The sequence below is a fragment of the Syngnathus scovelli genome, chromosome 11 (assembly GCF_024217435.2).
Source record: "Syngnathus scovelli strain Florida chromosome 11, RoL_Ssco_1.2, whole genome shotgun sequence".
In the NCBI taxonomy this organism is placed as follows: Eukaryota; Metazoa; Chordata; class Actinopteri; order Syngnathiformes; family Syngnathidae; genus Syngnathus; species Syngnathus scovelli.
Window position 1 is genome coordinate 6,248,467 of NC_090857.1, and position 219,649 is coordinate 6,468,115.

Genomic DNA, 219,649 nt, shown 5'->3' on the forward strand with positions numbered 1-219,649 from the left:
CATACTCTAGTTTAGATGGAATGATTTTAACTTCTGTTTTTATCTGATGAGAGTAACTGTATATCACATTCAAGTCATTGCTTTTAGCTCAAAGCAACAGCTTTGCAATGTACATTCTCACAGAACGTTTATCATAAAAGTTATTGTCTATTAATAATTGAAATTCCATCAGGAAGCTATCTTGAATTCAAATAAGCATCATAGATATGAACTGAGAAGAAAAATCTCAAGCACTTTATTAGTTTTGAACAGTATCTTGCTTAAAAAGGCCATCTGGCATTATATAATTATATATAATTTTATCATATATAATTATATACACATATATTCAAATGTTGAATAACAAAACACTAGAAACCAACATAGGCAAATAAAAAGTTGGATTATCTTAAGACAATTATACCAGTTAAAAAATGCAAACAAAACAGCCAATACATTTCAAAATGGTCCCGTTACAATTCAATATACAGCTTTTTTTTTCTCCAAAAAAAAGCAGGGGAAGGGCGTGGGGGTGGAAAGGAAATAAAATAAGAAGGCAGCAGACAGGAATGAATCATAAATAACCTTACATTATGTACAAAGTAGGGAAAATCATTCAACCTGGACCAACAGGAAGATGATGGTCCAAGGTAAACGTCAGCGAGGAAAAGGGACGAACGAGTGGAGACATAAAGACGACATTTAGGTGGAGAGAAGAGTAAAGTCGTTAGTCTTTGCAACCATGAAACGGTTTCCCTTGGTGTTGTTCTAGCCACCTGCATGGGGCAGATGAATTACACCTTTTGCCAATGTTGGGTCATTTCCCGACATATGGCAAGTACATTCCGGCCTCAAAAAGTTGGCTTCTCACAACCAAGGGATATTTTTCATTTCTATGGAAATGGATAGAGCAAGAATGAAAAGATGACTGATTTTGTTTTGGTTCCATGTTTCGCAAAACATTCTGCACATTTTGCTTATATTAATAGAAAAGAAACCATATAAGGTCCCACCACAAAGTAATTGTTTTGTTTTTTTAATACGAGGCACTTTTTAAGCAAAATTGTGGTTTACATGAGTTGGCACAGTGTCATGTTGGCAAAGTGTCTCATGATTCAAACACAGTGAGCGTGACAATTTAGCATAAATCAAGCTGATACTCGTCCGATTCTTGGACTGGTGACTTTACGAGTCAAACGGAGGAATGAAATGTGGGGGGTGGGGTTAATTTCACAATGCACAAACATTAATTTTAGTGGCTAGTCAAACATTTGCTACTTTAAATCCCTACAGAGGATGAATAGAAGGCTTTGACAAATTTCCACAATTTTAATCATGATATGGGTCTTTAATTTCAATCTTTCTTTCTGGTGCACATAGTGCATGAGTCATCTACAACTGCTCCCGACACACCACGAAAAACGCTGCATGTACTTGTAATGATTTGGTACACTGCAAACAAGTTGTCACATTAGAGGCAAATTGTGTTCAAGTGTGAATCTGTTTTAGATGGGTTATCATTAAAGCAATTCAAAAGCGTCATAACCTCTGAGGAGGTTCTCTACCCAATTGCTCGGTGAAAATTGAATAAATTGTAATATGGAAATTGCTGTTCCAAACTGTGGATATCTGTCTTGCTCTCTTTTTATTGTTTTCCAGTGTGTGAGGATGATCTTCATTTCCTGGGTTTGCTCCAGCAAAGATCATGGTTGACTTAACCCCCCCCCCCCATCTTAATTGACATCATTCATTATTTCATTACAATCATCAAAAGGGGATAACCCTCATTTGTAATGGTACTGGTAGTTCAAGTGTGAGTGTTTCACAGAGAACAGCAATTTGGAGAAAAAAATGAAATGAGTAACACAGCATGGCACACAGTGTGGGAAAAAAAAAAGAAGGAAATACCTACTCCTGTTAGAAAACAGCATTCGAATAAAAAGTGGCATTCTTCAACATCATGGTGGGAATGAATGGACATTCTTTTAAAAAGCGACAAAACAGCGTTGCGATGTCTGAGTGATACAAGAAAGGCTCAACACAACTTTTGAGGAAATACTGCTGTGTGCATGTGCTGTTTTTACCTGACATATATGGATAAAAGTATTGGGATAGCTGATCATACAGAAAAGAAAATGGAAGTAAATACTCTATGGATTTGGGCTCCCTTTTACAGGCGAAAACAGTTTACACTCTCCTGGAAAGACTTTGAGGCCGATCTATTTATTCTCTCAATGTGTTGAGGTCAGGGTTCTTCCAAAAATGTTCCTAATTAATAAATTTATACTCTGCGGAGGACTATGCTTAAGTCGGACTGAATGACTCAAGTGTTATGTTTGATTACATTTGCCCGTATATTGGGCAGAAAAAAAACAAAAGCATAATATTTAAACTGCTGTTGTCCAGTCCGACAAAGATCCGCTATAATTATTTTTCCAAGCGCCTCCTTCGCTGTAGAACCAAGTTACAGATAACCTTTGGCTATCTGGTCATACATTAGAAGCCACTGTGACCTCTCCACCAGCATGCATTTTAAATGCAAACAAAAACGTCCTCCGAAAACTGCACCAGGCTGCTGTCAATGTGCGTTTGGTACATTTGAATTGCAAAGTGGTGTGAAAATACTAATAACAATAACGACTAATTCCGTGAGAATGAATTGATCTGCCAAAATCTCAAGTTCATCTTACGCCTTTGTCACTGTACGTTACTACAGCATGGCGCTTCAGATGTTTTCAGTCCTTAGCGAGTTAAAAAAAAAAGCAATATTTTACATAAACCTCCAAAGCATTAGTTTTGTATTCATATAGAATTTTATAATATATATATAGCATTAAAATTTACAGGTGCCACCCAAAAATGCAGCCAAACTCAAAACTGTGTCGGAAAATAAAAGTTAAACGATGCAACACAGTAAATATGTCTATGTAAGTAAAATCATGGGCTGTATTAACAAGAGCAATGTTACAAAATACTCAAAAAGGCATCTCCTTTCTGCACTGCCCTCCCATCCAGACTGAAAACTCGGTTCCCTTTTTCTGCAGCCAGTTTGTCCCATCCACAGAACCGTAATGTGATGTGTCACTTTGACAAGGAAAACAATTTTGCAGCTGGAAGTATGCAGCTTTCTGCACGCTCATGTTCGTGTGTGTTCTGGTGCATGCACGTGGTGTTAGTATGATATGTAGACATCCATCCAACCATCCGTGGCGGGTCTCTATTTGAAATTGGCATAGTCAGAAAAGGCATCAATATACTCCTGGACAACTTTGTAGCAAAATTCGTACTGCTCCTGGAAAATAGAGTGAAAAACATCACATCAGTATCACATTTAAACAAAACCAGTAACTCCATTACTGTTCATCTTCTACATCAGTAATCAATTAAATATCATCAATCAGTAATCGACACCTCCCCTAAAAAGGTTCATAGTTGCCAATTAGTGCCTCATAGTGGCAGAAAAGCTCTACTTTTGTCTAAACTCAACACATCACCATAGTTTCTTGACCCCAAGATGCCACAAGGTGGCAGCAAACGGATTTTTATTGCTTTGGAATGATGAGAATTTTTGTCTGCAATATAAATCTTGCTCACCAGTGTCTGCACCATGTGGGGTCTTTGCAATCTGAGACTCTTGACTGTTTGGAAAACATCCAAAATGCCTTCTGCCTTCACCCTCTCCAGAACTGTACTCAATGCACAGAATGTCCCTGTCCTACCCGCACCGGCACTGCACACACAAGGGGAAAAGGAAGACAGACATTTTAAATCAATATAGATAGCGGGATAGAGATTAAGAGTGAGTGTGAATGATCTGGCTTTTTTTTTTGTGTGCTTCTTACCTGCAGTGTACTGTGATCGGATGGTTGCCGGACTGCTGCTGCTGTTTCTGCACTGCAGCAATTATATTGATCATGCCTTTACCGTCAGTGGGGATGCCCACTTCTGGCCAGCCATGGAAATGAAACAGACGCACTGCTCGAGCTTTGTTCTCCTGGAAAGACGTAAAGTGAAGAAAAGATGAGATTTGCAGTAGGTAAGATTATTGGTATGATAGATGCTGCCCCGGTTGCTAAATCACTGACAAAAACCTCGAGATATTTATCTTGCGGGTGACATTTCAGGCTTAACCCAAAATGAATGCAGTTTTGAATGCACGTGAGCAACTGTTTGGTCTTTTTTGCATAACTTGATCAGTGGCCATGCCACTTCCCTCTGAGAACATCCTGTTTTTTAAGCCTTGCAATAAGGCACTGTTGATCAATTGTTAGGTGTCTACTTGGTACCATGAAGTCAAAATGTGAACAATATGATGAAGATTTTTTTTTTTTTGCCCTCTATCTACACCAGTAATTGAGGGGAACATCTGTTAGTTAATATTTATTTACCCTGTTGTTGGTAACCAGGAGGTCCCGCACTGTGTAGCTCTCACTTTCTTCCTCCCTTTTAAGTTCAATGGAGATGTCACCGTAGACCACCACGCCATCACTGGGCCAATACTGAGCACACTTTTCCTACAAGAGCAAAATCAAAATCATCTTGTGATGGGTACACCAGAAATCCTGAATGCTCCACATACCTGCCCTCTCTCCTCCAGCTCAGTGAGCATGACTATTGAGCAGCTTCTCCATTCCCAGATCATCCTCCAGAAGTCCTCGATAGTGTGCTGCAGGGGGCCTTGGCTTGCCATGTACGAGTCTTTCTGACGGTAGCCCTGTAAGTGATGGAGAGAGGAGTTTAATGGAAGTAGGAAAAAAAAAACGTAACGAAGCTGCTTTTGCACTCACGTCAATGAAAGATGCGTTGACATAGTCGGTGTTCTCCTCCCCTCGTTTGACCGGAATGATCACTCTGTTGAACTCGTCTATGAAAACGAGGAAGACGCGATTTTGTGTTAAGTGTTCATCAGACCAATAAGAAGGCATGAAACATTCTGCAAAACAGCCATGACAGCTTCACTCACATGGAATGATCTGTAGTACTCGGTTCTTCTTCATGTTGGCAGGCAGATTGCCTGTTCTCATCTTGTCATTCTGGATTTTGATGGATGTCAGTTTCTAGAAAAGACATATTTGATTAGTATTAAGGTTAAAAGCGATGCTCTTTGGATGCAAATAAATGCATGGACCAACCTTGAATTCAGCCTCCAAACCACTGCAGCCGGCTCCTGGCGAAGGGGCGTACAATTTAGCCAGGTGGGACTCCAGAGAAGTCACCTCCAGCTCAGTGTCTCCGTACAAATAGTGCTCTAACAACGCTTGGAAGATGAACACGTACTGCATCTGTCAGAGTTGAAAAACCAAAGGAGGCATTTGGATTGATTGGTTCAATTCATTTAGTCCCGAGTGAGACTTACATCAGTCTGGACCATCTGACATCTCTGGGCTCGAATCCTGGTGACAAATCCAAACACGTCCACCTTTCTCTCGGTGTTCATCATATCCAACATGGCATCTATCACCATGAACGTACCCGTTCTTCCCACTCCCGCACTACCGTGGAAGTGAGAACAACCTCTTGTGAGTTGTACAGCATGGCGACAAACAAAGACACATCGACTGGCCGGATACTTACCTGCAATGGACCACAATGGGACCAGCATATTGAGGGTTGTACGTTTTGACTTTCTTGAGAAACTTCAGCATACCAATGGGCGTAAAAGGAACGCCGAAATCCGGCCAGCTGGTGAAGTGGAACTGAGTGACGAGCCTTTGAGGCTTTTTTCCAGATACATCCCCAACCTGAAACACAATCAAAGCATATCCAGATTCATAAAACATATTCAAAAACAGACATCCATCCACCCTCGCTCTCACCTGTTGGATACAAAACTTGCGGATGGTGTAATCTACGAGAACCATTGTGTCTTCCACAGAAACACGGATGTTCCCATACGTCCAACAGCCCTGGTCCGGCCAGTACTGGGCACACTTACACTGAAACACAGACAAATAAAAATTGGAAGACACCTGAAAACTATTACGATGGGAACTTGAACTACTGCGTTATACCTCTTTCCTCTCCTTCAGATTGGTCACCATCACAATGGTGGCTGTGTTCTGCTCCCAGATCATCCGCCAATAGTCATTTACTGTTTCCTCCTTGGGTCCTGAGATTAACGCAGAGATTACCAATGAGTTTGATCACCACAAGAGCCACTGTAAACCTGGTTGCAGTGATATGTTACCTTGAGCTGCAATAAACTTATTCTTCTCTTGGTAACCCTGCACAAAAGGATACAGAAACGAAGCAGACAACAAAAGAGCAAAATTAGTTTAAAGTGAGAGCACAAGAAACACTATTTAGTCAATGAAATGACTCCTATTGTACAAACATTTATAAAGGAGGCATTGATGAAGTCAGAGTCTGGCACTCCTTCCAGTGATGACAGATGTACCCTGGAGTGATCATCTAAAGAAAAGAGAAAATATTTATTTTGAAACACTCATTACAACACTTCCCAGTTTTGTCAAAGGGACAAGTGTCGCCGAATTTAGTGGTTTGCTTACAGGGCAGGATGTTGACATATCTGTTCTTTTCTTTATTCTCTTCCTTGGATGCGGCATCACACGTCGCCTGAATGGGGCAGACTGGCAGAGCCTGGGCAAAAAAAAAAAAAATCATGCATGTAATATAGCAGAAGACCAGCAAGATTAATATTTGTTTGTTTTTGTCTTTGATTCATTTTGAGACCTTACAGCATATACATATACTTTTGGGCCGAATATACATTACAGGTGTTAAGTTGGGTGAGGGTGTATATTTATCGTACGTTAAACTCCTCCCTGAACAGCTTGTTGTCATCAGCCATGCGACGATTCATTTCTTCCTCGAGCTTGTCGACAGGAAGGGGTGGGTACTTCCTGTTTGTGCTGGGAGAACGGGCCAATAGCGGAACACTCTGGAGTTCTGCACCGGCGGGTAGGAAGCAAAGAAGACAGAAGTCAGGAGAGGAGCAGAGAAAGGTTGGAGAGAGACAACAGAGTTGTCCTCAGGTAACTTGAGGTAAATAAACTTTGTTTAGTTTGTACTACTTTAACACCACCAGAGGGCGCTGTGAGAACACTGATTAAGTGTTGGCAGACAACAATAGGATTCTGCCAGCAGTCAATGAAATGTTATCAGATCAGGGAGCAAGAGCAATCGAATGTTACCATAAGCGATCCAGGCTAACAAGCTGGAGCAAGCCAGCGCACAAAATAGCTGATATTGCACTAAAACACGACAATACTTGGCAAGCGAGTACTTATATCTGGGGACATGTACCTGTATCATCTGATCTTCCATTGGTCAATCTGAAGGAATTGGAGTGGCTTCCTGCCTGCTTGTATTTTTTAAACCTGCCAGCCAGCAAAAACATAATGGAGACGCACTTGGTGACATCATCAAATTTGGTTGCACAGTAATAGATTGTTGATTGATTGCAATGGTGACAGCAGCATTTCTTTGACGATCGCCAGAAGTTTCTGACTGGAGAATCGTTATGCGTTTCGCTTACCTGAGCATGTAGAGGATGATGATGATGAATATAATGACCAACAAGGAAGACAGGGCCACCATCACCGCTATGATTGGCATTTCATCAGGAGTGGTTTCGCCTTGGTGAGGGACAAAAGGAGGAAAAGGTTTAGGATACTCTGTATGGTAATATAATGTTAGTTGTAAAATATTACCTTAGCGATAAATGTTAAATTAAAGCAAAACTAGATTTCATTGAATTCCAATCTGCACCGTATTGTATTGGTGGGGTAAAAAAATAAATATTTAATGACTAAATAATTTATCTAAATTAAACATCTCAGAAATTGTGAAAATATTACATCTGGCCCTTCAAGGGCAACCATTATGTGACAAACCCAAAAAGTAAAATAAAAAGTTTACAAACACTGGATAGCTTCAAGATAACCAGCTGCTAGCTGGCTTTGAAATAAATATACATAAGTAGAACCTTACAGCGTCTCATTTAAAAATGTACCGTGTGCTTTCAATTCATAACTTGAGCTTTGACTTACTTTTTCTTTAATTAAATTCTCCTCTAAATTATTCTATGAGACCGCATATAAAAGAAACAAGAGGCAAACAATGATTTCAAGATTGCTTCTTTCGGTAAAGGCTACGTGTGTTAATATTTAATTAGCATTCTCAAGAGTAAAAAAAAAAAAAAGAAAAAAAAGTGCAAGATGGTGTTTTTTAGAGCATGTTTTTGTGACGAGTCACAAGCAAAGTGACGGCAGACAGAGGATGACTGTCGAAAGTAATGAAACATTAAGGATGTTTACTGTGAATTCCGCATGAATTATTCACAGCATGAATGGTAAATGATCTCTGCATGTCAGAGGCAGTATGAGATTCATTTTCCTTCATACAGAAGTGTCTAGTGAAGGGCCATCGATAATTACGGTGGCGTACAGTCAGCATTATTTTGTAGGACAAGTTACATTTTACCGCTATGTATACATTTCTATTCCACGCAAAAGTTCTGACTTTTTTTTTTTTTTTTTTCCACTGCAATAGTTATTACAAAGGACATGCGTTTTGCCTGACCAACAACAGTAGATTATATCAAAGAAAACACTGGCTGTTGTTTGTTTAGCGGCCGCTCTGTAAGACACAACAAAAGAAGAGAATATTCCAGACAAATGTATGCTAGTGCTGACAATGCACAGACAAAATTGTCAACTGGATATTCAAGAAAGCTCTTCGGATTCCATGCGGGTCAGAGAATGGACCGCTTGACCCCGCGATGTAACATTTTCACGCACAATTCCCAGTTCTTTTCAGTGTTCACCCTGTGACAATGTGCACACTGAGGAAAAGAAGAGCGCAGCAGGCTGCGAGCATCATGCGGACCTGACACAGCCGTCAGGCATTTAATAGGCTCGGCGACTATTCCACAAAAGGCTCTCAGACAGCCAGAGGGTGACAATGGAGAAGTTACGAAACACCTCGGAACCCAAAGTGATTGGGAGTGATTGAGAGTCAGCACGCAAACTTAAATTTTGGCAATTCCTGCGAGGGGAAAGAACCATCTTTTCAACAACAGCTTGCTAGTCCAGATGGATGGTGTTCAGCTTCTTATGGATGATCGCTTAAATGGAACCCCGTCACGGCAGGATATTTCCAGAACTGCTACAATGTCTAAAAGCGGAAGATCTAAAATATTAAAGTTAGACTCTTGACCAGAAAGCTTCTTGGCTTTTCTCTTGCTGCTTCTTTGACAGCCTCCGCAAAGACACGTGGAAAATCATGTCGTACTTATATGCCCCAGGAATCATATTTAGAGAGGACTCAGATGTGATTTTATTTTTATCTGAGTAACAACATCTATTATTCTGGGCAATAGGTGAGAAACATTTGACAAATGTGTCTGAAGATAAAATAAAATAGTAGCCAGACAGCACTGGAAAAGAGTAGAGGAATGATTTGATAGCTATGCACGTGCTGACACACATGATGTCTGAATCACTCGGAGGAACAATGACAGTGAGTATAAGTCTGGCTACATGTTCTATTCATCCACGTTATGAGACCAAAGCCCACAGCACGGTAAAGTGCTTTTCCACTGGAGAAAAATGAGTCACTTCCTCTTAGGTCACATGAGAAGGCAGACGACCGTGTTATCTTGCTTCTTCAAGGAACTAAGATCTATTGAGGGATACTCTCGCGGAGGACATGGAATCTGTTGATGCACGCGTTCCTGTGTGACTTTTCAACTCAATGGCAAATACTATGCGGAGGTCCGCTGTGCTTCATCATGCTGTCAAAGACCTGATTGATTTTTGGAACGATGTCCGATAGCAGTGGAGCCGAGGTCAAAGATCAAAATGGGTACATTGGAAGAAGTGGATTTAAAGGGACCCAGGATCCTTGAGGGTCGATCGGTTATAATTTTTCAAGATATTTCCTCGGGTGATGTAAATTAAGAAATGAGTAAGGCACTGGTACTCACCATGCGGGCTACCATCTGAGGTGTAATCCCTGTCAGTTTCTGCGGTGGTCTCCGTCTCCATGGTCATGTCATCATATAGGTCAGGTGTAGGGGTGTCTAGAATGGATGGTGTGGTCCCATTCTCACTGTCCACTAAAGTGGTAGGAGATGGAGTCACTGGGTTGTGCGTTGGCAGAGGGCCACCAGTCGGCGCTTGAGGTGGGGGTGGAGGAATTGTTGCCAAAATGATGGTGGCGTTGGGACCTTCCGCTTGGACATCCTCGCCAACGGCCGCTTTTACTATTGCTGTCGTCGTCGGGGCGGCTCCCAGGGGCGCTGTTGCCGGTGGCACAGTGGGGGATAGTGTGGGTGCGGTGGTGATGTTGATGACACGTGCCGTGGGAGGCTGTGTTGAGTTTGTAGAAATATTTGGAGTACCTGGAGAGTAATGGGATATTAAGTCAAGCACGATAAAGTGGCTTTCTCTAAATTCTTTCTAAGAAGTTTCAGAGACATTCGATCCACTTAAGATGTCTGCCCAGCTGAATTAAAACCCACTCGACAAAGTCTAGTCATGATCCTTTCCTGACTGGAGGATTACAGTGTTCTGCCGCTAAAGCATGGTTAATCGCTGGCATCCTTACAGATTTTTAAGTTCTTTTTTTTTTTTTTTAAACAGTCAATTGTGCTGCAATGGTCCAGTGGAAGACAATTGGCACTTATTGTTAATGTTGTGTTTGCATCTTACTTGTGACCAGGACATGATCTTGGGTTGAGACCCCGAGGGCGAGACCTAGCAACAGGAGCAAGGGACACACACCCATTCTGCCCTATATCAAGGACATAGAAGAAGGACATGAATCATTTTGATCATGTATAACTTCTAGTTGTGGGAAAGCACATTTTTTAAAAGTAGCATCACTTGAATTAGTAGCTATTCCACTCATGCATTCTGCATTTTGTTGTGATTCACTGCACATATTTGATTTATTGCTTCCCTATGCCCAATCATTGTTCTGCTTTGTCAGGTTTATCTTGTTAAAGCTAAACCCAAGTCCAAGATTTGCCCGTGCTTACCTGAAAAAGCGGAGTTGAGCTCAGTCACTCATTCGCACAGCAGTTTTCTAGAACACAAGGGAGGACAAAGTGTTACGCAGAGAATCACCATCTTCACCATGAAGAAAAGAGTAAGTTACATGCAACGAGTCTTGTCAGGCATCAATTAAAAATGTGACGACTGACACGTGAGACTTAACCCTCGGCTTTATTTCACCCTCCCTTTTCTGAAGAAATTACAAAATCATTGTCAGCAGAGGCCGACATGCTGCTGCTCCCCTCTTCGGCATGTTGTGGCTTGCCTGACTTCCCTGTGAGTATTTGTATTAAACCCGACAAACAAATATTGGTCATTTACCCACCAGAACAAGGAAAATAGCAGTGTTGGCACATTCAAATTTGGATGACGTCCACGAGGATTGGGAGAAAGCACGACTGTCGTTGAGTGAAAAGAAGGGCATACAAACTGTAATCCTGGATCCTGACCGAGACGGTGGTCTCCCAAACAAAACTGTGATAATCTGTGGTTTTAATCTCATGATTTTGACCCTGGAATAAGCCGGTCCATCTGCTTGTTTACAGATGGGCTAGGACCGGGTGAGCTGCACAACATCCCGTGCAAATCTGATGCTTTAAACGGAATATTATTGCCTAAGTGGGTAGAGAACAAATTGGGTGATGAAAACATAAATGAAGCTGGTTTAACGCTGGCATCAATGAGCCGGTTTAGCAACGTATCAATTGCCTACGACCTTATTACTAATATTGAGTGCAAATAACCATCCTCATTTGCACTGTGAAAATTTTAATGGCAAGAGTGCCATGTTGCAAATTTACAAGTCTTGCAAAGTCTTCACCTGAGTGTTAGTCTTTTATCTAAAACCTTTCGGTTTTGCTCCCAGTAAAAGGCATACACTGAGAAAATACTGCTTATTTAGGACGATCCAAGAAGAACGCAGAAGCTATTCTTGACAACAATGACCTTCATTTGATCACAGTAGACATTTTAACATGAAACTTGAAATGAGTTTCCTGTGCAACGAACCTGATACCTAAACGCCAAGTGAGGCCAGTCCGCCCACAAACAACTAATGAAGACAGCTGCTTCGCTGCCTGTGGCCAAGTGTAGACCTCATAGGAGTGAAATCACCCAGCAGTGAAAGGTTCGGACTGTTCACATGCCATTTCATTCACCGAGTCAAAAGAACTCGTATTGTTACAAAACAAAAGATGCACCATTTCCTATTTCACACGGTACTGGGCAGCAGACGGGCGGTTCGGGACATCGAACTGTACTGCGTTGACGGGAATAACTTGAACGCTATCAATATTGATGTAGCAAAATCAGCAAAGGTCAATTATAATTGCTGGAGGGCCTGGCGCAGGCAATACTTCCAAAGGTCAAATGTACGTTAAGGCTCCATTCGGCAAAATCTTTTCCTCTGGCTTTTTTTTGCAAGGCATTCTGCTCAACTAGAGGGTTCAGAATAAGAAAATGGTGGTCTGTCTCTGTCCATTCACTGCATATTAATACACTTTCTATGTCTTGAGAGTAGAAGGGAGGGGTGTCTGGGCCAGCAAGGGATACTGTGAATGGCTCTCTTCACAGGAGGCAGACGTGAGCCTAACTCGGGGCAGCTCGGACGCTTTCTTTGAAACAGACCACAGATTATATGTCCCCGGTGCCGCATACAACAGCCGCAATCGTCTGGACTTCCCTGGCTGAAGGATGCGACTCGGTGCTGGTGTGGTTTGGGCTCTTGCTGGCTTCATTCATCAGTCGGTGGCTTGTAGGATAAACACAGAGCTGCTATTTGGGCTAATTTCACCATGGGTGGCCTTTTTTCTAACTTATGAAGCTTAAATTGGTGATTGGCTGGCATCGGGCTCCGGGGGGTCATAAAAATCACTGGAGTAAGTTAAAGTAATGAGTGAGTGAGTGAGTGGCTTTGCTCTACGTCTTCTTCATTGCGGATTTCTTAGGGAACATGTGGGAAGCCTCTCATACATCACCACACGGAACACAGAAAGGATGTGGAGGTGCAAAGCAAAGGCTCCCCACAGAAGCCACAGTGACCCTTAAGCGTTATGTGGGGCCAAATGACGAGATGAAGGCCAAAGACAGGCCCGGTCGGTTTGTCTCACTCCAATTTGAATTTAACTAAGACATCATATCTTCTCATGTAAGTTTTTGACTTCCTACCCAGGCAAAAAAAAAAATCATGTGAAAGCTATGAATAGCATTTAAGATGGTGTTGCAAGTACCAGTTTGACTTCTGCTTCCTATTTCTATAAAAAGAAAAAAAAAAAAGACCACCAATGAGCACAGTCTTTAACAATGGGGAACCAAACCGCAAATTCACATATCAGACTATCCCACCACACTTGTCTCCTCCTTTTCCTCTGAAAAGATAAGAGGCCTGTGCAAGACGAACAGACATCACGGACATGACAACATGGCAGTGTGATGACAGTACATTCCCCAAATCCACTTAATATCCTTTCACTTTGTGGGCTGGTACACAGAAAGCCTCTTTACTGGCACGCGTTTCAGACTTCTTTCGACTTGGTTTAGTGAGTTGACCGACTTTGGGTGTCACTTTTTTTTCCTCATCACTCCAAAATTCAACTCGCTACTAAGCGTAGACTGCGTTAGTATTCGCCTTTTTCCTGAAGCAATAAAAATGTTTTGACAGCAGCATATTTCATAAAAGCACTCCACAAATGACCTATTTACATATTTAGAACAAAAACGGTGATTTCAAGGCCTGTATGCTGTACTTCATTTTCCTTTCAAATTTTGAACTGGGAAATAAATACTCGTAATTTATGCACAATAAAAGGACTCGTTTCTTCTTCCGATATTTATGAGTCGTTTGTGTTCAGAATGATCTGGATGGAGCTGTATTTGTCTCCTCTGGGGCAGAAGCACAGTGCCCCTCCATGGAAAAATCTGTACGCCTACAGGTGGAAACAAAAATACAGTTCACGTCCCTCCCAAAAAGTCAATTCCTGTCACTGTGCCAAGGTATACTCTAGCTGTCCATTTGATACTGACGTTTATCCCCAAACGAGGCCAATTCTGAAAAGTATGATGTGAGGGAGGGTCACTGGAGATGCAAAAGACAGAAATAACACATTGTCTATAAATAGCTTGAAAACCGTATGGACAGCAGAAGGGAGATGATGCTGGCACACTCGTCCGTTGATACAATGAAGCGCTATAATGTGCACACAGATGGTTCTACATACGCCATTGTGACGGAGGGGGATGCAAACAAATGCAAATCGTTGGTGTCAGGCTGAATAACTTCATAGTGCATTTGAGTAAAGATAGACTCCTACACTCCCAAGTTAAGATTGTTGGACAGTGTCAAAATGACGGGATCTAGTGGAAATGATAGAGAGGTACATTATGCTTCTCAGAGAATATACCCAGATGTGATGAGTCAAGCTCTGTCGACACAGCAAACTGCGTTTTTTCAGTGGTTGCATTCCAGGTTCTTCCGAGTGCATTCTTCCTGATCATGCATCACTTTTGACAAGACTTGTGAACACTCAAAAGAAGACCCTGTACCTTACATTTTCACTAAGTGCGAGCAACTATTTAAAATAGTGTGCTCTGTTCCAGGGGCTGTTAAACGACAAGCCAAGACAGGGAAGGGGGGAAACTTCGGAAGAGGATCTGAAGGGGAATTCAGTTTCCCTCGTGGACGCTGTGATTTGACAGTGCTAGTATACTAATGTTGGGGTGACCTTATTCCTTTTGTGGCCCCTGTGTAAAGGCCCCCCCACCCACTCAACTATCTCCACTCGCACCCTCTCCAAACATGCAGATAAACACAGTGGTGATCGATACAGTGGACTTCTCAGCGGGACAGAACTCGATCTCTCTAAACTGGCTTTTGTGATTGCAGCACGGCAAATCACTTCTGGTTCGAAAATCATCTGTGGATCGTTCTTTCCTCACAGCCCCCCCCCCCCTTTCACTAATATTTCCCTCCCTGCCTCCGAGCTACACGTCGAGTAGTAACAAAGAGGTCGTACAACTTGAGGTCTCTGGATTTTTCCAAACATAAACATGGGAAGTCTCCTCAATGTTAGTTAATAAGTAGGGTACCTGTGGAAAAAAGTAATGGCTAAGGTTGACAAAAAGCAAAAGGAAACATGATGATAGCCGACATCGGAACATGTGTAAATCAGGCTTGCAACAACCCAAACAACAAAACTCACCAAGACTCCAGTAACGCCCAAAGGAAGCTCTGAAGGAGGGAGGAAAGGCCAAAGAAAGTCGGAATGTGGGCCCGATTGCTTGTCCACGCTATCGGCCCCGGCCCCTGTCTCCACACCCCTGGAGCCTAGAGGGAGAGCGGGGTGGGGGACCTGGCGATATCAGAAGAGGGAGGCGAACGAGATCTGGGATACGCCGCCAACACTCCGCTGTCAGTTGACGTGGTCAATCCAAGAAAAAGTGTCGCAATTCCGATTAAATTCCTCAATCCGCCCTCATGGATCGCCGCTTCAAGATGTGTCCTCCGGGCATATTCGGGGCTAAATCCCACAGTTGGTCCGCACGGGCGCGTCGGTCGACCATTCTAGACCGCCATGTTGTGTGTCTGTTTGAGGAAGAATGGGAAGCGAGCGGCGTTCTCCCAAAGCAGGCCCTGTCCTACTCTCCATTTGCTCCTCTGTAAACAACAGCGACATCCGCTGGCTCTTGGAGGCATTGCAGCACATCTGCTGCATTGAGAGCCGAGAACTTCCTACGAGATCTTCTGCGTCCACGATGCTAAAACGGGCAAGCTTTGGGAATCGGCTACTGTAAAGGGGTGTGTTTCTTCTAACAATTAATAAAAAAAGGATTTTGAGACAATTTGTCATGTCGCACCCATTTTATTATTCATATCTCACTATAAATAGAGGCACTATACCTTCATTAGTTGATGTAATAAATAATCTGAAATCGTAAGACATTTACTGCTGTCCACACTTGGGACATTCAAGTAGGAATTACTGCAAGTAAAGCCTAAATATATATCATACTCAAAATAAAAATCAAGACTTTTTAGATATTACAGTTGTGCGTTTTGGTGTCTTATCATGGTTTTAAGTGTGAGCAGGACCAGTGGAGAAACTAGGTCCGCAGGAAGCAAAGGAGTATGCCCGTGTCTGCCTTTGCAGCTGAGAGTTGCAAATGATTATGCGATTAGGCAGCCAGGTTAGCGATGACAGCTCGGGTGAACTCGTCACTCGTGGCATAACCACCCAGGTCTCCAGTGCGCACCTGTTGCAAGCATAAGAACAGTGTGTTACTTCATGTATGCACAGCTGCAGCAGCACATGTCTACAAGCGGTATTAAAGCCAGCATGCTTGAGTGCATTTCAAAACAACACCACAGCAGATAGAGCTTGCAATATACACTCAATAGAAAGTCTATGTACAACAGCATCAACTATTGTGATCAAGTCTATGGTGGCAATCTGAGTGATGTGGCTTGTGAGTGTATGTACTGTTCAGAAATGTATTAAAATCTAGCATTATAATCATTAAAATTGGCATTGACAAACTGCTCCTTAAAGTGGAAATCATTCAAATTTCAGCAGAGAAAGAAACAATACAGTTCTACAAATATATGTGGAGATGGTCTGGTCTGCTCTGCTCCACTGGTGATTTGAACTCTTAACATGCTTAGAAAACAAATAAGAGCAGAACAACTTAAAAGAGTGTGTGTCTTTAGTTGTCTTTATTTGTTTGACCAAATTGTACAGGTAAAAAACTTTTAGCTAAATTGCAGAAATAAACATGAACATTCTCTGACAGTGTTGTGGCAAAAAAAAAAAAAAAAAAAGCTTCAAGTAAGAGCAGCCAAAGATAAAGAGTATAAACTGATTTAGAATATTCTGGGTTCGGGGCGAAGCATTAAACGGCATTTGTGGAGAGTGCCGGTACAGCTTCGCAAATGACACGGTTAGTGTATACCTTGTTGAGCAGCGGCCCCATGACCATTGTTGGGTTGTAGTAACCCATTAACAGGATTGATAAACCCAGTGGTAGAAAATCTTTCCAAGTGCCATTTCGTCAAGGTGACAAATACTAAATAACCATTTCATGACATGTCAATGTCCGAGTGTCCATAGAAAAGATCATCATGAAGACGTGTGTGTGTATGGGAGAACACATCTAAATAGGTCGGTATCGCAGGTTTTCCACAACAGCACGCACAAAGTCGCCTGTTGTACAGTAACCGCCGAGGTCTCGTGTCCGTACCTGGGACATGCAGACACACACATACAGAGAGGTTTAAGGAGTGTGTGGGTATAAGGCAAGGGGAAGGTGACGCTGTTGCGTTGGGTTCCTGCAGTTAGTAGCTCTGATTAGCTCTGTGAGGCTTTCATTGCCATTCCGTGCCAAACACACACACCTTCTGCCAACTCCTTAAGACAAGCGACAAGATCTGAAAGTCCGAATGTTTCCAAGATGCCATCTGGCGAACAAAAGCTGGGCCATTAGTGAATGTTAGAAATGTTGTGGCACAGGCCACTTATGAGCCATCTCAAGAAGAGAAAGAGACCAAGTCCAAAAGGTTGAACAAAAGAAATGCAAGATATTCCCAGTTATCAGAACGTTGTGGGTGACACACAGTAAGAATGTTGAACACAAGGCCACATAGCCATCCAGAAGCATTGGTGTCGGCTGAACTGACATTTTCACAACCAGTGTATGTTAGTGTTATGTTGCGATCATGCATTGTGTTGCCACATTCGGAGGATGTGGGGAGTGGTGGGCACTTCAAGAGACAGGATATAAGCTCATGCACACTCACCTTGCCCTGTTTGATGACCCTTTTGACAGCATCTGACACCATTTGGGAATGATAATCCAGACTGCAACACAAACGTGTGGTAACAATGACAAGATGACAATATTGCTACGCAAAAACAAAAAACAGTACCTATCAAAAAATATATATATTTGCAGGAATATTCTGAGGAGTTTTTGGCTGCTTTGCTGTGCTGCCCTCAGTTTGTGTGTTCTCAAGTGCTATTGGGCTATGACTCAACTCTGAATGGCTTCAAAAAAACAAATTCAGGTTTTTGAGCGGCAGAGAGTCAAAGTCAATTGAGGTGCTGTGGTATGACGTTAAATTTGTGCTTGAAAATGCTCCACTATAACAAAAATTCTGCAAAAATGTGAGCCAAAATTCCTTCAATGTTATGCGAAAGATTCATCAGCAGTTATCACAAGTCCTTGATTTCAGCTATTGCTGTGAAGGATGGCGGCACAACAAGTACATGGGGTGATTACTTTCTCACATACGTGGGGCCAGACAAGTTGGCATATTGCATTTACTTAAAGTACATTGTCTTAGGATAATAAAACTGGTTTGATCATATGAAGCATTCAAGAATGACAAAAGTCTTTATTCAAGACAGGGGGAAAATATCTCTTTACAGCACTGAATATTTTTGTGAAACAATGACACGTGTTATATTGAGATGTGGGAAACGTTACTTATGATTGTCGAAGTTCACTTACTTGAGGTGATGGAGCATGTTGGCAGAACTCAGCAGCATGGCTGTGGGGTTGGCGATGTTCCTGCCTACTGCTTGTGCAAAGGGATGGCGCGCACCCTACAAGAGAACACGGATGATGATTAAAAAAAAAAAAAAGGCTTTAGGGTGTCTGTCACACAGGGATAAACTGTCAATACATACGACAAGGGATCAACCAGCCACAAAATGTTAAGCAAATCAGAAAGGGAAAGATTCCTACCGTTTCAAAGACTGCATATTCTGCACTGTAGCTTTCGCCCGGAACGACACCCGCCCCTCCCACCAGTCCCGCTGCCAGGTTATCAATTATGTTTCCATACAAATTGGGCATTACCAGCACATCAAACTGGTATGGGTTCTGGACCAGCTGCAGCAGGGGAAACAAAGCAACAACAAAAAGTAGGTGAGCAAAGTGAAAGAACAAAAACATTAGTGGCTGATGAAGATTCAACTGACTTTAATTTTGAATTGATGATCCTTAGCTAAGAAATGTAATGTAAGACATAACACTTCTACAGAAAAGGTTAAAGTTAATAAAAACTCAAACTTTTAGATGAAATATACATAAATCTAGGTTGTCAAATACATATTGACAAATACCATAGTTTGATAGATGTTATATTGTTAGACAGTTGCTTGGTGTGAATGTCATAGATATCAAGCATTCAGGAATTTAAACAGTGTAAACACAATCAAATCATTATTAAATTGAAAATAAAAATCAAATGTATAATTACCTGCATGCAGCAGTTATCGATGATTATGGTGTCATATTTGATTTTGGGGTACAGCTCTGCCACTTCGGCACAGCTCTGCAGAAAAAGGCCATCAGCTAATTTCCTGTAATTGGACACAGAAATTAGGGCAAGGGTAAGGAGTCGAAACAATATTTGATATTTTCTCACATGATATTGGCCTTGTGAACAGCCGTAACTTTGTTTCGCCCCTTCTTGGTGGCATAATCAAAAGCAAACTTGGCGATGCGCCTCGACTTCTCTCTGGTGATGATTTTCAGACATTCAATCACACCGGTTACACTCTGCAAAGCAAGAAAATTTCTCATCAACAACTACATCAGGGCTCATCAACATTTTATTACCACAGAAGTATTTCTTGGGTAGTGATTTGGGGCTACCATTTCGATACACAACATCTGACATTACAAGTTTCACAAATTATATGTGATTTGACTCATGTTTACCTCATGCTCCAAGGAGCTGTACTCTCCTTCTGTCTGTTCTCGGATGATCACGAGGTCCAAATTGTTGTGGCGCGTGGTGTAGCCCGGCAAGCTATTCACGTGAACCACGTTGGCAAACAGGTCCAGTTTGCGTCTGATGAAAGAACACGGCGGTGGCTTTTTTTCTCCCCCATTCAAAAAAATGAATCATAATAACACCAAGAAAATATTGTCTAACCTCAGTCTCATTTCATATGAGGCCAACTCCCCTTTGAATTCCATGGGTGTGTGGATCTTTCCTGAAAAACATGCAAGATCCTTTTGTCTTCCTTCATAACCAAATCTCACTTAAGACTAATCAATGAGTAATACCTTTAATTGCTACTCTGTTGCTCTTCATAGAGGTCAACACTTGGTCCAGTTTCTCCTCGCTAGCCATGTTTTGTACTTCACTCAAATGGAACTCCTCAAATTCCACAGGGACATCTCCTGCCTGTGGTGGAGCAAATGGAAGAAAAGTGTTAGCAAAGCACGTGGTAGAGGATACAATTCTTATCAACTGATTCGAGTCATTGGGGAAAATACTTTGAACACATCCTTGACTGCAGACATCAGCTCAGGTCCAACACCATCTCCTGGAACCATTGTGACCTTAAAGGTTGCATCGGCACGAGCCAGCGGCGCTTCGGAACGTAAGCTAGCAGATATGCTCAAGGGTCGACAGGCGAGCTGCGGCCACTGAGGGCCGCTCAGACCCTGAAGATAGAAAAAAAGGACACAGTGAAGATTGGATGATATGATAATAAATACCAAGGTTAGTAGGAATGTAGCTGAGAGCATCAAAAATACATGCATATTAAATATGACAAGTGAATGAGGAATTTTCATTGCTTATTTATTTTATTGTAATTAAATCATTTGGATAAATCACATTTGGTAGTATAGTTAGACCCTAGAAAAAAACTGACAATAGACCTATTAGTGTCATTGTATGTGACGAGCAGTTTGTTGTACGAGTTATTTTTGCTTTCCGTACAGCACTTTGTGTGCAGCGGTGGTTGATTTTAATTGTTTTATAAATACAGTTGAGATGTGGATGGACTGTCAAAATTCGATAAATCAGCTAAGGAGCAAGGAAGCCACAACAGAGTTGCTAAAGCAGGTGTGTTGCTAGTAACAGGAAAAAGGTTAGCGCAAACCCGTATGGGACACCGGCAATAAACTATGGTGATCATTAATAAAACAATATACACTTTCGACAGTATGTCTTATACTTCGGGTGTACTGATATGAAATAAATCTGCTAATATACATCTTTGGACTCACCTTGATCAATGTTACCAATCCGCTTCTCATGACAGCCGCCATGGTCACAGTCTCTTCTTCGTAGATTACAGAAAACCCTCCTTACAGCGCCACCCAGTGGTAAAGGTGCAGAGCGAGACAGGAAACGCCCCATTTACAAACAGCATTGCAACACTTAAAACACTGCTTGAGAAATCTACGTATATAAAGCATCTTGAGACTAGATGCATCAGTCAGAGTTGCTTAGGACATCTCACATTTCCCTGTTTAGTAATGTCTCGATGCACTTTTTTTCTATTGATATTATAGATGCATGCAGTGTCATCAGTAGACATGGGCTCATCCTAAATAGGTCAGGGGGTTCCCAGTCCTATTTCAGTCCAGTGACACTAACTGTTGGAACACATGATGATTCTACAGTCACTATGTGGAAGGGTAAAACTGAATCAGTCATTATGTGGTCATCTATGTAAGTGAAGATACTGTGCAACACTGATTTCTGTTTGGGGGACTCCCAGCTTCTTATTGACGTCACTGATCGCTTTCTCAATGAGGGCACCAGTTGAATATATCAATATAATTATAATCTAAAATACAGTTCTATTGAACAGGTTGAAAAAATAAATCTTATTTGGGTGGCGAAATAATTGGTGATTCTGATTTCTCTATTTATGTGGGCGGGGCTCATATCCCAGAGCCTGTGAAGTCAAATTCGGGGACAAATTATTTCACGAACAGTGCGTGTTCAGTGGATGACAGTGACAGCGTGGTATGTGAGTTTACCATATATGGTCAAAGGCAAGCGACGTGAGGGCGCTACCTGCTTCCTGGTTTGTGGGTTCAGGGAGTGCTCAGCCTGCTGGCTTCTCTAATTCATTGATATTAAGAAAAGCAAGTGATCAACAGCAACTATGTCGTACGAACTGAGTGAGTATGCATGTTGAGTTGCCAGGGTGAAAAAGAAATCTAACTAAGGTCTTCATTTGTCTGGTTTCGCTCAAGCCAGTCATTCGGTTAGCACGAAGCTAACTAGCTAGCCTCACCCGCAGACGAATTGATGATTTTGACACATCCTCCCTCATGATCCTGACACATGCAACACTCTTGTGGGCGTCTGTGTGTGTGTGATTATTATCATGATTAATTGATCCAGTTAGAGTAGTTTGGCGTCTTCAAACTTCTGTCATTTAGCTCGCGTAGTGGCACGGCATACTGTTATTGTGCTCACTCATTGTTATGACATGCCTTAACAGGCTGGAACACAATCCCTCCTCCGGGAAACCTTATCTATGGGGTGGTTAATAATTTAACTATTTAAAAATGACAACGAAAATAAATTTAAAAGAAACGACAACCCCTAAGCAAAATACAGTTGCGGAAGCTGTCGTGCAGATTAAATGCATTGCTTCTGGTTTCTTAAACTGGTGAAAACGAACACATCTACATGACTGCAATATTTGGCATGCCGAAACCAACTCGTGCCGGATTTTTTTTTCTTTTTTTTCCCCCTCAAGCATGCTTGAACACTGTTCAAAATCAGTTTCACCATCCTTTAATGAGCCGAGGCACCCATTTTCATTCAAAAAAAGTCGCACCAATAATCAAAAGTCTCACACAAACAATAATGATGATGATGACACAACTACTACTATTATTATTACTGTTATTATTATTATATTATTATTATTATTATTATTATTATCATCAAGCAATGTCTCCCTTGTCATGTCTACTTTCAGCAAAAGTTTTTGCCAGTCTGCCGCAGATGGAAAGGGGAGTTGCCAAAGTGATTAGTGGTGATCCCAAAGGCAACAATTTCCTCTATACCAACGGGAAGTGTGTCATCATCCGGAACATTCATGTAAGTATTTAAAATTACACATTTGTTTTGATAAATGTTGTCGTTGATGTATACCATGCTTTTGTGTAACCTGCTTGTCATGTCAGGAAATCTAGAATTTCAGTATGTATTAATCCACTCTCTGACCTTTTAAGCGAATCATCATAAAAAGTCTCCTACCATTTTACCTTACATCTAAAATGGGCATTACATTAGATGCCATTGCAATGCAAGGAAAACAAACAAACAAAAACAATCAACAGGTAGCTACAAACTAATTGATATCTTGTTTTGTTTTTCTTTTGAAGAACCCAGCCATAGCAGACATTTACACAGAACACGCCCATTCCGTTTCTGTTGCTAAGTACGCCCCCAGTGGGTTCTACATCGCATCTGGAGGTAACAAGTCTGTTTGAAATACTGCACTCAGTGACCATTTTAATGCATTACCACAATAAACTCACTATAAATTATAATATTTGTGTTAGATATATCAGGAAAGATCCGTATCTGGGACACCACGCAGAAGGAGCACCTTCTCAAGTACGAATACACCCCTTTATCGGGCAAGGTGAAGGACATCGCATGGACAGAGGACAGCAAGAGGCTTGCTGTTGTTGGGGACGGACGAGAGAAGTAAGCATCTGTCCTTCCTTTTTAGATGAACTGGTGAAGTGTATCTTTAACCACCATCTCGTGCAGGCTGTTTTTTTTCTTGCTTTACACTTTGTATTTCAGGCAGTTGGTCTTGGCAGCACAATTTCGAAATAACGGATTTACACAAACCAAACCTGTGTTTGCATTCTTTCTAAAGGTTCGGGTCTGTGTTTCTGTGGGACACTGGTTCTTCAGTAGGAAGTGTTTCTGGCCACTCCAAATTAATCAACACCGTAGACATTCGGCAGAAACGTCCCTATCGAATGATCACTGGCAGCGATGATACCTCTGCTTCTTTTTCCGAGGGGCCTCCCTTCAAATTCAAGTTCGCAATACGTGTGAGTAAAGATCTTTTTGTTTCTCTTAAGGTACTTGTATTGATTTCTCATTTCCTAGTAAGTTAGTCAATGACTGCTAAGTGTTTTTTTAATTCTCAACAAAAATTCCGTGGTTATTTGTATTCTAACCTGAAGTTAATTGTGGCATTGACCCCTGCCACTAAATCATACCTAGAATTGTTTCTAATAATTCATCTTTTTCATCTTGTCAATTATGAAAACTGAAATATATCTGGAAAATGCAACATCAATACATGACAAGAAATGTTTTGCTTGACATGTGTCCCGCTGATAGGACCACACCCAGTTTGTCAACTGTGTTCGGTTCGCTCCTGATGGAAGTTACTTTGCCACAGCTAGTGCCGACGGCCAGGTAGGCAATAAGGCGATGAGATATTCTCAAAACCTGAAGAAAAGTGTTATGTATTATTCAAATACAAGATTTAGCTCAAAGTAACAAATAGCATTTATTTCATTCCATTTTCTTTTCCTCAGATCTTACTCTTTGATGGAGCTACTGGTGAGCATGTCCGTGGCCTGGGAGGAGAAAGGGCTCATAAAGGAGGAATATATGCTGTAAGTTTGACACCTTTTCACTTTTAGGATGCCCGTTTTAACTTTTGATTACTGTATTAGTTATGTATGCTAGGTATGTTTGATGAGCTACCGTATGTTGAAAACCAACCCCCCCTGTCCCCTTTTGTGTCTTAGATAAGTTGGAGCCCAGACAGCTCCCAGCTGATTTCTGCCTCGGGGGACAAGACTGTCAAGCTCTGGGATGTCGGCGCCGGTACGGCGGTCACCACCTTCAACATGGGATCTGAGGTAGCGGATCAGCAGCTGGGCTGTCTGTGGCAGAACGAGCATCTCCTCAGCATCTCCCTGTCAGGCTACATTAACTACTTGGACAAGAACAATCCTGACCGACCTATACGTACCATCAAGGTCAGCCCAATAGAATTTAAACTTTTTGTGATTCACATTGGTTCCTTGACATATGAGCGACCTAATTTATGATTTTATTTATTTTTTGAGACATGAGCCGCCATCTGGCCAGTTTATTGTTTTGCTCTTATGAGCTCAAACTAATATGGAGTGCTATTTCTCCATATGGCTGATCCACGTGTTCTTCCTACAGGGCCACACTAAGTCCATCCAGTGTGTGACGATTCACAGAAGTGATGGACGACCGTACATCTACACAGGAAGTCATGATGGGCACATCAATATCCTTCTCAACCAAATGCACATTTCCACAGCTTAGATGCATTCACTTTTGGTGAAAATTTAAAATGTCATGGCACTAAATTTGAATAAAAAGTGGAAAAATAGATGTCACAATACACATGATGCATGTGATTTTAAATTAAATTTTGGCATTAGTGCCACAAAACACAACAAACGAACTGTTTATTTCCTCCCAGTAACATTTCTGCTATCATTTTCACTTAACTTCGACTCACATTACTGGGATGCAGAAACTGGGGAGAATGATTGTTTCTCAGGAAAGGGCCATAGCAACCAGGTGAGCAAAATGGTTGTCAATGTTGCTGATGAAGTGGTGACGTGCAGCATGGATGACACGGCGCGCTACACCAGCATCAACAAAAAAGATTACAGGTAGGCACGTTTATCAAATAAGCATTCATTGCTTGTGCATCTGTAAGCAATTTTACATTGTTAGCAGATGCAGTCACTGTTTTTTTTTTAATCCTTTCACTGGGTTTATTGCATTAGACATATTTCATGACTGCTAGACTGGGGTGTTAAAAGTAGTTAAGGAGTCTATAATGATTATAAATTGTTTGTTTGAATAGTATAAATAAGCAGCGGTATGTATTTTCAGTGCATCTGCTGTGGTGAAAATGGATTCCCAGCCAAAAAGCATCTCAGCAGCTGCCGGGGGCCTAACACTGGTTGTGTGCATCGGCCAGGTAATCTCTCTGCTTGAGCTTAATTACGGATTCTAAATACACCATTTTAATTCAAGTCTGTACATTAGAATTTAATGTTAGACTCGAAATGAACAAATGCATTAAACTTTGTTGCTTTTTCCAGGTAGTCTTACAGAAGGACAAGCGAAATGTCTTCACACTGGAAAACCTTGACTACGAACCCGAAGTTGGAGTTCTCAATCCAGCGGGGAACACTGCCGCTGTAGGGGGGACAGTAAGTGAACATCTAAGAATTGCCGGTCACAAATAGCAGACTCGCCAGAGCGGTTCATTTATCCAGCCTGAAGTGACGAAACAAGACAGCTGGTGGTTTAGCTAATGGCTGTTCTGAGCTGCTTGGTTGCACAAATGGGCTTTGGTGTATGTGTCCGGGAAGCAAAAGCACTGCATGTGAACAGCTTCCTGTCATGTCTTAATTGCTCCTGGTAAAGGAGGACTCACCTTTACTCTCCCTCTTCTTTTCCGCAGGATGGTACAATTCGTCTGTACTCGGTGCAAGGCAATACTCTAAAGGATGAGGGAAAAACCATCGCGGTTAAAGGTGCCATTACAGATATGGGTTACTCTGATAATGGCGCCTATTTGGCAGTCATAGATGACAAGAGGGTGGCCACAGCCTTCAGTGTGGCAGATGGCTACTCGGTAATTTTTTTTTTTTTTTTTAAATCAATTATCATCCACACATTTCAAAGTTAACCCCTGCCCTCTCCCTGTTATTTTGTTCAAGGTCAAAAATGAGTTTTATGGACACCATGCAAAACCAGTTAGCTTAGCCTGGGCACCTGATAATGAGCACTTTGCCACTGGTGGGATGGACATGATGGTTTATATCTGGACAATTGGTGATGAAGACAAGCGGGTCAAGCTGCCAGGTAGGTCCTCCTGTTTGTAACCAAAAAAAGAAAGATGAAAATAGCATTATTTTTTTTGTTTTTTTTTGTATGTCTGCAGATTGTCACAAGTTGCACCATGTCAGCGGCCTGTCTTGGATCGACGCAAATACTCTGGTCACCACTTCTCACGATGCCAGCGTCAAGCAGTGGACTATTAAATACTGAGACGGATGCTGACCAACATCCACATCCCCTGGAACAAGGACTACTGTCGAGTTCAATCACCTCCCCCCAATCTAAATGGTGTCTTTTGCTGTCTGTAAACATCAGAATTGAAAATGGTTATGGTGTAAACATAAAAAATAAATAAATTAGGCAAAATATTTTTTTCTTTTTGCAAATAAGTGCAACATCCAGAGAGTCTTTTAGGCATCTCATTAATAATTGTGTGCACACTGCTCAACATTCCATAATAATAGTCGTTGGGCTCAATGCATCCTCAATTGATGGATGAACCAAAAGTGTTGTTTTAACACTAGTAATGCGTTTAAAAGATATTTGAATCTTTTGGTTGCTTTTCTGAAATGAGAAGCCCTCATGTCACATTTTCTTTAAAAGGGGATGGAGCAGTGAGTGGGTGCAGCTTTTTGCTTTCTTGGCTAAAACCTTGCTTTTCATAGATCTACTTGGACTAGGGAGCAATTATAGCAACTGAAAACAATCATTAAATCCATTCATTCAAGGATCTTTTGTTATATCTTTTGAGTTCCACTTGTCTCACTATTTTCATGTTTTGTCTATGCATTTGTTAATAATATTGCTGGAAATAAAACAATTTTGCATTTTCTCTCTGATTCATTGTATTGTGCAACACTGACTCTGATTTATACTAAATTGACATCCTAAATAATATAATAATGATAAATAAGATTGGACCAAGGACAGAGCCCTGGGGAACACCAGAGTACAGGGGGAGCGATGAGATGTGAATGATTTTAATTGAATAAATTGAGAGCGGCCGGAGAGATATGAGTGGAACCAGTGCAGGGGTGTGTCTGACAGTCCAATAGAGGCTAGCCGGTCAAGGAGAATGGAGTGAAAAATGGCGTCAAAAGCTGCGCTTAAATCAAGGAGAATGAGAACGAGGCAATAAGGAGATCATTTGTGAATTTTAATGAGGGCTGTTTCTGTGAGTGTGGATCTGTGATGCAACAATGAGAATTAGGGAGAGAAATGGCAGGTTGGAGATGGGGCAAAGGTTACTGAGGATGTTGGGGTCTGAGCCGGGTTTCTTAAGAGTTGGTGTAACAGCAGCAGATTTGAAAGATAAAGGGACAAGGGCAAGGGTGAGCAAAGAATAGATGATGGCAGTAATCAGGGGCAGCAGAGAGGGGAGAGAAGCCATGACCAAGGAAGAAGGGGTCAAGTATATTATTGGAGAATGTTCTGAAAAGAACAAACAAAAGCGTGGTATGCGGTGAGTAAAACCTTGGCACGGAAAATAGACAAAACTTGTCAGAAAACATTAAACAAATTGAGTATTAATGAAATTGTTAAATGTAGCTTGATCACAAGTCGGAACTGTGATTGAACTCAACCAACCCGTGTAAATCAAATTTTTGTTTCGGTCTTATTTTTGTCCTAAAAACGAAAGAACTAAAACGAGCACGCAGTGAGTTGGATAATTGTGGACCAAATCCAACAGTACATATAGGAATATTTCAATTATACATATTTATTTTTAGCTCACATGATCTATTCCACTCATCAATCTGGTTGAAGAAATTGTCGATTGGCAGACAGCAAAAAGTAAACAAAACAGAAAACAATACTGCCGATAACAACATCGCATGCTACTAAGCCACGTTTTAGTCAAAAACTTGATACTCATCGAGCCATCTGTCCGGGGAGGATAGCAATTCCGTGTCTTCCTTCTTCCCATTTTGCAAGCTAATTGAATCAGTTTACTGATTCTCATGTGAGTATTCTTTCCCTAGTGGCTTAGCTGCAGTTTTTCTAGCGGAGGAATCTTCATGATAAAGAGTCTGGTGAGTGTTAATTAACTTGATAAAGTGTGATAAAGATAGCAAATTTATTATGCTTGTCTAAAATATGGGTCAGGATTATCACAAAGCCTTGACCATGACAGATAGGTGTTTTTACACCTCATCTGATGACATAATATAATCTAGGACTATATTTCTTTAACCCAACAGTTTGATTGGATGAACCTTTGCCTCGATAATGTTATCAAAGGATAGATAGGCAATAGGCAGAAACACCTCCTGTTTCAGGGCAAGGCCTCGTATTTTGTAAGAAAAATAAAACAAGTATAACCTGCAGACGACACGGTTGCCTAAAGACAGCAAACATTGTTTAGATGTTTTCTTTAGCACCCTGTGGTGGAGTCCAACTGTTTTCCCACTGCTTTTACGCACAAGGGGAAATCTAATACACGTGTTACCTAGGCTCCGAGCTTGAGAAAGGATGACTCTCAGGGGCGACGACCCGAAAAGTCCGAGTTCCATTACTTCTTCATAGTGAGTATCTGTTGAGATTTGCAGACATGTGCGGTGAGCTACTTTTTATGACATGTCATATTTGCCACATCTTTATGGTTGCCTTCCATGCGTTTTAAACATTGTTCCTAGATTTGTTCCATACTGTAAGCACGGTAAAATACCACGTGAGGATAAAGCAGTCGTTGACGGGAGAAAAGCGCCCGAGGGGAGAACTTTTTTTGGCCAAGAAAACCACTACTGTGTGTCCTTTATAGCTGCACCCTCTGTCGAGCAGGAATTTCTTTTACACTGGACTGGAGAGACTGGACTGCCATTTTGTTCCGTGAATACTCAGCTCTGCTCTTTTAAGATCGACTCGTCAACTCACGTGGGTATCAACTCATCAGTGTTTTTGCCGCCAAAAGCACAAAGGTTGTGTTTATGCTTTTGGAGACAACAACACGATGTCATCATTTAAAAATAACTGGAAGTGTTTGGGGAGACACAACAGAGGGAAAAAACCCAAAATTTTACCCTCTTAAATTTTTCCCCACATCTGCTTCCCAGATGGAAAGCATTTACTGGTATATCTCGGAACAGCTCCGTTTCGTCACGTGCTGTAAACATGATATGATAACTTATCTCTCTATAAGCCCATAAAGTTACGTCTTTGATTTTGGCAATAAATACTGTACATTTGGACTCGATTTTATGTCAATATCTAATAGTGTTTATGGATCATGATAAATATAATTCCGTCCTTATATGAGTGGACTGTTATAGATACAATCGAGCCATTCGATGTTTCCTGGGTAACACGAGATACCGAGACATACCCCCAGAAAGACCCGTGCAAGTTAATAATTGGTGAGCTTTTGGTGCAGTTCTTATTACACACAGTGAGCAAGTCAGTGGACCTTCCGCACGCATTGGATATACACGTGGGTGAGTATTCCCACAGCAAAGAATGAAATAGAAAAAATATACAATCCAGGTAGGCCAGCGCTAGTTTTGTTGCTTGTCATAATTGTCACAGTAAAGCAGTAATCTACTTAAAAACAAGTGGAACATAATATAATTGTAATTACAACAATACTTGTTTGCTTTGGTGATCTTAAATCATAAGCAAGAAAAGTGTGTGAGTGTGTGTTTCCCATGCTTTGATTTGTGAAATAAAATAGCTTAAAACATAAAATGTCTTACAGCTTTAAATACCCCTAAAATACTAAATCATTTATTGGACTGACTTGCTATTTGATGAATAATAACCTAAATTGTTTTCCCTCTGCTTATCTACTCAAACAAATTTACTTTCTGGAAGCTTAGTGCTAAAGGAAATAACAGGAAATGGTTTAATTGGATACTGGCCACCACCGTTTACTATACATACAAGAGCATAATTGTTCCAAAGTCCTCAGGGGAAAAAAAAATAAAAAACTATCATGAAAGAGCGAGTCATTCTCAAAGCTCTAAGTAATTACCTATGCCTAAATTGCCATTCCAAATCTTGCATTCCATTTTTATGACCACTTGGTGGCAGAATCAGTCTTTTACGTCATATTGGTGATCGTTGCAAAATATGCAAAAGAAAAAAAAAAAAAGAATAATTATTGCACTGAAGCTTGAGACGTGCTAGCTCAGCCCTTCCTGGGTGGAGTTAGAATATTCTCTCCGTAGTTGTGTTGATTTATGTATTTATGTGTCATTATCCTGACGTCCTCCAAATTAAAGCAGATCTTATGTTGGTTGTATAGATCATTTGTCATAATTTCCTCTGTAAGAATAAATCCCAAACATATGACAGCATGCATGGTGCTGTAATATAGCAAAGTCATATGCAGGATCCAGATATATCTTTTTTAGATTTTCCCACTTCCTCATCTTGATTGTGAAATGGACCTTATCTGCATATGAGTGTCCTGTATCAGCAGAAGATTCACTGAACCGCTAAAATGGATAAACCACAGAATGCCGAGTCGCCTGAAAAGAACCGCGGCGACAAAAAGGTTAGTGTATAGAATCCCATACAAGCAAGACTTAGCTGTTCAATGTTTAGGCAGTGAAAGGTGCAAAGGTTGCCGTGGAGATTATGTGTATAGGAAACCATGTAAAACATTTTTATGGAAAGTGAACATTTCCCTCCATGGACTTAGGTCGGCTTTAAAAGCGTGTGCATTGACTTTTCAATGAACCTTGAGTTTGATCAACAACATTTTGACTGCCCTCACAAAAAACTCCAATTTGAGTTCACATGACTCTATTTTTGTGTGCTTTCTCAATAGAAGCGGGTCACATCCTGTCTTCTAAGTGCAGCTTTCTTTGGTGCCCTGGGCTCGTCTTTCCTTTATGGCTACAACCTCTCAGTCGTCAATGCTCCGGCACTGGTAAGACAAACTGCCCTTGACTTAGCTACACAACCATAATCACTTGACTCTTATTTGACTTCCTCCCACACTGGAAAGAAATAATTGTGACTAGCTAATGCGCCAGGAAAAAAGTAAAAAGAAAAAGTCTATTTAAATATTAAAGTTAAAAAAAAGTTTCTTGCTAAATTGTGTCTACAGACTGGCTAAGTGGGTGGTTGTTGGTAGACAGCCTGTCTAGCGGAACATATTTTATTCATGAATATGTAAACAGCAGGCATCGCTGAATTATTGTGAAGATCTTGCTGTAAGATGTAATCATGGCTGCTATAATGAGACGAAAGGGTTGAGTAGTGTGTCTGGACCATTTTGGGAGGTGCTAAGGCACCCTTAAATTAAATCCAAGCTCTCCCTCCCAATATTTAAGAGTTTTTTTTTTTTTTAAATAAGTTCGAGATGTCGGTATCAATGTTATATTTTACCGACAAAAGTGCAAGCTCCCACCCACCGAGTGTGCTCTGGTAGCAAAACAGTTAGCAGCCCTCTAAAATTCTGATCCTAAAATTCTCCCTGGCTCTGAGCATCACGCAAGTTGATCCCACGAGGATTTCAAGGAGCGATGGAGATGTCACGGAGGTGAAGACAACTACAGAATTGCTGCTATGGGGAGAAATAGGCCCACTTCAGCTGATTAATGAAATTTAACGTTTGATTACTAGCCGCCATTCTTTTCCCATCATTCCGTCAAAAACAGGCACAAGGGAACTCGTCTTTGCTCCCATCGGCTAAACCAACTGAACGTGCTGTGATTTTTATCACGCTCTGGAGACAGAAGGTCATTGCCATGCAGTGAGAGGAGGAGATGGGGGTCATAGCTAGAATAAATGTTTTATAACTGTCAAAGTAAAATGATGGTGATGGCACTAGGGGCGGTAGGGAAGAAAAAAATAGACCCCTGCACCTCTTTTCTTGGAGTAAGCAGATTCAGTGAGTCTTTAAACTTCGGGCGAAGTCACTTAGCTCTTTTGGTTATTGGCTTGAGGACTAGAGAGTCACAGATCCAAGACCTGCCATGAGTGAGAAATATGTAAATTAAGATAAAGGACTGGAGATGCCAGATTCTTTGTGAGCACTGTCAAGGTGCCCCCAAACTGCCCAGGGCCTCAAACTATCCACTCAGGGATCATTACTGTATAATAATAAAGTTCAAAGGAGAAAAAAAAAAAGAGTCATCCCATGGGAAAGTAGCCAAATCCACATCTCTGACTTTGCCATTCTCCAAAAAGTCCAAAGTGTAGTCACTTGAAAAGCTGAGGGTCATGCAAGTCTATTTACCGGATATGAAATTCATTCAGTTGTTTGAATTTGAACATTTTTCTGTTTATTAATGAGGAATTAAAATGCCAGGATGACGTCAGGTTAGTAACCTTTATATTTCATGGGCTTCTTTGTTCTAAATGCTTTTAATTCCAAGGTAAAAACAACACCCCACACCTGCATACCTATGATTGAAGGCTTCTAAAGCATCGCTAGCGTTTTAGTATTTTTTTGTTTGTGTGTGTCTTCTTAAATTATTTTATTTGTATATGCCTTTCAGTATTTGTTTTTAATACGTGTATGAAATGCGCTTTATACAGTCAATCAAGCTGCTTTGCATCTTATTTCGTGGCGTTATTCTAAAGCTCTAAGCTTTTCATTTCTCAACCATCGCATTAAAATACACTCGTGCACTCGCCTCATTGAATCAGTGAGGTCACAAGCTTGATCCGATCAAAAGCCTTGTAAGTGTTCATTCAGGAGACTGTGGTGAGTGAACCACACAATTTCTTTGAGGAAAATTCAATCTTCATTCTGCTGTATGTTTGTCGAGGAAGTTTTTTTTTTTCTAATTTAAAAGATGTGCCTTGGGTCAGTAGATGTTGGGAAACACTTTTCTAAATGTTGATTTCTTTTTTGTTCCTTTTCAGTACATTAAAGCTTTTTACAATCAGACATGGATGGAGAGATATGATGAACCTGCCGGAGCAGAGACAGTCACACTACTTTGGTCCATCACAGTCTCCATATTTGCTATTGGGGGCCTTTGTGGAACACTTGCTGTCTCTTGGCCAATAAAAACATTAGGAAGGTGAGATGATTTCAGCGTGTTTGGGATACATTTTTCCATCTTTGATGTGTTATCAATAGCTTTCTTTTCTCTACTTGTATCATATCACCAGGCTGAAAAAAAAAATCTAAATATTTTGGAACATTTATGAGATTTAAGATTCAGGAAAGAATAAAGGGTATCGGCTGATCCCTAATTTATTCATTTTGTGGCAATGATATAATAACAATTATACATAGGGGACGAGGATGTCACTCGGAGAGAACTTTAAGTCAATTATTTATTCTCACTCATTCCGGGTAAGAAAGCTGCTTAACTATGGCTTTTGGCTATCTCAACTTGAAACCTCTGATCCATATTGCTGACAATTTGAGATATATATTATTCATACTTAATTCTCAGTTTGGAACCATTGCTTGAGCTGGTATTTCTTTTCACCGTAAAATAGTTTCCAAAAAAGCTCAAATCCATATCTCAGACCAGGAATTGAGTTGAGTGGTTAATATCTTATGAAGACTATGTAAATCCAGTCGACTGACTCATTAAGAGTTCCCAAGTGGTCATCGCTTTTCATGCAGCATTGTCCTGAATTATTCAAAGCAGACGAGTTTATCTCAATGGAGATCATAAATTAGTGGTAAAAACATTTACTGGGGGAATGTTCAAATGGGGGGAAACCCCTCCAGGCGATGCTGTATGCAGATCCAATTAAATTAAATTAACTAGGCAAAGTCGGCGCTCTCTGACAAAATGCTACTGCGCCGCTTGAACGAAAACATGAACGCCACAAGGGGGGTGCTGCTTGAGCTTTGGAAAAAGACGTGCTTCTAAAGATATTAAGTGCAATGAACTTTCATAACTTAAGAGTCCTACAAACTTTCTAGAACTTCTTTCCTACAAATTAAACCATAAACTAAATAGTCAAGACGGATCGTTCACCTTTTGAGCCATACCATGCCAGTCTTGTAGTCTTTATTTATTTATTTATTGTCTCAATGGATTGTAATTTATTGTATTGTTTGTTTTTTCTAAACAGAAAAGGAACCTTGTTACTGAATAACATCTTTGCTGTGATAGCTGCATTGCTGCTGACCTTTGGAGAGAGGGCCCGGTCCTTTGAGATGCTCATCATAGGTCGATTCATCATGGGAGTGGACTCTGGTAAGTGTAACGTTCCGCGGCTCAGCCCACACAGATGACTTTTCTCGTTGGCGGCGTCTGTATTTTTTGTGTCCATTTTACTGTGTCACCTGCATGAGTAAATACAGAATCAATTGAAATTTAGCTTTTCACATCTACAGCATGAGCTCAAGTTGATTTTGATCAAAGAAATGAAGGACCCGATATATATTCTGTCAACTAACTTCCCCTTCTGCCCACCTTTGCACCCTTACAATGATGTCTCATCAAGCAGGTGATTTGAAATTACCTGTGTGTGTGTTTGTGTTTGTTGGCTGTGCAGTGACCATGAAATTAGCATTTAGTCCTAATCATCAACTCCACTGAGTTTCTGTAATAGGGAAGAATTGCTACTTTGATTAGATGTTGGAAAGAGCTGATTAATAAATAGGGACATTAAAGCAATATCGCCAATTCATTTTAAGCTTCTAGACTTGTTTATGGAGGATCGGAAGCTGTAGTCTTACATACACTAATACGTGTCGTAACAATGATGTTCTATAAAACATTTGTTTATCGTGTCCTTAGCTGATTCAGATCTGAAGGAGGAGGGGGAAAAAAAATCATTTCTTTTCAAAATCGCGCCAGAAAATAAACTAACAAGCATCCACCGCTTACATATCTCATCTAATAACCTTCGCCTTGCAATGCTTTGTAGTTGACCATGGTGACTCCAACTGAATTGATTTGATTGTGGGGGCAAATTCAGCAGCAAAAAAAGACTTTCAACAGCCCTTTTTTTTTTTTTTTTTTAAAATGTATTCTGATTATTTGAATGTCTTGTTTTTTTTCTTTCTTCATAGGTATAGCTCTCAGCGTACTACCAATGTATCTTGGAGAAATTTCCCCAAGATATATCCGAGGTTCCATCGGTCAGTTCAACTCAATTCTGATCTGTCTCGGAGTGTTTGTCGGTCAGGTGCTGGGTCTACCTGAGCTGTTGGGCCAGGTGAGTGATGGATTTAAACCATAACGGCTCATTTCAAGTGTGGCGAAGTTCGGTTGATGATGTCATAGCAAGATCTTGCACAAATTAAAAAGTCTAATGCCCGGTACTTATTTTACCGATTGCTTCAAAAATGGTGTGATATGATTGGAAATGGCTGCAAGTTTCATTTTCTTGAGCAGAAAATACATAAAGACAAGGTGCCAATGAAATATAGGCCATCTGAAGGCTCTAGCTGTTTTACGATGCGGCAGCCTGAGAAGAATAAAGAAGCAAAATCTCAGGGGGGTTGTGGGGCAAGAAATCTGGGGCAAGTACCAATTGGACAATGTGAGACCATGTTCATATTTCCATCCATTTTCTACCACTTATCCCGTTTAAAGTAACTTTGGGCAAGAAGCAGGAGGAAAAACCCAAAGGGCACTATTGTGATATTTGCTCACTATTTAACACGTTTTGTTCTTCCGATTTTTTTGTTCCCAAATGACCTAAATGTTTTCTGACAACATGTGTTCAAAGAAGATGAACATTGTTTGGACTCATCCCCCTTGATAAAACTTTCCAGAAGCAGCTTTGCTCTGCAACTTTTTTTCTCTTCTTGGGCATTGATCTGTAAAAGCTGTTAAGCCACTTTGGCTTATTTCACTCACCGCTGACCTGTGCTGCTTGGTTAAATCATAATAGTGCCAATGTTTAGAACAGATACAAAGACAAATGGCTGTCGTTTCTTTTTCAGGTTCTGCCAATAATAATAACATCAATAGTCATCAAAAAGGAAAGCTCACAGTAGTTTTATGGTTGAAAATTGCGTGAAAATTACAAAAACACTCACGAAACTAGAAAACAATACTCAACAAGTACAAATCCTGTCTTAAAATATTAGCCTAGGCATGTTTGTGTGCCCGTCCTTTACATTGCAAAAAAATAAATCTGAATTGAAACAAGCAGTGCAAATCCAGCCTTCCTTTGCATTGACATTTACACACGAGCACGGCACAATTCATTTGTAATTCATGAATAGTGACCTGTCCCACACGTAATGTATTCATACGACCTATCTGGCACCCTTTAGGCTTCTCTGCTTGGCAGTAATTTTACAGAAGCGCATACCAGATGCATGATGAGTGACATATTCAAATAACGCCAATGGTGATAAAATGCAAAACACTTATGTGGTCTTGGTGAAAGCTTCTATTATTAGGACTCAAAGATGTAATAATAATAAGCTTTGACAAATGCTATTTCTTTCTGACCATCACATTTAGCCAATGCACGTTCCCGTGTTTACTCCAATACAGCAGCGGGGATGAATCTTCTAATCTCGATAATCCTTTACCGAGTTCTACTCTTCACAGAACGTGTCATTTTCTCAAGTAGGCTCTTTCACAGCCAATGGGCCTTGCTTCACTCATACTGTTGCTTTTAAAATCCATCACGACGCTCTGTCGGGGGTTGTTTACAGCGCATAGAAAATGTCAGTACTTATCATCACTTGAACATACTAAATAAATCAGTTGTAAGTCATCTGGCTGTCACACAAACTTCAAAATGACATTTGTCTCTACGTGTGTATATTTTTAGCTGCTGCAATGCTCACCGAACCTTAAAGGGGGTGCCCCCCAGTTTATAACAGAATTTTGTTTTGACTACACCGACTGATTTTATGCGTCTATCACTAAACAACGCATAATAATTTGATAAGCTCAATCAATATTTGTACGGAATTTTTTTTTGTATTACCTAGTCGAAAGATAAACAATAACAGGAAAATACATCTATTTTTTATTTTAGCCTATGTGCTTGTTCACTGAAATGGTGCATAGTATTTTATTGCACACTTCGGTTTACGTTAATACAACACTGTGTCTTCTTTTGTGAAGTTCACTTTGAACCAAGGCCGAGCAATGTTTTTTTAATTCAGTAATTGGTATTGATTGTAGGGTGGCCGAGACTCTCTCTGTGAGCTTCACTTCAGATCAGAGGGTCAGAGTATTCCCATAAATTTCACTTTGTTGCTGCAGGGAGGCTAGTCTGCTTTTTCAGCACTGTCGAGGTGTCCTTGAGCACGGCACTGATGACCCCACAGTCCTTGTCTGCAAGTCGGCATGTAATTTTTTTCTCAGGCTTGGTAATTACTATAATAAACTAAAATGAATAAAGAAATCAATTCACATGAGAGGAATGTTGAGCGAATGGACTTGTCAATTTGTTTCTTGATTCTGGTAGCTGAACCGTACAAATAATTTTAAAGTATAAATGAAGGACGAAAAGATATGCGACCTAATGAGTATCAATATAACTCAAAGATGTAAAAAAAAAAAATTGGTTGTTTATGCCAGCATGTATCAGATAATTACTGCAGTGCACAGTGTAATCCATCATGCATTAGACTGTAAACGACTATAAGTGACAGCCAATCACATCTCACAGCTTGCTGTTGAATTAAAGATTTTCAATTAACGATCAGCTACTGATGATTTTCAACCAGGTTGTTCTTTTCTTGCTAGAGTACATTATATTTGTCCTTTTTGGTTCGGCAAAGCAATGAAGACCGGCGTATAAATGCAGAAGTAAACTTTCAGGTTTTTCTGACCTTTCCATTAGAGCTTACCTACTTCAGAAACCATTTTTGTCTCCTGCATCTATTTGTGGGAAGCTTCCATTAAACAGATTTTCACTTTTTCTTTGTACTGTCAGCAAAGGCCATAAGATAAAACCTTTTTTTCTTTTTTTTTTTTATCTGCATTCAACCACAGCATGACAATGCACCCATCAGTCTCAGCCATGTAGCATGTGACGACTCAGAGTGGAAAAAACAACAATAGCCTCACAGAGCACATTATTAAATTGAGCTTAAGTCACAACATGGTGACCAATTGCTATGACCGTAAAAACATGTCTTTATAAAATACGTTTGATAACTAATATTTTCACAATATTTTAAAAAATGCAGGAGGACACAGATAATTTTGTTTTGTTGAAAAATCACACTATATTTTCATTAGATAAACGTGTGAGTGTCTTGGGCCTTTTCAGCTTACAATGAAAAATCGCAATGCACATTATAACACACTAATAAATAATAGTCCAAACACTAAAGTTATTATTGGGGTGCTGAGCTTCCACTACCTAAAGACCTGTCTTAAGGGACCAGGAGTAATCACTTAGGTGAAGAAGGTAAATTATCCAGGTTGAACATTAATAACACTATACGAGCTATCTGTTCTTTGGTTCTCGCTATTTCTGTCTGACTGTCTCTCCCTCTCCATCTCTCTCATTTTCCCGTGGTGCATTTAATGGCAGTCGTAGCCTGTTGCGGCAATAAAAAAAAAACACCTGCAGCGCCTTGCTATAGATTAATTACAGTCCTTTTACTGTAACTTTACTGCAGCATTTACCATTATTACTATGATCCCACTGTTATTATGAGACCTTAAGTAGAAAAAGTAAAATTTAGAATTGAATATCAAAGATGGATGGATGGATGGATGGATGGATGGATGGATGGATGGATGGATGGATGGATGGATGGATGGATGGATGGATGGATGGATGGATGGATGGATGGATGGATGGATGGATGGATGGATGGATGGATGGATGGATGGATGGATGGATGGATGGAATACTGAGGGAACATTTTGCTTGGGTAACAACCTGCGCAATGTTGAAATATACATTATCTGTATGGTCCCTTGAAAATACGATGCGTCATATTCACTATTATAAATTTACCAGCCAATGAATGATGAATATGTAGCTTCTAAGGCACATTTCAAAGATTGTGGGTCATGGCGCACTGAGACAATGTAAATTGCCTCTACTATTCTCATAAATCTATCTTTGTTTGTCTATTCATCTTTGCCGCTACTTCCACTGCATACAATAACAAATAAAAGTCAGATTCTTGGAATTTATTATATTGGCCTTATCACTAACTGATTTTGTGTTTCATTTAGCACACAGCGATGGGAAAAAACCCAAATAAAACCATGACAGCTACTTTGACACACACACACATTATATTTTCATAACAACTGTTGCTCGCAATAGGCAGGAACTGTAATTCAAACACACCTGAGCATACAACACCAAACTTGACAACACTGATTCCATTATCGCTTGGTGATATGTGACTGCAGGAATCGAGGTGGAACTACTTATTTTCCTTCCTGGCGTTGCCCGCAGTGCTACAGCTCTGCATCTTGCCTTTCCTCCCAGAAAGTCCTCGTTACCTACTGATTGAGAGGAGGGATGAGGCTGCAGCCAAGAGAGGTAACTCACACTGCGTTGCAATACTCGCATCGACGACATCCCACTAGTCTGGTAACTTTTTGCTCCTTGAGCGGTCTCAAAGCTGGAGAATACAGTATAGAATATTGATCATGTCTTTCCGGTTAGGTTTTTGCTGAAAACAACAAAAACACAAAAAGAAACAAAAATGGTGCAGAACCTTGCAGTGATAAACGTTGACACTAGTAATGAGTATTAATAGTGACTCTGGTCTTTTGCAACCCTGCACACAGATGTCATTTTATTTTTTAATCATACCAGCCAGCATCTTTAAAACTTCCGGCCTTACTCAGCTAAACTACAGATAATTGTATAAAATAAAATAATCTTATCATGGCATTTCTTTTCTTTCTTTGCTCGTCTCAAAGTATTGTAAAGAAATCGGCCACTGCAAAGACATGCCCCAAATTTCCTCCTTCACAGGGAAGTTAAAGTAGGTCACATCTCGAGTGGCTCTGGCTACATTTACATTGACCATGATAATCACATATAAGAACATATTTTCATTATTTTGTCGACCTGATTTAAAGCGTATTCCTTTGTCATGATTCATGCTGGATTGCTAAATGATATCCTTGGATTATATTTCCCCTCCCTACAATGTTCTTTTATTATGTCACCATCTTGCCATTATTACAGCGGCTTTGTTATTACCGCCGAGGTTACAGGAATAATCTTCCCTTCATTGGCCTTTGTGGGCCAGGCTGATATTGAAAGAATTTTAAAAGGATAATGTTGAGGGTGAATATCTCGGGGTAACTTTGACGTCATAAACATTTTTTGAGACACACAAAAGTTGCTCCATGGCCGCAGCATTTCTTGTGCTTTCCGATGTTTACAGTTACTCCTTTTATCGCCGTACCAATCAGAGATAAACTTTTCTTTTTTTTCGGGTTTTGTTCTCATTTTGTTTGAAGCGTTTCCCAAACTAGGTTGTGCCCTCAATCTGCACACACCCTGAGGTCCTGTCACCGCCAGGTTTTAATTTCATGACATGAAGTGAAGAAAATGTTGTGTTCACCCCAACAAATTCCCTCTAGTATTTCACTTGACAAGTTCGGAAACAAAGGTGCAAAAAGGCAAGGCAATATATTTCACACACGATTAAACATTTCAAACATTCATATAATTCTGTTATCTATCTTATTTGTAATAAGCTGCCAACAGACGTAGAGTCAACCCCAGTGTAATTGCAGTTTAATCCGAGCTAAACCCAATTTATTCAAAGAGCCCTTAATCGCGGTTTACATCTAAATGTCTTCGTTTTGTTTGTAAATAATTTTAAATGTTATACTTATGTGAAATATATGGAGTTATGTGTATGAAACGTGTTGTATAAAAGAAATTGCCTCGCCTTGTCTTATTTGAAATTGTGGTCATTTTTTTTTTTTATTTGGAAAAACTACCAAAGATAAATGAGTTATTAATTTGTCATTAGATGAAGATGTGAGCATGCAATTAACATTATGATGGTTTTAATGATTATTTTTTCACCTATTCTAATGCTATTTTTGTGTGTGCATGTTTTAATCAGCTTTTCAGAAATTCCTTGGAAAAAATGATGTTTCTTTAGAATTGGAAGAGGTCCACGCTGAGGCACGAGCTCAGGAAAATCTCCACACGGTCTCTATGTTACAGCTTCTGAAGAGTCGGGCGGTTCGCTGGCAGCTAATTACCGTCATAGTCACCATGGCCAGCTATCAGCTCTGTGGCCTCAATGCCGTAAGATACACCTTTCACTCTGTCATTCAAATTTAATAACAGTATGATTTTTTTTTTTTTTTTTTCAAAATGACTAAGTAGTAATTTAGTTCAAAATGTCTGAACTGCTAATTACCACCTTGGTATAGCTGAAAGGTTGTATTATGCATTTTGTTGAATTGATTTGATTATTTATCATCAGCTTTTCAAATGATCGCATGATTGCAATTAGTGGAATTTAAAATAATGTTTGCACCTATTTCAATGGAACAAAACAAAGTATATGCGCCGTCCTGTCAAGGATTTTCCAAGGTGCTGTTTTATGAAGAAACAAAACAGCTCATATTTGATATTTTTGCATTTTTGGTTAAATGGACAGCAACTTGTGAACCATTTACAGACATTAGCTTGATTAATTTAAACTTAATTTCAGTGATGAACCATTAGAAACTTTTTTACAGATTTGGTACTACACTAATGGGATCCTTCAAGAAGCAGGCTTTACTCCAAATATTATTCCGTACATAACCCTCAGCACAGGAGGAATAGAGACCTTTTCCGCAATCATCTCTGTGAGTATTGCCACTTTAAATCATTCATAAACACCCAAGGTTGTGTTTTTTGGTTCCCTTGACTTAAACCACATTGAACCTGCTTTTCTATTCTTACATACCTCACATTTGTAAACATTTTAGTACTGTATTAAATGTCAATCATGATATGTCTAATGGTGTTTAAAGGTGCCTCACCATGATGCTGAATAATTTAGTAATTTCCAAGTACATCTTCTCTGGTAGCACACAATAGCAGATACAGTTTATAGCCTATTTGTTGTTGTTTTTGTTGTGGTTTTCATCATTGTACTTCTATTGCATTGGTGGTTATATGAGCTCATGAGCTACTTTAATATCCCCACATGAACCCTTTGAATAAGAAAAAAATATACTACAATAGTGAGTTTATTTCCAGAAATCATTATGGAGTGGCTGTAATTGCCCAAAAAGTGTTTCATTATACACAGTAAAGAGTGCATGGAGACGTACTTGTAGTTTTCGAACAATTTCTCCAATAATCTACACATAACGTTACCACTTGGCAATTTTAAACAAGCAGCAAGCATTTCCATGCTCCACCATTAATCTGACACAGCAGGAGCACTTTTTTTTTTTATACTATTTATTGAACCAGTGAATTGTCAGACAAGAAAAGCCTTGAATCCAGTTTAATGTAAATATATACAGAAACACTATATGCAGTCTTATATTCACCGGCTTTGTGTTAGTGAGCCCCTCAAAAACAGCTAAAATAACAAGCGTGGGTTTCATTGATTGAAGGGAATGAGAGAAGCTGCTTCAAGCTCTGAATAAAGTTGGCTGTGGTCATGAACTGTGAATTTTAGATCTAATGAAAGCCAATGATTGGAGTCGAATACATATTTCAGTTCATTTCTACATTCAATTCACTTGTCACATTGTAAATTATAATACAAGACCTTTTTTGACCGTTGGCTGCTAGTGTATTTCATTTATTTTTTGTTAAATATGGCTTTTCAAACTTTTCATTTTCTGGGTTACAGCACAACATTTCCAGAAACGTTTGTGTAATCATGACCACTTTTCTTGCTTGAGTAACTTTGCTGTCAATGCACTATTGATAGTCTGCTTGCATTGCACTGCTGACATTTATTAAGTGCTTTTTGTACAGTATATAAATCTTGTTTTTACATTGGAATTGTAGTTGCTTATACAACTGATGTGTTTGAGTGTGTGTGCGTGTGTGTGTGTCTGTGTGTACGAGCTCAGACGCTTGTGTAAACTGCCCTCCATCACTTCCTCATTTTATGACTCATCCCTCACTTGTTTTCTTTACTATTATATAGCTCATGAAGTCCTCCACTAAATCTGTACGTCTCCTTTTATTTAGTTATATTTGTGACGGAAGTCCTTTCGACTTTCTCCAAAAAGAAGAAATTGTTACAGCTTTTCATTTCTGTCCCTTCATTCAGAAACTGGATAGAAAATTAAATCGACAGTGCAATTACATAAATAAACTAAAATGGGGTTGCTAATTTGGTCCGTAACATAAAAAAATGGACAAAAATGCTAAAAAATATATTTTCAGGTGAGAGGCTGAATTAGACAGAATTTGGACATTTTAAATTAAATTAAGTTTCAAAACTCGTCGATTATAAAGACAGTTAACTTGATGATTGGTTAGTTGTCAATTAATCGATTAATCGGTGCAGCTCCAAAAGAGTTCAGGTAAAGTCTTTGCCCACACTTTTGCATGTCCTCTTAATGTCTTTGTGTTTCATTGTCACCAGTGTGACTATGAAAGCCAAACAAAGTACATTTTCACACTCAACGCCTCTCCCAAGGGTTTATCTGGGGATGGCGCTGAAGCGACGGCATATGAAGGGCCAGTGGTGCCTCAAGCTGTGGCTACTTGTCTTTAATGGCTCGTCTACTTCTTGATGTGATGAATAATGACGAGACGTTTTAGTCCTGTCAACCATGAGCGCTAAAGTCACAGCTTTGACCTCTGTTGCCTCTGCCAAGAAGTGCAGATGAGACATGCTCTGTGAGAACGCCTATTTCATTCAGTGTTAAATTATCCGGGGTGTACATTTTGTTCTTATCTATTGTGAAAGTAATCAAAATAATAATAATAATTTCATAACCAACAAGAAAATTAGTGGACTCAGATTGCTTCTAATAGCACAGACAACAGCTTGAAGAAGAATTGGACATTGTAGACTGCAATTATGTCTTTTTCTCACTCGCGTCACGGGTAACTGGGGCTTCTTCCAACTGACTTTGTTCGGAATAATTCGGATGGACGATTTTGGCCTCCCTTTGAGAACAAAACACGTTTTCTGCCCATGTACCATACACAATCTTTTAGGTTCTATCCTCTTCCAAACCAAGTCACACAGGCGGATGGAATTACACCCTTAAGGTTTTTAATGGGCTGCAGCTCTGCTGATGATATTTTTTTTATGCGTGTGTGTGTCTGGTTGAGAAATGTCCTCTGTCTTCAAGGCAAATGGGACACACAGACACACTCGCACAATGAATTATAATGTGTAAGCTTGCCCAAACACACACGCGCGTGTTCCCTTTCCACCTTGTCTCTGCTGAGCTGGTGGAATACGTACAATATTGTACAAACAGCAATGACCTTTTTCTACAGCCTCCGAGCAGTAAGGTTAGACCAGAATCCTGAATACCATAATGCCCCCTCCACGTGCATCGACAGCTACTTTTGGCAGCTGGAGGAATGCATGGAACCACCAGCTTACAGATTCAGCCTCTATCTCACGTCAAGCGCATCCAAATAGAATCTCTTGGGATTCTTTGCCAAGAATGATTGACATCACCATGCAAGGAGTGATGCCTGCTGACATTGTGTTCAACAATTACCGCAACAATATTGGTAAAAACAATTACACTAGTTGCGTACATAACAATATTGAATTACTTTGCTCAATGTTTCAGTTGCTAGTGAAGCGACAACGGCATTATTCTAACATTATCTAGGACAGGATAAAAAGACTAGCTTGACCATGATGAGATGGATAGCGTGGCAGGGCACAAACATCTTATATTTTAAAAATTTATTCTGGCGTTTAAACACACAGAATTATAAATGTAGCAGGGTTGAATTTTTAAATTCTAATAGCATAGCAAATGACTTTCCCATATAACTTGAAAGCTGTCTTTGTCCTGTTTGCAGGGTTTAGTGATAGAACGAATTGGGCGGAAACCTCTGCTCATATTTGGATTCTGCGCCATGGCAGTGTTCTTCAGTCTACTCACAGTGTTCTTAAATTTTCAAGTAAGATTGTTTTTGGATTGCTCTCCTCCCTATCTAGTCTTGTCCCAGTATTGTGTTTGTAATACGGCAACATTACGAAGAAAGAAAAAAACCTGAATTGACAGTTGAACAAAATTAGGGACGTGAGAATTTTTTTTTTTTTACATTGTCAAGTACCAATGCACATAAGGATTTTCATTTTGCCGAATTAATGCTAATGCTACCTTCCCTTTCTTTTCCTAGGACCGTGTATCATGGATGCCTTACCTCAGTTATGGCTGCTTACTGGCAGTGATTGCGTCCTTCTGCTCTGGACCAGGTAATACTTTTATCTTATGATCCCGCCTCATTACATTTGAACGTTTTGATGTAAACAAAATGGGCAGATTGTACTACAGCTTGCCGGATTATTGGCTGTTCACCATGTGTGGTTTAATTCTTACTCAAACTGTAATAACAGGCAATGAGCTCTTGCTTTTGTATGCACGAACACACTTGCAATAAGCTCAGCTCCACTTGACACTGTAAGGATTTCATACATTGGGTCGACGCATTTGTAGGAGAATAGAAATTGTGTCTTATATCATCTTCACAGCAGAGATTCATAGCATATTGGAGCAGATAAAGCCGTCTACTGCTTATGATACTACATTCCAATTATGAGCCACGAGCCACAATTACTGTGAAGTCTTTCTATCGTGGTCACATTTGCCCATAATTAACCAATAACATTAAGACATGACGGAAAGGATCGTTCATTTCACCTAAACCTTTTTTTTTTTTATCCAAATTTAGCATTCCTTGCTGCTCTTTATGTGCAGCTGGTTTGACATTAATCCTCACTGGTGAGATACTGCCAGTGTTTTATCATGCATTAATAAATAGCATGGAATCAACCTGGGAAATTTGATTTTCGATACGGATGAAATAGACGACACTTTTTTCATCCCGGTTGGATAAGGCATTTAAAGAGGACATCAGTAAAGAAAATCGTTCCAGTGATATGTTCTATCTGACCTCCCCACTGGTATAAACATGCCATTATGATTAATATTGCCGTTGTGGGATGTGAATTAAGTAGCAAAATCCACCCATTTTGATCCATCTTAAATGTGCGGCCATTTCGCCACTTGCTGTTGACTGAAAATCACATCACAGTTGCTTGTCTTTGTTTTGGACTTTGGAGATTCAAAGACACTGAATTAAATTTCAAACCTTAATTTGTAGACAACAGAAATGACAAAAAAATGGCATCAAAAGGTCTGGTCGGACATTTTTTGTTCTCGTTAGTGTATTTTTCACCAGCGCCTTGATAATCGACCTGTTGATGTTCCCTTAGCGACTGTGATTGAAAGTCTAGTTTGAGGGAGGCTACTTAATTGGGTCATGTCACTGCTGGGGGCTCGAACTGGAACTTGTGGTATATAGACTCTTGCACCGAGTCATTTGGAAAAAGAAATGCTTTGGATTTCAAACTTAGTATTTTTAGGACGTGGATGTACATGCATAAGCGGAGGTACTGATATACCATTTGATTTCACAATAATAGGTACTCTGTACCTAAATTGGTCCATAACTTTGGTACTTATTCCTGGTAAGAACTTTCAGAACCATGAAGCAGCAAGCAGTGAGGAAGAAACAAACAAGCCATCTGTTCATTCTTAATTAATGTAAATTGAGCAGACTGAATGGTATATGCACAAAATCCCCTTGCATATTGTCTTTTTTTTAGGATGTTTGTTTTTCTTATATTTCCAGCAATAGCATTATCACAGTTATGATAATTAATTTTCTATTTTGCTATTGACCATTAAAGAAGTGATTGGGTGTCAACAACATATGCAGCAGTGTTTTTGTCAAAACGTATGCAAAGCTATTCTGAGTGGCGAGTCCTTGGTTGGCCTAGTTCTCAAACAAAGGTCACATTCACGCATTCCCTCGAGTGATCATCTACAAAGTGTGGGAGACATTTTCAGCATTCTTAGAAATATGTTCATTTGTCAGGAAAATCGTGATGAGTTACAACATTTTTTATTCTGTGCTAATTTGAAGAACATTACACATCCTTGGGCAATGATTTGGCCAGCATGAATTAAAAGAGAAAAAGAAAGCAAGCAAACCCACTGTGGGTCCATGAAAATCAACACAAAAGCAAAGAAGCAGACGTTATTGACGGACCATGTATCTGGGCGAGGCGAGGAGACCATTTTCAAATTATTCCGACTCCTTGCATCCACGGCGAGATTTACAAACGGAACGGCCCTCAACATGACAGCAACTCAAAAGTGGTTAATGCAAGTCGAAAATGCAAGTCGAAATTATCACTTGGCTGACTCACACATCAACTCACGACACAAATGTCTGAGCATACTCTCTACAATTAGACAGAAATGGAACAGCCAAGACGCCCGTAGGATGAGTTTGGCTGGGACCAGTTCAGGACTGAATCCCCCCACGCCCCCTCACAAACTCTCGTGGTTGGGTATTATTATTATTATTATTTTTATTAATAAATTAATATTATTAAATTATTATTAAATTATTATTATTATTATCCAAGATGTGGCAAACATAACAGTCACAATCTTTAGATCATAAATATTCATTAAAAGTGAATCAAAAAAATCATATTAATGAAATTCTTGCATCAGTGACTGTTTTCAAAGGGATAAAGATAAATCAGTCTAGTGAAGTAATCCCAGATGTCATAATGGCTCTTTAACAGCGCTGAAGCGGCAGAAGAAAAAAAAAAGACAACATAAAAGCTCTTCCCATCTGAACAGAGGGAATAATTTGGTTAGGATTATTCATTAACTGTTGGTAGCTTCCGTGATTTATAAATCTAATGGAGCCTGGCCGGGTAAAGACCGGTAAAATGAGTAAATTAGGAATTTAAATGACAATGATGATAATGCGGGGTCACCAGTTTTCAATTCAGTTGTATTTCCCTAATAGCCCTTTGTAATATAACAGTAGAATCTATTTGTTGCTTGAACATGCAAAAATTCCACTTTTGTTCGAGTCACCTTGGTGATCATGCAAGAACATTGATAAAATATCAATTGTTCGAAATGTTAATGGAGATTCTGTGGAATGAACCACAGCCAAGGTGACACTTAATGATGTGTGGTTGCAATTGTTGCGAGATTTAATTAAAAGGATTGTAGAAATGAAGCGGGGAGTGTAAGAAACAAATGTGTGTGTGTGTGCGTGTCCTCACAAGGCATACAGTGGTAATAGAATATAATTATTCAACGAAATGTATTTTACATTTCATCTGCCAGGTTTGTTTTCAAACAATTTGTGTGATCAGGCTCTCACAAGACATTAATCGCTATTTCATCTTGTGCCCACACTCGCTCACCCTGAGAATTGACAAACATTTATAGTGAAGGTCACCTTCAAGGAGCCATTTTAATTCCAATCCTTGTGTGACCTGAGGCTCTGCGCTCTCCACAAACACATCAAAATATTGACCCAAACATCCTTGGGCCTGTTGTCGCAGGATTTTAATGGGCCATATTTAACACCATTGTGCTTGGAGCTTCAAGGCTGTTCTTTTAATTCAGCGCGCCAAAAGACCATCTGCAGGTTAACCAACTACGTTTATCGTTTCTACTGGTCATATTTTTGTCTAATCAGAACTGCCGAGTCCTTTAAAGGACTCTGAAAATACTTTGAACTTTGTACCTTCAGACCCAATGGGTGGTGTCTATGTTGTGAGAAATTTGGAGGAGGCGTTAGATACCAGACTTGAGAATTTCTTTGAGCTTCCTTAGAAAAAGAAAAAAAATCCTGGCAGCGTCTTCCTTTCCCGCATCCCACTTGAGTGTCCACAAATGACGCAGGGTAGGGAATTTGGCTCATGTATATCATATTGCCTGCAGCATGAACCTGCTCTGTCATCCCAAATGAGAGCTATTAGATTTTCTTTTCCCTTCTTTTTTAAGCTGACAACTATTTTCTCAGAAACTGGGCTCGATTTGCCACCTCCAATTCAACCGCAGACTTTAGTATAAGCACTTTATATCACTTGAGCTTTTAGGGGGTATCTACAGGTGCAAGGGTGTATAAACACATATTGCTGTGAAAATTCTCTGCTTCTACTTTAACGGGAACAATTTGGAAAAAGCCTTTCTTGATTGACAGCTGATTGGCAAGGGCATTCCTGGCCGTTCTTTGTAAGTCTGCTGGAATAGGATTTAGCCTACAAGTGATCTTGAGCAAAACAGGATAGTGGATGAATTGCATTTGATCAAATAATAAAAAAATTCTCATTTCTTACATGAAACATTCTCACAGTTATTGTCTTCAAGCCGCAGCGCATTTCAAGATAAACGGATAAAACAGAATGCAGATAAGACGCAATTTATGGTTGCCAAATCATTTCTGTGATAGTTGTTATCGACACCGCTTTTTTCTATTAAATACATCATGCCCAGTGAGATTGGAGTTTAAAAATGCAATTTGAAGTGTGTTATGCTTTGTTCATATGATTACACAATACACTGTTGAAAAATAGGAAGCATGTGCCAAACCATCTGTCATAGTCAAACACCGCTGGCGAAGGCGGTTGGCTCGTGTTAACGGCTTGTTTTTGCAGCAGGGGTGCTCGCTTCAGATAAAAATTCCTCAAGTACGCACATTCATTACATCCCTGGCGGGGGTAAACACATTTTTTGTTATGTTCATTTGCCAATACATGTCTAATTTGAAGACTTTTCCTAAAGTAGTTTCTTTTAAAATGTATTAGCACAGCTCTGGAACTTACCACAAATTAACACCAACTTTTTTTTTGTGTCATGCAATAGTCTCTCTTAAAGCCAACATTTTTTTGTGTGTCAAGTCTCCTTCTCATTTTTTACCTCTGTTTTGCCGTTCATTTTCACTTCCCTTGTGTGGTCTGAAAGCTTCTTTCAAAGAAAAGGCATGACGATAATGATGATGATTATCATTTTTGTTATCATCATTATCGTGGCTTCCTTTTTTGTCATTATTATTATCGGTAAGTGTTAAGTTCAGGCAATTACTGTTAAAATTCTTCCTGTTTGTGCATAAAAAAAAAAAAGTTTTGGCTCCACATATAATAATGAAACAAATGAAAATTTGTTTGTGACTCACAGCATGGGCTGTAAGAAACGTATTGTTAATAAAAAAATAAAAAACATAACTTCGCCTTCACACTAACGAGGTAACTGGGAGCACATTTAAATGAATCTCCATTACTTTTGCTAATGGGATGAACAAATACCCTTTTAATTTTGAACGCATGGTTGGAAGTATTTCGTGGGACCCGTATTTTCAGATGTTACCATGGTAATATATATATATTGTGTGCTGTCTGTTGCCATGGTAACACAGATTTAATGGCATGGGCTGTATTTTGTCTTAAAACCCAACAAAACAGAATATCAGAATTGTAAAGGTTAAGATGTTTTACGTAAAACAAATGATTTTTTTTTTTCATTTGGGCTGAATAGCTCAATATAGCTTGTTGCTATTTGCTATATTGCTTATTTGACAATGCGAATTATAGCGATGTTTGTGGAGCATAAAGAACATTTTTTAAGATCTTCAAATTGCTGGCCTCCAGGCTCCCACTAACGGTTCTATAGCAGCGAGTGGCAGTATTTGCTCAGCAGCTGGCTCATTAGAAGCAAAGGTCCACAAGAACAATTCCGTAAGTCCCACTGAGACAGACGCCAGAGACTCTTGTGTAATCATTTTGCGTTCAATCGTGCGTAACCAAACCAGAACAGAATGAACTACTCACTTTCTCTTTCACGTGATGTCATTGCGTTTGCTCCACTGATAACTGACAACATTCTTGGGTTTTTTTTGGCAGGTGGCATCCCGTTCATCCTGACCGGTGAACTGTTTGAGCAATCCTACAGGCCGGCCGCCTTCATGATTGCGGGCATTGTGAACTGGCTGTCCAACTTTGCAGTGGGTCTCCTGTTTCCTTTTATACAGGTAAGTCAACACCTGAGTCCAAATAATTATTTTTTAATGTACAGGTGCCCATGGTGATGGGATCCCAACATTGCTTTGAGTATAAAACAATATCAGAAATATGAAATTTTGATGATTTAACCGTATTTTATGGCTGTGTATAACCGTCCTACTATATTTACTTTATCATAACTTTTATCTTATGTTACTGAAGATCAACATGCGTTCTTGCAAAATGTATTTTGCGGTCAAGGTTAGGGCTATAAAGTCAAACTTAAAAGCAGCATGCTATAAACCATACCAGTATTTAACCCAGAAGGACATTCACTATTTTTACAATTGCACACCGGCGAGAAATGACTTGAACCTCTCTTTCTTCACAGCATGAGTGTAATTAAACTTCCACTAACACAGGAATAGAATGTCGCAAATTTGCCAGCAGCCTTGTTAACATCCAGAGATGAGATTGGATGACTTTATTAGTCTCCTGGAGCAGAACTAACCTAAGTGACATAAGTGAAAAACACAAGGCCAGACTGCGTGTAATTAAAGAAGTTCGCTTTGGGTTAGGCAGCATGGAAACTGAATGTATACATATTAGTAAATATATATATATATATATATATACACATATATACTGACCACATGTAAGGCAAAGTGGCGAGTGATTGTTATGATTAATAATTGTGTTTCTTTCTCAGCAGCGACAGTATGTCTCCCAATTATCGGGCAGCGAGGATGTAATGGAAACGCAATAATCCATAAACCGCCTAAACAGCCCACTGCGGATATTTGCAGTTATGCTCCTGTCATGTGGTGTACGGTTAAGTCTTTCATGCTCCACAGGCGCTGTCCTTCACTCGGCATCCAGTGGGACGCCGTAAATCTATAAAACCCTTCTCACATGCGTATAATCCTCTGCAGTCTACAGCACACACCTCCACCACAGATTATGACAAAGTGCTGCCCCAGAAAGCAAATCGTTTGACTGGCCACAATGGGAGTAAATATGCTGGGATTTGTCCCGCCGTTTTAAAAGGACCTCCTCACCTCCTCTGTGTCCTGACTCAGCAGGGCTTCGCACTTGGATCCTGTCGGGTTTCTCCGCGTTCCATCCCGCCCTGGACATGCTGTCCCAGACAGTCGGCTTCCGCAGTTCATTCTCAGTATCGGATATCGTGACACGGTTTCACACGAGCTGAGTGGGGCCTCACGGTCCAGAACAGCTGGGAGAGAAAGGGAATGCTTTTGTTGTATGTTCTAACTTTGCAGATGAGCATTACATCACAGTGGCCAAATGCAAAGTGGGGCAGGCCCTTTTGCACGATGTCGTTTAATAGTGCTCTTATGAAATTCACTCAACACGGGCAAACTGTGTCAACAGCCGGAGTGATATAACAGCTCACACAATAAATTGGGCTCCATTGCAGTCGTGGTTATTAGGGTCTCATCATCACCTAGAGCAGGTACGCGCATACGGCAGTAATTATGTTCGGTCTTCCTGTACACCGACGCTCAAGGTCAGACCAAAACACCCAAACAAGACTTTTGAATCACAGATTCTCACTTTGGGTAATCAAAATCGGTTACATGTCAAAAAGTTCAATGTATTTATCACAAGCCTAAAATATGTTCGTTAAGATAATTAATTGTCAATGTGGCCGTTTTTAATTAGAGCATGTTTACTACTCTTTGTGACAACCTGTAAATGACTAATTAATTTGAATTATTTTAAACCCATTGGGAAAACATGCGTCGGATTTGTCTTAGGCTTTCTTTTGTGTTTTATGTAGGAGGCGCTGGGGCCATTTGCTTTCCTGGTTTTTGTGGGCTTCTGCGTGGTGGCGGCTGTCTACCTCTTTATCGTTCTACCTGAAACCAAACGAAAAACCTTCATGGACATAAGTCAGAGTTTTGCCAAGATCAACAAAGTCCCGGTCTCCTCTACCAACCATGAAATGAACCTCGTTCTGTGTACAGGGCAGGATAAGAATGGAAAAGTACAAAATGACTTTAAGATGGAGAGTTCTTTTTAAACTCAACTCTAATTGTCTTGAAGGAGCATTCAGATTTATGTTATCATTATTATTTTATTTTTTTATACAGATTTATCTTGTGATGAAGAAAATGTAATGCTAAATTAAATTTTATAGGTATTTTATGCAATTTTTTCGATCTTACTTTAGATGCACGTAAACATACATTGGTTAACAAGAGTATTACACGACCACCCAATCTCAAGGTTTATGCCATCCTGAATTAACGGCATCTAAAATTACCATAGTTTCTGTTTTCATATTATCCAGTTGTGTCAAAAACCTTGAATTTGGTTGGTGTTCAGCTGCTGTGTGATGCTGGGGCAACTACTGTGTGTAAAAGAAGCTGACAGATGCAGCTGAAAATATGCTATGAGACAGGGGGGAGCACTTGTTCTGACATGCACAGTTATGGCGCCTCTCAAAAACCCAAAAGGCAATTTTGCTACCTGGTGTGAGCTGGAAGTGATCTGGAAGCAGACATGCGTGAGATAGGGAAGCGGATGTAGTTCCCCCCTGGAGGATTGGATATCGTCAGTATTTCTAAACTTACTAGCTAGTACGAGGTTAAACCACATATGGCCACAGCCTTGTCTGCGTGCAATAAAAGGAGTTTTGAGTGGGGCTTGTTTTGTTTGTTAATCTGTCCATTTTCCTCATTCAACCCACTTACTAAATCCCAGCCTGCCCTGGTTTTTTAGTTCTCCCTTTCACATCCCTGTTGTCCTTGTTGACTTTGATCACGATCATACCTTTATTGCTATTATAATTATTTAATGATGTTTTCCACAGACAATTTTTATTGCGTCAAACAAATAAAATTATTTCTCGCTTGCCTTCACTTATGCTTTTCTTGCTCATACCACAAATGCATGTTCCATAGAAATAGGACGTGAAAAAAAAAAAAAAAAAGCAAACAGGGTTTCCAACAGAGAATGAATATAGATAGAATAAACATGAAGCTCAATATCAACAGAAAAGAATGTAGCGTATGGAAAATGGAAACAATTATATGGAAATAGTATTCATGTTTTCAGGACTATGTGTATGTCCATTATGGAAAACAAAGAATTATGAAAATGTGGAAAAAAATATAAATAGCTACAGGAGACCCATGTTTTTCCAGAGGTGCTCGGGAATAACAGTAAGAGACCATTAACGATACACTAAAGTAGTAAACACAAGAACTCTAAAAGCGGCCTTGAAGCAGGTGGCACTTCCATAATGGCTCCCTCGGCACCCTACAATTTGAGTCAGAAAACACCGCTGGGCCTTTTGATGCTTGTGTTATTTTACAGAGTTCTTTATTAGAAGAACGTGGAACACAAAGAGGGAGATAGTGGACTTGCGTCATTGATTTCCCCCTTCTGATTCATTTTTTATGTCAATATTTAATGCCAGGCCTTTCAACATAGCAAATCAACAGGTTGACGTCAATCACACAAACTCTCAGGTAGAATTTTTTTCCTCAGAGACCAGCTTGACCTCTTAAAGTTTGAGAAGCGTTATTGATGTGCCACCTCTCACCACTGCATTCGTGGGAGTTCTGACGCTAATGAGCCCATCAGGCTGGTGGTCATGCTGCGGGGACACTATACGTAACCGTGCGGCCACATCTCTGTCTCCCTTCGAACAAAACTCAAAGGACATGAAGCGCCTGCTGCGCACAATCGTCACTCACTATTGTATCATCGAGATTATATGATGGAATGCTCAAGATAACGTATGATTATTTACGTAATAAAGAGTTAGGGATCTATTAGCACAAAATAATGCGCTCAATAGCTATTTATAAGTGTAATTACGGCCCCGTGTCACGTTGCAGGGATTTGGTGTGTAGATCGTGGTTGATCCTGAGTAATTACAGAGAGAGCCCCTAGTCAGATGGTGCTGAAGCAGGCCAGTAATGTTCATCAGACACAGATAGAGCTTTTAAAGCTATTAGTGCAGATCTTTGATTTCATTTGAAAGCTACATTTGTTGATTGGGCATTCTTCAAATGATGAAATGGACTCGAGGGAGGGGTGATACACACAAAAGCATCATCAGTGGGGACAGCGACTCAAAGACTCCCTGCCAGTGCACATCAGTCTATTTGTGGAACGGCAAGAACTAATGTGGCCCACTTCCACATTAACCTTCTGTTTTTTAGCTCGGCATAATCAGCCGCTATACAGATGGTGCACTGGGCACGCTGTCATTTGAAACTTTTTCAAGAGATGAGTCGAAAACACTAGCCCGCTGTGACCTACATGCACTTGTCTCACTCAGTGCTAACAGATGCTGTAGGTAGAAGCTTAAATTTAGCATCAGGGGGAAAAAAAGAAAGAAAAAAAAATTTGAAATGAGCAAACCAAAATAATCCACACAACCTTTTAGCTGTTAATAATCCACTAAAACAACAAACACTCGTGAAGCCTGATTATGATAATGTCTTGATAATCATTCAATATGTCCATTTTAAATGGGATTGAATGAATGCACTTTGTATACTTCAGATTGTTACTGGGCTGTATTTCAATTAAAGTGACAAAAAGCCAATACGGTTGAGTGGCAGATCAAACACCTAGTTGATTGACAGACTGCTTGATTGGGAACACCGGAGGTGTCACTCGCTGGGCATTGGGGATCGCTGTCGTTTTCTGAAACCAGGCATGTTGACACACTACGCGACAACATCTAACGATTGCCTCATCTCCAAATTCATTTGCAGCTTCATGATGGCATATTGGGAATGTTGCAGGAGAACAGATGCATTGCGGCACTCATTAACCCCCATTATGGATCGTGGCCACAGTCAAACATGCTGCATTAAATTTCGTCTATTGTCCCGTGCTTGGAAAGGTGACGAATTTGGTTTTCACCTCGCTGGAGGAAAAATGGCCTATTTGTAGACTTTCTCTGTGGGCGTTAAATCTGTCCTTGTGATGCCTGCAGATCGTTAATGGGAAGAGTCTTTCGTCTTCACCTACAAGAAATGCTGACACAAGCAACCGTCCTTGCAACCTTTACAGGGTTGTTAGAACACTTGAGTGTGTTTATTAAAAGCTGGCAACAGTAAAATGGGAGGTTGATTAAAGGAGTGGAGAGGAAATGCTTTACGAGAAAGCAGCCAAACACACACACTCACACACAAACAGCAAATTTAGTGAGTGAGTGAGTGTGAATGGTTGTTTGTCGATATATGCCCCAAGATGGGCTGTCAACTGGACCATGGTGTGACCACAAGCAGTCCAGAGGTGTCAAGCTGAATCTTGATTTGAAATAATCACAAGGTGTGCACTGTTGGGTTGAATAAATAAATAAATTCGCTCCTCTGACAAAGGTCAATGCAATAAATAAATAATCATCGGTTTGGGCACAGCGACATGCAGGGATAACCTGACAATGACACCGTAAGCCAGACATTATAAGAAAAACTCGGCCATAAAATGGGGATTAAGCAAGGAGACAGACACCCTTGCTTGCTTTTACACTTGATAATTTAGCAAGTTTCAAAAAAGCTGTAGAATGTCCTCATTATGCTATGCTAGACTCAGAGCTGTCATAGATAAACGATTATTTTCGACAAACAAAATAATAGTGTAGCCGAAATGTATTGTTATCCATGATTACATTTTCCCACATACAAAAATAAATAAATAAATAAAAATGGTAGGACTCGATTTGAGGCACTGTTGCTGCTCTCGACACAAGCAGCATCTTTCCCACAAGGAGGTGACAACAATTCTCCAGAGCAGCACTGGTTGCTTTCAATAGTTTAGTCTCTGCTACCTTCAAAGCTATGTTTAATTGGAATTCTGACAGATTGCTGAGAATTAGCCATTCCTGAGAAATGGTCACATTAATTAGGTTAAGTGTGTCACCTAATTGCTCCTCAACAGCACTTAATGGGCAGCCGACATTCCTTGTTGTTTCCCAGCGCTGACAGTGAAAAATTGTGAATAAATATGTGAAGCTGCTCCACAAATTCAATGCAAGTAGTGAGAGGGGGATAGCCTTGTTATCTCGTTCTGACACATAGTATCTCACTGCTTTTCCCTGACTTGAGCTGATCTGGAGTTGAGGGAGACCTGAGCTTGGAGCTGTTTGAACTTTGAAACGAGTGTGACTTGATATTGATTGGATCCTCACGGTCAGGCGTTCTCAAACCAGCATCCGGGGACTCAAGCTGTGCCCTGGGGGCGTGCAAAATGGTTCAATCATTTGTCGCTCAATTGCATTCCTCCATAAGGGGTCTGACCCACAGATGAATCAAATATAGTAAACCAGTTACAGCTACCCACTTTACTTTGAAAAAAAGAGCTTCGTACTAGGAGACAAACATGGTGGTGGTATTGCGATGGTCTGGGGTTGCAATGCTACTTCAGGACCTGGACGAGTTGTTGTGATTGATGGAACCAAGCTTCTGCTCCTTACAGAAAATCTTGAGGGAGAAGGCTTGACTGTTGGCTTGTGACTTGAAGCTGAAGTGCACTTAGGTTCTGCAAAAGTCACCGGAAGGCCAATTTCTGAGTGGCTTTAAAAAAAAAAAAAAAAGAATTAAAAAAAGGGTTTGGAGTGGCCTCGTCAAAGTCCGGACTTGCATCTGATTGAAATGCTGTGGCATGATCGTAAAAAGGTCACTTGTGTTCACAAACCCTCTCGTGTTGCTGAATTAAAGCAATTCTTCTATCCACTTCCGTACAAGTGGATGAAAATATCCCCAAAGAAATGTGAAAGACTCGTTTCCAGTTTCAAGTAGTTGCAACAAATTCTGGAAATTTGTCATCCCTTCATCAGTCACCCCTATATTATACCTTGGCGTGCAGCGTTTCTCGCTACCCACAATGGATACAGGCCAAAATACAATAAATAGTAAGTATATATTATCATATATAATAAGTAGTACTTTAGCATAAAATAAGTGCTAAGTCCCAAACTGGATAAAATGAGAAAATAGGAATATTAAGCTTGGAAAAAGAAAAAAAAGACAACTTTGGCGTTTAGGTAGGTCCAGTATGTGTGGCTGGCGTTATGATTTTGAGGAGGAAAAAAAAATCTCCCCATGGAAAACCATTGCTCTAGGTCCATGAGGAAATGGATGTTACAGACAGGTAGAATCATCCGATAAGGAGATGATTGATGTGTGGTGCTCTCAGCAGGCAGATCCAAGAAACAGACGAGTTGATAGAGGGCAAGAGGTGATTCGGTTCAGGGTTGCTTGACAAACACTTTTATTATTAAAGTTTCTCTTCCTGCTATGAATGAATCAATCTGCTTGATGCTGCTCTTTTGGCCATGCGCTGAATACGTTATGGTTAAAGAACATTGGCTTGTGGCGTAGTCCAATAACATTAGTACCACTTTTGATTTCCAAAAAAGGAAGTTCACTTCCTTTAACGTAAAAGCACGAGAATACCGCAACACACAGATTAAAATAATGGTGGGTACCAGAAAGTGATTAACTGAGCGAAGGCACATCAACAAAGCCTTTCAGGCCGAGGTACACACAAGCAGTGGAGGACAACAAGGACACAAGCAGCGGGGTGGGGGTGAGATGGATGGGTGAGGAGATGGACGTGGGTGAAGCAAGGTAAGGATAATGATGTGACTATACAGCATGAAAATTGTATTTACATGAAATACATAACTGACTTGCTAAAACACCCGCACCAACCAACAAAGAACCGTAGCAAACATTCGGCGTGTCCAAAGATAATAAGAATCAATTTTGTTGAGTTCCAATTATAACCAAGCACACTGCCAGAGGTAGGGGGCGGGGGAGTATTTTCTGAATTTTCCAGGAATTATTTTCCACATTTCCACCTGAACCAAACAAAACACAGTGAAAATTTATCAGCATTTTTGAAGAATGTTGCAGGTTTGTAATTTTTTTGGGTTTGTTTATTTTGCAGACCCCCTGAGATATCTGCCCCCCCCCAGGAAAAAATATCTTAGCTCCGCCAGTGACTTTGTAGTAGATGATAAAACCATCTTTACCGTGGCGTTAGTTAACCCAAAGTTATTAATGTTGCCCAAAAGTAAAAGTAGGACAGCTTCTGAGTGATGTCCACTGTCTTGCGGCTATAAAAGAGCTCAGCACCGGTGTGCACTGTGCAGTCATTTGGTTTGTGCCCACTTAGGTACCCAGTCACTTACATTTTATGACTGTTCTGGGGCACTTGAAACGTACTTCTGTTGTTAGGGATCTGGCTGAAAAAAAACAATTCACATTATGACTCAAGCCATTCCCCTATATTGTATTTCTGATGACATGATTTAATAAATTGCTAAATTATATATAATGTACCTAAACCAAATCCTAAAGGTGATCTCAGCTTTCATTTAGTGCTGCTTGAAACAGATGTCTCGGAAATTGGAGCCAAATGACTGTTTCTTGGTAGGCAACCAGAGTGTGTGTCAAATCAATACAGTATCAAGTGCTTGTAAGTGATTAATCCACTGGAGGGACAATCTGAATGTCACATCCCAAACAAGTATGTGCAGTGGCGGTACCAAGATGCTGATGAGCTCATCATTTAATGCGACATTTGAAGTTCCTGCTCAATCTACTCTGTGCTCCACCGTTTTCCTAAACAGTCACCGAAATTTATAGCAGCATCTAACAAATGAAAAAAATACTACACAAATCTGCAACAATGTCAACAGTATTTTTCTACTACCTTTTGCTATTACAGATTCAGGATGGAGCGTTTTCTTGCTTACTTCCTTGCAGAATATTTGACTAGAGAAGTTGGGCTGAAGTGAAATTTTAGCACAAATGTCAGAGGTTTGCCGCAGTCATTTTGACACCTTCCGGCACCCCCACTCAGGAGGCCTGACATTTCACTCCCCATTATTCCAGCCCGCAAGATGACTCAGCTACCTCCTTGCTGGGATGTCTTAACGGGCGAGAACAAATGCAAACGGTTTTTAGTTGAGTGGCCAAATTAGAAAACTTTGGAGGAGCCCTTTTCAAACAGCTTTGATGACTTGTCGCTCATCAGCGTCCTCTTAACACAAACTCATTTTTTTCGCGGGCCGCATTGTAGTCATAGCTTCTTTCGGAGGGCCATTATTGTAAATGTATGAGCACCTCATATTATATACAGTAAAAGCTACAAAACAAACGGACAAATAACTCGTTTTCAGACGAGTAAAAACTGGTCCCACAATTAAACAATATGATCTCACTTGAGTTTTTTCAGTTTTCAGTGTTTCACTACTTTCACATGGTGTTGAACTATTTCCACATTTTACATCAAGTTGTGCTGTCGAACTGTAATTTAATCAATAATGCGAAGCAACTTTACACTTTCTTACTGTAGAAAGAAAGTGTGGGTGTTGAAACCTTTCACTGGAAAAAGTTGAAACGGAAGTCTGTAGGCGCCATGCGAAGTGCAATCCATATAAGCCACTAGAGGAAGATTATAAAAACATGTTTATGGCCTTCTCATACAGTGAATAAACACAATAACTAGCATTCCAAAAAGCTGTCAGGATGAGTCCTGGCGAAAAAGGGGGGGGGTGGTGATCAAAGTTGTCGAGCCACTGCACTTCATCTAATACAGCAAAAAAGCCGTCTTTGTTCCTCATACTATTGCGGGATGTGTCTCGTTTGGGGGGGAAACTGCCCTAGAAGCATCAGATGCAGCCCGTGTTAACAGATTATAAAGCACGGATTTAGGCCATGTTTTTTTTCTGGGTTGTACTTTAAAGCCACCTGTCTGTCAATGTCGACCTTTTTGGGATCGTCGACACAATCTGGTGATTTAAGACTATTCGGGAGTGTCATTTTTGGAGCGCCGGCTTGCCTCAAAGGACCGTTTTGACGGTGCAGACAATCAATCATCATGGAGCAGTCTTTCACACAGACTCAATTGTTGGAAGATAATTTGACATTTCAAACACAAAGCACTCAGTAAAGATGACATTCTTTTGTGGACACTCTCAAGCGTGAGTTCATTGCAACAATAAGATGTGATGGAAAAGATCCTCGAGATGACAAGATTAGTTTGGTATTGATGACAATCACACGACACAGATTACAACAATTACATCAATTTGTATGCATGGGTGAGTCTTGATATGATGATCTTCGCAAATACAAATCGGCACTTGACATCTTGATGTGTTCCTGCGTGACAATTTAACATTCATGTCACAATTGCTGCGCATCTAATTTATTGAACTCTACCACTTTGCTCACAAGAAGTCTATATTTTAGGGTTTTTTGGTTGTTGAGCTGCAGTGAGCTTACATTTCTATGCACATATTTGGCGAGAGGAGAGCTGTTTTCCATTAAGCAATATCTGGATTCAATATGTGGGCAGCGATCTTAAGTTATACACTTGTTTTTCAGTTGAAAAAAAAAAAGAACCGAAATAAGGATGGCTGTGCATAGTAAGCGCATATAAGAAATGAGAAACTCTCATACAGATCTGCCATGAGTAATGTCCTTAATGATAATGTATCATTTGCCTACAAATATACAATATCTAAAGGTTGTCATATCCCATAAAGCATTACAACTACCTTTCTGACAGGAGAATTATTATATATCACACAAGAGAGACAGTGGCAAACATTATAGTGATGAACACCAGCATCCTGGATGTAAATCAACTAATATTCTAAACTCACAATTAGCAATCAGCATAGAGACTCAATCTCTAATGATTCAGACAGCCAAAGACCGGAAGCACCTTAACTTCCTGCCGAGTGACAATCAGTCATCACAGCCTGACTGATGAAGGAGAAGAACTCCTGAGTCTTCAATTAAACAAGCTCAAGGTGACGGATTAACTTCCAATGTAGGTGCATTGGGTGTTGACCTCTAGCTATTTCTGCTGGAGAATTCTCATACTCGGCAAGATTCCCTAATTTATAAACCGTCAGTCAGTGGAGAGGGATTTTGTGTTTTCAATCAAATGCACACCTGTCTATTTTGGCTTTGTGATGATTTGGTTCTCACATTTAAAACTTTGATCACGATCAATAAAAGTGCTGAGACCCCACCGGTGAATGCTTTTGCCAGGTCAATCGATCAATCTTGTCAGGTCTGCTTTTGTTGAAAGTCAGGTTCCACTCAATCCGCCTCCGGTGCAGCAATAAGCTCAAAGAGATATGTCAATCACTACACACACCTATCTCCTCTGAGACATGCTTGTCCACATGTGACATCAAAAATATTGCTTTAAAGACAAACCTAGCAAGGGGTATGCTAGGGAAAGAGAAAAAAAAAATCCATTGAGAGAAGATCTCAAAAGCATCTACGGTGTATGTTTTCAGTGTGTGTGCGTGTTCACGCCTGTGCATGCAGGCATGCTAGCGTGTGTACTTGTGTATGTATTGTGCATGTATTTCATGTGCAGGATTCTTTTGATAAATGTGACCTGACGGATGGTGTAACCCCCAAAGCCTGCCCTCGTGTCCTCTCCAGCCCTCCTGTCAAGACTGAATAATGATGTCAAGTCACCTTTCTTTTTTTTTGTACTGCAAGGACACAGAACTCGTAGAAAATATATAGTGTACATACACATACATATATATATACATACACATATACATATACATATATACATATATATATATATATATATATATATATATATATATATATATATATATATATATATATATATATATATATATATATATATATATATATATATAGACACATACGTATATACGTGTGTGTATATACATATACACTTATAAACACACACACAGATACACTTGCCTACTTTTGTTTAGGTAATGATTGCACACTTTGTGTAAATCATATAAATTTCATTTCAATTCTCAAATATCACTGATTTTGTCTGCTACATGATATATTTAACTGAAATTGCTGATCCAAACAACCAATGATTTATAAAGGAAAATCTTGAAAATGATCAGGGATGCCCAAACTTTTATATATACACATGTGTGTGTGCGTGCGTGGTACACACACACACGCGCGCGCACACACACACACACACTTAGTTATACAAATCAGTTCTGGCTGTCTCTGCCCTGTGACCATAATTAGAACTAGCAGCCAGGTTAACGCTTACATTTCAGTTCAGATGGACACACTAATCTCCCGATTGCCTCCCTCATTTCCCACGGGATCTGCAGCAAAGTGGAAATGTGACTTGTACATCACCGCAGGGCCTCTGAATTTAATATAACAAGCTTTCAGCATGACTACTTTTAATCAAATTGTTTTTAATCAAATTGTGGTGCCAAATTGTGGTGAAAAGTCCTAATTGAACAGTAGTGACATTTAGAGTTATGGCTCTCGCTCATGTACATTTACACGTCCATTCTACAGTTACTATTTAATCACATTGTGATTACAATTCAAGCGCCAACGTCAGCTGTTTTCATTATTCTAATGTGGCACATGTGAATTCTGCAGCAAATAATGTCTTGGCAAATATAGCCAATTGGTCCACATTAGAGAGGAGCCCAGATATGGCGTCAAATGAAATAATAAACATTTGCACAGGATGCATATCATTGATATGCGGGAGGTGCATTTCAGCCTTCAGTGATGTCCCTATCATTATGCCACCAGCCAGCATTTATAACACCAGGACTGGAGAGTAGTTAGAAACACACTTAAGCACTATTAGGCATTGCATCACCTGAATTGTGTGTTGCGGCTCCAAGTCACGAGTCACGACGAGGGGCAAGGGTGTTTTTATTCTTTTCCAACTTCCCTCACACACAGAGCCGTCTCCTCTACATTCACTTCCCTCTTTTCCTCTTCCTGAACGCAATATACTCATCGCTGTAGTGCCTTTAAGAGCAGTAAGAGAAATCAACGCTAACAATAAAATACATCCAACCTAGTTAAGAAATGACCAGAAAAAATCACCATGATGACGATTGTGAACACGCAGAAAGATAATAAATAAATGAAACATCACTGAAATATCTATGAGCCCGTTGAGACTCTCACATTTGTACAAAATGAGCTCTTACCTGATCTGAGTGCACTCTGGTGTCCCCAAAAGTTTTTAAAAGCACCGTAGCTTGCAAGTGTCCAGACGTGCATTGGTGTTTCTTTGCAGCCTTAGTTAAAATATTTAAATTTGCAAATTCAGCGTAGCTCAACAAATCGATCCTTTGCGAACATAAGGCATTCGCAGCAGAACAGTTTGCAGCGTCCATCCAGAAGCCGCAAGCCGCTCGTAGATGCTTGCTTGCTTGGAAATAGCGGACAAACCGTTTAAAAAAGTTTTTAACTATTAAAAGTTCCAGGTGAGACTCTGTTGATTTGCGTAGCACTGCAATAGCTCAAACTATTAAGTATCCATATCCAATCACAGGACGCGTAAATGTCACGTTCAAGGTGAGGGCAATACTGACGCAACTTGTGATCTGATTGGCTCTCGCACTTATCAATTTGCCCGTTCGCCTACACTCCTATAATGCACAGATACCTGCATTGTTGATTCTCAAGGTTTAGGTAGATTTCATACAGCCTGGCAACATAAGATAGCTGAATTGTGAATGGATAAGAACAACAGCACTGGAAGGAGCATAATATGACACATATACACACACTGTTCTTTAAGTGTGTTAGCATTTTATTCAGCAAATAATGACACAGTTCACTTTAATATACATTCAAGTCAGCTATACAATACAATGATGGAGAAGTGTTTCTATGACATCCTGTTGCACTGGCCCAGGCGCCTTGCTTATGTCATCCATTTGGTCTGACTTATTGTACTGTACATATTAGTGATTTGGAATCATTGGTCATATTGGATAGTCTGTTCAACCCAGCATATGATTGTTATGTTCAATAGGTCACATGACAGCTACCCTTGATTCTGCTGCTTCATTTGAATCGCTGACACGATTATAAATTGAGACGTTGTCGGTTCTGTGCAACTGAATAATACATTTCTCCATCAAAGTTTGCAATCAAACTGCAATTAAGTCCCCATGGTGACCTACAGGAGTCACATGGGGTGGGTACAGGTAAACACTTTAATACTGCATTTTGGCATCATGGAAGTCCATGCAACACATTTCATTCTTTGATAAGGCGCTGAGATGATGACTGCATTGGGTTCAATTGTTCGGGTTCTTCTGTAAGGCTGTCTTCAGTTTTCACACTCAAGGCTCTATTTTCCTGCTCAGTGCGAGGCGTCGTCAAAATGTGCACAGTGGCAGGCTAGACTGGGTTTTGGTATCTTTGGCCAAATAGATAAATAAATAAATAAATAAATACATGAATAAATAAATAAATAAATAAATAAATAAATAAATAAATAAATAAATAAATAAATAAATAAATGAATAAATAAAGTATTTTGCAATGTTCTGGGTATGATCACAGCCGATTTTAAAAACGCCAAATAATAGTAAAGTTGATCATGTTATTAATAAGTCCTATATACAGGAAAACATTGAAGTTCAAAACTCAAGATGCACTATTTTTTTTCTGACTGAGCGCAGCTGCACCATCAACAAAAAGAGCCCTCAGTGTAAAGACAGGTTCTAGCTATCTAATGGTATTAAGCAGCAAAGGTTATGAAATAGGACTGGACATGTAAAAATAGGAAATCTTCTTAGGAATACCGAGTTAAAAAGTCTGCTAAAAATATCAGATTTATCAATTTCCTCCTTTTTTCTTATTCTATTTTTTATAGATATATAAATGATTAGTGCTCTTTAGAAATATTTCCACTTCCTACATTGGTCATACATCAGACAAACCTTGCAGAAAACATTGGTTCAAACGACACTGACTCTCTGAACAAATCAACACAGACTTCACTGGTCATGGAAATGGACACCAATTTTTTTTGTTTTCCCCAGTACAACAACATTACATCACACATGAGGCAAAGCGGCAGCAGTCTGGCTGGATGGACGCAAACACAGACGTCCTGCCCCAAGTGTCCATGAGCAAGTCATAGAATCAAGTACACTCGGAAAAAAAGGTGACCTTAGGGTTACAATGGAATGGAGCGTGACCTTGAAAGCTTTAGAAAACACCTTATGGTGCACACCGAAATGGAATTTTTGACCTGCCAGGATGAGAATGGAACAATAAAGTGACCACCAGTACATCCAATAACGCATGGCGAGGAGGCAGGGGGTTAATGTAATCCATTGGGTGTGAATGGCGACATCCTGTCGAGGCTGATAACAGCCTCGCAGTCCTCCAAGTCACACACGGAGTCGGTGGCGTTGTCATTGTTGACAGTGAGCTGTGAGATCCTGTCAAAAGCGTCCTCACATTCCACTACATTGGGTATCATGTTGACATAGGCGTTGGCGATCTCCTTGTGGAATGTGGTGTCTTGGTTGTAGGAGACCAGCTCGTTGCTGATGTTCACAATTTCTACAGGCGTGCTGGAGCAGAAGTAGCGACAGCCCAACAAGTTGGCGAAAGCTTTCCTGAACTCGGCGTTGAACGCGTAAATGATGGGGTTCAAAGATGAGTTGGTCCAGCCGAACCACACGAATACGTCAAAGGTGGTCTCGCTGACACATGGCAGGCCCGCGTCTTGGTCTGAGGGCACCTTGTCGCAGAAGGGAACCATGCAGTTGAGGATGAAGAAGGGCAACCAGCAGCACACAAAGACACCCATAATCACCGAAAGAGTTTTCAACACTTTGGTTTCTCGCTTAATGGAGGTTTTTAAAGTGTTGTGGTGTTGGCACTCGAATCTGTTCGTCCGACAACTTTGAGCGTGTTCCGCAGCTCTCTCCAGAGAAGCTATTCTCCTAATTTGGATTTGGGCAATCCGGTATATTCGAGTGTAAGTCACAATCATAATTGCCACAGGGATGTAGAAACTAATCAATGACGAGGAGATGGCGTATTCTCGGCTCAGGCTGGAGTCACAGTTCTCCTCCGTCTGCAGGCGACCCACAGAGGCGTTGCTAGTCCTGGCCACGCCCCCGCTGGCTTTGTGCCAGTTGAGCTGGACCGGTATGAATGAAATGAGCAGCGACAACGTCCAAGTGATGCTAATCATGACGAACGCAACACTCTGAGTCATTTTCCTCTCGTAGCGAAATGGACTCGAGATGGCCCAGTATCTGTCCACGCTGATGATGCAAAGATTAAGGATGGAGGCGGTGGAGCACATGATGTCAAAAGCCACCCAGATATTGCAGAAAGTGCCAAACGGCCAGTATCCTGCCACCTCCGCCACAGCCTTCCAGGGCATCACCAGCACAGCCACGAACAAATCCGACAGAGCCAGGGACACAATAAAGATGTTGGTCACTTTTGTCCGCAGGTGGCGTGAGCGCAAAACCGCGGAGCACACCAATATGTTCCCCAGCAGGGTCCACAAGATGAGGAGGAAAAGCAAACACCCTGTCACGGTGCGCAAAACTACGCTGTCCCTCTCGCCGTCGCTGGTCGCCTCGGACTCTGTGCCGTTCCACATGGTTTCCCGGAGCCGCACCGGTGCGAGGTCAGTCCCTTGCACCGACGACAGATACTTGGCTGGGATTTCCATGTGCGCAGCCTCACGTCAAAAAAACAAACAAACAAAAAAAAAAGGACGGCCACGCTCATTCACATCGCAACGTAGCCACAGTGTGCTGCGCGCGACGCGTCAGCAGTGATGGAAAAGCGCGTTGAAAGTGAGCGCCTGGCGCACAGCTCAATGACTGGAACTCAGCACGCATCGGCGAGTTCATTTTGCAGCGTTGCCGGACACAATGCCTTTACCCAGCCACCTTGTCACCCACCCACTCACTCATACTGCGTGAGGAGAAATTCCCACCGTGCATCCACCAACCACTGTCAGGTGCGTCACGCCCCTTTTGGGTGTAGTACGCACTGCGTTAGAAAAGGGGTGTGGGGAAACCTGCAACATTTCTAGGGTTTTCTCCGAAAATGTGTGCTTTGGCTCAATAAAGGAAGGAAAACAACACGAAAGAACTGTCCATGATGTCCAGTTTGACGCTGCGTTTGGAACAGTTTCATTTGAGCGCACAGCGTGTTATTTGGTTGGAGGTTTGTAGTCATTTCTTATCCAGCACTCCCACGGTGTCACGTATGATTATGTATATGTTGGATATGTTGAAGACAGCTGGGTCAAATTGACCCAACTAATTTGACCCAACTTCCTGGGTTGGTCCAATTTTCAATCTAGAATACAATACCAATATTATAGTAGCAGGTGTGTGCATTATTCAACATTTCCTCCTGGCAATAACACATTTCGTGTTTTAATTCAATTCGGGGGTGTTAGACATTCTACAATAACTTTTAGGGGTGATATTTTACTGAAACCCAGAGCTTGGTATAAATTGTTACCCCCTACCCCAAAAGACACGTTTTGTAGTCTGATAACGTATCCTCTCTCAAATGGTCAAATTTTTAATGAGAGGTTTAAAACCAATTTGCAGGGGCGTGCAAATGGGGCGAAGGACGTGAGCAGCACAAAACTATGATGGTCGTTTGACGGTCCCTAATGGATGTACACTACAACTGAAATGGCAATTTGTGTTTCAGAACATACTCGAACACAGTCAAACAAGAGTGTGCAGCGTGCGGATGAAGAACAATATAACAATAACTGCAAAGAAAGAATTCCCACAATCGGTTCATCACTTAGAACTGTCAGGTGCACCACCTCTCCTTTGTGTGAAGTGTTAGGCACTGCGCTGGAAAGGAGATGTGAGGAACGCTGCAACATTTTCAGAGTTTACTCTTTCACAGAAGGACCCCCCCCCCCCCCCCCTCACCCACACACACGCACAAACAAAACAAACAAACACTTGAGGCTTATTTCCACTTGAGGTGAGTGTCTAACCCCTCCGGCATGTATCACCGTGCACACATCCATGCAGTGACAGGAGTGATAGAATCTAGTGCAGGATAGTTAATAACAAAAGTAAACAACGGAATAGAGCAGATACACTTGACAATGATGAAAACAATTCAGGAAAAGAGCACACCTTCCAACGTGCCATGTGAGATCATCAGGTGTGCCACAAGCATCCAATTTAGTAATTTAATTTGTATAAAATAAAACATACTTATTTGGATTTGTTTATTTATTTATTTATTTGGTTTCTTTGTGCCTCAGCCACTAACAGGTTGGAAGAGACTGTCATAAACATGCAGGAAACACGGTGAGACTTGTCTAGAGCTGTCCATGGTGCTGAAATTGACATTACGCTTACAGTACTTCTGTGCCGCAATGTGCTTTAGCGTCTGGACGGGAGGTCAAACAGGCATTTTTGTGTGTGCGTGCTCGCGCCATACCCGCAGGTGAGTCACATCCACACTCCACACACAATGACGCGCGGCGTCGTCCGCACGTTTACGCCATAGCAGCCAACAAGTCACCAGCTTGGCCACGTCATTGCTATTTTTAGCCCCCCTCTGTGTGCTTGTCATATCGGTCTGACACTACGTCAAAATAATCCCCTGGACGCCCAATGTCAAATTCTCTGGAGTAATCTAATCTCGGATGTCTGGTCAAGAGGCAGTGTACCGAACATTCAGAAAAACAGTTTGTGAAAAGTGAAAATGTGAATGATAGAGATTGTGAACCGAACGTCAAGTCACCCGAGCCTACTTATCGTCTGAAAAGGTTCAAGCCTATTTTTTCTCCGAGTTACATTACTTGGCAATTTATATTATTTGTTTTACTGTATAAGAGTTTGTATTCCAATATCGAAAAACTTTGACATCGAAAAAAATGCTCTGTAGGAAAAAAAACGTACTCAACAAATCATCTAGCAGTGAAAAAACATTGCAGTGATTATTTTTTACAATACTTGTCTTGGTGTTATGAATTTGTTTTCTCCACTGCCCAATTGTATTATGAATTTTAGTGCCCGATTTTATTTGCATGCACGCTTTATTTAGTTGGACGAATTGAACGCCGACTACAACAAGCCTAAATAAGTAGCGACATCGTGTGGTGGTTTTGTTTACTAAGAATTGAAAAGTCAGAGACCCGAGTCTTAGTCGACAACTTTGTATGACCAAAATCTAATATTTATTTCGTTACTACCGTAAAAACAATTTCACTTGAGCACCAGTTCATGTGACTTCCACAAAGATCCCGTCTCAATGTTGAAATGATGATTTTGAACACAAGCAATATATTCAATGAAAAACAAAATTTACATACATGTTGGCACTTACTGAGATGATGGTAGGTAGCACCTGAGTGAGAACTTTCACCAGACATCAATTCATCTACTATATACATCGCAAAAGTGTGTTAGCCCACAAATTTCCGGCTAAGTATCCAGAAGTAAGACACCGAACCCCCAATGGTGTGTGTGAATTAACGGTCGGTTTTCCTTTCTTGGCAATATACACATCATGTGGTGAACAGAATTATAATTGTAAATGTTGACTACTTTGAAGACAGAATAAACTATAACCCCTCAGCTTCTGTGCTTTCTCGGATACTGCATTCATATTTCAAATGATGTCAACATTTTTAGAACACCCTGCAGTTGGTTCTGAGCTGAGATTTGAACTTTGCTCCACAAAACCATAATAAATGAGAACATCATCCATAAATAATATGCATATTTGAAATGCATATCACTACGGGTCAATGCGTGCACATTTGTACAATCATCCATGCTATTAAATCATTTTTTCTGGTACGTTGACGCTTTGAAAATACAATCACGTGTACGTATGTGTCACATAGCATAGGATTTAATCAAAAGCCTACTGCAGTGTGACAACCAAACACATGAGCCCTTTTGTGAATTAATTTGGGAATTGTTATTCTTCGGGAATATTTTTTTTTTGCCACAATTTCCTTTCAAGACTGGTGAATCATGAACCATGCTGGGAAACACTCAGTAGAGAACTCCGGTAAGCATTATCATGTATTGTCCAACTTGGGCTTTTCCGTCAGACGCGCCGGAAGACCTCAAATAGAGAAGCGACCGAGTGCATGCGATAGAAAAGGTTTAAAGGAACCGCAAAATTGAGCGTTGTAGTCCATGTACTGAAACCGAAGGCCTCCTGTTCCAGCCCATTTTCGTACTGCGGCCGACAGCCAAAGGCGGGGAGGATCCACAGCTGGGGGGGAAACAAGAAAAAAAACAATGGACATGTATTTAGTATTCAGCTCTCTTTGCCAAAAGATGAATAATAATATTTTTCCCTTCAGCCAATGTTACATAGGCCAGCAAATTTAGAACAACCAACACTGCTTTTCCCTATGCAGAACCAAAAAAAAGTTTCCAGTAAAAACATCCACTCTGCTAGAAGTAACAAAACACCTGGATGGGGGGAAAAAAAAGGGCAAATTTTCGAGTTCGAGGAATTGTTAAATGAACAACAAGGCACATCTATAGTTTGAGCTGCAAAACAAAGAAAGCCTTTCATTGAGATACAGCTCAACATAGGGAAACTGATATCTTGGCTCAGTCAGATAGCATCGAAATTCACCATAAGCGTGCTGACGCATTTATTCTTCCAGAGCTTGATTCACTTTGTAGTGTCCAAATGTCCGTTCAGAGTTCATATCGGCCGATAACTGGAGAGATATCTGTTACCATTTGGCAGAGCCAGCTGCTTGTCCTCATATGATTTTTTTTTTTTTTGCTACGTAGAGTGAACTCATGAATAATAGCTGCTCAGCCCTGGCAAACTTACGAACAAAGAACTATGTTGAAGTGAGTTGAGGAATGTTTTTTAAGACAAAAATACTGCTTTGGCGCCATCTTGGTTTCACATCACAACATAGGGTACATACAGTAGCAATCTCAAAGGGATTAAAAAGCCGACGATCGGAAGTGTTTCTTACCGAGATGTTGCACATAATTAAGAAGATGGCGATGTTCTTCAGGATTTGCCTCTTGACATTTGGAGCGTCGGCTACTTGGTTTCCAAAAGGCTGTGGCACCTCCGCTAATTTGTACACTTGTCCGCTCTCTTCCTGCTCGTTCTCCATGGCGACGCAAGCCCGCTCCGGTGTGTCGTAGGCTCGGTTGAAGATGCCATTGTAAGGTGGGGCCAAAGAAGACGTCACTGAGAAGATTTCAGACGAAGCCACTAATTCGGGGTCACCCCGCCCGGTGTCGTCCTGCCGGCGGTAGAGGGATTCTACGATGAAGAGGTTCTGGATGCACTTCTCTAATACCACAAGCAAAGAATAGACCAAATTGGTCCAGCGATACGGCGGACTGCTGTCAACTCCCAGCACGGCTACGATGCTGCACCAGGACATCAACCAGGAGCCGATAGATGATCCAAAAAGCAGTTCTGTGTCCAGCTGTCTGGAGGGGTTCTTCGAGGTGTCCGGTGCCATGCGATCCGCTCGGTATATGAGCAAACCCGAAGCGCAGGCGGCACACATGAACGCCAGCATGATGATGCCGTAGATGTAGAACATGGAAATGGCCGAGCGCCGAGTTGGAACGGAACCTTCCATGTGTGTTATGTAAACCACCAGAATCCCGATGGTACTGGCCAGGGCGACTAGACCCAAAACAGGGCCCAAGGTCAAACCTTGGGTTTTGGTAGCTAGCCGTTTCTGGTTTGAAGAAAGGTCAATGTTCCTTCCAATGTTCTTCCACATGACAAAGAGCATGGCGGAGACAAAGATGTGGTATTCGATGTTGAAGGGATACAGATAGTAGAGGCTGCTGGAGAACATGGAGCAAGTGCTGGTGGTGCAGTTACAGTGAAGCTCGGTGTGAACTGAAAAGTCAAATGCATACATAATGATTTCGGGATGCTGACACAGAATTAAAACACGCATGTTAATCATGAACATAATCATCTCTATTCATTCTCGTTGGTTCTGGTAAGGCTGTATGCAAGCATCACGGATGTCATGTTACCGGATTCAACATTAAGTGTTAGGAGTACACTTTTTTTTCATTTTTTGTTTAATTTCCTCCTCAATTATCGTTTATTTTTATCAGTTATGTGTTAATGCTAGCATAACATTCCTACCGAGGCAGAGGCAGAGATGATTAAAATTCTTCTCATATTTCTTCATTAAAATAAAGCAAAATGACAAGCTTATTTATGACTGATGCTGACGAGGGCAGGGAGTGAAATTGAGCTTGATCTTAATCAGAAAGGAGACGTGCTTAGATATAAATGTGAGCCAAATTCCCGCTTTGCCAAGTCATGGTTATTACTCCCACAAATAAGTTCCTCCCAAACTTTCAACTACCTGTTCCTTAACTACCCCGCAATGGTTGCATCCCTACCCTTGCTAAAGATCCTCCTCACACACTCAGCTATGTGTCCCCAGCGACCGCAATCCCCCCCCTCCCCCCGAGGGTCACCCCAACAGCCCTGCACCCTTTAATTAAAAAGCGAACAACGGTCAGGCTGACAGTCAGCCGGATATGAGGAGGAGTAGCTAAACCCCACAACCCCTCGGCTTAGATGTATCAGTTACTGTAATTGCAGCACCCTTGGGAGTAAGCAGCCTGGGATAAAGCCGTGTGAGGTCAAGCAGCGGGTGGGGGGCTGCCAAGGAGGGTGGCCCTGGCTGAAGTGTGTTGTAAAGCCTTGGGAGGGAGCCTCAGCACTAACAGTGCGTCTTCTGAAACCTAATCAAGTGACTTTGGACACGAACAAGTCCTGCAGGGTTGGCGAGCTCACCTGCCTTCCCCTCTCTAACCCTTCCCTTTTTTTTTTTTTTTTTTTTTGCTTCCACTCACTCTCAATTGAACTATTGTACTGTTCATCTATGTCAGGGGTGTCGAACTTTGGCCCGCGGGCAAAATACTGCCCGCAATATAATTGTATTTGGCTTGCAAAGACAAATTGTGCATCGACTTTGTGTCAATAATAAAATTGCAAATGGTCTTCACTTAGAGATGTATTTTTATTACCATTCATCTTTTTTTTTTACTAGTCTCCGATTTCAAAACTAGTTAATGATCAGTTTACTGTGTAGCCTATACTGTATATAATACGAGTTCATACATTTATTTGGGTTATAATTGTCTTCCGAAGGAAACTATGATTACGATGCAGCCCGTGACAAAAATGAGTTTGACACCCCTGATTTATGGTACAAGCCAACAATCAAGCCTTACCTATAGTGAGGTTTCCATAGCCCAGGGCAGAGAGCCTTCTATTATGGTTGTTCAAGAAGTGCTCGGCTTCCGACATCACACCATTGGCCCAGAGTAGGAGGTTGGTAAAGACTGCATGGATGACACCGAATCTGCGGGGGGCAAAGTGTGGATAACAAAGTTCATGACGAGATGGATGATCAGCGACAAGACGGCAGCTAGAATGTCACGTGCTAGCATAAACATACCTCTCTAATGTCTCAAAACGCTTGATGACATCCTTGATGTGAAACCAGAGAAAGTGCACCTAATCAAAACAACAAAGACATTTCAGAAGAAAAAAAAGCTATATGTAATATGACCCAAAATGCAAAGAACTCATTATGATGAGACCTATTTGGTTAAATTCCACTGGGAAGTATTATTGTTTCAAACTTACCTGGGCTATAGTGTGGCTCGCATGGATGACAGGATATACCCCGAGAATGGCCGACACACAAGCTTGATATCCAACATAATATCCGATTCGGAACACGTCCATAATCATTGAGAGAAGCGCAAGAAGAGTCAAGCCACCTTTGGGAAAATCAGAAAAGACGTCAGCGTCTCAGTATATGCATCTAAATTATGAAAAATACTGAACAGAAAATTCTTGCATTCCTGGCTTTGACAAAATAATTACTTTTTTCAGCTTTCGCAGAATATAATGAACTATGGTTGAGACCATAGCAACACGGAGAAATGTCAACCGGAGAGCGATTTTGAGAAGCAAGATATTTCCGACCTTGCTTTCAAAGAAATGTCTGCTGCAAAAATGAATCATGAAAAAAGATGATCAAAAAATACCTGGCTTATTGTAAAACTCACCTCTGATCCAGCACGTGGTGGCATGGACGTCTTTCTCAGTACGAGTATTCTTGTGTCGGGTCCGCACCAGCATGTACCACAACATCCAGACCAGTTGGAGGATCATGAGGCAGGTGAGGAAGGACAGCAGGTGGTCTTCTTTGACTGAAGGGCTGTGGTGGGCCAGGGCCAGCATGAGCGCCGCTCCAATCAAGAGCAAATTGGTCCCATATTGTCCACTCAGGATCTCCGCGTTCTTCCTTGGATAATCTTGGGCCAAATTCAGCTTCAGCTTGGTCCAGATCTTTTTCTCGTTCTCCGAGCTGGACGACGAAGAGGAGCTGTTGCAGTATTTGTTCAGACACATGACATCCAAGCTGTTGGGTTCTACCATGGTGGGAGACATGGTTCTAAAGAACGTGGGCAAATGGGTCAAAGAGTCAAAGAAACTGAAGGTGTGTCAGAAGGGCTCCCGGGTGCACTCTTGTAATTGAGTGAAAATATTTTCACCTCCTCTACACTTGACTATTTCTGTCAACTTTCACTTTTGCACCACTACATTTCCTCCCTGTCCAAAGTGAGACATGATGAAATTTACGATGGAAGCGCCTACTGCCTACACATTTGCAGCAGCAGATGCTGACAAAGATAACTGCAGTTATCATGAGTTTGTTTGGGGCATAAAGTCAAGGCCAGCCTAACATGCGCTAAGCTAACTTCGCTCATTAACCGAGAGCAAACGCACCACTGAAAAAGGCTCAAATAAATACAAATTCAATTAAAATAAAGAAAACATTAAAAATTGTAACGACTAGCTTTAATTTTTTCAACTTTTACATCCACTTCCAAATTAAGTACATTTAATATTACAAAAGTGACTTTTTAATATTTCTTTTTTAAATAGACCATATTAATATTTCTTGCTCGAATATAATTCCACCAGGTAATCTTAACTTCTACCACAGTTACTTTGTCAAGATATCGCCTTAACGAACTTAATACAAGACTCCAAAAACTGCCACTTGCCAATGCGGTATATCCTAAAAAAAAAAAAAAGGCTTTAAAACTGTAAACGGTCTTGTCGCGTGTGTCGAACCCTGACGTAATTATCCACAAAGTTCGAATGATGTACACATCCGGCTATTGACTGCATCTGTTTTCTCAAGAGTTTGCTGCAACCGCCCCATGTGACGATCAGGTTGTACACGAGATCATTGCTGTTGAGGAGTTCCAAAAGCGCATCAAACTGCTAAGACCCTGCTCAGCTCCGGTTGCAAGCGAGTCTGTGATGGTCATGGTGGTAGTTCGCAAGGCTTTCAAGATGAGGGGCGGGGGGCTAAAGATCATATGGAGGGATTCAAAGTGGGCTTGTACCAATGTCCGAGGGGATAAGTATTTGACTTCAACGGGGGTGGGGGATTAAATTTGTCAAACAAAAGGTGGGTGAAGTTGAGACGTGATTAGTGGGGCGTGAACTTTAGTGGAATACTCAGTGCCTTTTGTGGGTACGCTTCATAATTTGTTCCGTTTACCGCAATTCGAGAGATCTGATTTAAAAATCATCCAATGTAGCGCAAAAGTGATGATTGCTTATTGAGGTAATTTTTTTTAAACACCTGGGACAATAAACATAATATGCGTCATTTGGCCAAGGCGTGACCGTATGCGTCATTGCGCACGTCCGTCCATTAGCTTCCCTGCGGAGTAGCTCGGCGTCACACTGCTGTTTACGTGGTTGCTGTTTGTTGCTTCTTTTGTCCTAAGTCAACTTTGTTTTCTTACCTTGAGCTCCTACCAATTTCTCAGCAAAAAATAATAATAATAGAAGCATGCTCTAATGATGTGGTTTCCAAGAAGCGCGTTCCCAGTGACTCTGATTGATTAACTTATTCATTACCATTTGTCGCCCTCAAGGGAGGAGGGTGGCGGTAGGTGGACTTACAAACACAGACGACATCCGATTATTGTCAACTAACTTAAATGAACCACTGATTATGTCTGAACATGTTGATGACATTTTCAAATGATTAGATTAGTTCGTTTGTATTCAAGCTTGCAAGTCACAGTATTTAATACATAACAAAGATTTTGCAATACCAAATGAAAAAAGGGGGAGAGATTTAAAACACAGTGGCTGATCACTAAAAGTGATTAAAATAGAGATGGCTCCAAATATCAAAAGTAGTATGTTTATTTAAAGAACAAAAATACACTTAATGGAGCATTACCATTCTCAAAACACAAACTGCGTGTCACTCATTTTGCTGCTCATCAGCCTCAGCTTGAAACATTTTGGCGCTTTTCTTTTCAATACATATATTTGACGTAAAAAAAAAGTAGTCTTCAAATCATGATGGTCATATAGAATGAAAAGGAACAATTACTGGATTCCATCAAGCTGTTTTGGTCGAATGTTCCAGGAGTCCATCATTTCTTTGAAGACCTTTGTGCATTGCTGGTACACAAGAAAAAAGTGGAATTGATTTTAGTTGAACACATAAATGTGCTTTTCCAACTAAGGTTGTATAAAATGCTCATTTTAGCATTAACTTATCAGTGTTGTACAGAGTTTGGAACACAAAGATTCATTTGAACGCTCGACACGTTGTATCTCGGCTTTAGCTTTATCATAGCATTAGCAAACAGCTGCTCAACTACACAGGAGACACCCGCACGTCAGCAATAGTAACATTCATTTTATTAGAAACAGCTATCTGGTGTTTGGATACATGTGTTCCTGGGATTTAGAGTACAAAACAAACACAAGTGGGTAAAAAGGAGAGGTGAATTTATATCCCACCCCTGGAAAATATGGTGACTGATGTTATCACACTAAGCAAAGGTAATAAGGTCCTTCAATAATTGCACTGGCGCTCCTCTGCCAGTCAATGAGAAATGGAATTGACTTAAGCCAACAGGTCCTGAATACAAATTGACTGCAGCAAATATTCATGTGAGAACAAAACAAACAACGTCAAGGCAGCGAACGTAAGCACAGTAATAATATCAAGCACGGAGCTCATGTGAGGTAACAAAAATAATATAAATATCTCCGGTGATTGATCCATGGTTGCCTCAGAAACAACGCAATCATGCTTTTCACAAAACTGCTTTAATGTGATGATAGTTAACTAAGCAAGAGTTAAGATATGCAGCCCAAATGAAACAGTCTTGAAGTTCTTCAATCAGTTCACGTGATTTACGGAAACGCAAAAGTTTCCTCAAGGTTATAAGACTCTAAGTATATTTGCATTGGGGAAAGTTGGGAGTTAATCCATGGATCTGAGGTGGATGAAGAAGCAACGTGAGAGGACTTAATTTCTGAGAGAACAGTCGTGATGAGATTTGGAACAAAGATGTAAAAAAAATAAAATAAAAAAAAAAAAGCTTGGAAACAAACAAATCTTACTTGTCATGTTCATCCAAGCATAGAAATCAGCATGACCACACCCATGAACTGCGTGAGGAGGATGAGCGGAGTGAAGAAGGACCAGACTGGCCATAGCGCAATGTTAAAGCTGCAAAGAAATGTTTAAATATTAGCAACTTAAAAGAGAAATTGCAAATTATTTGTCTGGCTTATGTGGCCAACAAACAAATGTTGGGACTGACTCAATAGGGCCTCCTGCTGGTTACTGTCTAGTATTACAGACACATTTAATGTCTAAGTGTTTTTATTGAATATACCTGCACGACGCGGCAATAAATGCAGCAGTGGTGATGGGAGGGATTGCAGGGTACTCTTGGTCATAGTGCACGATTCCTCGGAACCACTCCAAATACCCAATGCAGAACATGGCCAGGCACAGGCTAATGGTAAGGAGCAGCAGGCCCACGTTAAACCACCAACTAAAAAAAAAAAAAAGTTTTACATCATCAAGCAGAATACTTTAGACGTGAATGGGAGTCTTGATGAGATTTTTTTTTTCTCTCTGACATTTTAGTCTCTCACTCAGAACTCATTCACCTCTTGATGTCATCATTCGCAATGATGTTGGGAAAGAAATCCGCATAATAGGTGACGCCTATGGCTGCCACAACCCAGAAGACGGAGTGCTTGTTGATTGGAGGGACAGGTCGGACATCTTTTTCTTCTGAATCTGAAATATATTTAAAAAAATTTTTTACCATTTAAACATTTATTTTCAATTTTGTACACTGATTCCAAGGTGGCCTTAAAATACATTTTTGCTGAAAGATTTCTTACAGCTTTGGGAAGTACTTATCTTTATTTGACATTGATTAAGTGGATTAAACATATCATGGGCAGCTGTTGGCTGCTGAAAACGTGAGCACCACGCTGCACTGCTCACAAAGAACTCAGTGGCCTCTAAAGGAAGTCAGTCTCCGTATTAAATGAAAGCGATCCCTTTTGGCTCGCCTCTTGTACAAGGTAAAACTATGCCAATGTGTTTTGTCAGTCCCACTTGATAGGTGCAAATTGGCATACTGATTTTTGATAACGATGCCACTGACGCTTATCAAACCTGGATTTGAAAGAATGCACAAACAATTTGTAACTTAAATAGTAACATTTCTATTCAAAACACTCCAATGAATAAAGATGATTAAGTTCCTGTGGAAAATAGTGTGAGCATGATTTTTTGTTCTAATTTCTACTGTGTCAAGGTCATCTTAGTAAAGACTGCTCTTGTTTTGATTTCTGAATGTGCATGTGTGCACTTCGAGCGCTAAACAACCCAAGGCCACAATCTTGACTTTTTCCCTTTATCGCATATTATGCATATAATATACAGTGGATCCCCGATAGGGACTGCAAAGGCCTGTGGATAATAAAAATGATGATGAATGTGAAAGTGGCCTTGTTGCAGCTTTCTATTTTCTTTATGTGGCCCTTGGAAGATAAACATTGGGCATTGATAGAAAGATGGCCTCAGAATAGAAAAGTGATCCTATGAGCATGGTTACAAAGTTGACAGTGTTTGCTCTGTCAAAATAATCAAGAATTGCTGGACTTGAGCCAGTGACGGTCACAAAGGCAATATTGTTCACTAGTAGAAAAACTCACTCAACTTTGGCAATGTCATATATAGTGCTGGTTCTATAAACACCTCCACCACCACATCACGTCACGCAAGCCCTTATACGTACTTTGATGACCCACCAGTTTTATTTTTTACTATGTAAACAGAAGCATTAATCACCATGACAGTAACTCGGGCTAAAGAGTTACACACTTAGCCGTGAAGAAAAAAAGAGCCAGAACAAGTAACGAGAATCTAAATATATCCACTCACATTTCTTGTCTTCGTCGGGCGACGAAGCTCCCGTCTGCATGAGTAACTCGGCATTTTTTTGGAATCTTTTTCTTAGCGTTGCGAATTCACTGTCATTCAGCATCTTGCACAGCGATCGTCGGAAGCAAACGACTTCCTGTTTACGTCGCGCTTCGTGACGTCACTGAAAGCGACCATTGTAGTTTTTGTGTTCCGAAAAGGAGCGAAGAAAATCGGAAATTCACATTTTGAAATGTATCAATATTTTTAATATACATTTTAAAATATATATTTTTAGTAGATAAGGTCTCAATCATCATGACTTTAGATATATTGTATTGTAAAAACAGCTGTCATGCAAAAAGATACAGCACTATAGTTGTCATAATTTTGAACTCTAATGATTTATTTTTTTCCGGGAAGGACTTTAAGTTATTTGATGTTAATTCTGTAACTCTATATTTTTCTTGGAAGAACCTAAAGTTATTTTATGTTAAATCTGGTGGAAAATAATTGTGTAGACATGTGGAAAATATTAAATGAGCACCACAAATAGCACCTACATATGGCCATGTTTAACAGTTAGAAAAGCCTGCAAGGTAAATAATATGCAGCAACATGAACACTTATGGTGTGGAAAACATCAGTTTACTGCAAAATATATAATCACTGCAATAGCAACATTAAATAAGTTTTGCAACTAGGTAAGCCTAACTTTGAATTTTCTTGGTTATTCAGTACAATACACTACACTCCACCTTGGGCCAGAAAATACAACTTTAATACTGTCACACTTGACAGCTCCGCTAATACCCCTTAGTATGCAATATACAATTTCAGATAAGCAGAACAATGAATGAGCATCAGTGTTAGAGCAGCTGGGATTAGCAAAGCTTCATAAAGCATATTTCCTGCTGTAGCTACCTGTGTGTGTTTTTGTGCGAGTGTGTGCACGCAAGTGTGAAGGCTGCTCATTCCAGCAGTGGAAAATCGGACTGCATCAAAAATTCACCTTACGCTTCCACCATCTTCTATGGAGCTTCTGTGTTGCTGGCCAAGTGAACCTCAATGCGGATGCCGAGGAATGTGCATTAACTTTGTTCCGTGTGAGAGTCAAATTTACCTCAGGTGCAGCTCTCTCATTTCCCTTCCCCCACAGCAACATCCAATCCCACGGATAGGGTACCAATTCCCACCCTTGGAATGTTGGGCAAAGCACCCAACTCAACATTTGTCATTTTCTGTGTGAATGACATGCTTGACAGTAATATATCGACAGTGACCTCTGAAATGAGTACAAAACTACTAAAAATGACAAATGGTTTTATTATCAAGATCCTGCCGGTATTAAAAATGGAACAGTGAACCAAGGCAATCATTTCGACCCAACATACCATAGAGGTTGAATATGCTAGTTTAATTTACAAGTCTAACTCTGTCCTTCAAAACTCTAAATTTGGGATTGTGACTGATCTTATTATTGAAAAGTGCCAGGACCTCCTCTTTTGTCTTGAAATTGCCATCACCAGTGATTGAGAAGTAGGCTGCCAGGACCTGCAGAGAGGAATTTATTCTTTCATTTTATGCCAGACAGACAAAATTCGCAAAATAATTCAGCATCAAAATAAATTGTGGTCAGAAGGAAAGAGACATTTTAACAAGATCAACATCTTACCTTTTTCCTGAGTTTCTTCACTGGCAATTCCTGGTCAGGTGAATTCTTCAAAACTGCTTTGATTGTTTCTTTCCATTTGAAACTGCCTAGAAGGTGTTCAAAAACAATTATCAGCCACTGAAGCACAATTACAGAAGTCTACAAAAGCAGATAACTGCATCCAGGGCAAGACAAATATAATTGCTGCATTTTTTTTGCAGTAAAAACCCCAATTTAATCGTTAAATTGGCACTTTCCAGGATTTACAGCTTGTTCAAGCCATTCCTGAAGGAAGAATTTAATGTGACATACAAAAAACTGCAGTATTGATCATACCTTTGACAACTGCTTGATCCTCACTCTGTTCCGATACAGCGGTCTCTCCCGTTTGGTCAGCTGGGAGAAATCAGATAAAATATTTTATGATGAATTTATTGTTACAAATGACATATCAGTATTTGGCTTCTTTCCATAACTGTCCACATACAGTACATGTATGTTGGACTTGTGTAGACCATGACAAGACTTACTTTTCATCCTTTTGTTGGACACTTGCTCAGCAGCACCATTTTGGTCTTCATTCCCATTTTCATCACAAGCCCGTGATCTCTTTCTGTCCTTTTTTTTCTTTTTGGCCACCTGCCCTTCCTCAACTATTGCTATTTCGGTCTTTTTGGACTTAGTTTTGTTTTTCCTATTTGGCTCTTGATGTTCTTCTTGATGCTCTTGTTTTGCGTGCTTCTTCTTTTTGCCTCCATGGCCATTCTGTTTTTCTTTAGTATTACCATCAACTTTGACTTCGGTCAGCGTTTTCTTCACTTTGGTTTTCTCCTGGGGTACATCAGGGGGCTGTCAGGTTATAGGAAAGTAAGTATCAGTTATTTCCCCCCAAAAAATCTTCAACAAAGCTTGGAAACAGTGCAAGGAATACTTGTACAATTTATAGGTAAATGTTGTTTGATCTGGTGAGTAAAGTAAAACAATAGTGGGCAAACAAATATCTATTACCACTTACACTGTCTGATGATGAATTGAGAATGTTCCACACTTCTTCATGCAGCTTTGTGCTGCTATTCTTGAAACTGTTTTTCATCCAATTCTAATGGAAGGTTACACAGTGATTAGATCATAGACACTGAGGAGGTACATTTACCCACATGGTAATGTATACGAATATCAAAACAAATCATACCCCTTGACATTAAAATGCCAATATTTTCAATATAAGCACCCACCTCAAATTTGGCCTTTTTTCTTGGGACATTGTCATTGGCACAGATTTGCTTGAGCACAGCTTTCAGATTAGCACTTATTCCAGGTTTGTTCATGGCTGTGTTGATTTTCTTGAGTAACAGAGTGATCAAATTTGAGTACACAAGCTTCTTCTGAAATGATACAACTTAAAAATCAAGGTCGGAGGTTGACTTTTACCTCAATCCATTGTTGCTGTTTCACTTCCCCTTTGTTTGCTTTTGCCTCATAGCCTTTACCTCCATATTTCTGGTCCTCGGTGATGCATTTGATGTGATTTTTGTAGTCATCACCCCTTCAAAGCACAAGACAATTTTACAAGGCTGTGCAAGTTTTGAAAACTCAAAGGAATAAGGGACACCGAAATTTACCCGAAATCTTTTCCACAGTCAATGCAAGACACAGCCTGGCATCCCCGGCACTTCAGCACGTGTTTTTCTACCTGGTTTTTTTTCAAGGTTTGGCCACAAGCGTTGCATGTGAAGAACACCATGATGAATGACTTCTCTGTCCACGTACGCGTGGATTAAATAGCGAGCACAATATCGCCCCTGCCCTTGCCGACGGCTTGTAATCTCAGTAATGTAGAAACACTAAATCCTACAAAAGCTGGAGCTCCTCTCCACAGAGACCCAGCTAAGCCGAAATCGATAGCCAACAATACTCAAATCGAAATACTGCAATCAACTAGATTTATTTTAAAAAAATGTCACGATTTATACCAGCAAGAAGTTAAATTATCTCGGGTTCTAAAACGAGTTGAACTCCCCACAATGATCCACCAATGTAGCTTTACCAAGACACACGTTTTCTTGCCTGAATTTATAATCGCGTCGCTATTAGTCTTCCGAAAGTGTACACGTAATGAAAACAAAGTTCCGCCCTGTCTTACAAAGCTACTTTTCGGTGTGACGTTGAGGCGCCGGCGTTTTTGTTGTAGTTTTCTCATTTACACGCAAGTTAGGGGCATATTTACGTGTATAATTTTATTGCTGTCTAAAAAATGACAAACGTTGCCTTTATCAAGAAATGCAAAATGCAAACTGTAGCAGGAAGTGAGGCAACAGCGGTGGAAAGGTGACCGATCGTCCAAAGAAACCACCAAATATTCAGTAGGTTGTTCCGAGTACAACAGTAGCAAAAAAGTCTTAAAATAGATTTTCATTCTTGACAGATAACATAAGTGAATTAGTTCTGTTGCAATTCGCAGGTTTGGCAAAGCTTCGTAGATAGCATGCTAGCTGTCTATTGATTTATGCTAATATAAAAATGCAAAGCGACGAAACCAAACGCCGTTGTTTATGTTTTATGTCATTCTGTAAAATGGCAATGTTGTGAGGTTGTATTGTTAAAAACATAAATCGTAAATTATTGTATTGCCTGTCATTGACTTTACTCTCCCCTTCCACCAGCTTTGAATGCTTGTACGGATGAGTGAGCATGGACACACTATCCAGCCACAGCTCCTACTTGCTGCAGCAACTCCAGGAGCAGAGGATTCAGGGAATGCTCTGTGACTGCATGTTGGTGGTCAAAGGGGTCTGCTTCAAAGCCCACAAAAATGTACTGGCTGCTTTCAGCTCTTATTTCAGGTATGTAGTACTTACTCATTGCTACATCAAGTTACTTGTGCAAGGAATTTCTTAGTTGGCGGTGCAAAAAAGGTCAAATGCACACATCTATCATTACTGCTATCTGCTTATTCAGGTGACATTTTGGCTATGTAATTGGATTATGAATAATTGAAGTGCTAAACCCATGCTTATTTGATCTTTGCAGATCTTTATTCCAGAATTCCCCCAGTCAGAAAAACGAAGTTTTCAACTTGGTTATCCAGGATGTCAGTGGCATTGGTCAAATATTGGACTATATGTACACCTCCCATCTTGACATCAACCAGGATAACGTACAAGCTCTCCTTGACATCGCTCAGTGTTTGCAAGTTCCCAACGTCCAAAGCATGTGTAACACTTTCCTTAAGCCTTGTCCCCCAGCGGTGGAAATCCCATCGTTTTCTCTCCCAGGCATGCTGACGTCAGAGCACGACTGCCTCCTAGGAAGCAGCCTGCCTAGTGATGTTGACCTCCACTGTCCCGCTGAAGTACCCAGACCTGGCTTCATGGAGCAAACCAAACGAATGCCTATTTCTATGTCCAATGGCAACTCAGGTGACTCAAGTAGCAGCATCCAGGCACCTGTAGAAAAACACTTAGTCCACGGTTATAAGCTCCGTGATTTCTACAGTAAGCAATACTTCAAGCAAAGTGCCATTCAGGCCTCAAATCAGGGTCCAGGACCTTCGATTGTCGTGGAAGAGTCCCAGTGTCAGCTCGGACTCACCCAGGGAGGCAACCAGTCGCATTTGTGCTCAGGAAACGCAATTCAGCCCACCCCACCTTGCACATCTTTGGCAGCCGACAAGAATCACGTGGCTGCGTTGACACCTTCGGATAGTTTAAACACCCCAAGCTCTGAGCACGCAGACGCCATGCTCAGTGCGCCCGTGCGTCCAAAGAAGACAGTTTACCTAAAGAAATACAACTACCTAGGTTCTCAAAAGGCATTAGAGGAAATGTTTGCAGAATCGGTCAGCGAGCCCATCCTTAACTGCCCCAAAGAAGATTCTGTGGCCCAGATTGTGGCTCAAGAAGCCCCTGTTGAAAATCTTGTGAATGTCAGGGAAGACGCACCCAAGACGCCAGCAGATGCAGAAATCCCCAGACCACCACCCACAAACCAAGAGGAGCAAGGTTTGCAGATTGCGCCAGAACCGCCGCAGCAAACAGGCCACAAATATTCCTGCAACATGTGTGGGAAAGTCTTCAAACACCCGAGCAACCTGGAGATGCATAAACGCTCACATACAGGTTAGTCAATGTCAATTTCGTTAGCCAGCTTTGTTGTTATGATAATTCAATTTTTTTTATGTTACAGGCGAGAAGCCATTTGAGTGCAACGTTTGTGGAAAGAACTTCTCACAGGTATGATCAAATCATTGCATTTGGATTTTTTTTTATTGTTTTGCTGCAGCGGCGTAAGTGTTGTTTGTTCCCAGGCTGGAAATTTACAGACACACTTGCGACGACATTCTGGAGAGAAACCCTACATCTGTGAGTTATGTGGCAAAAGGTAAACAGCCTCATCCAAACCTATTTTTCTGTTGCGTTAACTTAACAAATACAGATTTAAAAAAAGTGTTCGCATGTTGCATCAGAAAAGACATCCATCGTAAATAAATATTGTATCTTTCCCCCTCTAGCTTCACTTCATCCGGAGACGTCCAACGTCACAAAGTGGTGCACACAGGAGAAAAGCCACATCTGTGTGATATATGTGGTCGAGGTAAGTTATGTCTCCAGGCTTTTTTTTGTTATTGATGACCTAAATTATACATTTGTCTTCATTGAACTTTACTGTTCACATTGGAAAGGATTCAACAACTTAAGCAATCTCAAAGAACACAAGAGGACACACGTCACAGACAAGACGTTTACGTGTGACCAGTGTGGAAAATCCTTCAACACGCACAGGAAACTTTTGAAGCACAAAGCCTGCCACGGTGGCGAGAAACCACACAGTTGTGACACCTGTGGTAAGTCTGCATCTTTTTTTTTTTTTGAAAGCATCACATCCAAACAGGCACAGCATCAGCTCGCCATTTTTCTGAAGTTGAGCTCGGCCGAGACCCGGCAACTGTGATGTCATTTTCAGTTGTCAGCAAATGGGGAAAAAAAGTTTAGGGTTTAAGAACCATGCACTGTACGAGTATGTTTGTATGTTCTCCACCTGCGCAGGGAAATGCTTCATTGGCTCAGGGGATTTGCAGCGTCACATCCGCTCTCACACTGGAGAAAAACCCTACCTCTGCAACACCTGTGGGAAAAGCTTCACTCGCTCAGCCATGTTGAGGATACACAGCAACATGCGCTGCAAAGGCGCACCAGCTGATGGCGCCGTCACACACAACTCTGACCAGACTGGTAGCTCAGATGCGGCTGTCTCGCTTACCAAAACGGTCTGCCAGGATGATGGCACAAGCGAGCAGCCTTTTCCTGCTATGATGCCTCACGCAGGACTTGAGAAGCCTTCACCACCTACCCCAACACCCCACGTTGAGACAACACCTCTGAGTGTCCATCTTAGTCCAGCTTCTACTCCAACCTCCCTTCCAGAACTGCGCTCCCTTGTGCCACATCACCTCCTCGCTTCCTCCCACCAGGACAGGAGCACGGCGCTACCTGGCCCGGATCACATGAAGCTGCTCAAACCGCACAGCTCTCAAGAGGTGGAATATGGGCCTTATGCGGAGACTGGACCTATGGGTAGTGAGATAGGGAGAGGTGGGTTAGGCAAGCCTTACCTGTCTGTTCAAGACAATTGCTGTGCTACTCGGTCCAGTAGTGGCTTATACCGGGCCAGTGAAGGTAACTTCATCTCAAGTGTAACTCTCTGGGGTCTAGCAATGAAAACTTTGCAGAATGATAATGAAATTGATCAATAATGCTCAGAACAAATGACACTCATCTTGAAAAGTGCGTCCGAAGATACTCAGGTGGTATGCTGAAATGGTGTTACAGATTGAGTTTTTAAATGTACCCCCCCACACACCTTTTTATTATTTTCTTGTCCAACGGCAACTATGCATACAATGTACGTATTTGCTCACAGTTGATATACTCACCTGCTATTATTATTTATTTAATTTTTATTCACTTTCTTTTATGTCAGCAGTTTCTGCTAAGGTTTGTCATCTATATGCGCCATGTGATTGACTGGTTACTAGTCGAGGTGTACCATGGCTCAATCAAAATCAACTGTGATGAGTTACTGGAGTTCTAATGAGGACCAGTTTTATAAAAAATATGGATGCTTCTACCAAATATAATTGGTGTATTAATTAGTGTGGTTAGGGCATATCCATCCAATTTAAGCTGCCTTATTTTAAGACTCATTAGAGGAACAAAACTACTAGGCAAAATCTCATAGCATTCCAAAGTGCTATAAATTAATATAATAATAATAGTAATAATAATAAAAGAGAAAACTGGTGATATACACTGACATTTCTGCAATAGGCAGTTGGTGAGTGCTGAGTGAAGTGAAGCTTTTAGAGACTAACCTGTGTAATAAACCTAATAAAGCAAAAAAAAAAAATGTTGAAATATTGTCTGGCACGAGATCACAGTTGTGTCTCCCCAGTTGCAGCTTCAAGCGTTCTGAGTCTGACTTGAATGATGCTGAAAAGACTTACTAAAAGTCACGCCCACTACATGCAACGTATGCATGGACAGTTTTAGTGTTTAACCTGCACCTATTTTTATTTTATTTTTGTATTTAAATTCCACAATATTTTTGATGGTTGATGAAAGTAAAGCGAGGGAGAAGAAAGAACGGTTTATTCGTCGGAAGGATTGCAGAACATGCCAACGCGCATGCTCAAAGCTACGGGAAACAGGAAGCACAACTCAAACATCAATGTACCTCGTACTTCGACGGTAAGTAATAATTATTTTTCTTTAAGTACGAGTTGTCGTGACATTTTTAAAACGCTATGACGTGACGTGTTATGTTAATAAACTTAAAATGCATAATTTTCCATTCGTTTTATGACTGCTTTTGGGGCGATGTGTTTTTACCTGTCGCAACCCCACGAAAATACGATTTGCAGCTTTTGGCAATAATAATTAAAGTATAAAAGATTTTGTCTTGGATAATGACAGTTTGATCTATGTATTTTTTCCTGATCAGATCAAGCATCAGAACAGCTGTTTGCCTCCACATGCACACCTCCTTCCATAGTCATGGTAATATTTACATTAAAATGTTATAAGAAATTGATATACTTTTGCACAAATGTAGCATTGCCGTGCCCTGTTAAATAACACTTTTTTTTTTCTTCCAGTGACCAAGGCCTACGCACCTAACGACAAAGTATTCTTCCACACCCATTACTGAATTCCAATGTTGTATTAGGCTCAAGTGGATCACCTTTTCAAATATATCACCTTGCTTACATCCGTGTGGACAAAATGAGTGAAACTAAAGAGCTGTCTGACTTTCAGCGTGGTTCTGTAATAGGATGCCACCTTTGCAACAAATCAGTTGATGAAATTTCTTCTCTCCTGAGTATTCCAGAATCAACTGTAAAAGATGTCATTGCAAAGTGGAAAGTTTCAGGACCGTCAACAACTCAGTCAAGAAGTGGCAAACGACCCAAAGTTCCAGAGACTAAGTAGCATCAACAAGTGAGCCACACCCTGCTCACTCAAATCATTGGTTTTCAAATCTTGTATATGACCTTCAATATGGCGTCCTTGTTGTCTCACAAAATAGCACATTGAATTAAAATACTTATCAAATAATATACTACTCACGAAGTCAAGAACTTTCTGTGTAGGGTTATGAAATGCTGGAAAAGTCCCCTTGGACTGGAGTCACCAAAGTAGATAATGGAAGATTTATCTTTTTCATTTTAAGTGATAAAATACACACCATGAATACATCCAGTGCTTCAGTTCCAGTCAATTTAACTGGTCGTCTCTTCCTCCTATTGTCTGTTGCTCTCTCTTTCTCAATCTCTCTCTCTCGTTTCCCATCAGGCTACAGTTAATCTCGATTATGTACGCCGTCTAACTGGTGCGGGACGAGACGGGCGCTCGTGGCATTTTACCCAGAAACATTTCAAAGGCACATCTTTTGTTTTGGTATCTACTGTAATCAGTGCTATCAATGGCATATGAGGATAGACCTCATCAATAATTGAGTGTGACATGATCAAATATGTTTATGTTCTTACTCCTTGTGAATGTACGTTATGGCAGATTTTTTTTTTTTTGCTCTTAATTGGCTTTGCTCTAAATCAACATCAGTATAGACGAGCTTTGGCAGCAGTTGCAGCCGAGCAGTAATTGCTGCAGGGTTGTGGAGTGTTCCGTTGTTGGATGAGATGGATAAGTGGCTGACCCAGTCTCTACTATAATTCCTCAGCGAGTCTCAATATGAAATGGGCTTAGGCAAACGAGAATGATTGTTCCTATACCGCTGCTCTGCTCTCATTCAATCTATTCCTATGTGAACACATTCAGCTCCAGTTTGACGGAGGACGCAGATCTAACCAAAAGGATGTCATAGACTTTTTCATCTGTCCCCGTGCACATACATTTAATGGTGAATGTACGAGCAATCGAATGTAATGACTCTCTCTGATGCTTAAACAGCCCCCTAGGCAGTGTTTGTGTATATATGTGCGTGTGTGCAAAAGATAGAGAATGGCGGGATGAACAGAAATGAAACTGGAATCATAGTGGAGATGTGATAAAATGAATGCTTTGCACTTAATGGAATCGTATCAGACACTTCCATTCTGTTTTCAGAATCAGCTTTATTGGCCAAGTTTTACTCACACATGCGCATTTAATGGCAAAAATCAGTTTGTTGGAGCTCTGCCTAGCCTACGGGGGTTTGACAATTTGCAGTCTTCAGTCAACCTCTTAGAATGCATGCCTAAAATTCAATCTCAGTTGTCAGGCAGATGTGCTATCCATTTACAACATGTTGAAAATATAATACGAAATCCAAAAATATGCAATAGTGTGGCATTTTACTCTATATATACTCAAATAATGTGTACATTTCTGTCATTTAAGCGAGATTAATTATTCACAAATGAGACTGGCACAAGAGCATATAAGAGCGAGAGGGAGACTCGATCGGTTACTTTCGGATAGAGTCGGAATCCGAGCCGAAAGCCCCCCGACTGATACCACCTCACATTTTCTGGATTGGGTCTCCGTTTGCCGTTTGTTTACATCCAATCAAGCGAGTAGCACGAGGACGCGCTGCTGGAATGGACACTGCAAATCAGGTCAGTAAATGGCACAATGCGCTTTTATTTAATAGTATAATTGCTTTCTGGATTAAAATGCATCAAATTAAAAATATGATTATGGTCTACTTTTGTGTTTTTGCAGCTTGCATCTGCGGGAACCTTCCAGGTGCTTAAACTACCTCTGGGATTTATCCGTGTTTTGGAATGGGTGAGTTGGAACATTTTGTTTTCATCCCATATATGTGCCAACTTAATTAAACACGGTTGAGTTACATAATGTGGATCAAATGGAACGCGAGGTGACATTTACGTCGCGCCGCTATTCGCATTTTGCAGTCAAATATTGAATTTACCTTCAATTGATCATCGTCACATAATTTATGGGGTGATGTGATTAGCAACATCACAAACATGCTGCGGTGACTTGTAGATTAAGTTAAAAAAAATCCAACTAAGAATCTATATTATGGTTTTGGCGTTTACACAAGGGGGGGACATGTGACTTTTGTGTTCCATTCGTGCGTATTTCTGATGCGCCACGTAACACCATTCGTCCATAAATCATGCAACATAAAGTGAAAAATGGGAAAAAAAGATTTGAGTCTCGTTTTTATGTGCTTTGAAATGAACCTTTTAAATCTGTGCGTGTGTTTGCCTGGTTTGTTGCAAATGGGAAAATTCACAAATATGTTGTTTGGTTACCTTTTGGATGTACAATATATAGTACACAACCTTGTTTAATTCAATTTTAGCTTCTGCAATATTGTATTAATTTAGCCTACCGTGCTTAGAGCTCGCAGTTCTGAGGTTTAGGCTTCAAATATCATCTTGGCCTGTGTGGACTTTTATTTTTCTTATAACATTAAGTAGGCTATAAAAACCAAATGTCATTGCACGTTAGAAAGCATCACAAGTTTGCGACTTGAGTCGATTGTGTGACTTCAGGCAATAAGAGCTTTTCTCTCCTGGTTGACTGACCAGCATGTGGTTTGACTAATCCTGTCCAATCTTTAACTGTACAGATGATCAGCCATGTGGACACTGAAGCTATGTTCACGTCAGCCATACTTATTGTTGCAGAACTCCACTGAGTTTGCCACATCTTCATATAAGATTGGAAGTCATTAGCGGCCATGCCTCCAAAGACTGATGATGGTCTCTGTGTGTGTGTGTGTTTGGCACACAATCTTTGGTTGGCATATTCTGTTCCAAACAGCTGTAAGGTCCGCTTCCCTCCGCCATAGACTAACTCATGCAGAAGCTGTCCCTTGAGATGTGCCCAAGCACTTCACTGCATGTGTGTGTCTGTGTGTGCGCGTGCTCGAGAGCGATGGAATGAGAAAAGCAGCAAAATTGCACGGCTGAATGAACACATGATGCTAATGATATACATTTGTTTATGCATTGAAGCATCATCATAGTTGCAACATCTCACACGCTTGCACGGGCACTGTATCATATTGATAAAATATTCGGACTTTTCTTTTACCTTAATACGCAAATCTTAAAGAGTACAAAGCAGACTTAGCGGGAATGTGTCGGGCACTTCATTGTCTAGGTGATGGACCCTAGACAAAATAGTCATGAGAAGCAATGGACATTAGAAGGCCATCAAAGAAAAACAGTGTAACAAAATTTTAATGGAGATTGTTATGCTTGTGGGCAGTGGAGCCTGCAGAGTGAAAGAGAGAGTGAGAGAAATGAGTTAGTGGGGTAGATGAATCGGAGCTATGCAGGACAAAACGCACTCCCCGTGCATGAAGGGATTAGCTGCCACTAAATGAGTTTATTTGGTGATGCTGCTGCTGTGAAAAGATAAGACAAGCTCTCTCATGAAAGCGTGTGGACATTTCACCCGTGTGCTGCTGTTCATAAAGCGGGTAGCTTTTGGGACTTTTATTCAGATTAAGTGGATAGTTATTATTTTTATTTTTTTTGCATGGATAATTTAGAACGTGTCAAGATGACTCAAACTATCACATAGAATCAATCTGCCAGATAATACTAATATTATTGTCTTAACTTATTGTCAAAAATGTATTTATTTATTTGATTTAATTACCTTTTTATTCATATTAGGCTATCTCGTTTTATTGATGTTAGTATTGTCTATCTGTGTATTTCTGTATTTAACTGCTGGCACCTGAATTTCCCCCCGGGGATCAATAAAGTATCTATCTAACCATAATGAGGTGATATTAAAACATTTTTTTTTTTTTTTTGCAAAGGCTGCTGTACTGTTGGGAAATTAATCTATAAATAATTTGGATGGATTTTTTGGTTTTCTCTGCATAGAATTTTAATTTCTTATCTGATAAAATTTGTTTATAAAACCTTGCTGTGAGTCTGCATATCAAGCCATTCAGGTCAGGAACAGGAGCAAAAAGGGAGATGTTTGTTTTTTTATTTTGATACCCAAACATCTCGCCGCATTCTCGCCGTTCCACTTCTCTTTTCTCTCTCTTTATGGCTTGCTCCCTGAGGAGCCCAGCTGGGAGAGGCAGATAAACACGCAGGGTGCGAGGCTTAGCAGCCACCCTCCTGCTACAATGCCACACTCCACCGTTCAAAGGACCCTGCCTGAAATGAGAGGGGCTAAACCCCTCCGATAAATCACAGCAAGATGAGACAGCTGCAGGAGGGTGGAGGTGGGTGGTGTACAGCAGGAAAGAGATAATTATCTGGGGTTATTCCTAACACTTAAGAGCATTTATTATACACCTCCTATCGCCACTTGTCTTTTCCCAACTGGCAATTTGAGATCGGCATGGGAACGCCAGAGTATACAGCAGATTTGATTGTTCTTGAGATTTGTGGAAGAGTCCATATTTTCAAAGAGATTATTATAATTATTTATTTTCATTGATAAACAGATTTTACAGTTGATTAGAATAAGCCCAAAGCATGGCGGCCATGTTGGCAGGGGCAACTTCCTCATCAAAACAATTATAGGAAGTGTGAGAATTTAGCATTTTGGTTCCTGAGGTGTGCTTTGTGAAATATTGCATTTAGCAAAACAGTCATACCCCTCTCTCTCTTTTAGCTTTTTGCCATATTTGCCTTTGCAACATGTGGAGGCTACTCTGGGCAGCTGCGAGTTAGTGTGGACTGCATGGAGAAGGCCAGCAGCAACCTCAGTATTGCCATTGACTTTGCTTATCCTTTCAGGTGAGACGTGTTTATTTTCATCTTAAACACCTTTGAGCTCCTAACATGCTTATTGAATTGCTCTAAGCAATAGTTGGAGTGGGTTAATTGCTCTTGTTTTACTTACTTTACCTTTTTACTTCACTTGAAGTTTAAAAATCCATATGTACATTGCTTTCTACAGCAGTGATTCTTAAAGTGTGTTACAGCTACCTCTAGCGGTAGCTAAGAGAATCGCTGCCTACGTACTTCTGTTTTTCAATGGTCCTTGGATGGCTTAAGTAATTTTTAGGGTGATTCTTTGTATAAAAAGTTTGCAAACCACTGCTATAGAGCAAATGTGTTTTTATTGACATGATCACTGTGTCCATTTTGCATTAGGTTGCACCAAGTGTCATTTGAAGCGCCCATGTGTGAGGGCATGAGGAGGGAGCAACTCTTTCTCATTGGAGACTATTCATCGTCTGCTGAGTTCTTTGTTACGATTGCGGTCTTTGCTTTCCTCTACTCCCTTTTCGCCACTGTCGTCTACATCTTCTTCCAGAACAAGTACCGCGAAAACAACCGAGGACCACTAATCGTGAGTATCGTTAGCTGTGTACATTTGTGTACTTTTGTGAAGATTGCATGCTTAGGTCTGGTTTTCTGGGTGTGCAAACTTATGTTTCTGTCTCTTGCAGGATTTTGTTGTGACCGTTGTGTTCTCCTTCATGTGGCTTGTCAGCTCATCAGCTTGGGCCAAAGCTCTGTCTGATGTCAAGCTAGCTACAGATCCAGCTGAGGTTCAGCTCCTCATCTCTGCCTGCAAGGATCAGACAAATAAATGTGGCTCTGTGCAAGAACCACGCTGGTCTGGACTCAACACCTCAGTGGTAGGTAATAAGATGGCCAGAAAGTACACCAAATAAATCTCATTCTTTCTCTCCAGGTGTTTGGATTCCTCAACTTTGTTCTCTGGGCTGGAAACATCTGGTTTGTTTTCAAGGAGACTGGTTGGCACAAGGGTGCTGGCAGGTTTGTGGGCGGGGTTTCTGAGAAGCAGACCGGTAGTGTTAATGAGCAGCCCTACAACCAGGGCAGCTTTGATCAGTCAGGGAGCTACAACACCCAGGGAGACCTCGACCAGCCGTCTGAGTACAGTCAGGTCGGTGGTCCCTCCTCTTACGCCAATCAAATGTAGTTTGCCTTTTTATACCTTGAGTGGTACAGCTGCATTTTGAACATGGCAATGGGTGGAAAAAAATGACCGGGAAGAGTTTGCACCCTATGAATAAAGGTTTTGTCAGGTTTTTTTTTTTTTTTTAACTGCTTCTAGTTCTTTTTGTTTTATTGAGAGGGTGGGTATTATGTTTCTTCTTGTTTGGATTATATCTATGTATTTGCTTGGTCATATATATTTTTTTTGAAGCGTGGACGTTGTCTGTTTGTATATTCCAAAATTTGGAAATAGTGTTGACCGTGTGCATGATACGATGTTTGCGTGATACTGTGTTGATCTTTGTAAAATAATTTATTTAATTAGACCAGGCAGCATGGCATATTTGGAATTTATTTTACAGTATGGTTCGTTTTTTAACTAAGAGAAAGTGTCTTTTATTTAATGTAGTATCTATATGGTAACTTTATAACTCATATTTAGACAATGTAGGTAATTTTGTTTTGATCATTATGTTCCCCTTAAGTTCACAAGTGGGTGCTCTTGCAACAATTTACTGTGAATGTTGTCCATGCTTGTGTCAGAGTTGTAACAGAAAAAAAAAAAACACACACGAAGTAAGGTTTAGCGCTATTAAAGCATGCCGACGTGTCCACTGACGTGTCAAAACCTGACCCAAAAAAGTGTTGGGTTTTTATATACAAAGGTGGCTGAGTTGTATTTTAAACTGACAATCAATGAAGTTTGTGTTTATTTAAAGAAATGATACTCAAAGAGACTGCCTGTTGCAAGGAATACAACAATTGCAACCCTTATTGTTGACTTCTATGCATGCATGTGGTAATAAAACAGCTCACGATGCAAAAATGTGTAAAACAGTTGTGTTGCATTCTGTTTTCAACATGAATAACTTCAAACTGTAGTTTTCACATTTATTCAAAAATGCAGAAAATTCAGCTTACAAAATTGGTTCACTTAATTCAAAATGAAAGAACGGTGTCCTCATTCGACAGCCTCTGACGGACTTGGCTGATTGTTTTCGTCAATGTCTAATTTCTCATCATCTAGGAGGTCAGATTCAAATGATTAGGAAAAAAGTCATTTCTTGTAAAGGGTGACAGAACAAGTAAGTTCTAAATATGCAAATGCAGTAAGCTTTCAAAATGTCCTTGTTTACTCACTTTCAAGTGTCTGCTGTAGCTCCTGAATGGTACTGAGTAGCACGTGGAACTGCTTCTTCCGTAGTTCCAACTGAAATCAGACCACACGGGTAATCAAAAAAACACATCTGGTTTATTCAAAATAAATGCATATAGTTTCATGTTACCTTTGCATCCACATTCTCCTTGATGTTAGACAACTGTTGGAGTTCTTTGTCAAGTGCCTCCAATTGCCTGCAAGCAGTCAACATAACTACATTGTTAGAGCAGCCACTTGGTTTTGCTTTAACTAGTCTATGGCATTTAAAATGTATACAAAATGCAGTTTTTCATATTTTTTTTTCCATGTTTTGTATAGGTGGGAAAAACTGTTTCAAATTCAAGATAAAGCAAAACAAATTCACAGAACAGGCTGGGTTTAACTGTAAAGATTCCACTTAATATATTGATGAACTCACTTGAGTGTTTCGTGACGATTTGGGTGATTCTGAATAACCTTTGCAAGCGCATCGTATTCTGCAGGAGAAATATATACAACCAAGAATGTTAAAAAGTACCAAGCACTTTTCTTATATGCTCAAAAACTTGGCCCATTCATTTTGAGAAAAAATATGTAAATATTCTTACCTTGGCGGTTCTTTCTTACTCTCTTTGCTCTCTGGATTTCCTTTTTGCATTCCACAATCTTCTCATGTGCTGACGTTATATTTTGTTCTGTCGAGTGCAGATAACGAGGTGTGTAAATACACCTCAAGTATAGAAGTTGAAATAAACTTCCAGCATGCAATTGAGAAAATAATGCAACAAAAATGTACCTATATTAGAGTAGATTTTGCCATAATTCTCCATTTCCTTCAGATTCATATCATAGACCATTAGCGTCTTCCCCAGGGAGAATTCACATTGGGCAAGAGTCCCAAGCATCCTCTGGTACTGTGCGAAGCTTTTTTTTTTTTTTTTTTTTAAAGAACACATTTTAAAACACTTTTCTGAAAGCCTCAGCGTCGGTTTATCAATCGGTCAAGTTCACTGACCTTTCTTCTGGGCTTCCAGGTGAATTGCACCACTTGGTGAAGGTTTTCAACAACAAATTGATTCTCCGATCATCCCCTGCTCCATCGCCGTCGATAAGAAGACGCTTTCGAATGACTTCATCTGAAAATGAACCAGAAGAAGCTGTTATGGGTCAAGTAGCTAGCCGCTAGCGGCTAAAATTGCTGCATGAGAAGGGGCTGCAAATGTTGCATCTGGAATATGTGCAACAAGGTCAGCGTTGTTGGGGAGAAACATATCGACTCGCTTTAGAGCTTCGACTTAAATCGACTGTCTTGTAACATAAATGATCTAAAATAGCAATGAAATTTGTAGCTACCATCTGTAACAGACCCCATCATGTCTTCATCGGTTCGTATTCTTCTTCTACCGCATTAGCAGAATGAGCAGAGACCAAATAGAGAGGCTTTACCGCCCCCTTCTGGACAAGATTCAGAGCACAGTCATCCGTAAAAAAACAATTTTGTCCTATTGGAATGCAAGAGTTTTTTTTTTTTAAATTATTTTTGAAAATATCCAATGCCTTGCTCGTGATTGATTTAAAGGCTGACAAGAGAACGCATAATTGTAGTTGATAACATTTTCACAAAATCACTTAAATAAGGCAATAGATGGGGAATATCTTACTCCTCTGAGTCTATTGCCAACGTTTACTATATGCCGTTGCTGCCACTATTTTTATTCCGCTTTGTTAGACCAGAATATATTACTCATCTCAGTGAAGTAAGGAGTAAAAGTAAAAAAAATAATAATCCGAAAAATCAAGTAAACTCAGGTAAATAACATTGACCCGAGAAAACTACTCAAATACATCAACAAAGTATTTTACCTCGTCACTTCCTACCTCTGCAAATTATTAAGTGACCTCTTTGTTTTTTATGTTTGCATAGACTAAAGCTCTAATTACCCGCTTGTGTCCTAAATCTATACTTTCTTTCCCTAAACACGCTTGAAACAATGAAACGCGAGCCATACTGTGCGTGAGCTATTTACAGTGGAGCGCTCGTCTAAGGCTCAGTGACGTCACATTCCCAGAATGCAGTCTGGTAAACAGACATGGAAGCACCTGGTGAAGACCTCCACAGAGGCTGAGCACCGCACTCGCTCTTTCTCGCCGTGTCCTGCCCCCTTCGCCCCTTGCATCCAGTTGATTTTAATCGGCCTGGCGTTTGTTTACACATACGGCATCCATAGGATCGGTAAGGGCAAACTTGCCGCGACTCCGTGACGACTGCTAATGACTTGTGCTGTGCTGTCAGGCTGCTGGCAGCTTCCTCGCTAATGCTAGTCATGGCTGGCTTCAGGCTTTAGCTAGCAGGGCGACGTAGCCACCAAATGCTCTCTGATAGTATTTGATAGAGATGAAGTGGATGCAGGGTGATTTTGCTACACGGCTTCTGTCAGATGTTCACAATACGTTTTCCACTTGTGCTTGTAGCTGAGGCGCACGTCAATCTCACTCACTCACTTTTCAAGTAATGATCGTTGTTGTTTTGGAGGTGGGAGCGAGGTGACTCAAAACTTGTTCTGTGTTGGACTGCCAACTGAAGTTAATCGGCGATAATAGGCGATTCTGTTTTTTCTTCTTCTCACTTTTATGTTTTGCATTGTAGTTAGTTACACATTGCGGTTGAGAGTTCAAATCGCAATGTAGTTCAAGTCAGGCTTGACTGCAAGTCAGGGATGAGAGAATGCACGAACGCAGAATCACGTTCTTATTCACATTTAATCTCAGTTAGTATTAGAACGTGAAATAAATTGAAGAAGGCACAAATATCACGATCTTAAAATTACGGCTCTAAAATGGTGTTTACAAAAATAATAGTAAAGTATAAATTCAAACGTAAAGCAGATCACAAGTGTTTTGTCTGTCTCAAGAGATGACTAAAATGTTGGAAGGGTTTTATAGAGAGGATTAACCGGTACTGCTTTCTGTTCAAAAGCTCAATAAAAACATATTTGTTGAATTACACATTTTAATAGCCTATTTTAGGGTTAAGCCTGTCAAAGAACATGGTGCTAACTCGTCTCCCCTCAACGTATGATTCCAGATTTCTTCTTCAGTGTGTGCGGCAGCCAGTAAGAATCCAAACTGATGTGGATCAGCTGATTGAGTTACAAATAAGTTTCTTTTTTCCTTGCCAAGGTAATGTCTCACTTCTTCATCTTCTTCATCACTTCTGTGCCATTCACATTAATTACTGTTGATAAAATGGTAGGAATAACTGATTCAATAACAAATTTTATAAAGCCAATATTTAGATCTGCATTATTTAAAATGGGTACATCATTATACATAAAAAAATTCTAATCTAATTTACAACATGTTCTAAGCATTACATACCACATTTATATTACATACCATTTGTCATTCAAACGCACATATTGGATTTTGTTATGATTGTGTAATCACAACACTGCAATCCATTATGTGTGCAGAAGTCTTAAAGTGTTTGTGTACCATTCTATCATATCAAATGAGGGAGAAAAATTCCACACTTTGGGGTACTTTCATTTCTGGATTTATATACGACAGTACCCCTTTGCACTTATCCTGCAATACATCCAGAAACAATAATCACATAAGTAACGTGGTTATTGGTTAATTTTTTCAGAGCCCTTGTCAGTGATGATATTAGAGGAAAATACAAATTCCACAAATGCATTTTACAGAAATGAAAACTTATCACGTGATCATCTGAATGCTTTGTTTTCATTTCTTGTGTGTGCTTATATGTACATAGCTTTTTAGTAGTAGGGACATGAATGAAAAAATGGACATGAAACTGTGTTTATTCAACAGGTATCACTAAATTGGAATTTTTGGCTTTACCGTTTGGTAAAGATGTATTCTGATACATGGTTAAAAAGGAAAAGTTAAATTTAGAAGCAGAATCAGTTCATGTACGTAATCCTGAACTCGTAAAATAGAGTTAGCATTAGCATTTTCAGAGAAAGGCTCGATGTAGGTTTTGTCCCAGAGAGTAGTCAGTATACTATGTTGAGCAACAAGTTGCCATACTTGCCATACTTCTATTTACGAGTTAACCTCCGTGCATCTGTTGATGTACATAACGCTTCGTTTTTGCATCCATGTGTGATTTATCTGTCTCAAGACATGTGCCTCGGTGCTTGACATTCTGCTGCATTTCTCCACAATAGTCTCTTTGAAATTTTTCTTCGAATATCATTTCATTTGTCAAAACTGTAGCATTGTAGTACAACTGTTAAAATATGTGGAAAAAGGTGTAACCCTAATCTCAATGATAGAAAATCAAATCAGGACAATCTACATTCATGAAAATTCCTTTGCATGTTTCCCCATTTTTGTCAGTGAAGGTAAAAAGAGCTGGCACGCTTGGAACGTTTCATTTTGAAAGTGAAAGTAAACCGACAGTCTGGCATTCCTACGAAATGTCTGTACCGCAACAAACTCTTTCCACCTTTTTCTAATGGTTTAGTTTCATGAACGTTCACATACAAAGGAAAATGAATACATCAGTATGAATGAGTCACCCCCACCTTGTTGCTTTCTTTGTCTGCCACACAAGCATTACCATCTAAATGATAAACATGTTTGATTGTCACACTTTGACCAGAGTGGGTGTTTTGCCTGTGCAAATGATAATTACACCACATATGTTTTACATTGCAGATCTTTTATTGTGGAAAAGCTATCATGCAATCTTACAATGTACATTTTTGTTACAGATAACAACAATGGGATACATTGATCATTTCTCCTTTATTTCTTCCCTCCAGAGCTCTAAGCATTCAAATGCATTGATGCTTGGAGATCTATAGCTATATTGACAAATATCCATTTAAAACCACACAAAACAACCACACCAACACGCAAGGGATTTGAATGCTTCAAATAGCAGAACAGGCTTGTGGGAAGACAATTTAATCATGCAAATGAATGCATTCAAAATGAGGAACTTTTTTTCTGGTATGGTAGGTCAAAGGTGAGATCATGCATAGAAATGCAATGATGTGACGTCGGTATCATGGCATTGCTGGTAGATCGCACGTATGAAACATCACGTTAGATTACGTCAGGGTTTGCCAGCATGAGCCCCCCTGGTCCTGCTCTAAAAATAGCTCATCGGTGATGGGACATTGTCATTTCCAAGGAATGTGGTAGACCTGTTTATTTGGAAATGTAAACACTTGCAGATATTTATAGAAATAACGATTTGCATATAGATAAGTGTTTCCTACCTGGGAAAATCCTTGTGATAAATAGTGGGGCATTCAATTAATGTGACCAGTGTTTTCACATATGAATATAATTGATTATTATTAATAAGATAATTGAAGAAGGTTGGTGACCTCAGTATTAAGCGCAGGTCACACTATTCTCTGTCCATCTCTAGGGGTGCATATATGGGGCTTGCAATGATTTGTTGCGTTGTCATTGTGAATCATTGATAAATGTCAATTTATGCATTAGTGCCAAAAAAAAAATACTAATACTAATGTTTAAACAGTCTGGGAGCAGAGTTGAGGCGGTCAGCTTCCTTAGTGTTTTTTCAAATTTTTTAAAATACATTTATTTTTGAGTGCTCGTGTTTTTGATTTGTTCATTTTGAGTGATGTGCGAGGCAAGACGACGCGGTAGCGATCGTAAGGAAAGTCCTCTCCTGCGCCGAGCTGACTCTCGTGTCGTTACATTGTAGCGGAAAGAATGTCGGAAAGGGCCGAGGATGACGTCAGGGGGGAGCAGCGCCGAGCAGCCAGGCAGCAGCTGAAGCAGCAGCAGCAGCCGAGCCAGCGCGGAGAAGGCTCCACAGCAATGGCGACTGTTGCGGAGCGGAGATCCTTACCCAGTCCAGAAATAATGGTGGGACAGCCTTGGAGCAACTGGGTCGACGCCGCCAAACTCCACGGAAACGACGGTGAGTCCGCTCGCGTCCCGAATGTGTCCGCCGAAGCGAGGTGGAGCGCCGCCGTCCGTCGCCGGCGCTAGTGTGCTTATTTGTGGCCGTTCGCATGCAGTTGTCGGCGGAATACGAAGAAACCATAGTGGGAGCAACGTGCAACTATTTATTTGCCTCTGTGTCGGGTCGCCCCATTCTCAGGTGCTGAATTGGAGGAAAGTTTCAAAGACTTGGGGAAAAATCGCGAAGCCATGCGTTTGTGCAGAGAAGGTGAGTGTTGTTTTTTTTCTCTCCCCTATCCAGGGCCAAATGTGTACAGTACAGTATTTTGGTTCTGGGGGTTTGCACATACACACTCAAGCTTATTCAATCTCTTAGTTCAAAATGCCCTCTACAGCAGATCAAATGACTGGACTTTTATTTGTGAAATATATCTGTTATTTATGACATCTGATCCTAAAATAACTTCTTGAATAACTTAAACTGTCTGTCATTGAGTATTGCCATAAAATGTTCTATAATATAAATGATATCACTCTAGTTGTCTTGCACATGTAAACATGCAGGAGTGTCGACCTTATTCGTTTAAGTACGGGTCACCTCACGTCATCTTTCGCCTGAAGTTAAGAAAAAAAATTAATGGAATTGATTGGCCAGCCCGTTTAATGGAATGTAGCAAGGAAGTCAAATGTTGGTGATTTCAAATAGTATTTACAGAAGCCTCATGACAAATTCCCCGTTTCAAACAAAAAAGATTGATAAACATCAGCTAGACTGGTCAATATTTTTCTTGTTTTCTTACACCTTTTGAAGAAAAAAACAACAACAACAACCCAGTCTTGCCCAAAATGCCAGGTCCCATTTCAAAATCTAAAAATTAACCAAAACCTCAGCATTTCAGATTAAGCTCACTAGTTCCCAAATAAATAGTTTTCATAAACAGAATAAGTACATGTGAACATGCAAATAAAAAAAATGCAAATGAATAATTACCCCAATTCACAAATTCTGATACACTTGCTTTTATCCATCAACATAAACAACAATTATTAAAATACAGCGAGAGCAAGAAGATATAAACATTGCACAAAGGCGGAATGATACAGTCGAACTCACATCATCTCATTTTGTCCATTGCTGATGATGTCTTAAGCATGTGTCAAGTCAAAGTTTGTTTCGTCTCACTGTGAACTTGAGGGTTAATTACTCCTTGTCCTGGCACTTATCTGGTGTTGTCCTTTCACAGGTCAACAATGTGGCCTGTGTGCAGAGCATAAGACCGTTGCACAATTCAAGTAGCGCATAACCATGCGGCTAACAAACAAGCGCTTATATATACTGTGCTACTGTCTTTAACACCGTATTGTACACTAACTAGCATTGCATCTCATGTCATGCAGCTGTGAACTGAAACTACATCTCCATCACGTGGCACTTGCCTTTCGAGATTGTCATTGGACTGATCAGTTCTTGCCGTGTGTCTCGATAGAATTATATTTGTGTGTGCGCGGGGGGCGTTATAACAAGTGGCTCTCCCACTCCCTGCCATGACTCATGCCAGATTCCTACTGTGGTGTAACCACTGCCATGCTATCCAACATCTTATTCACACACCGACGGTTTTTTTCTTCTTCTAAATGCACAGCAAATAATGACTTTGTATATATGCCACATATACGGCGTCATTCGGAGGTTTAGCTTCATTCAGTGTGTGCCGCTGGGAGGCAGCCACCTAGATCATTCATCACTGCCGTCGTGGATGAGGATGCTGAAATGAACTGGACTCTCATTCCCTGCCTGTGTTTTGCTGCTCACAAGCGCTGTTCTTCCATGAGCGCAGGTCCTGTGCTCACTCTCTTTGTCTTGTTGAGGCCTGCTTCTGCTCTTTTTCAGTCTCTGTCTACCATGCTAGTTTCTTGGCTTTGCTTCTCTCGTCCGTTTGCTTTTCTTGATGGCTTCCTTTCTCCCTGCATCCTTTTTTTAATTAATTAATTTATTTATTTTTTTAGAATACAATGCCCTTTATACTCATTTTACTTTTTCTTGTGTGATTTAAGGAGACATGTGCAGAGTGAATGCTTTTTTTTTTTAAACAGAACAGTCAGTGCGTACGTCTATTCAATTAGAATTGCAAGCAGATCTGAATGGGGGATGCTTTTAAAGTTGAGCCAAACATTTGCGTAACACTCCCAAGTTAGCAACTCTTTTGGTTCTATTTGAGCTTCCCATAATCTGCTGAGAAAAATATATTGAATGGATAAGTAGAGCGGGATGTCACAATTGAGTGTGAATAATCATCCGCCAAATATTGTTTACGAAATCCCGGTTCAAAAATGTTCTTGTTGTGGTAACAAATCTCAGTCGGCCATATCTTTATTGAACAAGTCGTTTTCGTAGTAACTTTCCTTCCTTGTCACTGGAAAAAAATTAAATGAATTAATAAGCTGTTGTGGCCAGGTGGATTTGCAGGCCCGTGACGACAGAACAAACCAGTGAAACATGACGTTTATCTTCTATTTTGAGAAGCCGGGCTCTTAAAAGCACACATTAGCAGCATGATTTTCTATTCAACCCTTCAAAATGTCATTTATACGCCTTTGTCAGAACTGTGAACGTACTAGCTTTTTTTTTTTTTTTTTTTTTTTTTTGCTTTCTCCCCTGAGGCCACTTCAGGCCACAACAAAAGTCTCTTGGTGAAGGAGACATTGAGCTACCGCAAAGTGTTTTCACGCAATCCACATGCACAAAGTAGACTCGGCCCGTCAATTCAGCCACAAATGAAGGCCACTCGGCACCCTGAGAGGCGGTCCACCAGGTAGACCTTGTTATGCGGCCATTGAGCGACGGTCCTCATCCCTTCCAGGCTCTGTCAACGATGTTTTGAGGACCCTTGACAGCCTTGGAGTGCTACATCTTGGAGAGAGGCTCCACTCTTGCCTTCTCTCCTTCGTTTATCTCACCATCACACCCCAAGCAATCTCTTAATTAACCTCCTCAAATTAGGATTTTTTTTCCCCCCCTCTGTGTTTGGGGAGTTGGAACCAGCTATTTAGTTGATGGAGCAACTTTTCACTAATTTTGCTTGTCTTAAAAAAAACAATACAGTATATTCGAGGATACCATCAAACGCAACCTTTTAGAAAATGATAGAACGCTATTATTTGTTATCCAATGCCTCAAAAGGTTGCCAAGATTCGGCAAAAACTCACAGCAAGATGCGTTTGAATTGAAGACAAATCTGCAATTATTTGGAGATACAATTGTAAGCTGTAAGGATGACAACATCCTTTGTCATACGTAGGAAAAAAGGTTGACTCAATGGAAAAGTTATTTGACTGCAGGTAACCTTTGAATCACTACCTTGGCCTTTTCTTATCACCATGTACTTCACGATGAACACAGCCAAGTGCTAGATAGTCATCGCTATTTTTATTTGCCGGGCTTACCCGTCAGTTTGCTCCGATTATCTTTGATTTATTTATTCAGTCCGAACGTGGTTGTCGTATTTACACATAGGCGCGTGTGTGTGATCATAATGCACTGCCAATCAATCCTTCCTCTTACAGTTTTCTTGGAATATGTCTTTGCGTTGTGTACTTGTTTCTTTACGACTCATCCCCGAGCAATCCAAATTTCCCCTGTGCGTAGATATGCCGATATTTGGCCAGTATCCAGCGCACGATGACTTCTACCTGGTGATGTGCAGCCACTGTAGTCAAGTAGTCAAGCCTCAAGCCTTTCAAGCACATTACGGTAAGTCTCACAAATATTCTGTCAAGACCAACACTTCCGCTCTATTCCGAGGCGTTTTGAAAGTAGGCACTTGGGTGTGTTCAATGCGCCCTGGTGATGTTTTATTCAAAAGAATGCCAGACGGAAGTCAATGAATCTGCAAAGAATTAAACTTTTGCATGCCACTGCCACTACAGCGTTGCCTGATGAGGACATTTCTTACATTGGCACCCGTGTGCGGTATTGCTTTTCCTCCTGACACCAGCTCCCAAACCACTTTGCCTCCTTAACACAGAAACCCGAGAGCAGCCACCACCAACTTTGATTTATTTACTTAACGCGCCGTCGTGTGCGTGCGTGTCTGTATGCATGTATCCAAATCCCCTGTTAATATTTGATACAGTTTTCCGTTCTCCAAGTGACGTGCTACTTTTTTTAAAACACACAAAAAGCAGCTCAGTTTTCTAAGTTTGTTCATCTGTAAGTGGTATGTTTTGTACGGCTTGAGCCACACTTTGCCACAAGAGGGAGCAATAACAGTACATATCATAATTACTTTGTGCAACTTAATTACATTATAGTCATTGTCAAATTAAATGCAGTAATCACGGGATTGTAGTAATGGGGCATTCGCATGAGCAATGTAATAACTGAGATAGCACATGAATTAATTGCTTTAGAGTGGGAGCAATATGTAAAAAAGTATTTACTGGTCTCTGCAGAGCAGTAAGTCAGTTGGGATGCACTTTCTGCAACCTCATGTTTCCATGGCATCGCAAGAAAGCTTTGCGTGTTCTTCAAACTCGATTCCAAGATAATCTTCCCCCCCCCGACTATTTTTTTTTTTTTTTTTTACTGCTGCCTTGCATGCATGTTTGAAGGTTTCTCCCTTAACATTGGGGCCAACCCTTTAGACGTGAAAAAGGATATGAAGACTCCTCCCGTTGTGGGGCGGTGGGCGTGACGTAACTGGTATTGTGTTTTTCAATCAGTATTTGTGGTTTGTTTGTGGAGCGTGTGTGGGCTTTCCTGGGAACTTTGTGCGCTGTGACTGTGACCGGGCTAGGACAAGGCGATAGAAAATGGGTTGGGGGCAGGGAAGTGATAGGGGGAAGGAGCGGAAGAAAGCCATTATTCTGTTCTTGCAAAGTAGGTGGCCCAGCTTGTTCTGCATCTGGATGTGGATTACAAAATGATGACTGCGTACACTTTTCATGGCGTCACTTTCTTTTTTTTTTAACTAAAATAGTCAATGATTTTGATTTGTTTGGGGAGACAACTCATAAGAATAAAAAATGGCCTTTTCTCAATTGCTCCCCAAAAGTTAGACGCATAAAGTTCTCCAAATGAAAATTCACAGAGAGCAGAGCAAAGGTGTTTGTAACAGCCCATGAAAGATTCCTCATCAATCATTACGTGTTGTGCCCAAGACACACACATTTTCAAGCTTTGAAAATGGAGGTCAAAGGTTAAATTACAGTTACAGTCACTAGCAGTTTTAAATGTGTGTTTGTTTGCGGCGGAGTGTTTCCGCAGCAACAAGCTCGTTTGCAGCTCACCTGCTGGGAAATAAACTTTTGACCTTCGTCCAAATCAAACGTTTATTCGAATCGAATGTTTACGCTGTTGGTCAGCAAGTTTTGCATGATTCTCTAAGATGTTACGCTTTTAATAAGATACCAATTAGCGAATGCTAAATTGAATGGTCGCTCACAGATTTTGTGGGCTCTTTGCAAGGAAATGCTCTGTGCTGGATTTGTTCAATCGAATTTTAAACAAGTTTATTTTTTTTTTCCTTTTTACAATATAACTTCATCTTCACTATTTTTGCTGTCTTCCACAGTGCTTTTCATCATGTTGTTCTGAGAAGCTCAGGCATGACAATGAAGCTCTTGACCTATCGGTTGTTTCTATTTTAAGGCTGAGTTTGCGTGGATCACAAATGCTGCTGAGTATTGTCAGAGCAGGCTTTTTATGTCCTATTACGGCTAGTCTTTCTCCTTGGCTGCGGGAAGACGAGTGTTCAATCAAAGCTTTATGTCACTGTCATGTGTAAAGACAAATCTGCTCCCCCTTCACCAGTTAGTGCTCGTTAGTTCTTGATGTTATTTATACCGAAATGATGCGGAGGTGGTTAAAGAATGTTTCATGAATGTCTTTCCCGGGAGTACTTCAAAGCTTTGCGCTCTATTGTCTTCTGAATGGCCCTGATGATCAATCATCTTTTGCACATTAGCGTTGTGTTGATATCCATCGATACATTTTGGGGGAGATGGAGTCAGTGGGAATTCTGGCGAGCCCAGGTGACCTTGACTGTATACAAACAAACAAACATTCAATCTCACATTCACATCGAGTGATAATTTAGTATTCTGTAATTTATTTATTTATTTATTTTTGTGGAAGGAAGTATTCAGACACTAGTGATCGTATGATTCAAATGGATTTCACCAGACTGCTTTGTTGTGTTTATCCAGAGAGAAGACATAATTCTGCCATCAAGTCAGCATCCACCTCGCCCTTCCTTTTGTCCGGAAGGAACAGGAGTAGTACTAGTAGCGGTGGTCTCGGAACTGGACTTGGCTCAGGGTCTCTCACCGGAGTGACGAGTGGAGGGATTGTTAGCCGAACCGCCACCGCTGGATCTAACTTCTCTTCCTCCGCGACATCCTCCTCCTCTTCCTCCAATCCCAAACTACTCAAACCAGCCAAAGACAAGGTGTCGGGCATCCAGCGAAGGCCTCCCTTTCACCCATTCAGGATGCTGCAGCCGGACAAGATGTAAGTTTGCCAAGGTTGCACACGACATGAAAAAAAAGTTTGTTTTATTTCACATTTATGCAAGGATGCAGTCCCACGCAACCAGTAATAATAATAATTTCTTTCGTCTCAACCTTGATTACAGCTTGTAATCACCGTATTGTCTTGGATATGTCTGGCATAACCCTGATGCTCCCAAATAAGGAATCATGAGATTTTTGTTTTGTCCTTCCAGCTCCACCCATATGTGCACATTTGTCTCTTATCATGCGTTTCTCACCGGCTCTATGTTTCTAACGCTCAGCTTCCTCCTTGCCGCCCTCTTCATTTCTGTCACCTTCTCTTCCAGCCTCACCCCGGCTGTCAAGGTGGAGAAGATGCATCTGAATGTGGACTCGTCAGCTAAGCTGGTGCAGGTCCCCTCTGCTCCCGCCACCACCTCATCCTCCTCTACATCCTCCTCTAGCACCACTGTGAGCTCCAACAACAACAACACCACCACCACCTCCACCACCACCATCACCACCTCCTCATCCTCAGCCCTTAAACCAGGCCTTAACTGTCCCTCCATACCAAAGCCTCCCTTACTAGCCCCGGGTCAGATCCCCAACGGCAAAGGTCACCTGTCAGTCCTTTCGGACAAGAAGCAGGACAACAGCAACAGCAGCAGTGCCAGTAGCAGACGCCACCTTAACAAGAAAGTGACAGGTCAGCTGGGTGAAGGCATTCACATTGCTACAATATTTCAAATAGGCTGGACTGATTTTTGAAATGTCTCATTTATTTTTACTTTTTTCTCCTACCCAAGACTTTTAACCTACCAACACTTTTTCCCCCTTTCACTGTCTATATCATTTAATGTTTTCACTCTTCATTTCCTTTAGAGCGTGAGTTCAATCCAGATATTCACTGCGGTGTTGTGGATGTGACAGCTCGGAAAACCTGCACAAGATCCCTAACATGCAAGGTAACTATGCTTTGTCGTTTGTGTGACGTTTGCTTAGTCTGTCCGTAGTATCGGTTTGTTCATATCCACGTGGCACAAATATATTTTTTTACCGATAGCAGGGGACGGTGCGGGGTGAAATGTCAGCCTCCTGTAAAGCATGTTAAAACTGGAACCCAAACAGGTTCTTTTCTGAATCAAGACTTCTAACCTTTGTTTTTGCCACATCAGACACATTCCTTGACCCAGCGGAGGGCAGTGCCAGGGCGGAGGAAGCGCTTTGACACATTACTGGCAGAGCACAAGTACAGAACAAAGGAGCGAGAGAGAGAACTCCACCAAACCCATTCCCAACCACCTCCCCCTCTCAGGGACCCACACCCCTCCCTCCATCTTGCCACTTCTTATGATGTCCATCCGGTGGCTCATGGCAACGGCCCTGCCCCAGACGCCACTAAGATTCTGCCATCCAACAAACTCAAATTTCACAGCCCTAGTCTTCCACGGTCAGTGATGCCCACACCAGCGTCGCTTTGTTTTTTTTGTCATCTGCTATTATGTTTTTTTTTTTTTTTTGATAAATGTTATGAATAAGACTTGGTTAACTTGGAACTCAACAGATCTTTTTGTTACAAGTTGAGAATCACTTGGTGCTCTTCACCCAACAGATTGAACAACACGCACGGGCCTGGTACCCCAGCGGACCCTGCAATAGTGCACGACTCACCACATCATCCCCAAAGTGCTCCTGACGGGCTCTCTCGAGCCTCCAGTGATGAGGGAGAGAATGAGGAGCGTGAGGAGAGCGCTGAAAAAATGCACTGTCACTATTCAGGTTATCACCCTCGACCGGTAGCTGTAAGTGTGATTTTTTTTTTTTTTTTGTTCTCCTGTAACACTTTGACTCTTCAATGCCTAATTGTCAACTGAGCAATCTTTGACCACTTTAATTCCCGCTCTCTTTTCAGTACTGTAATTTTGGAAGTCGACTGTTTGGGAGAGGTTGTTACTCCTTTGACAGGCGATGGGACAAAATGCGATGTGTCCTCTCTGCAATGATGGACAAGCACGTCAACTCTCAAATGTGGAAGTAAGTTAAGCAGACATTAATGATCGTGTCCCCAGACTCGGCTTGTTGTCGCATTAAAACAAACGTGAGCATCATCGGTTGCAGGCAACGTGTACTACAACCGTCAGTCTTCATGCATAAGAATTCAAATCAGGGTGCTAAAATCTTGCCTCTCCTCAGTTGTATTTTTGTTTTGTTTTAGGAAAATCCCTATGGCCTTGGAGAACAGCTCTTCCTTTGCACCTAACCATAGGACAAGCACAAATTCCCCCAGTAGCACCCCATCTTCAGGCTTCCTGGGCCCGCCTACGACCATGCCCCAGACCCCGTATAGCCAATCGTTTGAGGGCAAGCCTGTGCTCTCCTATGGGACCACCTTAAACGCCCGCAGCTCTCCACAGGGAGGGCCCGAGCACCCGGCCTACGGCACCACACAGGCCCGACAAGTGTCTTCGTCGCCGCAGATGCCTTCAGCCCACTTGTCCTCATCCACCTCCCCTTTAGCTCCTTCACTCGCCTCAGGCCGGGCGCTTAAGTCCCGTCCCTCCAGCAGCAGCAGCACGACCAAGTCATTGTCCATCCGGCCCAAGGAGATCTCCACTGGCTCCTCCACACCCATCGTCCCCACTTCAATTGGCGTGGGCAGTAACAGTAGCAGCACCAGCTTCAGCTCGGGAAAGAAGAGGAAGAACAGCTCTATCCTCTCGTCGTCCCATAGCTCCTCAGAACCTGCTAATGCTAACTATTCTCCCTCGTCCACTTTCAAGAAGAACTGTGCAAATGTTGGCAGCTCAGGGAGCACCTACCACCACAGCTCACTAGGTTCCTCATCCTCCTCCTCATCGTTATCTTCCTCCCACAGCGGCGTCCACAGTGTGGGCCTCAACTGTGGCCCCAGCGGGCGCACGAACTCTCTCAGCCTCAAGGCGGAGCTTTCCGCAGGGTCTGTTGGCGGCTCCTCGGGCCCGCCGGCGCGAGGCCCGGCTTCGGGTAGCCCCGCCGAGTCCATCAAGCGTATGAGCGTGGTGATGAACAGCAGCGACTCCACCCTCTCTCTGGGGCCTTTCGTCCACCACCAGTCCTCGGCGGACCACCATAGCAGCTTCAGCCACCATTCCTCAGACGGGCGCCTGGAAGGCAAGAAGCGCAAAAGCTCGCCTGCCTCCAGCGGTGTCAATAGTGGTACTGGGGGAGGTGGGGGTCCCGGACCGGGTCGGCCCAAGGTGTCCAAGTCACCTGCCATTAACAACATCCACGGCAAGCACGGGCGGAACATTCCAGGGACGCCGGGCCTACCCAACAACTCCCATTTACATCAGGTGAGTTGTGACGTCACCAAGGGACAACCTGGTGCCGGTGATAAGGGTCATATTGACATTGACATTTCAGATGGGCCAAAAGATGCACTGACACATTTTCTTTGTCCCCTTCCCCACGCAGCCAAAGGCTCGTCCCTGACACCGGTGTCAGCCCGCAGAGTGTGTGGATACGGCACGATGACGGGGAATAGTCCGCAGCAATCCGCTCTGGACTGTTAGAGGCCTTCTAAAATGAAAACCCACATTACTCTCAGTTTCCCACAATCCTCAGGTTGGAGATGATCTGGACTGCCCAGTGAGGTCAAAAGTCCGTACTCGTTCTCCCAAAGCCATGTCTGTTAGAGGGGTGGTGGGGACAAGTGGTGCTCGGTGGGGACACGTCACGCGCAGAGCCCGCCACGGAGCTCCGCTAGCGTGGCGTTGTCCTCGTATTACGGGTGGTCTTCCAGAAGGTCCCGGCGTGGGAGCAAAGCGAGCCATGAGTCTCCAGGGTGCACTCGGGTTCCGGTTAAGGGCTGTTGTGAGCTCTGCGGCCGTAATCCGTCATGACACTGAGCAAGTGGGGAGACAACAAGCCCATCTCTTCCTTGTGCGTGGGCCCACGGGTGCATGTGTGTGTCTGTGTCTGCGTGGCAAGCCAATTGAGCATTTATTCAATATCGTCATGCGCTGAGTTGTCGTTCTACTCGCGTGCCATCATGATTTAAAATGTGATGTATTTTTCCACTACTGTATTATGACATTTATGAACACAATGGCTTTTACTGCATGTTATTAGTGAGGCAAAACTGGTGCAGCGATTGGCATCTGCTTGCAACGAGGAATATCAGTGACTATATTATATTTTATTATTTCATATCGAAAAGCTGACCAGTAGTATGCAGATGCCATCTTTGTTTTCACACCAGTAGAAAAACTTGTGTTTTTTTTTAGTGTGGCAAAACATTTGGTGTGCAGATGTCAATGCAGTTTTGCACCGCCAGTAACTTGCAGTTTTACGAGGGGGATTGTATGACCACGGTCAACACATTTTTACAGTTTTAATCAAAGATTCAAGCAAACTTTTGCAATTTTTTTTGTACTGAATCTCCAGTACATCAGGTTTTAATAATATAATGTTAAAGGTAATTTTAGCTCAAAATTACTACACACGTCCTTATTGCGCAACCTCTTGTAGGTCAAACTCAAAAACTAGGAATGACAATATTTCTAAAAACACATGTTCTAAGGAAAAAAGTGAAAATGTTTTTTTTTTTAATTGGCATAAAAAAAATACAATAAGGGACACTTAAAGTCTGTTGACCAGTGTTTAGAGCTTACTCGTACCCTGGCGATTCAGCGCAACTCGTATAGTATTGAATAAATGCTCTGACAACTTTCTGTATGTGTGTGAAAAAGACAAGAGTGTCGAGATTTGTTCTCATGTCAGATTCTGCTGGACTACTGGAATTTACGACTCAATTTCACCCCCTGCGCCTGATCTCAGAAGCCTTGGAAAGGAGAGCAGGAGGGGCGGCAAACACGCTGGCTCCACCCCAACAGACAAACAATCATCTTGTTTTACGCTTCGTCAGTCGGACTCGGCTCACTCGTTTTGGGGGCTCCGCGCGGTAGCTTGAGAAGGGCCGGTAGGGACGACCCTGTAAATGTTTTTATTTTCATGCCCCCGCAGAATTATGCAAGTGTTATCATATTCCAATGTTTTTCTTATGAGCTTTTACACTGTACTACAAAGAGTCTTCGTAGATGAGCTCGAGGAGGGCTTGCGCTTTCAGATCTGAAACCCGATGCGCCCTCTCGCTTGATTTTCTTTTCTTTTTACGATGAAACAAATTTGAACCGGATTTCTGAATCTTGTCAATGTGCAGAATGATAGCCACAGTCGACCTGCTTCCCCAACTGTGAACAGCACTAAAACAACTTCACACCGCGCAGGCAATGCTTATTTGAGAACTAAGCTCACCTAAAGCTGCTACTCTTGTGTCTACGGCCAACTTGAAAGTCGGGCCGCTGAAGTGGTTGAAGGTGCATTGCCTGCGTGGATGTCAAGAATCTGTGCAAATCATATTATCGCCACAATCTTTTTCTCTGAATTACTGTGGGAGATCCACAACAGCCTGTGGAGCGATGTGAATTGTGTGGGTTTGTTTTTCTTCCCCGCATGGGGGAATCAGGTATGGTACGTCTTAACTAGAGAAAACTTTATGCACGTCAACTGTCTTCTGCGGGTGTTTTGTCCCTCAACCTTTGGATATTGAGTAGTGATGCCTCGGCCGGTGTCGGGGGTGAGAAGCCCCATACCTTGAATTCCTTGAGTCCAAATGAAGTCTTGAATCAGGCAATAGTCCACAGTCTTGAGTGGGATGTTTGCTGCTTTTGAGCAAGTTTCAAGATGGTGTGAGATTCATGCAGATGGCTTCACAGGACATATTTTGACATTTGGCAGCACCCAGTTATTATCTGGAAACCTCCACTGATGTCAGTCAAGAGTGGAAAGTAGATCTTTTTTTTTTTTCTTTAGCTCCCCCCTAGCTTATGAAGTCAAAGAGCTACCCCTATTTGGAAAAAAAAATATTTTGTTAACCAATTGTACATAAATGAAATGTGTATTTTTGCACAGGCTTTTTTTGTACATGCAGGAATTTTTGGGTACCATTTTGAAGAGTCGTTATTTATTTAGGAAGCCAGAGGAGAAGCCAGAATTTGATTATTTAAAAGTGTTTCACTGCCAAGTCTATCTATATAATGCAATACATGGATATATTCAGTATGAATCGAAGCCTCTCATGAATCATGGACTGAGGGTCTCTTAAGGGACAAAGGTGAAGTGTTTTTCCACTGTAGCATGTGTCTGTTTGACAGCGAATACCTTTATTCACTTTTTAAGGTCTCAAATCACATGTGCTTTTACAACACATATTTTGTTGCCTCTGAATCAACACAAGTAATGTACCCGTGTGGCCCAATCAGCCTGCGACCGACCGACCGGGCTTTGTCACAATGGACCCGCCAGTCATACACTTGACCTTAAACCCATTTCTCGGTTGTTGTTTTAGAAGGTTGAAGGAACTAATCATTGAAATCGCTTGCATCGTCATTGCCAAACAAGTAATTTGAATCACAGCTTTTCAAAGAAATATCAAATTAAGAAAGTGCCTGAATTTGTTTCACCCTGACTGTTTTAGGACAGTGTTGTTGGGTTCTTTTATTTACCTTACTTGAATGTTCAAAGTGTTTTAATCTGCCTATGAACCCTAAATGTGGTAAAAAAAAAAACACACACAAAAAAAACCCTGAGCTTGCCAGCTGCCCGGTATCAAACAGTCGTAGTGTGCGTGTGTGTTCAGTGAGACTGACACCAAATTTTTTTGTCATCAGTGTGTGTGCGTGCGCGTGTGGCAGAAGCCGCTGGCTTACTTGGCAATGTACATGACAACATTCAATCTGGTCCTTTGTTTACCTTTTAAACTCCACTGACATCTCAACTAAAGTTTTAAGCTGGTGGAAATATGAGGAATTTATTCTTTTTTTTTTTTAATAGAACCATAGACTTGGAATGTGAATGCAAGAGTACAGCTAATGTCTGGGGGGGGGGTGAGACCGCCCTTCATATGACAAAAAGCCTGTAGATTTCAAATCATTTACAGCTAGACTTTATGTATTGGCTGCTATGTAATTCATGAACAAAACGTAAGTTAGGAGTAATATTTAAGGAAAGAAGATTGTATAGTATATTTGTTTTGTAACAAGTTCTGTAAATAAAATAATTTATACTATTTATACAAATGAAGGTCTCTGCCTTGTTCCTGCTCATTCAAAAACAACCAGGTCAACAGTCAAATGTTTTATTATGTACACAAATGAATTTGTCAAACAAACTACAGGTGTAAGAAAAGCAATGATAAAGGCTCCACCTGACAAAATGTGGCCGCCATGTTTACATGTTAATAACTCGTGACAATTTCTGAACTCTGTTGAGCAGCAGGTCACCCTTCTTGATGGTCTCCTGGTACTGCCAGTTCTTGCTATCAGGTCTGGTAGGGGGGAAAAAAAAAACCATTTTAAATTTTCTTTTGACTTAAGGGCGGGCAATACTGCGATCTGAGGAACAATGACCTTACCTGTTTGTTTCCACAATCTCATTCACTTTATCAATTTTGCAGTGGAGACGTCCAGCAGCAATGAATCGGGACAACTCCCTGAGATGAAGGAAGAGTGGTTAATGGAGCTCCAGAAAGAACATGTGCACATAAAACAATCCAGGTACACTGGGGGAAAAAACCCCATCACAATTCCGCCCTCAGTAGGGGAAACACTCACTGGTCGATGAACTCTGTGCTGACGCCAAAAGCTTCTGCCATGTAGCCCAGCGTGAGTGAGCGGTAGGATTCCAGGAGCTGGCTGTAGGCCTGGATCCTCATCTCCCTCACGTAGTAGCGGTAGTGTGGGGCAAAGAGCCAGTCCTTCTTCATCTCCTGCTCCACTGTCGCTGTGTAAAAATAAGACAACAAAGGTGAGCTTAGGCAAAATGTAGAGCCATGGTGGACCTGACCCACCAGTGATAGAGCATTGAATGCAATGGGGCAAGGTGAAATGTCCTCACCGAGAGATTGAAAGAAGACAGAGTAGCGGCACTCATAGAGAGAGAACAGATACTGGCGAACAGCTGGCAGACTGTGCAGCACTTCCAGGATTTCTGCTCCTTTTATTACCTGAAAAACAAAACACATTATAGTCATGACGCCAGAAGCGCAATGGCCAGTATCAAGCCTTCCTCAATAGACATTATTGATTTAGTTGCTAAAAAGCTCCCTCTGCAACTTGTTAGATATCTATCTTTATTGATCCCCAGGGGGAAATTCACTACCAATTCTCGTACCTTTTCACGAAGATCAGGGCGCTTGAGGGCGATCATGCACACGTAGACCGTATAGGTGACAAACGTTTTGTAGTCCATGAGCTCATACGACGTGAAGGTGGAGACTGTGTCAAGAAAGAGCTCGGCGGCTTGCTTGAAATCTCTGATGGCCACGCAGTACAGTCCCTGGTAGACCTTCAGTCGATTCCTCCTGTCCCAGTCTCCCCCCTCTTCAATCAGGCTGCAGGACAGACAGCATTCGCATCAGCGCATAGTATCATACACAGCAAAAACAACACTATGCACTTTTTATTACCTTTTAGCTTTCTCAGAGTTGCGTGTGATGAGGTCACTGTCCATGTAGAAGAGGCCAATCCTCAACAGGTAGAAGACTATGTCTAGTCTGTGACCCAGAGCCACGGTCTTGTCATAGGTCTTCCTGAACGCTGTTAGGGCCCCCTCCTGTGGACGCACATAGCAAAAGCAGATTTGATGTGATCCATTTATAGAAAAATCCCAAACGTTATCATTTACTGTTATGCAATTTATTATGTTTTGTATGTGAAACAGTTCTCGCGTTGAACCTCAATTGATTCTTCTCATTCCTGACGTTGGTGGTGAACTGATGCTCCGAAGACAGTGCTTTACCTTATCGCCTATCCTGATCAGATATTCAGCTTTGGCCATCATTGCATCCCTGATTTCACTCTCGCCTAGACTCTTCTCTGCATCCTCCAGCACGTCGTCGAGCCGCTTCAGCTCCTCTTCGTTTGCCTTCTTCATCTTGCTCAGAAGGTCACTGTCTTGTTGCCACTTGAGCTCCTTGCATAAGGTTTCGTAGTAGGGGGCCATGTCTAGGGCACAGACAGGCGAAAGATAAAATACACTGTGCACCAAATGTCAGGGATATTTACTTTATGTATCCATGTTGAGCATGTCGATGGAGGTTTGTTAGCTTGAATTAGCCAGCAGCTCGTTAGCACGTTCGGTGAATCAACAAGCACCACCATTCACGTTACTTGTTTTCACGTTTCTGTGATAACCATGAAGTAGTGACATGCCAACTTACTGTTAGCTTTGATTGCGTCCATGAGCTCCGTCTTCACTTTAGCATCTTGTCGGTGACCGTCCATCGTGAGCAAGAACTTGAGCTGTGCTATCCTCAGATCAGGGTTCTTGGGCAGACCCTCTTCCTCAAGATTCTCTAGCGGCATGTTTTGTCTCAAATGTAGACGTGAGGAAGATTAAGTAAAAGCTGTCGAACGGATAGCAAAATTGTCCGGATATGTATGTGCTAATAATCAACGATGACTACGGCAAACAGCACAACGTTGTTTCCGCCTGAGCGTGGATCGACGAGAAGAGAAAAGAGGGCATACTAACTACCATGGTTATACTGTACTGCCGTCTGCTGGACATAATTATGAATTACAACCCAGTGTGGATTCACTGGCCTCGCAGAATATTGTTTTAATAAATTATTAATCGTGTAAAATTCACCTATTTACTTGGTTGAATTTTGAAGCATGAAGATAGCTAGATAGCTAAACATACATTTCATGGAAGACTTAATTCTAAACCCACGATATATATATTTTAAAAAAAAAAACACCCCACCAATGCGCATGAGCAGCATAAGGTGGCCACTGCAAAAAAAAAAAAAATCTGTGTTTTGGTTGGACAAGCAGCACAAGGATAACATGTTTTTTTGCAACGCTAAAATACACAGACAGCCGATAACTGAGTGAGTCGCTCATAGTTCACTTCTGCGAGTGCAATTTTTAACTTCCATTTTTGGAGCTGTGCTTATGTTTGATTCTTTGCCAGTTGTAGGAGCCTCGATTGCACAAAAATGACGTGTCCCAAGTAGAGGTAGTCCTGGGCAGTAATGAGTCACTTTTCACACAAATGCTTATGGTCGAAGATATTGTAAATATGTAGATATAGGTTGATAATTTATTTGCTGCACAGCCTGCTCTACAGTCCGCTAGTTAAATGAGTGAGCCAGCCTGTCAGCTAGCCAACTTTTCTAATGTCAGATGACAGAACAAAGAAAAAAACAAGTGATGTAAATTGACCAAAATGTTTGATTGAAAATGACAATGGACAAAACACCAAAGAGGAACACCTAACAAAAAAAATCTGAAGATGGGCTGAATTGAACTCCCAGGGGTAAGATTTACACCATGTTCCAAATTATGATGCAAATACTGTGTGTTTGTATGATTTTTAGAAAAAGTCTATGCAGATTAGATGTATATATAATTTGCAACTCCCCCAATAACAACAGGTTTCCCCCAAAATAAAAAAAAATACTGTTTATTGACATGCAATCTTTGAAATAACGCACAGCAGTGCTTCAACACATTTTAAAAAATGATTGAATTTGCAGCATTAAGAGGTTGTGTCTGCTGAAAACAAAAGCTATTTCAATCAAAACTCTTGACCACCTTGATTTTAAAGGGAATTATGGAAGCCGATTTGATTAGATGCAAACTGCTTCCAACTGTCAGAATCGAGGAAAATACCAAAAGATAATTCAAATAGTAGCACTATAAAAAATGAATGATGGGTTTGATGGTGTATTATGCAAATATCCCAGGGCAAAACACAAATTGACGAGTACAGGTCACAGGTCAACACACTGAAAACCAAGTTCTTTACTCCTCATTATTACAAATGGTCAACGATTTAAGATACTTACAAACTCTTGTAGAAAGTTGCGTCAAGACACGTGTTCGTCTGTATTTGTGCCTTTTGTGGTTAAAAAGTGTGAGAAGTTAATGATAAGCCGCCTGAGCTATTTAACGAGAATTCGTCAGACTGCATGTACTGGATCTGTGAAGGCGCATGCAAGTGACGCTATGGAAACCGTGCTTCAGCAGCTGGTAGGCTTTCGTAGAATCTCTTTTGTGGATTTACTCTACTGCATCTAGTATCATTCATATTAGATCAAAAATGACAACGTTTTCATGTTGCTGTATAGAAACTAAATGTGTAACTCAAAAGCTGTTTGTTAAAACATTGACTCATCCCAATGCTTTTTGCTTGGTCATTCCAGGTGTCATTATCGAGCGTTTTTTTTTTTTTTTTTTTTTTTTTAGCCATTGCAACGGTTGATGGTAAATTAAACATGATGATTTGAATTCATTTATGTTGTTTTCTATCAGAACAAGGTGACATTTTATATTTTCACTATATTACTACAGTCCACTCCAAAAGTATTTCAAAGTCAATTCCTCTTTTTTGTTGTAAACCAAAGACATTTGTGTTTCTGATCAAAAGATTATCTCTATGCTTTATTCTTTTAGACGCGTGGGAATGCTCTTTTTCTCATCTTAATTTTGGGAATTGGAGGAAGCTTCCAGGCAGGATACCACATGACCTCCATCAGTTCTCCCTCGCCAGTGAGACATGTCATGCATGCAACTTCCTGGTATCATTTTCTAAAGTTACACGCATCACTGCAATCTGAATGAATTCACTCTCCACGCAGTTCATCAAGCACTTCATCAACAGCACTTGGTATGAGAGATATGCGGTGCCGCCACCAGGGAGCACCATCACCATCATCTGGTCCCTCATCGTGTCCATGTTCGCCGTGGGGGGCCTCCTTGGTGCCATCAGTGTCAAGTCCTTCTCGGGTCTGCTGGGAAGGTGAGTGCTCTCATGCAGCAGCTTTTCAACACTTGAGGACACGTGTGCTCTTTGGCAGAAAAAAGGCGGTGATCTGCAACAGCTTTATTGCCATTGCTGCAGCCACCATCATGCTGACAAGTAAATGGGCCAAGTCTTATGAAATGATCATTGTGGCCAGAATATTGTTTGGCTACTCAGCAGGTAAGACAATTTGACATCTCAAAAAAAAAAAAAAAAAACTGCCTCTCACAATCCAGACAAGTTATTCTATCTAAAACCTTTTGAATGGGTTCCTACTAAATCCCTACAGGAACTTGTAGCACTTTTTTTTGGGGATAATAATTAAGAACATCCTCCTTCTTGGCTTGCAGCTTTGGGCATGAGCACCCATCTGATGTACCTCAGCGAGATGTCACCCAGAAAGTTAAGAGGCGCTGTCACCATGACCTCAGCGACCTTTGCTTCCTTTGGCAAACTATCTGCTCAGTTTATGGGCCTCAGGTATGAATTTCTATTATTTTTGCAGCCGCTTTTTAAATGACATTCGGTCAATTATTCTAGTTACACCTACATCTCGATTTTACTCGCTTTGATTTTCTGTCTAACACGGTTTGGTCATGGAGCCCAATTTTTTTTGGGTACATTTTCAAGTAGTATTTTAAATGAATGACATAAGGACCGTACAAAGCTAAACGGCTAGCGCGTCAACCTTAGCGTTTAATAAATTTCCATGACCAATTTAAAGGTGTTTGATAACAAGAAGTTGGGCTGTTTGATTCACCACAGCACTTGGTTCTCTTTGTCTTAGTGAGATCTTGGGCCGCCAAGAGCTGTGGAACGTGGTCCTTTGCGTGCCTGCTTGTCTTTCAGTGGTCCATGTGATGGTGATGCCTTATCTTCCCGAAGCGCCCAGATATCTGTTCATCGAGAAACGAGATGACAAAGGTTGCCAAAAAGGTGAGCGAAACGCATCGTTTTCCTATCATTCTAAATCGAATTTACAAATTGTAATTTATCCCTTGCAGCTCTTCAGAGCCTCTGGGGCCAAGGTAACTTCAAACAGGAAATGGAGGAGATGTTGACTGAGCAGGCAACGATGGAAGCGGCCCCAACTAAAAGTCCTCTGCTGCTCCTTCAGGACCAAACAGTCCGATGGCAGCTTATCACCATGTCCACCATCTACTGCTGCAACCAGTTATCGGGCATGTCCGTGGTAAGGATGTTGTTAACCCGAACAAAAAATATGAACTTTTCTCCTATTCCCACATCATCTCCTTCATTCCCAGGTCAGCACTTTTGCTTTTGATATCTTTCGAAGAGCAGGGATCCCAACGGATCAAATCCGTTACATTACTGTCGGACTTGGCGTAACGGAAATGATCACCTCCATATCATGCGTGAGTATCTGCAATTCTGTTGTTCTTCTACTTACCCTTGACAATCAATAGCCATGTCTGATTAAAATTTGGATTAGCCCCAAATTAGTAAATATAGTTTCACCATCTCCTTTAGCAGATGAGAATTTTTTGGTTTTAAAACTTAATTTACATTCATTTGTGCCTTTCTTTCTTTCTTTCCTCCAGGGTTTGATAATTGAGCATGCGGGAAGGAGGCCACTCTTCTGGGGGGGTTATGCCATCATGTCTGCATGCTGGTTCTCAGTTACTGTCGTGCTCAACTTGAAAGTAAAAATTCTGCCGTGGTTGCAACCATGTGACATGTCTGACTAGGATATATTCAAATGCTTACACATGGTAATTCTTCTCGCAGGGTTCTAATGCCTGGGCTCCCTACCTGACTGCTGTCTTGATCATCCTCTTCATCATCTTCTTCTCTGGAGGGCCAGGTATCAGCATGAATGAAAATCAAGCTTCTGATTTTTATTTGCCTAGTGAATGCATTTTTTTTCTACTTCACGCAAGGGGCAGCAGCAGGAACCCTCAACAGTGAAATCTTCATTCAGTCCAATCGGGTGTCTTCGTTTGTCCTCTTCGGGATTCAGCGCTGGTCTGTCTTTGCCGTGATGGGCCTGGCTTTTCCCATACTTATTGTAAGTACACCAATCAGACGTGGTGCCGTGATTTGTAAGGACTGTCAACACAACACTTTATTTTTTCTTTCAGGATGCACTGGACACGTACTGCTTTGTGATTTTTGCCTGCATGTCCCTGCTGGGTTGCATTTACATCTTCTTCTTACTGCCTGAGACCAAAGGGAAGACGCTGCTGGAGATATCAGACCAGTTTAAAGCCATCACCGTCTGCGGGAAGTCTTTTCAAGAAGAGAGCCAAATGGAGACCAAGTTATAGGTCACACTGCATTAAGCGATTAATAAAAACATATCAAATCGAAGCCTGATGACCGAAAGTAGTGCACAGATACAGATAAAGTCATACTTTTTTCAAGTATGAACTAATAAATAAATGCAGCACTAAACATGCTGATAGTGCAGGGAGGCTGTGCGCCGCTAGAGGGTGCTGTTTATCTTTCAAAAACGTACAGTGGACTACAATCGCTAATAAACAGATTCGTACAGTTATACTAAATGTGTCTGACAATCCTTGTTGTAAGATGTGATTGTTTTTTCTTGCATTAATAGTGTAATGTTTGTGGTTTTGTATTTTAATATTGTCTGTGACATCCTTTATAATAAAATTTTATTTAACTTAATTACAGGGCTGATTTGGAATTATTTCCTTTCAGTGAGGTCTGACTTTTTTGGAGTTGAGTTACTGTCCGTGTGAATTATGACTAATAAGTCATCACTCAAGTGGCCAAATGATAGATTGATATGATAGATAGATGGATAGATACATACATACATACATACACACATACATACATACATGGATGGCCACTTTATTAGGGAAATATCATGGTCAAAGGTCACAGGAGTCAAGCTCTAGTCCTCGGGGCCGCGTTCCAACATGTTTTCCAAGTGACGCTCGTTAAGTGCACCTGCGTGAAAACTTTTAGCCACTTTCACGTTCAAAAGGAGCTAAAACTTTTCACGCACCTGCACTTAACGAGGGACTCACTCGGACACTCCATTAGGTACGCCGCCATTTTCAAGTGTACCTAATAACAGGCCACTTTATTAGGGAAATATCATGGTCAAAGGTCACTCAAGCCCTAGTCTCAAATGGCGGTGTACCTAATGGAGTGTCCGAGTGAGTCCCTCGTTAAGTGCAGGTGCGTGAAAAGTTTTAGCTCTTTTTGAACATGAAAGTGGCTAAAACTTTTCACGCACCTGCACTTAACGAGGGACTCACTCGGACACTCCATTAGGTACGCCGCCATTTTCAAGTGTACCTAATAACAGGTCACTTTATTAGGGAAATATCATGGTCAAAGGTCACTCAAGCCCTAGTCTCAAATGGCGGTGTACCTAATGGAGTGTCCGAGTGAGTCCCTCGTTAAGTGCAGGTGCGTGAAAAGTTTTAGCTCTTTTTGAACGTGAAAGTGGCTAAAACTTTTCACGCACCTGCACTTAACGAGGGACTCACTCGGACACTCCATTAGGCACGCCGCCATTTTCAAGTGTACCTAATAACAGGCCACTTTATTAGGGAAATATCATGGTCAAAGGTCACTCAAGCCCTAGTCTCAAATGGCGGTGTACCTAATGGAGTGTCCGAGTGAGTCCCTCGTTAAGTGCAGGTGCGTGAAAAGTTTTAGCTCCTTTTGAACGTGAAAGTGGCTAAAACTTTTCACGCACCTGCACTTAACGAGGGACTCACTCGGACACTACATTAGGTACGCCGCCATTTTCAAGTGTACCTAATAACAGGCCACTTTATTAGGGAAATATCATGGTCAAAGGTCACTCAAGCCCTAGTCTCAAATGGCGGTGTACCTAATGGAGTGTCCGTGTGATTCCCTCGTTAAGCGCACCTGCGTGAAAAGTTTTAGCCACTTTCACGTTCAAAAGGAGCTAAAACTTTTCACGCACCTGCACTTAACGAGGGACTCACTCGGACACTCCATTAGGTACACCGCCATTTTCACGTGTACCTAATAACAGGCCAGTTCATTAGGGAAAAATCATGGCCAAAGCTTAACTGAAAGTGAAAAGTGCCACACCCGCCCTCACCCCCACCTCCTGATTGGCTGGTTGATCTGTGACGTCACACGGACACTCCATTAGGTACACCACCATTTTTAGGTGTAGCTAATAACTTCTTGTATTTGACTACTTGCTCTTTATTTTTTATTTTTTATGTTTTCATGCCCCAAAAAATAAAAACAAGGAATAAAACACCAGACAAGTTTTAACATAAATGTTTATTCAAATAATAATTATAATAATAACAATAACAAAAGTAAATTTCAAACCAGAAATCTAATGTGAAATTGCAGTAGATATATTGGATCACAATTTTAAGCGTGTATATGCATACATCTATGCATATATATATATATATAATCTCCCCGCTGTTGCATAACGGTGCATCCTTTCATGCAATAAAGTTAGTCGTTAGCTTGGAGAAAACAAACACAAAAGAAGTGGTGTTTTAGTGTGTGGTTCTTTCTTTCCTTGGCTCACATTCATTCACTGAATTGTTCACGCAAGGAGCCAGAACACGTTCACTGTCCTCACCGCACGTCACATCTTCATACATACATACATACATACATACATACATACATACATACATACATACATACATACATACATACATACATACATACATACATACATACTACATACACACGTACATACATACATACGTACATACATACACACGTACATACATACACACGTACATACATACACACGTACATACATACACACGTACATACATACACACGTACATACATACACACATACATACATACACACATACATACATACACACATACATACATACACACATACTACATACGTACACACATACTACATACGTACACACATACTACATACGTACACACATACTACATACGTACACACATACTACATACGTACACACATACTACATACGTACACACATACTACATACGTACACTCATACTACATACATACATACATACATACATACATACATACATACATACATACATACATACATACATACATACATACATACATACATACATACATACATACATACATACATACATACATACTCCATACATACATACATACTCCATACATACATACATACTCCATACATACATACATACTCCATACATACATACATACATACATACTCCATACATACTCCATACTCCATACATACATACATACATACATACATACATACATACATACATACATACATACGTACATACATACACACGTACATACATACACACGTACATACATACACACGTACATACATACACACATACATACATACACACATACATACATACACACATACATACGTACACACATACATACGTACACACATACATACGTACACACATACATACGTACACACATACTACATACGTACACACATACTACATACGTACACACATACTACATACGTACACACATACTACATACGTACACACATACTACATACGTACACACATACTACATACGTACACACATACTACATACATACACACATACTACATACATACACTCATACTACATACATACACACATACATACATACACACATACATACATACATACATACATACATACATACATACATACATACATACATACTCCATACATACATACATACTCCATACATACATACATACTCCATACATACATACATACTCCATACATACATACATACATACATACATACATACATACATACATACATACATACATACATACTCCATACATACTCACATACATACATACATACATACATACATACATACATACATACATACATACATACATACGTACATACATACATACATACATACATACATACATACATACATACATACATACATACATACATACATACATACATACATACATACATACATACATACATACATACATACAATACATACATACAATACATACATGCAATACATACACATACATACATACACACATACTACATACGTACACACATACTACATACGTACACACATACTACATACGTACACACATACTACATACGTACACACATACTACATACGTACACACATACATACATACGTACACACATACATACATACTCCATACATACATACTCCATACATACATACATACATACATACATACATACATACATACATACATACATACATACATACATACATACATACATACATACATACATACATACATACATACATACATACATACATACATACATACATACATACATACATACATACATACATACATACAATACATACATACATACATACATACATACATACAATACATACAATACATACAATACATACATGCAATACATACACATACACACATACATACACATACACACATACATACGTACACACATACTACATACGTACACACATACTACATACATACACACATACTACATACATACACACATACTACATACATACACACATACTACATACATACACACATACTACATACATACATACATACTCCATACATACATACATACTCCATACATACATACATACTCCATACATACATACATACTCCATACATACTCCATACATACTCCATACATACTCCATACATACTCCATACATACATACATACATACATACATACATACATACATACATACATACATACATACATACATACATACATACATACATACAATACATACAATACATACAATACATACAATACATACATACATACAATACATACATACAATACATACATACAATACATACATACAATACATACACACAATACATACACACAATACAATACAATACAATACAATACAATACAATGCATACAATGGATACAATGCATGGATGGATGGAGGGATGGATGGATGGATGGATGGATATACAGTATACAGATGGGACACCTCCTGGCCAGGTAGTGAGTGAGTGAACGTCTCACAGAGTGGGAGAGGGGCCATCCATTCCATGAAGAAGATCGAGCCCTCCAGCCAAGCAACTTTGAGGTTGGCGCCCATCATGCAATCCTCTCTTAAGGCAAGATGCCCTTTGGGCTGCAGGCTTGGCTGATGAAACCACGTATAGTAAGGTTTTTTAAATTTATTTATTATTAAATAACTGTCCAGACTTAGCAAATATATATTTTTTTTTATTAAAAATGACCATATTATATTGTAAGGCTTCAAAAATACTACAACCATAACACTCATGGAGACAAACAACCAATCAAAGAGGCGAGATGGGAGTCTCTCAATGACATTACTCAAAATGTAAGTCTTTTTAACCGGTTTGTCAGTTTTCATTCTGTCAAAAATGCTGTGTATCTTTTTTAAAAAAAAATTTTTATTCGTCCACCCAATTACAGGATAAGGCTTTATTTTGAAGTGCTAATATATTCAAATCACATCAAATAGATTAAGCAGTCTGTCTGAAATGTAAGTCACATGCTTGGACTGCTGTTTTTGGATGCAGCACAGCTGACTATTTCATCAGCCCACGAAAGTCGAGGTCATGTGACTCAAACTCACTAACATGCCAGTCGTGCCAACAGCATTAAAACGCTCCGTCGCCTCTAATCATGAACTAAGTGCTGAAACACTTTGTACATAACATACAGTAGGTGTGTGCGCTAATGTGGTTTAGGAGGGCTAGCAGCAATAATCCTCATTTACCATATGGAGGTCAGATGCAATCCAATTTACACTATGACACGTCTTGTTACGCTTTTATGCATCCAGACACTTAACAGTATTTAAACTGAGGTGAAACAAAGTTCAAATAAAACTGGTTGTGAATGAGAAAGGAGAAGCGGCAGTAAAACAGGCCTAGTTGTCAGCTTGATTGTTTAGATGTGCCCAACGATTGGCCAGCGACCAATCCAGGGTGTGCTTTCTACGCTGCAGTTCAGCCACAAACCTCAACAGGATAAACAGTACAGCAAATGGGTGGATGGGTGTTTAACATTATCCAATACATTAAAAGCATTTTACAAGCTTGACGTCACCATATGGCCTGTGGATGTTTTGAAGTCTCCTGTTTGGTTTGGCAGATTAGGCCTTATCATCTGGGCGCATTGGGACCACATGAGACCACAATGGAATGACAGGGTGGAACTGCGGTAGAGCACTTCTATCTGTGGTTGTAAATTGTCAATCATGTGGTAGCCATGCCCTGACAAACACCCCTGTTTCCTACGTAAACATCATTTATAAAAAGATCAGGCTGTGAGGATGAGCATTTGACAGTGTCTTGATTTAACGAAGGTCACACCCTGGGGAAAAAAAAAAAATTAACATCTGTGTTAGTCTTCCATTCCAATATATGTAACATATTGTGATCTTAAAAAGTAACTGTCGACAGATTACATGAAAAAAGTAACTCATTATATAAGTCATTATTGTAAAAACCTTGCAGCACACTCAAATGATCAGACAATATTTTTTTATTTGATTTCAAAACAGGATTTTACAACACAGATGGTTTGTTAGCACGAGAATAAATTGGCATGGATTGTTTAGTAGCAACTGTAGAAGGAGACCTGGAGCAAAGAAGTTCTTTAAGAGTGAGTTTGACAACTATGCAAATTGTTGAAATACAAAATCCCAGTGTGCTCAAGTTCCCATTCTTAAGCGCTGATGCAATACAACCAAAGATTTGGTTTCAAATGCCATCTTGCATATATTACCAATCCAACTCTACTTCAAAGTCCACTGCGGATTATTATTCATGTATGCACCAAACTGCTACGCTGAACAGTCACGCACTTGTTTGACACACTCGAGAGAAAAACACAAGCTGTCAATCAAACTAATGGCTGAAATAATCCTCTATTCCAAATTCAGGATCAGCTCAGCCATGTCTCATGCGTACGCTGTTTGTCTTGTTATCTACTGTATATCTACATATATTTAATACGTATAAAAATATGAGGCCTCATTTACAACCATATTTACATTTACGACTTCCTTAACTTAAGTGAAATTATTAGTTCATTTAGCTATGTACATACTATCAGCCAAATACAACAGCGCGGCCTATTTGGGGAAAAAAAAAACAAAAAAAATCACACCATGAAAAGCTAACCAAACAGACTATATGCATTTAAAAAAATTGCACGTCAGCTTTAAAAAATAAAAATATTGAGTCGATAAAACTCTGCATGAGAAAAAAATTGGTCACTGCTCAACAGACAATTTTAATCAGAGGTGTCCCTTGATATATTTTTGACGCTGATAAATTTTTTTTCAGGTTTTTGAGATATTTTATGCTTCATATTTTATCGCAAAATGTTGAGCAATCTGATTAATACAACGACAAACAATGCTGTGTTTCACTCTTCACGACTGCAGTTTGCTACTGCCTATTGCTCAAGCACACTATAAATGAACTTTGTCCATCTGTTCTCCAGATGAAGAAAATGAGTCGACTCAAGCTGCGGCACAAAGCAAAACGTTAGGAAATAATGCAGTTCTTGCTTTTCCGCCGTTTGTGCGTACTCAGCTGCGCACCGCGGTTGGTTCCTCCCATCCCGCTGCTGTACTTGTGGACCAGCTCCTGATTGCTGAGGTAGCGCATCTGGAGGGGTCGGGGGATGGGCTCCCCCAGGAAGTAACCTTCGTCCTCTGACTCCGATGACGACGAGCAAGTGGAGCACCAGTCGTCGTCATAGTCGTCCCAGGAGTACTGATTCAAGCCCGTGCGTCGCCCGGCTCCTGGGTTCTGGAGCGATAAGTCTGACGTGGTCCTGGGGCACTGCCGAAACAGTTGAGGTTGGTATCTCCCTCCTCCCGTGACTCCAAAGTGCTCCCTGGCGCTCCTCGGGGGAGGAAAGCGGTCGTAATCCTCTCGAACGTGAAGCTGCGGTCTTTCCTGAGGTCTCACCCTGCGCTCGGCAACCAAGTTGAGAGCGTTTTCTGAGCGAGAACGTTGGGATCTTCTGGAGCGGTGGTGGTGGTGGTGCCTCCGTCTCTGAGGAGTTTCCTCCGGCACTTCAATCCTGACGCTCGCTCCTCTCACACCACTTACCCTACGCTCACTTATGGGTGGCAGGCGGGCAGCATTGGCGCTGCTCACCAGACTCGTTCTGTCTTCCTCCTGGTAGGTGAATCCAGGAGGTAAATGAGTGGTGGTCCTGCCCACCCCTGAACCCGAGGGATCACAATACTGCAACTGGTACTGAGAAGACCTGGAGGGATTGATTTCCATGTAGGGCTGACCACCGTTGACACCGTGAAGGGAGTCAGAGCTCTGAAATTGAACCGAGGAGTTAAGGGTTTTCTCCGAGATGTTTATTCCAGGGTCTTTGCTCAGATCAGGCATGGAGAAACGCGACAGGTGTTCTTGCCGCTTCCCGCCTCCTTCGGCAGATTGGCCTGCGCGGTACGAGAACGGAAGAGTTAAGGTCATTTCACTGGAGCAGGAGAAAAGTGTAATCACCCACCTGTCGTGTTGGACATGGCCAAGCACTCCATGGATCCCCTCGGGGTCTGCTCGAGAGGCGTCAGTTGCTCGGTAAAGTTAAGTGCGTTGATGGGGTTCCTGCTTCTGGCCACTTGGCTGGCTGGTGGAGGACCAACATCTCGGTCCCTCTGGAAGCCGTGCAGACTGATGGAGCGCTTGTCCGCGGAGAAGCCGCCGTTGTGCTGGGACTGCTGAGATACCTCAGGGAAACTCATCTGGGTCCTTAGCTTTGGGCCATAGAAATCATCTGGAGCTGGCTGTTGGAACCACATCTCATTTAGAGAGTGACCTTTCAGAGCCGAGATAGGTGGTCTCTTTGGGCCACCGGTCTCTTTGACCCTGTGGTCTTGCTGTTGATTATTCTGCCCAGGGCATGGCGGGTTACAGGACGTTCTGACATTGCACTGGCTGAGGAGCTGCAGAGGGGTGGGGTTAGCCATTGATTCAGCTTGGGAATCCAATTTGTAGCCATCCACGACTTGCTTCTGGTTCTGCCAGGCAGGTGGCTCACGTGTCAAACTGGGGGTTTGACTCGAGAGACTCAGTAGGTCCATTTGTAATGACAACGGGTCCACCTCGCCCGATATCGCCTCCGTCTGCCCTCCGCCGCCACTTTTTGCTGCCTTGGAGCTGCGTCTGGACTCTCTGGTAGAGCGAGCGCTCTGAAAGGCAGAATCCGAGGAGTCCGAGCCGTTGGGCTCCTCGCCCAGACTGCAAGAACGGGAGCAGAAGATTTGCCCTTGCTTGGGCAGGAAGGGTCGACCCAGCAGGGAGCGCTTGCAGCGGGCACAACAAAAGCAACCCTCGGAAGCGTGCCAGTGCTGCCCGTCGTACGTCATCTGGCCTTGGTCAATGCCTGCGGGTAGAACACATGGCACAGAGTTGATAAAAAAGCTTGCATTTTCAAGGTCAACGTTAATTCGAGAACATAGGCACAAATTGTCTTTTGAGAAAAACAGCAAGACTCCAATTAAATTGTACTCTGAGGCAATCTCTGTGGAATTTTGCCAGTCATGAATAAATGAAAAACTTTTTTGCCACATGTTTTGTTTTTTTATTGGGTAATAGCTGCCATCTGGTCTTTCAAGCGTCAGTTTCATAATCGTTTCAGGAATTACACTGTCAGATGAGAGCATTTTTTAAAAATTTTGAATCATTTAAATTTTGGTCTCCCATCGCATTACTTGACAGAGAAAAAAAAATCCTCGCGCATTTTTCCCTCCACATTCCGCTGCGTACCAATATGCTCTCCGCAGGAATCACAGTACTCGGCGTAGAGGGATTCAAAGCAGGAGCAACAGTACGGCCTTCCATCCTTCATGATGTAGCGCTGGCCCCCGAGCACCGTCTCACACTCGAAACAGCAGAAGTGCTTCATGTGCCAGTGACGGCCTTCGGCCTCGGTGCACTCGTCCGCCAAGATGATCTGAGAAGGAACAAATCCGATAAGCCTACAGAGATGAAGCCTGAGTATCATTGATAAAGTCTGGTTTTCACAACACACATGCTTTTCATTTTAACAGATTAGTAGAGTTAGATAGTGAATATGTGAGAAGCTTGTCTGGGAATTGTTGGGTATCAATCTTGCGGGACACATGCCCATCTGTCCCAAACATGTTGGGGTCAGCCACGGGGAAGTTCACATGAGGTGCCAGGATGATTGTTCTTTTTTTTTTTTTTTTATTATGTTTTCCCAGGCCAGTCCCTTAATGTTGCGAATCATGGTTTGTTTTTCTTACCCGGCGTTAAAAAAGGAAAAGCACGAAACAAAATATGCGTGTAAGCGAGTAACAAAATAATCTTTCAAGTTTACTTTTCATTTCTTCAAGTGGGTAATCTGAATTAGCTGCGAATAATCTATGTCTAGACAATTAGACAGCAGACTATGATTTTTTCACTCTTCTGTGGTGTGGCCAAAGGGGAGAACATTTATTAATCATTCAAAAAGGACTGTTGAGTGTGTGACACAAAAAAGACATTGTGCAAAGATTCGGGCCCACATGGATAATGTATTTGTGGAATTATGAGTTCCAGAAACTGTTACTAAATTTGCCTTTGGTTATTTGGCAACCATAACAAAATATAATTCTTAAAAGCAAAATTAAATACTTGACAACACAGTTTTAGGGTTAGTTTTGAACAGATGAGTAATCGTATTTGATTGTGATTTGTCATGGACAAACCATGTGATGTTTATTTCAATGATTTCTTTTAAGAAGCTTTGACTTTAAGCCAGATGTGCATTTGAAGTCAGAACAGTGTCAGTGTCCCCCATTAAGTGAGGGAACTTTGTGTTAATTGTAGAGTTGATGGTTTCAGAATGTGTGCGTGTGAGTAAAATCATATGACAGCAGTTTAGTGCTCGCTACCTCATCACAAGCTGTGCAGCGCGGCTTCAGCCTCTCGGCGTGGTGCCGGCCGCAGTAGATCTTCCCGTCCTGATAAAAGTAGATGAGGTCCACCAGGAGCTCGTTGCACATGCTGCACACGAAGCAAGCCGGGTGCCAACACAAGGCGTGGCCGGCGCGAGACGCAAACACTGCGATGTCGCCGCCGTTGATCTGGTTGCCGCACTGACAACAGATGGGAGAGGAGATGTTGTCGTTTTCATGCGGGACTTAAATATTAGACACGCATTCTACCTGTTCGCAGATGGCTCCCGTCATGGTCACGGGAAAAGGCCGGACGTTGCCACGACCGAGGTTTTCCCGTTTCCGTTGGTTGCTGAAGAGCTTAAGCTCTCGTTTCTCCTCCTCGTCCAAACTGTTGCAATAGCGCACCTGAACATGGGACAATAAAATGGTCGGTGTCACTTCTCTTTTACCTTTTAGGCATTTACTAAGCATTACAGCAAGGGAAGATTTCATAATTGGTTTTCGGCTAATGGAATTTCTGTCTTGTCTCCCTTGCCCTGAAGGAGGGAGGAAGGGTGAGATGGCTGAAGGTACTGGGGGAGGGGCTCCGTTTGGACTCTCACCTCGTTGTCGTGGGGCGGCAGCTGATGGAGGAGCTGTTTGATGCGGTATTTCTCTCCCGGGCTGTTAACATAGGGCACCTTGTCTTCAGGGAGGGAGCTGTAGTACTGATGGACCTGACAAAGAAACGAGAGGATTGATTGGGATGCTGCTGACAGCCATTTTTTTTGTTATGGCCAAATTACTCCTAAAGACTGCTGTGTGTTTTTTCCTTTGGCCATCATTTTTACACATATCTGTTTTCTTTTGTCTGTGTATGCAGAAATATTTATAAACTACGTGATGACCATGTGGGTTATGAATTTAGTGGATCTTACGAACCCTAACAAATATTTAATTTGACAAAACTGGTTAGCTCTTCCCCATCTGACCTTTTTTTGCCATTATATGGTTGACTGCATGTAGCTATTAGCTAATCTTTAAAATCTTTCGCCTAGAGGAAAAAAAAAATTGATTTAAGACCAGGAGTGACTCATAGTTTGATTCATGGGGCATCAGCATAGACTAAACGCAATCTTGCCTTTCTATCTCTGGTCATGGACAAAGGAATGTATGATTGACATGTCACATGTGTGCGCCCCCGCACACGTGGATAAGAAGTGATTAACATATATGCACGTACAGTAGAGAAGTAGGTGTAGAGGAAGCAAGATTAATGTTAATCTGTCCATTCCAAATCACCAGGACATTCTTTGCATTGCACTGCCTGTTATTTATGGTACTCTCATTATTGCACTGTAACTGGGGGGGCCGAGGTATAATGGAGGTCAGGCACTCAAACGTGAATGCGAGTTGCTGCAGGGGGTCAACTTAAAGGGATATGAAAGAAGTAAATAAACGTTACATGTAGCATAAGAGGATCTGATTGCAGTAGTTATATTTTTTGTGACAGCTCTTAAGCAAATCATTGGAATGGAAAGGCAATCAATACCATTGACTGGGTCAGGCCAATCTTTACAACCCATCTGTCACTTGAATGGATCTACTGACTCCAGAGTCTATTAGCTACATCCTTGGCAAGAGAGGTAACCAGATTCCTTTTGTGGTTTTGCTTTTGTTGGCTTCAAATGGTGTTGCGGAGGTGCGTTCAGCAGCAAGGGCCAGGACATAATGTCCCGATAGTGCTCACAAGCGGAGAAAATGCTCATACTACCAGAGGAGCACGCATGACACATGCTTCCAACAGCAACAACAACAGGGTAGTATTTGGGAGGTTAAAGGCCCACTGCCCTGAGGATAAGATCTGAACACAGATACTGCTCACAGAATACACACCCGATTGCGGCGAGAGGCGGGCGGAGCAGCTTGTGATAATAACTGTAATCAAAAACAGATGAAACTAAAGACAGAGCACAATTTCAATCTGTACCGAACACAGTGTTTTGAACGTTAAAACGGCAGGATGATGCCTTCAGAGGGTCAGACAAAAGGAGAAGACTGCATGTGGCACCAGTGCTGACAATCGCTTAACAAGTGATGGAGGTGGAGACACCATGTATGTGTTTGGTGTTATAATGATCACTGGGGAATAAAAAAAGATTAGCAGAAAAAGTCATTCCCTAAAAATACAAGGGATGTACTTTTTGTTTGTGTACTAGCACCGTGTGCTACTAATGCTAAGTTGAAAATGGCTGGTGAAAAAACAGGTTTAAAAATAAATAATTTATAAAAAAAAAAAAAAAAGCTATGCACAGCCAAGTGCTTTGTACGAAAATTACAGCCAAAAATAATGATGTAGCTCTTTTGAGATTTGTTGTAAAAGAAGGGGATCCATGGCAAATCCAAATTGATGTTACTCGATCAAGCCGCAGACTGTGACTCACATAAGAGTCTCTCCAAAGTTTCTTTGCCAATTTCCACCAGATCTGATTTTCAGTTGACTGCTTGTAAAGTAACAATCTTCTGGAAGCTTTATCTCTTGAATGGCTTGCTTCATCTCTGTCACCGTCGCATTACACAATGGACGGATCAAAAGCAAATGTGTTCTTTGTGAGGGGAAAACTACTTTATATGGTCTTTGTGACCACATTAAGAATTTACCACATGACGTTTCCAAGTGTCTGCTGAGGAACACGATTGGTTTATTCAACAAGCTCTGACTTTGAGAGGAACACTGACATGATAGCGGACCCTAATTAGCTTTCCCAGATTAATGCTGCCTTGCAACGCAGTTGAGGTTTGGATTCCTTCATTCATCCATCCATTCATTCATTCATTCGTATTATTTATTTTAGCTATTATAAACATAAGATACGTGATGTTAATTTTAGCTTCTCACTCTTTGGGCTAATTTCTCCTCCATTCTTATAAAATTTGTATCATTACCACCAAATAGCAATAAAATGTGTTAATCATTCCCCAGCTCAGGTTCCACTTTGGCCTGACTGCTGGCAAAGTCACAATCCCTGAGACGTGAGCCTAATTGACTTCAAGGTTGGCCATGTGACCCAGGAGGGAAATGAAAAATAGCCTCTTGGGGGGGAAAAGCGATGGGTTTGTATTGACCAGTTCGTCACCCTGAGCTCATCAACAAAAACAAAATGGCTTCCATAAACACTCCTCCCAGCCAATAAATCCAGAAACCCTCCTCAATGAAGTAATTGGGGTGTTTAACGTGTTTGTGTATCACACGAGCTTAGCTGCCGTCGCTGCAAGGCCTCATGAAACTTTATGCAAACATGTTTGCATGCAAAATGGATCGAGGGACTGCGGGAGCTTTGGAATCCTTGTTATCCTTCAGCCCGCAGGCTCAGCAAGCAAAACTGACGAACTATCATGGAAGGGAATAGTTCTTGTATATGTAGCTAATGAAGTTGCTAGTGAGTGTATGCAGAAGCAGATGGTTGAAGATTTTAAACGTGTGTTGTGGCGCACTGTACCTGTTCAGGTTTGAGTCCTGGTGGCACCCAGGCGTACTCCTCCAGGGCGCATCCAGAGTCATCGTCTGAAGTCGAGTTCCTCTGGAAGTCGTACATCAGCTTGGTGACCGTCTTCTCCATTTCCACAGGCATGGTGGTCACTGCATGCTCCTCCCGGCGACACTTACAATGCACACAGATCTTCCTAACGTGAAAAAAAAAAAAGCAGCTCCTTTAAATGATGGCACTGGACACAATACAAAAGCGGAGATAAAATTGGAGGCAAAAGTAAGAACTGTCTCGATGATCTAATTTATGCAGCTCAGCTTTGTGGCGTGGAAACATTTTTCATTTGAGCTCAGCAATTCAGAGGGAACACCATGAATTTGGAAACAAACTCTTTAATAAATCAGTGTAAGGATGGGTTCATCAGAAACAAGCAGATACATAAGAGGTGATTTTAGGGCCATGAAACAAGTTGTAAATTACCGAAGGGGAAAAAAAAATAGAGCCCTATTTTGACAGCCTTTTTATAGAAGTGTGAGGAAAATCTAATCATCCCACCTACTTGGTCGTAAGCTCAGCTAAGCCCCATTGATAATTCTGTAAATAGCCTTTGACTTTTTCTTAAAACCAGATGGGGTCTTTACTCACAAGGAGTGTAAAGTCCTCTCAGGTCAAAGGTCAAGCCTCCCACAGTATACTCACAGTAAAAATGTTGAGGCAGTGCATACAATGCTTAACAACTCTCTGAGGAGCGCAAGAACAAGGAATAATAGCAGAATGAAGCCAGCCACGCTAGAAAGCACAATTGTGAACGCAGCTAGCACAGTTTAGTTAATCAAGCAATGCAGTAAAAAAGGGGGTCAGTATGATGTATAAATAAATCAATAAAATACTGACTCTGCCAATATAGGAGAACTATTGGTGCTGTTAACGAATAATGTCAGCATGTAGCATAACTATGTGCTGTGTTTATTTTCCTTCCACTCATTGGCAAGTTTCCCCTGTCAAGCCACTGCGTTATCTCACCACTTACAGAGCTAATGCAGTTATGAGCACCCCATGACACTTCGCTGTGGAAACAAACCACAAAAGAATAGAAGTGAAGCAAATTGCTGGTTGAAAACTCATGGATCAAGTATTTTGGCAACTTGAAAATGGAAAAAAAGTCACGACATGACTCCCAAGTGACATTGTCAAACTTCTTATTTGCAAGAACTGCATTACGATTAGAGATTACTTTTTAACCTTTGCTCATCGGGAGATTGCAAAAAAAAAAGAAAACATACGAGCCACCTTGACTGAATGTTTACGCAAAATGGGGGTGAGTTGCATACTGTACAGCTTGCCTTTGTCCTTGAGGCCCCCCTAAGGCAGCAAAAACAGGGAGACAATCTCATTAGTGTCCCAGACGGACGCCTACTTGTCTGACTGGAAGCGCTCACAAACACTCGGCACACTGTATGAAACAAACGGACTCTCGGGTGGTCAAAGATGTGCCTGAAGCGCCGATGGCACATTGCGCCCAGCTGCCTGAGCCTCACTTATTTGTATCTTGAGGTTTTATTTTATCCCTGGTGTCAGTTTAAATAAAAGCGTCACCGTAACATGTCTCAACTTGTCATATGGCACGTGAAGCATACAAACAGGTCAAAAGTTGGAGTTTCTCAACAGCATGGAGAAGGAAGGGCAAACCAAAAAAAACAACAAACCACCAAATTGCCATCTGCGCTTTCAGTCTGTGATAAAAAGACAAAACAAAACGTTGCCAAGTTATCACAGCGGCACAATTCAAAGCAACCCAACTTTCCTTCTTTGTCATCATTTCTAATTTAACACAGCTTCGCCGTAACAGAAAAAGAACTCTAATCTAAAAGAGCGCTTCAAAAGGCAAAATAAAGCAGGAAATGTGAGGACAAAAGAACAAGTCAGCCCGCCTGACAGCATGGCAAGTGGTCAGCTGTTTCTATTTCTGCCTTGGGCTCAGCTTTGGGCCTATATACAAATATAGCCTTGAAGAACCTGAAGTCAAACATTTCACGCCGCATTCCTTCTTGGAGCACATACACCGGTGTCCTCCTGCCCCCCCACCAAGTTTCTTCCAGAACTTCTGAATATATATTCAAAAAATATAATTACAAATAGATGATTCAAAATCAACCCACTTAGCACAAATAACGTTACCTTTCTCAATACACGAATCGCCCATCGCTAAGCCCCGCCTCCATGTGCAGATGTTTGATAAGCATCCTCCAATGTTTCACCTGGCAAAAATCTCTTCACCACATGAATTCTGGCAGAGATCCTGTCAACCTCCCGAGGCACATCGAAAGCCCCGCCCCCCCTGTCTGTCCTTGTGATTTACAACAGTCTTCACGCACATGCTGGGATTTCCCCTCCACGGAAACTTGATACCAGAGCTTCCTCTTGTAATCTGCATGATTTCAATTAGCAAAGATTTGGATAAGTCAAGCACATCCCTGACGCCTCATAAAGTGAAAGTCAGGAAAGTGTGAAAAGTTTCCACTTTTAAATATCAATGAAAATATTTGCCCCCTGGGAAGATGTTAAAATATACAACCCTGAGATTTATGGAGTGTAGATGACATTCACAGAGATTATGAATTTTCATAGCACTTCAAATCTGTGTGTTACACTTTGACTCACAATTCTCAGACCTTAAACTTGCCATTTGGAAGCCTTCCTCCTCATTGATTGTTTACGCCAAGCATGACATAGAGGTGACACGGGGTCACTTGACACATGACCATTCATGAGAGGGAGTCATTGAAGAGCCCGCCTGCTCTCCAAACAACCTGCACCTTTTCATAAAACACTCAAGTGACACTAGAAAGAGAGAACCCAAGTAGATGAAAACGGAAGTTCAGGAATGGCAAAGACAGCAACGACTGTGGCTTGGTGTTCCGTTTTAAAAAAAACGTCTCATGAGGACTTTTAAGATGTGGGAGGGGTTGAGTCAGTAATCTCTGCGCCCATGTTGATTTTGGTTCAATTGCTAATAACTACCGGAAAACGGCTTATTCTCTGTTGAACTATTTAATGGATGTCAAAAAGATTAACACGCAGCTGTGCGGCCTTTTTCTGCCAGATGCGGAAGAAGGTCTGTCCTCTCCAAAACAATCTTATACTGTCTGTGTCGCGCCCACGTAGGAGCGTAGTAAAACCTCAACGATAGGTTGGGATCTTTCTCCAGGTTCATCTTGTGAGTGTGCAAGGATGCAGAAAAATAGGAAAATGCAAAACCAGGAGCATTCTTTGTGAAATCTATCCCCCCAAAAAATGCACATTTAGTGCTCTACCTTGGAAAATCAGATTTGACCTATTTAACTCAAGTTTTCAAAACTGCCTGCTCCAGTTTTAATCGAGTCTTCTTTCACAATGAATCTCGAGTAACTCCCATAAGCTGTTTTTTCCATATCAGATGAAAATTGTAGATTCAACTGGCAGATTTGTGCTCAATGACAAGAGAAGAACAGAGAGAACATGACCTACATTCACACCACAGCCACAGCTTTTCACTTCACTCCGCTTTTGTTTGTGCTATAAAACTTGCGAAAAGAAAAGCAAATCTTTCCCCGAACACATTTATGTTAACATTTCTGTCACTTGATTTTTTCACGGTTAAACATGACTGGAGGTGTTCCTGACAAAAGTCAGTCTAGACAACGACGACATTTTCCATTAGCTGCCAATTAGTGCGAGCCAGATGCAGCGTGTTCCCGAAGCCAGTGATTACTCTACCATCTACCCGTCATAACTCACGACTGAGGGACAAAGTTCCGTCCTCTTATTAGTAGTCTAGCTCCGGGACAACAGTCTAAACAAGACGGTTTAGGATCCTCTGACTTTAAATCAAAACAACCAGCCTCAATTAGTCTTTCAGATGTAGAGCTCATTAGACTAACAATCAAGACTGAGCAAAATGGGTGTCACATCATTTAGACACGTTGTTGTAAACCGGTTCAGAAAAGAGGCATCGTGTGCTGAACTGGAGTTGAACCATGCCATTCAGTCGGACTCGGGTTGCAGCCAAAGGCAGCTGCAGTCACCAAGAACGTCTAATAAAGGCACCACTGCTAACAACGTGACATTTAGGACAGAGCAACAACCTCAAGAGATGGTTCTTAAAGCCAAGCCAATCAAGGGGTTTTACTTCATTGTAACATTATAAAACTAAATTTATGCTCCATGACGCTAAGTAAATGATGAAGACGCTGCTTTAAGCTGGACCATCCATTGCCTCTATTTTATGTCCTGATTTCACGTGCCCCCTTTGGACATACAGTTCTATGGTTGTTCCTTATATATTTGGAATCACGGGTTAATCATGGGTCGTTATTACAACTGTAAAATTCATTCAGCCATCCATCCGCCAAAGCGCACGTTCAAACTATTCCAAAGTCCTAAAAAGTGCAGTTGCATTAGAATTGAAGGACTCCATAATGCAGGCTCCTAAATTAACTAAATTGTTTAAGATTTTCAAATTAGAGACTGGGAGACCGGTTGTTAGAGCCCCTTTTAGCAGACTGCAAATTCAACTGTATAATGAAAACACAGCAGTTACAACACACGTGTATGGCTACATTCTAATAACAGAAAGAATATTTTTATCCTGCAAAAGTGATTCTCTCAGCATCGTAATGTCTCTTCACTCCAACTCCGATGCTTTTTTTTTTTTTTTTTGTCACGGCTACAGATTACTTGAGCCTAAACTCCATGACTTATTCATTGAGTGCCAACTCGCTCGATAAAGTGAGAACACTTGAGGTGGGAACAGAGGGAGTCACAGAAGCAGCTTCCAAGGAAACCTCACACCACAACAGGCTTCAGACTCCCTGCTAACTGCCTGCCAGAAACAGATGCATCAAACAGAAGCCACCGACTGTGGGGTCCAATATAGTAATGAAACACTTAGGAGGGAAATATCACAGAATATCCACTCCAGTCCGCAGTTAGAGGGGAAAATGCAATGACCAGGGTTGAAATGCAGCCTCCCTCTGCCTGTCAGTTGCAGGAATTTGGGGGCTGCAGATCTCAAACCTGCAGCGAGCCACATTGTGCGACTCCAGCCAATTCGTTCACGTGCACCTATTTAAATCCTAACAACTCATTTTATAGTTATTGGCATGCTATGTCATTTACATATATAACGAAAATAGCTAAACAAGATAAAATGGATGGAGACAATAAGCACATTGAGTTTTAATCCGTTTGTGTTCTTGTTTACCCAGCAAGCATCTCCAGTCCATATGGCACAGAGGCTGCACAACAAAAGACGATGCGGCTGCAAGCGCACGGTGGCTTGACCAGCGCGCTCCAGGGGGAGGGGATGAAATTGGATGGGGTGGGGTGGGGTGAGAAGGGGGTTATTATAAACCAGTGAAAACACGTCTACTCTGGGAAAGCTGGAGCTTATGTGTTTTAGAACTAAGAAAATCCTTGACGCACGCAAAATCAATGCAAGTCTCCAAAACTGTCAAGGAATAAAAACATGAATCCTGATGTGTTCAATTCGGAGCGTCTTCCAAATTCTCCCTCCGCACATCCAAATTCAAACACGAAAAAGTGCTTACCTTCTTACTAAGTGCGTCTGGGTGAAGCCAGAGTCCTGACCTCGGCACTGAATGCTTTCAAACACGTCGGCCACATCGCACCAACTGGTTTTGACACAACAGCCCCACTATCACCCGCTGCGTGGTGCCACTACATCTATCCACTGTGCAAAAAAAAAAAAAAAAAAAAAAAAAAAAAAAGTTTAGTCGGCCGTCTTCTGCAAACACATTCGAGATTCCTGCCAACGAAAACAGTGGAGGAGCCAACTTAGAGCGCGTCAAAAAGTCCCAATTTGCAGCGAGCAGCAAATCCAGAGAAGAGCAAAGATTCCGATTTGTAATTTCCACTTCTGGAGAAAAAAATGCAACTGAAATATCCTGCGTATGGTTTAGCAGCGTCCGTGGTCCGAGAGACGATTCGCGCAAAGCCTCCGTTCGTGGAAGCGCACCGCAGCCACTGGAGCGTCTCTGCTTAACAGCCCTTTAATCGGCAACCAAGCTCAAGCTAAATAAAACGCCGCGGTTACTTCCTGTTTGCACCTTCACAATAAAAATGCCAACTAGAACTTTTATTGTGAACATTTTCATTTAAATTTCTGAACCAGTCTTTCTGATGAAGAATTGCAATTCCTCCTCATGCATGTCTTGGTTTTCTCCCACATTCCAAAAACATGCTTGTTAAGTGAACTCCCTAAATTGGCCATAATTATTAATGTGAATTATTGTCTTGTTTATTTGTGCCCTGCAAATGGCTGGTGACCAGCTCTCACCCCAAATCAACTGGGATAGGCTCCAGGTCACCTGCGACCCGATTGAGGACGAATGCAATAGGAAATAGCTCTATGGAAGGAGGATTTTTTTTTTATGACGTTTTAGGCAATAGTAGCACATTTCCTGCAATAGTCTGGACGTTCTATAGTTAACTTGACACACATCCGCCCATTATACACGCTTGCGCACACGCACACTTTACTTTCCCTCCTGGCTAGTATCCCGGTGTGATGTCAGCAAGTCCATGTCCCAAACACTGGTGAAATTAGCGGCGTAAGCTCTGAAAAAAATTTGCATGCGAATCCAACTATTTTCCTGCATCAAGAGGCCCAAGGCAAAAGGAAAGAGTTTGAGTTGTAAGGGTAACCACAGGGTGCTTGACCTGCATGGGGGAATGAGGAGGCGAGTTTCTGTAAACAAAACAGCTGTTTAACATAAGAAACACATTTTAGCTGGAAAAAGGACAAAAGGCTTACCCACCAATGAAAATACAAATATCAAGCCAAAATCAGGGCTGTATTTACATGAACATGTTTGGTGCATCCTCACTAGATTTGCAAAATATGAATTAAGCAGCAAAATCCAGCCAAGATTTCTGCTCTGGAATCCTCTCTGACATACGGCTGGCAACACTCAACTATCCTCTTACCCTCACCTCATAATTGTGGCCCCTTTAAAAATACTACAACTTCAATTACAGTTTAGGCAAACCTCCAAGCCTTTCCACAGGCCCAAGGAGCTCAAAGCACCAGTGTCCTTTGCGTGAAGCAACCACAGAGTTTGCGGTCAGTCATTTTGCCAATGAGTAATTCCATTTTCGCAGATAAACATTGAAAATTTTACAAAAAGAAAGAATAGAACAGTCAGTCTTGAGGGACTACAGATAGTATTGCCTGCAAAAGGACTCCTGGCATGTTTGAAGAGCCTCCTCTGCCTGGTCATTTTAGACAGCGTGCCAAACGGGGTTACTCCCTTCTGAAGCAAGCAAAATCATAATCGGCTCTATCAAAGTGCAAGATGTTCAACATCATAAATATGCTTGAACATAAGAATGTAAGAAAGCTGTGTCTTATCCAACTGACATTACTCAAGTAAAAAAAAAACAGACACATATATACAATCTGAAAATCCCGTCTGATAAATCAGTAACTTTATCTTGATTTGAGACGACACCACCATTTCAACATTGGCTCCCTGAGTTGAATATATTTTTTGAAACACAAGTCTTTGCTTTCATGTGGCAAATGCTGATGGCTATCACCCGAGAATCAACATACAAGGCAGCTGGGGCTAACCCCAACAGCTGATAGCCAAGACATGTTGAGAGGGAGGAACGTCCTGTCCTCAGCTTTTCTTGCAATGCCAAGAAAGATGTCTCATGGAAAGTATTTTAGTATTTACATTTCTCCAAATCTCGTCCAGGTCTGGTTGCAATTTTGTTCTATCTGCTTCAGGGTAGTAGAAGCAGCCAAGACGTTTATGGCAACATAATGTTGTACCACCAAGCAAACTGTGTCACATTCGAAAGCAACCTGAACTGTCCAAAATAATTAAGAATAGAAGTCCTAATAGTTAAATGATTCTCAGCTGAAGTGATTCCGTTTCTCCACCAAACACAGAACCGTAACGCTGAGGGAAAATGACCTTTCTGGGGGTTAGATGGCATAGTTTTAGGAAAAAAACAGCTTAACTCTCCCATTGCCATAACTTATTAGTACTATAGTCCAACTTCTCTACACAGAAAGCAGATTTATTGAAGCAGCCGACCGCTCTCTCACTTTAAGCTCCTTTCGAACCATGTTCGAAGCAGATAAGTGACCATTATTCAACCCATGTTGAGCATTAACTGGATTAATTCTGCACGGCTAGAGGGATGAAATTATATTCAACAAAAAAGAGGGACGTAACAAGGAAATGAGGAGAGCAATTGGAAGAAGTTAATGGAGTTGGCTAAAATACAAACCGGAGTCTTGCGACGGTGCCGAGGCCTGCACAAGTCATTAAGTCACGGTGGGAAAATTTGAGGAAAAGAAAGAAGTAATCTGGACGGTTAGTTTCCAGCATTAGGAGCCAGTGCAAGGAGGTGACCTTGTGGCATGTTGACTCAAGGGGACTTGATCCATTTGGAGCCCTCAAGGCTCACTCACATGAAGGAAAAAAACAGCCACGGAGCTTCCATCTCGGTACATCCATCGAAACATCTACCTCCTATGCAGACAGCTCCCTCCTGGGCGTCAAAGCTCAATTTCAACCGTGCTGTGCCCAACCACTGCTTCTGCCTTGTCACTGAATTTTTCAGAGTTCTACAGTTCCCTTGGAACCCCCCAAAAAACAACACGAGGTCATATTCTGTTTAGAAAAGGAAAATGGTTGGAACAATAAGTGAAAAATAAAATAAAACAAATTAAAAAACATGAGAAGTGACTTTTTTTCCATCAGCATCATAAATGAATTACAACTCCCACACTTGTCCACCTTTTTATCTGACTCACTTCACTCAGTCAGCCTTCCTTGACATTTCTTACCTTCCCGTTGTGATGTGGTGTGGGCGGCAAATCTCTGAGTCACAACTTCTTTTCTTGCTTTTATATAAAATATAAGAACCATATAAAAAAAAACCATACAGAAACTTCCGTAAGGTTTCAAAAACACAGACACGTTTGGGCGGGATGTGTTTTAAAAGTAATGTCATCTGGAAACATTGTCTTGAGCACAATCCCAAGAAAATTAATTAATAGTTACGTGACAATTTTATATATTTGGAAAGTGCAAATTGTCCAGATTCACTCGAACACCCCCTTTTCTCTTTAGACTGCTTGAGAATGAGTAGTCATTTGCCACGTCACAATGCCCTAGCCCCAACCTCGGTTGTCATGGTAACGAAAGCCGGGGCCCAAAGTAACTGACCGTGTCGCGGTTTATTCGCCTTACTTCAGTACAGGCATTGTGTGTTCGGTTCCGGTGTTCTCAGTCTTTGTTGTTTGTCTTCGTGGGTGCCAAAGTCAGTTGGGATCGGCTCCTGTTTTTTTATTTATTTTAATTTAACTAATGGGAACTATTATTTTTAATACATGGGGGAGTTTATTTTTTTGTTTTGACTGTAAATAAATTCAGTGATTAAATAAACAAATAGAGCTTACTCTAGAGAACGGTCAGGTTAAAGCTTTGCCTTCCGATCCCTAACCTCCACGGACCCTGTGAAGACCCCTGGAGGTGAGGGCTGGACTGGCTCGAGCGAGAAAATTGCTTGTTTCCAGTCACGCCGTTTGCATAAACAGCATAAGCAGATGACTGAGATTAGCACCATTCGATTGAATTGCTTCAGGATGGATGACTCATCCAATACTTGTCAGACAGTGATAAACAGAAAAATAAAGTGTCAGGTGCTAAGTGTCAAAATGATTCTATGTTGAGCAAAATACACTCCAACATTTTGTCTAACAGTAACTCACTCTTTGAATGTGAGCCTTCTTATGGAAGTGCAATCCATCTCCAACAACGTTACAGTCGCTTCTCAAAAGTTGCCTTTTTAAGGCATGGCCCATTAGGAGGCACTGAAAGAGAGCAAGACGGGAGAAAGTAAATCACCTAAGCCCATTGCTGTTTACAGACCCGGCTGGCTGGCTTGCTTGGACTGCTGTTTATTTGAACTGTGAACCTCCGTGTGCGGTGTTTGTGAAAGGAAAAGTGTGTCCAAAACAGAGAAAGAGAGAGTGTGTGTATTGCAGAGCAGAGAGAGAGAGCGAGCGAGCAAGAGTCTACACAAAACCCAGTGTCTGGGCCTCCAGTTTCTTTTGCACAGCGAATTCATTTGCCCTGCGGGCTCCCGGCGCTCCTCCGGTTCTCCGAACCACAAACGGTCCTCTGTGTGGGCCAGTCAAGGCTGCACAACTCAAAAACAGCCTCCTCACACCCGCCGTGGCTCTCCAGACACAATAACGTCCTTCTGCTGACCCTCACATGACATCACACCCTTATTCATCCAAACAATAAGGTTGAACTAGAATCGGCAAAGCCAAGCGTAGACATGTGCAAGAATGCATGCGACTGAATTTGTGTCAGTGATTACAAAACCAAACCAACGCTGAGGTGAGGACACATACTGAGGAGATAAACACACTCATATGCGAATCCAACTTGGATACACCAAACAATTGCTACAAAACTGATTTGACAACATTGAAAATGAAAGCCAGTTTCATTTTCCTTATTTATAGCGAGCTTGTTAGTGAAAAACGGACCATGTGACCACAGTGGTGCTTTCAGGCGGAGTTGAAGGATATTCAATAAATGCTCAAAAGGCTTTCATGGCTCAAGTTCTATGTTTTCCATTCACAGGGGCGATTTAAAACTTCAACAGGCTGAATCCAGTATGAAAAAGAAAGAAACAGCATTAACCTAGTTTGAGTTGATGGAAAGATACCATGTTGACACATGCCAGCTCAAAAATGTCCAGTATTTTTAAATGACAAGGCTTTTTTTTCTATCACTAACTTTTAAGACTCAGCACCGATTATTATTTTAGCTAAGCTTCGCCTTTCTAGCTGAACTCTGTGTATGTTTTGCGGCTAGCGGCTGCACTTAACTACAGACTTTTGATTCGGATAGAAACACCCAGAAACAGTGCAAACAAACAATGATGCAAGTGTGCACATGTGCCAAGAGCTCAGATGGACACAGCCGCGCAAAGTTAAAACGATGCCAGTGTCTTTTTCAAAGACTTCTGTTCTCGGAAAACCCGTCAGCTACGGGTAACGTAACACAGAGTGACGCACTAATCTGTAAAAATGCACTCCTGATACCCGCCATGTCTAATCTCATCATATGCACCGCAGCCCGAGTATGTGTGGTGCTTGTTCTGGTGAGCAAAGTAAACTCTCCACAGGACGGCCTATGTGCTCGTGTGTTTTCATCACGAGACGTAAGGTTGATGGGAGCGTGACGGTCAGACTGCTATTGCCTCTATTCAACCCACCAGAGAGAACGAGAGGGGGGAGACGGCCTATAAAGTGATCATAAAAGTCACAGAGAACTGGCAAGGTAAGGAAAGATAAAAAGGGCGTGTGAAAATCAGGCCTTTTGAGACAAAACATGACATGCAAACAGTGAGGAAGAAAAAAAAAAAAAGTCTTCCAAACCACATTTGAATAATATTTCAAATTAATTTTATGCATATATGCATTTTAAGATTATCTTGCCAATACATTTTTATACTATGTGGATCATATGTTTAATATGTTTAATAATAAATGACAGTTTTTGCCTAATAGTCACGCTAACTGAAAACTAGCTCGCAACAGCAGCACATTTATATGAAGGCATCAAAGCTACATCTTTTACATACACATTGATTGTTTATTGATTTGTCTTACTTTGCATTTAGCAGATGTGATAGTTTGCCCCTACCTGTCAATCTGAATCCCCCAAAGACCAAATATGCGACCCTGAGTTCAGTGAGATTTAACATCAAGAGGCTCTATTGATTTCACATGAAAATCAATTGATCCTTATAGAGAGAGACTCAACGTAAACAATATTTAATCAATGCCAATCGGCAAGGCTTAGAACACCAAGCCCCAAGCAAACAAATGACAAAATTAAGTTAATGTCTAAAATTTCCCTGGGGATATATGAATAAATTGATATACAGTATTTAAAAACATTTTCTGATGACACAGCACACACATTTCAGGGTGTAGACAGTACAGGCCGCAACATTTGAATCCTTCACATCTGGGATGCATTTTAGCAGCCATGTGCAATGTATTACATTTTTTTTTTTTTTTTTTGTCAAAGAAGTCAAGCTCAAGTCTGTAATCTGTTGATGGGAGTTGATACAGACTATCCATTTTCTGGTCTGTTGTTGCGTCAGTGTCATAAGTTTGAAGAGGAGCAGACAAAGACCAAACTGACATGTTATTCAATGTATGTGCTGCAGATAGATTGAAATAAATAAATAAATAAATAAATAAATAAATAACTAAAAATACTTAAAAAAATATATTAAATAAATTATAAGAAAAAATAAATAAATACAATAAAGTGAGAAGCTAATGGTTTATACATTAACAAGTAATCCAACAAGGTCATTGCAGCTCTCATGAGTAGCATGCATTATGCTGTTTAAATCCTCAGCGGTAATTGACTTTTTTAGAGCAGAGGGGTGAAATTCGGCACTCTCTTGATCGTCAGGGTGAGTAAACTTTAGAGATCCTGTGTCGACTGATGACTGATCATCTAGCGGAATCCTGCTTACGTAACTTGATAAATTGAATAAAAATGTTCACTCTCATTACATATTGTTTTCTCCTTATAACACCATTCAGTAGCACATATGAGTAGCATGACTCCAAAGCTGCCAGCATCAAACACTGAGCCATGACTAGGGTTATAAATCCTAAAAGGCAAACACAAAGTATAACGAGAATTTATGAAATAGCACTAAAAGAAGCCCTCCCAAACGGCAGTAGCAGTCTGCTCGTGACTCATAACCATGCCAAATGGCTTTCTGTGCAGAGCGCTAACCATGCGGGCAGTGGTGGTGAGGCTACTGGCCAAACAGCCACTTGTTAGGTCTGTGGGATTAGACCGCCACATGTCTGCCTGGACTCACACGCAGCTCCACCTTGGTCTACACTTCCGCTAAACCTCAGAGGTTTTATGAAATGACCAGGGGTATGTAGTCACCCCTGCCCCCTCCCATTCAACAAAAAACAAAAAAATATATAGTAATGAGTTGGTCATTTGAAAGTTTCGTGCCAGTATGTCATATTATAAAATAATATTTTCAACTTGACTTTTTTTTTTTCTCAAAATTTCCACCGACTTAATGAGTTGCAGCCGCCCTTTAGGTAACACAGGCTAGTAAAAGTTTTGTGTCTGGAGAAGGACGAACTATGTATGCATGTGTGTGTGTGTGTGTGTGTGTGTGTGTGTGTGTGTGTGTGTGTTAACGTGCCTCCATGGATTATATTACATTCAATTAATGAATTGCCTGAATCTGTTTCCTATCATGACATATGCATGCTTGTGGGCGGGGGTCGTCCGCCGCATGTAGCGTTGCGCAGGGCTGCGGTTTACTGCCATGACATCAGATGGAGCACTATTTTAAGGAGAGGCCCAAACAATCTCCCAGGATGCACTTGAGCTCACAGAGACAACCGTGCAGTAAACACACAGACGGCACATCCAGGAAGTCAAGTCTGTGTGAATGGGATGTTGTGTGTGAGTGCATAAAGATAGAGAAAGTCAGCAACAATTTGGAGGTCATTGTCCAGCTTCAAAGGACGTGCCACCGCCGCCACCCCACCCCCATCACACGCCACGCACCCACACAAAGTTTTACGATAGAGATACCAACAGGCACCAGCTTGGATGGAATGATGGATGGAGGGGCAGAAGGGGGCTGGGCAAAGAAAGTGCTCGAGAGGAGAAAGCCAAACTTTCTCTCTAGCTAACATTGACCCAGTGCAAACAGAGGAGCCTTTCTGACTTGGAGGTGGCGGGGGGGGCGCTTTGGGGGTTGGCACTAGTGACCACTTTTACACCTAAATGTCACCAGCATTGGTGTTAGTGGATATGTTGGAGGTTCCGCTACAAAAATAACAGATAAAAGTGAGAAAGGTGGAAGGACAAGCAGAATGGAGGGAATGTATGAAGACATAACATTTCCCATTTGATTTAAAAGGCCGGACAGTGGGCGGAAAAAGATAAGCGCCATGGCCAGCGACTGGAATTACAGAATCTAATCTAAACACTGTGGGAACATTCAGTGGTAGTGTGAAAATCTGGGACTTTCCACACAAGTATTTATATGTACATATAAATGCAGAACTTAATCCCAAGTTTATAAAAAATTATTATTTAGGCTTTCGACTGACACTGTCAGAGGAAATAATGATTTAACAATGTCTATTAATGTGCTGCAATTTAAGCAACATGGGCATTATAAAGTGATTTATTTTGAAGTATTGTTAATCATTATGTGCAGGTAAACCTAATGTGGCCGGTAAATGTTTATTTACATACTAAATTCCAGCACACCTTCATCATTTGCAGCATTATTTTATTTTTTATTTCCTTTCATTTGCCAGATTTTTTTCCCACCAATAAAAACACAGTACAGAGCAACTTCAACATGATGACCTGTGTGTGTGTGTGTGTGTGTTTGAGAGACGGCTCTATTTGCCCCGTCTCAACAAGGTCTGCGCTAAGCATTTATGAGCTAATTATGGTCTGAGCAGGACTGGAGAGCTGGTGATAAGCCCTGTCTTAGGCCCACTCATTAATGTTACATGCTCTGCTGGGGTTACACACGCTTACACGCGCACACACAGAGACACACACGCACACAGAGTCAAGTCTGTCCTCCAAAACAACAGCAACAGCACTACTCATAATTAGGAAGCCTTCCAGACCGATATCGCTGATTTATGAGAAGGGGAATTCTTATTAGCTGAGAAAAACAGACAGAGAAAAAGAAAGCGCTGCATTGTGTGACCTTGCTGAAACTCACATGAATGACTAAAAATAATTATTTGACAGATTTCCATCATGGCTGGTAGATTCAACCGCTATCTTGGCTCTTCAGAAATCATCCGAACTACTATCAGAGTGTAAATGATGAAAAAAAAAATTCTAAAACTCTAGAAGAGGCTGATACATGGCAGGAAAAAGCATTGTTTGTAAAAATAGAGATGTCAGAGAGCAGTACGTAGGCTGCAGTGCCGGAAAGACAACTTGTTTGGAACTAAACCAACCCCTGCAAGACGTGTGAAGCCAAAGTACACACTACACAACACCTCCACTGAAACCAACACACAGTGCAACCGTGTTTGTAGGCCCAAAACTGAGATACTTCAGCCCAAATGCTGTTGCCGGGTCATGTGAACACAACCAAGACAAAATAACTTTTATATCACTCGGGAATTGTTTCAGTCTTTCTATCAAGCGGTAGTAGTATTAGCCTTTAGCCTAAAGTCGTTTGTCTGAAATAAAATGCAAAGTTGGCTACGTTTGCTTTTACACATTCTGCTCCATCAGCAGGTGCCAAGAATCGTTACACGTGATGCAGAAGCAACATTAAGTTCACAGCGGGTGAAATGCAACATACTTCAAAATAAGACATGTACTTAAAAAAAAATAAACCATTTGGCTCTTGTGCAAACACACACAAGCAGGACTGTCAGCGATTCGCTTCGGTGTTTGTCGGAGACTTTTCAGCTGTTTACATATTTACAAAGCTTAGTTTTCCTCGAGCTATGCATAGCCTAACCTCTTCCCAGAAGACCTGAAGCCGTTCAGCAATCGCTGTGCACACGAGAAGAACTTTTTGTGCTTAATTTATTCACAGTATGAACAATCCTTCAGTTCTATACAAACTAGCTCACAATTGTGTATTTATATATGAATAGAAGGCATAAATCATAGCTGGGACTTAAATGAGATCTCACAGAGTCATGTGATAAAAACATACTTCTTGTGTGATGCTTCCTGATGTCATTGGGGAGGAAAAAAATCTGAGCTATCATCCCCCAAGTTTTCCTCAAATATAAGGCTACAAATAATCTTATGCTGCATGATAATGACAGTAGAACATTATTGTCACGGGCAAGGTTGAATTGAGTGAAATTATAGACAAGGGCAGATTTGACACATCCACGCCAATTATAAGGCCAATTTGGGACCTAATTAGGAGGTGACGTTTTTAGACATAACCTCCAACAGCCGGCACGCCTTACAGTTGGTGACAGTTACTTAAACAGTTGTGGCCTTTAATTCCTACCTGGCCATGTGTCCCCACACAAATCTAGTCATGAATGACACAGCATCCGGTGGAATGGTTTGGCCACACTACACATGGGTAGTCAAATCCAGTCATTGGCTTGCACAAGACCACAAACCCAGAAATCAAGTTTTTGGTTTCAAACTAAGTCGAATGGCATTTGAAATGTGAGAGTTTGTCAATATAAAGACAAATGACTTCAAAAAATCAACATGGCATGTTTTAAATTGTGGAAAGCCACAATTTAAACCTTTTTTTTTTTTTTTCAAGCTGTTGAATGTCAATGCTCTTGATCGTCCATGTAAGACACAAGAAGCTTCAAATTGTTTGTGATTTCACACAGATGTTGGTGCATCACTAACAATAGTGTTTGGATTTTTCATAAGAGTTGCGGTTTTGGCCTCATCAGGCCTTGGCGAAAGACTCGACCGGCCAGATGTCTGCACTTTAAAAAACTGAGTCACAAGTTGCTTGGGAGATTGCTGGCTGGCAGGTCACTCACAAACAAACAGTTAATAAAAAACAAAAATCACAAAAGTCTTAGGGAGTTTCTCAGTCATGTTGACCCCACTAAAAGCTTAGCACTGAGCTCATGGACATGCTTGATGACTGGATGCTTGCAACACAACAGCCCCCATTTGCAGCGAACAATTGTGTTCTATCCAAACTGAAGACGTATTGTTCCAAAGTGTCAAGCTGACACTCGACTCAGCCGGTGACAGCGGCGAAAACCACGCGACAGCGCCACATGTTTACTGCAGTCGAAAAATCTATCGTCTGACGTAACTATTGCCACATGACTAGTTTGTGTGGCGAACCACATTGTCTCACCTGTCTCACACATCAATCACACTTTTCTTTCACCTATGCAATATGTTTAGGTGACGGGGGTGTTAAACTCATTTTTATCGCGGGCCACATCATAGTCATTGTTTCCTTCGGAAAGCCATTATGACTGTCAGCGTCTTCTATATACAGAATAGGCTACACAACAAACTGATGAATAACTAGTTTTGGAATCAGAGAGGAGTGAAAACTGTTCAAATATTTATAAAATAAAGGATGAATGGTAATAGAAACTGGAGAAAAGACTATTTGTAATTTTAGTATTGACACATGAAGTTGATGCACAATTTGTCTTTGCGGGTTAGATAAAATGATGTGGCGGGCCGTATCTGGACCCCCGGGCCTTGTGTTTGACACCGATAGCTCAGGAGATTTCATGCCAATGTTTACAGGCCATGCTCCTCGAACATCAAATGCATTCTAAACAAACAAGAAACGGAGATACAAACAAGTCTAATTTCTTTGTTGTCACCATCGAAAATGTTGAAGCTAGCCAACAAAACCAGCTTCAACTGACATTGTGAACTTAAAGATCTTTTTTACAAGTCAACCTGACAATAATGGCAGACACTTCAGAGATGAAAACAATCAAACCTAAGTTTGGTGGTTGAGAAGCCACCCTCACTCTGCCTGAGTAACCAAACCCCAAAAGAATAACCAAATGAGACCCATAAAAAAAAGGACAGAAACCCACAAAACTAAAATACCACCCCTTCTTTTCACTTCATAATTACCCACAATCAGGACTCTAATGAGTTGTGTGGCAAATGCAACTTCCGCCACTTACAATGGACCCAAAAATAGTCATGCGTCAGATTTGCATAAAACAAACCCTCCCCCCCCTAAAAAAACATTTTCCACAGAGGCGTCTGATCAAACATGATGGAAAACATGGGAGGTGGGGAAGCAAATCAAATGAGCTTTTCCACTAATGCTACGGCTCAGCTGCACACTCGTTTCCTGATTAACCCTCGCCGGAGAGCTAAGGCCGCTTCACCTCACATGAATCTCCAATCCATCTCCTCGTGCGTAATGAATGCTCGGGCATTCGGCCGCACTCAGACAAATGAACGCGACGTCAAACGATGGTGAAAGCAGATAGGTGAAAGCAACATCTGGAGCTTTTCTTTCATCATTGACAAACCGTTGTGGGAGAGAAAAGCTAAATGTAAGCCTGAACATATTTTTGTGAGTGTTATCAAGAACTGAAATGGTTCAGGGGTGATGCTTTGGAATATGCAGCCCAGGCCACGGCTAATTTCCTCCCTGGCGGAAACGCTCAACCAGACGAGAGGGTAGCGAGGCTTGTAGCACTTTGTCAAGACACCTGCGCTCTAAATAGCTTTTTAAAAAGTCAAGGTTGTTTGGCAAAGTGCCACTTTTACAAAATTCCAATACGTTTTTTTTTTATCTCTGTACTTCGGCTGGGAAAGGAAATGGGCAGGATAAATTGCGGTTGGCAAAGAAGGAGACTCTTGTCTGTCTTATCTGACAAAATATTTGCCATAAGAATCAGCAAAAAGCATGACCTTCACAGATTATTTCTCTCCCGCATTTTCCTCATTTTGCCAATCTCTCAAGGATTGCTGCGATCCAGCATGGTCTATTTTTCTCTCCCTGACCTTTTTGCTTTCTCCCAATTCAATGGCTTCAATCCTCTTATTCCCAGACCACTCCATATCTGTCTTCCTGCCTCTCCATCTTCTCTCCTCACACTCCTCACTAATCACTCCCATCGCTCTCTTGTGAAGAGGGGGGAAGTAAGCTCTCATGTTTGACGGACAGGCCCTGAGTGCAGACGTCTCCCGCGGCCACTCATGGCCAAGATAGGCAACATCTGAGTGGCAACCTACTTTTACGAGAGGCACTTTTCGCTGCGGGTAGTCTCTGGAGCTCTATCTTGGTGTTACATAGAATGCAGATGTGTGAGGACCTCAAGTCCCACCTTACAAATGTATTTGGACCATTTGCTATATTGCTCATAATTTTCCTTAAAAATATATTCAAGATAATAAAAAAAAAAACAAGTAGATGACATGGGCAAGACATACTTCAGTCCAGTCTGGCCTTTTTTAGTGATGAAACATCTTTTGGATTAAGATCAATAGTAATCAATGCAGGTCAAAGTTTATATCCAACTGTGATCCAGCTTTTTTTGGCGTTGCCGGTCGGCTGCAGGCAGGATCTTTGGCAGCGGGAATTAGTACGGTGGGTGAGTGGATGAGAAGGCCACTCACCAAATCAATTGCCACACTCACAGCCTGAGGAGCAACTAAAGATCCACTTGCATTCATCATCAATCCCTCCCTCGGCTTTTTTCTCCCCCTCTCAGCCTGACATCAAACACTTTCGACTTGAGGGGGAGCTCAGCAGAATTTAGTCTCTTTTCCCTGGAGGGATATGCAAGAGTGGGAGGTTTGTCCCGAGGCCTGCGAGGAAGTACTAATCGGATGACATGGCAGTTTTTCCAACAACTGTCGACAAAACCTTTTGTCGAGTAATTCGACTTGTGATTTGATTTTCCAGCGCTCGTAAAAGCACTCTTTGGATCCAAGTAACACATTGAGGCTGTGTAAATCAGTCAGTGCAGAGGCCATTCACTGCAGCCGCCGTGGGTGAGCTTGCAGGCAGCCCAGGTGGGAGGCACCGGCGCAGGCACAGGAACAAGATGGACATGCTGTGGACTAAACCCAGCACCCGGCCCGGCCCGTTCCTCAATAATCTTTTACCAGCTTCTCACACAAGGGTGCCATCAACAAAGATGTCAACATGTCTATGTGGAATGCACCATAGCATTTAAAGACATGCCGTCAACAAAGACTGCTGAGCCAGCGCTGGATCTCGCACGTGTAAACTGCTCCTGAACTAAAAGATAAAAGTTGACATATGCAAGCATGTGTTGATCCACGCGGCAGCTAGCTATGATTGCAACATGCCAACCTAAATAATAGTTTGGATGGCGCCTAATATAATGAGGTTAAAAATAACAAAATAATAAAAAAATGTGTGCTGTCAGTCTCCTTTCACTCTTATCCTTAGTTGGAAGACTTTTATGCAACTACAATTCTGTTTCTCCTTCATTTTTCATCCCTGAAACAACTCACTCCAAAAAAATTCCATTCGCAGCCTACCAAAGCAGCAGAGAGCTAACCAATGCACACGATTACCAAGTTGTCACTTCTCTGTAATTTACTGAGAAAATAACGAATATCCGAGACACCGTTTGTTGTCAGAATTTTAAAAAATGAAACATTCCTTAAGAGTCTACAGCATATTTTCAAGACATATGGACATAGTCCTAATGAAAAGCAATCAATCACCAAAGCAATTATCTATCCAAGGTGAAGGTGCCAAAATGCTACTTTTATACCTCCCAGGGGATAAATCTTGGCCCCCAGCCAACGACAACTCCTCACCAATCATGATCTTCGGCAGCCAACGAGCACAAATCAGCAGTGAAACGAAAAGGATGAAAATGTTCAAAAAAAGTTACTCACCACTTCTCGCTTCCCCCCCTGACTGTGCAAGGAATGAGGAGGACAAGAGAGGGCAGAGAGCGCAGCAGCGCTGCGGCAGCCTCAAGCAAACACTTTCAACGGCTTTCCCTAATTGAAAAAGTCTGTTTCCATGTCTCCAAACAGTGAGAATACGAGAGCAGAGGGAAAAGAAACCATTGCCATGAGCTGAGGTGAAGAGGAGAGGAGCAAACCAGCAGTGGAGGGCAAGAGCACGTCAGGACCCAAAAGACGTGACAAGAGTTTTGCAACAGATGAATGCGACCACCAAGTTGGTTGCCGAGAGGGCAAACAGCCCACAACGTGGACCCCTCCCACAGCCGGCCGAGTGGAGTCAGCGCTTTTGCAGTCAAGCCCGTTGGCCTTTCATGCATTGAGCCCATTAAAAAAAGTCTTGGCTAGTTTCTTTGCATGCAGAGTATGCAAAGCATCATTTATAGTCAGCAAGATTTCCACGAATCTCACTACTTGTTTTAGTGCAAACACAAAGTGTGATAAAGGCAAGCTTAAATTTGCTTTATTTTCCAGGACTAGCTGTGTTACAGAAATGGCATCTGTCATGTAAATAATTGCAATTTTTTTATTTCAATTTAATTTTTGTATTTTTATTTTAATTTCTATTGTCAGGTGTAAGCAAACATCAGATACAAAAATATCAAAACCTACATGTTGAGGCAATACTAACATGTTAGCTGTAAACTTTGGTTTTCCCAAAACGCAAGTGTATGACTAACACGGTTCCAACTTGATCCATAATCACAGTGTGTGTGTGTGTGTGTGTGTGTGTGTATAACAGCAACAGATCTTCAACGTTGCGGACAAGACAACAGAAAAAGCGGTTGCGGTTGCAGAGGGAGATTTAACCATAATTACCTAATGTGATCTTTTTTCAAATTTAGAAGAACCACATGAATGCCTATACTTTTTTTTGCAAAACATGCAGTGACATGACTCATGCAGTGTTGTGTGTTTTCCGCACTGCAACTCAGAATTTTATCTCGAAGCCATTGTTGCTCAAGTCAAAGTACGTAACTGTTGAAGTAAATCTGAGTTGACGGAAAATCAAGGACGCTACTCGCCCAGTATTCCCTGCATAGCAGTCAATCAATCTTTTTTTCTTTCTAGCCTTCCGAGCCACAGGGTCAGCGGTCGATGGAAACATCTGCTAGAGCGCTCCCAAAAACTCAAGCCGATAACTTAAATCAGTTACATTCGACCTTGTGACGCGTCTCCGGCTGTTGAATCTGAGAAGAGGAAAAAAAATGCGGTCCAAAATAGCCGACTCCACTTAGAGCTGAGAAGTGGAGCGAGAGATAAAGTACCGCACGTTAGGTACAAGGTTGAGGTTTCTGGCGCCGTTCACGAGAGCGGTGTGGGCCGATTGCGATCACATCCTCTGTGGGCTTTTCACCGTGAGACCACCACATTCACAAGCATTTGGCAGTCTTGAAAGATTTGCAGAGGCCAAGAGGGACTGCAACCCATTTAGGAAGACTCGAGCCAAGCCTGACCACAGAGGAACGTATCTTAAATGCAATCTCAGTTTTTAATAATAACTTCTTTCAATTTACAGTCTGACTTAAAATAAAATCATCCAGCTGTACCGGGGACAATCGGACCCAATGGTCGAGCAGAAAATATAACAAATGGGTATCGCTTTTCTAGCGACCATTTTAATGTTCTCATAAATGAGACCATTTGTCAGTGTTGAAAAGCAGACACGTGTGAAGAGGACCTTAGGTGCATCCACGGGAGAACCAAAATTACCCACTTGTTCCTTCAGCCACATGTAGAGAGAATGTATTTGACATCATGTTGCAGTAAGAAAAGAGATGTTATCAATCAAGCTTACAGGCTGAGAGGCGCTAAGGGGACAAAGCCGAAATACCGCATAAAAACAAGCAAGCTATTTGAAAAAGGATGTCCTTAAGTCGTGAATTGTTTTGATTGGAATTTGCTTCCCAACCTGAGTTGTCTGTACAGCTCGTTCACTCATCTCACAGTTTTGGATGGTTAGTTGGCTCTGCTTATCAATCCTGGCTGCCCTTCCCTCTCGCTGCCTGTGCAAAGTGTGATGAGAGGAGCGGTCAGGCCGACTACCACGAGTTAAGCTTCAGCCAAGAATGATACAGACAAAGAAAAACAGAAGCAAAGACAGGCAGGTTGAAATGCAGTGGAGGGGGCTCGGATGAGATGAAGCGGTTTGTAACCGCTAATCTTCTCTTTTGCCTGGCAGTGATTCTTTCCTCAAAAAGATTTTTTTAGGCAAAGCATTCCTCTGCGAATGACAAAATTGCGGCATCTCAATCCAGCTCACCGACATTCTGCCATCGGAACTGATTAGCATAATTTTTGCAGCTGTTTCGGATCGCTTTGTGTTTCAAGCAGGCAGACGGAGAGGAATTGAAATGTGGGGAAAACCAAAAGGAAACGGAGAAGTCTTAAAAAGAAGACAACCAGAGAGAGAGAGAATATTTGAGTCCAAATGTCAGACCGAGCATGCGAACATATCACTGACAACACACAATAAAAACATCTGTAAAATTTAAATATGTCAAGACCATTCCAGAAAATGGTGTAAAATCTAAAATTGCTCTACCTTTATGTCCCACTGTCTGGATTTGCAGACAGTCATATGCAGCTGGTTTTCACGTGGGGGCATTAAACACATCCCCAAAAGAGACAGAGCAAGGCTATCTTGCGTTCGGACACATACGTGCACATCTTGACCTGAGTGGGCCCTGCCTTGTTTAGATTATCTATGTGTGGGGTCACAGTGTGTGTGTCTGTGTGTGTTAGTCATGCACACGTATTCACCACATTCTAAAACAGAGCGTCCGAATGATGTAAGCATCCCTTCGTCTGACTGTTATTCATTAACTCACCACACAGTCCTAAACAATTTTTTTTGTTTTTGTACAAACTTTAAAGGATTGCATGTCTGCCATCTGTGTAGTGTGCTCACCTGTGTCTGGGTTTGGGTGCTTACGGTTCCCTAAAATTATGTCTGACTGACCAAAGCCACACGGTTGAAGCCAAAACAGGACAAATTTCAAACGAGTCCTTTCTCCTTACTTAGATCTCGGATGAATCAGGGAAATGATGGAGCCCTTTGTGAGTAAACGGTTCCAAGTGCAGAATTCCAAATAAAGCATTCACACAACACATGCTTGACTCTCACATCTCAGTCAATAACCATCTCCTCACTCTGTAGTTTGTCATGCATCCAAACAAACGCTATCATAAATTAAGAACAAAGTGGGGGAGAAAAACAGAAATAGAAAATCAGGACAATGTATAATGGAGGCCCTCTCTCAGTAAAATATAACGTTAGTGGAGTGTTTCCAAAGAGGCGCGTGGCCCCCTGATTTTAGAACAGCTGAGACTGAGAAAAGCAAATATACACACACGCACGCGCGTTCTTCAACAATCTGCTCTGCATGCTACACTGGCACAATCAATCAGAAGCTATTGCATCTATTGACAGTTCCCAGAAGAGCCTCCGTCTGTTTGATGAGGTTTTGTCCTACGCTCTCTCCACAAGCCCCTCCTTTTTGGTTTTGGTTTTGGTTTGTTTGCTTTTTATTCCATCTTTGCTGGCCATTGGGAGAACATCGTTTTTCTTTTCTTTCCATGCTTTTATCCTGGGCTAGTCTATGTCATTACCATCCTCTCTGACAAGCCGTGTCCCTTTTTAAACCATTGCTAACTTGTGAATCGGGAATACTGAAAGTCACACACACAGACAGAAACAAACAGACAGGCATGCACGCACGCACACACACGCACACTCGCACGTGCACAAATACATTTCGAGCAATCCTTTGATTCAAACGCAATCAGACAACACAAAGTGATTCGTTCCTTTGAGGGTGCAGGTGAGTTAAGATTGGGGACACGAGGACTCATGAATATTTCATCTACATTCTGGAATGATACACTTTCTGCTCCATGAATAATGGAGGTGGTGTTTAGGGATGAACACTGGGGGCAGGGAGGACTCGGGCTGTGGAAAGGAAATGAAAAATCGGATGGCACCAAAACATACACAGTCAATCTGCACACATACGATCAGCGGCCACACTAAAAGTTGATTTTAGAGATGTTTTTTTTTTCTTTAATTGAAAAAAAATAGATCGCCTATTTGGAACCAATTGCTTTGATTATATTCCACAGCAATTGCCACGTGTGCTTAAAAGATGAGTCAACTGTCATGTGCGAGTCCAATCAATGGAAAATGATTCAAGTCACACTAATTCTTACTGCATGAGAACATTTGATGCAGCAATAAAATATGATTGCTACTAACACCAACGTGTGGGTGGATACTTCAGTATGAAAACCGCAGTTATTTATGATTAACTCAAAACAGTTTGTGAGTTCTTTGTAACCAAGTCATCAAAATCAACAGACAACTAAAATGGGGGAGTCAACTTAATGAAAAGACGAAATGGTGTGAACACATTTTTAAAAGCTCTATTATTCCAGACTCAACTTGTCTCATTAGTAATGTTTGAGTGACCTTTGGACTTAATTTGAAACATTACCATTCAAAACGTTGTTAAAGAGTTGCTTCAGGGTAGAAATCGTTTTCTTAGGTGTCAAATTCGGGGGGCGGGGGGTGAAAATGTCATCAGGACCTTCTAAGTGGGCTATAAGAGTCAAGTTGGTCTGTCGGTCGGATCAAAACAAGCCAATAAGAATTTTAATAAGGTTGATTCTGGCTTTACGCTTTCCATCCATTGCTCAATGTGTATTTTTTTTCACATTTAAGTGGCACATAAAGATCTTTTTTTTGCTACCCAGCCTTTCAAAAAACCCAAATGCACAAAGAAAACAAAGCAAATGTCTTTCGGGGTATCACAAGGGATGTCTACAATCCAATTCCAGGGAAGCAGATGTCATATATCAGCCTCTCTCCGAGGAAGCCCCACTACGAGGCAGGATGGGAGGGAGAAGGGAGGAACAAAGGAGTCATCAGGGACCTTTAGAAAGGCAGCTCAAAGTCACACCCCATGAAATTTTATATTAGCAAACACTCAATCAAAAATAAAAATCATTATTACCTGCATTGTCTAAAGCAACACTTGACCCTCCCCAACTGCACCTTCTCTCCTCCTGATGTCTCATCATGTTCTCAGAAAAAAAAATCCACTTGTGGTGAATAGACTCATGTTTCCACTGAGAGCCAACACCACCAGCTTTTTGCTTTCAGTCTAAAATGTCTCGTAAAGCCCGTCAGAGAGGCTCATTATGATTTGTTGGTGCTGAGCGGCAGTCATTACTCACAACGGAAGGTAAACGGACTGCATTTAGAATGTCATTTCTCTGGTCTTCAAACCATTTAAAGTGCTTCAGAACACTTCAACGTGCACATTTACGGAGTAATGCCAATGGTAGGGACAGATTTAAGGAGCATGGATGACAGAAGAAGTACTTTTGTGTCAAGAAAAAAGCACTTTGACAAAAGCTCAACGTACTTTGCTGGAAGTCTTGCAAAACTGCAACGACAGCAAACGACCACACACCTCAAAAAATAGAGAAGAGTAGAGAAAATGGTTGTCAGCAAACTATTACTATTAAAAGAATGACAAACAGAAAAGAGAAAAGTACAGACAGGAGCACGTCTGTCAAATTATGACAGTGATTATAATCGTCTCCATTGTTTCTCCCCCACCCGCCCCCGATTTCAGCCCCCCGTTGTTTCCTTCCATCCATTCTTTTATCCTCCCCTCTGTCGCTCTCTTCATCCTCCCCTGCCTGTCTGTCTGTCTGTGCCGGTGTCTTTTCTGTGTCCAGGCTTGCTCTTCATGGTTCAAGGCTTCTGGCTTCCTTAGTGAGTCCCTTGTGGTGCCATGAAGCAAGATAGGGAGTGGAGGTATAACGAAAAAAAAAAATCTCATTAAAAAGGATCATTGGCTTTCAACTATACCGAATTCATCATAGCCAAGCTTTGGCACAGAAATGGGAAAAATGGACATACAATGAAATGCTCATTCAGAATACTGTTATGGTTGGTAGCTGACAATTTAGACCCCAAAAAATAGATCTAAAGTCATTTTGAAAGCAGTTCCAAATACTTGATTTTAATATGGTGGAAAAACTTTCACTCTGTTTATTCGCCGCCTTTTCTAACTCGTTCACCCCAACTCAGTCTCAGTTGTTATAATTATTCACATTGCAAAAAACAAGCCTTTGATCATCCAACTTTTTGCAGTCCGACTATAATAAGTTTAGATTCGTATCCTTTTTTTTTTGCCATCTTGCATGTTGTTATTGTAGAAGAAAGTGCATCTTCAAAAGTCTTCCACCAGAGCCTCACTGCCCTAAATTAAAAACATCCACCCAACTTGAATTGCTAATTTCTACCTGGCAGAGGTTGCCCTCATTCCAAAATCTTTATCCTTTTGCATTAAAAACTCATTAGCAGAAATTCAAAATACTTCAAAGTGTTGCTGCACAAAAAAAAAAAGCAATCGTTCCTTCAGGTGCTACGATGGGTCAACATTTTTATACCCGAAAGCTCAGCAGCCACCTGGAAAGCCGGCAAATATTCTCACACGTCGACGCTCGACATGGATTTCCCTCCCGCCTTTTCCATTCTTATGGAACTGGATGGAAACAGCCCTCCAGGGTTTACTCCTCTAAAAACATCTACCTCTGCATCTTCTCAAAGTCCAAAAGTGATGAAGTTTACTCTCCTCCCTTGCGTCTCCCAGTCAGGACTCATTTCCTCAATATCAAAGTCGGAGCGCTAAGCACTGTTCAGGTTGGACCGTGCATCAAACTTCTCAGGTGGTTTAATCCGAGATGATGCTCTAATAAAGCGAACCCAGTGTGTGGCTTTGGCAAGGAGAGCGCAAACGTCTCAGCAGACGTTGACATGTTTCCCCACTTAAAACATTTTTCCTACTGTAACCAGGAAACCATAAAGCGCTCTGAGTTCCAAACAGGCCTGACAGCAGATGAATCCTTTGCGACTCATTACATCCAATCGTGCAGATAAATGCTAGTTGACGAAGACAGCCAAGCAGGACCTTGCGTTTAAAACGACACTCCATCAAGCGGAGCCAGAGAGCAGTTTTTATTGGAAGGCTTGACAAACAAGAGATGGAAGAAAGACTTGGCGAGTTGACGGTGTGAGTTGAGCGAGAAACGAAACATAATGAATGTATCCCTGAGTGTATGTGTGTGTGTGTGTGTGTGTGTGGTGGGGGGACTTGAAGCATATGGAGAATACATCAGATAAGGCACAAATCACTGAGGAGTGTTGAGTTGGACTGGCCTTGGATGCTTTTCCTGCTTTGGGTGGAGTTCAAGTGGAAGGCACTATTACATACATTTTGCATACAAGATCTGTCTTCAACTTGTGAGGTAAATATATATTCCTAAAAGCCACACTGAATTCATCAACAGTCAATCTGCAAACACCCACTAATCACTCACAATAACGTATTTGAAGGCAAAACTAACTATTCATCCAAGCAAAGCTTTAAAAAAAAAAAACTGTGAATGTATTTCACAACAAGTTAAATGAGTCCCTCATGCGGCAGAACATTGATTGAGGACAGTTTAGAAACATGCTGGAGTGACTGAATAGCATCGTTAAAAGAAGGCAGCACCATCGATTAGTGGTTGGCACATCTGGCTCACAGTCCAAATGTCGGTTAGAATCTCAGCCCAGGTTTTCCCGTCTACATGTTGCACACGTGGGAGTTTTAACCCCCCCCGTGCATTCCCAAAACATGCATGTTAAGCCAGCTGCACACAGCACGATGCGAGCGAATGCCAGTGAAATATTGGGTTTCTTTGTTCCTTCCTTCATGAAGATTTCATGATTTACTACCAAGTTTCAATAACACAACAAATGGTCACTGAGCAAGTGGACTCCCAAACTATCCAAACTCGCCTCTCGGCTGAAATAAATCCCACATGTGCTCTTCTGACATGAGTACGACCTTATTAACCCTAAACAAGCGCCATACTGGACCTTGCTAATGACCCCACCACCGCCCCCACCTTCGCTTGTCTGGTCCACGCGGGCTGACTATCATGATATGGACACACAAACAAACACTGCAAATGATTGGGCACACACACACACAAACAAGCCATGGAGGCAGGCAGGGTGTGTGACAATTAGGAGGAGGTCAAACAACAGATGGCAGCCAGAGGATTAGTCCAGGAGTCAACTTTGAGTTAAGCACCCCGCCTTCACTCAATCACATGCTGCTAATAAAAAAAAAATAAAAAAAGTTAGGCTTTATTTATAGTTCTTATCCAAATTTCAGAAAATTCAAATAAGATCAAGTATTCTCAAGTCACGAACTGAAGGGTCTGAAGGTAAAACACCGACGTACACAAAACGACGATCCGCATTTATTTGTTTGTAGAGCATTAGCGCGTTGCTGCCACACGCCATTAAAATCTCAACTCCGGTGGGAAATTTACCAAAGCTAGCGATGACATGCAACTGTGACATGGAGCAGACAGTGAAAATAAACATAGTCATCAGTATAAAAGCCCGAGTGATCAATGACTGCAAACGCTCACGGTCAGCCTCCGAGACAGATGAAATCAATCAAGCAAGATTTGATAATGGCTTGAATTGAGAGCTAAATTCTCTAAACGGAGCTGATTTGACAGAACGTTCCATTAAATCATATTGTGCAATCATGTCAAGCTCTGACAATACAAGCAAGTGTTTGTGTGTGTGTGGTGGAGGTGGGGTGGTGAGGGTGGGGGGTCACTTAACTCTCTTGTGCTCACGCTTCAATAGCTTTACCAAATCCAGCAAAGAGCCTTCTGTGGATCCTTGCAAGCTGCCAGAAAGGTTGGAGAAGACATAAGCAATATCATTCTGTCCTTCCTGGAAAACAATTTCCAGCTCAGCGATTTCAAGGGGATTAGATGTCGACATCATGAGGTTATTGTAATAAAACAAACTTGGCCTCCTCTTAATCTTGAAGTTACTTTCTCTGCGCCAGCTTACAATCAAACTTGCAATTGGATCTGTGTGTCCGTTTCTTGTAATGATTATAACAAAGGCACTATGACCCAGTAACTCACGGAGATCAATATTTCCCGCAAGCTTGGTAATTAAAGGTCACGATGCAGAGAACAAGAAGGTCAAAGTGTCACGTTCAAGTAGCCTCAAGACACAACGTCCGTCATATGTGCTCGTGCGGGATATCAATTGACTCTTCAGCGCAACTTGTATTGTCGTCTTTATTGAGCGACAGACTGAATATGAACTGAAGCACGCTTTACGTTTCAGGTGTCAAGCTGTTAAATATTTTAGGTTTTGAGTCTGCTGGGGCCATCTCTGTCACCAGGTACGGGTAAAACACGTGTGGCAACACACACAAACACGCAAACATATGGTTTTGCGTGGGCACCTGCTTCTAATGAGCTAAACAATGAATCTTTTGCATCTAACACCTGTTGCCATGCTCTCACCTCATGCACACACACACACACACACACACACACACACACACTACAGTACATGCACCACCTGTGTGAACCTCCTACACAAACCACATCAACAATGGCCCCCTATTTACATCACAAGCCATTCCGTCTCATTTGACAATCACAGAGACAAGAGAAGCAACTTGATTGGCTGAACGCCATTTAAGGGTCCAAGCGGCCCATCACTTCCCTTACCGACAGCAGATGCGGATTAAGCGTGGTCTTTAAAAGTCATCAGAGAGGATGAAAAAGACCTTGAAACACTTTTAGAAGACAACCAGATGGGGGGCTTCAAAATATGCAAGCTTAAAAGCAGGCAAGGCGAGATCTCCGTTCCCACATGACAGGAGATAAGACTTTCCGTACGCCGCTCGGTTATCCACTCAGCCTCCCTCCTGTTTCATCAACGCGGCTGCAGGCAAACAATTTACATTTCACTCCGAGTGCCGGCACAGCGCTCATTATATATCATTTAGTGTCTGCTCGGCTGGGACATTCAAATGGAGGCATAATGAGGAAGAAGGGGTTTGGTTTGAGCAGATGAATAAATAAAGTCCTTGATAAATGAAAGGGCATGCTGGGAATAATTTCCAGCAGAATGCAATGAGAAACAAATTACACCCCGAGCCCTCTTGTAAATATTGCAGTCTTTGATCTTCACACCAAATAAGCGATTCTCTCTGTTCGGGGAATGATGAGGAAATGTGGTTATCCTGGGTATAAAAAAAAAAATCTTCAACAAAGGGCATAGTAATTATGATAGAATATTGAGATGCACGTTGGAGATTATTACAAATATCTCCTGGTCATCACTGGCCAAATTTTTTTGGCAAATTAATCAGGATTCTGGTATATAAAAGGTTTCTTGCAGACTATATGAGAGCCAACACATCAGCTGTCTTCCATCTCCAGAAACATCCCAGTTTCGATGGCGCCCGCTTCTAAATCAAATGCATGAGCACCTGTTAGAGATGACCTTGAAATAAAAATGCTAGAGATGTGCGACAAAGTGACTGGAATTAATGCAGGAGCTTCCAGAGGGCATTAGAGAGCTTTACACAGCTGTCCGATACAATAAAGCTCAAGTGTGTGAAGGAAAATATGCTTAGCTGAGTAGACACTCATTTTTATAGCCAAAGCAGCTGAAACGCAATGCACATCGAAGCATTTCTTTTAATAGACATTAAAAACATGTATGGCAAACACATACTTAGGTTTCAGATTTTGGCATGAAAACTCCTTTTCTAAAGTTTGGCTTTAGCAGCAATTCAACTTTAGCCTTGAATATCTTAGGCAACTTTGCCTCCTGCTGGTCACTTAAGGCAGAAACCTAAGCTCCATTTCTATTTTGCTCCACCAGGTTAGTGTGACATTTTTGATTATACAACATTCTGAGTGAAGGATTATGTCATCATTATTTCAAATTATTTTCTGTACTATTTATTCTCTCAGGTGAGGTCACGCTTAAGGCAGCTGACTACATGTTTTTGGAAAGTAACGTCGATAACCTCGCCCAACCTAACCTGAGCGGTAGATGTGCTGCTGTATAGTAACGTAATGTTGCAATCTAGTAGTTTGATGATTAACAATTTGGAAAACAGTGGTGGACTTAATGGACTGCAATTACAAGCACACAGTTGTGCAGAAACAAAACACTTTGAGGGGTTTCCTGTTACAAATTGCTAGATAAGGTGACACTGGCCTCCGTTGTGTCATGCCAGAGCGCAAGCTGACACCATTTTGTCCACATCTACTTTTTCAATCAACTCACACACATGTGTGGAATATTTCCTTTACTTTAAAGCGCACAACTAAACATTACTTTTGATAATAATATGAATATAATTTGAATATGTGCTCTGGAATTGTGACGCACGGAGTTCATTAGAATTCAGAAGCTGACTGACTCAACCTATTGGGTCACAAAAGCTAAGCCTGACCTTGTTTCCATGGCAGCAATGCATCATGCTTTCAGAGTACAAATTCGCTGTCTTCCCCTTACGAAGGTACACAATTCATTCCATCACTGACTTAGAGGCCCAAAGGTCAAAGTATGAGTCACGGCTTGACGTTGGTTTTATCGTCAGCCATAGTTCAGAGGACTCCTACCCAAATCACTTCAAAACGCACATTTTCGGACTCGAGCTCCTCTAAATGACAAAACACAGCGGTGTTTTTGCCCCGTTCCAGAAAGAAACGATGACGCAAGAAAACTTAGCGCCTCCTTGCCAACAGACACACAGCTTTAGTTGTAAATCTGCTAAGCATCTATTGTGTGGCGCCGACCACCAGCGGCTTCTTGGGTCTCCTCAGCCACCTCCCCACCTCCTCAAACTCACTCTAGTTTTTCTGCGGCCAAATAGCTAAAAGCTATTCATATGCTTTGGCGCTCTGACAGCTTTATTTGCCGGGGCCATCTTGTTAACACAATGAATAGCGGGCCCGGGCTGTGTTATGGAGATCGCACCGGGTTACCAAGGGGACAGACTTCAGGAAGCCATTCAGCCTTGGGTTAAAGCTCAACCTCAAACCTCCTTGTGCTACTGCAGCCATCCTTTTTCCTCCAGTGTCATTCACTCACAAATCCACAATCTGAAGTAAACCTGCATTTTTTTATGCACATTTTTATCATCTGTGCTGCGTGGGAAATGAAGGATGCAAACAGCAATATCCCTCTGCTTAAACTCTCCTTTGTAGTCTGACTCATGTCTGAACCGACCAAAGTGTTGCCAACAGGTCAAGCGAAACCTGGAGAAGAGCCCATTGCGAGTGCGTCGTATCACATAGCATATTTACCACAAGCCTCGTTGTAATAAACCTGGTAATGAGTCTCATTAGCTAAAGTAAGTATTAATAATGCAAAGGCAATGTGTTGTCAGACGAAAAAACTTCTCCTGTTCCTAACCCGCTTCAAGCAGCCAAGTGAGCTTACTAAATTTCAATGACGCACAAGCAGCCAGGTAGAAGAAATTCTGCTTCATACCGATGCTTGTACGATTGGCACTGATCTGAAACCATTTTTAAGGTATAGAGTTTAATTTAAAGGTTTGGAATGCGTAATATGTCAAAAAAGTGACTTTGTTGGATACATTAGCAGTGTAGTCAATGTTTCACTACTATTGTTTTGGTTGTGACATCATGCCTCCATTTTCACAAACCATTTCTAGAGATTAGAGAGAAACGGTAACAATGTATCGTTTTCACACAAATCAGTATTAGGACACGTTTTCAACAGTTTGTATTTTTAGGCACCAAAATGACAGGATTGTTTTTAGTTCCTCAATTTTTGACACGTTGTTTATATGTCATTAATCACAGAAACTGCATTATGAATTCATGCTTAGAAAGTTTGCAAAGTATTCTTAGCCTATCATAACATTATTCCCACCATGCAAGATCTGGCTACGTTCAACAGACACACTAAACTATAATAAAGGGAAACTCCCGCCGGGCAGAATGAGACCTTGCAGATGCCAGCCGCTTGATTCAGCAGGAACATTCTTTAGGCAACCGGGAAACAGTCGTTTCAGACTTCAGATTCTTCAGACAGAATTGTTGGGACAAAAAGTCCTATTGCAGCACAACATTGGATCAGATCAGATTGTAAAAGACAATTACAGTCATTTATTGCCGGCCACTGTCTTAATCTTGTCAGAACACTCGCAATGTGTTCTGTTTTTGTGTCAACTTAATTTAGATTCCATGTGGTGAAGACTCTTTTTGCTAAGCTTGTTTCTCACTTGCAGGCCTCTAGCACCCTCTTGTGGGAGCTCAGTATAAGCACATAAATGCACATAGGTGAGTTTCTCAGAGTTTCTCACAGAAAAAAATGCAAATAGGGAAAAGCAATTCAAGCAAGGGTGCCTGTGTACACCTCCACCATTCAATAGTTAGCAATGAACTGGGAGCAGTCTAATTCTATTGCATTCCCATTCATCAGCAGACGAGACAGACAAACATCATGGGCAACAGTCCGCCTGCTATCTTTGCCTCTCATATATCTAACCTCTTCTAGGTCACATGAAGTGCACCACATTCCACGGCACATAATTACGCCAGTACCTTACAACAACGGAAAAAAAAATAGGAAAACAACTTTATATTAGCCTGAAAGTGAGGTAGTAAATTCCTTGTGATGCTTTTTTTGTTTTTTTTTTTGTCCTGGACAAAACCTTGTTGGAGTTGTAAAACAGCCAGGCAGCCTCCAAAAGTCTCTGTCCACAGACAACGTTGATCCCTGTTTGCTGGAGGGGAAAGAAGTTTATTTTATTGTGAGCCAGCAAAGGCAGACAATTAAATGCAGCATTCCTGCGCCTGCTGTTGCTCCTACAACAGTTTATTTTACAGCAAAGGAGTAGGACTGACCGTCCCGTTCTATTGTGGATTTGACAAACGCACAGCTGCCATTTTCAAAAGTTAGCTCTTATTTGTTTAGTGGCATGGCGACAACACAAGAGCACAATAAACAACCTCGGCGTACACTTTCTTCTGCGGACGTAATTGCCAGTTCCTTGTTTAACTATCACACCGAGTAGGAATTTCCAAGCAGTACACATTGTACTCTAGGGTTTAGTTGTTTACATAAAATGTAGTTTCAGATAACATTCGAACAGCTTGCGACATCTTCTTCCCACAATAAGAAGTGGGTATTCTCAGCGGGTTATGGGAGTCAGCTGATATCGATCAACTAATGTGATGCTTTGCGTTTTGCATTGCTAGAGCAGAACTGCACACATTCGTCACACTTTCACACACTAACCTGAACCACCTGTGCTACCAGACAAGATGATGTTCTTTTAGAGTATCTCTAAGTAAATGCATGCTTTTCTAATGTTCCCTCCTGGAGCTATTAAGGAGAAAAACAATGGTTGTCTCTGAGTGGTGTAAGCAGATAAATGTTTAAAGGCACCTGACAATTCAATAGGCCTGAATGAATACTCGCTGTTGTTCTTGCAGAAAAGCAGACATTAGGATGTATGTGCAATCACATGACTTATTATTTGAACATTTGCTTGTGTTGGGATTGAAGGCAGCAATCATTCCTCATGCTGCCACCAAAAATTGGCATCACAAATTTCACCTATTTGCAAGATGAATCCTAATATGGTAAAGGCATGCAGATTACCTCCATTTGTGCAGAGAGAAGCCAGGACACTGTTCTTTGGAAGCACAGAGAGGAAGTCTTCTCTGTGGCTCATCAGATGACTTCAGCTTGGAAAACAAACAAAGTGATCGTTTTGGTTTTAAAACAAGTTTCAGTCCGACAGATACAGCAGGCAAAATAGCATTAAATGCAAACGATAAAAGAAAGCAGCGATTTATTAAACGTAAAACAGATTGTAAAAAAATAAAAAATAAAAAAAATAAAAATCCCATGAGATTAATGCAGTTTAAGTGTCTAACTATCATTACTGGAAAAAAATGATTTACGTACTCCCAAGGTAATTTCAAATAGATGTCATACAAACAATTTGTATTTGGGCTTAATTGTGCCATTGAGACCAAACGTAACTTGATACTGATTACTATAGCAACGGGACGCAAACGAATAAATTAAATCAAAATCAAATTAAACTAACGAGTTAAATGCAAGATCATTAGCGAGATCTTTTAATTATGAAAAGTGCCTCGCAGTGTCGGAGAAAAACTAGTTGTCAACATACCGGTCTGCAAGACGCTCTTTTCTTCAAGGTACGACCAAACATGTCAAGCTGGTTCCAGGAGGACCGCAAAGCAGACAAAACTTGGACAGGGGAGAGTCGGGGTTCTTGTTCACTTGCAACTTGTGACAAGGGGGGGAAAGTTGCTGTCAAGGAACAGCCTTCATTTGGAATGTTCCGGGTCACAACTCCACCCGGTCCGCACACGGCCAATCAAGGACCAGCAAAAAACAAAAAAAACAAAAAAAACAAAAACTCTCTAAATTAATCGAAATACAATTGATCACTAAAGTTGTAAAAAGTAGAATCCCCAAATATCTTTGCTTATCTCAAAGGCATTTGAACATCTTCAAACTTTTCAAACTTCTTGCAGAAGTGAAACTGAAAGATTCAGAAATAATGGGATAGTACACAAAATTAAAAGTAATTAAAAATAAAATTAGCCATCTATAATTGGACATTTCAAGATTTGTCAAGCAAGTCTTGATTAAGTCTCTGAAGATTAATGTGAGGAATAGCAATGACAGTGTCTGACCCTGGGGCACATTTCTTATTAAGTTCCCGTCATTAAATCCAAATTAAAGCATTTAAAAGTTAAAAGTTAAAGTTAAAGTCCCAATGATCATCGTCACACACACATCTGGGTGTGGTGAAATTTGTCCTCTGCATTTAACCCATCCCCATGTGATTTTAATCCATCCCCTGGGGGAGAGGGGAGCAGTGAGCAGCAGCGGTGCCGCGCTCGGGAATCATTTGGTGATCTAACCCCCCAATTCCAACCCTTAATGCTGAGTGCCAAGCAGGGAGGCAATGGGTCCCATTTTTATAGTCTTTGGTATGACCCGGCCGGGGTTTGAACCCACAACCTTCCAGTCTCAGGGCGGACACTCTACTACTAGGCCACTGAGCTGGTCAACGCTCCTACAAGAAATGAAACTAATTTCCAAAAGCAGTATAAGATATCACAGGAAGTTTAAACAGGGCGGTCCAGATACAGACGAGATGGACTTCCATCCATCCATCCATCCATCCATCCATCCATCCATCCATCCATCCATCCATCCATCCATCCATCCATCCATCCATCCATCCATCCATCCATCCATCCATCCATCCATCCATCCATCCATCCATCCATCCATCCATCCATCCATCCATCCATCCATCCATCCATCCATCCATCCATCCATCCATCCATCCATCCATCCATCCATCCATCCATCCATCCATCCATCCATCCATCCATGAGACCTGTGTCTCACATCGTCTCACCAGTGCAGTCCAGAAAAGTCTGTCAGCGCCTTTTGGAGTTCAAAGAGCAGCAATCCGCAAGGTATCCAACGTGACACTGTGTAGGGAACGTCTTGTACAGACTCAAGCAGCTCAGCCCTAATCCTTGTGAGAAGGTCCACCAAAACAAGACATAGCCATGCACAAGGAAGTCAGCTTACTGTATGTACAGCACATATTTTTATTTTATATCCGGGAAGACTGCATTGTGAAGACATCCAGTACATATTGAAATACAAAACACGAGTTTACAAATGATGCAAAAGTGACAGATTTTAATGCCTTTAAACATATCTCTTGATACTGCATTGAAATTCATAGACACAAGTACATTCACAATACAAGTTAAAAATAAATATTGGTATTTCTAATAAAGCATATTTCACATTGTGATAAGTTTACAAATATACCTGATTAAAATGTGGCAGTTGCATAGAAACAAGATAAATACATTTCAAGATTACAATAATCCCTTTTTTGATGTCACCTGAAAGCCTGTTGGCTTGAAGGATACAACAGAGAGGTATGGAAATATAAAAAGTGCACCTTGATCGGTTCATGAAGGGCAATATGCGACAGGTGATAACGGCAGAACATCAAAAGAACAAGTTGGACACGTACAATAAAGTAAAATAAAATACAGAAGGTAACAGTTAACAGCATTCACATGCGGCACAAACTACTTGTGAGGTCTCTCCATGGACGGAACTGTGGAGAACATCTGCAGGGTATCTACTGGAGTTTTATTGGTCGGAGGTAAAATCCTCCTCTCAAGCTTCACCAGTGAAGATAACCTGTGTTCTCTCAAGGCCCGTTATTTTATTTTGTCACGCTACCTCACATGGAGGTTTGAAAATGCAGCGCTTGAAGAAATGTGCATATATGAATCACAGAACCATGCACCATCTCTAAATCAAAAATCAAATGTATAATTATCTAAGAAATAAAAGGCACATTCTGGCAAAGGGACACTGGGTCCCTCAACAAAATAAATCACAAAAAAGTATTAAATGAGGAGTAGGGCTACAATAAATAAGATATATATTACAGACGCACATACTTTTACAGCAACGACACAAAATTAAATGACCCCCCATACAAAAGTCACGATGGATGGATTTGCACTATGTGGAGCACGTCACACCGAAATGGAGGGATGTTCTGACAAGAGAAGCACCTGATTGACAAATATCACAAGCAGCTTGCATGACAAAATTTTTGCAGAAAATGCCGCACAAGAGCAGCCACGGGCTTTTAGTCATGGCAGAGAATTATAAATATTATTCGACATCTTGCATACTAGGCCACCGTAATGTGTAGAAGAGAAGATGATGCTGGAGTACATTTGCCACAGTAGCCACCACATGTTCCTAACACTCTGCTGCCATCCTGTGGGCACACAAGGAACGACACCAGTTTTATGTATTGGACTGTATCAATATAGAGCATGAATTCTTATGTAATACAATCAAGGTGGAAAAAAACAAGCTAACTAACGTTTTGAATAAAAAACAAAGTTATTAAAAGTTTTAAAGGATTTGCCCCTTGAGAGACGGCTCTGTTACACGATACCTGAGATTTCCTTATATCAGCCACAGCATAATTGCCTTGGGAGGTCCACAAGGTGTCTGCAGCCACTTTAAAACCTGTTCCGGAAAGGTTGATGCTGAAGCGCCCCTGAAGGTACCAAAAACATCCATCCAGTAGTAAATTATCATATATAGGTGTATTTAAAACTGTAATGTTTAAGTATCATAGATAAGACATGCATGATTGTAGATGTAGATGGCTCATTTCAACAATTTATGTCGTTCTCACCTGTGGGCACTGGGAGGCGCTGTAGCAGTCCCCCGCTGTGCCAAATGGAACCCGGTTGCCTTCAGGGGTCAATGAAAATTGCCAATCTGTAGCTATAGTAAATGATTGAGAATGGAAAGAATATGATGTGACAGGCTATTTTCAGAAAAACAAACACACACTGAAGGTAAGGTTGAATTCACACACGTGCACTGGACTAGCAAAATCCTAATACCACAAGGATTAAGCAGAGGTTATTTACTCTAAATCTTTACTATGGACAGCACTTCTATTTTTAAAGTCTGCAATACGAGTAGAACAGGATCTTGGCCACCCTAGTCTTGTAATTGTGTGTAATTGTTTAAATGAACATTGAGGACATCTTGAGTCCATTAACCCTTCGTGAGCATGGCTGTAATTAAATGGCAGGGGATGCGCTTATTTGAGAGTAAGGCAGGATGCTTTAAAGTTTGGATCACATATAGTGAGAGTGATGGTATACATCCCCATAATTATCTCAGGATGTTGTTTTGTTTGCGGCACCCTCATTAAGAGCTGCGAAGCTGCGCAAATGTGCACGGGTGACTCACTGATGATGTTCATCTTGATCAGGTCCAGGCGGACCTTGGAGAAGGTGGTGAAGCCGGAAGCGGCGTAGTCCCTCCGACAGTCGCAGGCTTCTCTTCTGGACTGGTTGGATGGACACTGGGAAGGGTCATTGAGCCTGGACACACAAAACAAAACACGCACGCAAACACACACACACCTGAGATGTGTTTTATATTTCCAGGCTGCTTTTGCTTTGTGGCACGGTTAGCTTGCAGTTTACCTGAAGCCAAAGATCTCAGAAAAATTTTCCCCCTCTCCTGTTGTCAAGGTGATATATTCCCGTGGATTCTCTGTCTGCATTCCTGCACAGTAGACCTGAGGAGGAAAATGAAGAGTAGAAGTAGGCAAAGATAAAAAATGAAAGGATCTTGAGAAGCCAAAATAAACACAATTCTTTATTTTATAAACTGCAAAATGTATTTTGTGGTGCAGCCAACAGTGAATTCTAATCAACTTTTATGTGATTCTAGACGTGCTAATGTTCAAGTATGAAAAGAATTCTGTGTATTTTCTATTATGTAAATGATTTCTTCATTTATTCATACATCTGAACAAACTAAAAAAAAATTACCTTGAGAGTATTTCCTTGAATATTCAGTAAATGGTCACCATCTGTTAAAACGCCTTTCATGTGCTGGACATCTTGGCAGCTCGTAGGCAAATGGCCTTGGGATGGGAAGAAAAAAAAAAAAAAGGATGCAACTTTAGATAAGTTATTAAATAAGGTGAAATGTGTGAGTGGTTGGGTCAAAATTTAAGTGTTGGACATCTGCTTGTCAGTCTCTGATGAGAAAAGACTCACAGCTTAGGTTTCTGCAGACTTTTCTGGCTTCTGGTATGGCATCAAGTGAGCATTTTTTACTTCGCTGGCCATCTGCTTTCACACAGTGCACGGCCCTCTCCATCACTCCATCTCCACAGCTTGCTGAGCACTACAAAGGAGGTGGAAAAGCATGCAAGTGGGCGAAATGAGCTCTTATGTGTATTTCTGTCCTTTTAAGATCTTTCATCTGGTCAATATTAGTTTGGGGTTTCCTCACCGGTCCCCATGTTCCAACCCTCCACTCATGCAGAGGTGCACAAGACTCCAGGTGACAAGGCTTGTACCTCTCAGGGGGCGTCCCGGGACAGTTGGAAAGAGACTGATGACCATACTCATAATTATCTTTCTCCATGTGTACCTCACTGCAGGAGATCCGACGCTGGCGGTAGCCCTGGCCACAGCTGACTGAACACTAGGAAATAAAAATACATTTTTGTGCGTGAGCATGTAGACACTGGACATGATGCGGGCTTGTCTGAGGCTCACCTCAGTCCATTCTCCAGTGATCCAGACAAATTCACAGGCTTGTGCGTTGCAGCTTTCGGTATCTGGAGGTCTGATTTGGTTCACACAGTACATTTCATGGACATCACGCTTGTGCTCATCCACGCATTGTAAGTCTCGTCTTCTGTGGCCCGATCCACAAGATTTACTGCACTGAAGTGGAGACAACATGGGAGAAAGTGGGTAACAAGTAAATAGAGGTTACAGTTGATGATTTCGATGTAGCATCTTAGCATATCCTGGAACTTTGACCTATGGAAATAGTACACAAGAGTGGACATGACCAAGACCCGACTGAAGATCTTGCATGACCTCGCACAGACGAAAGAATTGACGTTGTTCTTCAGACATTATACAAGAGACCCGGGTAAGCTCTACTTGCGTCACATTTACAGCTGCAGCTGATTCCAGCTGGCCTTCATCACTTCCTACGCAGGACTCATGTCAAACAAGTGAAATACCTGGAAATGTTATTGAGCTGTGCAGCTGTTCTGAGGAATGCGAATGAGCTAACCCGTCACAACAATCACCCTATGGCTACGTCGGTGAAAGGGACGATAGATTACTGGACTATGATATATTTCCAAAATATGTGATCATGACATGGTTGTCATGAATGGGAGTCTCATCCGCCCATTCATAAAATAAAAAGAAGTTGATGAGAATATTCGTCGAGGGGATATCATTAATTTCTATGATGAATTTTCTCGTCGCTGGGAAGTAAAGAGTTAAAATGCCAAATTTTCCTAAGGAAGGTAGGGTAAGACCAAGTGGGTCACTCGAAGATGGCACGGAAGGAAACCAGAGTCAAGTTAAAACACATTCACACCACACGCACATGTGCAAATTCCAGATAAATAAATCTTTATAAATCAAAACATGGCTTGCCATGTCTATTTTTAGCGCTGGACAGGTTGAGGTTGCTCAGAGAGTTCTAAAGGGGGTCAATATTTGCTTGCCCAGGTTGCGGTCAACCCATAGTCCTGATTCGCCCAATTAGACACTTTGCAAAGCGTGCAAAAAAATGTTGTGCTGGAGAAACAAAAGCATATGATTCCCATCAGTGAACGAAGCAAGGAGTATCCCTCCTCCTTTTCCCCGGCTCTTGCTACTCGAGCAGACAAGCAAACAGCTTTGACTCAGAACCTCATCAGAAATTTCTCTCCAAGCTCAAATAGCAGACACAAAGCAGATTTTCAACCAGAAAGCAATTTTCCTACCGCCTGCCAGTCTCCTTCTCTCCACTGGTAGCGTGAGGGACATTCAGCAACGTGGCAGCTTTGACTGGACGGCGGGCGGGAGCGCTCGGGGCAGTCGGACTCAAGCGGGCTCCTTCGGGTACCAGTGTGGCACATCACCTCCCGCCGCTGGATACCGTCACCGCAGGATGCTGAGCACTGGATGAAGAACAGGTACTGCTTCATAACAATACAGGATTGTAACTTGACTGAGTGTAAGATTAACACGTGAGGTTGATGAATGACAAAGATAGTCTTGTCAAATTCAGTTCTTTTGTTGTATTCTGTAATGCAATCAAATTCAAATATGTCATTCATTTTTGTGCTGTATCACTTGTGGATGGTCATTTTTATCTTTCCTCTACAATTATATATCAAAGCTCTGTGGTAAAGCCAAATTAGCCAAATTATTTATCATCATTCATTCATACATTCATTTCTTCTTGTATTTATTCCATCCATTAGCACATTATTTCCCAAACATATACTAGCATTCCATTAGCACAATGTAATAGTTCATCAGCGCAGTTAAGTGGTAAACTCGTTGTCTCGCCCCATTCCATTCAAAAGGTTTCTTCAGCCAACAATAGATGGTAAGCCAAAAAATGTTGCATTGGGACTGCACCAGGAATATAACCTATTTTGCTTGTATGACTCATGTGACATTACTGTAGCAGGAAGCTGGAGCCCATCCCAGTTGACTTCAGGCAGTAGGCGGTGGACACCCTGAACTGGACGCCAACCAATCGATCGGTCTACAACATATTTTTGAAATGTGGGAGGAAATTGGATTAAACCCACGCAGGCACGAAAAATATAAACTCCAGTGAAAACAGTTAATTAAAACACTAAATGATATAAAGCAGCATAACAATAAAGTTGGTCAAAAGCCATTGTTGTTGAGAACAAATTTTAGAACTGAACAAGATAGGGGGACGGACCAGAAACAGAAAACAGGAGATCTAAGGCTCCTTTGGGGAAAACGAAGGGATAGTCTGACCCAGGAGCCCACGAACCGTTCCCATGAGGCGTCCCATCAAAACGCAATCTATATGATCAAGAGTTTGTGAGACTCTAATAGCCTCCAAGTGGCCCCGGATAACAACGGATGATTTTATGTAAAAATCCATGGAAGTGTTTCAAATCTCACAATGAACTTGGCTTGAGCATTTTGAATGTCCACGCCTCCACCACCACCACCACAGAAAAGCTAAGTTAAGCAAGTTCCCATTTTCAAGGTGTGTCCTTGATGAGATTATTAATTTTTGTTTCCTTAAGATCCCCGCCCAAACACACTCCGTAAGATATATTCGCTTGTTCAGATCGGTGGCATACAACAAGCTCACATTGTCCGACACTGAGAAGAAACAATCATGAGGGTCTTCGTTGTCCTCCTGCTGCTGGCGCTGTTGGTCATAACTGCTTGCGTCATGGCTGCTGAAGGTATGCACTATTCGAGACATTTGACAGAAATCTGACAAAATTTCTTATGCGGGACAGATTCTATGTACAGAACAATGCGTGAGATTTGCGTCTACAAGGGACCCTGGAAATGTATAAAATATCGGTGTGATTGCAAAACGGAGGTTTTCTGGTGTGGGTTCTTGAGACTTTATGATCAGTCGAAATTGTAATATGCACCAAATGTCAAATGTAACTGAGATAACTGTCGGAATTGATTTAAACGTCAGAGTCAATGAGAACGATTGGAGGCGCGCCAGACACACAACTCGACATCAACACAAGTGATGGGTCTTTAGAAACAGGATTTATACCAGTCATTGAAAGAAAGTGGCTGTAATCAAACGTTGTCTTGAAAAGTCATTTGAGAAATGTTTCGGGTTACTTTCTTTGCAGTCGGAAAGATGGAGCTGCCCGAGAATGGATATCCACCGAGCCTCCAATCAGAGCAGCTCGCAAACTCAAACCTACAAGGCATCCGATCACAGAGTGGAATGCCCCCACCGGGCTTCCGATCAAGGCGCCGGCTGCAAAGCATTTTGGCCACCACTGGAAGACGCAGCAGACACAGCAGACGCGGCAGACGCGGCAGACGCGGCAGACGCGGCTGACGCGACATAGCAATCTATAGATAGGAATCTATTTTTCTGTCAGGAAGATCCTCAGAAAGAGTTTCAAATCTCACAATAAACTTTTCCATGGCAATTTAAAAGGTGTCCCAGGTGTCTTTATAACACGTCCGAATCAATTAATCGACCTTAACCCAAAAGAGCATGCATTTTACCTCCCGAAGAGGCAACTGAAGGCAGAACCTCCCAGAAACAAACTAGAACTAAAAGAGGCTGCAGTAAAAGTCTGGAAAAGCATTTCATATGAAGAATGCAACTGTCTGATGACGTCAATGAGTTGTTTTCATAATGCCCATCTCGAAGGTTTTGCTCATGCCAACAGTCGGTAGTTTCAAACAACAAGGTGCTCCGTCCTGAGTTGTTCAACACATTTAAATTTCAAAACCATGAACTAAAAGCAAGAATTTTCAACTTTTGACTCTCATTCACCTTTTCAATACAAAACCTCAGATGTCTTCATTTGAAAAAAAAAAAAACACACGATAAGACCTTAATTTGACATCAAGCATGAAGTTAAATGACATGGCCATTGGACCAACTGGATGGTTGAGATATTTCCCAAACAAATACTAGCATTCCATTAGCACAATGTAATAGTTCATCAGCGCAGTTAAGTGGTAAACAGGTTGTCTCACCCCATTCCATTCAAAGTGTCTCTTCAGAAACCCCCAAAATTTTGCAGTGGCACTGCACCAGGAAAATGACCTTTTTTGCTTGTATGACTCGTGTGACATTACTGTAGCAGGATGCTGGAGCCCGTCCCAGTTGACTTCAGGCAGTAGGCGGTGGACACCCTGAACTGGACGCCAACCAATCGATCGGTCTACAACATATTTTTGAAATGTGGGAGGAAATTGGATTAAACCCACGCAGGCACGAAAAATATAAACTCCAGTGAAAACAGTTAATTAAAACACTAAATGATATAAAGCAGCATAACAATAAAGTTGGTCAAAAGCCATTGTTGTTGAGAACACATTTTAGAACTGAACAAGATAGGGGGACGGACCAGAAACAGAAAACAGGAGATCTAAGGCTCCATTGGGGAAAACGAAGGGATAGTCTGACCCAGGAGCCGACGAGCCGTTCCCATTAGGCGTCCCATCAAAACGCAATCTATATGATCAAGAGTTTGTGAGACTCTAATAGCCTCCAAGTGGCCCCGGATAACAACGGATGATTTTATGTAAAAATCCATGGAAGTGTTTCAAATCTCACAAGGAACTTGGCTTGAGCATTTTGAATGACTGAAAATTATGTCCACACCTCCACCACCACCACAGTAAAGCTAAATTAAGCAAGTTCCCATTTTCAAGGTGTGTCCTTGATGAGATTATTAATTTTTGTTTCCTTAAGATCCCCGCCCAAACACACTCCGTAAGATATATTCGCTTGTTCAGATCGGTGGCATACAACAAGCTCACATTGTCCGACACTGAGAAGAAACAATCATGAGGGTCTTCGTTGTCCTCCTGCTGCTGGCGCTGTTGGTCATAACTGCTTGCGTCATGGCTGCTGAAGGTATGCACTATTCGAGACATTTGACAGAAATCTGACAAAATTTCTTATGCGGGACAGATTCTATGTACAGAACAATGCGTGAGATTTGCGTCTACAAGGGACCCTGGAAATGTATAAAATATCGGTGTGATTGCAAAACGGAGGTTTTCTGGTGTGGGTTCTTGAGACTTTATGATCAGTCGAAATTGTAATATGCACCAAATGTCAAATGTAACTGAGATAACTGTCGGAATTGATTTAAACGTCAGAGTCAATGAGAACGATTGGAGGCGCGCCAGACACACAACTCGACATCAACACAAGTGATGGGTCTTTAGAAACAGGATTTATACCAGTCATTGAAAGAAAGTGGCTGTAATCAAACGTTGTCTTGAAAAGTCATTTGAGAAATGTTTCGGGTTACTTTCTTTGCAGTCGGAAAGATGGAGCTGCCCGAGAATGGATATCCACCGAGCCTCCAATCAGAGCAGCTCGCAAACTCAAACCTACAAGGCATCCGATCACAGAGTGGAATGCCCCCACCGGGCTTCCGATCAAGGCGCCGGCTGCAAAGCAGTTTGGCCACCCCTGGAAGACGCAGCAGACGCGGCAGACGCGGCAGACGCGGCAGACGCGGCTGACGCGACATAGCAATCTATAGATAGGAATCTATTTTTCTGTCAGGAAGATCCTCAGAAAGAGTTTCAAATCTCACAATAAACTTTTCCATGGCAATTTAAAAGGTGTCCCAGGTGTCTTTATAACACGTCCGAATCAATTAATCGACCTTAACCCAAAAGAGCATGCATTTTACCTCCCGAAGAGGCAACTGAAGGCAGAACCTCCCAAAACAAACTAGAACTAAAAGAGGCTGCAGTAAAAGTCTGGAAAAGCATTTCATATGAAGAATGCAACTGTCTGATGACGTCAATGAGTTGTTTTCATAATGCCCATCTCGAAGGTTTTGCTCACGCCAACAGTCGGTAGTTTCAAACAACAAGGTGCTCCGTCCTGAGTTGTTCAACACATTTAAATTTCAAAACCATGACCTCAAAGCAAGAATTTTCAACTTTTGACTCTCATTCACCTTTTCAATCCAAACCCCAAATGTCTTCAGTATACATAAAAATCAAAAGAAATTAACTTGACATTTCAACATTTTGGGACGAGTCTGTTGACAAATACTGCCGAACAAATCGAACGTACTATTGTACATCGGCCGTTGATACATTTGTTTTCCTCACCCCTCCCATGGAAACCGTTTCATACAGAACAAAAGAAGACATTTTTAGCAAATACTTGCATAGTTTAAACATCTTGAGCTGCTCGGAGATATAGAAACAGATAATTTTTTTAGATTAAGCATTTTAAAGAAGAAAAAAACACACGATAAGAGCTTAATTTGACATCAAGCATGAAGTTAAATGACATGGCCATTGGACCAACTGGATGGTTGAGATGTTTCCCAAACATATAGCATTCCGTTAGCTGCTTATGAACTATTATTATAATAATAGCAATAGTAAATAACTATTACATTGTGCTAATGATTAGCACAATGTAATAGTTCATCAGCGCGGTTAAGTGGTAAACAGGTTGTCTCACCCCATTCCATTCAAAGTGTCTCTTCAGAAACCCAATGTTGCAGTGGCACTGCACCAGGAAAATCACCTGTTTTGCTTGTATGACTCGTGTGACATTACTGTAGCAGGATGCTGGAGCCCGTCCCAGTTGACTTCAGGCAGTAGGCGGTGGACACCTCGAACTGGACGCCAGCCAATCGCAAGGCACGCTTTGATGAACAACCATTCACAACCACACCTACGGAGTGTTTGATCGGTCTACCATTCATGTTTTTGGAATGTGGGAGGAAGTTGGATTAAACCCACACAAGCACGAAACTCCACACAGGAAGGCCGGAATCGAACCCACAACCTCGGCATTGTAAGACAGACATGCTAACCAGTGCCCCACTGTGCCACCCAACATTGCAGCAAACACACAAAAACTTTTGGACAAGTTTGTCTGAAGGACCTAGTATATGTAACTCAAATTTGATGCCAACCGGAGAAAAAAACATCTGACTGTTGAGGCAGTGTTGATACGTACAAATCTGTACAACCATGTCTTATCACCAATATCATTTCCTTCTGGTCTCATTCCTGCTCTGCAGCTGTTCTGCAAAGACGCACATCCTATCTGACGTATGAGCTACAGATGTGTTTGTGTGCTTTGATGCCTCTTGGCCAGTGGGGGAAATTCACCAAAGGTCTACACACGCAAGAGGTTGAAAAGTAAGCTAAACAGTTGGCTTGAATAGAAAGGTATTTATGTTCTTCGATTTTAAGGAAGTAATGCTTCGGTATGATGACGTGGGTATACGGTACGCTTTCTATTCAAAGTATAGACAATAAAGAGCAAAAAGTACAGGACAGAGATAAAGACGTGCACTATTTTTTTATTTATTTAATTAATTTTAATTAAATTTAAAGGGAATGAGAAAGGCTGCTTTAGTTGGCAGCAAATGAAGTGGGCTGTGTTCACACCCACAAAAGCGCAAACCTCCTTTAAAAAATAAAATAAAATGATGGCCTATGCGCCTAACCTATCACACCTTCGCACAGATTAGAGTACACAATATGGTTGCCTAGGTTGATATACATTAAGTTGATAAGGAGGCAAAAATAATAATAGTTACATTATGAAAATGGAGTGCTTTATGGGTGTGTGAAAGAAGCCTACCTCCTCCCAACTGCCGGTCTTCCACTTGGGACAGCGGCCGCCTCTGCAGCGCCTCTTGTTTCGGGGTTTGGGGCTCAAATGTTGGCAGTTGTCATCTTCAACAGAGCGACCTGAGCTGTTCAAACAGCGCACCTTGCGGGACTTGAAGCCTTTTCCACAAGAGGCCGAGCACTGCAAGAAATCAAGAAAATCGAGTTGAATAAAAAAAAATGTTCCATCACTTATCATTAATTCGAGATGATGAAAAACATAACCACAACACCAAAAAAACAACACAAATACAAACTAAATGAAAATCAAATAGGAGGATTTTGGAGTGAAATCTATAGAAGGACTTAAAATGTGACAAATGTGCAGGTGAAATTCACTTTTCCCTATTTTATGAATTTGCATGAATTTTGCGGACCCAATAACAGCATGCATCAGATAAACCCGGCGGAACTTTCTTTCACTTCCAGGTTCACAGAGTCACCGCAAGACTAACTTGATGTGACAGGCAGAGGACACACTCACACAGACCGTGCAGTTTTATTGAGGGCTGGGAAGGGGGTGTGGAGAGGGGCTGGACTGAGCTCAGATAATCACAGGGGGCGTAGTACAGTATTTGGGGATGGATGGAAAGTGACAGGCTCAGAGTTGAATGGGTACGTGGCCCAGCGTGCAGTGCTGTCCCGTGCAGCAAGATAATGTACTGGACAGGAACGCCATGTGACCTTTCACCTCATTCAGACCTCATTCATCAATGAAAGGAATAATAAAATAGGGACTTTGTTTATATATATGTGTGTTGAGTGATTTGGGTAATAATTAAGGTAAACTACGGGCCCAGCTTGTTTCACATAAAACCACAAATGTAAAAAAGTGGCCACCTGTATTTATTAGTTTAATATGGCCAATATAAGCAAGAGATTAGGAATAGTTCAGATGGTGTGGCTCACACTGGGACGAGGCAGAATGTTTTTGCAATCTAGGTCATTCCTCGAGTTTCATCTGCTTTTCTTTTTTTTTTCACAAGGTCTTTCTAGCTGTTGTTGCGTGCTGAAGTGCCCTCAGAATACCCTGGGACTCGCAACCTCTGGCTCAAATTGAAACATCATGTGTGATAACAGTAAATGAACACCCTTGTGCAGGATTTATTATCTTCTCTGGTGTTCTGTAATTACAGTATATGGAGCAGCGCACACAACCGTGCATGTGTACAGTATGAACTCACGACAGAAATCAAATCACAACTTGCTCATTTAAAAGAAGCCTTAGTTGATCTTCTTTGTTAGATTAGAAATCAAATCAGAGCCAATCAAAGGCCTGTGTCACATGCTCCAAATACCGCCTCCAATTTCTCAGAAGTCTTTCTATGCTGATGAGGAGAACCGGGAAGGGGCCCCTGTCCAGATCAAACGTGACCCTTGACCCTGCCAATACACCATGGCATTGTCTTGCTGACGGCCCGCTCCATTCGAGTCACCGTCAGCGGCCCCCACGTTTGTACACCGTCATCAAGCCGCATTAGAGCAGAGTGGAGTGGGCCTGACAGCGAGGGGAAAAGGACACGGGCAGCCTCATAGCAGAGCGCACATCGCCAGGCATCCCAAAAAGGCATTAAAGTCAATAAGCACCGTAAATAAGCCGCGAGGTTTACTGAGGCATTGTCACGCAGGACAAAGATTTACCTTGATGGGAAGCGCTTTGAACACCCCCGCCATAGACGGTCAAAACATGATCGCACAGAGGGGTCAGCAGAGGCCCTGACCGCGTAAAATAACAGTGAGATTGCTCAGTGATTTGTGCAGATTCATTCAGGAAAAACATGCCATTCAGTCGACTGCTAGGGAGGAGCTATTTGAACAGCATTTCATTTGAAAGCCTCCGTCCAAAGCCATACATGAAATCTAGCACACCTCCACTTTCATGTCACGTGAGTTCTGAGCACTCGCGTCGACGGGAATGTCATTGCAACAAGAACAAGACAAAAAGAAGAAGAATGCCCTCAAACGTGACCTCTACTTCACTTTAATTGTGAAATTTTATGGAAGTGAACAGAAATCCAATGAATCCATAAAAAATTAAATATTGACACATTATAATGAAGTAACAATAAATACAAGTAATTACATAAATATACAGAAAACGCTTGTTGAAAACAAAGACTAATACTGCCATTTATGGATAAGAGACAAACCAGACGCTTATTTCAAGAGCCTGTGGATTTGCTGACAGTCAAGTGCTTCTATTTGCGGCACGTGAGACAAAGTCGATTGATTGGGAAATTCCATACGGCGAAGGGAATAATATAATTTGAGCGACACATGCTAACGTTGTGTTCAACTTCCACCAAATCGCTAATCTGCAATCACACATGTGGGAATCATTACATGCAACAGCTCTCATTAGAAGATGATGTGCAGTACAAAATGTAGCCACTGCTGTGATAACAGGCCCTTAAAATAAGGTGTGTGGTCACTTGAGACATTTATGGCCAGGAGCAGTCAACTGGGTGGGCTGCATGCAAAAAATAAAATAAAAGCTGCCCCTAACCACAGATCAGATCACCTCTCACTGGCCGCGATGGGCGAAAATATAAAAATATATTAAAAGTTGGGAAATGACACAACCTGAATTTGTGTTCAGGGCCATCAGCTGCACTGGTTAGCCTCAACAAGTCAGGCTGTGTCTTAGCCAGCCACAACCCCCTGCAGTGCAAGAGGAGAGAAAGCTGTGGCGGGGGGCCATCATAACAGAGACTGAGGTAGACACACTAGGTTGGCTCAGAGTTAAGAGCTCTGGATACAAAACAATATAAACTCCCCCTGTGGTCACACGTAGCACGTATTTTCAAATACACGTTTTAATAGGCCATTGTTTGAGTGACATTCAAAGACACGACAACATGATGACGCCCTTTGCATGTTCGATTCATCGACACAAAGTGCTCACTTCATGAAACGAGGAGCCGGCAAAAAAATGAAAATAAAACACCTACCCGTTGGAAACACAATGGTTCATTTAGAATACTTGGATTTTAAATCTCCCTTGTTTGGCCAGAGCAACATTGTAGGTCATCTATCATACTTGCTGAGTTTGTGTTGGTTTCCGAGTGAGGTATTGTTGAACATCGCATTAAGAGCAAGTCCAAGTACTGGATGAAGCAAACACCGACATGGATACACTAAGAGCACCCGTGATGCGGAGCTTGGAGTTTTACCAACCGACTGATTTGATTATACTACGGAAAGCTGTGACGTGGGCCTTAAGACAAATCTCGACACAACAGCCATTTCAAATATGCACACTTGGTAAAAAGTAAATATAGCACACAGCACAGATGGAGTCCCACGTTAAGTTGTTTTCTTTAAATGCGCAGATGGGAAGCTCCAAATGTCAAATAAAGCGCCGCACATGGAGAATACGGGGCATTCTTTGGATAATAACGAACAAGGCATCATACTGTATATTCCTGATATACAAAAACATTCATCAGTACTTGCACATGAAGAACAATTGGCAATGTTCGAGTACAAAGAGCTAAGACAAAATAAATCACTTTGAAAGATAATGCTATGTACAAATGATAAACAGGCCCAAAAATATCTCAATAAATTATGTATTCAAAAGAATATTTTACAAAACTAACTCTGGTAGTGATACAAAGTGATCCTGATGTCTTTGAGTACTAACACACAGCCCAACTACAGTTACGAGAGAAAAGAAGGTTCTTCTGGTCACAGCTGTCACTGAAGCGTTTTGTCGTGATGTAGTGTCTCTGGCAAACTGCAGGACAGCATATCTTTGCCATGTAAGTGCAACAGAAATGGATTTTCCAAATGTCTTGAGGAAACGTTGCGAGCACCAGTGCCGGAGCGGAAGAGAAGGGGACTTAAAAGTCTTAGGAGGATTTCTTTTCTCCAACACAAATAGCACCACGGAAGCCACTTTCAGTACGATTGTGACTCTGTATCACTACTGGCGAAATGTGAGGTTAAAAAAAGAAGGTAAAGAGTATTTGTTTTTGTTTTTTTGTTTGTTTTTTTTTTGTTTTATGAGCGTACCGAGCTCCATGGGTCTGTGCTCCAGTGAGGGCTAGACGGGCACGGCTGAGTATTGCACTGCTCCCGATCCGGTGGCTTGTCGTGGATCTCGCAGCTCAGATCATTGAAACGCTCACCGTTTGGACGTTGACATACCACCAGTCTCGTCTTTATCCCGCCTCCGCATGGTTTGGTGCACTGAGGACAGCGTGAAGAGAGGTCCCATTAAAAAGCAGTTGAAAAGACCAAACAAAACACCACCGCTACCCCGTGGGAATCGCAAAGAATGTGAAATTGAGCTTCAGGTATTTTCCGATGTCCTTTTTCTCATGCAACCTTCCCAAACAGTCAAAGTAATTATCCAAACATAAGCATCCCAAAGTTTGGTTTTCCCACTAGCCCTTTTAACACCAGTAAAGCTGTGTCTGTCTGCCTTACCTCTCCCCAGTTGCCATAGATCCACTGCGGACATGGCCCCGACTCACAGGATCGCTGCTCACTGGGCCGGCTGCGATCCTCACAGCTGTTGGCAGGGTAGCCGTTCTCATCCTGGCACACTACGACCCGCCGCTGGAAACCTCCCGCACATGTGCTGGAGCACTGTTGTCAAAGAGAGAGAGCCAGGAGAACTACTGTCAAGCAATAAACCCGGTAGGGATGTGGCACTGCCCGACATTGATGCTCAGGCAGGGGTGTCAAACTCATTTTTTCACGTACTCATAGTTTGCATTATGATTGTCAACCCAAATAAATGCATGAACGCCTCATACATTTTCAAATCAGACGGGTAAAAACTTTTCAAATAGTTTAAAAAGATGCTTTATAAAAGTGAAGACAATTTGCAATTTTAGGAAAGACATGAATTTGATGCACAATTTGTATTCACGGGCCACATAAAATGAAGTGGCGGGCCATATCTAGCCCCCGGGCCTTGAGTTTGACACCAGTACGCTAAGGCTCATTACACACTCTTAAATGCTTCTCTGGACTTTTGGATCAAATTTTAAGAGCTCATAGACTGCTCACTCACCGCGCCCCAGGGCCCAGTCCGCCATTGGTGGGATTGGCTTTGAGGAATGATGTTCCTGGCCCTATTGTTTGGTGAGGATGGAAGAGGTCTGGAATCACTGGAGTGGGACGGGCATTGAGACATGGCGCAGTCTTGTTCTGTGCTCGGCCGATCGTCTGCGTCGCACTCGCTGGCGTTCACTTCTTGGTCACTGAAGTTGACACAGACCGCTTGTCGTGTTGTCTTCCCCTGACCGCAGGTTACTGAACACTGCAAAGAGTTTCACGTTAGGGATTCAAATGGATGCCCTAGTTTCAGTTCAAAGGGGACATTTGCAGTCAATCCATCCTTTTCCAACACTGTTCATGTTTAGGGGAGGCGGAGCTTATCCTTGTCCACAAGGTCCTGAAATGGGGCTGCCACGGACACCGGGAATAGAGTGTAAACATAGCTTTAGGATGAACATTGAGGAAGTCATTGAAGGTCTTTGGGTTGTGGGTTTACACAAGCTTGGGTGCGCATATATTTGTTTTTGGCAACCAGAACTGCAGTCGGCCAGTGTTGTGACATAAGTGGGCTGATGAAAACCATCTGTAAGCAACGGTGCAGCCCTTGGATTTAAAAAAAAAAATGCATGCCCCTCCTCTTCTAGCACACACAAAGATACATTTACAAAGCAACACACATACACATTATTTTCTTACCAAAGTCCACTCTAAAACTTTCCACTGTCCACATGCCACGACGGAGCACACTTCTCTGGCAGGAGGTTTTGGGAGTTGAGCACACGCCGACTCATCTGCCACACCGCCGTGGTTGTCACGACAACTGACATAACGCATACGGGTCCCTTTGCCGCAGCTGGCGCTGCACTATTAGAAAGAGGAGAAAAGCTAAGGTCAAAATACAAAATATGATTGATTATGTATCGATGGCTCACGATCACCAACCTGGGTCCACGAACCAAAGCGCCACTGGGTTTTGTGGCCTTGATGGGACGGGACTTTGGTCCCTGGGGAAACAGGTTGGCTGTTTGGACACTGGGCTAGTTCACAGTCCTGAGAAAGAACCATATGAACAAGATGGATCCTTTGACCTGAAAACACTCATGAATAACGTATGTGGTTCTGTAGGCTGCTGCTTGAGAGTGGTTATGTTTCCCATCAGCCCGTACTAGCTTAGCAAAACAACATGAGCTGCGTCTCCCTATCAGTTCAAACTATGGATTGTGGCAGTAAGCCACTCAGCATAAAGCACTGATCCCTGTCATAACAGGTCATAGTGGAGTGGTATTCAGGGGTCCAATGCCCATGCTGGCATGGTTCAAAACCCCACCCCTTGTCCATCCCCTAGTCCCTAACCTTCCGCCCTCTTCCCTTTTTCCCTCCCATGCCCTGTTGTGCCCTCTGACCCCCAGTCTTTAGGAATGAGAGCCTTAGTCAAATCTCGCAGGCTCCACATTCCACATTCCACACTCACGGCGACACTCAAAGCGGCTCCAGGCGTGCGACCGGCAGACACAAATAAATGGTCAGCCCTCCTAAACACCATCTCGACTAAGTGGCAAAAATATAAACCTCTCTAACCTTGCATTTACGAAACCTCCATCAATCTATCTGCACTGCTCTTCCTAAGTCCTACTTGGCTGCTGCTGGGACTGGCAGCTTGATGGCCGACTTTATGGCTGGCTGGGTAGAATCACAACAAGGTGGGCCCACTGATTCGGGGTCACTGCTTCAGCTAACCCAGGCAACTGCTGCAACTAAAAGGGAAGCAGGCTCATCCTGAGTCTGCATGCCCAGCTTTTCCAATTTATTATGACCATATAGGAAACCCATGTAGACCATGCATTCAATACGCTTATTGTTTCTTACATAACACAAAACAGTTTTTAATAACATTCTTATGGGGGAATTTCGTCTGAGAGCTCTTTGACTATGTGGGCCAGTGACGTATATTATTTCCCTGCACTCAATCAGACAGCTTTATTGAAACCAGGTGGCAATGATAAAGTATGTTTCTGTCTGTGCATTTTTACACAAGATGCCATCCTGAAAAGTAATAAAGGGTGAAAAAAAAACAAAGAGTGAAGAATTTATTCCCCCTCCCTTACCTGGGTGTCAGTGGGCCGGGTGGCAGCATTACATTCAGTGTCTTCCATGACGGCACCGTAAGATCCAACCACACACTTCACAGCTCGCATCTGGTACCCAAGTCCACATGAGGTAGTGCACTGGGTTCAAAAGACAGACGGAAAATGAATGATGGTGGCAAGCGGAAGACATCTGAGAAGAAATCAGTTCAAAACAAAATCTAGTGAGTCAGCACTGGGAAAGAATCTGAAGTTAAATGCAAGATGAGAATCTCAACACAACACTAAATCTGAAAAATGGACTTAATATTCATTGAAGCCTCTACAAAAGCTTCTACCTTGCACCCGCTTCTGCCTCAGTGGCTCCAATGAAATAGGGTCAAACTTGTTTGGCAGACACTTCAGCTACCATTTGACCATGCTTCATTAAACAGCTTCAAATATACCTTACAAAGGAAATCAAGTCAAAAATCAAATCCAAAATGTGCCACCGCTTGTCCGCTTTGTCACATGTGACAAACATTGCATTCCAGAAGTTAGAATCCGCACAATATTGGAAAATATTTAATTGTTAACTGAGAAATTTGCTGATCGGAATTGGCAAATCTAAATCGTTACCACCCATATTATTTTGAAGCGGTTATTTTTATGCTGACTGATTTATTTCTAATTATAAAACACTTTAAAAACGGACCTGTGCATCTGGAATATATGCACTGCATACTTACTCTTACTGGAAGGCGGATATTAAATCAAAGTAAACCCAGCCATTTTACACATACCTCCCAACCATACCTTTGAGATGAATCGTGATATCGCAAAGAACGCAATCTTGTGCATTGCAGCGTGAATTCTGAGCTCCGTTAATCTGTGTGTGTGTTTAGGATAAGAACAATATTGACCGGGTCTTACCTGTCCCCAAGGTCCGACTTGCCAAGAGGCACACTCCTGCTGCTGACACGCCTGGACCGAGTCGGGCTTTGATGAACCGCAGAAGCGGTCATCTAGACGGTCCTCACCAAACTGACACCACGTCCGGCGGTGCTTATAGCCTTTCCCGCACGTTACAAGGCACTGTAAGCAAGATCCATTCATGATTAGAGTCTAGACATACTGAAATAACATCATCCCAGTCATTCAGCTCATGGGAAAATCCTCTTGATGCCATATGCAAGATCCGACACTTATGACATGTCAAGCAAGTGTATATTTTCCCCTCTACAAAGGATACGTGGATTGCATGTAAAAATACTCTGCAGGGGGAGGCATATAGTACAGGGTGGTTGTTTGTATTTGGAGGCACCCACATGGGAGATGTAAAATATTTCTGGAATGCAAGCCAAACCTTTTCAAGCTCCTTGGTCTGCAATGTGTAAACTGTGCCAGTCACTGACGATAGTTCAAGAGTTGAGGAAAGCATTGAGGGTAAACATTTGTAAAGAGGCAAGGCGACACTGCGAGATACCGGCCAGGGGAGGGGGGGCACTTGACAGAGCCACAAGGAGGGTCCAGTGTCACAAATTTAACTTGAATCACGATTGGACCAACCTCCGACCAGTCTTCAGTGTTCCATTGTGGACAGAGGAATTCATTGCAGGGTTGGACGGCCATCTTATCCCGTTGACTGCACTTGCTGTCATCGCCCTCAGCCCCCGCTGCCTTTCGACACACTGCCCCTCTTCGGCGGGTGCCTCCACCACAACTCTTTGAGCACTGCATACCAGACAGATCAACAAGAGGAAACATATTGTGTGTCAAAACAAATGTCTGATTCCTTTTGAATTATAACCAGCTCAGCTGTTTCACCTCGGACCAGGACGAATACTCCCAGCCTCCGGGATTACAATCTCCATGACAAGCTTCCTTGTCGTCAGGTTTGCGCTGCCCGCTGCAATAGCGATCGTCAACTTTTTGGCTCTTTCCGTCTGTGTGGCTGATTTTAGCACAGAATATGTCCAAAGTGCGATATCCGACACCACACTGAGCAGTGCATTCACTCTTTCGAGCCACATGCCACCTTCATTGCATAGATAATAAGAGAGCATCATCAATACAAGAATGGTTTGATTTCGCTTTAAGCAAAAACGTGAGAATAGGTCAAAGTGGTGGCACAAACCTCAGTTCACATTCTGTGTTGCAGGCCTCAGGCGTGACCATCGGTCTTGGTATACCATGACATCTCTGGTCTGAAACCACCACCCTGTCAGACTCTCTGCTACAGAGAACTTTTCTCTTCCTCTCTCCTAAGAAGACACCAACAAACAAGTCAGTCAATTGCATTGGAATAACTCAGCCAATCCTCCATCAAACCACTCCAGTTGCTGTTTTTCCAGGCCTTCCCTAGAAATTAAAAACTACTAATCACTGTGGCTTGTTGTGGCTTCGTGATGATTAAGAGACTGACAAAGTGTTGGAGCCACGAGTCGAAGGAATTCACATTTACCTCTGCACACCTAAATATTCGCTCACATATGCGCAGACACGGAACAGAAAAGTAATTTCCTGTGAAGATGAGCCAAATCTTTGCACCTAAGGTTGCCAAGTTTCACTATACGTACCTCACTTTTTGTTACGTGCCTCTCTGTTGCTTCCCATCTGTAGTCTCGCCACATCATTCATCATTCAAACACCCTTGCAAAGACCGCTAACGCGATTTAAGCCTCACCTTGGCACAGACGGCTGCACTCCTGCCACGGACCATAGGCATCCCAGAAGAACTGCTGAGGTCTATCCTCTATGGGGATGTTGAAGGAATATCTGACATCTGGGTTGTAAAGGTTCCCCACAGACAGCACCTACCGTGAAGATAGACGTTGTAAAACAGATTGAATGCAGGATTTACGACCCTGAGGTTCTCACGTACAGTCACAGCTCTAACCTCAGAGGGGTTTTGAATTCACTTCATATAGTTGTTCCTTATCTTAGTAGAAAGGAATGAACTTTACCTGGACGACGATCTCCTCTTCGATGCGTTCGGTACAATTAATCCTCTCAATAACATGGTCAGAGCCACTGTACTCGATGACGGCGTTTCCGACTTTAATTTCCCTTTTAAACATGCTGACTACAAACTCTCCATTAAGCAGGAATTCTCCACGACTATTTGATATGGCTGCAGGGACACAGAGAGAAGTGGTCACATGGGCTGCTTTATCCCACAGGAGCTCAAACTCGCTTTACTTAACATGTCTATAACTCCAGAAATAATATCGCTCTGTCATAGTTATACACAAGCTTGAGCTGACCTAGCAAATACTTGAATTATTGCATCTGCTAAAGTGTGTGGTAGCGGAAAAGTATTTCCTTATATTCCCGAGAAGAACCATCTATGCTTGTCCAGTCCTGTCGCAGCCTGATTGCTGCACTCACTAATGCTAATGCGATTATAGATTTGATTTCCCTCCTTTAATTTCCCGACCATTTCACACATTATATTTATATGAATGCTCTTCTTTCAGGGAGCATCTTTTGGTCATCATTTGAGCAAGCAGAGACAAAACATGGATTCCAATGCTGACTTGTAAAAAGAAAAAAAAATGCTGAAATTCACATATTATATCACAGACAGTACAGAAGAAAGTCTTCTCGTTAATATGCAATCTTATCTAATCTATACAAAGTTGCAAGTGTGACACTTCTGCAAACTACCAGCACTGTAATAAATATGGTGATCTTATTGCCTTGGTGAGCAAAGACTTATTTCTTACCGAGGTAATTGTCGTCCTCCGGTTTCCCTGAGTAGCTGTGTTGACGAACATCAATGTTTGTAGCACCACTGGGTATCCGCACCACTTCATTGTAGCCTGAGCATGAATGCAAATTATTAGACATCATGCTAATTGCTAATTCTACAGTAAGCACATGTGGGGACCCACCCACATAGTATATAACAGCTGGACTGCATTTGAAGAAAAAAAAACTCACTCACCATAGCGTACAATGTTGAAAGTGTTTGCCACAGTTTTACAAGAAGAGTTGTCACCACCACACACACCGCACTTGTCTCGTCTGGCTTTGGAGTTTAGTACGTGGTCACAGCCGGCTTGCTGCTCAGCAATGAGAAGACAAGGATATGTGTCACAGAATACATTTTTAAATTTCTTATTCTGTGCAGGATAATATTGTTCAAGATTGAAGACAGGGTACTCCATGGACTGCTCACCGGCTCACTGTCGTTTCGTTACGCAAGGTCAGTTACGCATACTGTACTCATGTGCCCCTTGATATACATCCCCTATTCCAATCTCCCATCTGAACGACATTTGCTTTGTAACACACCATAAGAGATGGCACATAAGCTAAACCACATGTAAGTGGTTTCAGCAAGACATTTTTAATATCTACAAGGATGTATAGTCTAGCCCAAGTCGAACGAGATCAATCAAACAACACTTGCCAAGACCAGTAAATCCAGTCAATGGCTCGCTAACCCAAACATTGTGTGAAGCTTCGGCCTCTTCAGCTCGCTGCATGATGTCGGGAAGTGCAACCATAAAGCAAGAAACCTCACCCTGCACAAGCCTTGGACGCAGATGTCATTGGTATCGGGTCCGCACGGCGTGCCGTCGGTGACCCGGTCCCTGAGCTGATAGTAGACGGTGCTACCTGCTACCCTGCAGAACAGCTTACATCTGTCCTTCATCAGGACTGGCCACGAGATAAAAGGAAGACAAATATAACTTAGTTAGTCGGACACCATTATTGAATAAAAAGATCTCGGCGGGGGCAAGACTGACTTCCACTGTATTTGGGCACCCAGCGAACATTAGGAGGTAGACCGTTGATGTTGAAATGCCTGCCGTCAAAAGCGGCGCACTGCTCCTCTCTGAAGTCCTTCTTCTGCTTGGAGCACGGCTCAGAGTTACAGGAACGGAACTTCATCCGGCGACCGACACAGTACATCCCTCCATTCCTTGGCCTGGTGGGGACACATCACAAGAGAGGAGTAAGTACAAACCAAAAAAATGTCTCAACAGTGTCTAACGGAGGGCTTGTTTGTGTTTAACAGATTAGAAAAATGTAAAAAATAAAAATAATCCCACCTACTGAGAATAGTGATCAATGTCAGCCTAGTTGGCATAAAAACAAACATCGTTTTCAAAAGACCATTCCTCCAAAAATTCTTTGCACGCCTTCCTTGTCCAACTCCTGTTTGATTTGTGTATTTACCGGGAATTGAAAATTGGCCATCAGCAAAAGCGTGGCTGAACATTAGCTATGGCAAGAATTCCCTTAGGGTGGATTGATCTATGGAACATTGACTTTGGCATCTAAGATGGAGACAAGGTCCAGCGGGCATGCGTGACTACAAAGACGAGTGCTCACACGGGTCGGTTGCATTCCCGCTCGGCGATCTTGATGCCGCCGCCGCACGTCCGAGAGCAGGTACCGAAAGGGCTCCAAACTCCCCACGCGCCCTCCACAGGTGTGGCGTCATGCTCTTTGGTTATACACAGCCCGTGTTTGCAGTGCTGCATTAGGAGAGGAAGGTAAACAGGTTTTGGAAAGGAAAAAGAAAGCGGGAGGAAAGAACAGCAATAAAACGTTAGAGGAAACCAAAGACAGAGAAAGCAAAGGCACACGAAATAATTTTCTTAGATTAGCCCAAACAGCTGCCCGGCTGCTCTTTGATGCTAATCTGAAAGAAATTATACAGTGAAATATTTCATCTCTGCATCTGTCTGACTAGAAGAAATGTCAAACAAGTCAATGAACATCTCAGCTCATAACCGCAGGATAATCACGCACGATAGGACAAATGTGGTGTAAGAATTTAGTGTGGTCAGCATAAGTTCAACTATGCGTGTGTTTGTCTAGGACATTTAGACCAAATGCCTCCTTCATGTCCTCTCATTACTAATGGAAGGATGTGAGGTGGATCATTAAAGCTGGGTGAGAATTTTGCAACGACTCCCCATACAGATTGTCTTCACGCCTAAGGTGAGTCAGGCAAACACGAATCTACCCTTCTTCTTTAATGCGGACTGTTTATGCACTTGACTATAAAAAAATCATTCTTAATCCCCTAATGAAATTGAATACATATTTTTTTCAGATTTAATGAACATTTGCCATTATTTATTGATCTCATTTACCTTTCCTGGGGAGCAATCAGTGCCGTCAGCCCACGGCATGTGTTGTGTCCTGCAGCCCCTCTGGGCGCCCTCCGGGCTGGTGCACCACAACCTTCGACATTGGGTCTGACAACACACAAATTAAACACCACTAAATATTCTGTCAGATACTTGGCATCTTCTCCTCGTTTCGACAACATCGCTCTTGACAATCGACTTACCATATAAGGGCACACCTGTGTTCCTGGCCCAAATATTAATTCACACTGTTTGTTGACATTGTATACCCATCCAGGCAGCTGCTGCGAAAGATCGTATGGCCGAGAAACGGGCTCGTCGAGCAAGCACTCGCCATAGCCTGTGCTATTAAGAAATGAAAATAAAATGACTTCAAAGAAAAAAAAAAGGAAAACAAAAGACAGAAACAGACACACACACAAAAAAAAGAACAGCACATGTTTATAAACACATCTCTGGCTATATTCCATTCCATTAGCACAGTAGAATAAGCTAGTTGAAAGTTGTGTAAGACATTTTGGACAGTTGCCGGATACTATTCTGTTTACGTTTCCTAAAGAGCTGATCTTTTTTTTTTGTTAGAAGAAACAAACTGTTCTGAGGAGCCAAGGCGTTAATCAAGTGTGTCTGTGTTCCCTACACTACGCTCCCAAGTTGTTTGAGTTCTTTAGCAGCTCCTCCAAATCAGAACAAAAACAAAATCCATCTCAAACCATTCGGAGCGGTCGTGAGGATAAAGAGTGCGACATACTCAAGGAACTCTGTGATGTACTTCCTGCTGCACTTGGACCACATCCAAGGATTTGTGTTGTAGTTGAGTGTGGGAGCCATTACGTGTTGCTGGATCTTAACGCCGTCCTCCTTACATTTATTGCTGTCATCGTGAGGCATGTTGAACCTGGAAGACAGAATGCAGTGTCAGCTCAGTTCTGTTTTTAAAAAGAAAATAAATTTGGACATTTATTTGAAAATAAATGTAGACCCCCCCCCACACACACACTTTATACAGCCTCCCTCTGACAGGTACCATATAACACTGCTAAGCTGTCGCTGTGCAAGTCGTCACCGCTTGACGCGGATCAAAACGGAATTCAACAATCCCACCGTTTGTTAGTGTTTCGAAAGAGCATTTGTTAAAGATGATGGGGTCCGTAACAGTCGCCGGTGTCGTGGGCTAACAGGCCCGTGCTCAGGCTGACTCAAGACTTTGGACCAAAAAAAGAGTTTATGCACGTGGGCAAAGGTAATCATCAAAAATAACACTTGAGGAAAAAAAAGAAAGCTGTCTTCTCCTTCACATGTGACTTCCTCGAAAGTGTTAGACTACCAATACTGTGGTGGAGGAATGCTGATGAAACCTCTCACATGCGCTACTCACACGTGGCCAAGTTCATGAGCGATGGTGAACGCCGTGCTCAGGCCGTTGTCTTCGCTAATGCTGCAGCTCCTGTACGGATCACACACAGTGCCCAACTCTGCCAGTCCTGCAAAGGTTTAAGTCACTTCATTAGGTACGCCAGAACAGAGCATCACTGGGGATGTCAGCTTTGGAAAATTTTAATCACCACTGACTTTGCCAGTGATGAGAAGAAAGATTTTGTCCCTGTTTTTTCAACTTACCTAAAGTGTCACATTTGTCCCTCGCTCTGCAGATGTCTTGTCTATGAAAAAAGAAGAGAAAAGATGATTAAAAGGGAAGATCGCTATTAATAGCCTATAGTAAAAAGATCTGGGTGTGCACCTTGTAATAAGAATGGCAGTATCATGGTGTGAGTGGTGGTTATCATCCAAGACATTTTGGCCATGCTGCCAAATGCAGAAATTCTTCAAAGTGGTCTGTGCGTTAAATGAAACAAGGGGGCCATCCTAAAAAAAAAAAAAAAAAAACACAGATGCAGAAAATGCCCAGTATCTTCTTTGGCTCTGTGGATGTTAATTCTGATTATTTACCTGCTCGTTGTTTATAATGACTAACTTCACAATCACTATGTTAATTAGATTGCCAATGCTGGGGTCCTTGTAGATGGAAGACACCTGAAAGAGGGAAAAAATAACAGTTTTATTATTCAAGATAGCTCAAATTAGACTATTTTCTTTTGGGGATGGCCACCATGTGCTTTATAGCTAAGTCCTGTAAGTCATTTCAACTCTCCTTTGAGGTTTGGCGGCCCCAGACGTCTTCAAAAGATGGGATTCGCTCGAGTTACTATGTGTGATATATGCTGTGTGTGATATACCTAAACATATTTTTCAGCATTTATCAAAGCTGTCTGACAGGTACCGCTTCGAATTGCCCTTGGCTGTTTGTAATTTGTTTTTAGCCCTGCCCAAGGCTTCCCCTTTCCCTCCCACAGATCCCAAAACATCAAAGTCTATGGGAGTAGATACAAGAAATGTTCAAAATACAGTGGAAAGGAAAAGTCTACACACCCCTGTTCGAACATCAGGTTTTTGTCATCTAAACTAATAAAACTGAATTGAACTGAAATCGGCGATGTTCAGAATGAACCCATCACATTCAAACTCAAGTTTAAGGAGAGTAATATGCATCTGATTAACCCTGCATGAAGGTCATTTCACTGACATTTTTGCGGTCACAAGCCGTGGTCTGCGGAGCGCTTATTATGTACAACAAAAGAGCTGCCAACAGGCTAAAAGCTAAATTGAAGGAACTGCAGACATTTCTAGCAAGTACTGTTTGCAGAGCACGTGTGACAAGAATCTCTCGTTGTCTTTTTATGTCTGGAGTCAAAATTCATTCCAGATTCCCAGCTTGTGTATATCTTGCAAAAACATTTGCACTTACGATGGACATTAAGGTGAGGATGTAGTGCTGCAGGTTGCCTCCGTGATGGTCCACCATTTTGCTGTCGGCCACCAACATGACTTCAACAAAGCGCGGGAAGGAGAGGAAGCGCTTGGAGCGCTTGTGAGGTTTCGAGTCATCGCTGCTGCTTTCATTTGCAGTTTTTACGCCTACGCTGCTGCTGTGTGATTTGTGCAAGGAATCCCCGTTCAGGCGCTCACTTAGTAACTCCACATCACTCAATATTCCAGTCCTGGGAACAAACACTTTGTCCAAGGCCGCCCCATCTGTTGGCTTTTTCCTCAGCTTGTGCCTCTTATGCCTGTGTTTGAGTTCTAAAAAGAACAAGGGGTGAGAAATGTGTTAATAGATAGACATGGCGGGTTATACAAATAAGGCCTTCAGAATAAAGATGCTAAAACTTTCTGTCATGGTCCAGATATGTTGCTGTCTCTTTCACTTTTCTTCATTTCAGCTCAAATTGTGCTGAATGCCGCCTGCAGTGCTTTTTTTTTCCCCCTCTCAGAAGAGGGCAAAGAGTTCAGGTTAGGTAAACCTGGCAGAAGGCCATAAGAAAAGTAGCACACGCTGAAATGCACACACCAAAAGAAGACCAGTCCAATAAAGTGAGAAACCTAACATCCTCATCCTAGTGGAAAATGAGTTTAACATCACGCCGGAACGGAACTGCAGAATTCTCAGCTTGCATTGCTGAATCGAAACCAGCTACTCATAACTTCTCAACAATTGAGAATACAGGCTACCTCTGTGAAACACAAATGCTACTGAGAGTGACACCAAACATCTGGCAGACAACAAAGAAAAGATTTCAACTAGTAGTTGAAATAGGAGCAGCTGTGGGAATATCTTGCTCCTAATTGTGTTGTCATTGTCTCGCATGCAAAACCAAAGTCAGAAATCTGACAGCCATTATTCAAGGGCGGAAACAAAATAAGCCGACAACACGAATGCAATTGTTAAACTCTAATAGCTAACGTATTGACATCATGGCTTCAAATAAAGTTTGCAGATCATTATCACAGACAAGTTCTAATGCAACACAAGGACCACTCCAACAGCTGATTCAGGATCACCATGGCAACAAAAGCAAAGGTCGCAGGCTCCTCATTACAAGCAACAACGGCTTTGTGTTAATTTAAAACGAGTCCATAAGTGTTGCTTTAACTTTTTGATGATTTGACACTTTCAAGTTGGCGTGGATTTCACGAAACCGACACTGCGTCCTCATGGTAGTGGGTCGGCCCAGTTTCCTTATCATAAAGTGAGAGGAAGCCCACGAGTCAACAGGAAGTTCAAACAGTAAACTGAGATGAGATGATACAAGGGAGAACTTCCAAATGAGTCTTAATTCCTGTGTGGGACAAGCTTGCACACTGCTGTGGGTCGACTATAATGATTGCCCCACACATTGTTTGAAATTGAACAATATGTCATTTCGATCCCATAATGAGTGAATACGTTTCAATTCCACACCCAAGTGGAAAATCCACAATTCTTATTCATATTGGCTCTCCAGGAATTCTTTAGCCAGATAAGCTTTGCATGTTATGATTATGCTACAAAAACTCAACAGGCTCAGTTACTATTGTATAATCATTTCCTGATACAAGTGATTGTGAGGACTCTGGGAATGACGCAGCTGCTGACATCTGTGGGAACCCACTTAAAGGTCTGACGTGACCCGCACACACACACACGTGTGCACACACACACTTGCTTGACTCCACATGGGTCGACTGCGAGTGCCGTCATGCACACCATTACCTGTAGTGTCACAAGATGAGCTGTCCCCAGATTTCTCTTTTTCGGGTGCACTCTTCTTGTACACAATATGAGGTTTTGTGTGTTCCTCTTCATAATGTTCTCCTTGGTAGTTGTGAAGGGGCTCGACAAAATATTCCCCTTCTGGAGATCTGAAGGTACCAAACTGAGGGGGGGGGTGAAACAAAGGTTAATTTATGCTGTTTATACATACATAGTATTTAGCAAATGTTTACCTTAATAGTATTTAATTGTATCCTGCCAAGATCAAGATTTTGTCATTTCATTCAAAATATTTTTAGTAAGCACCAGTGGAATGGGGTTCATAAAGCATTTGAGAGGAATTTGCATGCACATAATAATGGTCCCAAAAGTGAAACCCATGATGGCTATCAGAGACTGTATATTGTTGTGTGTTCTTGGCGAGCGAACGTAAAGTACTTCACGATGTACAGTACTCCACATGGCACATTTAATGTAGAGGCCTGCGGTGCACTCGATAAGGTACATGCCAACACGAGCACTTTCCATGTGGTGTTCACTGACGTGCGAATGACTTGACGCTTCAGCAAGGATTAAGCAATTGTGTGTGACAAGATCCATCCGTGCATCTATGCATCCATCCATCAATCTGCTGCCTTTGGGTGAGAGGCAGGGCACATGAACCAGTCAATCAAAGGACACATAAAGACCAACAAACATTCACACCACTGCATGTTTTTGAAATGTGGGAGCAGTCCGGGGTGCTTTTTTCATCCGATTCATCGATTGATCAACAAACTCCTCGACAGATTAATCGATTATTAAAGTAAATGTTAGTTGGTGCAGTATTTGTATCGTTGTTTATCTATCTATGCCAGTATCGTACAGTGACAAGCAGAAGAATCAATGCTCTTGTGCCTGCACATTTTTCTCATGTCAATTCCATGCTTTGGCTTAATAAAGATTGGGAAACATTGCATAGGGTTGCAGCTCGGTCATGGTTTGCTTTTCCCAAGGGGAGGGTGTTATTTCCAAGACCTCCTTTGTGATCATAATTTTATTGACCATGGCCTCTCTGACAAGTATCATACAATAAATAGTTTTGGCCACTCGTGGTATTCTATGTTCAAATAATGTGCCCTCAGAGCTTTGGCAATGAATAACAAACTGTCAGGAAATGGAGCAACCCAATCTCAGCAAATGATTGAAATTGTTGAGTAGGCATTTGGGACAGAATTGGTCATTAATCGTCACTTCATCTTGGTTACTGTGTATAAATACAACTTTTAGAGGAATCCTGACTCTAAATCATTTCCTGAAAGTTTGGGAGTGGGGTTGAGCAGTGGTGACGTCAGTATCGCGCGTACTCGCGCCGTAGTGGCGTGCGTAAACGCGTCAGCGACTACTGACCACAAACCAAATAGGCAGGAGAGAAGGAGCACTTTGCGATTTGCATCTGACATTAAAAACGTGGCGCATCTGCACAGCCATTTGCTGACTTGACACTTATTGTGCTCTTATATCAGCACAGAAAAAAATTAAATCACGATTTTATATCGTGTATGTTGGTGCGCATGCCTTTGCAAAGATGGCTTACGAAAGTTAGACTTGACAGATTTTAAGACATCACTCAAAGCACACACGTGTATGATTCATGTGCTTTCAATAATAATAATAATAATAATAATAATAATAATAATAATAATAATAATAATGATTAACTCACCAGTCCGGAGCATAAACTGATAATTGCGGCGTGCTCTGATTTGGCATTTACTTGTCCTTTATAGAAGCAGTGCCTCAACTCTGTGTCCTCCTCCTCCTCCTCCACGTTATCTCCTCTAGGTACTCCAAGTATTGTCACAGTGTATAGCGGGGCGATAAATTCCGAGTCCAACGTAAGGTTGAGGTGATAGTTCTGTCCGAAAGCAGAAATCCTGTAATGGATATTTGGAGAGCCCCAGTGCTCCGTAATATTGTCGCTCTTCTCGTCCAAACTTCGCCGTTTCCTCTTGAAGTGCGCGCTGCTGGGGAACTTGTCACCGGTTCCGTCCACTCGCACCGGTGTGACAATCTCATAGGGACCAATGTCCTCTTTTACTGCACGTGTAAACACAACATAGAGGAATGTTACCCTCAAAAATACCCAAAGTGCTGCCTTCATTCATTCATTCATTCATTCATTCATTCATTCATTCATTCATTCATTCATTGGCTCCCAACTGTGCCAAAGTAAAGTATACTTAGACTATAGTCCTATTGAGAAATACTTACCTGTGCTTGGATTCAAGAGCAGTGTCCCCGTGGATGCGTCTGCCGATAATAAATCAGGGAATAGCAGGAATCCCAAGCCCCAAAAGAGCACATGCATGATTGTCCACGTTCAGAGGAGAGCGGCAGCTTGTAGCTACTCCTGTAATCTTAGTCCTAATAATAACACCAAGAATGTCAATAATAATAAGAACTATGATAAATAATCTATTCCCCCGGGCAGTCCAGCATTTCCGTCTGTGGTCCCCACGCCACATCCAACACAGTGTGTTATCCTCGACTCGCGTAGTACGGATGTTCTCTGGCCGCCGAGGTACACTGCTGCTGGGACGTGAGAGCTCCGCAAGTTCCGAGGCCAACATGCATACTGCACAGAGGGGTGGGCTGCTCCAAAAAGGTCTGCGCCGCTACAGAGTGAGCGTGTGTGTGTGTGCGCGCGCGCGCGTACTGAATGTCTGCACCAGCTCTCTCCCCCGGCGAGGGGCGGGCTCAGACAGCCAAGGTACACTTTTGCACAAGCTTCTCCCGTCAACTGGTGGTCGCGCGTCCCTTTTTGGCTCTCAGGTGCCAGCGTGCTCCACTACAGCGTGTGAGTGTTTTAATCACCAGAAGCCATGCAGGGGTGCCCATAATCACAGTGGCCCACTATAAGGAATTCTCATAAGAAATTCAAATTATGGGATAATAACTTTCTTTCAAAAGTTTGGGGTTAATCTGGTTTTAAGAATGGGAATTTGCAGCGGTGCAAAACAGTGACCATGACAGTAAAGTAGGGGCCCAAATAGAAAAATACCTGCCCTTGGGCGACTGGTGACTTAATCTTAGCACGGAGGGAGACTTAATAGTTGATGAGAGCGAGAAAATGCAAACTGGCAAGCAGCAGAGCAATATACAGTAGTGGTTTAGGGTATTAAGGAGGTGCTGCAAAAGGGATTGAGAGGGGATCATGGTAATGGCTTTATGAGCCGTAACCCCCTCGGTGGGACAATGCAGCCTGTATGGATGCCTTCATAGGTGCTTTGTTATTTGGGAGATCAAAGTGTGGGTTCTCCCGCACCATTCATGCAGCCCCCCCACTCACAGCCCTATGCAGGTGCAGTGTCTATTATCGGGATAGGCGGTATCTTCGTTCACAAGTGAAATTGATTCCATGGTCAATTGTGCCTTTGTGTTGTTAAAAAAAAAAAATCTGTTGGGGCACACTACCCGAAGTGTCACCAAATGGGTGTTTAATTTGAGATGCCACGGTTTTGACTGCCTTCTTGACTTCTATCAAGGAGTAATTATTTTTCATCTACTCGTGGATTGCAATTTTTTCTAGAAGTGATATGTCGAGGAAAATGTGTGGACTTTAAAAGTCACTCCAGTTCGCTGGCTTCCTTCCATCTTTCTCAATAGGGAAGTCATTACAGTTGTGTGTGTGTTCTCAATGGTCACCGAGGTCATCAGAGTCATCCCCCTCACTTGTGTGCAGGCTACATCATTCAGGGCAGTTATCAGCAGTGTAAACTTCACTTCCCCTCCAGATCAGATAATCGGTCCGCGGGGAACGGAAAGCTTGAATGAAGTGGCCAAACCCGGACAGGGATTTCAAACAGATACACTTTAATTGTGGAGCTCTCCAAATCTCTTTTTACTCTCTCTCAGCCCCACCCAAGCTGACGCTCTTGCCCCAGTGAACTTGTCCTAGGACAAGTTAATCTCTCTGTGCAACGAGTAACATATAACAAACCTTTTTTTCAAAAATAAATAAGAACCAACACCCCAGCACTAACTGAATTAAAAAAAAAAGCTGCATAACAACAAACTTTATCTAAAACCATCACATCCCTGTCGCAGACGGTTCTATTATCCGCCTCAAGCATGCGTGCTTGTCTGCTGTAGGTTCATGTGTGTTAAAGCATTAGCAACGTGACCGCTCACTTAATAAATCTCATCTCAACATGGCAGCAATTAGTTTCAATCCCAGCCATACAGACACATATGGCTCCCCAAAAACCTTGCAGGCATCACAGTACAACCGCAGTCAAACACATACAGATGGGTACTGGCATGTTCCACCATCAAACTCTGACACATGTCCTCACTGTTTTAATGAGCTCGCCCGCGCTTCGGAGCTTGGGTAGAGAAACCGGCGCTTCTCTGAACGTGCCTTCAAGTTGACCTTGGATAGCTCGACACGTGAAGAGCAATTACTGTATTTGAAAAGCTCTGCAAAAGAGGGCCCTGGACACTGCTCAAGTGGTACAACAGCTGTCAGCGGCTCCCATCCATGTCGGAACACTGTCCAGATTCTTTATGTCTTTCTGCAGATAGTGAATGACATCTAACTAATCAGCCCCAAGAGAAAACGATGCAGCGTGGCACGGCTTGGATGTGACGCTCATACGAGCCGCTTGATCCTGGGGTTCCAGCAGCCCTTCGGTACTTCCAAGAACGACTTTGTTTACAGCAGTAAAAGGCTCAGTGAGTCATTGGCTTCACTTGTAAAACGGCATGGCTTTCTTCATAACACATAGACGTTGAGTGCAAGATGATGGTGAGCTGATTAGGTTACAACGATGAGAGCGCGTTAGAGGTGAAAGTGTTCAGTGATATGACCGAGGCCAGACAGATTCTCTCTTGTTTGGACCTAGTAGGCGACTTACTTTACATTGTTGACCATACGCCATTGTACTTTGAGATGGTTCCTTCTTCCTCTTGTTGAATTCTGGAAAAACAGGGAAAATAAACAAGAAAGGTTTTTTTCGCGGCGACAGAGCGGAGTCACGCTTTCAAAGCAACCGTGGCTAACTAGCATGAAAATTCATCACAACCATGTGTGGTACCTCATTGTTAATCACACCCTTTCAGCAGTGCACTGGAAAAACATCTGTACAAGAATGTTTTAATATTACAGGAATGCAAACTTTGACACAAAACACTGTGCTAAAACGTGAGAAGCAGCATGTGATTCGACTGAGTCCGAAACAGCACAAAGCTACATTCTTCGGGCATGTGTGGGAGGCTCTGCTTTTGACATTAGTCCGTAAAAAAGTAACCGGTTTTGTCGGGTATCTCACCCCTCATGTCACTATGGTATGTTGAACAATATTGCAGCAGGCTACAAAGACGGCAATCCACTCCAAATCCGACTCGCTTTTAATCAGCGAGGAACAACCCTTTGGTCGATCTCAACGCAGATGTGCTCGTCACAAAGAACTGGATTGAGTTTTTGGCAGCTCACGGACAGTGAATTGAAGTTCTTACAAACAGACTTTAATAATACGAAGCAGAAACGCTTATTTGAATGAGAAAAGCCCACTCCACCCCACTTTAGAGCTGTAAACTTAAACAGCTGCCTCTTTTAACAAAAATGAATTCTGTTTAGGGAGGGGGAAAAAAAAAAAAAGGCCTGGGAAAATAATTCTGATCATGCTGCAAACATTAAATGCTGCAAAAACTCAATCATCTGGCCACTCGAGGCACAACTGCAAGAAATTGACAGTTTTTCCTTTTTGTGCCACAAAGGCAACAAACTCAGAGAGGCTCCTCAAACCAAAACATACATCTATGAAAAGAAAACAAATCCATCATTGCTATACCTAACCATCAATTCATAAATATCACTAACTGTATTTCCAATATGATCGTTGACAATGATGATGATTATTATAATAATCATCTTTTTTCGGACAGTGGTCACGTTTCAATTGAGCTTTTCACTAAATAAAAAATGAACTATTAATAAAAAAAAGTCATCCAGACAAAACAAAAATGTTGACAAAATTAACAAATTTGTAACCAATTTTAGCCAATAATTACATTTTCTGCTCAGTCTGAAAGCGTGACATTTCCATTACAGTAATGCAGCACACTAGATTGATAAACATATAATACATTGCAACCAAACAGATTTATTCCTCCAGTTTGGGGAAACTCTGATATTTACACCAGAATTTCCCTTGCTCAAACATTGCTGATATATCGGAATGTTTATCAACGGCAAAAATAGTCTTGAATCAATTGAGCCTACTTCAAACCACTCGGCGGCTTGTTTCTCTCTCCTGGCCATCCGTGCCGGTCTGTTATGCTCTCTCCACTGCTCGCTCGCAGTCTGTTGGACATCCTGCTGACACTATTTTAGCCCCTTTCACAAGGGTGTGCTGACCGCAGGCTGCCTTTGTAGTTTGTACACTAAATGCACAGCAGAGAGGGATCCCTTTTGGGCTCGTGGTTTCATCAACCAAGCCATCTGCAACTGCTCCGCTCGCTATACATGGCCCGGGGAAAGTAGGAGAGACCTAAATGAATTGTAATCATGAACTCAATGGGTCGCAACAGAGAAAAGATTGTATTTGGACTTTCTTTGTTTCCTTCATCCTGGTAGTTCGGACCAAGGTCAAATCTATTAAAAACCTTAAACTCATCTTTTTGTCTTTTTTTTTTAGGTATTACGGGAGGCCTGATAAGGAATGAGCGCCTAACACTTAGATTATGGTTCACAAAGAGTTTGAAGATCAGTTGACCAAGCTCCACCGTGCTGGTGGATTTAAGATCACATTTAGCTTTACTTTCACCACTTATGACATGTCTTTTGAAATGGATAGCACAAATTATGTCTTCAAGTCCCCCACAGGGCATTGCAGAACAAAAAGCATCCCCAGCGTAGCTTGTGTGATTGGGTTTTAAATGACTTTCAAATCTATTCGACTCTTATTCCTTGAGCCTGTCAAATTGCATGGTTGTTTATTGAAGGGAATACTTTGAATTGTGAAGCAAATCCTGTCATTTTGTCCCGCTCAAAATGAGATTTTGTTGGAACCCGTAGAAAACACACAATAAGATGCGTGCGGTGTAAAAACACAATTCTTGATCCAGCATTAAGAAAAAAAAAATCTAAATGTCTTCCACTAAGCCAACATTGACCTCTATTACGTTATTAAAATGACGGGAAAAATGGCGTCCTATTGTGTGTTTCTTTTTGCTAAGTCAGCCGTGCTATATTGGGACAGTTTCGGTGTCACAATTCAAAAATAATATCCACAATGTGTAAATTCTGTAAGTTGGGATGATTTGAGGTCACTTGCATCACAGTTTGAGCGCCGCAGGCATTACGCAGCACATGGCCCCAATGGGTGCAAGACATTTTGGCTTTCTGATAGAACACAGATGAACCTAATTACATCATTTCCTACTCATCAGTTCGGAGCTTTTAAAACTTCAGTTTCTGTTTTTTATCTCCTCGGAGAGCAAACTAAGTGCCCTGTAAGAGTTAAGGGCATTAAAAGCTGGCTCACCACCCAAGATTAGACATCTCATTTCTGTCTGACAGGAGTGAATGAAAAACTGAGTTTAGTTTTTCTGATGTTGATCCAAATTGAGGTTATTGAGCAATGCTAGTTGAGGGAAACATGATACTATGTCGAGTAACCATAAGAAAAGAAGGGGGGAAAAAAGACAAAAACCTCTTGGGAAGCTTTTTGAAGGGACAGACGCTATGTTCTCTCGTAAATGCCAATTATTATTATCACAGATATTGGCAGGGCAAAAGAAATACTTATCAGTGTCCCGAGGCACAAGTCGAGAAAGTTTTATTGTTTTTCCTTTGAGAGCTAAATCAGCTTGTGTGGCAGTGAATCTTGACGTGGCTTTATGAAGGCCACTTTCAATTTGCGCTCGTACATTTGAAATGGATAACTAATAATGGCACTTAAAGTGTCGTTTCAGTTAAATAGCGTGAAAATTGGGTGTTGCTTGAGAAACTGCGGTTAATGTAGGGCAGCTGTCGTAGATGTAAAGCTTAGTACATTAGGTGGTGGTTTGATGCAGTTGTTAAGCTCTACATGTTTCGGAACGATGTGAGGAGCCGCAGTTCCCAAGGAAAACCACACCAGCACGAGGAGAACGTGCAAAGGAAACAGAAAGGCTTCAAAAGCGACGATTAGAATCTAAAACCGTGTTGGTGAGAGGAGAGCCTGCAAAACCACCAGACCACCATATCGTAAACATTGTCAGAAGTATTTAAAATTCAGAGCAATTCTTTGATATGTGTCCATTATAGCCTTCAAGAATGGATGTATTGTGGCTTTCTTTTTAAGGGACCCAACTTTGAAAGTATTTCGTCAATTAACAGGAAAATAAAAACGATGCCAGATGTAACCACGCATCTCATGCTTTGATTATCCTACGCCTTACACAACAAGCTCAATTTTTATTTTACGAACACAAATCGCTTTTTGACCGACTTTGTGCTCTAATTGTAACAATTAATTGCCTCAAATGTTTAAGCGGTGGAGCCATTCAATGTGTCCTCAAATAATGACATCAAACCAAGCAGCATCATCTTCACACCAAAGGTCAGCTGGGGTAAATTCGAGCTTCGAGTACAAGCAGGGTAGAAAATGGATGGATGGATGCATGTGTGAGCAGCAAATAACAAAAGCATACAGTCATTGATGGGAAAAGTCAAACGTGTCGACTACTACGACTGACCAGCCAATGTTAAAAGCCAGATGAACTCCATGCACTCAGCCTACCCTTCCACAGGAATCATCACCTCCCTCGCCATGATCCCACCCCCGTTCCTTTTGGCAGCAGTGACAGCACTGCTGGTGAACAAATCGCTTCCAGCTCAGGTCATATTCAGGATGTTTAATCTTGGGGAAGGGGGGTTGGGGGGGGGAACCAGATGTGCTCTGTGAAGATGTACACAAGCAAATAGCATTTCTTGTTTTTAATGACTGCTATCATTTTCCCCGTGACAATCAACAACAAGATACATGGGCTTTCATTTTCAGTGTTATTTGCTGCCTATGAGCACATCTGAACAAATAAATCAGCCACAATTGCTCAAAAGAAATCTCAGACACATCACGAGTGCTGTCACTCAACTCAAACTACCTCAAAGGAAAGAAAAAAATGTTATGTCGAAAAGCTAACCATGATGTTTCGGCATTTACAGTCCAAATTAATCCTTTGGTTTTATTTTAAAAGCATTTTAATCTCTTTTTATCTAGGACGGCCTGTCTACGAAAACATCGTAGAAGCAGTAGCTAAACTAGCAGTTAACTAATAGCGCCGTTGAAATGGCAGCTTTGTGGGGAAAAAAAAAAAAGACACATTCTACCAACACATTTGTTTCTTAGAAAGGGGTGAAAGGGGCTAATGAGGTCACAAGCAGCACAGAGCTGAGCCATATGTGTCATCAAGTTTGGACAGTTCTTGTGGGAGCAGCAGTGTGTCCTCCATGCAGCACAACTTGTGCCCCAGAAGAGTTGCGGCTCTGCTGCGCACATTCCCGTTCGGTATGTACACCCACACCACACGCATAAGCATATCTAGTAAATGTTTTTTCCCGAATAAGAAAACAAAATCGTTGACTTCTTTTTTCTCCTCTGACAAAAAAACAAACAAACCTGACCAACCATCAGAGCCAACCATCAGAGCACTGGCGGTTTAAAAACAGAAAGCCTCTTCAGACCATCATTTCCTGAAAGATGTTTTCCTGTCATTCTTCGGCTTGGAATCCTGTCGACACACAATGTACAAGAAACCTAAAAGGCTTTTAGATCCTGATGCGTCCTTACTGAGGTTTCATCCATTTATTTTGAGAGATGGTATATTGCTTGTGTGTCTTGAAATATTTGTATGCAGCTTGCCTCCATTTTGTGGATTTTGCTGTGTGTGCCCTTTGTGCTTGTGAGACAATAGCTGGGAGTGGATAAACAAGTCTTGAGTGATGACAAAAGAAAAGGCCTCAGGGAAAGCATGCAGTTGGAGTAAAAAAGAAAATGATGATAGCAGAATTCAATAGTAAATAAGTGCAAGTAGAAATGTTATGAAATGAAAATGTAGTTGTTTGCAAACACATTTGAAATCTGCCTTACAGGGCCAGATTGGTTGCTGACCGGGCTGTGGCTTTTTTTTTTTTTGCAGGATATATTGCACTTATTTATTTCTTCATTATAAATTTCAGCTAAAAGTAGGCAAGATAAATTTCACCTTGCTTGTGTATCTGCAGAGAATAAATCTGATAGATGGGTGTCATTTGCATTGTTTATGATGAGAGGCATCTGGGACAACGTGTCATATATATTTTTTAGGATGCTGTGGAAGTGACGGCCGGCATTGGGAACGAATGACACTATTCTGTCAGGATTATGATGTCTTGCACCTTTCACAACAATGAGAGAGAAACTACACATTGAAAGGAAATAACTATGTATTGGACATATTTGGGAGGAAAATTTGAGGAAAATGTCAGATTTCACTTATTGGGTCCCTTAAACACAATTTCTCGGTTATGGTTTGTAGACTATTGTCAGAAAGTGAAGAATGAAGAAAAAGTTAGAAAGTTGGCCTAAGAGGTTGTGTTTAAACTTCCCAAAAAACAAAGGTTTTAACCAAACAAAGATGAGTAGTATTTCTACCATTACAGAAACGTCAAAAGAACATTTGGTCAACACATGAATGGCATGAAAATAAATGTGCATTGACAGTGGATCAGTAAACACAAGAAGACAAACATGCACCGCAGTGAATCCGTTTGAATCCGTCTCACCAGGAGTTCTGTGCTTCCTCTGGCAGCTCTGAAACTAATAGACTAGTCTGCTTAGTAGCATTTCTCTCAGGAAGTGATTTTAAGCTTAATCATCAGATCTCACACTTATATGCAAGCCCAATTTTATTCTCCCCATCTGTTGACAACTTGTCAGACACAGCGGGAGGAAGACGTGTTCCTTGACAAAGAGTAACGAGGTGATAAGAGGGCCATGATAAACCTCTGAAGTGTGAGGAGAGACAGGAGCTGTACTTACAGAGCAGCTGGAGAATAAAACCTGGAGGATGACGAAGGGAACACAGATCAGAGATCATCGCTCACTCCACACTATTTCGCTTCAAAGTTCTGCAAATGAAGCATTGAGGGGAAAGTCAGAAAAATACACACGGGCATGGAGACAGATAAGACAAGTCAACAAAGTTGAGCCATTGTCTTCCCGCTCCGTTGCTCTCAGGGACTGAGAATCCTTGAGACTTATTACATCCACTGTCCACTTAACATGCAACTTTGCCTTATTTAGGTCACATGTTTGTTCAATTGCTGTCGATACACGACAAAAAAACAGATGAGGTTGTTTAGCTTTCCAAAGCTGGATTCAAACCTTGCAGGAAGCACATTCCCCCCCCTTCAGCCCTCAAGCAATATTCCCACAGCGTATTGTTATTGATTTTTTTTTTTTTTCCCTTTTACATTCCGCAAAGGTATTGTCTTATTTGTGTGCTGAGATTTCCCAGTAAGTGGTGTAATGAGCAGGGGCTGACAGGGGAGAATTACTGCCTGTGGTGTCTCAGCCGGGAGCCAATGAAGGCCAAAGCTTTTTGTCTCCGCCAGCGGACCCAAGTTTTGAAGAGAGTCTCAGACATCTTCACGTTGGCTGGGGTCAAACTCAAGGCCCGGGGGCCAGATCCGGCCCGCTACATCATTTTATATGGCCCGCAATAGCAACTCGTGTGTCAACTCAATGTTTCTTGTTAAAATACCCCAAATTTAAATTGTCTCCCCTTTTAATAACAGTGAGATATTGCAACATTTTTTTTGGTTACAATTGCACTTTCAAAGTAGAATATTTTATGTGATAATATGAGTGCCCATCCTTTTCTATTTAAGTCATTAAAGGCCCACGAGGGAAACCTTTAGCCAACAAAAATGAGTTTGACACCCCTAGCTTACAGCATCAGGACAATAATGCCTTCACAAAGCATCGCCTTGAGTCTGCATCACATCACTCAACACGTTCCTCTAATGGAGTGGGGCGATGAAGCGGGTGCAAAACACTTATGCAAATTTGAACACTAAAAACAAAATCATTTTGTTAGGTCACTCATGAAAAATGATACTGGAAAGCAGGCAAAACAACAAACAAATCATTCAGGATTTAAAAAGAAAAATTAGCTGATGGTTACTCACCATCAGATATAGCTTCCACGTTGATTAAATCTCCTAAACATCTTTTCTGGGGTGGGAGGTAGAAAAGAAACAGGTGGCGTGGCTGAGGACCAGAGAGGCAGATAAAAAGCTTTGTCGGTTGAAAAGGAGTTCAAGCAGATTGTGTGGCGAGAAACTATTCAGGTGAGCTAGTCGCCAATGGAGAAATAGTCTAGTTTTTATTTTTGTTTCACAGGAATTAAAAAACCCCAACATGAAACGCATATTTTGATGGACCAATGACATATTTCCGTTTCATGTCATTCAAGAAAATATAACAACGCCTCAAAGTTAATTCAACTCAAGCTTTTATTTTTCACGCTGCTATGCGTGGCATACTGTAATCTACTTTTGTTGGCGGATGGGGGTTTCCAAAACATCTGAGGGCTCCTGGCAAACATCAAAACTGTGGCTTACATCTAAAAGCCCTTTGCACTGAAGTGACTGACATCAAGGTCAAAGGTGACCTGAAAAAGCCTTGTGGAGCAAAAACACACAAAAAACGCACACACATCACATTACAGTTAAGTCTGAAGGTAAGGGGTCTGTTCGTACTCAAGGGGGGGGGGGACTTCGTCCAAGCCATGTAGGCGCGTGTCTGTGTGGGGGTGCTGAGTCAGCCTGGGACGGCTTATTTGACTACTCTCAGTCTGATGGGGGCGCCCATTCGGTCAAGGCTTAAGCTGTGCGTTGTGATAACCTTTGACGACCTCTGTCTGACATTACTAAAGAAAGGTCAGATAGCGGGTCAGCGCCGGGGAGACGACTGTGTGTACAAGAACGAACGCTAATGCATGTTATACGACCAAGTACGGGAGCTTTGGTTTTTACACGCATGTGACTTGACATGATTTGAAAACGACTGAGCATAACAACAGCAATATGCAGAGTGCACTTGGGCTGACGTCATCGCACGAGCGTCTCCGCAAGTCGGTCACGTCAGCAGATTGAAGCACGAGCGGGAAAGCCCGCACCGACGTAGTCTCCTGTGTGCACTTTGGCAACTATGGGGAGTTTGGCGAGTTTCTCGGGAGCTTTATGACTCCTCGTGTACAGGACACCATGCTCTCATGCAACAAGACTTACTTGCATAAAAACTGGAAAAGGGCACGTAACATACGCCACGAAGTGATCCGCTCCTAAATCATGTACAAATTTCAAACAAAATGAGAGGGACTATTTTCTGCAGAGTGTCCTCTGGGGTCCCTCCCTGGAGCACGCCACAGGGGTCGCAGAGCACGCTCAATGCCATTTTCCCACAGAACTGGTGTGGGTAGCTTCATGTTCGTACTGTGTGACCCAAACTGTTGTCCCAGTGACATGCAAACGAGTTTGACCCCGTAGGCTGGCGATTCCCAACCACCGTGATTGAACCAGATTGAACTGGACAAATTTGAGGAAATTAACGTTGGCAAGTGACCCTCGCAGAACTCAGTGATGCAAAAAAATGTGACTGCTGGTGCAACATGGTGCAATTGTCTGAAAGGAAAAAAAGGAGATTGCCCTGGCTACTGCAAATATAATTTGCTATCAGGGAAGAATACTAAAGAGGAAATCTGGTGAGAAGAAAGGAGAGACATTTGAGAGGTTGTTGCTAATCCATCCATCCATCCATCCATCCATCCATCCATCCATCCATCCATCCATCCATCCATCCATCCATCCATCCATCCATCCATCCATCCATCCATCCATCCATCCATCCATCCATCCATCCATCCATCCATCCATCCATCCATCCATCCATCCATCCATCCATCCATCCATCCATCCATCCATCCATCCATCCATCCATCCATCCATCCATCCATCCATCCATCCATCCATCCATCCATCCATCCATCCATCCTACACAATGGTGCGAAATATTCATGTGGAAGTGCAAAATGTGTCACATTTCACCCCACCCTTTTTAGGTAATATCCGAACCCAGCCTATCGTCTCCACCCGCATACGAGCTCTGCATTGTCCGCCTCAGGATGGGGGTCACCTTTCCGCTCTGAGGCAACTTGCACACCCACGCGCTCACACCCTTCATTAGCTATTTAGTCAAAAGTTTGATCGCATTCTCCCTCACATGCTTCCTCACTGTGCCTCTCAAGAGGATGCCGTGAAGAATTCATGGAAGGAACACACACACACACACGCCTACTACTCACTACAGCGCTTGGTTAGCTATATTGCTCAAGAAAAGTTACAAATCAACTCTTGGCACAAACTAAAGCAGGAAATGCTACCGGTTGTTCTTCCTGTTCTTGCACACGTACGATAGGTTCTAATGTTCCCAACTGAGGAAGCTTGCGCACAATTTACGCTCAGTCCCGCCCCACTTCCAGTTATATTCCAGTCCTTTTGTACGAACAAGTAGTTCTTCTAGGCAGATGTCGTAATTATCGAACACAGCTACAGAATATTCAAACTACTAAGACAGGGAAAAATGGTTACTGTATTCACGTCGAAAATGTTTTAATGAGTTAGGAATAACGTCCTAAAAGACAATATGGGCTCATTTTAATGTTAATCGATAGATAGAGGATTTTTGTTTCAAGGCAGCTATGTACATTCAAACAAAGCTTGAGCACACTGACCTACGCTGCCCACAATGTGACATCAGCTACAGCTTAGGTGGACTCAATCAATATGTTAAACAAAGGAACCAGTGGGTATCATTCCGAAATGACCCTGAGCACGACCCCCCCCAAATACACAGACAGACCACTGCAGACATTCCCATCATTTGGCATATTGATCCTGATTCCCTGGCCTTATTTGACTTCTCATTTAGTAGCATCACTCACTCTCCTGGCTGTGACTTATCACTGGGACGTGACATAAGGTGTGACAGAGGAAAGAGTGAGATGACTCACAGCTTCAAGGCCATTGCATTCTGTCACACGGCGCTTTTGAGGGCTGGGAGAGGAAGGGAGGGGGCCGTGGCTACGACTCACCACTGGACGGCACTGTGGGACATGACGCTGCTGCTAGGGATGACTCAAGCATAGATCTGATTTCATCGAATTGTCTGCCTTTCCGAATGCTGTATACAGACGGTATATTGCTGGAAGTCAAATGTTTCGGTGACTTTGGTTGGCACATCAGCGGTCGAATAAACATTCATAATTATATATATATAAATAATAATACAAATCAAGAATTAATTAATTAAGTTCAGCAAACACTTCGATCACATTTATTCCGTGTCCATTTTCTACTCTAATTGTGTCAAATACATCTTTGCTTTTCAAATAAAAAATATATATCAATGAATAGAAAACATTCCAGGCATGTACTGTATCATCATGCATAAAGGCTTCAGGTGAATGTGATATTGATTTTTACACTATATTTAATCCTTCGCCACATTCTTGTCAGATAGGTGATGGAAAATGGCGGAACTTTATCAAAAGCAAAGTCATTCAAGGGGCTGTTTACTCCTGATAACTTGGATTACAGGCACGGCTATTCAAGGTGATTTTTTTTATGTAAGGACAGTTTATATACATTTACACATCCTGTATTTTGGCATTTTGCAACCTGGAGGAGGCAACACATTGGAAACATTTCAAATTATTTAACTGGGAATTGTTTCCGTCAAAATTGGAGCTCTTGTACTGCACTGTAACAAAATGGAATTGTTTTGGAAAAAAATATATACTTACTGCCCTAGATTTAGTGTCAATGTTCTCGTTTGTTGTTAAAAAATAAAAGCCTCAGCCAGTCTGCTTTCCTTGCCTCCTTTGAGCAACTTCAGAGCATCAATATTTAACTTGACACTGGCATGTCTAAAAAAAGAAACGCTGCTGACAAAGAAGACTGTTTGCTTCCTAACCTAACGTTCGACTGATGCTCACCCAGAATTTGACACACACTACTAATCAGTGTGTATGTTCTCCCTCTTATTTCTTATCTACTTTCTATTCGACTTTGGTTAAACATCAAACCTATTAAATCAATGTCAATCATTATCAATCGATTTTTCATTATGATTACACA

The 219,649-nt window shown here is 41.6% G+C and overlaps 16 protein-coding genes and 2 long non-coding RNA genes across 30 annotated transcripts; 7 read left to right on the forward strand and 11 right to left on the reverse strand.

The window, feature by feature from the left end:
* Positions 1-207: 207 nt before the first annotated feature.
* Positions 208-15,627, reverse strand: ptpra (protein tyrosine phosphatase receptor type A). The gene is made up of 22 exons (XM_049732715.2): positions 15,197-15,627; positions 10,985-11,031; positions 10,656-10,737; positions 9,929-10,345; positions 7,478-7,577; positions 7,246-7,319; positions 6,752-6,888; positions 6,489-6,579; positions 6,314-6,390; positions 6,167-6,203; positions 5,991-6,088; positions 5,796-5,915; positions 5,554-5,720; positions 5,336-5,471; positions 5,112-5,261; positions 4,943-5,036; positions 4,767-4,843; positions 4,559-4,693; positions 4,368-4,493; positions 3,822-3,973; positions 3,574-3,709; positions 208-3,271 (listed from the first exon to the last, which is right to left on the reverse strand). Exons 3-22 carry the CDS (start codon positions 10,729-10,731, stop codon positions 3,197-3,199), a joined length of 2,475 nt encoding a protein of 824 aa, XP_049588672.1. The 5' UTR covers positions 10,732-10,737; positions 10,985-11,031; positions 15,197-15,627; the 3' UTR covers positions 208-3,196.
* A 209-nt stretch (positions 15,628-15,836) lies between these two features.
* Positions 15,837-21,166, reverse strand: idh3b (isocitrate dehydrogenase (NAD(+)) 3 non-catalytic subunit beta). Of its 2 annotated transcripts, none has more exons than XM_049732718.1 (11): positions 21,024-21,166; positions 20,283-20,453; positions 20,070-20,190; positions 19,936-19,996; positions 19,719-19,851; positions 19,423-19,556; positions 19,255-19,357; positions 18,738-18,884; positions 18,501-18,595; positions 17,788-17,848; positions 15,837-16,247 (listed from the first exon to the last, which is right to left on the reverse strand). In XM_049732718.1, exons 1-11 carry the CDS (start codon positions 21,063-21,065, stop codon positions 16,170-16,172), a joined length of 1,146 nt encoding a protein of 381 aa, XP_049588675.1. In that variant the 5' UTR covers positions 21,066-21,166; the 3' UTR covers positions 15,837-16,169. The 2 variants fall into 2 exon arrangements, with proteins under 2 accessions (XP_049588675.1, XP_049588674.1); XM_049732717.1 differs by lacking the exon at positions 15,837-16,247 and adding an exon at positions 16,684-17,231.
* Positions 21,167-21,766: 600 nt separating this feature from the next.
* On the forward strand, positions 21,767-27,472 carry wdr1 (WD repeat domain 1). Its single transcript, XM_049732716.1, has 15 exons — positions 21,767-21,929; positions 22,742-22,863; positions 23,151-23,241; positions 23,331-23,478; positions 23,657-23,837; positions 24,133-24,210; positions 24,333-24,413; positions 24,549-24,782; positions 24,976-25,068; positions 25,306-25,457; positions 25,684-25,771; positions 25,896-26,006; positions 26,261-26,434; positions 26,520-26,664; positions 26,744-27,472. Exons 1-15 carry the CDS (start codon positions 21,914-21,916, stop codon positions 26,848-26,850), a joined length of 1,821 nt encoding a protein of 606 aa, XP_049588673.1. The 5' UTR covers positions 21,767-21,913; the 3' UTR covers positions 26,851-27,472.
* A 1,153-nt stretch (positions 27,473-28,625) lies between these two features.
* Positions 28,626-54,360, forward strand: slc2a9l2 (solute carrier family 2 member 9, like 2). Of its 5 annotated transcripts, none has more exons than XM_049733708.2 (13): positions 28,626-28,673; positions 29,094-31,132; positions 31,409-31,510; positions 33,457-33,617; positions 34,633-34,757; positions 35,579-35,724; positions 39,864-39,996; positions 41,549-41,736; positions 42,177-42,287; positions 45,451-45,552; positions 45,775-45,850; positions 51,377-51,504; positions 53,277-54,360. In XM_049733708.2, exons 2-13 carry the CDS (start codon positions 31,079-31,081, stop codon positions 53,517-53,519), a joined length of 1,569 nt encoding a protein of 522 aa, XP_049589665.1. In that variant the 5' UTR covers positions 28,626-28,673; positions 29,094-31,078; the 3' UTR covers positions 53,520-54,360. The 5 variants fall into 5 exon arrangements, with proteins under 5 accessions (XP_049589665.1, XP_068508410.1, XP_049589666.1 ...); XM_068652309.1 differs by having other exon boundaries at positions 28,632-30,071; positions 30,990-31,132; XM_049733709.2 differs by having other exon boundaries at positions 28,632-30,071; positions 31,058-31,132.
* LOC137840733 (uncharacterized) lies at positions 34,702-64,853 on the reverse strand. Its single transcript, XR_011087682.1, has 3 exons — positions 64,479-64,853; positions 52,534-52,709; positions 34,702-34,846 (listed from the first exon to the last, which is right to left on the reverse strand). It is a non-coding gene; the product is annotated as an uncharacterized lncRNA (long non-coding RNA).
* Positions 64,854-65,065: 212 nt separating this feature from the next.
* drd5a (dopamine receptor D5a) lies at positions 65,066-68,267 on the reverse strand. Its single transcript, XM_049733853.1, has one exon. The coding sequence runs from the start codon at positions 67,988-67,990 to the stop codon at positions 66,614-66,616; it is 1,377 nt and encodes a 458-aa protein (XP_049589810.1). The 5' UTR covers positions 67,991-68,267; the 3' UTR covers positions 65,066-66,613.
* Positions 68,268-70,457: 2,190 nt separating this feature from the next.
* Positions 70,458-76,809, reverse strand: otop1 (otopetrin 1). The gene is made up of 6 exons (XM_049733852.1): positions 75,378-76,809; positions 74,950-75,086; positions 74,759-74,817; positions 74,532-74,662; positions 72,275-73,170; positions 70,458-71,544 (listed from the first exon to the last, which is right to left on the reverse strand). The coding sequence occupies exons 1-6, from the start codon at positions 75,760-75,762 to the stop codon at positions 71,374-71,376; spliced, it is 1,779 nt and encodes a 592-aa protein (XP_049589809.1). The 5' UTR covers positions 75,763-76,809; the 3' UTR covers positions 70,458-71,373.
* Positions 76,810-77,531: 722 nt separating this feature from the next.
* tmem128 (transmembrane protein 128) lies at positions 77,532-80,768 on the reverse strand. 2 transcript variants are annotated; one of them, XM_049733845.2, is made up of 5 exons: positions 80,615-80,768; positions 79,324-79,456; positions 79,044-79,205; positions 78,766-78,874; positions 77,532-77,811 (listed from the first exon to the last, which is right to left on the reverse strand). In XM_049733845.2, exons 1-4 carry the CDS (start codon positions 80,715-80,717, stop codon positions 78,775-78,777), a joined length of 498 nt encoding a protein of 165 aa, XP_049589802.1. In that variant the 5' UTR covers positions 80,718-80,768; the 3' UTR covers positions 77,532-77,811; positions 78,766-78,774. The 2 variants fall into 2 exon arrangements, with proteins under 2 accessions (XP_049589802.1, XP_049589803.1); XM_049733846.2 differs by lacking the exon at positions 77,532-77,811 and adding an exon at positions 78,033-78,638.
* Positions 80,769-81,899: 1,131 nt separating this feature from the next.
* Positions 81,900-84,350, reverse strand: lyar (Ly1 antibody reactive homolog (mouse)). Its single transcript, XM_049732700.2, has 8 exons — positions 83,870-84,350; positions 83,679-83,793; positions 83,483-83,590; positions 83,263-83,346; positions 82,778-83,096; positions 82,584-82,643; positions 82,269-82,354; positions 81,900-82,147 (listed from the first exon to the last, which is right to left on the reverse strand). The coding sequence occupies exons 1-8, from the start codon at positions 83,989-83,991 to the stop codon at positions 82,010-82,012; spliced, it is 1,032 nt and encodes a 343-aa protein (XP_049588657.1). The 5' UTR covers positions 83,992-84,350; the 3' UTR covers positions 81,900-82,009.
* Positions 84,351-84,356: 6 nt separating this feature from the next.
* On the forward strand, positions 84,357-89,867 carry zbtb49 (zinc finger and BTB domain containing 49). Its single transcript, XM_049732697.2, has 10 exons — positions 84,357-84,610; positions 84,911-85,090; positions 85,278-86,365; positions 86,433-86,479; positions 86,554-86,627; positions 86,758-86,840; positions 86,929-87,090; positions 87,293-88,993; positions 89,247-89,302; positions 89,401-89,867. The coding sequence occupies exons 2-8, from the start codon at positions 84,939-84,941 to the stop codon at positions 87,997-87,999; spliced, it is 2,313 nt and encodes a 770-aa protein (XP_049588654.1). The 5' UTR covers positions 84,357-84,610; positions 84,911-84,938; the 3' UTR covers positions 88,000-88,993; positions 89,247-89,302; positions 89,401-89,867.
* Positions 89,868-91,344: 1,477 nt separating this feature from the next.
* On the forward strand, positions 91,345-95,653 carry synpra (synaptoporin a). Its single transcript, XM_068652395.1, has 6 exons — positions 91,345-91,362; positions 91,469-91,534; positions 94,370-94,494; positions 94,855-95,053; positions 95,154-95,345; positions 95,402-95,653. The coding sequence occupies exons 1-6, from the start codon at positions 91,345-91,347 to the stop codon at positions 95,651-95,653; spliced, it is 852 nt and encodes a 283-aa protein (XP_068508496.1).
* An 894-nt stretch (positions 95,654-96,547) lies between these two features.
* On the reverse strand, positions 96,548-98,309 carry thoc7 (THO complex 7). Its single transcript, XM_049732702.1, has 8 exons — positions 98,162-98,309; positions 97,824-97,944; positions 97,605-97,732; positions 97,417-97,503; positions 97,248-97,305; positions 96,957-97,023; positions 96,811-96,880; positions 96,548-96,693 (listed from the first exon to the last, which is right to left on the reverse strand). The coding sequence occupies exons 1-8, from the start codon at positions 98,181-98,183 to the stop codon at positions 96,632-96,634; spliced, it is 615 nt and encodes a 204-aa protein (XP_049588659.1). The 5' UTR covers positions 98,184-98,309; the 3' UTR covers positions 96,548-96,631.
* A 566-nt stretch (positions 98,310-98,875) lies between these two features.
* LOC125976800 (ataxin-7) lies at positions 98,876-116,337 on the forward strand. The gene is made up of 13 exons (XM_049732696.2): positions 98,876-99,041; positions 99,894-99,988; positions 102,525-102,743; positions 102,927-102,995; positions 106,374-106,478; positions 108,935-109,238; positions 109,567-109,925; positions 110,102-110,184; positions 110,395-110,669; positions 110,832-111,021; positions 111,132-111,253; positions 111,435-112,551; positions 112,673-116,337. Exons 3-13 carry the CDS (start codon positions 102,533-102,535, stop codon positions 112,688-112,690), a joined length of 2,853 nt encoding a protein of 950 aa, XP_049588653.1. The 5' UTR covers positions 98,876-99,041; positions 99,894-99,988; positions 102,525-102,532; the 3' UTR covers positions 112,691-116,337.
* Positions 116,338-116,382: 45 nt separating this feature from the next.
* Positions 116,383-118,769, reverse strand: psmd6 (proteasome 26S subunit, non-ATPase 6). Its single transcript, XM_049732699.2, has 8 exons — positions 118,479-118,769; positions 118,058-118,263; positions 117,726-117,871; positions 117,431-117,650; positions 117,155-117,263; positions 116,872-117,040; positions 116,673-116,750; positions 116,383-116,585 (listed from the first exon to the last, which is right to left on the reverse strand). Exons 1-8 carry the CDS (start codon positions 118,621-118,623, stop codon positions 116,489-116,491), a joined length of 1,170 nt encoding a protein of 389 aa, XP_049588656.1. The 5' UTR covers positions 118,624-118,769; the 3' UTR covers positions 116,383-116,488.
* Positions 118,770-119,044: 275 nt separating this feature from the next.
* slc2a9l1 (solute carrier family 2 member 9, like 1) lies at positions 119,045-123,718 on the forward strand. Of its 4 annotated transcripts, none has more exons than XM_049733970.2 (12): positions 119,045-119,153; positions 120,721-120,816; positions 120,906-121,066; positions 121,125-121,249; positions 121,420-121,549; positions 121,857-122,005; positions 122,074-122,261; positions 122,335-122,445; positions 122,632-122,733; positions 122,819-122,894; positions 122,971-123,098; positions 123,172-123,718. In XM_049733970.2, exons 2-12 carry the CDS (start codon positions 120,790-120,792, stop codon positions 123,355-123,357), a joined length of 1,383 nt encoding a protein of 460 aa, XP_049589927.1. In that variant the 5' UTR covers positions 119,045-119,153; positions 120,721-120,789; the 3' UTR covers positions 123,358-123,718. The 4 variants fall into 4 exon arrangements, with proteins under 4 accessions (XP_049589927.1, XP_049589928.1, XP_049589925.1 ...); XM_049733971.2 differs by lacking the exon at positions 119,045-119,153 and adding an exon at positions 119,218-119,581; XM_049733968.1 differs by lacking the exon at positions 119,045-119,153 and adding an exon at positions 120,194-120,297.
* A 5,824-nt stretch (positions 123,719-129,542) lies between these two features.
* Positions 129,543-173,196, reverse strand: prickle2b (prickle homolog 2b). 3 transcript variants are annotated; one of them, XM_049733163.1, is made up of 9 exons: positions 173,041-173,196; positions 172,503-172,588; positions 137,433-137,616; positions 134,556-134,669; positions 134,221-134,358; positions 133,948-134,151; positions 132,818-133,004; positions 131,559-132,434; positions 129,543-131,490 (listed from the first exon to the last, which is right to left on the reverse strand). In XM_049733163.1, exons 1-9 carry the CDS (start codon positions 173,080-173,082, stop codon positions 130,571-130,573), a joined length of 2,751 nt encoding a protein of 916 aa, XP_049589120.1. In that variant the 5' UTR covers positions 173,083-173,196; the 3' UTR covers positions 129,543-130,570. The 3 variants fall into 3 exon arrangements, with proteins under 3 accessions (XP_049589120.1, XP_049589122.1, XP_049589121.1); XM_049733165.2 differs by lacking the exons at positions 172,503-172,588; positions 173,041-173,196 and adding an exon at positions 157,886-159,885; XM_049733164.2 differs by lacking the exons at positions 172,503-172,588; positions 173,041-173,196 and adding an exon at positions 143,009-143,465.
* A 1,283-nt stretch (positions 173,197-174,479) lies between these two features.
* Positions 174,480-206,368, reverse strand: adamts9 (ADAM metallopeptidase with thrombospondin type 1 motif, 9). Its single transcript, XM_049733113.2, has 39 exons — positions 205,693-206,368; positions 205,145-205,518; positions 203,440-203,602; positions 201,655-201,989; positions 200,799-200,882; positions 200,590-200,714; positions 200,469-200,509; positions 200,227-200,332; positions 199,600-199,746; positions 199,052-199,193; positions 198,852-198,956; positions 198,082-198,227; positions 197,493-197,674; positions 197,267-197,403; positions 196,685-196,802; positions 196,464-196,559; positions 195,702-195,868; positions 195,422-195,551; positions 194,873-194,999; positions 194,563-194,773; positions 194,305-194,469; positions 193,669-193,830; positions 192,778-192,897; positions 191,615-191,722; positions 191,369-191,536; positions 190,686-190,934; positions 190,094-190,255; positions 189,677-189,853; positions 185,631-185,801; positions 179,281-179,457; positions 178,043-178,213; positions 177,774-177,968; positions 177,536-177,665; positions 177,305-177,399; positions 176,954-177,048; positions 176,715-176,848; positions 176,146-176,237; positions 175,900-176,004; positions 174,480-175,716 (listed from the first exon to the last, which is right to left on the reverse strand). Exons 1-39 carry the CDS (start codon positions 205,787-205,789, stop codon positions 175,627-175,629), a joined length of 5,799 nt encoding a protein of 1,932 aa, XP_049589070.1. The 5' UTR covers positions 205,790-206,368; the 3' UTR covers positions 174,480-175,626.
* LOC125977012 (uncharacterized) lies at positions 179,458-183,630 on the forward strand. Of its 2 annotated transcripts, XR_007484539.1 has the most exons (4): positions 179,458-179,472; positions 180,577-180,741; positions 181,156-182,909; positions 183,324-183,630. It is a non-coding gene; the product is annotated as an uncharacterized lncRNA (long non-coding RNA). The 2 variants fall into 2 exon arrangements; XR_007484538.2 differs by lacking the exon at positions 179,458-179,472 and having other exon boundaries at positions 180,562-180,741.
* Positions 206,369-219,649: the final 13,281 nt, after the last annotated feature.

What these genes read in the sequence shown, in the direction of transcription:
- slc2a9l2 (XM_049733708.2), top strand. Translation starts at nt 31,079, where the DNA reads ATGGATAAACCACAGAATGCCGAGTCGCCTGAAAAGAACCGCGGCGAC. An exon ending in CCTTTTCCGCAATCATCTCT is followed by an intron (nt 42,288 to 45,450) that starts GTGAGTATTGCC and finishes TCCTGTTTGCAG; the next exon opens with GGTTTAGTGATAGAACGAAT. An exon ending in CAGTGTTCTTAAATTTTCAA is followed by an intron (nt 45,553 to 45,774) that starts GTAAGATTGTTT and finishes TTCTTTTCCTAG; the next exon opens with GACCGTGTATCATGGATGCC.
- zbtb49 (XM_049732697.2), top strand. Translation starts at nt 84,939, where the DNA reads ATGGACACACTATCCAGCCACAGCTCCTACTTGCTGCAGCAACTCCAG. An exon ending in GTGGAAAGAACTTCTCACAG is followed by an intron (nt 86,480 to 86,553) that starts GTATGATCAAAT and finishes GTTTGTTCCCAG; the next exon opens with GCTGGAAATTTACAGACACA. An exon ending in ACACAGTTGTGACACCTGTG is followed by an intron (nt 87,091 to 87,292) that starts GTAAGTCTGCAT and finishes CCACCTGCGCAG; the next exon opens with GGAAATGCTTCATTGGCTCA.
- psmd6 (XM_049732699.2), bottom strand. Translation starts at nt 118,623, where the DNA reads ATGCCGCTAGAGAATCTTGAGGAAGAGGGTCTGCCCAAGAACCCTGAT. An exon ending in TGATCAGGATAGGCGATAAG is followed by an intron (nt 117,872 to 118,057) that starts GTAAAGCACTGT and finishes GTGCGTCCACAG; the next exon opens with GAGGGGGCCCTAACAGCGTT. An exon ending in GAGATTGTGGAAACAAACAG is followed by an intron (nt 116,586 to 116,672) that starts GTAAGGTCATTG and finishes CCCCCCTACCAG; the next exon opens with ACCTGATAGCAAGAACTGGC.
- ptpra (XM_049732715.2), bottom strand. Translation starts at nt 10,731, where the DNA reads ATGGGTGTGTGTCCCTTGCTCCTGTTGCTAGGTCTCGCCCTCGGGGTC. An exon ending in TGGAAGATCAGATGATACAG is followed by an intron (nt 6,889 to 7,245) that starts GTACATGTCCCC and finishes CCGCCGGTGCAG; the next exon opens with AACTCCAGAGTGTTCCGCTA. An exon ending in TAAGTTTATTGCAGCTCAAG is followed by an intron (nt 6,089 to 6,166) that starts GTAACATATCAC and finishes CGTTAATCTCAG; the next exon opens with GACCCAAGGAGGAAACAGTA.
- idh3b (XM_049732717.1), bottom strand. Translation starts at nt 21,065, where the DNA reads ATGGCGGCTGTCATGAGAAGCGGATTGGTAACATTGATCAAG. An exon ending in ACAGCTCCTTGGAGCATGAG is followed by an intron (nt 19,557 to 19,718) that starts GTAAACATGAGT and finishes CTTGCTTTGCAG; the next exon opens with AGTGTAACCGGTGTGATTGA. An exon ending in GTTCACAAGGCCAATATCAT is followed by an intron (nt 19,358 to 19,422) that starts GTGAGAAAATAT and finishes GTCCAATTACAG; the next exon opens with GAAATTAGCTGATGGCCTTT.
- LOC125976800 (XM_049732696.2), top strand. Translation starts at nt 102,533, where the DNA reads ATGTCGGAAAGGGCCGAGGATGACGTCAGGGGGGAGCAGCGCCGAGCA. An exon ending in CAAACTCCACGGAAACGACG is followed by an intron (nt 102,744 to 102,926) that starts GTGAGTCCGCTC and finishes CCCCATTCTCAG; the next exon opens with GTGCTGAATTGGAGGAAAGT. An exon ending in ATCACCCTCGACCGGTAGCT is followed by an intron (nt 111,022 to 111,131) that starts GTAAGTGTGATT and finishes CTCTCTTTTCAG; the next exon opens with TACTGTAATTTTGGAAGTCG.
- drd5a (XM_049733853.1), bottom strand. Translation starts at nt 67,990, where the DNA reads ATGGAAATCCCAGCCAAGTATCTGTCGTCGGTGCAAGGGACTGACCTC.
- thoc7 (XM_049732702.1), bottom strand. Translation starts at nt 98,183, where the DNA reads ATGATGGGGTCTGTTACAGATG. An exon ending in CAAAATCTACTCTAATATAG is followed by an intron (nt 97,504 to 97,604) that starts GTACATTTTTGT and finishes TGCACTCGACAG; the next exon opens with AACAAAATATAACGTCAGCA. An exon ending in AGTAAGAAAGAACCGCCAAG is followed by an intron (nt 97,306 to 97,416) that starts GTAAGAATATTT and finishes TTTCTCCTGCAG; the next exon opens with AATACGATGCGCTTGCAAAG.
- slc2a9l1 (XM_049733968.1), top strand. Translation starts at nt 120,274, where the DNA reads ATGGAAACCGTGCTTCAGCAGCTG. An exon ending in TGACAAAGGTTGCCAAAAAG is followed by an intron (nt 122,006 to 122,073) that starts GTGAGCGAAACG and finishes TATCCCTTGCAG; the next exon opens with CTCTTCAGAGCCTCTGGGGC. An exon ending in CTTCTTCTCTGGAGGGCCAG is followed by an intron (nt 122,895 to 122,970) that starts GTATCAGCATGA and finishes ACTTCACGCAAG; the next exon opens with GGGCAGCAGCAGGAACCCTC.
- wdr1 (XM_049732716.1), top strand. An exon ending in TCATCATCCGGAACATTCAT is followed by an intron (nt 22,864 to 23,150) that starts GTAAGTATTTAA and finishes TTTCTTTTGAAG; the next exon opens with AACCCAGCCATAGCAGACAT. An exon ending in GTTCTACATCGCATCTGGAG is followed by an intron (nt 23,242 to 23,330) that starts GTAACAAGTCTG and finishes TATTTGTGTTAG; the next exon opens with ATATATCAGGAAAGATCCGT.
- otop1 (XM_049733852.1), bottom strand. Translation starts at nt 75,762, where the DNA reads ATGTCTCCCACCATGGTAGAACCCAACAGCTTGGATGTCATGTGTCTG. An exon ending in CGAGCCACACTATAGCCCAG is followed by an intron (nt 74,818 to 74,949) that starts GTAAGTTTGAAA and finishes TGTTTTGATTAG; the next exon opens with GTGCACTTTCTCTGGTTTCA. An exon ending in CTATGGAAACCTCACTATAG is followed by an intron (nt 73,171 to 74,531) that starts GTAAGGCTTGAT and finishes TTGACTTTTCAG; the next exon opens with TTCACACCGAGCTTCACTGT.
- synpra (XM_068652395.1), top strand. An exon ending in TTATCCGTGTTTTGGAATGG is followed by an intron (nt 91,535 to 94,369) that starts GTGAGTTGGAAC and finishes TCTCTCTTTTAG; the next exon opens with CTTTTTGCCATATTTGCCTT. An exon ending in CTGGACTCAACACCTCAGTG is followed by an intron (nt 95,346 to 95,401) that starts GTAGGTAATAAG and finishes CTTTCTCTCCAG; the next exon opens with GTGTTTGGATTCCTCAACTT.
- tmem128 (XM_049733845.2), bottom strand. Translation starts at nt 80,717, where the DNA reads ATGCTGAATGACAGTGAATTCGCAACGCTAAGAAAAAGATTCCAAAAA. An exon ending in GCCCGACGAAGACAAGAAAT is followed by an intron (nt 79,457 to 80,614) that starts GTGAGTGGATAT and finishes AATATATTTCAG; the next exon opens with ATTCAGAAGAAAAAGATGTC. An exon ending in GCGAATGATGACATCAAGAG is followed by an intron (nt 79,206 to 79,323) that starts GTGAATGAGTTC and finishes TTTTTTTTTTAG; the next exon opens with TTGGTGGTTTAACGTGGGCC.
- adamts9 (XM_049733113.2), bottom strand. Translation starts at nt 205,789, where the DNA reads ATGCATGTGCTCTTTTGGGGCTTGGGATTCCTGCTATTCCCTGATTTA. An exon ending in CTCATCTTGTGACACTACAG is followed by an intron (nt 201,990 to 203,439) that starts GTAATGGTGTGC and finishes TGTTCTTTTTAG; the next exon opens with AACTCAAACACAGGCATAAG. An exon ending in CTGATTGCTCCCCAGGAAAG is followed by an intron (nt 198,228 to 198,851) that starts GTAAATGAGATC and finishes CTCCTAATGCAG; the next exon opens with CACTGCAAACACGGGCTGTG.
- lyar (XM_049732700.2), bottom strand. Translation starts at nt 83,991, where the DNA reads ATGGTGTTCTTCACATGCAACGCTTGTGGCCAAACCTTGAAAAAAAAC. An exon ending in AACAGCAACAATGGATTGAG is followed by an intron (nt 83,591 to 83,678) that starts GTAAAAGTCAAC and finishes CTGTTACTCAAG; the next exon opens with AAAATCAACACAGCCATGAA. An exon ending in TCAATTCATCATCAGACAGT is followed by an intron (nt 83,097 to 83,262) that starts GTAAGTGGTAAT and finishes ATAACCTGACAG; the next exon opens with CCCCCTGATGTACCCCAGGA.
- prickle2b (XM_049733163.1), bottom strand. Translation starts at nt 173,082, where the DNA reads ATGTTTGGTCGTACCTTGAAGAAAAGAGCGTCTTGCAGACCG. An exon ending in AAAGAGCGTCTTGCAGACCG is followed by an intron (nt 172,589 to 173,040) that starts GTATGTTGACAA and finishes TTGTTTTCCAAG; the next exon opens with CTGAAGTCATCTGATGAGCC. An exon ending in TTCCTGCGGAGAGCATATTG is followed by an intron (nt 132,435 to 132,817) that starts GTACGCAGCGGA and finishes TTCTACCCGCAG; the next exon opens with GCATTGACCAAGGCCAGATG.